The 285,823-nt window shown below is 48.0% G+C and overlaps 7 protein-coding genes, 2 long non-coding RNA genes and 3 pseudogenes across 12 annotated transcripts in view; all 12 read right to left on the bottom strand.

Annotated features, from left to right (window-relative positions):
• Window positions 1–15,834, bottom strand: part of LOC144369196 (small ribosomal subunit protein uS5m-like) — a 21,208-nt pseudogene extending 5,374 nt beyond the window's left edge. Inside the window, exons 1-7 of the transcript XR_013428679.1 lie at window positions 15,686–15,834; window positions 11,529–11,609; window positions 7,313–7,450; window positions 6,575–6,700; window positions 4,282–4,515; window positions 2,678–2,712; window positions 795–885 (exon numbers count right to left, since the gene is read on the bottom strand). The product of XR_013428679.1 is annotated as a small ribosomal subunit protein uS5m-like (transcript). The remainder of the gene's footprint in view (window positions 1–794; window positions 886–2,677; window positions 2,713–4,281; window positions 4,516–6,574; window positions 6,701–7,312; window positions 7,451–11,528; window positions 11,610–15,685) is intronic.
• Window positions 15,835–35,927: 20,093 nt separating this feature from the next.
• LOC144369192 (uncharacterized) lies at window positions 35,928–62,429 on the bottom strand. The gene is made up of 10 exons (XM_078028379.1): window positions 52,822–62,429; window positions 47,810–47,997; window positions 46,638–46,843; window positions 46,196–46,401; window positions 43,562–45,122; window positions 43,166–43,396; window positions 41,969–42,083; window positions 39,283–39,666; window positions 38,195–38,309; window positions 35,928–36,299 (listed from the first exon to the last, which is right to left on the bottom strand). The coding sequence occupies exons 1-5, from the start codon at window positions 52,861–52,863 to the stop codon at window positions 44,925–44,927; spliced, it is 840 nt and encodes a 279-aa protein (XP_077884505.1). The 5' UTR covers window positions 52,864–62,429; the 3' UTR covers window positions 35,928–36,299; window positions 38,195–38,309; window positions 39,283–39,666; window positions 41,969–42,083; window positions 43,166–43,396; window positions 43,562–44,924.
• A 1,119-nt stretch (window positions 62,430–63,548) lies between these two features.
• Window positions 63,549–71,043, bottom strand: LOC144369194 (ral guanine nucleotide dissociation stimulator-like). The gene is made up of 6 exons (XM_078028381.1): window positions 70,790–71,043; window positions 69,593–69,707; window positions 67,191–67,291; window positions 66,908–67,024; window positions 65,819–65,933; window positions 63,549–63,923 (listed from the first exon to the last, which is right to left on the bottom strand). The coding sequence occupies exons 2-6, from the start codon at window positions 69,609–69,611 to the stop codon at window positions 63,715–63,717; spliced, it is 561 nt and encodes a 186-aa protein (XP_077884507.1). The 5' UTR covers window positions 69,612–69,707; window positions 70,790–71,043; the 3' UTR covers window positions 63,549–63,714.
• A 147-nt stretch (window positions 71,044–71,190) lies between these two features.
• LOC144369191 (uncharacterized) lies at window positions 71,191–90,611 on the bottom strand. Its single transcript, XM_078028377.1, has 5 exons — window positions 80,491–90,611; window positions 75,475–75,662; window positions 74,303–74,508; window positions 73,861–74,066; window positions 71,191–72,787 (listed from the first exon to the last, which is right to left on the bottom strand). The coding sequence occupies exons 1-5, from the start codon at window positions 80,530–80,532 to the stop codon at window positions 72,590–72,592; spliced, it is 840 nt and encodes a 279-aa protein (XP_077884503.1). The 5' UTR covers window positions 80,533–90,611; the 3' UTR covers window positions 71,191–72,589.
• A 608-nt stretch (window positions 90,612–91,219) lies between these two features.
• On the bottom strand, window positions 91,220–118,774 carry LOC144369190 (uncharacterized). The gene is made up of 9 exons (XM_078028376.1): window positions 108,173–118,774; window positions 103,161–103,348; window positions 101,989–102,194; window positions 101,547–101,752; window positions 98,462–100,473; window positions 97,265–97,379; window positions 94,579–94,962; window positions 93,490–93,604; window positions 91,220–91,594 (listed from the first exon to the last, which is right to left on the bottom strand). The coding sequence occupies exons 1-5, from the start codon at window positions 108,212–108,214 to the stop codon at window positions 100,276–100,278; spliced, it is 840 nt and encodes a 279-aa protein (XP_077884502.1). The 5' UTR covers window positions 108,215–118,774; the 3' UTR covers window positions 91,220–91,594; window positions 93,490–93,604; window positions 94,579–94,962; window positions 97,265–97,379; window positions 98,462–100,275.
• Window positions 118,775–118,902: 128 nt separating this feature from the next.
• On the bottom strand, window positions 118,903–126,403 carry LOC144369195 (ral guanine nucleotide dissociation stimulator-like). Its single transcript, XM_078028382.1, has 6 exons — window positions 126,144–126,403; window positions 124,947–125,061; window positions 122,545–122,645; window positions 122,262–122,378; window positions 121,173–121,287; window positions 118,903–119,277 (listed from the first exon to the last, which is right to left on the bottom strand). Exons 2-6 carry the CDS (start codon window positions 124,963–124,965, stop codon window positions 119,069–119,071), a joined length of 561 nt encoding a protein of 186 aa, XP_077884508.1. The 5' UTR covers window positions 124,966–125,061; window positions 126,144–126,403; the 3' UTR covers window positions 118,903–119,068.
• A 141-nt stretch (window positions 126,404–126,544) lies between these two features.
• Window positions 126,545–142,352, bottom strand: LOC144369193 (uncharacterized). Its single transcript, XM_078028380.1, has 5 exons — window positions 135,851–142,352; window positions 130,835–131,022; window positions 129,663–129,868; window positions 129,221–129,426; window positions 126,545–128,147 (listed from the first exon to the last, which is right to left on the bottom strand). The coding sequence occupies exons 1-5, from the start codon at window positions 135,890–135,892 to the stop codon at window positions 127,950–127,952; spliced, it is 840 nt and encodes a 279-aa protein (XP_077884506.1). The 5' UTR covers window positions 135,893–142,352; the 3' UTR covers window positions 126,545–127,949.
• A 6,946-nt stretch (window positions 142,353–149,298) lies between these two features.
• Window positions 149,299–170,555, bottom strand: LOC144369189 (small ribosomal subunit protein uS5m-like; annotated as a pseudogene). Its single transcript, XR_013428678.1, has 12 exons — window positions 170,402–170,555; window positions 166,230–166,310; window positions 162,009–162,146; window positions 161,271–161,396; window positions 159,000–159,233; window positions 157,378–157,412; window positions 155,495–155,585; window positions 153,177–153,223; window positions 152,873–152,930; window positions 152,530–152,594; window positions 150,679–150,815; window positions 149,299–149,675 (listed from the first exon to the last, which is right to left on the bottom strand). The product of XR_013428678.1 is annotated as a small ribosomal subunit protein uS5m-like (transcript).
• Window positions 170,556–218,676: 48,121 nt separating this feature from the next.
• Window positions 218,677–242,382, bottom strand: LOC144369187 (small ribosomal subunit protein uS5m-like; annotated as a pseudogene). Its single transcript, XR_013428676.1, has 12 exons — window positions 242,167–242,382; window positions 237,999–238,079; window positions 233,785–233,922; window positions 233,047–233,172; window positions 230,777–231,010; window positions 229,155–229,189; window positions 227,272–227,362; window positions 224,954–225,000; window positions 224,650–224,707; window positions 224,307–224,371; window positions 222,455–222,591; window positions 218,677–221,451 (listed from the first exon to the last, which is right to left on the bottom strand). The product of XR_013428676.1 is annotated as a small ribosomal subunit protein uS5m-like (transcript).
• LOC144369188 (uncharacterized) lies at window positions 222,666–224,300 on the bottom strand. Its single transcript, XR_013428677.1, has 2 exons — window positions 223,368–224,300; window positions 222,666–223,213 (listed from the first exon to the last, which is right to left on the bottom strand). It is a non-coding gene; the product is annotated as an uncharacterized LOC144369188 (long non-coding RNA).
• Window positions 242,383–262,419: 20,037 nt separating the features above from the next.
• On the bottom strand, window positions 262,420–271,407 carry LOC144369185 (ral guanine nucleotide dissociation stimulator-like). The gene is made up of 6 exons (XM_078028375.1): window positions 269,658–271,407; window positions 268,461–268,575; window positions 266,058–266,158; window positions 265,775–265,891; window positions 264,686–264,800; window positions 262,420–262,791 (listed from the first exon to the last, which is right to left on the bottom strand). Exons 2-6 carry the CDS (start codon window positions 268,477–268,479, stop codon window positions 262,586–262,588), a joined length of 558 nt encoding a protein of 185 aa, XP_077884501.1. The 5' UTR covers window positions 268,480–268,575; window positions 269,658–271,407; the 3' UTR covers window positions 262,420–262,585.
• Window positions 271,408–271,493: 86 nt separating this feature from the next.
• On the bottom strand, window positions 271,494–273,385 carry LOC144369186 (uncharacterized). Its single transcript, XR_013428675.1, has 3 exons — window positions 273,184–273,385; window positions 272,742–272,947; window positions 271,494–271,667 (listed from the first exon to the last, which is right to left on the bottom strand). It is a non-coding gene; the product is annotated as an uncharacterized LOC144369186 (long non-coding RNA).
• Between the last annotated feature and the right edge of the window lie 12,438 nt (window positions 273,386–285,823).

The following is a 285,823-nucleotide window of genomic DNA, read 5'->3' as shown; positions in this document are numbered from 1 at the left end:
ATTTTTGAAAAGAGACAACAGTAACTGCTAACCATGGTCTCTTACAGCAACGCACTATCATGTATTTTGCTTTTGCTTTGAAATTTTCAAAAGGAAGCAACAAACAGTTTTTCAGTTCTATGTGAACACATTTCAAAAACAAGATGTTCAGTAGGGAAACTTTAAAAGTCTAAAGAAGAAAATTTAAATGACTGACAAACCTGCTAACCCAAGTGAACACTTATCAGTCAGTGTACAGTCTTCTAGTTTTTTTCCTTGCATAGAAATGACTTTAAAAAAAAAATCATGATTACATGACAAATTTTTAGCCAAAATTACTTATTGTGTAAGTAATTTTTCACAATTCTTTAATGGCTATAGAATATTACTTTGGAGGCCTGTGGTTGTGGCTCAGAGGGAGAGCACTCGCCTGGCATGCGTGAGGCACTGGGTTTGATCCTTAGCACCACATAAAAAATAAAGATCTTGTGTCCACCTATAACTAAAAATAAATATTAAAAAAAAGAATATTATATTGGACAGCTATCCTGTAACCAGGCCCGATTGAACTTGTTCTAAGGTTTCACTATTATGCACCATACAATAGTGTCTTAAGCCCTTTAAAATACCCAGTCCTCAGATGTAGGCCTTAAGAGCTTTTCTTTCTTTCTCTGAGAAGCTTCGTGGTTTACCACCAGGTTTGTGAGCCCAGACCTCTAGGCGGCTCTATTAGTAGAAAAAGTGAGACTGGCAGCAGGGCCCTGGCTTCCAGCCGGGCAGCCAGGCCTCTTTGTGTCCAGCGTCACCCCACTCACCTGCAGCTCCCTGCCCATTCCCCACAGCCACCAGGACACGGACTGATCTCTTCCTTCCCTCTTTGGCTGTCATATTGAAAACATTTCTGACCTAAAAGACAAAATGCTTCATCAATAGGACAGCTGAAGAAAACTCTGAGGTAGAGGACGAGGACCTGCTGGCTCAGCCACACAAGGCTTGGTGCAGGACCCAGCACCTCCTCCAGTCTGTAGGCACAAAAGCAAACTTCCCAAACAAACCCTCCCTCTGAAGCATTTCGGGAACACAATGGAAATAAGACTTTCTCTTCCTATTTCATTGGGTTATTAGGAGAGTTAACTAAGATAATCTTTAAAGGAATTTACAACTACACAACTCAATGTACCCCATCTTAATAAATGTACACAGGAAAGAAAACACTATGGATTAAACTTTGAAATAGTTTAACACTGATTATAAGACAAATTCCAGTATCAAAGGTACTAAAATATCTTAGAAATGATGAAATGCAACGTAAGGAAAAAACTTCGCAGGACTGGACTGCTATGTTAAGGATCAGGCTTAAACAAGAATACAGAATTTGGAAACACCTATTCATTATAAACTTCAGGAAAATCTCCCATTTTTTCAGCCTATTTTAAAGGCCAGGAATTATGAAACTATTAACTAAACTGCTTAAATGACAGTTGTCCCCTTTCCTTCCTAGGAAGAAGTTTAAGGAAAAGGGAGGCTGAGGCCACACTTTTGAATGATCTTATAGGAAACAACCTACATATGAAAGACTCTTTCAGTGGGATTAACTTTCAAAAGCTATGAACTGGGGTGTGTGTAGGGGCACACGCCTGTAATCCATGTGACTCAGGAGACTGAAGCAGGAAGAAGGCAAAGTCAAGGCCAGCCTGGGCAACTTAGCGAGACCCTTCTCAAAATAAAAAGTTAAAAGGGCTGGGGATGTGGTTTGGTGGCAGAGTGTTTGCCTAGCAATGCACAAAGCCCTGGGTTCAATCTCTAGAATTGGGGTGGGGGGAATAACACACAATGGGATACCAACATAAAACACTTGTAAACATATTTTAAAAATTCCATAATATAACTGATATTGAAGAAATAATATACATATTCAGAGAGGCTTTGTCACAAATTTGATATATAACTTATTCCACAATTTGGGGAGGTACTGGGAATTGAACTCAGGGCACTTGACCACTGAGCCACATCCCCATCCCTTTTTCGTATTTTATTTAGAGACAGGGTCTCACTGAGTTGCTTAGGGCCTTGCTTTTGCTGAGGCTGTGGAACTCACCATCCTCCCTCCTTAGCCTCCCAAACTACTGGGATTTCAGCTGTGCACCACCGAGCCCGGCTCTGTTCCACATTATGAAACACTGATTAAATGCACAGTGCCAGCTCCAAGGAACACTGGCCATCAGAGAACCACCCTGGAAGGGTGGTTCAAGCACACCTGATACAGGATCTGTGAGCAGCCCAGAGACCACTGCCCTAGTCAAACTGCACACTGGCCATAACCTGAGGCTTTCTGCCCCTGCCCCTGCTCCTCCCAACCTGTTCTCTGATTGTGTCCTAGATACAACTGGTGTACAGCTCCACAAGAGGCCACCACATAGCACACTCTAGCTCCAGGAAGAAGGAACTTAACATAATCTCCAAATTGTGCTCCTGAATTTGCCCCTCACAAACCTCAATTTCATAGTCCCCACAAACCAAGGCAGCAGTGGGGACCACCAACATGAAGGAACTGAACTTCAAATTGTGTTAATTCCTCCCTGAACTTGAGTCTGTGTCCGAGAGATCACTGTCACCACAGCTCTGCTCAGCTCCTCCTGCCCACGCGACCCCGGCAACCTCTCCAGAGGACCCTGGGAGTTGAGCTCGGCAGGCCTACCTCGAGTATCCTGGTATCAAAGTCCTCATAGGTCTCTACAAGGAGAGAAGAAAAAGCACACAGATAAGAGCATCCACGCTGCTCACGTGGGGCAGCCTTTCCCAGGTGCCCTCAGACTTCTAATGGGAAGAACCTGAGCTCTCTGGTGCCGCTCTCCAGGCTGCGCCCCAGTTCCCATCATCCACGGGGACTGCCTGGCCTGACTTCACGAGCTCAGCCACGACTCTCTGACCGCAGCCTCCCCCTCTCCAGCTCCCTGCTGCCGGCTCCCGAGGCACAGGTTCCTGGAGCGCCGACACCTCCAGAGCCTTCCTCGCTGCTTTCCCATCTGGTCTCCTGGGCTCTTCACAGCCTCTCTCACCAAAGTCCCTCACTCCTCATAGATCTCGCCAACGTCCTCAATCCCTACACTTTTGTCTCTACCGCCCTCTCCAGGCCAGAACCCACGCAGCTGTCTGGTCACAAGTGGCCTGCTGCTGCTGCCGGGAGAGATCAGAGCCTGGCCTACGCTCACCACTCTCAACTGCGGGTCTGACCCGCTCGGGAACTCCCGGCTCCTCAGCTTTCAGTTCTCTTAATTCAGCCTCCGCTCACCACCACAGCTGTTTCCAACACTCCCCTATTCTCTTGCTTTTACTTATTACACAAAATCTCAATTACAAAATAAAATAGGAGAGCAGAATAAAAGCTTCTGTACCCAGCAGTCGGCTTTGAAAGCGGTCAGCTCCAGAGTCAATCTTCTTTCCTGGACACTGCCAGGGTCCCACCCACTGGGTGATAGTGAAGCCAGTGCCAAGTGCCACCTTCTCATCAAGAAATATTCTGGTGGCCATGTTCACCAATGCCACTATCTGGCTTGATGACTCCTCACCAAAGCTACCAGATACCAGGTGACCTCCCCGCCTTTCCACCCCCATTGCACAGGCTCACCCAAACCTGCACCCTGCCCCTGCTGGCTAACAGCAGCCTGTCTGTCTAAACTCTGGATCTGGTTACTGGGGACTTGGCTCGTGGGCAGGTCCTCTCCCTCCCAGACCTCCACCCTCCTGCACGCTCGCCCCATCCTCTCCAGCCCAACCGTTCCTCTACTTTGAGCCAAACTCCTGTTTGCTTTCTCCTCTCCCACTCACTGGCAAGAGCAAGATTTTCAGGTGAATCTGCCTTTGTGGGGAGGGGGAGGCTTTGTTTTCTAATTCAGCCTAAGTGTCGTCAGTTTTTGTTTCATGTTTGCTTTTACGAAGGCTTAGTGACAGCTCTCTGGGGTCTCTCAACTCTGCTGTTAAACAGCACTCCAAGCCTGAGGCCACGTGTTTGGGAAACGCTGTGCCCTACAAATCTATAATGCACACCACCATGTCTAAGGCACCTGCTAAGGCACTGGGACCCAGGGCTTTCCATCCTGTTGGAGGAACACTTCCTGGTTACAGGCCTCTAGTGTCCCACAAATGCAACCGGGATAACAATGTGGAAAGTTAGTCAAAGAGGTCAAATTCTTTTTTCAGAAAGGGTAATCTAAACAGACAAGTAAACAATAAAATTATTTTCAGAAACACTGTAGGACGATACGTCCTCTACCAAAGGCAAGCAAACCAGGCCTCCACTACCTCCATTGGGACCAGGGTCCGGGGGACCGACACTGAGGCCACCCCATGTGTTCCCGCTCCAGCCTCGCTCCCGCTTCACTTTCATCCTCTGCTTCCAGTCCCACTCTTCCCTCTGCTGGAGCATGTCAGCCGCCACCTGCTCCTGCTCCTCCTTGCTCCTCTGGGCAATGGTCTGCACGGCTCCATTTCTCATGAGAGGGGCATTCAGACCCGGCCACAAGAAGCCGGAGCGTCCTGAAGGGTAAAGATTATAGGTAAGTGACAACTTCTAAAAGGTGCTCACTCTTCATGTTGCTAAGATGCCAGGGAACGCGTGCACAGACACCAGCACAGTATTGTGGAGTTGGAGCTGATGCGATCACTTGGCAGGTGACCTGGCACTGTCACAGTTTTATGCACATCTACCCTACAGGCATGTGACCGCATTTTCACTTTTACCAAGAGAAACACTCGTGAGGCCTGTGAGCGCTAAGATGTCTGCTGAAACACGACCTGTAATGCAGGTCGGCAACAGAGTCGGCAACAGAGGAACGGCTGAACGCACAGCCAGCAGGTGCCATATCCTGCACAAAATCAAAAGCCGTTGCTCTCGGGCTGGGGATGTGGCTCTCAAGCAGTAGTGCGCTTGCCTGGCATGCGCGCGGCGCGGGGTTTAATCCTCAGCACCACATACAAATAAAGATGTTGTGTCCACCAAAAACTAAAAAATAAAATATTAATTTCTCTCTCTCTCTCTCTCTCTCTCTCTCTCTTAAAAAAACAAAAAAAAAACAAAAAAAAACAAAAAAACGTTGCTCTCCAGGTTCTGATGTGGAATGATTTCTAAGACATGTTATTATTATTACTTTTGGTTCTGGAAATTGAACCCAGTGGCGTTCTACCACTGAGCCACATCCCCAACCCTTTTTATTTATTTTGAGACAGGGTCTCACTAATTCTTGAGGCAGGCCTTGAAACTTGTCATCCTCCTGCCTCAGCTTCTCCAGTCGCTGGGGTTAAGGGGTTTGCCACCATGTCCAGCCCTGAGACCTCTTATTGGGTTAAAAAAAAAAAAAAAAAAAGCAGATTACACAATTGCATGTACCATATAGTATAATTATCTTTTTCTTTTCTTTTCTTTTTAAAGACGATATCTATTTCTTTTAGGGAATTGATACAAAAGCGCGCACCAGCACACACAAAAACAACTGAAGGAAATACCAATATGAGACCAGTGGCCCCTCAGGGGAGACAATGGGAATGTGGATGGCAGGAAGGACATCAGGGGCTTTTAGTTTTCTCTACACTCCGCGTTTTTACTGAGAAGGTATGCATACGATTTTTATAATTTGAAAACATAAATTATAGCCAGACACAGTGGTGCATGTGAGCAGTCCCAGCTAGGTGGGAGGCTGAGACAGGAGGGAGGTTTTAACCTGCAAGTTCAAGACCAGCCTGGCAAGACCAGATGGCAAGACCTGTCTCAAAAATAATAATAATAATAATAATTATTATTATTATTAACATTATTAAAAATAAATAACAAATGCTTAAAAACTAAAACAAGATACAAGTAATAAAAGCACCCAAGCAGATGTGCAATCTTAGAAGTGCAGCACAAGGTGCTTCCTTTATTTCTGAAAGGTTGTTAGTATCAAAAGCGATGAGTCTGCACAACAGTAAAAATAAGCCAATTCAAGTTCACCTATCCTATTTTTGCTTTCAAAAGCACAAGTATAAACAATCACATCACCACGTGAAGGACCAAGGCCAAGTGCGGCCCACCAGCTGATTTGTAAATAAAGTTTTACCGGAACACAGCTGGGCCTGTCCAACCATGTGCTGTGCAGGGCAGTTTCTGTGTGACAGCAGCCCAGTTGAGTAGCGGCAACAGGCCCTGTGACTACAGATCTGCTCTTGGTCACTGTCTTCTCTGGGCAGGGGAAGCCTGCCAGCTCTCTGCGAGCTCCACCTGCCTGCACTGGGCTGTGTGCAGCACAGGACCTATCACAGCTGTGCCCCATGGAGTACGTGACACTCTGGGGCAGCTGGTAAGCCCCCTGGTTGGACTCTAAACCATGGATTCTTATGCACTTAATGAGAATGTTTCCAGTTTGCCAAATATCCATAAAATCGGGGGAAAACACTTTAAAAGCACATAGACTCTTTTTAGAACAAAGTTTGCCGTTGGGCCCCCCCAGGCCTCCCTCAGACCCAGCTTGCTTGCTATTTCTCCCCTTCCCAAGATCATCAGTTTCCCACCCCAAGTTCAGGACCAAATCTGAAAACTGTCAAAACAACCAAACACGTTTACCTTCACCAATGACCTGACCCCTGTTCAGATCCTTCCTTCTCTTTTTTTTGCTTCTTTTGCCTCTTCCTTTTCTTGCCCCAGCACCAGTCTCTGCTAAAGCACCTTTCCAGAGCTCATCTGCTGTCACTGTAAGGAAACGGGGTTTTGAAAAACTCTGTAGTTGTAAAGCAAAGATCTACACTCTCCTAAGAATAAGAAAGGCCAGAAAGCCCAGCTTCATCCATGTCACTGAGGGAATGAAAATAAAATAAAATCATACAGTGAACATAAAACATGATTACATTTGGAAAACACAAGAGGAGACAATTCCACTTTGTTTCCACAAAAGATGGCTAACATTAAATCCCAGTAAGTCCCTGACCAGTAAGTAGACTTGCTTCCCTGATGTCTGCCAATCACAACTCAGGTCTCAGTAGTGACGTCTCTTGAACTTCTCCAAATGATATGTCCTAGCAAAGGCCCAGCTAAAAACAGTAAGGGCCTTCTTGGTGTGACTCTAAATCAGCAGGGTATCTGGGGCACAATTCAATACTTCTAGGCCTTGGGTGCCCCAAATGAGGGGCTCAGATAAACTAGTGCTCTCCAAATACAGCTGTAGCACATGAGATAATTCTAGTTGCATTTTTAGTTGAATAATCACTAAAATGTTAATTCGTTTATGACAGAAGAAAAATTAAGATAGGAAAGCACCCCTACTTTCCTGTTGCAGGAAGTGGAAGTGTGTGCCAGTCTACCTACATTTAGTGAAGAAGCTGTAGGGTCTGTACTGCTGGCCTGACCGGCTGGTGGGAGGAGAGATACAGCACTGTGTCTGTAGCGCATGACTCAAGCTGGTGAAGTGTCGGCTGTCTCTGGTTCCCTGCAGTGACAAAGGGCCTACAGAGAGATGAAACAAAACCAAGTTAGATGCTCCCTGGCTGTGGAGCTGCCAGCACCAAATAACTGTGACTTGATGAAAATAAGTCTCTAAAAATTCTAATCTTTTAAGAATCATATTTTGAGGACAATTGTTATTTAAAAAATAAAACCAAACTTTTAGGAATGAAAGCCACCTAAATGCCCTTCCTAGAGAGGTCATGGTTCATTTCCACAGTGGATGTCCCAGTCTCAAGAAAGCTCTGTACAGCCAGGGTTTCTGTCCTGCATTATCCAGCCCAAGCTCCTGGGCTGCTCTGGGCAAATGGCGCCCTCTGCTGTATGCAGCTGGGCAGTGGACAGATGAGGAAAGACCTTCAAGTGAAACTCTTCAGAAGAACAAGACTCAATGTGTAGAGGGTACCCTGCCCTTTATGTTCAAAACACAGGGAAGCAGGGAAGGCATGCTGTAGACAGCTCCAGAAGATCAGGCAAGAGACTGAGGAGCGGCTGCCTCTGTGGAAGAAAACAGGGGCACTTAAGGTTGGATGTGAAAGACCCGCATTTTTGTATTTTGAGGGATTTTTTTTTTTTTAACCACATGCATCTATTACTTGAGAAAAGGTTTTAGAACAGCCATGTCTGAGAGGAAGCCATCTGACCAGTCCCAGGGATGGCGGTTTCACGTGAGGAAGAAGGCAGAGGTGACAGGAACAGGTGGTGATGAAGGAGTGGGACAGTGCTGGCAAGATCAGTGCATGCACAGATTCTTGAGCTCTGTGCTTCACTAGAGAAGTGACAGGATTCAAACAGCCCTGGAGGGAAAGTGGCCTTTAGGGTATTGGCTTGATAAACACAAAACAAAAACCTGACAACAGCTGTTTTCAAGTCTGAGTGAAGCCATGCAGAGGACAGTAACTGCAGATTCATCAGCAGCATCAACCATGACTCACAGGACCAGAGAAAGAAAGCGGGTAAGGACAGGGAGAGTGACATCTAAGGGTGGTAGGAAGCCATCGAAATACTTCCACTGAATACAGAGACCCAAACACAAAGGGATAATCTTTGATTACTGGACAGCACTTAATACGACCATTTTGTTTCAAATGTAGGCCTATGAGATACATTTGCCAATGCCACAAGGAACTGGATGACTGGATGAGATTTCAACACTAATTTCGATTCCAGATGATTTGCTCACCTGTGGGGAGGGAGATCGCACCTAGCACACAGATGTCCTCTAGACCTGTAGCCCACCTGATGAACTACCAAATAAAATGTAGCCAGAAAACATTGGGTCTTCATTTTTTTTGAAGTTGTTGATGGATCTTTATTTATTTATATGTGGTGCTGAGGATCAAACCTAGTGCCTCACATGCTAGGCAAGCACTCTGCTACTGAGCTACAACCCCAGCCCTGGGTCTTCATTGTTTAACAAACCAGAACTTTATCATTACAAATCTCATTCTGCTATACACAGCCTTTCTTGTAAACACCTTCATCTTCAACACATATCTAATATTAAAACATTTCATCTTGCTCTGTTCAGCATTATAATCTTTAATGTAGTTCAAGAAGTGTAAAAATTATTAACAGATTTTTTGGAAAGACTGAAATATCACTCATAGCTAATAATGTACCCAGCCTAAAAGAAACCAACTGTCAAAAATAAAAAGAAATCAACTTTAGAATTTAGAAATAGCCACTTGTTTTTTGTTTGTTTGTTTTAATGGGAGGCAGGGAAGAACTGGGGATTGAACCCAGGGCTTTGTACACATTAGAAATAGTCACTTTTTCTGGATGCATGGCACATGGCTGTAATCCCAGTGACTCAGGAGACTGAGGCAAAGGATTGCAAGTTCGAAGCCAGCCTTAGCAACTTAGCAAGAACCTGTTTCAAAATAAAACATAGGTCTGGGATATACCTCAGTTGGTAGAGTGCTTGCCTTGCATGCACAAGGCCCTGGATTCAATCCCCAGCACCATCAAAAAAATAAACAAAGAAAAAATATATCAAAAGGGCTGGTTATGTAGCTTAGTGATAGGGTGCCCCTCAGTTCAATCCTCAGTACCACCAAAACAACAGTCAATTTTCATGCACACTTGTATAAATGGTTTTGCTTACATTGTGTCACGATTTTTTTTTTAATATTTTATTTACATTTTAGTTTTCGGCAGACACAACATCTTTGTTTGTATGTGGTGCTGAGGATTGAACCCGGGCCGCACCCATGCCAGGGGAGTGTGCTACTGCTTGAGCCACATCCCCAGCCCCGTGTTATGATTTTTTAAAGAAGAAAGTTCAGTAGTTCAGGCTGAGTCACGTTCTGAAGCTCACTTACAGATCACAATCCACCTCACTTATCAACTCTGTTCTGATCCTTTGAGTTCTTATTAAGTTTAGGTCATGAGACCCCAGACTCAGGAAGCAACAACCCTGCAGCCTAAAGTGGGATAGGCCACAACCCCTCAGGTGGGGACGGAGAGGCCCCCAGGGTTCTACCTCAGCACACATCACGTTCTACACCAAGAACTCCTTCCTTCTCACTTGGGTCTCTTCTAGGAAAACTGGTTGGTGAGAGATTTTAGAAAATTTATTACTATGTTTCTGACTAATTTGTTGCAGCATTTAGAAAAATAGAGTGATAAGGAAAGCAATCAACTTCTTAAAAGTCAGGCAATTATGAATTTCAGGAAAAAATGTAACAGTAGAATACTACCTAGCTCCACTCTGAATGTGCACATAATTTAATAACAAAAACAATGCCCAGAGATTCAGTCCAAACTCGGCTTCTACCTATAGTGGAAGAAAGTAAGGGTAAGGATAGACTGTTACATCTCCAATTAGCATAACAATGTTGTTTAAAGAAGACTGAGTGTATTTAGAAATATAACCAGAGGAAGGTGAAAGAATTAGTGTTCCTAGATGATGGGAAGGAGCAGAAAAGGACTAGGAATGAAAGCTCTGAGCCTTTTACGACCTTTTGGAAACTCAATTTTTTTTTTTTTTTTTTTTACTTCCGGTGTGGAGCTGGGGATTCAATTTCGGGCCTTGGGCACCCTAGGCAAGGCTCAACCTCTGAGCCGCACCCCCAGCCTGAAAGTTAATATTTTAATGAATAGCACAGCAACCTGCAGTGAGGACAGCTATCCCTATCAGGCCCTACACCGGCTCAGGTCAGGGCAGTGCCTGGCACATGTTAAGGGGTAAATAAACTGTTTATAAATCAGTGAGTGAATCAACCAAGCAACAAATCAAACTGGTTGATTCACAGTGGGTGTGACAGGTCGTAGGAAATCTGCCATTAGGGAGAAAGCCCTGTCAGCTGGACTTCTCCCAGGATCTCCAAGGCATCTCACAGGTGGGTCTACAAGAGGAAAAGGCAGGAGACCCACAGGGAAGCCCAGCACTCAGGAGTCCCAGAAGCTCAAGGTGAAAGGGCCAGGCTTCCTTGCACAGCAAGGTTGGCCTGGACTTCCCAGAAGGCAGCTGAACAGAGGCCCTGCACTATGTCAAGGAAGTCTGTGTCCACAGGAGGGGGCATCACAACAGCCAGAAAGCTCTGGGACCAGCCCTGCTTCACTGGCTGTGTGATTTCTTTCATTCTTTTTTGGGGGAAGGTACTGGGCATTGAATTCAAGGGTATTTAACCACTGAGCCCCATCCCTAGTCCTTTTTATTTTTATTTTAAGACAGAGCTGGCCTTGAACTTGCAACCTCCTGCCTCAGCCTCCGAAGTCACTGGGATTACAAGTGTGCACTACTGTGCCTGGCCTGGCTGCATGATCTTGAACAAGTCACTTGGCTTCTCAGAGATTCACCTTATCATCTCTAAAATGCGAATAAGCTCATGAAAGCCAGTGTGAGGGCTGAACAAGGTGATATGTTTCAAGCCTAGTGCACAATACCTACTCAAAAATGGCAACCATTATTTTTTAAAGCCTTGAACTACAACAATTGCACTCATAAAAAATTTGAAAAATACTCAAGACGGTACAATACCATCATCAAGGACATGCCTTGTCCATTCACATTTTCAAATCTACAGAAACTCTTATTAAATCTTATGAGAACAGATACTTCCCAAATGAATCTCACCATTGCTGAGAGTGGTCTTCAGCGCCAAAACAGAAGATGTTGGAAAGGTGTTCAGGGAAAGCTGCCAGCACCAGAAATGACCTGTCAATTAAAAATAAGTAAATAAATATTTTTTGGTTCCAGTGCTGGGGTTGAACCCAGGGCCCGGAGCCTGCAGGCACGTGCTTCACCACTGAGCCACATCCCCTCTTCGTTTTTTGAGAAAGGGTCTCCCTAAGTTGCCCAGACTGGTTTCCAACTTGCAATTCTCCTGTCTCAGGCTCCCAAGTTGCTGGGATTACAGATGAAGGCCTCTGCACTCAGCAAAAAGTGGAGTTGTTTTATGGTGTGGGCAATAGAACCCAGAGCCTCACATATGCTGGGCAAGTGCTTTACCACTTAGCTATGTCCACAGGCCTCCAACAAGAATAAATAAATTTTAAAGATACATTCCTACATGAAGAGGGACATTTAAAATAATAAGGTGAGCCACCTACTGTGGCACAAACCCGCAACCACAGATACCGAGGAGGCTAAGGCAGGGGAAGTGCAAATTCAGGTCTGGAGATATAAAGGGTTGAGGATGTGGCTCTGTAAAGCACAATAGGGTGCAATGCCCAGTACCCCAAAAATAAATAAAACAGTAACATTCACAGAATAATACCATCCACAGAATTAAAGAACTAAGAGAAGTGGATGAGTGATTTCCAGGCTTAGTGACCACTGGCCAGGTAGCTGCCATCATGCTGCACCTTCTCTTCACCCTCCCATCAACCAGGCTTCATGCTTGGCAGTCACCTTAAAAATCCCTCTGCCGTGGGCCACACCTCTGCTGTGGTCCTGTTGCCACTTCTTTGTTCAGGCCTTAGCATCACTCAGACACAGGTTCAAGGTTTTTTAATGGGTCTCCCACCTCTCCCCTTGTATTTACCACCTTTCTACAGTAAGAGGCTTCATCAATTAACAGCCCTGACATGTCCTTCCCTGGCTTCCTGCTGCCAAGTTACAAATTCTGGGCACAGCCTGCAGGACTGCCACATGGCCCCAGGCTTCCACACCAGCCTCCTGCTGCCCCTGCCCCACCCTCCCCATAGCCATCCAAACACACAGTTAGTCTTGAATTCGCTCTCATACACTTTTGTATATGAGATCCTGGATCCACCAGATCCTGGATGCTCAGCAGCTCTTGTGAAACCTCCACCCTCTGGAGCCCCCACAGCACCAGGCTGACTGTACCTCCCTGTGCAACCCTTCATACAGTGTGGTTCTCCAGAACACACTTAGACAGCATTTGTGGGCAACTGGTTTTTGGCAGAGGGACCATGACCATTCAATAGGGGAAAAGGAATGTGTTCAATAAATGGTGTTGGAATAACAGGGGGTCAACCCATAGAAGAATGAAGTTGGGGGGCTGGGGAGATAGCTCAGTGGTAAAGTGCCTGCCTAGCACACATGAGGTCCTGAGTTCAATCCCCATCACCACATAAAAAAAAAAAATAAACAACAACAATAAAAAAGATATTTAAAAAAATACAACTTAATTATTTGGGGCTGGGGATGTGGCTCAGGCATTAGCGCGCTCGCCTGGCATGCGAGCGGCCCGGGTTCGATCCTCAGCACCACATACCAACAAAGATGTTGTGTCTGCCGAGAACTAAAAAATAAATATGAAAAATTCTCTCTCTCTCTCTCTCTCTTTAAAAAAAAAAAAAAAAGAAGAAGAATGAAGTTGGAGCCCTACCTCACACCTTATGTACAACTTAATTCAAAATGGACTAAAGACCTGAAGGTAAGAGCTACAACTATAAAACTCCTAGAAGAAAAACAGAGGTAAATTATCATGACCTCGGGTCTAGCAATGTTTCTTAAACATAACTCCAAAAGTACAAGTGATAAAAAGAAAAAAAAAGAAAAAACCCATAAACCAGACTTCACCAAAATTTAAAACCTGTGTTTCGGGGATGGGGATAAAGCTCAGCTCAGCGGTAGAAGAACCAGCATGCCTGGGTTCAGTCTCTAGCACTACAAAAACAAATAAACAAAAACCTTGTATGCCTCAAAAAAACACTATCAAGCCAGGCTTCGTGGTGCATGCCTATATTCCCAGCAGCTCTAGGGGCTGAGGCAGGAGGATTGTTGAGTTCAAAGCCAGCCTTAGAAAACCCCTAAGCAACTCAGTGAGACCCTGTCTCTAAAAATATATATATAAACAAGGGTTGAAAATGTGTCTCAGTGATTAGGCACCCCTGGGTTCAACCCTCAGTACAAAATAAAAAAAACAAAAAAACAAAAAACCCACAAACTATTAAGAAAGTTAAAAAACAACATATGGAATAAAATTCTGCAAATCATACATCTGATTAGACATCTTTAGAACTCCTTACAATTCAATAATAAAATGAAAACCCAATTTTAAAAGAGCCAAAACACTTGAACAGACATTTCTCAAAAAAACATGTAAAAATGGCTAATAAGCACATGAAAATACATTCATTATCCATCAGGGAAATGCAAATCAAAATTTCAAATTAATTCCATTTCATACTCACTAGGATGGCTATAATCAAAAGAACAGATAATAAGAAATGTTGCTAAAGAAAAATCAAAACCCTCACTGTACCCTCAGGTACTTTGAAAACATTCTGGCCATCCCTCAAGTGTGGAATTACCATTTTATCCAGCAACTCCATTCCCAGGCACATACTCAAGAGAAAAGAAAATAGACACACAATGTAAAAACATGGCATGCTGATGTTTACAGCAACATTAGGCATAATAGCCAAAAGATGGAAAACAACCCAAGTGTCCCTCAACTGATGAGCAGATAAAGTGTGGTGATGGACACGTTACAATTCAGCCCTAAGAAATTCAGGATGATACATGTTACAATGTGGATGAATCTTGATGACCTTGCACTGAATAAGCCAGCCATGTATGTGGTTCTACTTACATGAAATGTCTAGAACAGGAGAGCTAAGAAGAGTGGAAAATAGATCAGTGGTGGCTACAGCTAAAAAGCTTCCTTCTTGGAGTGATAAAAATGTTCTAATTAGATTATAATGATAAATGCACAGGTTTGTGCAAATATTGTGCACTTCAAATAGATGAACTGTATGGTATGTGAATTATAGTTCAAGAAAGCTGAAAAAAAAAAACCAAAAAAAAATAGTTATACACAAGAAGACAAAAAAGGGGGGGACGGGGAAACACACTTTGGTGTCAGGAATTTTGGGTGCAAAAACCTATGTCCCTTGCTCAATCTATGTGGCTCCCTCCACCACCTGTATAAAGAGTATAATAACAGAATCTACTCCATAAAGGGACTGGGAAGGCAGTGAGGGAAAACGCATGAACAGAGGAAGACAGTGGCTGGCACACAGTTTAGACTCATGAAGGAAGACAGCCTTGAAATACTAGGAGATGGGGAAAGAAAAATAAAAGGGAAGAGACAATCATAAAGACAAAAGAAAAGAATATTAAGGTCAGATTTTCTGCCAAGATTGCTGGTGAAATTTTTTGCTACAAAATGAGTTACCAAAAAAAAAAAAAAAAGGACTTTGAGAGTTTTAGGGGGCTTTGAGTTCCACAATTGGAAATGCTGAACTGTGGACTTAACAACAAAATAGGGCAGAGAAGGCAGGCGGCGGCCACGCAGCGGCCCTGGAGCCAACCTTAGGCAACACAGCAGCAGGGCGCCTTCCTAGGGTGCACACAACCCACCAGGGCCCCGGGGGACAGGAAAGGCGACACTGAGGGCTGACGTCCGAGTCATCCGTCTCTGCACGGAGGCCACCGGCCAGCTGGAATTCAGCTGACGGAGGCCAGTGCTCTCCGACTCCACCTGGACAACCACCATCACCTTCAGAGCCCCGCGGGCGCCTCTCAGCCCCGAACCCGGTGGGCATCACCATGTGACCCGGGGGGTCGCGCCTGCCCGCCGGGAAAGCAAGGCTCGCCAGTTCCCTCCTCTTCACCAAAACGAACCGTGAAGAACCGACTACACTTCACGTCACTTTACAGCCAAGCGCCCCGACGCCAGAGAGGCAGGGAACGCGCGCAAGGTCACCCAGCGGTCCCGGGCTGGAAGGGAGAGCCGCGGGACGCTGCTCACTTCCCTCCGCCCGGACTCCCTCAAGCCCTGGCGACCCCCGGCTCCCGCGCCCCCTCCCCGCGCTCACCGGTCGACACACCGCACACCGCAGGAAAGCGGCCCTCAGCGCGCACCGCCGCCGCCATGCTGAAGCGCGAGCCCCGCCTCCTCCCTCCGGGGCAGCCGGTCGTTCGCCTGCCACGAGGCTCCTCGTCAAACGGCGGGCCCCAGCCCTGGGCTGGAGGTGCGAGACCCGAGGACCACGCCGTAGCCCATATCGCGTTGGAAGGATTATCCGGTTGGGCCACAGGGTAGGTTGGATCAGGCGTAGCCGCGGACAGCTCCGCGGGGTCCTCGCGCTAGGGCCCGGGGGCGGGGCTGGGGCGGGGCCAGCCCCGGGCGCGGGTCGGCGAGTTGGAGGCGGCCGCTTGTGAGCGCCTGGGAGGTCGGGCTGGCGCAGCGAGCTCTCCAAGCTACCCCTGGCCGGGACCCACGAAGTGTAGGGAGGATCCACAGGGTGGATAAGACAGGGTGGAGAGATTGAAACCCGCTCCAGGAAAGCCCTGGAGTTTTGCAGATGAAGTACTTTGCTCGAGTTTCACAGGCATTTCTGCATTTATTCTGATTCCAACGTGTGGTCGTCACACACGCGTATCCCAGGGTTTTCCCGTTCATCTCAGGCTCCGCTTTATGCAGTCTGTTCTTGCACAAATGATGCACAAACCTGCCACAAAGGACGGCAGGAATGTGTTGTGAGAAACGGACTCCTGCTCAGATAGTCTTTAACGATCGATCGGATCAAGGTTAGAATGTTGAGATATACAGAAAAGTAAAAATCGTGGCAGAGCCTACCAAGACTGACATAGTTGGCTTGGGGTTGTGGCTCAGCGGTAGAGCACATGCAAGGCCCTGGGTTCGATCTTCAGCACCACGGAAAAATGAATAAATAAAACAAAGGTATTGTGCCCAACCACAACTAAAAAGTATATATTTACAAGAAAAAAAGTGACACAGTTGTTGTGCACTGCTGACCTTTGGGGCTAAGTGAGACAAAAGCCAGTTCAGTATGGACAGCCCAGGTCAGATCGGTGGCAACTTTCTGGTCTGTGTTGTGGTCAAGCCTTCAAATGCTGTAAGGTCACTAGCAAGTTTGTTTTTTATTTTGGTTGGCATGTTGTTTATACCTAAATAACTATACTTTTGAAATAATTATACATTCACAGGAAGTTGCAAAATTAGTACAAAAAGATACCCATACACCATTCACCCAGTTTCCCGAAATGGTAATATTTTACAGAACTATAATGTGAAAACCAGGAAGTTGGCATTGATGTAACCCACTGAGTTTGTTCAGATTAATCAGTTTTGCATGGACTCATCTGTGAAAGTGTGTGTGTGGAGTTCTATGCAATTGTAGCAGAAGTAGACTTATGTAACCACCACCACCATCGATGTACAAAACTTCTATCTCCACAAAGATCCCTCCTTTTACCTGTAGAGACACTCATCCACCCTCCCAACATCTGGAAGATGGCAACCACCAATCTATTCTTCATATCTATAATTTTGTAAACTTGAGAACATTTAGTTATTACCATCCTACTCACAAAAGAAGAAATTCATGTGTTGATATAAGATGAATAAAATTTATTTATAGATACCATTCAAATGTAGAGAGAAGAAATTGAAATAAAATATGTATTTCATTAAAGTTTAAACTGAAACAAATACAAAAATAAAAAATAAAAAAAATAAATGGAGTCACATAGTGTGTGATGTTTTGAGTTGGCTTTTAGACTGTTGATGTCTATTCAAGTTGGTTTATAGTTTCTTACTTTTATTACTAAGTACTTATTATTACTGCCATTTTTTTTAACCATTTGCCCTTTCTAGCATATTTGGCTTGTTCCCAGTTTGGGGCTATTCCAACCAAAGCTATCATAAACACTCATGTACATATTTTAGACATTTAAACTTTAAAAATTGTAGCAAATACATGTAAACTTTACCATCTTAACCATTTTAAGTGTGCAGAACATTGGCATTAAATAAATTCATATTGTTGTGCTATCATAATCACCTTCTGTTCATAGTATTCATTTCCTCTGTGCTGGGTGTGGTGGCGCACACCTGTAATCCCAGCTGCTTAGGAAGCTAAGGCAGGAGCATCACAATTCAAGGCCAGCCTTAGCAGCTTAATGAGACCTCATCTTGAAATAAAAACAATAAAAAGAGCTAGTGATACGGCTCAGTGGTAGATCACCCCTGGATTCAATCCCTAGCGCTGGGGGGGAAATTCTTTACATTTTGAAAAACTGAAATTGTACTTACCAAATGTTAACTCCCCCTCCCTGTCTCTCAGCCCTACCATTCCCCTTTATGTCTCAAGAAGTATGCCTACTCTGAGTACCTCATACAAGTAGAGTCACATAGTATTTCTCCTTTTTCTCGTTGATTTCACTTTAGTAGCATTTGGCAGAATCGACCTTTAGAGATCAATAACATTTGCATGCACATGCGTGTGCACACACATATAACTCCATATATATGTCATGTATACAGCTGTTGCCTATATATAACTCCATCCCTGTGGTGTTTATATAGTCACTTGTCAAGGGACAATTGGGTTATTTCCACCTTTTGTCTATTGTGAATAATGCTGCCATGAACATGGGTGTATGAGCATGTCTTTGAGTCCCTGCTTTCAATTCTCTGAAGTGTATACCAACCCCATACCTATTTCTGCATGGGCATAAGATTTCATTTCTCTGGAATATGCCAAGTTCTAAGATTCCTAGATGTATGGTCGGTATATGCTCTGTTTTTAAAGAAACTGCCAGCTGGGTGCCGTGACATCTGCCTGTTCTCCCAGTGGCTTGGGAGGCTGAGGCAGGACGATTATGAGTTCAAAGCCAGCTCAGCAACTTAGCAAGGCCCTGAGCAACTTGGTGAGATCCTAGCTCTAAATAAAATATAAAAAAGGGCTGGGGATATGACTCAGTGGTTAAATACCCATGAGTTCAATCCCTGGTACCAAACAACAAACAAAAAAACTGCCAAACTGTTTATTCAAAGTGGTCTTAGCATTTTATATTCCCATCAGCAACGTGCAAGAGATAGATGCTCTCTGCATGCTCACTAGCATGTAGTATTATCACCATTTTAAAAGCTGTTCTAGCGGGTATATAGTGACATCTCCTTATGGCTTTAATTTATATTTCCCTAATAGTTAATAACACTGAACTCCTTCCGTGTGTGTGTGTTCTTTTCTTAAACATCTATCTGCATATCCTTTTTGGTGAAATGTCTGTTTGTATGTTTTGCTCATTTTCTAGTTGGATTATTTGTTTGTTTATTTTTTCTTTCTTTTCCCCCCAGTACTGGGGGTTGAACTCAGGACCACACACATGCTAGGCAAGAGCTTAACCACTAAGCTACAGCTCCACCCTGATGATTTCTTTTACTGTTCAGTTACTTTTCATTTCTTTATTTATTCTAGGCAATTCCATTTTCAAATAGATAATTTGCGAATATTTTCTCACAATCCACAGTTTGTCCTTTCATTCTTTTAGCAAGGCCACTTGGCCATTCACCAAGCAACAGGTTTTTATTTTGATATTTATTAATTTCCCTTCATGCATTGTGCTTCTGGTGTCGTGTCTAAGAACCATATCCCTAATTCATGGTCTAAAGCTTGTCTCCTGTTAATTTATAAAAGTTTTGTAGTTTGGGGCTTTACACTTAAGTCTGTAATCCATTTTATTTTGTTTTGTTTTCTTTTTGTAAGATGTGTGAGGTTGAAGTCGGCTTGCAGAAGGGTTCAGACAAGCTAGTCACTTCCTCCCCCAGGAGCCAGGGGTCCCCTTATCCTCATTTCTACAAAACTGCCTCCCACAGCCACTGCTAGTCCACTCTGCACCCACATGCATCCCCATGTTGCCCAGTGGGACATTCTGTATCTTCCTTTTATAAACTACTGTTGAGCTCATCTGTCATTGTGTGGTCAGCCATCCACATGGCCCTGGAGCCATTTTTAGTGTATTCCCAGAGCTGTGCAACATCATCACTGTCAATTTCAGATCACATTCATCACTCCAAAGAGAAATCCCCATACCCTCTGCCACTCCCCCGATCCCCATCTGCTACCCCAGCCTGAAGCAATAGCTAGTCTACTTTCTATCTCTATAGATTTGCCTCTTCTAGAAAATTCCTATCAATGCAGTCACACATGGTCCATTGTGGCTGGCTTCTTTCACTTAGTATAACATTGTTGCGGTTTACCCATGTTGTCGCAGGTATCTGTACTTCCTTACATTTTATGGCTGAGTAACATTCTGTTTGCTTGGATATACTACATCTTATCCATTCGTCAGTTGATGTACATTTGGGTTACTTTTGCATTTTGTCCATTATAAATAATGCTGCCATATACAGGTATGTACAACTTTTGTGTAAACATGTTTTTGTTCTTTTAGATATGTACCTAAGAGCAGAATTGCTAGGTCACATGGTAACTCTGCCAGACTGTTTTTCAAAGTGGCTGCAATATTTTACAGTCCTACCAGCAGTGCTTAGGATTCTGATTTCTCGCCAATAGTTTTGGAGTTCAAGCATTGCTGTTTTAATCTGGTTGTCTTTTATTATCCAGTTTTATTGGTTCTTTGAATATTTTGGATATAAGTTCCTTATTGGTACATGATTTGTAATTATTTTCTTCCATTCTGTAGGTTTTGTTTCCATTTCTTAATAAGTATCCTTTGAAGCACAAAGACTTGAGTTTCAATTGTGTTTTTCTATTTTATTGTCATTGCTTATGCATTTGGTGTCATGTCTAAGAATTTACTGTCAAATCTGAGGTCGTGAAGATTTGATCCATGTTTTCTTCTAAGAGTTCTTACATTTAGGTCTTTAATCTATTTTGTATTCATATTGGCGAGATGTGGTCCAACTTTATTCTTGTGCATAGGCCCTCCAAGTGTTCCATCATCATTGGTTAAGGGAAGGGAAAAAAGAAAGAAAAAGATAAGGAGAAGAAAGGAAAGACTATTTTTTCCCTATTGAATGGTCTTGTCACACTTGTTGAAAATTAGCCATCCATAGACATGTAGGTTTACTTCTGAGCTCTCGATTCTATTCCATTGATCTACAACATCTGTACCACACTATCTTAACTGCTGTTGCTTTGTAGTAGGTTTCAAAGTTGTGAAGTATGGGGTTTTCTACTGTGTTCTTCTTTTTAAAAGTTATTCTGGCTACTCTTGATATCTAGCAATTCCATGTAAATATTAGAATCAACATGTCAATTTCCACAAATAATACAGCTGGGATTCTGATAGAGAGTGCTTTACTGTATAGATCAGTCATCTTGACAATAGCATGTCTTCTGACCATGAACATGGGATGTTTTTCCACTTCTCTTTTATAACTTCTTTAATTTCTTTCAACCAGTGTGTTTAGCTTTCAGAATATAAATGTTGCACTTCCTTTTTTATTTTATCGCTAAGTATTTTGTTCTTTCTGGTGACATTATACATGGAATTGTTTTCTCAATTTCATTTTTGGATTGCCCGTTGTGCATGTACAGAAGTAGTAGTGATTTTTGTATATTGATCTTGATTCTAGCAATGTTGTGGGACTCTTGTATTCTAGTAGGTTTTAGTGGATGCTTAGGATTTTCTGTGTACAAAATCATGTCATCTGTGAACAAAGAGGTTTTCACTTTCAGCTAGCTAATTAGCCTCTTAGGACATGTGTTGTTCTCTCCCTCTCACATTTCTTTTTACCACTCTCGTGCTCTGGATCCTGACATTCTCTAGCTTTTAACAGAAGGGGACACTCACAGTTGTCTTTCCTTAATCACAGAATCTCTGTAGCTCACTTGGATTTGTTAGAAGTTCCAATTAAGAAACCTGTCTTATTATTTGTTGATGAATCCTCTCTCAGAACTGAAACTGGAGGTTATCAAGCAGAATACGTGATCACTAATTTGAATTCTCTTTAGAATATAGTCGACCTGAGGGGATGTCAGACCAGATGGCAAAATGTACTGCATTTACCACACAGAGTTTGTGAACTCATGTGCACTGAGAGTAGGTTTGCTTGGCAGCATCATGTGACTTTAGGATGCTTTGAAAACAAGGAGGGTTTCCTAACCTCTGCTAGAACCCCCATAAAAATGAACAAATTAAGGAACATGTAGATGCAGCTTCCTTCCTTCTTAGAGGGCTGGCTATCATCAGGGCTGTGGCCCCTGCAAAGTCAGAATGAGAAATGGCACCATGGATGTGAAAGGAAATGCTCTAGCAAGCAGTTATGCCAAAGTAGCAGCCTCAGCCAAAGTTATGCTCCTAAATGGACCCCAAAGAGTAAATCTAGAGTGATTCAAAGAGAGTATTACACATTATCAACGTGAAGACCCTGGTTCTGAAAAAAGAATAATATTAAAAATTATAACCTTCACTTGGATAATCTCTAGTGCTCCCAAAATGGCTGCTTTCTGGTATCAGATTATTTCAGATGGATATTATCTAAATTTCTCCATGTAGTTGCCCATCACAATACAGACAACTTGGTCACTATCTTAAATTAGTATTTGAGAAGGAACTTTTAAAAGGGAGCTTTTTAACAGGTTATTTTCAGATTATGGATCACCTGTCAGCATAATTCTGGAAATCCTGTAAAGGTGGGTCATGGCCAGGAGCCAAGGCCTCCGGGGTCACCCTGCGTACCTTCGGGTGGGTCTTACCCAGCTTCCATTCTTAAAGAGTTGGAATATGTATGCATCAATGTATATCTGTTTTCAGGATGAGCTGAAGCATTTCCTTGTTAAACATGCACAGTCCTTACAACCATTAGCAGCTGCTTGGTTTTTTTCCCCCAACCTGAGGCTCCTAACTTTCATATCAAGTGATCAAGGCACATATTTTACAGGAATCATTAGAACTCCATAAGGCATTACCCCACGTTTAAAAATGACACTGTTTTTACCATACATAATCTCCCAGAAAGCTTGAAAGAACCAACATTATTCTTAAATTAAAATGAGCAAATTTTTCAGAAACCCTTAAACTCCTAGCTAAAGGTTTTACTCACAGAATTCCTTATGGCCATAAGATTCACTCACTTGGGACACATCAGTTCTTCCCCTGAGTACTGGTACAGTAAGGCCCACTTACTTAGGGGTTTTGCCTCCAATGATAAATCTACACTGCTATTCTCAGGCATGGAAAAGTACTGCAAAGGACTTGGGTCTAGATCCTTCCCACAGCATCTTCCTAAAGACCTTTTTGTTACATTAAACCACAAGATTTTGTCTATTAAGAGTCACAGGGGAAAGGTTGAACCTCCTTGCAAAGGACCTTTCAAGGAACCACTAACAAAAGTATCACTAACTCTGGAATAAGTTATTGACAGCAGCTCTCCCTGGGATACAGATCTGTGTCTGTGCATTGGCAAAGGAAGTGGTGGGCTGCTGCATTGCTCTGGATTTCTCATTGGCTTGACGTGGTGGCATCTGCGCTTCTTTCTGAACTTGGATCAATGAACAGGCTAGACGTCACATTAAAGAGAACAATTTGCTCCATTCTTCTGCACGGCCTCCATTTCTTATCAGATATTATGAAGATGATATAACAAGATCATGTGCTACGGTGTACATGAACAATGGAACATTCCCCACGTGGTGAAGATAGCATCTCTAGTGGTCCCTGAATTGGCCGGCCTCTCTCCAGCAAGAGAATGTGCAGAAGGGGGATCCATAAGCACACAAGCGGAAGATGGCCACACCACTGAGCCACAGGTCTGGCTCACACTTCTTCAGCAACCAGGAAGCCAGAAGGTGACGTGTGCAGCAGTCATCTCAGACATGGCCTGAACTTGGTCAATCACTCCAGCTCCTCTGTCTTTTGCCCCCACTACCAACTCAGGACCAACCATGGAAAGTCACATATCTCCCTGAAGCAGCCACATGAGATGTCCTGCTCCCAGCTAGGTCAGCCCAGTTTTCCACGCCCATAGCTCTCAACCTGGGGCACACCTGAGCTTCCTTTTATTATTTTTTTCCATTGTAAAGGTGTCTCACTCCCTGCATGCATTTGGATGTCTGCTGCAGGTGGAGGTGGCTGATGACTTGGTTATAGGAACCTCTGAATCATCTCTGACTGCTCTTATTTGAAAGGCCTTTATTTCCACATGGGCAAAGCCCTTCCTCTTCTAGAGAAGAAAACCAAGTCCCAGAGAAGGTCATTGAGGGGACCTCCAAATGTCTTGGAGTATTTGGCACAGATTCCTGTCCCCCTCTTCTTCCTTAGTAATTGTAGCTGAGCTCACTCCTGCTGTGTTAGACAAAGACTTTGGTTTCCAGTCTCCTCAACAGGGAGTCTATAAGCAGGAGTGATACACTGCAGTTGTTTATTGAGGAATGTCTGTAATCTTCATGTTTGTTACATGTTTGTTGGGGACCGCAAATCAAGATGGCGCCTGGCAGTTTGCCAGGAGGAGTGGTTTGTAAGACAACGCCACCGAGCCATTAAGTTGGTGGGGATTCCTTATTGGCTGACTGTTGTATCTAGATAATGCTAATTGAGTCAAGCTGTGTGTAATCAGTTAGGTATGTATACCTCTGCTGTTCTGCAATAAAGCGGCTCTTACTACCTTGGGTGCCCACTACTTGAGTTCCACTCAGTTCCCGCTGAGTTTTCCCGAAATGAAGCAGTTGCCGCTTCAACCTTCAAGTTGCTTGTCACCTCCCAGTTATTTGGCCCAGACAGACTGCGGTACATGTTTAATTGAGTAATAAGTGAAGAAGGATTTTTGACTGATTTGTTTTAGGGTGGGTGCTATGTAATAAAGTATTTGGCCAATCCTTGTTGCTGGTTCCTTGGAATTTCCTGAGCAACAAGAGAGCCCTTGGACCATGCATGATATGCAGAGTGGCAGCCTGGCCTTGCCAGAATTACCAACCAAATGATTCGAGGGTTGGGGCTTTGAGCCATGTGGTATCAGTCCATCCTCTAGGGAAAGGAAGGGGGCTGGTGACTGGGTTCAACTGAGGGGTCAAGGATAGAATCCACTATATCTGTGTAATGAAAGTCCAATTAAAACCCTGGACCCTGATGCCCAGGTGAGCCTCCCTGGTTGGCAGTACTCTGTGTATTGTCACACATAAGTGTGCAGGTAGCCTAATGTGCTCCTGGGAAATGACAGGAGCTTTGCATTTGGAAGTTCCTAGACCTTGCCCAGTCTGCATCTCTTCCTTAGGCTGGTTCTACTGGGTCTCTTTTAGCTATCATTAAATTTATGATGACAATGTAATATTGTATGGTGGTGCATATCCATGATCCAGTGACTCCAGAGGCTGAGGAAGGAGGTTCTCAAGTTCAAAGGCAGACTCAGCATCTTAGAAAGGCAGCTTAGAGAGATCCTGTCTCTGATAAAAAATAAAAAAGGGTTGTGTTGGGGATGTGACTCAGTGGTTAAGCACACCTGGGTTCAATCCCTGGTACCAAAAACAAGCAACAAAAACACACCTTTTTGTCCTGAGTTCTGAGAATCATTCTAGTGAGTTACCTAACATACAGGGGTAGTGGGGAGCCCTGAATTTGTAGCCAGCTCTCAGAAGTGAAGGTGGTCTGGGGACTCCTCAATCTGTGAGGGCAGCCTTGTAAACTACCATGTTTTTAACCCATGAAGTTTATCCCAATTCTGAGCAGTTGGCATCAGAAACTATTACAGTGCAAAATCTAAAAGCACTCAATTTCTATTACACACACACAAAAACACACCACACTATCCTAAAGATGAAACTATGCTAATCTAGTTCTGAATTTGAAAAACAGGAGGCACCATTACATTTTTCTAAGGAAATGTTTAATTGGCAGTTTTCTAGAAGGCAAGCTTTTCAACTAGTACAAAAATATGAAATCAGCCAGGTGCACTGAGACAACGTGGGAAAGTCAAATTCTTTTTTCAAAGTAACTCCCAACTGGTGAGAACCCACTGGGAGCTCCCTTCTCAGAGGAAGCATGAGACATGACCTTCAGCAACTGATAAGAGTGGTGAGATGATGAACAGAAAATTACTTAAATGGTTATCACAAGACCAGAGAACCTCTGGAAGGTGTGGTCATTCATTGTGGCTCTCCACACTTTAGAGATTTGTAATTTACCAAAACATTGAATCATCTCCGTAATTCAGTTTTAGAACCACCCCCCCCCCCCGTCCCCATAACATTGTGGTCACTCTCATTTGCCATTTTCAGGACACCACTAAATCTCATTTGTCTCTGAAAAATGTCCTTTTCTGGACATTTCCTAAGGATAAAACCATATAATATGGACTCTGATATCTGCCGTCTTTCATTTAGAATAATGTTTTTGAGGTTTTCATTTTTTTATGACAGCCATATTTTAGTGGTTTTCATCTTAAAAGAAGATTTCATTTCAAAAATTCCAAATCTAGTAGCATGCAGTTGCAATGGGAATTGCTTCTTGCTCAGATACAGACTACTTGTGGCCTCACAGAGAAGGTAATGTGCTACAGAGAAACAAGGACATAGGGTGTCCTATAGCAAGGGCCTTCAGTCTCATCCCCAAATTACAGCTGAACCCACGGGAGGAGGCCAGCCCAGGAAGGTCTGCAGGGCAATGCTCTCTAAAGATCCATCTCCTTAGCCTAATCATGGCTGGGCTAGGTCACTGATGGCTGTCCACCTGCTCAGCCTTGTCACTCTGGCACCTGTGACACCCCTCCCCATGATCCACAGGATGTGGTGACCAAGGACAGGCACAGTTAAACACTGGCCTCCGCAGGTAGAAGGCACCGGGCAGGCCATTTTCAGCTTCCTTTCAGCTCATGTGGTGGATTTCAAATCTGAAAGGAATTTTCCTCACATTCCTTCAGCTCCCAGGGTTTTTCTCTGGGGTGAAGAATTGATGTATGCCGAGTTCTGAGTTATACTAGTGGGCTTTCTCAGTTTTACCAAATTCAAAGAGTTGCTCTAGAGGTAGGCACAATGGCATGCACCTGTAGTCCCACACACTGAGGCAGGAGGATTGCTGGAATTCAAGACCAGCATGGGCAAAACAGCAGGATCCCATCTCAAAACAAAAATCTTAATAATACTAACTTCTAGCATGGTAGACTAGGAGCTTGATAGACCCACTTGCCTAAAAGTTGACTGTTCTACAAATTATCCAGTATAACAAAGAGCAGAGGAGCCAGCAGAGGCTCCCCACATGGTCCACATTCCAGGGTTGTAACCAGCAGGGGGAGCTCTCCGGCTTCTGAAGGGATGGCTCCACCCCCGACACACACACCCCAAGGTTCTCTCCAGCATGAATTCTCTGATGTGTAATAAGGGGTGAGCCCTGATGACGGCTTGCCACATCCACACCTCCATCTTTCAAAGGGTATATGGCTTTGGGATTTTTATTTTATTTGTTTTGATACTGGGGATGGAACCTAGGGCCTCACACATGCTTCATAAACTTTAGGATATTTTAAATATAAGAATTAAAGGGACTTTTTTAGATGGGAATTTTAGATTAGAAATAAAGTACAAGTGTACTTTAGGTTAATGATTGGTTAGGAGACTTAGAGTCTGGTTACGTAGCTTGGCATTAGTTAATAAGAATATAACATATCTCGGGAAAAATAGTAAATCCTGGGAAAATCTGAAAAATGTAAATTAGTGACGTATTTTATTAATGATTCTGTACTTTTAATAATTACACAACTGAAGGTCATATCCTGGAAAAATGTAAATTAATGTTACATTTTTCGTACCCCCAATCATGGTCAAGGAAATGTCATGTCTCGGCAAAGTTTTAAATTATATAATCAATGACGTATTCTGAATCTATAATGATGAGAAAAATTGTAATAAAAGATGACCCAGAGAAAGCTGCATCTCTCTCTGGAGATTGCTCCAATGGAACGACTCCTGTCTCATCTTTTCGCCGACGCCACTCATCCTTCAGGACTCCCTGAACCCCGCTAGGGCAGGACCCCGGCAAGAATGCATTTGGATTCACTGTACACTATTGCAACACAACTTTTCATTTACCTAATTGGACACGATGTAGCATTGCACCCTATGTTACTCATCCATGTACCTGGGGGAATAATGTCCATCTCATTCCACCATCTATCCTGCCCCATACATCCTTCCCTCTCCTCCCTCCCATTTGATCAAAATTTCTCCATTTCTCACATTCCCCCCATTTTGGATCAGCATCTAGTTCTTAAGAGAGAACATTCAGCCTCTGGGTTTATGGGATTGGCTTACTTCACTTAGCATGATAGTCTCCAACTCCATTCATTTACCTGCAAATGGTATCATTATATTTTCTTTTAATGCTGAGCATTAGTCCATTGTGTTTATATAGGATAATGTTTTTGTATCCACAGCAGAACATCTAGGTTGCTTCCACAGTTTAGCTATAGTGAATTGAGTTACTATAAACATTGGTGTGGCTGCCTTTCTACAGTATGCTGATATTAAGTCCTTTGGGTATAGACCGAGGAGTGGGGTAGTTGGGCCAAATGGTGGTTCTAATCCAAGTTTTCTAAGGAACAATGGAGTTTTGAACTGGCTGTTGGTCACCTGGTGGTACTCCATGGGGTCCTCCAAGCCTGGCTTGCATCTGCCTCCCCCTATCCTCTGGGATGAGCCAGATGCTCAATCGTGTCATCTGCAGTAAATGGCTTTCCTATGTCCTGTTCCTCATCAGCTTGCAGTGCTGGGTCTGCCCCCAAGATGGAACTGAGCAGTGGATGCACAGGCATTGCTCCAATGTCCTGCTACCTCCTGACATGGAAAGAACATCTCAGAGGCTTGTTGTATATTTACCCTCACCCCTGCTTTTCTTTTTAATAACTTTATTTATTTATTTATTTATGTGGTGCTGAGGATTGAACCCAGGGCCTTGCACATGTGAGGTGAGTGCTCTACCTCTGAGCCATAACCCCATCCCCTACCCCTGCTTTTGCTATGTCTCATTGAAGTCTTAAGTGACCTCATTCCACTCATTCTAACAAGCCTTTAGACATTCCCCATCTCCAAAACAAGAACTTTTCTCCTCTGATGGATACCCCTCATTCAACACCCACATCTGCAAGTGCCTGCAAACATAAAAAAATTAGGTGCTGTACTAAAATTCTCAGAACAGATGCTCTAGCATTGAAAATGCTGCAGAGACAACTTGGCTACACCATGAACAAGCTCTGCCATTGACTTCAGGTCCTTCCCTGCTAGGAAAGGAGGCCAAGTGCTATCCAGATGCAGCTAATAGAATTATCTCTGTTCTCTGGCTTTGATTCTTCAGAATCAAACACACACACATTCTCTCTCTCTCTCTCTCTCTCTCTCTCTCTCTCTCTCTCTCTCTCTCTCTCTCTCTCTCTGAAATACAATTTGGACCACAGCACACATATCAATATGGTAAATACTAATTATTTACAGAAGAAGGTTCTAGACCATGTGTTTGCTTGATGTTATTGTTTTTATTATTTTCTCAAGAGGCTAGGAGCAAAGAGGATCCTGTGGCTGTCCTTCTTAAAATCTTCCATGGCTCTTCCTTTCTGGCAAGTCTCATGGGTTGTACAGCCAGGAAGGGGAATGAATTTGGAGGCCAGAGCTAAGGACAGCCCAATCTGTGAAATCAGATTTGGTGTTTTCTGGCACAGTTTGGAACACTGACACCTGAGCCCAAAGATCTGTCCAGAGAGTCAATTTTGAAAACACTTGTTTTTACACATGAAAGGCACATCTTCATGGAAAGATTAAAGGAAAGAAATGTGACTTATAATTACTGCTAAGCATCTGTTAGCAGTTGTGTATACTAATATGGCCCATGAAGAAGGCCAAATTTATGCCCTGTTTCCAAACCTCATACACCACACACACACACACACACACACACACACACGCATGCACACACACACACAAATTCTAACAATTAAAACATTCATGACACCTATCAAATAATTGTGAAAATGGGTAAAATTATATTTATACAAAAAAATTTCAGAATACACTGCTGCTCAGAGCTTGTCAGAAACGCTGCCACTCAGAGGTGCTGGAGTTTTGCACTGACAGAAGCCACATTTGAAACAAGTCCCGAGGCCATACCTGAACACACCCAAGCTCATGTGCTTGTACTCCACACTGGGTTCCTCACCTTGGCGCCCTTGGCCCATCAGGCCACATCCTTCTTAGTCTGTAGAGGTCTTCCCCATGCAGTGTAGACATTCAGCAGCACCCATGGCCTCTACCTGAGTTTTGCACCAGCACCCCTGACTTGTGATAACTCAAAAGGTCTCTAGGCATTGTCAAATGAACCAAGGGGAGGGGGAAAGTCACCTGTGTTGAGGGAGCCCTGCCTGGCCTGGACCAGGCTCTCAATGAACATCAGTGGAGAAAGGCATTGCAGTGCCCATGAGGACATGAGGACATCAGCAGAAGCCCTCTGTCTCAGGGGCTTGAATTTGCTGTGGATCCTGTATGTTCTGCAAAGGGACCCCAGCTCCCTAGATCCAATTCTATTAGAAGGTGTCCTTGCAAATGTGGCAACTGAGCAAAAGTGAGCTTCTCCATCCGTGTGGATTAGACACGACCTCAGGTAGATCTGCAGGCATGTTGTAACCAACAGCCAATCAACATTTGCTTAGAAAATCATGGAAAGACTAATGACGGGGGTGGGGTGCTTCACAGATGCCAAACCCACACCTGCCTTCTTAGTCTGTAGAGTCCTTCCCCGTGCAGTGGTAGACATTTAGCAGCACCCATGGCCTCTACTTGAGTTGTGCACCAGCACCCCTGACTTGTGATAACACAGAAGGTCTCTAGGCATTGTCAAATGACCTGAGGGGAGGAGGAAAGTCACCTGTGTTGAGACCCATCAGCTTCAGGGTCACCTGGGACCTTGTTACAAACACACATTCTCAGACCCCGCCCCAGATTGGCAAAACCAGGAACTCCAGTGGGGCCCAGGAAACTGGTTAACTCTCTGTGAGACACAGGCACTCTGAGGTGGAAGAGGACTCGGGAAAGGCCCTGCAGTGAATCACTATTTGGTGACAGACAGGTCAGAGGGGCCACAGCATGACCAAGAGGTTGCAGGCCGGGGGGGATAAAGAGCCCAAAGCTGGAGCCACATGGGAGGGTTTGCAGCCAACACTTCCCCCTGTGCTATCTCCATGACCTTGGCCAAGTGACCTGATCTTTCAGTGCCTCAGTTGTCACCTATGGAAAATGGGGACAACCAAAGGACTGTTCCTCGTGCAACTATTGAGGGATGAGGAAGCTTTTATGAAAAGGTGCTTAGAAGAGTGCTTGGCTAAAAGACCTTCGGACAAGTCAACTAACTGGTCTTGTCTTCACCATCACTGGCCTGTCTTGCCCCCGACTGTTCCCCTACAAGCCAGCCAGGCATGTGCTTCATTCTCTGCCACATTCTCAGCAGGGAGCCCTGCCTGGCCTGGACCAGGCTCTCAATGAACATCGGTGGAGAAAGGCATTGCAGTGCCCACGAGGACATGAGGACACCAGCAGAAGCCCTCTGTCTCAGGGGCTTGAACTTTGCTGTGGATCTTGTATGTTCTGCAAAGGGACCCCAGCTTCCTAGATCGGATTCTAGTAGAAGGTGTCCTTGCAAATGTGGCAACTGGGCAAAATTAGACGGGCCCTCAGGTATTCTACAGGCATGCTGTTACCAACAGTCAATCAACACACGCTTAGAAAATCATGGAAAGACTAAAGGTGGGGGCGGGGTGCTTCACAGATGCTGTGTGTTTTCTTCCTCTACTTCTAGGATTCTCTCTACCCACCTCCTGAAGTCAGTCATACAACTATCCCCATTTCAGATATGCAAACACTGAGGTCCCAAGAGGTTACAGAACATGCCCAAGGTCATTGTCCAGTAAGCAGTGAAAGTGTTCTTCTCATGCTGGTCTCTGATTCCAAACCCATACCTGCCTTTCTTCCCAGGGCACTTCCTGGTCTGCACACAGGGATGACATGCCTTAAGATTGGGAGGACAATCCTAATTTCAAACCTTCTACCTCACGTTATGCTGAAGACCATCCTTAGCAGCAGAGCACGTGTCTTATTTGGCTTAAAAACTCCATCTCTGGTAGTAATGAGATCTCTCTGCCACAGCCCCACCACACAGCCATTTGGGACCACAGGAGTGTGGAGAAAGAGTGACCAAAGGAGTGTGGAGAAAGAGGACACAATTCAGGAAAGCGAATTACGAAGAAGCAAGAGCTGAATATACTAGAACAGACAGGACCAGCAGAGAGAGCCCAGCTGAGAGGCCTAGAGAAGGGCTGGGGCGAGTCAGAGCATTCCACGGGTATTGATGAAGTTCCGTTGTGTGCCTGGCACTATGCTGAGAAGTAGACGCTGCACTGAGCACAGTCTCTGACCTTGCCCTGCTATAGATCCCAGTCTGGGGATTCAAAGCTGGATGACATTGTCCAGCACTATGCCATTTCTTCACACCCAGCTGACCTCCATCCCCCAACACCATGGCCCATTTGCCTACAGTGAAGGCCAGAAGCAGCTTCCCACCATGGCTGGCAGGAGTGGGTGGAGAACACCCCAGCTCTCTCACCCTGTAGGAGGGCTTCTACTAGTAGCATGATCTACATGGACCCCAGCACTCCTTATCAGAACTGTGCTTAGTCACTCAGTGACAACAACTGGCTGGTACACCCTGTCTTCCAGTTCCTAATCACTTCCTGTTCCCACCTGGAGTTTTCTAGCATCACCTCCCAAGAAAACTACTTGCTAACAAATCTGGATCACAGAGTCTCCATTTTACCTCAGGGAAGCCAGAGCATGAAAGAAGGTTCTAGAAAGATATAAAGTGATCCCAGTCTATCTGGCCATTTTGTGCCTGAATTTATAGTACTCCTTGGCTGCTCTGATTGCCCTGATAGGTTTAGGAGAAAAGACAAGCCATATTTTGGGATGTAAAATGCATTCAGGCCGAGTCACTTTCACTCAACCTACCAAGTAGGAGTAGAATCTCATGAAATTTTAAGTACAACAGAATGCCAAATGACTACTCATTCCAGTGAAGACATGCTGCAAACAAGACTTAGAGAAGTGTCCTCAGAGAAGATTCTGTCATTCTGCATTTGTTTCTGAAAGTTGAAGCACACAGTTCTAATGAGCCCAGGAAGAGGTTGATACCCATTTGAGTTGGCATATGATGTGCCAGAGCTCAGGACTTCAGGGCTGCTGTCAGGTGGTTCCCGGGCTCTTCTGGTCCTCACCTTCACTCAGTGTCTTTTTGTTGGTGATGTAGTTCAGCAATGGATTACTGGCCCAGAGACTTGTTCAGTATTGCTCCGTAGGAGCAAAACACTGTTACCAGTTGTAGGAAGCCAACTCCAGGTGAGAAACTTGATAGATGTTAATGCTCACGGCTTCACACCAGCAACCTGCCCCTCAGTGATCATGCTCTCTAAAATATACATCATGCTAAATTGTGTGGAAGCATTCTAGGTCTAGCCAAACGACACGATCTTTCAAAAACAGCCCAATAACATTTAGAGGATTCACTCTCCAAAGCAAGCTTGCCAATGCCTGAGCGCCCACACACTCTATTGGCGCCAACCTCACCTCCTTTTAGAATGCACACATCCACCAAGATACCACTGCCTGTGGTGGTTGAGCAGCCTTTCCAATGGACGAGGTGGATGTGAATGTAACACGTGAAGGAATTAGCATTTACCAACAACTGGAAGAAAAAAATCCATTCTCTAAGATATGATGACGGAGCTGCTCTGTGATCTAGACCATCCCCCTCTCCTGCATCCTCTCTCTTTTCTTCTGCCTCGATGGACCTCCAACTGAGCCCAGAAAGATGTGTCCTTTCTAGTCAGAAGCCCTGTCATGGCTTCCATTTCCAGGCCCTGATTCCTGGTTAACTGCAGCCAGAGCTCGCTTTCAAGGTAGTCTCTTCAGATCCCTTCCCTACCCTAACCACAGTGTGGGCTCTGGCCCCACCCTTACTCTCTACACCACCATTCCACATTAGGGTCTTCCTGTCCCTCTCTGTGACCCAGGACTGCCCATGACTGACCCCACCCAACAACAAGCTGTTGAACCAGGTGCCATCAAAGGGAAGAAATGACCAGAGATGGCTAACTTGAAGATTTCACAGAATAGTCCATGAGACAAGGAATATCCTGAACCAGTGAAATGACATAAGAGGAAGTCAATGAATTCTAACCTCAAGGGCAAATCCTACAGTACACTGGCTCTCAAATTCAGCTACACACTGGAGCCACCTGGGAGCTGTGCATAGTACTGACCGCTGGACCACCCACTGGCCCTGGGCTGATGGAATGGCTCTAGGCTAAGATGGGACACTGGGGTTTGTAAATTACCAGTTGAGTATAATATAAAGCAAACTTTGAGAACATTGCTTTTTTCCCCACATGAAGAATTGTGTGCATACAGATGCAGAAGTACACAAATCTGCAGCATAAACCTCCTTGAGGGCCATAGATTAAATGCACTGCAGTCACCAGCATCCTGGCTAGGAACACCACCAGCCTCCTATTTCCACCTTCCAGGTGATTGCAGCCCCGCCATCCAAGCATGGAGGAGTCCTCCCTGCTGAGAAATTTCAGTGTGCAGAATGGAGAGCCCTCTCTCCTAGGAGTCCCTGCTTTGACAATAAGTGCACTGGAGAAGTTGAAATCAAGTGGGAGGCACATGGGCAGGCTTCCTGGATGAGGCCCTATTGAAAGAAGGATGGGATCTGAGGAGTGGACCAGAGAGAGGAAAGATGGGAAGTACAGCAAGTACATTCAGAGCCGAGGTCAGGCCCAAAATACAATGTTGGCTGACAAGAGAGCCCTTGCACCAGGATCAACAATTTTGAGAAGGCAATGAGGACTGCCTGAAAAGATCAATTCCACAAAATTCCATGGAAACCCACTCATCACACCTTTCTGAAAACACTGGAAATGTAGGTTTCATGCAAAGAACTCTGGGTGGCAGATGGCAAAGTTTGCCAAATGCAAACATGCCTACCAGCTCTGAGAAGCCATTCTCATTCACACTGCTTCAACCAGGGAAAATCCCCAGGTGCTCACTGAGAACAAGTTAGCTTGTGCCACTTGAAGCTGCTTCAACAAACAGCTTCACTTCTGCACTTCTAAGCTGTTCTCCTCAAGAACTTTCAGAGCACAGTTCAGGCATGAAACACAAAGGGTGCCAGAAAGAGATCTCTTGAATCTAGCATCACCAACGTGCAGTGAAAAAGAGGACCAGCTGAGAAGATCAGTTCTCCAAAGTCTCACTGACATCCATTTGTCACACTCATTTACAACATTCACTTGAAGTGCAGGTGCCCACATGAGTGAACTGTTTTTTTTTTATCAATGGCACAGAGGCTTCAATGTGTAAGCATGCCTGTCACCTGTAAGAAGCAGTTTTGAATTCTTCTAGGTCCACAGGAAAAAAAAATAGCATGTGCTCACTTACAACAAAGTTAATCAACAAAGCAAATTGAAACTGCTTGCAGCAAACAGCTTCCATTCTCCCATTCCCCAGCTATTTTCAGCAATCGCATCCAGAGTCCAATTCCAGCTCAATATAAAATGTGTGCTCCCAAGGAAGCCTGTATAATTGACATCACCCAACTTGGGGAGGCAAGGGGAATGCTGAGAAGATCAGTTCTTCAAAACTCCTACTTTTTCAGAAAACTCATTGAAAGGCAGGGTACCCACTTGCCGCCATCAGTGGTTGACAGATGGCACAGAGGCTTCAATGTGAAACCGTGAATGCCAATCATTACAAGTGCTTCTGACACACTCTAGTGCAACCTGGGACACCCCAAAGTGCTCAACGAGAACACACTTTGTTCCTGCAAGTGGAAGCAGCTTGCATGAACTGTTTCAATCAGGAAATTCCAAGCTCTTCTCAGCAATCACATTCAGAGCACAGTTTTGGCCCAATAGAAAAAGGGTCCTAGCAAGAGGGTCCCACACCTACGATCACCTTCATAAGGTAGCTTCCCATCTTCTGTGTGGAAGTGGGTTTCTCCTTGGCCCTTATGCTGTAGAGGAGACCACTAGGAGCTAAGCTTCATGCAGGACCATCTGACCCGGACTTTTTGCAAGCCCTATGAAGCCCTCACACAAGCTCAAATGCTACAGGACACTGCAGACCAGTCCATGCAACAGTAGACATTCATTCATTGTCTAGAGTCTACAGGTTCCTAAATGCATGGCATTCATTATCATCAAATGCACAATTTTGACCAAAAACCATCACAGTAGATCAGGTAACAAATCATCACAGTAGATCAGGTAACAAAAACATATATATTTTAAAATAATAATATATTAATGGGAACAACAAATACAGGATAGAGTAACAACTGTGTTACTAAACAAGGTCAAAGACAATGGCAAACTATAGATTCAAACTTTGAAGCAAATAGTAATCAATGTAAATATTCCTGGGCTGCCTCAGCCCCGCCCAGGCACACAGCAGCAGAATGGTTTTGCAAGCATCCTCAGGAGGGCTGGAGCCTTCTTTGCAGGACGAGAGGGAGGTTGAGGCTGGATCCACTCATCATTCTTTTGGGAGAGGCTCCTTTTCCTCAGCACGAAGTTGGGTTTCGTGTGAGGGTTCTTTGCGTAAAATACGTTGGCCTGCGCTGGAATCCTCAGCTCTGGGGAGAGAGGGGTGTACAAAATAAGGTGGCTCAGGAGGTGCTCCCTGGGACACCCCAACATCTGAGAGCCTGTGCCAGAAACGAACTGAGCCACACACCTGAGAGCTCTCCAATTCAGCACCAATACCAACAAGACAGCCTCCACAGTCCTCCCTGAGGAAGAACTAGGCAGAGCACTTCAACAGACCTAATGTCTGTTCCTACCAAAGGCTTTGGACTCCAAAACATCCCAGGTCCTCTTGCGTCTGCCAAAGCACACCACTAGGGTTTGCATCTGAAATCTCCCACAAAAGTGCCGAAGATTCAGACCCCACATGAGCCATCTTCACAGATGGGTTTGGAAGGAAGCATTGGATGGTGAGTGCTCTGATGTCAACATGAAATTCTCATTCAAGATGAATACACTACTGGGAGGTGGGAGGGACTGGAAGAAAGGTTGAGCATGCTTGGAGGAAGACCTAAACAGGAGTGCGCCCTGGGCACCAGTACCTTGTCCCTGTTGGCTCCACTGAATCCTCAATTCTCCAAGTAGAGGTCCTCCTTCTCCTCTCCGTCTTTCTCTCTCTCCCTCTCTCCCAGCCTTGTTCTCTCTCTCCCAGTCTATGCCTTTGTGGCAAGGGCTGAGGAGCTCTCCACTGCCACACACTAGAGCTTTATGGACAGCCTCAGTGCACAACCAAAGAGAAAGTTGTGAAACCCAGAGAAAAGGCCTAGGATTCTCAAGTATGGCCACGGTGAGGACAGGCTGACCAGCACGGATACCACATTAGAGCCACGCTTCTGCGTTGGTGGAGCCTGCTTCCATGTGAACCAGGCTTCTGAGAATGGAGGCCACATTCCAAATGCTGCCCTCCTGAGAACAATGATTCCAAAGACCAGCAAAGGGACTGCTTCCCTCCGACATGGTGTATGGCCCAGTGGTGCCATGACCCCGAGTGGGGGAATACAACAGCCAGCTTCTCCTTCCTCTGAACACCTCTTTCCTGTCGCCCTCCTCTAACCTAGAGCCTGTTCTCTATCCCTTCTGGGTTGGATGTGGGGATCTCTGCTATGAATTTCTTAGGCTACCAAGGCCCCAGACAGACTTCCTCTTCCATAGACTCTACTAACCTAACAGAAGGTTAAGATAGGAGACAAGTGATCCTAGAACTCATTGGGATGGTGGTCTTCAGCGTACATAGGCTGGGATAATGGCTGCTGAGGTGTTTGGCTCACAAAAGCCAACCAACCAACCAATGAAAAAGCGCTGACATTATTATCAGATGAGCTCTGTGGCTACGTGCTCAGGAAGCCCTCATCTGACTCTAGTTAGGGATCATAACCTGGCTATTGGGATCACTCCTTGGCTAGTGGACTCAGGTGCGGAAGACCATGGAATTGATGCAAAAACAGATGATTCAAGCTGTCTCCCAGGCTGTGTTTTCTTCCCAATTTCATCCTGTTACTGCTTGCTAGAATCTTGGCAATGCTCTGCCCAGGCAGTGGTTTTCTGGTCACACAGAAGGTTTTCAATCCTACTGCTTCAGTCCACAAAATGCCAGTTCCATCTTTAGCCCATGCATTCCCATGTTCCTCTGAAACCACTCCTATCTCAGACCACAGAACCATACTGCTCCTGGAAAGAGGCTTTCCTCCTCACTCCTCAATGATGTCAGCTTTGCATGCGTCTTCATGTCCTGGGCAGGGCACCTGGTGGGGAGCCGCACTAGCCACTGGGGTATACCAAAACACCTGGAGAGCTTACACCAGCAGAAGTGCAGTTGGCTTTGTGCACGAGCCCAACACACCCTGTTGGAGTGTTCTTGGGGGTCAGAGACTGCTCTTTGGTGCTAAGAGTCGACCTGAGTCCACATCCTGACCCTTGCTCTCTGTCATCTGATTGTCCCACTTACTCTGACGGTGAGAGATGATTTGGCCCAGCTCATATTCCTCCGGCTTCTCCTGAGTAAGCAAGTGTAGCTCGAGGGCCCTGCGGATGACGACAGGAGCCCGATCGTGGCAGGTCACCTGGAGCAGCATGGAAGACAGGCCTTCAGGAAATGGGCCTTGAAGTGACTACTCAAGGACAGTGGGCAGGGGCATTCTGGAGGCACCTCCACTCTAAATACAAGGGCAACATCCATGACCCTACTACCTGAGGCTGACCTCCTGCTCATCGCGTGGGCTCTTCCCATAGGCTACTAGCCCAATCCTTGTACATAGGACTTCCTGGACCTGCCATTGCTCTTTGTGGAGCTGCACTTCTCTCCAAGTGAAAGGACCCCACTACCTGCATACAGATGCAATCTCATCCCACAAGTTGGGAGGAATGGGACAATAGCCTCCAAGATCCTAGGTCTGCCCGAGGATGCAGGCGGCATTGGGAATGGCCTAGGCACAAAACCTAGAGGCTTTGGTCTGGATTGCCAGGGCCCAAATCAGACCCAGGAACATGACCACACACAGGAGTGACGAAAGATAGCCATGAGAGCTCCTGACCTCCAGAGGCTCAGTGCTGGCTGGGGTGTTCGAGGGCACCTGTTCCGCCAAGGGTGGTCATTGGGTTACCTGGACATTTAGTGTACTTGCTCCACATCCATACTGACTCTGCAGAGAGACCCTCTCAGCTCCTTGTTCAAGGAACATGCAGAACCTCATACTGGTGTCCTGCTCCATAGAGGCCAGCATCCCATACAGAGGAACCTGCAACCTAGGTCCTGGCCTGTTCTCATCTGTCACCCATACCTGCCTCTGCCCTTCTGGACTGCATGCTGCCACCTGACACACAGACTCCCTCAGACATGGCGGTGGACAAGCTGCTGTTCTCCCTCATCTCAGCTCCAGCCCTTCACACTGACCTCTTCCTTCTTGATTCCCATCTATCCTCCTGATCATCCAGAAGCTCCAAATCAAGAGGGCATGAGTAGTCCATGGTATTGGACCAGTGTCTGCTCCCCACCCAGGTGTAAGCACCAGGGGACATTCCTGCTCCCAGGCTTACCAAAACAGTCTTGGCCATCTTTGGACTTTGTGTTTCTAAGTGGACACGAATTAAGCAGGTGTCTCCCACCTGCCTGTGGGAAAGCGGCCTGGAGGACTTGCAGGTTGATTCTGAGAACTGTGGGGGATGGAACATCAGCAAACCCAGAAACAGAAAGCCACCCCAGCCTGTCAGTTGGCTCTATGGGCTTCTAGCACATATGTCCAGGTGCTCAGGCTTCTCATTTCCCCAGGTGGGAGTGGAATGGCAGCACAAGTACAGCTTGAATAAGGTAGGTGTTTACCTCCTTTCCCTTGACCTCGCGGCGTTTCCTCACGATGAAATAATATTTGATTTGTGGATTCATGGACAGATACATCAGTGAGTGGTCAGGGACCTTGATTTCTGCAGAGCAAAGTGGAGAGAATTGTTAGGTGGCACTCAAGGATTAGACCACAAAACACCCACAACCCCTGAGAGTCTCCGCCAGGGCGAACCTGCACCAGAATTGAGAGCCCTCCTATCCAGCTACAGTGCCACCAAAGACTCCCTCAGTGATTCTTCCCTGGAGAAGATGATGTACAGGATTCTAAACCAAAAGAGCACCTGGCAATGGAAACAGCACCTTGGGCCCAGAACTTCTCAGTGCAGGTTGGATCTGCCAAAGGGACACTGCCAGGATCTGCATCAGGATTGGCAAAGGCTCCTGTGCTTAGGCCTTTCTCCCCAGGGCAGCCATGCTCACACATGGGCATTCAGGGAAGCGTTGGATGGTGGGGGAATTCATCCCCTTGCCCTGGATGAATCCACTCATGGATGAATACACGGAGGGGAGGTGGTATCCATCAGAGGTGTGTTGGGCATGGACATGGGAGGACTTGAGCAGGGTGGTGCCCTGGAGAACTCTATTGTTTTCTAGGATCGCTCTCCTTCCCCTTGTTTCTCATCAGGAGCTGTCTGCTTGGTACTTCTATTCTGGTTCTTGTTCTACTTCTGGCTCTTCTTTCTGTCCTGCATCTTCTTGTAGTTCTTTCTGGGTCTTTTTCCTGTTCTTACATGATTCCTTCTTGTTCTTCTTCTTGTGTATCTCCCTCCACCCTTCCTTCTGTTCACCTCCTTCTTTTTCTTCTTCTGCCTCCTGCTCTTTATCGTGTGATCCTCTCCCCACTCAGGAGTGTCTCTTTCTCCTCCTCCTCCTTCTCCTTCTTTCTCTGGCAATGGTGGGGCGTCCTGAGGAGTTCAAATCTATCACACTCTTCTGCCCAGATGCAGCCTCCGTTTAGTAGTCCAAGATGAAATCAGTTCTCAATCAATGGCCAGGAGTGAAACCAAGACCGAAGACAAGTGACTTCCTTTCTTGGTCATTGTCACAGTCAGGAAAGACTGAATAACAGACACCGCATTCTGGATAGGCTTCTACCTGTGGTAGTCAGCACCTCATCTGGACCAGGATTGCTAAAATAGATTCCACCTCCATAAAGCTTCCCCAATGAAAACAAGGTTTCCAAAATCTAGGAGAGGGCCAGCATCACTGCCACCCTCCTGCCATAAGGCATAGATGCCATCACACCTAGTGGGTTCCAGGCCCCCCGTAGTCCTCCCTTTTGACGTCTGTTACACACAAAGCTCCCCTGGTCTGGAGCCTGCTCTCAACTGATGCTTGGGTTGAAAGTCTGTTTCTGAAATCACCTTTGTAGATTCTCGGTTTGGTAATTCCTTTTGACTGGCTTATTTTTTTACTAGGGATAAAACCAGAGGCACTTAAGCACTGAGACCATTCCCAGGCCTTTTGACTTGGGTACAGGGTCTCCCTAAGTTTCTGAGGCTGTTTGGAAATCCCCATCCCCCTGCACTGCCTCCCAAGGCCCTGAGATTCGCAGACACTGCCCCTTGCCCAGCTCCTTGCACCTCAGTCTTCCTCATGTGTGAGACAGAGCCAACTCAAATGAGGCAGTGTGTGAAAATGGGAAAACTCACTTACGTGCCCGACAGATGGTGGGTTCTACTGTGGACAGGCTGGGATGGTGGAGGCTAGGAGTGTCGGGCTCACAAGAAAGGAAAGAGCACTGGCATTGTGGACAGCTCAGCATTGTGGCCTCTGTTCTTCAGATGCCCTTCTTTGTTGCTGGAAGGAATAATACCCTGGCCATTCTGATATCTTCAGGAGATGGGCACCCAGGCACAGAGGACTTGGAATTGTTCCAAAAAGAACCCAAACAGGCTGTCCCCTGGCCTTGACTTCCTCTTCACTGAGTGTTGTTCCCAGTTGCTGCAATCCTGACATTCTTGAGTAGGCAGGACTTCTCATATCCTGGCCATGGATTGGGACCTGTGCGGCTTCCGTCCATAGCAATGCTGATCCAATCAGGACCCATGCTCTGCTCCTCTTCATTTGAAGGCATCCTTATCAGTGAGCCATAAACCAAACTGATGATGGATTGAGCCTCTCTCTGCCTTGCCCTCATCGATATTAGCTTTGCATTGCCAGACCAGGTCCAGGGGAGAACACGTTTAGGGAGGTCCAGCAGCCCCCTGGGGCCGCACTGAACACCTCCACATTGGACACGCCCATCACTGCACTTGGTTTCCTGCACCAGGCCCACCACACTCTGGCTATTTTAGGGCCAAGGCCCACTTTCTCTTGGCTGTGAGTTATCCTGAGCCCACTGTGGATCATGTCTCCCCACTGTCTGATTGTCCTACTTACTGTCATGCAGAGACATCATTCTCAGCAGCTCAAAGTTGTCCACATCCTCATGCTGCAAAAAATTTTGGTCCAAGGCCCTGCGGATGAGGCTTGTCACCCTCTCCTGACACGTCACCTAGATCAGGGTGGGACAAATGTCATCAGAGAATGGATTTTAGAGGAGCTACCCAGAAGACTGTGGTCAAACATTCAGGAGAAATCTCAGCTACATATACAAGGGCACAATCTTGTTATCCTGCTACCTGAGTGTGTCCTCCATATACCCCCTGGGTTCTTGCAACGTGCTACTAGAACAATCCTGGTACAAATATCTGCCTGTACCTTCCATCTCCCCTCTCCCTGGGGAGCCACATTCCACTCAGGTCAAAGGACCAAACTGCCTATGCACAGACACACTCTCATCTCATTGAGATGACAGCAGTGGGCCAGGGATCTGTGCACCAAGTGTGCTCTGGGATGCAGGCTGCCTTTGTGGGTGGAAGAGGCAGATGCACTGAAAATTTTGGTCCTGACTGCCACTACACAAAACAGACTCAGATACAAGAGTGTGCACTTGAGTGCTTCATGATAGCCTGGAGAGGCCCTGGGCTCTGGAAGCTCGGTGCGGGTCTGGTTCTAATGATGTACTTGACTCAGCACTGGCAGTCACTGAACATGTCTCCTCTGCAGCTGGACACCTGCAGCATTAGCGTGTCTACTGCACATCCATAGAAATTCTGCCAAGAACCCCTTTAGTTCTGTATTTACATACATGCAAAGACTGACATTCCGAAGCTGTGGCATGACCCCCCAGGTGATCCCGACCCCACATTTCCACACCTAGTCATGCTAAGGAGGTTCTCTTTCCTGCCACCAGGAACACACCCCTCCTACACATTTGACAAGTCACTGCCAGTTCCTCTGCTCCAACCTCACTCATTGAGAATACCAAGTTCTAGGCACTGCAGCCTGCACCCTGGACATATCTCTGCCTTCATCTGTCCACAGCACTTCCGTCTGCACTTCTGGCCTGCCAAACCCACAATACACAGGCCCACTCACCGCTGCAGCTGGGCATGCTGAGGCTCTCCCCACTCAGGTCAAGCCCTTAAGACTGACCTCTCTCTTCTTAATTTCCCACCACAGCCCCAGGGTTAGCTGTGTCTCCTGCCTTCCACTGTGGGGACACCCAGGAGGCAGCCCTGCTGTCGGGCTTACCAGGATGCGCTTTGTCTCCCTCAGGCTCTGACCCTCTAGGAGGACGTGGACAAAGCGGCTGTCTTCCACCTGCTCGCTGGAGTGAAGCAGTGAGGAGCTGCTACTGGTGACTTTTCTCATGCACCGCTCATTGGTTTGGGTGGCCTGGGGCAATGGTCCTGCAGCCACCGCAGAGCTGCTGATCACAGCTGCTGGGATCCTGGATGCCACTGCCACAGAAGGCTGCAAGAACTGTGGGGGATGACAACATCAGCAAAGCCCAGCACCTGCACCCCACCCAGCCTGGCATTGGCTCTGTGGGCATTCTACAACATCCATCCAGAACCTGAGGTTCTTGTCCCCTTCAAGGATGTGGAGTGGCACCAGGAGTAAAGACTGAAGAAGGTGGCTGTTTACCTCCTTTGGCTTGACTTTAAACAACTTGCTGGCAGCTGTTTCCCGAAGAAGAAAGTTATAATCCACTCTGCCATCCAGGGCGTAATATACGTTTCCATCTGCAGGGATCCTCAGCTCTGGAGAGGCAGGGGCAGAGGTGTGGTAGGTGACACTCAAGGAATACACTACCCAACATCCCCCACAACTGAGAGCCTCTGCCAGCTCAGGTCTCACACACAGACCTGAGAGCCCCCGAATCCAGCTACTGTTGCACCAAAGACTCCCCACTGATTCCTCCCTGAGGACCCTCTATGCACAGGAGGTCCCCTACAGGAACACCTTTCAAGGAAATAGCCCCTTGTACCCCAGACCCTCTTAGTTCACGTTGGACCCACCAAAGACAAACAGCTACACTTTGTATCTAGATTGGTCCCCCAAGACTCATGTGTTCAAATTTTTCTCCCCACTGCAGCAATGATCACAGGTGGGTTTGGGGAAAAGCACTTGATGGTGGGTGCCTCCACCTTGCCAGTGGATTCATCCACTCATACAGGGCTACACTAATTGGAGGGGTATGGTTTGGAGGTGTGTTGAACGTAGGTGGAGGATGTCCACAGCAGGGCTGTGCCATCCAGAGATATATATTTCTCTTGAGTTCCCCACTTCTGCATTTTCTCCTCATGAGTCTAATTCTCATTCACATTTTTAATCAATTTATTGTTATACTTCTTGTTCGGCTTGTGTTTCTCCTTCTTGTTCTTGTTCTTCTTCATCTTCTCCTCATGCTTCTTCTTAAAGTCATCTTGACCTTCTTATTCATGGTCTCCTCCTTCAACTTATTTTCATTTTTCTACTCCTCCTTCTCCTCCTCCATGTCCTCTTTCTCCTCGTCCTCCTCATCCTTGTCCTCCTCCTCCTCGTCCTCCTCCTCCTTTTCCTCCTCCTCTTTCTTCTTCTTCTTTCTCTCTTTCTCTCTCTCTCTCTCCAAGAAGAGTTTACAAGCTGTGAAGGGTTCTCTTCTACCACACTCTTCTCTCTAGAAATGGCCTCTGGTCCTAAGTAAACTCAGTTTGCAATGAATAGAAAGATTGGAAGCCAGAAATGATTCTTCATTGAACTGCTTTTCTCATGTACTCATCTAGGTCAGGAAAGGCCACCAAATAGGCACCCTGTGGTTGTCTGTCTTCTTTGACACAAGACAAAGAAGCCTCTCTTCTTGGCCCCTTGTGGATAATAGCTTTGCAATGCCTCCTCAGGCCAAGGAAAGAACACATGATAGGCAGGTCCACAGCCCCTGGGGAACATGAAGAACCTGCAGATTTATGCCCCATCATTACACTTTGTTTTATGCACAAGTCCCACCATACTCATCCTGGGCACTGGGTCAATGCACACTGTGTTCTGGCTCCCAGTTATCGTGAGCCCACTGTGACTCACTGCTCCCTACCCTCTGATGGTTCCACTTACTCTGATGGTTCGAGAGAATTTGCAGAAGCTCGTAGTTTTCTGGGTCCTCCTGCTGGAGCAAGTGTGCATCTAAGGCCCTGCGGATGATGACTGGAGCCCTGTCCTGGCAGGTCACCTGAGCAGGGTTGGAGAAAGCTCATCAGAGAGGGAATTTGGGAGTAGCTACCCAGAGGACAGTGCTCAAGGACAATCAGAGACAAGTGAGCTCTCAACACAAGGGCACCATCTTGATACCCTGCTACCGGAGGCCTTCATGTGATCATGTGGGGGTCTTCCTATGAGCCTCTAGTCCAATCTTGGTACAAGAGTTTGCTTCAACCTGCTATGCCCTACAGGGACAAGGGAATAAGGACCAAAAGACTTTGTACAGACACACTCTAGTCCCATCAAGATGGGAGGAATGGTCCAGTGCACTTCCATATCCCTGCTCTGGTCTGGGATGCAGCTGCATTTTTGTGTGGACCAGGCACAAACCCTAGGTGCTTTGGTCCTGACAGCCAGGGCACAACACACACTAGGACTCTTTAATGATAGGCATGGAAGCTGCTGGGCTCGAGAGTGTCAGTGCTTGCTAGGGTGTCAGGAGGTTCGGACCCAGCAGGTGCAGTGGTTCAACATAGCTCCCCTGGAGGTGGACACCAGAGTCTCATGATGGATACTCCACACCCAGGAAAATTCTGCAGAGAGAGCCGCTAAATCTCTATTCACATACATGCAAACTAGGACACTAATGGGCCCCTCCAAGGCCCCCAGTTCTCTGTGACCCACACCTACCCACCCTAATCATTCTACAATGGCTCCCTTCCCTTCAACCAGCAACATATCCCCTCCCACACACAAGAAAATGACTGCCAACTCCTGTGCTTCAACCTCCACGGTTCAATATACTCCTCCTCAATACCAAGGTCAGTAGAGGATGGCCTGTACCCTCGATATTTCTCTGACCTCCTCTGAACCCAGCACTCACTCCTGCACTTCTGACCTGCACATCCCAAAACACGCAGGCCCACTCGCACCCAGACCTGGCATGCTGCTGCTCTCCTGCCTCTCTCTTCCTCACTTTCTGCTCTCCTTCCTGACCTTCCAGAAGCTCCAGTTCAAGAAGACAGGCCTAGTCCAAAGTGTTTGCTGTGGACTCGGTCTTCCCCACTGTGGGCTCCCAGGAGACTCCCCTGCTCGAAGACTCACCAGGATGCTCCTATACTGTGTTGTCCTTTCCTTTTCCAGGTAGACGTGAATGAGGCACCTGCCTCTCATCCGCTTGTTATATTGGGGCCTTGGGGAGGACCGAGTAGAGACCCCTGATGTCCTGGACTCCGGCTCTGCCCCTTCCCTGGGAGAAGGCTCTGGCTCTGGGGTTGGCTGAGGAGCCGTGACAGGAACTGAGCTTGTAGCTAGAGGAGAAAAGATGCCAACATGACTGCCTTGCCCTGACCTTCCCACAGACAGACAATACCTCTGCTGCCAGGAAGAACTCAGGCCCTTGGCCCACACAGGACCTCTTTGCAGACTGGGGTCACTTCCTGAATGGACAAAGGCTTGTCCTAATTTCCAGCCCAACACCAGGCATACAGACTCCCTGCAGTGGGACAACAGTTGGACCTTTCCTCATATACCCTTAGGTACTCACCACAGTCCGCCTGGCTCTCAGGCTTTGCCTGGCTTGATTTGCCATCTTCAATTGCGGCCAGGAGGTGGTGTGCTTGGTGTTCCAGGTTCAAGCCTCCCAGCAGGAGCCACATGGATAGCAGCTGCTGCAGACTCAGAAAGCCTGGAGGCTGATGGGAAGCCTCGGAGTAGAGGTTCACCCAGGTCCCCAGGAAGGAAGGTGAGGCACTGTGGGGAGGAAGGTGTGGAGTCAGCAAAACCCTGGCCTTGCCTTCACCACGGCCTCCAGAGAAAACCTCTGACCCTACACTGGGGAGAGCAGTCTTTCCTCAGCCTTCCCAAGTCAAATCACCTTGCAGGTCCCTATTCTGGAAACAGGAGCCCACCCTCTTGACCCCAAGCCCATTCCATGTTGAAGTTGGTCCAGGGGTCCACCATAGTCACTGAAGAGGACAACGTGCACTTATGCCCCATGGAGTCAGGGATGCAGTCACATGTAGGATATGTACTCATGGCACCTGCGGTTTGAGGCTGACCCCCATGAAAAGGGACACAATGGCAGTCATTTGCACCCTATTTTTCAATGAATTATGAAATGTGACTGGAAACGTGTCTTCACACAGTGGGTGCTTTCTCCATGTTCATCAGTGAATGAGCCCAAACTGCTGATTCCCACATATCTCTGGGTGTGGGAGCCGCCATGTCCAAAGCCCCTGTCCAGCTATGTCCCAGCTAGGATGCTCTGTCCCACTATGGAAATTAACATGTCTTTATTAACCCAAAAGTGCTTTTCCCAAGGCCTGAGTTTTGAGACGCCTCTGGCACAGATCTACGTTCTTCACAAAGCCAATATCACACCAGAAAGACCACCTGGCCTCGCTGAGTCCACCTGGGAATGAGCTCAGTGCACACCATTGAGCTGTGGTGCCCAGTGTGTGGGGACTGCTCCACGGACCTCTGTGGATCAGCTGGAGTCAGGATGGTTTCTCTGCCTGAGAGCGGAGTTCACTCCCCTTGCAAGGCTGTGGCAGGCACCTCCAGGACTCGTCCCATTCGGGACTGACATTCCACTATGAGTGTGGTCCTCTATCTCATTAGGTATCACAAACCTTTGGGTCCCTGAGAGGTACATGGCAGCCCCAAGACCCAGGCATGAGGGGGCTACACACTTGGGCTTGGTGGTCTGGTGCTTACCTTGGGAACAAGAGATCCAGCACCTGATGGGTGGGGATGGAATCCCAGGAGATTAACCCCATGTTGCCGCTGAAATGTAGGTTCCTCCCACAAATGACAGGCAGGAGCTCATTCCTAAGCTGGTCCTGCCTGTAAGGTTCAAGGCTCTGTACCCTGAAGGGCTCCTCCGTGTTCTCATCATTTTCACCCTGTGTTGGGACCAAGAATGTTGGTTTAAAATGGAAATGGTGACAAACAGAAAAATGACTTGTGCCAATACACTAGAGTCAAAGCACAATGGGACAGTTCCCATCAGTACAAACACACACACACACACACACACACACACACAGTCAGAATAGGAGTCCTGGGCCATTCATCAGGGATCAGACTAGAGGGCCTGCTGGGCTCACCTGCCCTGTGCTACTCACTGTTACTCTTGAGCTCCTCTGCGACAATCGCCAGAGGCTCTGGCGTCTAAGATGAAGCCTCACCCAGTGCATCCACAAAAGGGCTAGTTGGCCCCCCTGAGATTCCTGGGAGCCTGAGGCTCGGCATTGTTTGCAACCACAGGAGAACATCCTTCTCACTCCAGTTTCTCCAACCAAATGAGCTCGGATGGCTTGGTCAGTTAAGTGGGTGCCTGGATACCAGGGTTCCATGTTCTGTTTGATCCATTGTCAAGGCAATGATGTCATTTCCTGTGCCCATACCTGAGCCTCTTTTCACATAAGACCACTTTCAAAAGCCCTATGAGCTGCTGATTTCTCCTCCATGCCTAAACATCTCAGGTGCGCAGGTGTTCACCAACAACTACCCAAACATCCCCACCAGCATCTGCCCTGCTTGGTGCCACTAGAGTTCCAGCTTGGAGCCTTCAAAAATGCATTCACAACCAGTCCTTCCCTCTCAGCAGCTTTTGGACCCTGGTCCCATCATTGTGCAACTCATGGTGTGCCCAGTCTTTTCTGGAAAGTAGGGTAGCATCTAATCTCTAGGGTTTATTGTGTCTATTGGCCCATAACACCCTCTATTCTCTCTGAAACCAGAGATGGGACTCACAGGTGGCTAAAGCACAAATGTAGAGATGGGACAATCACAAGAAGGGCAGAGACAAAGAATGCACCCCAACTCAATCAGGCCTGTGTCCCACACAGGGACGTGGCCAATGTCCGTCCCATCGTGGCTGCAGTTCCCTCTCTACACCATGGCAAGTTGGAGGGGACTGAGATGCAGAGGCTGCTCCCCTCTGCCATACAACTTCCCAAGGCTTCTCCTAAGATTTCAAAAGGGCCAAGTGTGTCTAGTGTTGGGGTCTCACAGAGACTCCAAGGTACCACAGCATCCTGCTGCCCAGAACCGGTTCACCCCTCACCTCAAGGGGGCTCAGCCTCTGCATTCATGGGAATTGAAGTGGGTACAGGTGATGGGATATCACCTCCAAGACTGAGTTATGCCAAGTCTATGACCCCTGTCTGCATCCCTGTCTCCAGCACCACTCCCTTCTCTCTCTTTCCTCCCCAGAGCAAACAAATCCATTTAGCAAGTGTGTCCTGTGATAAAGACATGACAGTCACCCATCCTCTCATTGCAAAAACACTGAGGCTCAGCCAACATGGATCCTACCAGGAACACAGGCATAAACTCAGAGTCCGATCCTCCCAGCCCAGCCTCAGTGGAGCCTGGACTCCCAGCCTCCTGAGTCAAGGAAACAGAGGTGCCTAGCCGAGCCACCTTGGATGCAGCCACACACAAACTGAACTCATCAATGCCCCTTGCTCTCAGTTGTGAGTAAGAGGGGAGGTGGTGTTTCACAACCCTGGACATCAAGTGCAGTCTCCAGGCTTTGGGGTGTGCCCTGGCCTCTCTCTATCTGCCCAGGCCCTCCAACTCACACTGGCCTTTTACCCAACCTCCTCCTAGGGCCAAACTCAATCCTGCCTCTCAATTTCTTCTGCCTTCCCCAACACACTGCTCCGCAAAATGAGCAGGGCTGGCTCTCTGTTATCACGCTGGTGTCAGCAGCAATGCCACCCCACTGACATAATTCTGAGTCCCAACCTAGGCACTCCAGCTGTCCTTGCCACATGTGGCCCTGTTTGGGCTCTGGCTCTTGCTCTTTTCTTTCATGTGCATGTGTTTTGAGGTTTTGAGTTTCTCCCACTGCAGAACTGCAGCTGTGGCAGGGTAGAGCTCATGAAGGTGACATTCTGAGCCACATCCAATCCCATCAGGACTGTGAACTGGGGTGATGCTGGAACACAGTGATGAGTGAACACATGGGAGGTGGTTGGACCCACCTTGCCTCTGAGTGGTTTCCTTTCAGGACAGGAATGTAGGGATGGGAGCCCCTGGCGTGGGGTGCTTTGCACAAGGCGTGACCACGGGCTCTTTCCTGGCAAAAACTGGCTCCACTCAGCATGGAAAGCACTGTCATTCCTGGTGGCTAACAACAGCCCTGGACCCCAGAAAGGAACCCACACTCAAGATTAACGTCTGAGTGTGCGTGTCCTCGAGGAAATGAGGTCTCCTGATCCCAGGTGCAAAGGGGTAAGTCCTCTAACTCCAGGGGCCATGAAGGGACATCTGAGATTCCCTTGTCCTTCTTTCCCTCTCTGAACCCATGGTGTCCTCACACTAACCACAGTTAGGACCCTGGCCTCATTCCCCAGTTGGGATCATTAGGCTCCATAAAGGACAGTCTCTAAGATGCTCAGTAAACCACCACCCTCTGCACAACCCATAACCCTATTCACCCAAGAGGCAAGAGGATTTCTATTCAGGAAAACCAGGACAGGGAGAGCCTTTCTCAAGGACACAAGGACATTAGTGAGTGAGGGAGTGATTAATGGATGGAGAACTATTTCCACCACCAACTTCCAGGAGCATATATGGCCCTTTGGGCACAGGTACGGACCCTTTTTTTCCAATCAACTTTTTCAGAGAAGTGAGGCTGCCTTCTAGATGGCACCTCCACACTAAGGGGGTCTCCTACTTCTTCCACATGTACATATTGCAACGGGCCTCCCACTGTGCATCTGAGAACACTCTGTGGGCATCTGTAGCCTTTCAAGACCCCAGAAACCATGCGGGCACCCCAGCACCAGCAGAGCATTTGTGCACATCACAACAATCACCCCGGGTGAGAACTCTCCGTTCCACTCTGTACTAGGCCCTGCCATCTGTACTGATCAGTCCAACCCCTCTCCTTCCTGTTTCTTGATTATACTACCATGGTTCCCACACATGGATGCCAGGGTGCTTGTGGCCCCCCCAAACATTTGAGTTCCAGGAACAGTGGAATGTGTTTGGGAACTTCTGGATGACGGGAAGTCCCACCCTCCAGGGTTTCATCTTCAATGTAATGAGTGCAGAGGGAGCCAGGAGGGCTCTGTCAGGTAGAGAGAGGTGGGAGCTGATGGAGCCTCAACTAAGTGCCCAGGACTCTGGGTTCAGAGCTGGTGTTATGTGGAATTGTTGAGGGACGTGAAGAAAACCCAGCTCACTGTACACAGAGACAGCAGATGCCCTCACGTGGTCAGGCTGCTGTGCTAATCAGAGCCCCAAGATGTTCCACAGGTGTGCAGGTGGGGAACCCACGTGCCAGCCCAGGCTGTTCCTGAGCACCTCTACCTGGATTCGGAGCACGTGACTCTGCATCAGCGTCCTCACATCAATGTATCCCGGCCCCCCACCCCAAAAGTTCTCTCAGAGACAGTGAGGTTCCACTGCTCTGGACTTGCCCTTTTCTCTGGGATTCTGGGGTTCCATTAATTAGGAGGTCACAACAATTCTCAGCACACAGGCTGAGCCTACTGAGATCCCAGGAGTATCCAGGCATTGCTTCTATTTATAGTCCATCATGTCCCACCACACTGTGGACACGTATTGCACTCACCTAAAGAAACCACCAGGCCCAGGGCCTTCGTGCCACTGGCCTGCAGACACCTGGAGGAACAGGCAACCTATAGGCTGCGTGGAACCAAAGACCCTAGATCCTGGGATCTGAGCTGGACACACAGCTCATGTGCACACAGTCACCACCGTCACCGAGAGTGCAATTGAAACACCCGCAGAGTTAGCAGTGGACCTGATATGCCCACGAGTGGGGGTGAACTGCATCCCTTGAAAATGATCGTGTCCAGAGAAAGGCAAATTTTGTAGGATTTCACTTATCTCAGATTCTCAATTATCAGGTTCATAAAAAGATAAAGTACAATGTTCTTTTCCTGGGCCTCAAGGGCACTAGAATTCTGCATTGATGGCAAGAGTATGTCCACGTGACTTCTGGAGATGCATGGTGGTGACGCCTATACACCAACATGAACATGCTTAATGCCACTCAACTGTGTCCTCCAAAATGGTTTAATTACAAAACAGATGTTCGGTGTCAATTACCACAATGTAAACCCTTGGGAGACTGCTGATTGACTCATCTTAGCGTAAGTCAATGAATAAAGGTCCTAAGGTGCGAAGCTACAAAATGAGGGATGAGCATGGATGAGGATGGGCGGGAGAATCCTCCCCCTCTAACACAATTAGGGAAGGATGTGCTGCCCTCAAGTGGCTGGGGGGCCTGGGATCCTGCCACAGAGGGGGATTCCAAACCTCACATCCCCTGACCCAGGCCAGAAGACCAGGTAGAGTCCAAGGACCCTGGGGTGGCCCAATGGCAATAAAGGTCAAAAGGAACTGGGATCTGCCTGGACCCTCAATCCCCTACTCTGAGCAGGGCTGCATTATGAGGCCAGAGGCCATCCACAGCAATCTGCCTTTACAGGAAAACAGGGACTGCAGGCTGCCTCTGGCTCACTGACTCAGGATGGTGTTTTCATAAAGCAAGACCACTTCCTCACATTTGACCAGCAGCTCATGCGCTGACAGCACAATGGCTGGCTTGACTCAGGCCCTGAGAAATGAAATAGAAAATTCATAGCAAACCCATCTTCAGCTCTTCCACATCATCAGGGGGTGTGATTCATTTCCATCAACAAAGATGTCTGAAATGATGTCTAAACATGCTGGGGACTCACCTCCGTGTGGAACTTTTCAGGAAAAAGGGGATCAAATCTCATGAAGCAACTCTTCTCTCCTCTAGCCCATGGGCAATGCAAGGAACCTGCATGTTACCAGAGGCTCACTCTCTCTTCTCATGTCTTCTGGAAAGGATTCATGAATGCTTCCTTCAAGGTGAAGCAGAAGCCTGCATTCCCAGCTGCACAGAAGTGTTTGAGGGCAGTGTCTCCCTTAAAACCCAAGAAGAAAAACAGGTCATTAAACAGGCACATGGATTAGAGTACATGATCAATGATCCCTCCTCCCTGAAGCCTTCCACATGCCCACCTTCCACATTCACAGAGAAATGCTTGGCCATTCTCAAGACCAGGAGACCATGATGCTCATCACCAGGACGTCAATAGGAACATGAACAGAGCAGCATGGATTGCACAAGGTGGCACACCAAGGATCTGCAGCACAGCTGCTAGAACACCAGAGCTGAACTTCAGTATTGACTTTCTGCCACCTGCCGAGTACGATGGTAATGTCAAGCACAACATGCAGATATGCAAGTAGTGGGTGACACGGTGCATCCATTCACAGAAGTGGGCAACATCTTCATTGGAACAAGGAAGTATCTTATCCTTACTCATCAAAATCATCACAAAGAATAAAATGGATGCAAGACTTCTCATTTCACTATCATGTAGCTGTTGGATTTCCCTATTAAATAATACCTCCTCCAAAATAAAAAATATCTCAGATGTGTGTCAACTATTCGATGGATGACATTTTAAAAACTAGGCCTTTCCTTCATATTTATGTATGCTATAGCCCTGCCTAAGGCTCTTTGAGAAAGGAGCACATAGAATTGGATCTTTGAAAATCTCACATTTGCCGATAAATATTACCGACAATGTCAGGCATGGCGAAGTGAAAAGTGGGACTTTGGATACTCAAAGAATGCTATGTTGTGAGATTGGTGTCTCTGACTCATAGACAGCATGTGGTTTCTATGAAAGCTGGTGAGGGAGCAGGAGTAACGAAGCTCATGGAACAGATGACCTCAGGGAATACTGACAGATAGGCCAAACTGGAGAACATGTTCCAGCTAACATTGGTATTTGGGCTCCTGAGCCCAGTCCTGTTTTAAAAAAAGTTGCAGACAGGCAGTGTTCATGTACAAAATGTCTACCATGTAAAAGTGGGTAATTGAAATGTCATCTAGGTACACATCTGATAGAATGGTCTGCCAACCTATGGATTTCATTCTAACAAATAAAAAGAAAAACACAGACATGAGACAAAAAGATAAAACCTTGTCTTCACCAGGATGCCTAAAAATAAGTTTTATTTGCCTCATGCAAAGAGCTTTCAATAGAACTTCTGATTTCTGAATGAACCCATTCAATTTTATAATGCACAGATCATAAGGTTTTCTTTACAGAATATTCTCTTCTTCTTCTTCTTCAAGCCTCACATAGAAAATGTCTCACAGGACATAGGAGGGGAATGACCCAAAGGATGAGAGAATGGCTGGAACCGTTCTCAAATGTGCCCATGTAGCCTAAAGTTTGAAGGCACCTAATTGTACTCTAAAACAATGATGAACCTATTTGATCCATTAATTAATAAATAGCACCGCTTTACCACTTGAACCAAATCACAGAAAAATGGAAACAGATGATCGAATTCCTCTTCTCCCATCACCTCCTGGCCCAGACTCTCCCCAGAGGTGGCTCTGGTCATCTGTCTATTAGGGAGTCACCCGTGGTCCCCTATCTCTCAGAAAAGAAAATCACCTCAGCTACTGTCCCTAAAGCCAAGTGATGGCTGCGGTTTCCACACCGTGTGGATCTGGAGAGATGCACAGTGCCGCTGGACCAGCCTATGTTCAGGGCTGTGTCTGTGTCCCACAGCTGAAACATGTGGTCCAGGGTCTTCTTTCCACCCACAGGTCCTAAGAACTTGCAGTCAGCACGTGCCTCCTTATTCACTGTGGCCACAGACTTCCTGCCAATGGCCATTGCATTGTACACGTCTTATAATTTAACACGGCATTGAAATGAACTTCCTTCTGGGAGCTTCCCAGGGCACGTCCCAAGACCTGAATTTCTGTGTTGTAGGGAGCATAGCATTCGTGCATTTTTTAAGTTTCATGGATAATGTTAAATGTGCCTCCAAAGTGTATGAAAAAAGCTTATCTTCCTATCCCCTCCCAGCACATATTATCAACATCCTTAATTTGGGTAAAAAATAAATAAATAAAACACATCATTTGAGCCTGTGTTCATCTTCTTGCCAGCTGTGTTCCAGTGACCTCCTCCCGTGCATAGTGCTCATCTGTGTTTCTCCTCGTGCCTCCTATTCTACTGGGTTGCCATTTCCTCCCAATCGGTCCCTCTGTTTTGACAATGTTTGGGGCATATTTCGTTGGAGAGTAGTTTCTAACGTGGATGGTCAATTGAACCATCTTGACAGCTTTGGGTTTTGAGGATTGAAGCCAACCCTCCCCATTTCTAGGCCACAGCCTCTTCTCCTAGATTTCTACCAGTATTCCAGTAAATATTTCATTGAATTTGGTTGGTCTCTGTGTCTGGGTTCAAGACTTAGGTCCTGCACTTGCTAGCAGGGACATTGTGCTTTCTGGTTTGTTGTGTTGGCTTCTTGGGGACACTGTGAGGATCAGGTAGGCAAGGCAGGTAGAGTGGCTGGCCTAGAGCATGGCCCAGAGGGAGCGTTTGATCAACATTATTTGTAAAATGACAGCTGTCAATTATCACAACCAACATGAAAGGCCATCCTAACAATCATCATTATGAAAATATTGGTCACAATAATGTTTTCTACTTCTATGGTACATCTGTATTATACTCTCCATGAGTGAGGTCACAGGCCATGTGTCATTGTGTGCCTGCTTCTGTCATTTAGCCTGGAGGCCCCTGGCATAGTTTGCGCTTCAGGACTGGAAGCTCTTTTACGATACAGTTTTCAAGTGGCCATTGGTCGCCTGATGGTACTCCATGGGGTCATCTGAGCCTGGCTTGCATCTGGCTCCTGCAACCAACATCCTGTTTTGCTAGAAACTCCATCGAAAGAGGCTTGGAACTCCTGCTCTCTTGTTCATCTCTGAAGTTCTGCCATTTCTTCTCAGATGGCTCCACAAACCTTTCAAAACCCTCCCCTGCTCCAGGGCTTTGAAGCGGTTTCTTTGGAAGCTTCTGCACAGGGTTAAGGACAAGCCATTCCTCACATGCTCCTTCCACAGGAGGAAGAGAGGGGCCAGAGGGGCCACAGGGAGCAACCTCCTGCTCTGTTCCAGGCAGCCACTTCCAGGCTGGGGCTGCAGCCTGGGGCTCTCAGGACGGCTCTGGCTAAGGGGGAAGCCCTACCCAAGCCTGGGTCACAGCCTCCCATGCCCCAGGGCAGCTGGTGAGCACTGGTAAAGGGTGGAGGGGAAGGCTTGCACCCCAGGAGTCGGGTCTGGACAGCATTCAGGTGGGAAGAGACCACTGGTCACCAAGGGGATGTGAAGCAGGGGGTGACCCAGGGCAGCCATGAGATCTCCTCTAAAGACCACTGTGGTCCCAGCAGTACAAAGGGACTGAGTGACATTATTACTCTTCCCTGTTTTAAGGACAGAGGTGTGGAAGGGATTCCTGAGAGTCACAGAAAACGTGGCTCACAGGTTTCATTTTGCCATCTAGGAGTGACCTTGGCCGCACTGGTGGCAATTCCCCGGACCTTTGATGAGCCCCCTGGCATCCTCCCAGTGAGTCCTCCCAGGCCCAGTCTCAGGGGCAGACAGCTGCTCTGACTGCTCTCCCTGGACCTGAGGATCACATGGGGTTTTGAAATTCTTTTTGTTGCCGCACTGGGCATTGAACCCAGGGCCTTGCACATGCTAGGCAAGTGCTCTACCGCGGAGCTCACCCAGCCCTGAGGGTGACAGGTTTGGAGAGCATTTGCTACCTGAGTCTTGGTGAGGTGAATCCTCATAGCCCTGAAGTCAACACGTTTCTCTACCAGCTGCGTTTGCAGGGTTAAGATCTTAGCTTGAGTTTTGTTTTCCCTTATTTCTTCACTTCTCTCTCTCTCTCTCTTTTGGTACCAGGGGTTGAACCAAGGGGTGCTTTACCACTGAGCCACATCCCCAGCCCTTTTTAAAATACTTCATTACAGACAGAGTCTCACTGAGTTGCTCAGAGCCTCACTAAATGGCTAAGGTTGGCTTCAAACATGCCATCCTCCAGCCTCAGCCTCCAGAGTGTCTGGGATTACAGGCATGTACCACTGCCCCCCAGCTCTGCACTATTCTTAATCAGAGAACCTGTGGGGCTATGTTTACTAGGTATGAATTGAGTTGCCCTCCAGAGAAAAGAAAAAGTAACAAAGCACTGCTGTGTGGGCAAATCAGGGATGACCCCAGGACAGGGTCAGCTTTCTCTCCAAGGAAACCCCACTGCCCAAAAGGAGCCCCTTGGCCAACGCAGTGGTGCACTCCTGGAATCCCTGCACCTCGGGAGGCTGAGGCAGGAGGATCAAAAATTTCAAAATCAGCCTTAGCAATGGCAAGGCACTAAGCAAATCAGTGAGACCCTGAGCCTAAATCAAATTCAAAATTGGGCTGGGGATGGGGTTCAGTGGTCAAGAATCCCTGAGATCAATCACTGGTACCACCCCCCGTGAAATAAAAGAGCCTCTGCTAAGGACTTCCATGTTGGCTGAGGCAGCTGCCTACAGTGGGTGTCCTGCAGAATGCAGTCAATCTCCCCAGGCCTGGCCTGTGGGGAGGGGTTGGCCCGGAGACCGGGGGTTAGCCCCCAGCTAATGATCACTTGGTATTGTGGTTTGGATGTCAAATGTCCCCATTGCCCATGTGCTAAAGGCTTGGTCACCAGCCTGTGGCCCTTGGGACATAATGGAAACTTTAGTAGGTGGGGCCTCCTGGAAGGAATGAGATCATTAGGGGTGTGACCTTGAGGGGGATATTGGGACCCAGCCCAGTCCTACCCACCCTCTTCCCAGTTACCCAGAGATGAGCAGCCTCCTCTGTCATGTGCTCCAGCTGCCAGGATGTCCTACTGTGCTGTCACAGGCCCAAAGCAACAGGGCTAAGGTGCCATGGACTGAGACCTATGCAGCCATGAGCCAAAAGAAACCCTGTTTCCTTTTAAGGGGATTCTCTCAGATGCTTTGTCACAGCAACAGAAAGCTGACAGCACCCTTGGTCTGTGCCCCTGCTTTATACATAGGGATGCTGAGGGCCCACAGGAAGCCGAGCAGCCCCAGGTCACATGGTCCCATAAAAACAATTATTATCTATTCATTCACTGACTACATGGCAGGAGCTGGACTCCAGATCTCAGTGTTTGAAAAAGTTGTGTTTCCTTCCTGCCCCTTAGTCCCTCGCTCTCTCTTTTTGTATGAATCCAAGAAGGACCTTCAGGAGATTGCAATGCCATCCAGTCATCCTAGCCAGATTTGTACTTGAACATGAAATTCATGGGATGTTTCTGCTTCACATTGTGTTAGTCACTAGTCATCAGAGAGCTCTGTGCTTTCACCTACAGAGTGCCACCCCACTTCCCTGCTGCAAGGGCTCTTCCTGCCAGGTCACCTGCTGGATGGAGGGCACTGCCCAGTGCCCTAGATCTCTCCTGAATGTCCTGTGACCAACCCACTGCAGGCCAGGCAGACATCCACAGAAAAAAACAGCGAGAGGGTCTGGCGCCCCCTTCAGGTACTGTTATATAGATGCCCACAGAACATTCCTCAAACCTGCAGCAGCTTGGACTGCATCCAAATGCAACCACAGGCCGAGCACAGTGCCACCCACCTGTGATAGAGTGACTCAGGAGGCTGAGGCAGGAGGATTGTGGGTTTGAGGCCAGGTTTAGCAACTTATTGAGGCACTGTCTTAAGATAAAGAATTAAAAGGGCTGAGGATGTAGCTCAGTGGCAGAGCCCCTGGTCCAATCCCCAGTACCAAGAGGAGGTGGAGATACCAGAGATGGGAACTTATGAGTTGGGTCAATGGTAACTCCAAGCCCAATGAGACTGAATGCACAGGGGAAGCTTTAACCCGCAAAAGAAAAGGAGGCAGGGAGCTTCAGCTCCAGGTAAAGGACTAGGAATTGAACCCGGGTGCCTTACCACTGAGTACACCCCAATCCTTTTTATTCTTGTTTTGAGAAGGGGTCTTGCTACGTTGCTGAGGGTCTCACAAAATCACCAAGGTTGACCTCAAGTGATCCTCCTGCCTCAGCCTCCCGAGAATCTCTGGGATTACAGGCATGCACCACCATGCCCAGCAAGAAAGGAACTTTTATCAGTGCAGCCACACGGGGAAGGCAGGGGACCCACATCTTAGCCTGTCTTCAGGGGGTGACAATGACTTGGAGCTTTTATAGAGAGGGGAATGAGGGCAAGGGCTTGGGCTTTGCACAGCTGCCAAAGCAGGTGGTCCTGACCAGTTGAGGTCTGTCCATCTTCCCTGGATTGGCCAGGTGGTGCCTTGTCAGGAGAGCTGTGTCACCTGCTTTGGCTCTCAGATGCACATCAATCAGACCTTGTTTCTGGGACATGAAACAGACTGCATGGGGGTGGGGGTCTGGATTCTGAATTAAGAGCAACTTTCTTCTGCTGAAAATAGAGACGGGCTGCAACCCTACTCCCACCTCAGGAGCCAGGAAAGCTAAGATGGGTCCCGCCCTTCCTCAAGCCTGGGCACAGGCCATCTGCCTAGGCATTTTCTGTGTTTTTCCCATTTTTGCTTTTCTTCAGGCCAAGGAAATTCACGGATGTAGATCACTTGGGTTTTGTTTCTATAAACTGTAACCACTTCTGTGGGTCAGGGGCTTCTTCCAAGCCTTCTGGCTGCTTCTCCCCAGTTTGATCAAAGTTCTTCATTTTTTCCTTTTTATTTCTTTTTTTTTCCTGTTCCTTGTGCTGGTGGGCACTGATGCAGCCAGCAGGGTCCAGTAACAAATCCAAGGTGACTCAGGCAAAGGGGATGGATGGGCCATATATTGAGGCAGAGATGCTGCCCTTCTAATTCTGCCTTTAGCCATCCATTGGATGTCTGCGGGTAGAGGTGGAGGGCTGGAGTCCTCCTTACAAAATCCTTACAACTCAAGTCAGCAAACACTGAAAGCCCTGTCGCCCTCAGGGACAGGGCACCAGACAGTTCCTCGGTGCCTCCCAAAGGCTGCCAAGGGAGAAGTCACTTGGGGCCCGACTCCAGGAGGATCATCAAGGGGCGGGACAGGGGGACTTCAGGTAAAAAGCCGCAGCCAGCTCGCCCTAGGACCCCAGCCCTCACCAGCCCCACCGCTTTCCTGGACAGAAAGGTTTCCTCGAGCATCCTCACTGGGTGTCCCTGCAGCAGGGCCCCAAGATTGTTCTGGAAAGGGACCTGTCAGGTGGGAGCGACAGAATCTCATGAAATTTTAAGTACAACAGAATGCCAAATGACTACTCATTCCAGTGAAGACATGCTGCAAATAAGACTTAGAACACGTGCTGCAAACAAGACTTAGAAAAGTGTCCTCAGAGAAGATTCTGTCATTCTGCATTTGTTTCTGAAAGTTGAAGCACACAGTTCTAATGAGCCCAGGAAGAGGTTGATACCCAGTTGAGTTGGCATATGATGTGCCAGAGCTCAGGACTTCAGGGCTGCTGTCAGGTGGTTCCCGGGCTCTTCTGGTCCTCACCTTCACTCAGGGACTTTTTGTTAGTGATGGAGTTCAGCAATGGATTACTGGCCCAGAGACTTGTTCAGTATTGCTCCGTAGGAGCAAAACACTGTCACCAGTTGTAGGTAGCCAACTCCAGGTGAGAAACTTGATAGATGTTAATGCTCACGGCTTCACACCAGCAACCTGCCCCTCAGTGATCATGCTCTCTAAAATATACACCATGCTAAATTTTGTGGAAGCATTCTAGGTCTAGCCAAACCACACGATCTTTCAAAAACAGCCCAATAACATTTAGAGGATTCACTCTCCAAAGCAAGCTTGCCAATGCCTGAGCGCCCACACACTCTATTGGCGCCAACCTCACCTCCTTTTAGAATGCACACATCCACCAAGATACCACTGCCTGTGGTGGTTGAGCAGCCTTTCCAATGGACGAGGTGGATGTGAATGTAACACGTGAAGGAATTAGCATTTACCAACAACTGGAAGAAAAAAATCCATTCTCTAAGATATGATGACGGAGCGGCTCTGTGATCTAGACCATCCCCCTCTCCTGCATCCTCTCTCTTTTCCTCTGCCTCGATGGACCTCCAACTGAGCCCAGAAAGATGTGTCCTTTCTAGTCAGAAGCCCTGTCATGGCTTCCATTTCCAGGCCCTGATTCCTGGTTAACTGCAGCCAGAGCTCGCTTTCAAGGTACTCTCTTCAGATCCCTTCCCTACCCTAACCACAGTGTGGGCTCTGGCCCCACCCTTACTCTCTACACCACCATTCCACATTAGGGTCTTCCTGTCCCTCTCTGTGACCCAGGACTTCCCATGACCGACCCCACCCAACAACAAGCTGTTGAACCAGGTGCCATCAAATGGAAGAAATGACCAGAGATGGCTAACTTGAAGATTTCACAGAATAGTCCATGAGACAAGGAATATCGTGAACCAGTGAAATGACATAAGAGGAAGTCAATGAATTCTAACCTCAAGAGCAAATCCTACAGTACACTGGCTCTCAAATTCAGCTACACACTGGAGCCACCTGGGAGCTGTGCATAGTACTGACCGCTGGACCACCCACTGGCCCTGGGCTGATGGAATGGCTCTGGGCTAAGATGGGACACTGGGGTTTGTAAATTACCAGTTGAGTATAATATAAAGCAAACTTTGAGAACATTGCTTTTTTCCCCACATGAAGAACTGTGTGCATACAGATGCAGAAGTACACAAATCTGCAGCATAAACCTCCTTGAGGGCCATAGATTAAATGCACTGCAATCACCAGCATCCTGGCTAGGAACACCACCAGCCTCCTATTTCCACCTTCCAGGTGATTGCAGCCCCGCCATCCAAGCATGGAGGAGTCCTCCCTGCTGAGAAATTTCAGTGTGCAGAATGGAGAGCCCTCTCTCCTGGGAATCCCTGCTTAGACAATAAGTGCACTGGAGAAGTTGAAATCAAGTGGGAGGCACATGGGGAGGCTTCTTGGATGAGGCCCTATTGAAAGGAGGATGGGATCTGAGGAGTGGACCAGAGAGAGGAAAGATGGGAAGTACAGCAAGTACATTCAGAGCCGAGGTCAGGCCCAAAATACAATGTTGGCTGACAAGAGAGCCCTTGCACCAGGATCAACAATTTTGAGAAGGCAATGAGGACTGCCTGAAAAGATCAATTCCACAAAATTCCATGGAAACCCACTCATCACACCTTTCTGAAAACACTGGAAATGTAGGTTTCATGCAAGGAACTCTGGGTGACAGATGGCAAAGTTTGCCAAATGCAAACATGCCTACCAGCTCTGAGAAGCCATTCTCATTCACACTGCTTCAACCAGGGAAAATCCCCATGTGCTCACTGAGAACAAGTTAGCTTGTGCCACTTGAAGCTGCTTCAACAAACAGCTTCACTTCTGCACTTCTAAGCTGTTCTCCTCAAGAACTTTCAGAGCACAGTTCAGGCATGAAACACAAAGGGTGCCAGAAAGAGATCTCTTGAATCTAGCATCACCAACGTGCAGTGAAAAAGAGGACCAGCTGAGAAGATCAGTTCTCCAAAGTCTCACTGACATCCATTTGTCACACTCATTTACAACATTCACTTGAAGTGCAGGTGCCCACATGAGTGAACTGTTTTTTTTTTATCAATGGCACAGAGGCTTCAATGTGTAAGCATGCCTGTCACCTGTAAGAAGCAGTTTTGAATTCTTCTAGGTCCACAGGAAAAAAAAATAGCATGTGCTCACTTACAACAAAGTTAATCAACAAAGCAAATTGAAACTGCTTGCAGCAAACAGCTTCCATTCTCCCATTCCCCAGCTATTTTCAGCAATCGCATCCAGAGTCCAATTCCAGCTCAATATAAAATGTGTGCTCCCAAGGAAGCCTGTATAATTGACATCACCCAACTTGGGGAGGCAAGGGGAATGCTGAGAAGATCAGTTCTTCAAAACTCCTACTTTTTCAGAAAACTCATTGAAAGGCAGGGTACCCACTTGCAGCCATCAGTGGTTGAGAGATGGCACAGAGGCTTCAATATGAAACCGTGAATGCGAATCATTACAAGTGCTTCTGACACACTCTAGTGCAACCTGGGACACCCCAAAGTGCTCAACGAGAACACACTTTGTTCCTGCAAGTGGAAGCAGCTTGCATGAACTGTTTCAATCAGGAAATTCCAAGCTCTTCTCAGCAATCACATTCAGAGCACAGTTTTGGCCCAATAGAAAAAGGGTCCTAGCAAGAGGGTCCCACACCTACGATCACCTTCATAAGGTAGCTTCCCATCTTCTGTGTGGAAGTGGGTTTCTCCTTGGCCCTTATGCTGTAGAGGAGACCACTAGGAGCTAAGCTTCATGCAGGACCATCTGACCCGGACTTTTTGCAAGCCCTATGAAGCCCTCACACAAGCTTAAATGCTACAGGACTCTGCAGACCAGTCCATGCAACAGTAGACATTCATTCATTGTCTAGAGTCTACAGGTTCCTAAATGCATGGCATTCATTATCATCAAATGCACAATTTTGATCAAAAACCATCACAGTAGATCAGGTGACAAATCATCACAATAGATCAGGTAACAAAAACATATATATTTTCAAATAATAATATATTAATGGGAACAACAAATACAGGATAGAGTAACAACTGTGTTACTAAACAAGGTCAAAGACAATGGCAAACTATAGATTCAAACTTTGAAGCAAATAGTAATCAATGTAAATATTCCTGGGCTGCCTCAGCCCCGCCCAGGCACACAGCAGCAGAATGGTTTTGCAAGCATCCTCAGGAGGGCTGCAGCCTTCTTCTTTGCAGGACGAGAGGGAGGTTGAGGCTGGATCCACTCATCATTCTTTTGGGAGAGGCTCCTTTTCCTCAGCACGAAGTTGGGTTTCGTGTGAGGGTTCTTTGCGTAAAATACGTTGGCCTGCGCTGGAATCCTCAGCTCTGGGGAGAGAGGGGTGTACAAAATAAGGTGGCTCAGGAGGTGCTCCCTGGGACACCCCAACATCTGAGAGCCTGTGCCAGAAACGAACTGAGCCACACACCTGAGAGCTCTCCAATTCAGCACCAATACCAACAAGACAGCCTCCACAGTCCTCCCTGAGGAAGAACTAGGCAGAGCACTTCAACAGACCTAATGTCTGTTCCTACCAAAGGCTTTGGACTCCAAAACATCCCAGGTCCTCTTGCGTCTGCCAAAGCACACCACTAGGGTTTGCATCTGAAATCTCCCACAAAAGTGCCGAAGATTCAGACCCCACATGAGCCATCTTCACAGGTGGGTTTGGAAGGAAGCATTGGATGGTGAGTGCTCTGATGTCAACATGCAATTCTCATTCAAGATGAATACACTATTGGGAGGTGGGAGGGACTGGAAGAAAGGTGGAGCATGCTTGGTGGAAGATGTAAACAGGAGTGCGCCCTGGGCACCAGTACCTTGTCCCTGTTGGCTCCACTGAATCCTCATTCTCCAAGTAGAGGTCCTCCTTCTCCTCTCCGTCTTTCTCTCTCTCCCTCTCTCCCAGCCTTGTTCTCTCTCTCCCAGTCTATGCCTTTGTGGCAAGGGCTGAGAAGCTCTCCACTGCCACACACTAGAGCTTTATGGACAGCCTCAGTGCACAACCAAAGAGAAAGTTGTGAAACCCAGAGAAAAGGCCTAGGATTCCTCAAGTATGGCCACGGTGAGGACAGGCTGACCTGCACGGATACCACATTAGAGCCACGCTTCTGCGTTGGTGGAGCCTGCTTCCATGTGAACCAGGCTTCTGAGAATGGAGGCCACATTCCAAATGCTGCCCTCCTGAGAACAATGATTCCAAAGACCAGCAAAGGGCCTGCTTCCCTCCAACATGGTGTATGGCCCAGTGGTGCCATGACCCCGAGTGGGGGAATACAACAGCCAGCTTCTCCTTCCTCTGAACACCTCTTTCCTGTTGCCCTCCTCTAACCTAGAGCCTGTTCTCCATCCCTTCTGGGTTGGATGTGGGGATCTCTGCTATGAATTTCTTAGGCTACCAAGGCCCCAGACAGACTTCCTCTTCCATAGACTCTACTAACCTAACAGAAGGTTAAGATAGGAGACAAGTGATCCTAGAACTCATTGGGATGGTGGTCTTCAGCGTACATAGGCTGGGATAATGGCTGCTGAGGTGTTTGGCTCACAAAAGCCAACCAACCAACCAATGAAAAAGCGCTGACATTATTATCAGATGAGCTCTGTGGCTACGTGCTCAGGAAGCCCTCATCTGACTCTAGTTAGGGATCATAACCTGGCTATTGGGATCACTCCTTGGCTAGTGGACTCAGGTGCGGAAGACCATGGAATTGATGCAAAAACAGATGATTCAAGCTGTCTCCCAGGCTGTGTTTTCTTCCCAATTTCATCCTGTTACTGCTTGCTAGAATCTTGGCAATGCTCTGCCCAGGCAGTGGTTTTCTGGTCACACAGAAGGCTTTTAATCCTACTGCTTCAGTCCACAAAATGCCAGTTCCATCTTTAGCCCATGCATTCCCATGTTCCTCTGAAACCACTCCTATCTCAGACCACAGAACCATACTGCTCCTGGAAAGAGGCTTTCCTCCTCACTCCTCAATGATGTCAGCTTTGCATGCGTCTTCATGTCCTGGGCAGGGCACCTGGTGGGGAGCCGCACTAGCCACTGGGGTATACCAAAACACCTGGAGAGCTTACACCAGCAGAAGTGCAGTTGGCTTTGTGCACGAGCCCAACACACCCTGTTAGAGTGTTCTTGGGGGTCAGAGAATGCTCTTTGGTGCTAAGAGTTGACCTGAGTCCACATCCTGACCCTTGCTCTCTGTCATCTGATTGTCCCACTTACTCTGACGGTGAGAGATGATTTGGCCCAGCTCATATTCCTCCGGCTTCTCCTGAGTAAGCAAGTGTAGCTCGAGGGCCCTGCGGATGACGACAGGAGCCCGATCGTGGCAGGTCACCTGGAGCAGCATGGGAGACAGGCCTTCAGGAAATGGGCCTTGAAGTGACTACTCAAGGACAGTGGGCAGGGGCATTCTGGAGGCACCTCCACTCTAAATACAAGGGCAACATCCATGACCCTACTACCTGAGGCTGACCTCCTGCTCATCGCGTGGGCTCTTCCCATAGGCTACTAGCCCAATCCTTGTACATAGGACTTCCTGGACCTGCCATTGCTCTTTGTGGAGCTGCACTCCTCTCCAAGTGAAAGGACCCCACTACCTGCATACAGATGCAATCTCATCCCACAAGTTGGGAGGAATGGGACAATAGCCTCCAAGATCCTAGGTCTGCCCGAGGATGCAGGCGGCATTGGGAATGGCCTAGGCACAAAACCTAGAGGCTTTGGTCTGGATTGCCAGGGCCCAAATCAGACCCAGGAACGTGACCACACACAGGAGTGACGAAAGAGAGCCATGAGAGCTCCTGGCCTCCAGAGGCTCAGTGCTGGCTGGGGTGTACGAGGGCACCTGTTCCGCCAAGGGTAAACATTGGGTTACCTGGACATTTAGTGTGCTTGCTCCACATCCATACTGACTCTGCAGAGAGACCCTCTCAGCTCCTTGTTCAAGGAACATGCAGAACCTCATACTGGTGTCCTGCTCCATAGAGGCCAGCATCCCATACAGAGGAACCTGCAACCTAGGTCCTGGCCTGTTCTCATCTGTCACCCATACCTGCCTCTGCCCTTCTGGACTGCATGCTGCCACCTGACACACAGACTCCCTCAGACATGGCGGTGGACAAGCTGCTGCTCTCCCTCATCTCAGCTCCAGCCCTTCACACTGACCTCTTCCTTCTTGATTCCCATCTATCCTCCTGATCATCCAGAAGCTCCAAATTCAAGAGGGCATGAGTAGGTCATGGTATTGGACCAGTGTCTGCTCCCCACCCAGGTGTAAGCACCAGGGGACACCCCTGCTCCCAGGCTTACCAAAACAGTCTTGGCCATCTTTGGACTTTGTGTTTCTAAGTGGACACGAATTAAGCAGGTGTCTCCCACCTGCTTGTGGGAAAGCGGCCTGGAGGACTTGCAGGTTGATTCTGAGAACTGTGGGGGATGGAACATCAGCAAACCCAGAAACAGAAAGCCACCCCAGCCTGTCAGTTGGCTCTATGGGCTTCTAGCACATATGTCCAGGTGCTCAGGCTTCTCATTTCCCCAGGTGGGAGTGGAATGGCAGCACAAGTACAGCTTGAATAAGGTAGGTGTTTACCTCCTTTCCCTTGACCTCGCGGCGTTTCCTCACGATGAAATAATATTTGATTTGTGGATTCATGGACAGATACATCAGTGAGTGGTCAGGGACCTTGATTTCTGCAGAGCAAAGTGGAGAGAATTGTTAGGTGGCACTCAAGGATTAGACCACAAAACACCCACAACCCCTGAGAGTCTCCGCCAGGGCGAGCCTGCACCAGAATTGAGAGCCCTCCTATCCAGCTACAGTGCCACCAAAGACTCCCTCAGTGATTCTTCCCTGGAGAAGATGATGTACAGGATTCTAAACCAAAAGAGCACCTGGCAATGGAAACAGCACCTTGGGCCCAGAACTTCTCAGTGCAGGTTGGATCTGCCAAAGGGACACTGCCAGGATCTGCATCAGGATTGGCAAAGGCTCCTGTGCTTAGGCCTTTCTCCCCAGGGCAGCCATGCTCACACATGGGCATTCAGGGAAGCGTTGGATGGTGGGGGAATTCATCCCCTTGCCCTGGATGAATCCACTCATGGATGAATACACGGAGGGGAGGTGGTATCCATCAGAGGTGTGTTGGGCATGGACATGGGAGGACTTGAGCAGGGTGGTGCCCTGGAGAACTCAATGTTTTCTAGGATCGCTCTCCTTCCCCTTGTTTCTCATCAGGAGCTGTCTGCTTGGTACTTTTATTCTGGTTCTTGTTCTACTTCTGGCTCTTCTTTCTGTCCTGCATCTTCTTGTAGTTCTTTCTGGGTCTTTTTCCTGTTCTTACATGATTCCTTCTTGTTCTTCTTCTTGTGTATCTCCCTCCACCCTTCCTTCTGTTCACCTCCTTCTTTTTCTTCTTCTGCCTCCTGCTCTTTATCGTGTGATCCTCTCCCCACTCAGGAGTGTCTCTTTCTCCTCCTCCTCCTTCTCCTTCTTTCTCTGGCAATGGTGGGGCGTCCTGAGGAGTTCAAATCTATCACACTCTTCTGCCCAGATGCAGCCTCTGTTCAGTAGTCCAAGATGAAATCAGTTCTCAATCAATGGCCAGGAGTGAAACCAAGACCAAAGACAAGTGACTTCCTTTCTTTGTCATTGTCACAGTCAGGAAAGACTGAATAACAGACACCGCATTCTGGATAGGCTTCTACCTGTGGTAGTCAGCACCTCATCTGGACCAGGATTGCTAAAATAGATTCCACCTCCATAAAGCTTCCCCAATGAAAACAAGGTTTCCAAAATCTAGGAGAGGGCCAGCATCACTGCCACCCTCCTGCCATAAGGCATAGATGCCATCACACCTAGTGGGTTCCAGGCCCCCCGTAGTCCTCCCTTTTGACGTCTTTTACACACAAACCTCCCCTGGTCTGGAGCCTGCTCTCAACTGATGCTTGGGTTGAAAGTCTGTTTCTGAAATCACCTTTGTAGATTCTCGGTTTGGTAATTCCTTTTGACTGGCTTATTTTTTTACTAGGGATAAAGCCAGAGGCACTTAAGCACTGAGACCATTCCCAGGCCTTTTGACTTGGGTACAGGGTCTCCCTAAGTTTCTGAGGCTGTTTGGAAATCCCCTTCCCCCTGCACTGCCTCCCAAGTCCCTGAGATTCGCAGACACTGCCCCTTGCCCAGCTCCTTGCACCTCAGTCTTCCTCATGTGTGAGACAGAGCCAACTCAAATGAGGCAGTGTGTGAAAATGGGAAAACTCACTTACGTGCTCGACAGATGGTGGGTTCTACTGTGGACAGGCTGGGATGGTGGAGGCTAGGAGTGTCGGGCTCACAAGAAAGGAAAGAGCACTGGCATTGTGGACAGCTCAGCATTGTGGCCTCTGTTCTTCAGATGCCCTTCTTTGTTGCTGGAAGGAATAATAACCTGGCCATTCTGATATCTTCAGGAGATGGGCACCCAGGCACAGAGGACTTGGAGTTGTTCCAAAAAGAACCCAAACAGGCTGTCCCCTGGCCTTGACTTCCTCTTCACTGAGTCCTGTTCCCAGTTGCTGCAATCCTGACATTCTTGAGTAGGCAGGACTTCTCATATCCTGGCCATGGATTGGGACCTGTGCGGCTTCCGTCCATAGCAATGCTGATCCAATCAGGACCCATGCTCTGCTCCTCTTCATTTGAAGGCATCCTTATCAGTGAGCCATAAACCAAACTGATGATGGATTGAGCCTCTCTCTGCCTTGCCCTCATCGATATTAGCTTTGCATTGCCAGACCAGGTCCAGGGGAGAACACATTTAGAGAGGTCCAGCAGCCGCCTGGGGCCTCATTGAACTCGTCCACACTGGACACGCCCATCACTGCACTTGGTTTCCTGCACCAGGCCCACCACACTCTGGCTATTTTAGGGCCAAGGCCCACTTTCTCTTGGCTGTGAGTTATCCTGAGCCCACTGTGGATCATGTCTCCCCACTGTCTGATTGTCCTACTTACTGTCATGCAGAGACATCATTCTCAGCAGCTCAAAGTTGTCCACATCCTCATGCTGCAACAAATTTTGGTCCAAGGCCCTGCGGATGAGGCTTGTCACCCTCTCCTGACACGTCACCTAGATCAGGGTGGGACAAATGTCATCAGAGAATGGCTTTTAGAGGAGCTACCCAGAAGACTGTGGTCAAACATTGAGGAGAAATCTCAGCTACATATACAAGGGCACAATCTTGTTATCCTGCTACCTGAGTGTGGCCTCCATATACCGCCTGGGTTCTTGCAACGTGCTACTAGAACAATCCTGGTACAAATATCTGCCTGTACCTGCCATCTCCCCTCCCCCTGGGGAGCCACATTCCACTCAGGTCAAAGGACCAAACTGCCTATGCACAGACACACTCTCATCTCACTGAGATGACAGCAATGGGCCAGGGATCTGCGCACCAAGTGTGCTCTGGGATGCAGGCTGCCTTTGTGGGTGGAAGAGGCAGATGCACTGAAAATTTTGGTCCTGACTGCCACTACACAAAACAGACTCAGATACAAGAGTGTGCACTTGAGTGCTTCATGATAGCCTGGAGAGGCCCTGGGCTCTGGAAGCTCGGTGCGGGTCTGGTTCTAATGATGTACTTGACTCAGCACTGGCAGTCACTGAACATGTCTCCTCTGCAGCTGGACACCTGCAGCATTAGCGTGTCTACTGCACATCCATAGAAATTCTGCCAAGAACCCCTTTAGCTCCGTATTTACATACATGCAAAGACTGACATTCCGAAGTTTGGCATGACCCCCCAGGTGATCCCGACCCCAAATTTTCACACCTAGTCATGCTAAGGAGGTTCTCTTCCCTGCCACCAGGAACACACCCCCTCCTACACATGTGACAAGTCACTGCCAGCTCCGCTGCTCCAACCTCACTCATTGAGAATACCAAGTTCTAGGCACTGCAGCCTGCACCCTGGACATATCTCTGCCTTCATCTGTCCACAGCACTTCCGTCTGCACTTCTGGCCTGCCAAACCCACAATACACAGGCCCACTCACCGCTGCAGCTGGGCATGCTGAGGCTCTCCCCACTCAGGTCAAGCCCTTAAGACTGACCTCTCTCTTCTTAATTTCCCACCACAGCCCCAGGGTTAGCTGTGTCTCCTGCCTTCCACTGTGGGGACACCCAGGAGGCAGCCCTGCTGTCGGGCTTACCAGGATGCGCTTTGTCTCCCTCAGGCTCTGTCCCTCTAGGAGGACGTGGACAAAGCGGATGTCTTCCACCTGGTCGCTGGAGTGAAGCAGTGAGGAGCTGCTACTGGTGACTTTTCTCACGCACCACTCATTGGTTTGGGTGGCCTGGGGCAATGGTCCTGCAGCCACCGCAGAGCTGCTGCTCACAGCTGCTGGGATCCTGGATGCCACTGCCACAGAAGGCTCCAAGAACTGTGGGGGATGACAACATCAGCAAAGCCCAGCACCTGCACCCCACCCAGCCTGGCAGTTGGCTCTGTGGGCATTCTAAAACATCCATCCAGAACCTGAGGTTCTTGTCCCCTTGGAGGATGTGGAGTGGCACCAGGAGTAAAGACTGAAGAAGGTGGCTGTTTACCTCCTTTGGCTTGACTTTAAACAACTTGCTGGCAGCTGTTTCCTGAAGAAGAAAGTTATAATCCACTCTGCCATCCAGGGCGTAATATACGTTTCCATCAGCAGGGATCCTCAGCTCTGGAGAGGCAGGGGCAGAGGCGTGGTAGGTGACACTCAAGTAATACACTACCCAACATCCCCCACAACTGAGAGCCTCTGCCAGCTCAGGTCTCACACACAGACCTGAGAGCCCCCGAATCCAGCTACTGTTGCACCAAAGACTCCCCACTGATTCCTCCCTGAGGACCCTCTATGCACAGGAGGTCCCCTACAGGAACACCTTTCAAGGAAATAGCCCCTTGTACCCCAGACCTTCTTAGTTCACGTTGGACCCACCAAAGACAAACAGCTAGAGTTTGTATCTGGATTGGTCCCCAAAGACTCATGTGTTCAAATTTTTCTCCCCACTGCAGCAATGATCACAGGTCAGTTTATGGAAAAGCACTTGATGGTGGGTGCCTCCACCTTGCCAGTGGATTCATCCACTCATACAGGGCTACACTAATTGGAGGGGTATGGTTTGGAGGTGTGTTGAGCGTAGGTGGAGGATGTCCACAGCAGGGCTGTGCCATCCAGAGATATATATTTCTCTTGAGTTCCCCACTTCTGCATTTTCTCCTCATGAGTCTAATTCTCATTCACATTTTTAATCAATTTATTGTTATACTTCTTGTTCGGCTTGTGTTTCTCCTTCTTGTTCTTGTTCTTCTTCATCTTCTCCTCATGCTTCTTCTTAAAGTCATCTTGACCTTCTTATTCATGGTCTCCTCCTTCAACTTATTTTCATTTTTCTACTTCTCCTTCTCCTCCTCCATGTCCTCCTTCTCCTCGTCCTCCTCATCCTTGTCCTCCTCCTCCTCGTCCTCCTCCTCCTCGTCCTCCTCCTCCTCTTTCTTCTTCTTCTTTCTCTCTCTCTCTCTCTCTCTCTCTCTCTCTCTCTCTCTCTCTCTCTCTCTCTCTCTCTCCAAGAAGAGTTTACAAGCTGTGAAGGGTTCTATTCTACCACACTCTTCTCTCTAGAAATGGCCTCTGGTCCTAAGTAAACTCAGTTTGCAATGAATAGAAAGATTGGAAGCCAGAAATGATTCTTCATTGAACTGCTTTTCTCATGTACTCATCTAGGTCAGGAAAGGCCACCAAAGTAGGCACCCTGTGGTTGTCTGTCTTCTTTGACACAAGACAAAGAAGCCTCTCTTCTTGGCCCCTTGTGGATAATAGCTTTGCAATGCCTCCTCAGGCCAAGGAAAGAACACATGATAGGCAGGTCCACAGCCCCTGGGGAACATGAAGAACCTGCAGATTTATGCCCCATCATTACACTTTGTTTTATGCACAAGTCCCACCATACTCATCCTGGGCACTGGGTCAATGCACACTGTGTTCTGGCTCCCAGTTATCGTGAGCCCACTGTGACTCACTGCTCCCTACCCTCTGATGGTTCCACTTACTCTGATGGTTCGAGAGAATTTGCAGAAGCTCGTAGTTTTCTGGGTCCTCCTGCTGGAGCAAGTGTGCATCTAAGGCCCTGCGGATGATGACTGGAGCCCTGTCCTGGCAGGTCACCTGAGCAGGGTTGGAGAAAGCTCATCAGAGAGGGAATTTGGGAGTAGCTACCCAGAGGACAGTGCTCAAGGACAATCAGAGACAAGTGAGCTCTCAACACAAGGGCACCATCTTGATACCCTGCTACCTGAGGCCTTCATGTGATCATGTGGGGGTCTTCCTATGAGCCTCTAGTCCAATCTTGGTACAAGAGTTTGCTTCAACCTGCTATGCCCTACAGGGACAAGGGAATAAGGACCAAAAGACTTTGTACAGACACACTCTAGTCCCATCAAGATGGGAGGAATGGTCCAGTGCACTTCCATATCCCTGCTCTGGTCTGGGATGCAGCTGCATTTTTGTATGGACCAGGCACAAACCCTAGGTGCTTTGGTCCTGACAGCCAGGGCACAACACACACTAGGACTCTTTAATGATAGGCATGGAAGCTGCTGGGCTCGAGAGTGTCAGTGCTTGCTAGGGTGTCAGGAGGTTCGGACCCAGCAGGTGCAGTGGTTCAACATAGCTCCCCTGGAGGTGGACACCAGAGTCTCATGATGGATACTCCACACCCAGGAAAATTCTGCAGAGAGAGCCGCTAAATCTCTATTCACATACATGCAAACTAGGACACTAATGGGGCCCTCCAAGGCCCCCAGTTCTCTGTGACCCACACCTACCCACCCTAATCATTCTACAATGGCTCCCTTCCCTTCAACCAGCAACATATCCCCTCCCACACACAAGAAAATGACTGCCAACTCCTGTGCTTCAACCTCCACGGTTCAATATACTCCTCCTCAATACCAAGGTCAGTAGAGGATGGCCTGTACCCTCGATATTTCTCTGACCTCCTCTGAACCCAGCACTCACTCCTGCACTTCTGACCTGCACATCCCAAAACACGCAGGCCCACTCGCACCCAGACCTGGCATGCTGCTGCTCTCCCGCCTCTCTCTTGCTCACTTTCTGCTCTCCTTCCTGACCTTCCAGAAGCTCCAGTTCAAGAAGACAGGCCTAGTCCAAAGTGTTTGCTGTGGACTCGGTCTTCCCCACTGTGGGCTCCCAGGAGACTCCCCTGCTCGAAGACTCACCAGGATGCTCCTATACTGTGTTGTCCTTTCCTTTTCCAGGTAGACGTGAATGAGGCACCTGCCTCTCATCCGCTTGTTATATTGGGGCCTTGGGGAGGACCGAGTAGAGACCCCTGATGTCCTGGACTCCGGCTCTGCCCCTTCCCTGGGAGAAGGCTCTGGCTCTGGGGTTGGCTGAGGAGCCGTGACAGGAACTGAGCTTGTAGCTAGAGGAGAAAAGATGCCAACATGACTGCCTTGCCCTGACCTTCCCACAGACAGACAATACCTCTGCTGCCAGGAAGAACTCAGGCCCTTGGCCCACACAGGACCTCTTTGCAGACTGGGGTCACTTCCTGAATGGACAAAGGCTTGTCCTAATTTCCAGCCCAACACCAGGCATACAGACTCCCTGCAGTGGGACAACAGTCGGACCTTTCCTCATATACCCTTAGGTACTCACCACAGTCCGCCTGGCTCTCAGGCTTTGCCTGGCTTGATTTGCCATCTTCAATTGCGGCCAGGAGGTGGTGTGCTTGGTGTTCCAGGTTCAAGCCTCCCAGCAGGAGCCACATGGATAGCAGCTGCTGCAGACTCAGAAAGCCTGGAGGCTGATGGGAAGCCTCGGAGTAGAGGTTCACCCAGGTCCCCAGGAAGGAAGGTGAGGCACTGTGGGGAGGAAGGTGTGGAGTCAGCAAAACCCTGGCCTTGCCTTCACCACGGCCTCCAGAGAAAACCTCTGACCCTACACTGGGGAGAGCAGTCTTTCCTCAGCCTTCCCAAGTCAAATCACCTTGCAGGTCCCTATTCTGGAAACAGGAGCCCACCCTCTTGACCCCAAGCCCATTCCATGTTGAAGTTGGTCCAGGGGTCCACCATAGTCACTGAAGAGGACAACGTGCACTTATGCCCCATGGAGTCAGGGATGCAGTCACATGTAGGATATGTACTCATGGCACCTGCGGTTTGAGGCTGACCCCCATGAAAAGGGACACAATGGCAGTCATTTGCACCCTATTTTTCAATGAATTATGAAATGTGACTGGAAACGTGTCTTCACACAGTGGGTGCTTTCTCCATGTTCATCAGTGAATGAGCCCAAACTGCTGATTCCCACATATCTCTGGGTGTGGGAGCCGCCATGTCCAAAGCCCCTGTCCAGCTATGTCCCAGCTAGGATGCTCTGTCCCACTATGGAAATTAACATGTCTTTATTAACCCAAAAGTGCTTTTCCCAAGGCCTGAGTTTTGAGACGCCTCTGGCACAGATCTACGTTCTTCACAAAGCCAATATCACACCAGAAAGACCACCTGGCCTCGCTGAGTCCACCTGGGAATGAGCTCAGTGCACACCATTGAGCTGTGGTGCCCAGTGTGTGGGGACTGCTCCACGGACCTCTGTGGATCAGCTGGAGTCAGGATGGTTTCTCTGCCTGAGAGCGGAGTTCACTCCCCTTGCAAGGCTGTGGCAGGCACCTCCAGGACTCGTCCCATTCGGGACTGACATTCCACTATGAGTGTGGTCCTCTATCTCATTAGGTATCACAAACCTTTGGGTCCCTGAGAGGTACATGGCAGCCCCAAGACCCAGGCATGAGGGGGCTACACACTTGGGCTTGGTGGTCTGGTGCTTACCTTGGGAACAAGAGATCCAGCACCTGATGGGTGGGGATGGAATCCCAGGAGATTAACCCCATGTTGCCGCTGAAATGTAGGTTCCTCCCACAAATGACAGGCAGGAGCTCATTCCTAAGCTGGTCCTGCCTGTAAGGTTCAAGGCTCTGTACCCTGAAGGGCTCCTCCGTGTTCTCATCATTTTCACCCTGTGTTGGGACCAAGAATGTTGGTTTAAAATGGAAATGGTGACAAACAGAAAAATGACTTGTGCCAATACACTAGAGTCAAAGCACAATGGGACAGTTCCCATCAGTACAAACACACACACACACACACACACACACACACACACAGTCAGAATAGGAGTCCTGGGCCATTCATCAGGGATCAGACTAGAGGGCCTGCTGGGCTCACCTGCCCTGTGCTACTCACTGTTACTCTTGAGCTCCTCTGCGACAATCGCCAGAGGCTCTGGCGTCTAAGATGAAGCCTCACCCAGTGCATCCACAAAAGGGCTAGTTGGCCCCCCTGAGATTCCTGGGAGCCTGAGGCTCGGCATTGTTTGCAACCACAGGAGAACATCCTTCTCACTCCAGTTTCTCCAACCAAATGAGCTCGGATGGCTTGGTCAGTTAAGTGGGTGCCTGGATACCAGGGTTCCATGTTCTGTTTGATCCATTGTCAAGGCAATGATGTCATTTCCTGTGCCCATACCTGAGCCTCTTTTCACATAAGACCACTTTCAAAAGCCCTATGAGCTGCTGATTTCTCCTCCATGCCTAAACATCTCAGGTGCGCAGGTGTTCACCAACAACTACCCAAACATCCCCACCAGCATCTGCCCTGCTTGGTGCCACTAGAGTTCCAGCTTGGAGCCTTCAAAAATGCATTCACAACCAGTCCTTCCCTCTCAGCAGCTTTTGGACCCTGGTCCCATCATTGTGCAACTCATGGTGTGCCCAGTCTTTTCTGGAAAGTAGGGTAGCATCTAATCTCTAGGGTTTATTGTGTCTATTGGCCCATAACACCCTCTATTCTCTCTGAAACCAGAGATGGGACTCACAGGTGGCTAAAGCACAAATGTAGAGATGGGACAATCACAAGAAGGGCAGAGACAAAGAATGCACCCCAACTCAATCAGGCCTGTGTCCCACACAGGGACGTGGCCAATGTCCGTCCCATCGTGGCTGCAGTTCCCTCTCTACACCATGGCAAGTTGGAGGGGACTGAGATGCAGAGGCTGCTCCCCTCTGCCATACAACTTCCCAAGGCTTCTCCTAAGATTTCAAAAGGGCCAAGTGTGTCTAGTGTTGGGGTCTCACAGAGACTCCGAGGTACCACAGCATCCTGCTGCCCAGAACCGGTTCACCCCTCACCTCAAGGGGGCTCAGCCTCTGCATTCATGGGAATTGAAGTGGGTACAGGTGATGGGATATCACCTCCAAGACTGAGTTATGCCAAGTCTATGACCCCTGTCTGCATCCCTGTCTCCAGCACCACTCCCTTCTCTCTCTTTCCTCCCCAGAGCAAACAAATCCATTTAGCAAGTGTGTCCTGTGATAAAGACATGACAGTCACCCATCCTCTCATTGCAAAAACACTGAGGCTCAGCCAACATGGATCCTACCAGGAACACAGGCATAAACTCAGAGTCCGATCCTCCCAGCCCAGCCTCAGTGGAGCCTGGACTCCCAGCCTCCTGAGTCAAGGAAACAGAGGTGCCTAGCCGAGCCACCTTGGATGCAGCCACACACAAACTGAACTCATCAATGCCCCTTGCTCTCAGTTGTGAGTAAGAGGGGAGGTGGTGTTTCACAACCCTGGACATCAAGTGCAGTCTCCAGGCTTTGGGGTGTGCCCTGGCCTCTCTCTATCTGCCCAGGCCCTCCAACTCACACTGGCCTTTTACCCAACCTCCTCCTAGGGCCAAACTCAATCCTGCCTCTCAATTTCTTCTGCCTTCCCCAACACACTGCTCCGCAAAATGAGCAGGGCTGGCTCTCTGTTATCACGCTGGTGTCAGCAGCAATGCCACCCCACTGACATCATTCTGAGTCCCAACCTAGGCACTCCAGCTGTCCTTGCCACATGTGGCCCTGTTTGGGCTCTGGCTCTTGCTCTTTTCTTTCATGTGCATGTGTTTTGAGGTTTTGAGTTTCTCCCACTGCAGAACTGCAGCCGTGGCAGGGTAGAGCTCATGAAGGTGACATTCTGAGCCACATCCAATCCCATCAGGACTGTGAACTGGGGTGATGCTGGAACACAGTGATGAGTGAACACATGGGAGGTGGTTGGACCCACCTTGCCTCTGAGTGGTTTCCTTTCAGGACAGGAATGTAGGGATGGGAGCCCCTGGCGTGGGGTGCTTTGCACAAGGCGTGACCACGGGCTCTTTCCTGGCAAAAACTGGCTCCACTCAGCATGGAAAGCACTGTCATTCCTGGTGGCTAACAACAGCCCTGGACCCCAGAAAGGAACCCACACTCAAGATTAACGTCTGAGTGTGCGTGTCCTCGAGGAAATGAGGTCTCCTGATCCCAGGTGCAAAGGGGTAAGTCCTCTAACTCCAGGGGCCATGAAGGGACATCTGAGATTCCCTTGTCCTTCTTTCCCTCTCTGAACCCATGGTGTCCTCACACTAACCACAGTTAGGACCCTGGCCTCATTCCCCAGTTGGGATCATTAGGCTCCATAAAGGACAGTCTCTAAGATGCTCAGTAAACCACCACCCTCTGCACAACCCATAACCCTATTCACCCAAGAGGCAAGAGGATTTCTATTCAGGAAAACCAGGACAGGGAGAGCCTTTCTCAAGGACACAAGGACATTAGTGAGTGAGGGAGTGATTAATGGATGGAGAACTATTTCCACCACCAACTTCCAGGAGCATATATGGCCCTTTGGGCACAGGTACGGACCCTTTTTTTCCAATCAACTTTTTCAGAGAAGTGAGGCTGCCTTCTAGATGGCACCTCCACACTAAGGGGGTCTCCTACTTCTTCCACATGTACATATTGCAACGGGCCTCCCACTGTGCATCTGAGAACACTCTGTGGGCATCTGTAGCCTTTCAAGACCCCAGAAACCATGCGGGCACCCCAGCACCAGCAGAGCATTTGTGCACATCACAACAATCACCCCGGGTGAGAACTCTCCGTTCCACTCTGTACTAGGCCCTGCCATCTGTACTGATCAGTCCAACCCCTCTCCTTCCTGTTTCTTGATTATACTACCATGGTTCCCACACATGGATGCCAGGGTGCTTGTGGCCCCCCCAACCATTTGAGTTCCAGGAACAGTGGAATGTGTTTGGGAACTTCTGGATGACGGGAAGTCCCACCCTCCAGGGTTTCATCTTCAATGTAATGAGTGCAGAGGGAGCCAGGAGGGCTCTGTCAGGTAGAGAGAGGTGGGAGCTGATGGAGCCTCAACTAAGTGCCCAGGACTCTGGGTTCAGAGCTGGTGTTATGTGGAATTGTTGAGGGATGTGAAGAAAACCCAGCTCACTGTACACAGAGACAGCAGATGCCCTCATGTGGTCAGGCTGCTGTGCTAATCAGAGCCCCAAGATGTTCCACAGGTGTGCAGGTGGGGAACCCACGTGCCAGCCCAGGCTGTTCCTGAGCACCTCTACCTGGATTCGGAGCACGTGACTCTGCATCAGCGTCCTCACATCAATGTATCCCGGCCCCCCACCCCAAAAGTTCTCTCAGAGACAGTGAGGTTCCACTGCTCTGGACTTGCCCTTTTCTCTGGGATTCTGGGGTTCCATTAATTAGGAGGTCACAACAATTCTCAGCACACAGGCTGAGCCTACTGAGATCCCAGGAGTATCCAGGCATTGCTTCTATTTATAGTCCATCATGTCCCACCACACTGTGGACACGTATTGCACTCACCTAAAGAAACCACCAGGCCCAGGGCCTTCGTGCCACTGGCCTGCAGACACCTGGAGGAACAGGCAACCTATAGGCTGCGTGGAACCAAAGACCCTAGATCCTGGGATCTGAGCTGGACACACAGCTCATGTGCACACAGTCACCACCGTCACCGAGAGTGCAATTGAAACACCCGCAGAGTTAGCAGTGGACCTGATATGCCCACGAGTGGGGGTGAACTGCATCCCTTGAAAATGATCGTGTCCAGAGAAAGGCAAATTTTGTAGGATTTCACTTATCTCAGATTCTCAATTATCAGGTTCATAAAAAGATAAAGTACAATGTTCTTTTCCTGGGCCTCAAGGGCACTAGAATTCTGCATTGATGGCAAGAGTATGTCCACGTGACTTCTGGAGATGCATGGTGGTGACGCCTATACACCAACATGAACATGCTTAATGCCACTCAACTGTGTCCTCCAAAATGGTTTAATTACAAAACAGATGTTCGGTGTCAATTACCACAATGTAAACCCTTGGGAGACTGCTGATTGACTCATCTTAGCGTAAGTCAATGAATAAAGGTCCTAAGGTGCGAAGCTACAAAATGAGGGATGAGCATGGATGAGGATGGGCGGGAGAATCCTCCCCCTCTAACACAATTAGGGAAGGATGTGCTGCCCTCAAGTGGCTGGGGGGCCTGGGATCCTGCCACAGAGGGGGATTCCAAACCTCACATCCCCTGACCCAGGCCAGAAGACCAGGTAGAGTCCAAGGACCCTGGGGTGGCCCAATGGCAATAAAGGTCAAAAGGAACTGGGATCTGCCTGGACCCTCAATCCCCTACTCTGAGCAGGGCTGCATTATGAGGCCAGAGGCCATCCACAGCAATCTGCCTTTACAGGAAAACAGGGACTGCAGGCTGCCTCTGGCTCACTGACTCAGGATGGTGTTTTCATAAAGCAAGACCACTTCCTCACATTTGACCAGCAGCTCATGCGCTGACAGCACAATGGCTGGCTTGACTCAGGCCCTGAGAAATGAAATAGAAAATTCATAGCAAACCCATCTTCAGCTCTTCCACATCATCAGGGGGTGTGATTCATTTCCATCAACAAAGATGTCTGAAATGATGTCTAAACATGCTGGGGACTCACCTCCGTGTGGAACTTTTCAGGAAAAAGGGGATCAAATCTCATGAAGCAACTCTTCTCTCCTCTAGCCCATGGGCAATGCAAGGAACCTGCATGTTACCAGAGGCTCACTCTCTCTTCTCATGTCTTCTGGAAAGGATTCATGAATGCTTCCTTCAAGGTGAAGCAGAAGCCTGCATTCCCAGCTGCACAGAAGTGTTTGAGGGCAGTGTCTCCCTTAAAACCCAAGAAGAAAAACAGGTCATTAAACAGGCACATGGATTAGAGTACATGATCAATGATCCCTCCTCCCTGAAGCCTTCCACATGCCCACCTTCCACATTCACAGAGAAATGCTTGGCCATTCTCAAGACCAGGAGACCATGATGCTCATCACCAGGACGTCAATAGGAACATGAACAGAGCAGCATGGATTGCACAAGGTGGCACACCAAGGATCTGCAGCACAGCTGCTAGAACACCAGAGCTGAACTTCAGTATTGACTTTCTGCCACCTGCCGAGTACGATGGTAATGTCAAGCACAACATGCAGATATGCAAGTAGTGGGTGACACGGTGCATCCATTCACAGAAGTGGGCAACATCTTCATTGGAACAAGGAAGTATCTTATCCTTACTCATCAAAATCATCACAAAGAATAAAATGGATGCAAGACTTCTCATTTCACTATCATGTAGCTGTTGGATTTCCCTATTAAATAATACCTCCTCCAAAATAAAAAAATATCTCAGATATGTGTCAACTATTCGATGGATGACATTTTAAAAACTAGGCCTTTCCTTCATATTTATGTATGCTATAGCCCTGCCTAAGGCTCTTTGAGAAAGGAGCACATAGAATTGGATCTTTGAAAATCTCACATTTGCCGATAAATATTACCGACAATGTCAGGCATGGCGAAGTGAAAAGTGGGACTTTGGATACTCAAAGAATGCTATGTTGTGAGATTGGTGTCTCTGACTCATAGACAGCATGTGGTTTCTATGAAAGCTGGTGAGGGAGCAGGAGTAACGAAGCTCATGGAACAGATGACCTCAGGGAATACTGACAGATAGGCCAAACTGGAGAACATGTTCCAGCTAACATTGGTATTTGGGCTCCTGAGCCCAGTCCTGTTTTAAAAAAAGTTGCAGACAGGCAGTGTTCATGTACAAAATGTCTACCATGTAAAAGTGGGTAATTGAAATGTCATCTAGGTACACATCTGATAGAATGGTCTGCCAACCTATGGATTTCATTCTAACAAATAAAAAGAAAAACACAGACATGAGACAAAAAGATAAAACCTTGTCTTCACCAGGATGCCTAAAAATAAGTTTTATTTGCCTCATGCAAAGAGCTTTCAATAGAACTTCTGATTTCTGAATGAACCCATTCAATTTTATAATGCACAGATCATAAGGTTTTCTTTACAGAATATTCTCTTCTTCTTCTTCTTCAAGCCTCACATAGAAAATGTCTCACAGGACATAGGAGGGGAATGACCCAAAGGATGAGAGAATGGCTGGAACCGTTCTCAAATGTGCCCATGTAGCCTAAAGTTTGAAGGCACCTAATTGTACTCTAAAACAATGATGAACCTATTTGATCCATTAATTAATAAATAGCACCGCTTTACCACTTGAACCAAATCACAGAAAAATGGAAACAGATGATCGAATTCCTCTTCTCCCATCACCTCCTGGCCCAGACTCTCCCCAGAGGTGGCTCTGGTCATCTGTCTATTAGGGAGTCACCCGTGGTCCCCTATCTCTCAGAAAAGAAAATCACCTCAGCTACTGTCCCTAAAGCCAAGTGATGGCTGCGGTTTCCACACCGTGTGGATCTGGAGAGATGCACAGTGCCGCTGGACCAGCCTATGTTCAGGGCTGTGTCTGTGTCCCACAGCTGAAACATGTGGTCCAGGGTCTTCTTTCCACCCACAGGTCCTAAGAACTTGCAGTCAGCACGTGCCTCCTTATTCACTGTGGCCACAGACTTCCTGCCAATGGCCATTGCATTGTACACGTCTTATAATTTAACACGGCATTGAAATGAACTTCCTTCTGGGAGCTTCCCAGGGCACGTCCCAAGACCTGAATTTCTGTGTTGTAGGGAGCATAGCATTCGTGCATTTTTTAAGTTTCATGGATAATGTTAAATGTGCCTCCAAAGTGTATGAAAAAAGCTTATCTTCCTATCCCCTCCCAGCACATATTATCAACATCCTTAATTTGGGTAAAAAATAAATAAATAAAACACATCATTTGAGCCTGTGTTCATCTTCTTGCCAGCTGTGTTCCAGTGACCTCCTCCCGTGCATAGTGCTCATCTGTGTTTCTCCTCGTGCCTCCTATTCTACTGGGTTGCCATTTCCTCCCAATCGGTCCCTCTGTTTTGACAATGTTTGGGGCATATTTCGTTGGAGAGTAGTTTCTAACGTGGATGGTCAATTGAACCATCTTGACAGCTTTGGGTTTTGAGGATTGAAGCCAACCCTCCCCATTTCTAGGCCACAGCCTCTTCTCCTAGATTTCTACCAGTATTCCAGTAAATATTTCATTGAATTTGGTTGGTCTCTGTGTCTGGGTTCAAGACTTAGGTCCTGCACTTGCTAGCAGGGACATTGTGCTTTCTGGTTTGTTGTGTTGGCTTCTTGGGGACACTGTGAGGATCAGGTAGGCAAGGCAGGTAGAGTGGCTGGCCTAGAGCATGGCCCAGAGGGAGCGTTTGATCAACATTATTTGTAAAATGACAGCTGTCAATTATCACAACCAACATGAAAGGCCATCCTAATAATCATCATTATGAAAATATTGGTCACAATAATGTTTTCTACTTCTATGGTACATCTGTATTATACTCTCCATGAGTGAGGTCACAGGCCATGTGTCATTGTGTGCCTGCTTCTGTCATTTAGCCTGGAGGCCCCTGGCATAGTTTGCGCTTCAGGACTGGAAGCTCTTTTACGATACAGTTTTCAAGTGGCCATTGGTCGCCTGATGGTACTCCATGGGGTCATCTGAGCCTGGCTTGCATCTGGCTCCTGCAACCAACATCCTGTTTTGCTAGAAACTCCATCGAAAGAGGCTTGGAACTCCTGCTCTCTTGTTCATCTCTGAAGTTCTGCCATTTCTTCTCAGATGGCTCCACAAACCTTTCAAAACCCTCCCCTGCTCCAGGGCTTTGAAGCGGTTTCTTTGGAAGCTTCTGCACAGGGTTAAGGACAAGCCATTCCTCACATGCTCCTTCCACAGGAGGAAGAGAGGGGCCAGAGGGGCCACAGGGAGCAACCTCCTGCTCTGTTCCAGGCAGCCACTTCCAGGCTGGGGCTGCAGCCTGGGGCTCTCAGGACGGCTCTGGCTAAGGGGGAAGCCCTACCCAAGCCTGGGTCACAGCCTCCCATGCCCCAGGGCAGCTGGTGAGCACTGGTAAAGGGTGGAGGGGAAGGCTTGCACCCCAGGAGTCGGGTCTGGACAGCATTCAGGTGGGAAGAGACCACTGGTCACCAAGGGGATGTGAAGCAGGGGGTGACCCAGGGCAGCCATGAGATCTCCTCTAAAGACCACTGTGGTCCCAGCAGTACAAAGGGACTGAGTGACATTATTACTCTTCCCTGTTTTAAGGACAGAGGTGTGGAAGGGATTCCTGAGAGTCACAGAAAACGTGGCTCACAGGTTTCATTTTGCCATCTAGGAGTGACCTTGGCCGCACTGGTGGCAATTCCCCGGACCTTTGATGAGCCCCCTGGCATCCTCCCAGTGAGTCCTCCCAGGCCCAGTCTCAGGGGCAGACAGCTGCTCTGACTGCTCTCCCTGGACCTGAGGATCACATGGGGTTTTGAAATTCTTTTTGTTGCCGCACTGGGCATTGAACCCAGGGCCTTGCACATGCTAGGCAAGTGCTCTACCGCGGAGCTCACCCAGCCCTGAGGGTGACAGGTTTGGAGAGCATTTGCTACCTGAGTCTTGGTGAGGTGAATCCTCATAGCCCTGAAGTCAACACGTTTCTCTACCAGCTGCGTTTGCAGGGTTAAGATCTTAGCTTGAGTTTTGTTTTCCCTTATTTCTTCACTTCTCTCTCTCTCTCTCTTTTGGTACCAGGGGTTGAACCAAGGGGTGCTTTACCACTGAGCCACATCCCCAGCCCTTTTTAAAATACTTCATTACAGACAGAGTCTCACTGAGTTGCTCAGAGCCTCACTAAATGGCTAAGGTTGGCTTCAAACATGCCATCCTCCAGCCTCAGCCTCCAGAGTGTCTGGGATTACAGGCATGTACCACTGCCCCCCAGCTCTGCACTATTCTTAATCAGAGAACCTGTGGGGCTATGTTTACTAGGTATGAATTGAGTTGCCCTCCAGAGAAAAGAAAAAGTAACAAAGCACTGCTGTGTGGGCAAATCAGGGATGACCCCAGGACAGGGTCAGCTTTCTCTCCAAGGAAACCCCACTGCCCAAAAGGAGCCCCTTGGCCAACGCAGTGGTGCACTCCTGGAATCCCTGCACCTCGGGAGGCTGAGGCAGGAGGATCAAAAATTTCAAAATCAGCCTTAGCAATGGCAAGGCACTAAGCAAATCAGTGAGACCCTGAGCCTAAATCAAATTCAAAATTGGGCTGGGGATGGGGTTCAGTGGTCAAGAATCCCTGAGATCAATCACTGGTACCACCCCCCGTGAAATAAAAGAGCCTCTGCTAAGGACTTCCATGTTGGCTGAGGCAGCTGCCTACAGTGGGTGTCCTGCAGAATGCAGTCAATCTCCCCAGGCCTGGCCTGTGGGGAGGGGTTGGCCCGGAGACCGGGGGTTAGCCCCCAGCTAATGATCACTTGGTATTGTGGTTTGGATGTCAAATGTCCCCATTGCCCATGTGCTAAAGGCTTGGTCACCAGCCTGTGGCCCTTGGGACATAATGGAAACTTTAGTAGGTGGGGCCTCCTGGAAGGAATGAGATCATTAGGGGTGTGACCTTGAGGGGGATATTGGGACCCAGCCCAGTCCTACCCACCCTCTTCCCAGTTACCCAGAGATGAGCAGCCTCCTCTGTCATGTGCTCCAGCTGCCAGGATGTCCTACTGTGCTGTCACAGGCCCAAAGCAACAGGGCTAAGGTGCCATGGACTGAGACCTATGCAGCCATGAGCCAAAAGAAACCCTGTTTCCTTTTAAGGGGATTCTCTCAGATGCTTTGTCACAGCAACAGAAAGCTGACAGCACCCTTGGTCTGTGCCCCTGCTTTATACATAGGGATGCTGAGGGCCCACAGGAAGCCGAGCAGCCCCAGGTCACATGGTCCCATAAAAACAATTATTATCTATTCATTCACTGACTACATGGCAGGAGCTGGACTCCAGATCTCAGTGTTTGAAAAAGTTGTGTTTCCTTCCTGCCCCTTAGTCCCTCGCTCTCTCTTTTTGTATGAATCCAAGAAGGACCTTCAGGAGATTGCAATGCCATCCAGTCATCCTAGCCAGATTTGTACTTGAACATGAAATTCATGGGATGTTTCTGCTTCACATTGTGTTAGTCACTAGTCATCAGAGAGCTCTGTGCTTTCACCTACAGAGTGCCACCCCACTTCCCTGCTGCAAGGGCTCTTCCTGCCAGGTCACCTGCTGGATGGAGGGCACTGCCCAGTGCCCTAGATCTCTCCTGAATGTCCTGTGACCAACCCACTGCAGGCCAGGCAGACATCCACAGAAAAAAACAGCGAGAGGGTCTGGCACCCCCTTCAGGTACTGTTATATAGATGCCCACAGAACATTCCTCAAACCTGCAGCAGCTTGGACTGCATCCAAATGCAACCACAGGCCGAGCACAGTGCCACCCACCTGTGATAGAGTGACTCAGGAGGCTGAGGCAGGAGGATTGTGGGTTTGAGGCCAGGTTTAGCAACTTATTGAGGCACTGTCTTAAGATAAAGAATTAAAAGGGCTGAGGATGTAGCTCAGTGGCAGAGCCCCTGGTCCAATCCCCAGTACCAAGAGGAGGTGGAGATACCAGAGATGGGAACTTATGAGTTGGGTCAATGGTAACTCCAAGCCCAATGAGACTGAATGCACAGGGGAAGCTTTAACCCGCAAAAGAAAAGGAGGCAGGGAGCTTCAGCTCCAGGTAAAGGACTAGGAATTGAACCCGGGTGCCTTACCACTGAGTACACCCCAATCCTTTTTATTCTTGTTTTGAGAAGGGGTCTTGCTACGTTGCTGAGGGTCTCACAAAATCACCAAGGTTGACCTCAAGTGATCCTCCTGCCTCAGCCTCCCGAGAATCTCTGGGATTACAGGCATGCACCACCATGCCCAGCAAGAAAGGAACTTTTATCAGTGCAGCCACACGGGGAAGGCAGGGGACCCACATCTTAGCCTGTCTTCAGGGGGTGACAATGACTTGGAGCTTTTATAGAGAGGGGAATGAGGGCAAGGGCTTGGGCTTTGCACAGCTGCCAAAGCAGGTGGTCCTGACCAGTTGAGGTCTGTCCATCTTCCCAGGATTGGCCAGGTGGTGCCTTGTCAGGAGAGCTGTGTCACCTGCTTTGGCTCTCAGATGCACATCAATCAGACCTTGTTTCTGGGACATGAAACAGACTGCATGGGGGTGGGGGTCTGGATTCTGAATTAAGAGCAACTTTCTTCTGCTGAAAATAGAGACGGGCTGCAACCCTACTCCCACCTCAGGAGCCAGGAAAGCTAAGATGGGTCCCGCCCTTCCTCAAGCCTGGGCACAGGCCATCTGCCTAGGCATTTTCTGTGTTTTTCCCATTTTTGCTTTTCTTCAGGCCAAGGAAATTCACGGATGTAGATCACTTGGGTTTTGTTTCTATAAACTGTAACCACTTCTGTGGGTCAGGGGCTTCTTCCAAGCCTTCTGGCTGCTTCTCCCCAGTTTGATCAAAGTTCTTCATTTTTTCCTTTTTATTTCTTTTTTTTTCCTGTTCCTTGTGCTGGTGGGCACTGATGCAGCCAGCAGGGTCCAGTAACAAATCCAAGGTGACTCAGGCAAAGGGGATGGATGGGCCATATATTGAGGCAGAGATGCTGCCCTTCTAATTCTGCCTTTAGCCATCCATTGGATGTCTGCGGGTAGAGGTGGAGGGCTGGAGTCCTCCTTACAAAATCCTTACAACTCAAGTCAGCAAACACTGAAAGCCCTGTCGCCCTCAGGGACAGGGCACCAGACAGTTCCTCGGTGCCTCCCAAAGGCTGCCAAGGGAGAAGTCACTTGGGGCCCGACTCCAGGAGGATCATCAAGGGGCGGGACAGGGGGACTTCAGGTAAAAAGCCGCAGCCAGCTCGCCCTAGGACCCCAGCCCTCACCAGCCCCACCGCTTTCCTGGACAGAAAGGTTTCCTCGAGCATCCTCACTGGGTGTCCCTGCAGCAGGGCCCCAAGATTGTTCTGGAAAGGGACCTGTCAGGTGGGAGCGACAGAATCTCATGAAATTTTAAGTACAACAGAATGCCAAATGACTACTCATTCCAGTGAAGACATGCTGCAAATAAGACTTAGAACACGTGCTGCAAACAAGACTTAGAAAAGTGTCCTCAGAGAAGATTCTGTCATTCTGCATTTGTTTCTGAAAGTTGAAGCACACAGTTCTAATGAGCCCAGGAAGAGGTTGATACCCAGTTGAGTTGGCATATGATGTGCCAGAGCTCAGGACTTCAGGGCTGCTGTCAGGTGGTTCCCAGGCTCTTCTGGTCCTCACCTTCACTCAGGGACTTTTTGTTAGTGATGGAGTTCAGCAATGGATTACTGGCCCAGAGACTTGTTCAGTATTGCTCCGTAGGAGCAAAACACTGTCACCAGTTGTAGGTAGCCAACTCCAGGTGAGAAACTTGATAGATGTTAATGCTCACGGCTTCACACCAGCAACCTGCCCCTCAGTGATCATGCTCTCTAAAATATACACCATGCTAAATTTTGTGGAAGCATTCTAGGTCTAGCCAAACCACACGATCTTTCAAAAACAGCCCAATAACATTTAGAGGATTCACTCTCCAAAGCAAGCTTACCAATGCCTGAGCGCCCACACACTCTATTGGCGCCAACCTCACCTCCTTTTAGAATGCACACATCCACCAAGATACCACTGCCTGTGGTGGTTGAGCAGCCTTTCCAATGGACGAGGTGGATGTGAATGTAACACGTGAAGGAATTAGCATTTACCAACAACTGGAAGAAAAAAATCCATTCTCTAAGATATGATGACGGAGCGGCTCTGTGATCTAGACCATCCCCCTCTCCTGCATCCTCTCTCTTTTCCTCTGCCTCGATGGACCTCCAACTGAGCCCAGAAAGATGTGTCCTTTCTAGTCAGAAGCCCTGTCATGGCTTCCATTTCCAGGCCCTGATTCCTGGTTAACTGCAGCCAGAGCTCGCTTTCAAGGTACTCTCTTCAGATCCCTTCCCTACCCTAACCACAGTGTGGGCTCTGGCCCCACCCTTACTCTCTACACCACCATTCCACATTAGGGTCTTCCTGTCCCTCTCTGTGACCCAGGACTTCCCATGACCGACCCCACCCAACAACAAGCTGTTGAACCAGGTGCCATCAAATGGAAGAAATGACCAGAGATGGCTAACTTGAAGATTTCACAGAATAGTCCATGAGACAAGGAATATCGTGAACCAGTGAAATGACATAAGAGGAAGTCAATGAATTCTAACCTCAAGAGCAAATCCTACAGTACACTGGCTCTCAAATTCAGCTACACACTGGAGCCACCTGGGAGCTGTGCATAGTACTGACCGCTGGACCACCCACTGGCCCTGGGCTGATGGAATGGCTCTGGGCTAAGATGGGACACTGGGGTTTGTAAATTACCAGTTGAGTATAATATAAAGCAAACTTTGAGAACATTGCTTTTTTCCCCACATGAAGAACTGTGTGCATACAGATGCAGAAGTACACAAATCTGCAGCATAAACCTCCTTGAGGGCCATAGATTAAATGCACTGCAATCACCAGCATCCTGGCTAGGAACACCACCAGCCTCCTATTTCCACCTTCCAGGTGATTGCAGCCCCGCCATCCAAGCATGGAGGAGTCCTCCCTGCTGAGAAATTTCAGTGTGCAGAATGGAGAGCCCTCTCTCCTGGGAATCCCTGCTTAGACAATAAGTGCACTGGAGAAGTTGAAATCAAGTGGGAGGCACATGGGGAGGCTTCTTGGATGAGGCCCTATTGAAAGGAGGATGGGATCTGAGGAGTGGACCAGAGAGAGGAAAGATGGGAAGTACAGCAAGTACATTCAGAGCCGAGGTCAGGCCCAAAATACAATGTTGGCTGACAAGAGAGCCCTTGCACCAGGATCAACAATTTTGAGAAGGCAATGAGGACTGCCTGAAAAGATCAATTCCACAAAATTCCATGGAAACCCACTCATCACACCTTTCTGAAAACACTGGAAATGTAGGTTTCATGCAAGGAACTCTGGGTGACAGATGGCAAAGTTTGCCAAATGCAAACATGCCTACCAGCTCTGAGAAGCCATTCTCATTCACACTGCTTCAACCAGGGAAAATCCCCATGTGCTCACTGAGAACAAGTTAGCTTGTGCCACTTGAAGCTGCTTCAACAAACAGCTTCACTTCTGCACTTCTAAGCTGTTCTCCTCAAGAACTTTCAGAGCACAGTTCAGGCATGAAACACAAAGGGTGCCAGAAAGAGATCTCTTGAATCTAGCATCACCAACGTGCAGTGAAAAAGAGGACCAGCTGAGAAGATCAGTTCTCCAAAGTCTCACTGACATCCATTTGTCACACTCATTTACAACATTCACTTGAAGTGCAGGTGCCCACATGAGTGAACTGTTTTTTTTTTATCAATGGCACAGAGGCTTCAATGTGTAAGCATGCCTGTCACCTGTAAGAAGCAGTTTTGAATTCTTCTAGGTCCACAGGAAAAAAAAAATAGCATGTGCTCACTTACAACAAAGTTAATCAACAAAGCAAATTGAAACTGCTTGCAGCAAACAGCTTCCATTCTCCCATTCCCCAGCTATTTTCAGCAATCGCATCCAGAGTCCAATTCCAGCTCAATATAAAATGTGTGCTCCCAAGGAAGCCTGTATAATTGACATCACCCAACTTGGGGAGGCAAGGGGAATGCTGAGAAGATCAGTTCTTCAAAACTCCTACTTTTTCAGAAAACTCATTGAAAGGCAGGGTACCCACTTGCAGCCATCAGTGGTTGACAGATGGCACAGAGGCTTCAATGTGAAACCGTGAATGCCAATCATTACAAGTGCTTCTGACACACTCTAGTGCAACCTGGGACACCCCAAAGTGCTCAACGAGAACACACTTTGTTCCTGCAAGTGGAAGCAGCTTGCATGAACTGTTTCAATCAGGAAATTCCAAGCTCTTCTCAGCAATCACATTCAGAGCACAGTTTTGGCCCAATAGAAAAAGGGTCCTAGCAAGAGGGTCCCACACCTACGATCACCTTCATAAGGTAGCTTCCCATCTTCTGTGTGGAAGTGGGTTTCTCCTTGGCCCTTATGCTGTAGAGGAGACCACTAGGAGCTAAGCTTCATGCAGGACCATCTGACCCGGACTTTTTGCAAGCCCTATGAAGCCCTCACACAAGCTTAAATGCTACAGGACTCTGCAGACCAGTCCATGCAACAGTAGACATTCATTCATTGTCTAGAGTCTACAGGTTCCTAAATGCATGGCATTCATTATCATCAAATGCACAATTTTGATCAAAAACCATCACAGTAGATCAGGTGACAAATCATCACAATAGATCAGGTAACAAAAACATATATATTTTCAAATAATAATATATTAATGGGAACAACAAATACAGGATAGAGTAACAACTGTGTTACTAAACAAGGTCAAAGACAATGGCAAACTATAGATTCAAACTTTGAAGCAAATAGTAATCAATGTAAATATTCCTGGGCTGCCTCATCCCCGCCCAGGCACACAGCAGCAGAATGGTTTTGCAAGCATCCTCAGGAGGGCTGGAGCCTTCTTCTTTGCAGGACGAGAGGGAGGTTGAGGCTGGATCCACTCATCATTCTTTTGGGAGAGGCTCCTTTTCCTCAGCACGAAGTTGGGTTTCGTGTGAGGGTTCTTTGCGTAAAATACGTTGGCCTGCGCTGGAATCCTCAGCTCTGGGGAGAGAGGGGTGTACAAAATAAGGTGGCTCAGGAGGTGCTCCCTGGGACACCCCAACATCTGAGAGCCTGTGCCAGAAACGAACTGAGCCACACACCTGAGAGCTCTCCAATTCAGCACCAATACCAACAAGACAGCCTCCACAGTCCTCCCTGAGGAAGAACTAGGCAGAGCACTTCAACAGACCTAATGTCTGTTCCTACCAAAGGCTTTGGACTCCAAAACATCCCAGGTCCTCTTGCGTCTGCCAAAGCACACCACTAGGGTTTGCATCTGAAATCTCCCACAAAAGTGCCGAAGATTCAGACCCCACATGAGCCATCTTCACAGGTGGGTTTGGAAGGAAGCATTGGATGGTGAGTGCTCTGATGTCAACATGCAATTCTCATTCAAGATGAATACACTATTGGGAGGTGGGAGGGACTGGAAGAAAGGTGGAGCATGCTTGGTGGAAGATGTAAACAGGAGTGCGCCCTGGGCACCAGTACCTTGTCCCTGTTGGCTCCACTGAATCCTCATTCTCCAAGTAGAGGTCCTCCTTCTCCTCTCCGTCTTTCTCTCTCTCCCTCTCTCCCAGCCTTGTTCTCTCTCTCCCAGTCTATGCCTTTGTGGCAAGGGCTGAGAAGCTCTCCACTGCCACACACTAGAGCTTTATGGACAGCCTCAGTGCACAACCAAAGAGAAAGTTGTGAAACCCAGAGAAAAGGCCTAGGATTCCTCAAGTATGGCCACGGTGAGGACAGGCTGACCTGCACGGATACCACATTAGAGCCACGCTTCTGCGTTGGTGGAGCCTGCTTCCATGTGAACCAGGCTTCTGAGAATGGAGGCCACATTCCAAATGCTGCCCTCCTGAGAACAATGATTCCAAAGACCAGCAAAGGGCCTGCTTCCCTCCAACATGGTGTATGGCCCAGTGGTGCCATGACCCCGAGTGGGGGAATACAACAGCCAGCTTCTCCTTCCTCTGAACACCTCTTTCCTGTTGCCCTCCTCTAACCTAGAGCCTGTTCTCCATCCCTTCTGGGTTGGATGTGGGGATCTCTGCTATGAATTTCTTAGGCTACCAAGGCCCCAGACAGACTTCCTCTTCCATAGACTCTACTAACCTAACAGAAGGTTAAGATAGGAGACAAGTGATCCTAGAACTCATTGGGATGGTGGTCTTCAGCGTACATAGGCTGGGATAATGGCTGCTGAGGTGTTTGGCTCACAAAAGCCAACCAACCAACCAATGAAAAAGCGCTGACATTATTATCAGATGAGCTCTGTGGCTACGTGCTCAGGAAGCCCTCATCTGACTCTAGTTAGGGATCATAACTTGGCTATTGGGATCACTCCTTGGCTAGTGGACTCAGGTGCGGAAGACCATGGAATTGATGCAAAAACAGATGATTCAAGCTGTCTCCCAGGCTGTGTTTTCTTCCCAATTTCATCCTGTTACTGCTTGCTAGAATCTTGGCAATGCTCTGCCCAGGCAGTGGTTTTCTGGTCACACAGAAGGCTTTCAATCCTACTGCTTCAGTCCACAAAATGCCAGTTCCATCTTTAGCCCATGCATTCCCATGTTCCTCTGAAACCACTCCTATCTCAGACCACAGAACCATACTGCTCCTGGAAAGAGGCTTTCCTCCTCACTCCTCAATGATGTCAGCTTTGCATGCGTCTTCATGTCCTGGGCAGGGCACCTGGTGGGGAGCCGCACTAGCCACTGGGGTATACCAAAACACCTGGAGAGCTTACACCAGCAGAAGTGCAGTTGGCTTTGTGCACGAGCCCAACACACCCTGTTGGAGTGTTCTTGGGGGTCAGAGAATGCTCTTTGGTGCTAAGAGTTGACCTGAGTCCACATCCTGACCCTTGCTCTCTGTCATCTGATTGTCCCACTTACTCTGACGGTGAGAGATGATTTGGCCCAGCTCATATTCCTCCGGCTTCTCCTGAGTAAGCAAGTGTAGCTCGAGGGCCCTGCGGATGACGACAGGAGCCCGATCGTGGCAGGTCACCTGGAGCAGCATGGAAGACAGGCCTTCAGGAAATGGGCCTTGAAGTGACTACTCAAGGACAGTGGGCAGGGGCATTCTGGAGGCACCTCCACTCTAAATACAAGGGCAACATCCATGACCCTACTACCTGAGGCTGACCTCCTGCTCATCGCGTGGGCTCTTCCCATAGGCTACTAGCCCAATCCTTGTACATAGGACTTCCTGGACCTGCCATTGCTCTTTGTGGAGCTGCACTCCTCTCCAAGTGAAAGGACCCCACTACCTGCATACAGATGCAATCTCATCCCACAAGTTGGGAGGAATGGGACAATAGCCTCCAAGATCCTAGGTCTGCCCGAGGATGCAGGCGGCATTGGGAATGGCCTAGGCACAAAACCTAGAGGCTTTGGTCTGGATTGCCAGGGCCCAAATCAGACCCAGGAACGTGACCACACACAGGAGTGACGAAAGAGAGCCATGAGAGCTCCTGGCCTCCAGAGGCTCAGTGCTGGCTGGGGTGTACGAGGGCACCTGTTCCGCCAAGGGTAAACATTGGGTTACCTGGACATTTAGTGTGCTTGCTCCACATCCATACTGACTCTGCAGAGAGACCCTCTCAGCTCCTTGTTCAAGGAACATGCAGAACCTCATACTGGTGTCCTGCTCCATAGAGGCCAGCATCCCATACAGAGGAACCTGCAACCTAGGTCCTGGCCTGTTCTCATCTGTCACCCATACCTGCCTCTGCCCTTCTGGACTGCATGCTGCCACCTGACACACAGACTCCCTCAGACATGGCGGTGGACAAGCTGCTGCTCTCCCTCATCTCAGCTCCAGCCCTTCACACTGACCTCTTCCTTCTTGATTCCCATCTATCCTCCTGATCATCCAGAAGCTCCAAATTCAAGAGGGCATGAGTAGTTCATGGTATTGGACCAGTGTCTGCTCCCCACCCAGGTGTAAGCACCAGGGGACACCCCTGCTCCCAGGCTTACCAAAACAGTCTTGGCCATCTTTGGACTTTGTGTTTCTAAGTGGACACGAATTAAGCAGGTGTCTCCCACCTGCTTGTGGGAAAGCGGCCTGGAGGACTTGCAGGTTGATTCTGAGAACTGTGGGGGATGGAACATCAGCAAACCCAGAAACAGAAAGCCACCCCAGCCTGTCAGTTGGCTCTATGGGCTTCTAGCACATATGTCCAGGTGCTCAGGCTTCTCATTTCCCCAGGTGGGAGTGGAATGGCAGCACAAGTACAGCTTGAATAAGGTAGGTGTTTACCTCCTTTCCCTTGACCTCGTGGCGTTTCCTCACGATGAAATAATATTTGATTTGTGGATTCATGGACAGATACATCAGTGAGTGGTCAGGGACCTTGATTTCTGCAGAGCAAAGTGGAGAGAATTGTTAGGTGGCACTCAAGGATTAGACCACAAAACACCCACAACCCCTGAGAGTCTCCGCCAGGGCGAGCCTGCACCAGAATTGAGAGCCCTCCTATCCAGCTACAGTGCCACCAAAGACTCCCTCAGTGATTCTTCCCTGGAGAAGATGATGTACAGGATTCTAAACCAAAAGAGCACCTGGCAATGGAAACAGCACCTTGGGCCCAGAACTTCTCAGTGCAGGTTGGATCTGCCAAAGGGACACTGCCAGGATCTGCATCAGGATTGGCAAAGGCTCCTGTGCTTAGGCCTTTCTCCCCAGGGCAGCCATGCTCACACATGGGCATTCAGGGAAGCGTTGGATGGTGGGGGAATTCATCCCCTTGCCCTGGATGAATCCACTCATGGATGAATACACGGAGGGGAGGTGGTATCCATCAGAGGTGTGTTGGGCATGGACATGGGAGGACTTGAGCAGGGTGGTGCCCTGGAGAACTCTATTGTTTTCTAGGATCGCTCTCCTTCCCCTTGTTTCTCATCAGGAGCTGTCTGCTTGGTACTTTTATTCTGGTTCTTGTTCTACTTCTGGCTCTTCTTTCTGTCCTGCATCTTCTTGTAGTTCTTTCTGGGTCTTTTTCCTGTTCTTACATGATTCCTTCTTGTTCTTCTTCTTGTGTATCTCCCTCCACCCTTCCTTCTGTTCACCTCCTTCTTTTTCTTCTTCTGCCTCCTGCTCTTTATCGTGTGATCCTCTCCCCACTCAGGAGTGTCTCTTTCTCCTCCTCCTCCTTCTCCTTCTTTCTCTGGCAATGGTGGGGCGTCCTGAGGAGTTCAAATCTATCACACTCTTCTGCCCAGATGCAGCCTCTGTTCAGTAGTCCAAGATGAAATCAGTTCTCAATCAATGGCCAGGAGTGAAACCAAGACCAAAGACAAGTGACTTCCTTTCTTTGTCATTGTCACAGTCAGGAAAGACTGAATAACAGACACCGCATTCTGGATAGGCTTCTACCTGTGGTAGTCAGCACCTCATCTGGACCAGGATTGCTAAAATAGATTCCACCTCCATAAAGCTTCCCCAATGAAAACAAGGTTTCCAAAATCTAGGAGAGGGCCAGCATCACTGCCACCCTCCTGCCATAAGGCATAGATGCCATCACACCTAGTGGGTTCCAGGCCCCCCGTAGTCCTCCCTTTTGACGTCTTTTACACACAAACCTCCCCTGGTCTGGAGCCTGCTCTCAACTGATGCTTGGGTTGAAAGTCTGTTTCTGAAATCACCTTTGTAGATTCTCGGTTTGGTAATTCCTTTTGACTGGCTTATTTTTTTACTAGGGATAAAGCCAGAGGCACTTAAGCACTGAGACCATTCCCAGGCCTTTTGACTTGGGTACAGGGTCTCCCTAAGTTTCTGAGGCTGTTTGGAAATCCCCTTCCCCCTGCACTGCCTCCCAAGTCCCTGAGATTCGCAGACACTGCCCCTTGCCCAGCTCCTTGCACCTCAGTCTTCCTCATGTGTGAGACAGAGCCAACTCAAATGAGGCAGTGTGTGAAAATGGGAAAACTCACTTACGTGCTCGACAGATGGTGGGTTCTACTGTGGACAGGCTGGGATGGTGGAGGCTAGGAGTGTCGGGCTCACAAGAAAGGAAAGAGCACTGGCATTGTGGACAGCTCAGCATTGTGGCCTCTGTTCTTCAGATGCCCTTCTTTGTTGCTGGAAGGAATAATAACCTGGCCATTCTGATATCTTCAGGAGATGGGCACCCAGGCACAGAGGACTTGGAGTTGTTCCAAAAAGAACCCAAACAGGCTGTCCCCTGGCCTTGACTTCCTCTTCACTGAGTCCTGTTCCCAGTTGCTGCAATCCTGACATTCTTGAGTAGGCAGGACTTCTCATATCCTGGCCATGGATTGGGACCTGTGCGGCTTCCGTCCATAGCAATGCTGATCCAATCAGGACCCATGCTCTGCTCCTCTTCATTTGAAGGCATCCTTATCAGTGAGCCATAAACCAAACTGATGATGGATTGAGCCTCTCTCTGCCTTGCCCTCATCGATATTAGCTTTGCATTGCCAGACCAGGTCCAGGGGAGAACACATTTAGAGAGGTCCAGCAGCCGCCTGGGGCCTCATTGAACTCGTCCACACTGGACACGCCCATCACTGCACTTGGTTTCCTGCACCAGGCCCACCACACTCTGGCTATTTTAGGGCCAAGGCCCACTTTCTCTTGGCTGTGAGTTATCCTGAGCCCACTGTGGATCATGTCTCCCCACTGTCTGATTGTCCTACTTACTGTCATGCAGAGACATCATTCTCAGCAGCTCAAAGTTGTCCACATCCTCATGCTGCAACAAATTTTGGTCCAAGGCCCTGCGGATGAGGCTTGTCACCCTCTCCTGACACGTCACCTAGATCAGGGTGGGACAAATGTCATCAGAGAATGGCTTTTAGAGGAGCTACCCAGAAGACTGTGGTCAAACATTGAGGAGAAATCTCAGCTACATATACAAGGGCACAATCTTGTTATCCTGCTACCTGAGTGTGGCCTCCATATACCGCCTGGGTTCTTGCAACGTGCTACTAGAACAATCCTGGTACAAATATCTGCCTGTACCTGCCATCTCCCCTCCCCCTGGGGAGCCACATTCCACTCAGGTCAAAGGACCAAACTGCCTATGCACAGACACACTCTCATCTCACTGAGATGACAGCAATGGGCCAGGGATCTGCGCACCAAGTGTGCTCTGGGATGCAGGCTGCCTTTGTGGGTGGAAGAGGCAGATGCACTGAAAATTTTGGTCCTGACTGCCACTACACAAAACAGACTCAGATACAAGAGTGTGCACTTGAGTGCTTCATGATAGCCTGGAGAGGCCCTGGGCTCTGGAAGCTCGGTGCGGGTCTGGTTCTAATGATGTACTTGACTCAGCACTGGCAGTCACTGAACATGTCTCCTCTGCAGCTGGACACCTGCAGCATTAGCGTGTCTACTGCACATCCATAGAAATTCTGCCAAGAACCCCTTTAGCTCCGTATTTACATACATGCAAAGACTGACATTCCGAAGTTTGGCATGACCCCCCAGGTGATCCCGACCCCAAATTTTCACACCTAGTCATGCTAAGGAGGTTCTCTTCCCTGCCACCAGGAACACACCCCCTCCTACACATGTGACAAGTCACTGCCAGCTCCGCTGCTCCAACCTCACTCATTGAGAATACCAAGTTCTAGGCACTGCAGCCTGCACCCTGGACATATCTCTGCCTTCATCTGTCCACAGCACTTCCGTCTGCACTTCTGGCCTGCCAAACCCACAATACACAGGCCCACTCACCGCTGCAGCTGGGCATGCTGAGGCTCTCCCCACTCAGGTCAAGCCCTTAAGACTGACCTCTCTCTTCTTAATTTCCCACCACAGCCCCAGGGTTAGCTGTGTCTCCTGCCTTCCACTGTGGGGACACCCAGGAGGCAGCCCTGCTGTCGGGCTTACCAGGATGCGCTTTGTCTCCCTCAGGCTCTGTCCCTCTAGGAGAACGTGGACAAAGCGGATGTCTTCCACCTGGTCGCTGGAGTGAAGCAGTGAGGAGCTGCTACTGGTGACTTTTCTCACGCACCACTCATTGGTTTGGGTGGCCTGGGGCAATGGTCCTGCAGCCACCGCAGAGCTGCTGCTCACAGCTGCTGGGATCCTGGATGCCACTGCCACAGAAGGCTCCAAGAACTGTGGGGGATGACAACATCAGCAAAGCCCAGCACCTGCACCCCACCCAGCCTGGCAGTTGGCTCTGTGGGCATTCTAAAACATCCATCCAGAACCTGAGGTTCTTGTCCCCTTGGAGGATGTGGAGTGGCACCAGGAGTAAAGACTGAAGAAGGTGGCTGTTTACCTCCTTTGGCTTGACTTTAAACAACTTGCTGGCAGCTGTTTCCTGAAGAAGAAAGTTATAATCCACTCTGCCATCCAGGGCGTAATATACGTTTCCATCAGCAGGGATCCTCAGCTCTGGAGAGGCAGGGGCAGAGGCGTGGTAGGTGACACTCAAGTAATACACTACCCAACATCCCCCACAACTGAGAGCCTCTGCCAGCTCAGGTCTCACACACAGACCTGAGAGCCCCCGAATCCAGCTACTGTTGCACCAAAGACTCCCCACTGATTCCTCCCTGAGGACCCTCTATGCACAGGAGGTCCCCTACAGGAACACCTTTCAAGGAAATAGCCCCTTGTACCCCAGACCTTCTTAGTTCACGTTGGACCCACCAAAGACAAACAGCTAGAGTTTGTATCTGGATTGGTCCCCAAAGACTCATGTGTTCAAATTTTTCTCCCCACTGCAGCAATGATCACAGGTCAGTTTATGGAAAAGCACTTGATGGTGGGTGCCTCCACCTTGCCAGTGGATTCATCCACTCATACAGGGCTACACTAATTGGAGGGGTATGGTTTGGAGGTGTGTTGAGCGTAGGTGGAGGATGTCCACAGCAGGGCTGTGCCATCCAGAGATATATATTTCTCTTGAGTTCCCCACTTCTGCATTTTCTCCTCATGAGTCTAATTCTCATTCACATTTTTAATCAATTTATTGTTATACTTCTTGTTCGGCTTGTGTTTCTCCTTCTTGTTCTTGTTCTTCTTCATCTTCTCCTCATGCTTCTTCTTAAAGTCATCTTGACCTTCTTATTCATGGTCTCCGCCTTCAACTTATTTTCATTTTTCTACTTCTCCTTCTCCTCCTCCATGTCCTCCTTCTCCTCGTCCTCCTCATCCTTGTCCTCCTCCTCCTCGTCCTCCTCCTCCTCGTCCTCCTCCTCCTCTTTCTTCTTCTTCTTTCTCTCTCTCTCTCTCTCTCTCTCTCTCTCTCTCTCTCTCTCTCTCTCTCTCTCTCTCTCTCTCTCTCTCTCTCCAAGAAGAGTTTACAAGCTGTGAAGGGTTCTATTCTACCACACTCTTCTCTCTAGAAATGGCCTCTGGTCCTAAGTAAACTCAGTTTGCAATGAATAGAAAGATTGGAAGCCAGAAATGATTCTTCATTGAACTGCTTTTCTCATGTACTCATCTAGGTCAGGAAAGGCCACCAAAGTAGGCACCCTGTGGTTGTCTGTCTTCTTTGACACAAGACAAAGAAGCCTCTCTTCTTGGCCCCTTGTGGAAAATAGCTTTGCAATGCCTCCTCAGGCCAAGGAAAGAACACATGATAGGCAGGTCCACAGCCCCTGGGGAACATGAAGAACCTGCAGATTTATGCCCCATCATTACACTTTGTTTTATGCACAAGTCCCACCATACTCATCCTGGGCACTGGGTCAATGCACACTGTGTTCTGGCTCCCAGTTATCGTGAGCCCACTGTGACTCACTGCTCCCTACCCTCTGATGGTTCCACTTACTCTGATGGTTCGAGAGAATTTGCAGAAGCTCGTAGTTTTCTGGGTCCTCCTGCTGGAGCAAGTGTGCATCTAAGGCCCTGCGGATGATGACTGGAGCCCTGTCCTGGCAGGTCACCTGAGCAGGGTTGGAGAAAGCTCATCAGAGAGGGAATTTGGGAGTAGCTACCCAGAGGACAGTGCTCAAGGACAATCAGAGACAAGTGAGCTCTCAACACAAGGGCACCATCTTGATACCCTGCTACCTGAGGCCTTCATGTGATCATGTGGGGGTCTTCCTATGAGCCTCTAGTCCAATCTTGGTACAAGAGTTTGCTTCAACCTGCTATGCCCTACAGGGACAAGGGAATAAGGACCAAAAGACTTTGTACAGACACACTCTAGTCCCATCAAGATGGGAGGAATGGTCCAGTGCACTTCCATATCCCTGCTCTGGTCTGGGATGCAGCTGCATTTTTGTATGGACCAGGCACAAACCCTAGGTGCTTTGGTCCTGACAGCCAGGGCACAACACACACTAGGACTCTTTAATGATAGGCATGGAAGCTGCTGGGCTCGAGAGTGTCAGTGCTTGCTAGGGTGTCAGGAGGTTCGGACCCAGCAGGTGCAGTGGTTCAACATAGCTCCCCTGGAGGTGGACACCAGAGTCTCATGATGGATACTCCACACCCAGGAAAATTCTGCAGAGAGAGCCGCTAAATCTCTATTCACATACATGCAAACTAGGACACTAATGGGGCCTTCCAAGGCCCCCAGTTCTCTGTGACCCACACCTACCCACCCTAATCATTCTACAATGGCTCCCTTCCCTTCAACCAGCAACATATCCCCTCCCACACACAAGAAAATGACTGCCAACTCCTGTGCTTCAACCTCCACGGTTCAATATACTCCTCCTCAATACCAAGGTCAGTAGAGGATGGCCTGTACCCTCGATATTTCTCTGACCTCCTCTGAACCCAGCACTCACTCCTGCACTTCTGACCTGCACATCCCAAAACACGCAGGCCCACTCGCACCCAGACCTGGCATGCTGCTGCTCTCCCGCCTCTCTCTTGCTCACTTTCTGCTCTCCTTCCTGACCTTCCAGAAGCTCCAGTTCAAGAAGACAGGCCTAGTCCAAAGTGTTTGCTGTGGACTCGGTCTTCCCCACTGTGGGCTCCCAGGAGACTCCCCTGCTCGAAGACTCACCAGGATGCTCCTATACTGTGTTGTCCTTTCCTTTTCCAGGTAGACGTGAATGAGGCACCTGCCTCTCATCCGCTTGTTATATTGGGGCCTTGGGGAGGACCGAGTAGAGACCCCTGATGTCCTGGACTCCGGCTCTGCCCCTTCCCTGGGAGAAGGCTCTGGCTCTGGGGTTGGCTGAGGAGCCGTGACAGGAACTGAGCTTGTAGCTAGAGGAGAAAAGATGCCAACATGACTGCCTTGCCCTGACCTTCCCACAGACAGACAATACCTCTGCTGCCAGGAAGAACTCAGGCCCTTGGCCCACACAGGACCTCTTTGCAGACTGGGGTCACTTCCTGAATGGACAAAGGCTTGTCCTAATTTCCAGCCCAACACCAGGCATACAGACTCCCTGCAGTGGGACAACAGTCGGACCTTTCCTCATATACCCTTAGGTACTCACCACAGTCCGCCTGGCTCTCAGGCTTTGCCTGGCTTGATTTGCCATCTTCAATTGCGGCCAGGAGGTGGTGTGCTTGGTGTTCCAGGTTCAAGCCTCCCAGCAGGAGCCACATGGATAGCAGCTGCTGCAGACTCAGAAAGCCTGGAGGCTGATGGGAAGCCTCGGAGTAGAGGTTCACCCAGGTCCCCAGGAAGGAAGGTGAGGCACTGTGGGGAGGAAGGTGTGGAGTCAGCAAAACCCTGGCCTTGCCTTCACCACGGCCTCCAGAGAAAACCTCTGACCCTACACTGGGGAGAGCAGTCTTTCCTCAGCCTTCCCAAGTCAAATCACCTTGCAGGTCCCTATTCTGGAAACAGGAGCCCACCCTCTTGACCCCAAGCCCATTCCATGTTGAAGTTGGTCCAGGGGTCCACCATAGTCACTGAAGAGGACAACGTGCACTTATGCCCCATGGAGTCAGGGATGCAGTCACATGTAGGATATGTACTCATGGCACCTGCGGTTTGAGGCTGACCCCCATGAAAAGGGACACAATGGCAGTCATTTGCACCCTATTTTTCAATGAATTATGAAATGTGACTGGAAACGTGTCTTCACACAGTGGGTGCTTTCTCCATGTTCATCAGTGAATGAGCCCAAACTGCTGATTCCCACATATCTCTGGGTGTGGGAGCCGCCATGTCCAAAGCCCCTGTCCAGCTATGTCCCAGCTAGGATGCTCTGTCCCACTATGGAAATTAACATGTCTTTATTAACCCAAAAGTGCTTTTCCCAAGGCCTGAGTTTTGAGACGCCTCTGGCACAGATCTACGTTCTTCACAAAGCCAATATCACACCAGAAAGACCACCTGGCCTCGCTGAGTCCACCTGGGAATGAGCTCAGTGCACACCATTGAGCTGTGGTGCCCAGTGTGTGGGGACTGCTCCACGGACCTCTGTGGATCAGCTGGAGTCAGGATGGTTTCTCTGCCTGAGAGCGGAGTTCACTCCCCTTGCAAGGCTGTGGCAGGCACCTCCAGGACTCGTCCCATTCGGGACTGACATTCCACTATGAGTGTGGTCCTCTATCTCATTAGGTATCACAAACCTTTGGGTCCCTGAGAGGTACATGGCAGCCCCAAGACCCAGGCATGAGGGGGCTACACACTTGGGCTTGGTGGTCTGGTGCTTACCTTGGGAACAAGAGATCCAGCACCTGATGGGTGGGGATGGAATCCCAGGAGATTAACCCCATGTTGCCGCTGAAATGTAGGTTCCTCCCACAAATGACAGGCAGGAGCTCATTCCTAAGCTGGTCCTGCCTGTAAGGTTCAAGGCTCTGTACCCTGAAGGGCTCCTCCGTGTTCTCATCATTTTCACCCTGTGTTGGGACCAAGAATGTTGGTTTAAAATGGAAATGGTGACAAACAGAAAAATGACTTGTGCCAATACACTAGAGTCAAAGCACAATGGGACAGTTCCCATCAGTACAAACACACACACACACACACACACACACACACAGTCAGAATAGGAGTCCTGGGCCATTCATCAGGGATCAGACTAGAGGGCCTGCTGGGCTCACCTGCCCTGTGCTACTCACTGTTACTCTTGAGCTCCTCTGCGACAATCGCCAGAGGCTCTGGCGTCTAAGATGAAGCCTCACCCAGTGCATCCACAAAAGGGCTAGTTGGCCCCCCTGAGATTCCTGGGAGCCTGAGGCTCGGCATTGTTTGCAACCACAGGAGAACATCCTTCTCACTCCAGTTTCTCCAACCAAATGAGCTCGGATGGCTTGGTCAGTTAAGTGGGTGCCTGGATACCAGGGTTCCATGTTCTGTTTGATCCATTGTCAAGGCAATGATGTCATTTCCTGTGCCCATACCTGAGCCTCTTTTCACATAAGACCACTTTCAAAAGCCCTATGAGCTGCTGATTTCTCCTCCATGCCTAAACATCTCAGGTGCGCAGGTGTTCACCAACAACTACCCAAACATCCCCACCAGCATCTGCCCTGCTTGGTGCCACTAGAGTTCCAGCTTGGAGCCTTCAAAAATGCATTCACAACCAGTCCTTCCCTCTCAGCAGCTTTTGGACCCTGGTCCCATCATTGTGCAACTCATGGTGTGCCCAGTCTTTTCTGGAAAGTAGGGTAGCATCTAATCTCTAGGGTTTATTGTGTCTATTGGCCCATAACACCCTCTATTCTCTCTGAAACCAGAGATGGGACTCACAGGTGGCTAAAGCACAAATGTAGAGATGGGACAATCACAAGAAGGGCAGAGACAAAGAATGCACCCCAACTCAATCAGGCCTGTGTCCCACACAGGGACGTGGCCAATGTCCGTCCCATCGTGGCTGCAGTTCCCTCTCTACACCATGGCAAGTTGGAGGGGACTGAGATGCAGAGGCTGCTCCCCTCTGCCATACAACTTCCCAAGGCTTCTCCTAAGATTTCAAAAGGGCCAAGTGTGTCTAGTGTTGGGGTCTCACAGAGACTCCGAGGTACCACAGCATCCTGCTGCCCAGAACCGGTTCACCCCTCACCTCAAGGGGGCTCAGCCTCTGCATTCATGGGAATTGAAGTGGGTACAGGTGATGGGATATCACCTCCAAGACTGAGTTATGCCAAGTCTATGACCCCTGTCTGCATCCCTGTCTCCAGCACCACTCCCTTCTCTCTCTTTCCTCCCCAGAGCAAACAAATCCATTTAGCAAGTGTGTCCTGTGATAAAGACATGACAGTCACCCATCCTCTCATTGCAAAAACACTGAGGCTCAGCCAACATGGATCCTACCAGGAACACAGGCATAAACTCAGAGTCCGATCCTCCCAGCCCAGCCTCAGTGGAGCCTGGACTCCCAGCCTCCTGAGTCAAGGAAACAGAGGTGCCTAGCCGAGCCACCTTGGATGCAGCCACACACAAACTGAACTCATCAATGCCCCTTGCTCTCAGTTGTGAGTAAGAGGGGAGGTGGTGTTTCACAACCCTGGACATCAAGTGCAGTCTCCAGGCTTTGGGGTGTGCCCTGGCCTCTCTCTATCTGCCCAGGCCCTCCAACTCACACTGGCCTTTTACCCAACCTCCTCCTAGGGCCAAACTCAATCCTGCCTCTCAATTTCTTCTGCCTTCCCCAACACACTGCTCCGCAAAATGAGCAGGGCTGGCTCTCTGTTATCACGCTGGTGTCAGCAGCAATGCCACCCCACTGACATAATTCTGAGTCCCAACCTAGGCACTCCAGCTGTCCTTGCCACATGTGGCCCTGTTTGGGCTCTGGCTCTTGCTCTTTTCTTTCATGTGCATGTGTTTTGAGGTTTTGAGTTTCTCCCACTGCAGAACTGCAGCTGTGGCAGGGTAGAGCTCATGAAGGTGACATTCTGAGCCACATCCAATCCCATCAGGACTGTGAACTGGGGTGATGCTGGAACACAGTGATGAGTGAACACATGGGAGGTGGTTGGACCCACCTTGCCTCTGAGTGGTTTCCTTTCAGGACAGGAATGTAGGGATGGGAGCCCCTGGCGTGGGGTGCTTTGCACAAGGCGTGACCACGGGCTCTTTCCTGGCAAAAACTGGCTCCACTCAGCATGGAGAGCACTGTCATTCCTGGTGGCTAACAACAGCCCTGGACCCCAGAAAGGAACCCACACTCAAGATTAACGTCTGAGTGTGCGTGTCCTCGAGGAAATGAGGTCTCCTGATCCCAGGTGCAAAGGGGTAAGTCCTCTAACTCCAGGGGCCATGAAGGGACATCTGAGATTCCCTTGTCCTTCTTTCCCTCTCTGAACCCATGGTGTCCTCACACTAACCACAGTTAGGACCCTGGCCTCATTCCCCAGTTGGGATCATTAGGCTCCATAAAGGACAGTCTCTAAGATGCTCAGTAAACCACCACCCTCTGCACAACCCATAACCCTATTCACCCAAGAGGCAAGAGGATTTCTATTCAGGAAAACCAGGACAGGGAGAGCCTTTCTCAAGGACACAAGGACATTAGTGAGTGAGGGAGTGATTAATGGATGGAGAACTATTTCCACCACCAACTTCCAGGAGCATATATGGCCCTTTGGGCACAGGTACGGACCCTTTTTTTCCAATCAACTTTTTCAGAGAAGTGAGGCTGCCTTCTAGATGGCACCTCCACACTAAGGGGGTCTCCTACTTCTTCCACATGTACATATTGCAACGGGCCTCCCACTGTGCATCTGAGAACACTCTGTGGGCATCTGTAGCCTTTCAAGACCCCAGAAACCATGCGGGCACCCCAGCACCAGCAGAGCATTTGTGCACATCACAACAATCACCCCGGGTGAGAACTCTCCGTTCCACTCTGTACTAGGCCCTGCCATCTGTACTGATCAGTCCAACCCCTCTCCTTCCTGTTTCTTGATTATACTACCATGGTTCCCACACATGGATGCCAGGGTGCTTGTGGCCCCCCCAAACATTTGAGTTCCAGGAACAGTGGAATGTGTTTGGGAACTTCTGGATGACGGGAAGTCCCACCCTCCAGGGTTTCATCTTCAATGTAATGAGTGCAGAGGGAGCCAGGAGGGCTCTGTCAGGTAGAGAGAGGTGGGAGCTGATGGAGCCTCAACTAAGTGCCCAGGACTCTGGGTTCAGAGCTGGTGTTATGTGGAATTGTTGAGGGACGTGAAGAAAACCCAGCTCACTGTACGCAGAGACAGCAGATGCCCTCACATGGTCAGGCTGCTGTGCTAATCAGAGCCCCAAGATGTTCCACAGGTGTGCAGGTGGGGAACCCACGTGCCAGCCCAGGCTGTTCCTGAGCACCTCTACCTGGATTCGGAGCACGTGACTCTGCATCAGCGTCCTCACATCAATGTATCCCGGCCCCCCACCCCAAAAGTTCTCTCAGAGACAGTGAGGTTCCACTGCTCTGGACTTGCCCTTTTCTCTGGGATTCTGGGGTTCCATTAATTAGGAGGTCACAACAATTCTCAGCACACAGGCTGAGCCTACTGAGATCCCAGGAGTATCCAGGCATTGCTTCTATTTATAGTCCATCATGTCCCACCACACTGTGGACACGTATTGCACTCACCTAAAGAAACCACCAGGCCCAGGGCCTTCGTGCCACTGGCCTGCAGACACCTGGAGGAACAGGCAACCTATAGGCTGCGTGGAACCAAAGACCCTAGATCCTGGGATCTGAGCTGGACACACAGCTCATGTGCACACAGTCACCACTGTCACCGAGAGTGCAATTGAAACACCCGCAGAGTTAGCAGTGGACCTGATATGCCCACGAGTGGGGGTGAACTGCATCCCTTGAAAATGATCGTGTCCAGAGAAAGGCAAATTTTGTAGGATTTCACTTATCTCAGATTCTCAATTATCAGGTTCATAAAAAGATAAAGTACAATGTTCTTTTCCTGGGCCTCAAGGGCACTAGAATTCTGCATTGATGGCAAGAGTATGTCCACGTGACTTCTGGAGATGCATGGTGGTGACGCCTATACACCAACATGAACATGCTTAATGCCACTCAACTGTGTCCTCCAAAATGGTTTAATTACAAAACAGATGTTCGGTGTCAATTACCACAATGTAAACCCTTGGGAGACTGCTGATTGACTCATCTTAGCGTAAGTCAATGAATAAAGGTCCTAAGGTGCGAAGCTACAAAATGAGGGATGAGCATGGATGAGGATGGGCGGGAGAATCCTCCCCCTCTAACACAATTAGGGAAGGATGTGCTGCCCTCAAGTGGCTGGGGGGCCTGGGATCCTGCCACAGAGGGGGATTCCAAACCTCACATCCCCTGACCCAGGCCAGAAGACCAGGTAGAGTCCAAGGACCCTGGGGTGGCCCAATGGCAATAAAGGTCAAAAGGAACTGGGATCTGCCTGGACCCTCAATCCCCTACTCTGAGCAGGGCTGCATTATGAGGCCAGAGGCCATCCACAGCAATCTGCCTTTACAGGAAAACAGGGACTGCAGGCTGCCTCTGGCTCACTGACTCAGGATGGTGTTTTCATAAAGCAAGACCACTTCCTCACATTTGACCAGCAGCTCATGCGCTGACAGCACAATGGCTGGCTTGACTCAGGCCCTGAGAAATGAAATAGAAAATTCATAGCAAACCCATCTTCAGCTCTTCCACATCATCAGGGGGTGTGATTCATTTCCATCAACAAAGATGTCTGAAATGATGTCTAAACATGCTGGGGACTCACCTCCGTGTGGAACTTTTCAGGAAAAAGGGGATCAAATCTCATGAAGCAACTCTTCTCTCCTCTAGCCCATGGGCAATGCAAGGAACCTGCATGTTACCAGAGGCTCACTCTCTCTTCTCATGTCTTCTGGAAAGGATTCATGAATGCTTCCTTCAAGGTGAAGCAGAAGCCTGCATTCCCAGCTGCACAGAAGTGTTTGAGGGCAGTGTCTCCCTTAAAACCCAAGAAGAAAAACAGGTCATTAAACAGGCACATGGATTAGAGTACATGATCAATGATCCCTCCTCCCTGAAGCCTTCCACATGCCCACCTTCCACATTCACAGAGAAATGCTTGGCCATTCTCAAGACCAGGAGACCATGATGCTCATCACCAGGAAGTCAATAGGAACATGAACAGAGCAGCATGGATTGCACAAGGTGGCACACCAAGGATCTGCAGCACAGCTGCTAGAACACCAGAGCTGAACTTCAGTATTGACTTTCTGCCACCTGCCGAGTACGATGGTAATGTCAAGCACAACATGCAGATATGCAAGTAGTGGGTGACACGGTGCATCCATTCACAGAAGTGGGCAACATCTTCATTGGAACAAGGAAGTATCTTATCCTTACTCATCAAAATCATCACAAAGAATAAAATGGATGCAAGACTTCTCATTTCACTATCATGTAGCTGTTGGATTTCCCTATTAAATAATACCTCCTCCAAAATAAAAAAAATATCTCAGATATGTGTCAACTATTCGATGGATGACATTTTAAAAACTAGGCCTTTCCTTCATATTTATGTATGGTATAGCCCTGCCTAAGGCTCTTTGAGAAAGGAGCACATAGAATTGGATCTTTGAAAATCTCACATTTGCCGATAAATATTACCGACAATGTCAGGCATGGCGAAGTGAAAAGTGGGACTTTGGATACTCAAAGAATGCTATGTTGTGAGATTGGTGTCTCTGACTCATAGACAGCATGTGGTTTCTATGAAAGCTGGTGAGGGAGCAGGAGTAACGAAGCTCATGGAACAGATGACCTCAGGGAATACTGACAGATAGGCCAAACTGGAGAACATGTTCCAGCTAACATTGGTATTTGGGCTCCTGAGCCCAGTCCTGTTTTAAAAAAAGTTGCAGACAGGCAGTGTTCATGTACAAAATGTCTACCATGTAAAAGTGGGTAATTGAAATGTCATCTAGGTACACATCTGATAGAATGGTCTGCCAACCTATGGATTTCATTCTAACAAATAAAAAGAAAAACACAGACATGAGACAAAAAGATAAAACCTTGTCTTCACCAGGATGCCTAAAAATAAGTTTTATTTGCCTCATGCAAAGAGCTTTCAATAGAACTTCTGATTTCTGAATGAACCCATTCAATTTTATAATGCACAGATCATAAGGTTTTCTTTACAGAATATTCTCTTCTTCTTCTTCTTCAAGCCTCACATAGAAAATGTCTCACAGGACATAGGAGGGGAATGACCCAAAGGATGAGAGAATGGCTGGAACCGTTCTCAAATGTGCCCATGTAGCCTAAAGTTTGAAGGCACCTAATTGTACTCTAAAACAATGATGAACCTATTTGATCCATTAATTAATAAATAGCACCGCTTTACCACTTGAACCAAATCACAGAAAAATGGAAACAGATGATCGAATTCCTCTTCTCCCATCACCTCCTGGCCCAGACTCTCCCCAGAGGTGGCTCTGGTCATCTGTCTATTAGGGAGTCACCCGTGGTCCCCTATCTCTCAGAAAAGAAAATCACCTCAGCTACTGTCCCTAAAGCCAAGTGATGGCTGCGGTTTCCACACCGTGTGGATCTGGAGAGATGCACAGTGCCGCTGGACCAGCCTATGTTCAGGGCTGTGTCTGTGTCCCACAGCTGAAACATGTGGTCCAGGGTCTTCTTTCCACCCACAGGTCCTAAGAACTTGCAGTCAGCACGTGCCTCCTTATTCACTGTGGCCACAGACTTCCTGCCAATGGCCATTGCATTGTACACGTCTTATAATTTAACACGGCATTGAAATGAACTTCCTTCTGGGAGCTTCCCAGGGCACGTCCCAAGACCTGAATTTCTGTGTTGTAGGGAGCATAGCATTCGTGCATTTTTTAAGTTTCATGGATAATGTTAAATGTGCCTCCAAAGTGTATGAAAAAAGCTTATCTTCCTATCCCCTCCCAGCACATATTATCAACATCCTTAATTTGGGTAAAAAATAAATAAATAAAACACATCATTTGAGCCTGTGTTCATCTTCTTGCCAGCTGTGTTCCAGTGACCTCCTCCCGTGCATAGTGCTCATCTGTGTTTCTCCTCGTGCCTCCTGTTCTACTGGGTTGCCATTTCCTCCCAATCGGTCCCTCTGTTTTGACAATGTTTGGGGCATATTTCGTTGGAGAGTAGTTTCTAACGTGGATGGTCAATTGAACCATCTTGACAGCTTTGGGTTTTGAGGATTGAAGCCAACCCTCCCCATTTCTAGGCCACAGCCTCTTCTCCTAGATTTCTACCAGTATTCCAGTAAATATTTCATTGAATTTGGTTGGTCTCTGTGTCTGGGTTCAAGACTTAGGTCCTGCACTTGCTAGCAGGGACATTGTGCTTTCTGGTTTGTTGTGTTGGCTTCTTGGGGACACTGTGAGGATCAGGTAGGCAAGGCAGGTAGAGTGGCTGGCCTAGAGCATGGCCCAGAGGGAGCGTTTGATCAACATTATTTGTAAAATGACAGCTGTCAATTATCACAACCAACATGAAAGGCCATCCTAATAATCATCATTATGAAAATATTGGTCACAATAATGTTTTCTACTTCTATGGTACATCTGTATTATACTCTCCATGAGTGAGGTCACAGGCCATGTGTCATTGTGTGCCTGCTTCTGTCATTTAGCCTGGAGGCCCCTGGCATAGTTTGCGCTTCAGGACTGGAAGCTCTTTTACGATACAGTTTTCAAGTGGCCATTGGTCGCCTGATGGTACTCCATGGGGTCATCTGAGCCTGGCTTGCATCTGGCTCCTGCAACCAACATCCTGTTTTGCTAGAAACTCCATCGAAAGAGGCTTGGAACTCCTGCTCTCTTGTTCATCTCTGAAGTTCTGCCATTTCTTCTCAGATGGCTCCACAAACCTTTCAAAACCCTCCCCTGCTCCAGGGCTTTGAAGCGGTTTCTTTGGAAGCTTCTGCACAGGGTTAAGGACAAGCCATTCCTCACATGCTCCTTCCACAGGAGGAAGAGAGGGGCCAGAGGGGCCACAGGGAGCAACCTCCTGCTCTGTTCCAGGCAGCCACTTCCAGGCTGGGGCTGCAGCCTGGGGCTCTCAGGACGGCTCTGGCTAAGGGGGAAGCCCTACCCAAGCCTGGGTCACAGCCTCCCATGCCCCAGGGCAGCTGGTGAGCACTGGTAAAGGGTGGAGGGGAAGGCTTGCACCCCAGGAGTCGGGTCTGGACAGCATTCAGGTGGGAAGAGACCACTGGTCACCAAGGGGATGTGAAGCAGGGGGTGACCCAGGGCAGCCATGAGATCTCCTCTAAAGACCACTGTGGTCCCAGCAGTACAAAGGGACTGAGTGACATTATTACTCTTCCCTGTTTTAAGGACAGAGGTGTGGAAGGGATTCCTGAGAGTCACAGAAAACGTGGCTCACAGGTTTCATTTTGCCATCTAGGAGTGACCTTGGCCGCACTGGTGGCAATTCCCCGGACCTTTGATGAGCCCCCTGGCATCCTCCCAGTGAGTCCTCCCAGGCCCAGTCTCAGGGGCAGACAGCTGCTCTGACTGCTCTCCCTGGACCTGAGGATCACATGGGGTTTTGAAATTCTTTTTGTTGCCGCACTGGGCATTGAACCCAGGGCCTTGCACATGCTAGGCAAGTGCTCTACCGCGGAGCTCACCCAGCCCTGAGGGTGACAGGTTTGGAGAGCATTTGCTACCTGAGTCTTGGTGAGGTGAATCCTCATAGCCCTGAAGTCAACACGTTTCTCTACCAGCTGCGTTTGCAGGGTTAAGATCTTAGCTTGAGTTTTGTTTTCCCTTATTTCTTCACTTCTCTCTCTCTCTCTCTTTTGGTACCAGGGGTTGAACCAAGGGGTGCTTTACCACTGAGCCACATCCCCAGCCCTTTTTAAAATACTTCATTACAGACAGAGTCTCACTGAGTTGCTCAGAGCCTCACTAAATGGCTAAGGTTGGCTTCAAACATGCCATCCTCCAGCCTCAGCCTCCAGAGTGTCTGGGATTACAGGCATGTACCACTGCCCCCCAGCTCTGCACTATTCTTAATCAGAGAACCTGTGGGGCTATGTTTACTAGGTATGAATTGAGTTGCCCTCCAGAGAAAAGAAAAAGTAACAAAGCACTGCTGTGTGGGCAAATCAGGGATGACCCCAGGACAGGGTCAGCTTTCTCTCCAAGGAAACCCCACTGCCCAAAAGGAGCCCCTTGGCCAACGCAGTGGTGCACTCCTGGAATCCCTGCACCTCGGGAGGCTGAGGCAGGAGGATCAAAAATTTCAAAATCAGCCTTAGCAATGGCAAGGCACTAAGCAAATCAGTGAGACCCTGAGCCTAAATCAAATTCAAAATTGGGCTGGGGATGGGGTTCAGTGGTCAAGAATCCCTGAGATCAATCACTGGTACCACCCCCCGTGAAATAAAAGAGCCTCTGCTAAGGACTTCCATGTTGGCTGAGGCAGCTGCCTACAGTGGGTGTCCTGCAGAATGCAGTCAATCTCCCCAGGCCTGGCCTGTGGGGAGGGGTTGGCCCGGAGACCGGGGGTTAGCCCCCAGCTAATGATCACTTGGTATTGTGGTTTGGATGTCAAATGTCCCCATTGCCCATGTGCTAAAGGCTTGGTCACCAGCCTGTGGCCCTTGGGACATAATGGAAACTTTAGTAGGTGGGGCCTCCTGGAAGGAATGAGATCATTAGGGGTGTGACCTTGAGGGGGATATTGGGACCCAGCCCAGTCCTACCCACCCTCTTCCCAGTTACCCAGAGATGAGCAGCCTCCTCTGTCATGTGCTCCAGCTGCCAGGATGTCCTACTGTGCTGTCACAGGCCCAAAGCAACAGGGCTAAGGTGCCATGGACTGAGACCTATGCAGCCATGAGCCAAAAGAAACCCTGTTTCCTTTTAAGGGGATTCTCTCAGATGCTTTGTCACAGCAACAGAAAGCTGACAGCACCCTTGGTCTGTGCCCCTGCTTTATACATAGGGATGCTGAGGGCCCACAGGAAGCCGAGCAGCCCCAGGTCACATGGTCCCATAAAAACAATTATTATCTATTCATTCACTGACTACATGGCAGGAGCTGGACTCCAGATCTCAGTGTTTGAAAAAGTTGTGTTTCCTTCCTGCCCCTTAGTCCCTCGCTCTCTCTTTTTGTATGAATCCAAGAAGGACCTTCAGGAGATTGCAATGCCATCCAGTCATCCTAGCCAGATTTGTACTTGAACATGAAATTCATGGGATGTTTCTGCTTCACATTGTGTTAGTCACTAGTCATCAGAGAGCTCTGTGCTTTCACCTACAGAGTGCCACCCCACTTCCCTGCTGCAAGGGCTCTTCCTGCCAGGTCACCTGCTGGATGGAGGGCACTGCCCAGTGCCCTAGATCTCTCCTGAATGTCCTGTGACCAACCCACTGCAGGCCAGGCAGACATCCACAGAAAAAAACAGCGAGAGGGTCTGGCGCCCCCTTCAGGTACTGTTATATAGATGCCCACAGAACATTCCTCAAACCTGCAGCAGCTTGGACTGCATCCAAATGCAACCACAGGCCGAGCACAGTGCCACCCACCTGTGATAGAGTGACTCAGGAGGCTGAGGCAGGAGGATTGTGGGTTTGAGGCCAGGTTTAGCAACTTATTGAGGCACTGTCTTAAGATAAAGAATTAAAAGGGCTGAGGATGTAGCTCAGTGGCAGAGCCCCTGGTCCAATCCCCAGTACCAAGAGGAGGTGGAGATACCAGAGATGGGAACTTATGAGTTGGGTCAATGGTAACTCCAAGCCCAATGAGACTGAATGCACAGGGGAAGCTTTAACCCGCAAAAGAAAAGGAGGCAGGGAGCTTCAGCTCCAGGTAAAGGACTAGGAATTGAACCCGGGTGCCTTACCACTGAGTACACCCCAATCCTTTTTATTCTTGTTTTGAGAAGGGGTCTTGCTACGTTGCTGAGGGTCTCACAAAATCACCAAGGTTGACCTCAAGTGATCCTCCTGCCTCAGCCTCCCGAGAATCTCTGGGATTACAGGCATGCACCACCATGCCCAGCAAGAAAGGAACTTTTATCAGTGCAGCCACACGGGGAAGGCAGGGGACCCACATCTTAGCCTGTCTTCAGGGGGTGACAATGACTTGGAGCTTTTATAGAGAGGGGAATGAGGGCAAGGGCTTGGGCTTTGCACAGCTGCCAAAGCAGGTGGTCCTGACCAGTTGAGGTCTGTCCATCTTCCCTGGATTGGCCAGGTGGTGCCTTGTCAGGAGAGCTGTGTCACCTGCTTTGGCTCTCAGATGCACATCAATCAGACCTTGTTTCTGGGACATGAAACAGACTGCATGGGGGTGGGGGTCTGGATTCTGAATTAAGAGCAACTTTCTTCTGCTGAAAATAGAGACGGGCTGCAACCCTACTCCCACCTCAGGAGCCAGGAAAGCTAAGATGGGTCCCGCCCTTCCTCAAGCCTGGGCACAGGCCATCTGCCTAGGCATTTTCTGTGTTTTTCCCATTTTTGCTTTTCTTCAGGCCAAGGAAATTCACGGATGTAGATCACTTGGGTTTTGTTTCTATAAACTGTAACCACTTCTGTGGGTCAGGGGCTTCTTCCAAGCCTTCTGGCTGCTTCTCCCCAGTTTGATCAAAGTTCTTCATTTTTTCCTTTTTATTTCTTTTTTTTTCCTGTTCCTTGTGCTGGTGGGCACTGATGCAGCCAGCAGGGTCCAGTAACAAATCCAAGGTGACTCAGGCAAAGGGGATGGATGGGCCATATATTGAGGCAGAGATGCTGCCCTTCTAATTCTGCCTTTAGCCATCCATTGGATGTCTGCGGGTAGAGGTGGAGGGCTGGAGTCCTCCTTACAAAATCCTTACAACTCAAGTCAGCAAACACTGAAAGCCCTGTCGCCCTCAGGGACAGGGCACCAGACAGTTCCTCGGTGCCTCCCAAAGGCTGCCAAGGGAGAAGTCACTTGGGGCCCGACTCCAGGAGGATCATCAAGGGGCGGGACAGGGGGACTTCAGGTAAAAAGCCGCAGCCAGCTCGCCCTAGGACCCCAGCCCTCACCAGCCCCACCGCTTTCCTGGACAGAAAGGTTTCCTCGAGCATCCTCACTGGGTGTCCCTGCAGCAGGGCCCCAAGATTGTTCTGGAAAGGGACCTGTCAGGTGGGAGCGACAGAATCTCATGAAATTTTAAGTACAACAGAATGCCAAATGACTACTCATTCCAGTGAAGACATGCTGCAAATAAGACTTAGAACACGTGCTGCAAACAAGACTTAGAAAAGTGTCCTCAGAGAAGATTCTGTCATTCTGCATTTGTTTCTGAAAGTTGAAGCACACAGTTCTAATGAGCCCAGGAAGAGGTTGATACCCAGTTGAGTTGGCATATGATGTGCCAGAGGTCAGGACTTCAGGGCTGCTGTCAGGTGGTTCCCGGGCTCTTCTGGTCCTCACCTTCACTCAGGGACTTTTTGTTAGTGATGGAGTTCAGCAATGGATTACTGGCCCAGAGACTTGTTCAGTATTGCTCCGTAGGAGCAAAACACTGTCACCAGTTGTAGGTAGCCAACTCCAGGTGAGAAACTTGATAGATGTTAATGCTCACGGCTTCACACCAGCAACCTGCCCCTCAGTGATCATGCTCTCTAAAATATACACCATGCTAAATTGTGTGGAAGCATTCTAGGTCTAGCCAAACCACACGATCTTTCAAAAACAGCCCAATAACATTTAGAGGATTCACTCTCCAAAGCAAGCTTGCCAATGCCTGAGCGCCCACACACTCTATTGGCGCCAACCTCACCTCCTTTTAGAATGCACACATCCACCAAGATACCACTGCCTGTGGTGGTTGAGCAGCCTTTCCAATGGACGAGGTGGATGTGAATGTAACACGTGAAGGAATTAGCATTTACCAACAACTGGAAGAAAAAAATCCATTCTCTAAGATATGATGACGGAGCGGCTCTGTGATCTAGACCATCCCCCTCTCCTGCATCCTCTCTCTTTTCCTCTGCCTCGATGGACCTCCAACTGAGCCCAGAAAGATGTGTCCTTTCTAGTCAGAAGCCCTGTCATGGCTTCCATTTCCAGGCCCTGATTCCTGGTTAACTGCAGCCAGAGCTCGCTTTCAAGGTACTCTCTTCAGATCCCTTCCCTACCCTAACCACAGTGTGGGCTCTGGCCCCACCCTTACTCTCTACACCACCATTCCACATTAGGGTCTTCCTGTCCCTCTCTGTGACCCAGGACTTCCCATGACCGACCCCACCCAACAACAAGCTGTTGAACCAGGTGCCATCAAATGGAAGAAATGACCAGAGATGGCTAACTTGAAGATTTCACAGAATAGTCCATGAGACAAGGAATATCGTGAACCAGTGAAATGACATAAGAGGAAGTCAATGAATTCTAACCTCAAGAGCAAATCCTACAGTACACTGGCTCTCAAATTCAGCTACACACTGGAGCCACCTGGGAGCTGTGCATAGTACTGACCGCTGGACCACCCACTGGCCCTGGGCTGATGGAATGGCTCTGGGCTAAGATGGGACACTGGGGTTTGTAAATTACCAGTTGAGTATAATATAAAGCAAACTTTGAGAACATTGCTTTTTTCCCCACATGAAGAACTGTGTGCATACAGATGCAGAAGTACACAAATCTGCAGCATAAACCTCCTTGAGGGCCATAGATTAAATGCACTGCAATCACCAGCATCCTGGCTAGGAACACCACCAGCCTCCTATTTCCACCTTCCAGGTGATTGCAGCCCCGCCATCCAAGCATGGAGGAGTCCTCCCTGCTGAGAAATTTCAGTGTGCAGAATGGAGAGCCCTCTCTCCTGGGAATCCCTGCTTAGACAATAAGTGCACTGGAGAAGTTGAAATCAAGTGGGAGGCACATGGGGAGGCTTCTTGGATGAGGCCCTATTGAAAGGAGGATGGGATCTGAGGAGTGGACCAGAGAGAGGAAAGATGGGAAGTACAGCAAGTACATTCAGAGCCGAGGTCAGGCCCAAAATACAATGTTGGCTGACAAGAGAGCCCTTGCACCAGGATCAACAATTTTGAGAAGGCAATGAGGACTGCCTGAAAAGATCAATTCCACAAAATTCCATGGAAACCCACTCATCACACCTTTCTGAAAACACTGGAAATGTAGGTTTCATGCAAGGAACTCTGGGTGACAGATGGCAAAGTTTGCCAAATGCAAACATGCCTACCAGCTCTGAGAAGCCATTCTCATTCACACTGCTTCAACCAGGGAAAATCCCCATGTGCTCACTGAGAACAAGTTAGCTTGTGCCACTTGAAGCTGCTTCAACAAACAGCTTCACTTCTGCACTTCTAAGCTGTTCTCCTCAAGAACTTTCAGAGCACAGTTCAGGCATGAAACACAAAGGGTGCCAGAAAGAGATCTCTTGAATCTAGCATCACCAACGTGCAGTGAAAAAGAGGACCAGCTGAGAAGATCAGTTCTCCAAAGTCTCACTGACATCCATTTGTCACACTCATTTACAACATTCACTTGAAGTGCAGGTGCCCACATGAGTGAACTGTTTTTTTTTTATCAATGGCACAGAGGCTTCAATGTGTAAGCATGCCTGTCACCTGTAAGAAGCAGTTTTGAATTCTTCTAGGTCCACAGGAAAAAAAAAATAGCATGTGCTCACTTACAACAAAGTTAATCAACAAAGCAAATTGAAACTGCTTGCAGCAAACAGCTTCCATTCTCCCATTCCCCAGCTATTTTCAGCAATCGCATCCAGAGTCCAATTCCAGCTCAATATAAAATGTGTGCTCCCAAGGAAGCCTGTATAATTGACATCACCCAACTTGGGGAGGCAAGGGGAATGCTGAGAAGATCAGTTCTTCAAAACTCCTACTTTTTCAGAAAACTCATTGAAAGGCAGGGTACCCACTTGCAGCCATCAGTGGTTGACAGATGGCACAGAGGCTTCAATGTGAAACCGTGAATGCCAATCATTACAAGTGCTTCTGACACACTCTAGTGCAACCTGGGACACCCCAAAGTGCTCAACGAGAACGCACTTTGTTCCTGCAAGTGGAAGCAGCTTGCATGAACTGTTTCAATCAGGAAATTCCAAGCTCTTCTCAGCAATCACATTCAGAGCACAGTTTTGGCCCAATAGAAAAAGGGTCCTAGCAAGAGGGTCCCACACCTACGATCACCTTCATAAGGTAGCTTCCCATCTTCTGTGTGGAAGTGGGTTTCTCCTTGGCCCTTATGCTGTAGAGGAGACCACTAGGAGCTAAGCTTCATGCAGGACCATCTGACCCGGACTTTTTGCAAGCCCTATGAAGCCCTCACACAAGCTTAAATGCTACAGGACTCTGCAGACCAGTCCATGCAACAGTAGACATTCATTCATTGTCTAGAGTCTACAGGTTCCTAAATGCATGGCATTCATTATCATCAAATGCACAATTTTGATCAAAAACCATCACAGTAGATCAGGTGACAAATCATCACAATAGATCAGGTAACAAAAACATATATATTTTCAAATAATAATATATTAATGGGAACAACAAATACAGGATAGAGTAACAACTGTGTTACTAAACAAGGTCAAAGACAATGGCAAACTATAGATTCAAACTTTGAAGCAAATAGTAATCAATGTAAATATTCCTGGGCTGCCTCAGCCCCGCCCAGGCACACAGCAGCAGAATGGTTTTGCAAGCATCCTCAGGAGGGCTGCAGCCTTCTTCTTTGCAGGACGAGAGGGAGGTTGAGGCTGGATCCACTCATCATTCTTTTGGGAGAGGCTCCTTTTCCTCAGCACGAAGTTGGGTTTCGTGTGAGGGTTCTTTGCGTAAAATACGTTGGCCTGCGCTGGAATCCTCAGCTCTGGGGAGAGAGGGGTGTACAAAATAAGGTGGCTCAGGAGGTGCTCCCTGGGACACCCCAACATCTGAGAGCCTGTGCCAGAAACGAACTGAGCCACACACCTGAGAGCTCTCCAATTCAGCACCAATACCAACAAGACAGCCTCCACAGTCCTCCCTGAGGAAGAACTAGGCAGAGCACTTCAACAGACCTAATGTCTGTTCCTACCAAAGGCTTTGGACTCCAAAACATCCCAGGTCCTCTTGCGTCTGCCAAAGCACACCACTAGGGTTTGCATCTGAAATCTCCCACAAAAGTGCCGAAGATTCAGACCCCACATGAGCCATCTTCACAGGTGGGTTTGGAAGGAAGCATTGGATGGTGAGTGCTCTGATGTCAACATGCAATTCTCATTCAAGATGAATACACTATTGGGAGGTGGGAGGGACTGGAAGAAAGGTGGAGCATGCTTGGTGGAAGATGTAAACAGGAGTGCGCCCTGGGCACCAGTACCTTGTCCCTGTTGGCTCCACTGAATCCTCATTCTCCAAGTAGAGGTCCTCCTTCTCCTCTCCGTCTTTCTCTCTCTCCCTCTCTCCCAGCCTTGTTCTCTCTCTCCCAGTCTATGCCTTTGTGGCAAGGGCTGAGAAGCTCTCCACTGCCACACACTAGAGCTTTATGGACAGCCTCAGTGCACAACCAAAGAGAAAGTTGTGAAACCCAGAGAAAAGGCCTAGGATTCCTCAAGTATGGCCACGGTGAGGACAGGCTGACCTGCACGGATACCACATTAGAGCCACGCTTCTGCGTTGGTGGAGCCTGCTTCCATGTGAACCAGGCTTCTGAGAATGGAGGCCACATTCCAAATGCTGCCCTCCTGAGAACAATGATTCCAAAGACCAGCAAAGGGCCTGCTTCCCTCCAACATGGTGTATGGCCCAGTGGTGCCATGACCCCGAGTGGGGGAATACAACAGCCAGCTTCTCCTTCCTCTGAACACCTCTTTCCTGTTGCCCTCCTCTAACCTAGAGCCTGTTCTCCATCCCTTCTGGGTTGGATGTGGGGATCTCTGCTATGAATTTCTTAGGCTACCAAGGCCCCAGACAGACTTCCTCTTCCATAGACTCTACTAACCTAACAGAAGGTTAAGATAGGAGACAAGTGATCCTAGAACTCATTGGGATGGTGGTCTTCAGCGTACATAGGCTGGGATAATGGCTGCTGAGGTGTTTGGCTCACAAAAGCCAACCAACCAACCAATGAAAAAGCGCTGACATTATTATCAGATGAGCTCTGTGGCTACGTGCTCAGGAAGCCCTCATCTGACTCTACTTAGGGATCATAACCTGGCTATTGGGATCACTCCTTGGCTAGTGGACTCAGGTGCGGAAGACCATGGAATTGATGCAAAAACAGATGATTCAAGCTGTCTCCCAGGCTGTGTTTTCTTCCCAATTTCATCCTGTTACTGCTTGCTAGAATCTTGGCAATGCTCTGCCCAGGCAGTGGTTTTCTGGTCACACAGAAGGCTTTTAATCCTACTGCTTCAGTCCACAAAATGCCAGTTCCATCTTTAGCCCATGCATTCCCATGTTCCTCTGAAACCACTCCTATCTCAGACCACAGAACCATACTGCTCCTGGAAAGAGGCTTTCCTCCTCACTCCTCAATGATGTCAGCTTTGCATGCGTCTTCATGTCCTGGGCAGGGCACCTGGTGGGGAGCCGCACTAGCCACTGGGGTATACCAAAACACCTGGAGAGCTTACACCAGCAGAAGTGCAGTTGGCTTTGTGCACGAGCCCAACACACCCTGTTAGAGTGTTCTTGGGGGTCAGAGAATGCTCTTTGGTGCTAAGAGTTGACCTGAGTCCACATCCTGACCCTTGCTCTCTGTCATCTGATTGTCCCACTTACTCTGACGGTGAGAGATGATTTGGCCCAGCTCATATTCCTCCGGCTTCTCCTGAGTAAGCAAGTGTAGCTCGAGGGCCCTGCGGATGACGACAGGAGCCCGATCGTGGCAGGTCACCTGGAGCAGCATGGGAGACAGGCCTTCAGGAAATGGGCCTTGAAGTGACTACTCAAGGACAGTGGGCAGGGGCATTCTGGAGGCACCTCCACTCTAAATACAAGGGCAACATCCATGACCCTACTACCTGAGGCTGACCTCCTGCTCATCGCGTGGGCTCTTCCCATAGGCTACTAGCCCAATCCTTGTACATAGGACTTCCTGGACCTGCCATTGCTCTTTGTGGAGCTGCACTCCTCTCCAAGTGAAAGGACCCCACTACCTGCATACAGATGCAATCTCATCCCACAAGTTGGGAGGAATGGGACAATAGCCTCCAAGATCCTAGGTCTGCCCGAGGATGCAGGCGGCATTGGGAATGGCCTAGGCACAAAACCTAGAGGCTTTGGTCTGGATTGCCAGGGCCCAAATCAGACCCAGGAACGTGACCACACACAGGAGTGACGAAAGAGAGCCATGAGAGCTCCTGGCCTCCAGAGGCTCAGTGCTGGCTGGGGTGTACGAGGGCACCTGTTCCGCCAAGGGTAAACATTGGGTTACCTGGACATTTAGTGTGCTTGCTCCACATCCATACTGACTCTGCAGAGAGACCCTCTCAGCTCCTTGTTCAAGGAACATGCAGAACCTCATACTGGTGTCCTGCTCCATAGAGGCCAGCATCCCATACAGAGGAACCTGCAACCTAGGTCCTGGCCTGTTCTCATCTGTCACCCATACCTGCCTCTGCCCTTCTGGACTGCATGCTGCCACCTGACACACAGACTCCCTCAGACATGGCGGTGGACAAGCTGCTGCTCTCCCTCATCTCAGCTCCAGCCCTTCACACTGACCTCTTCCTTCTTGATTCCCATCTATCCTCCTGATCATCCAGAAGCTCCAAATTCAAGAGGGCATGAGTAGTTCATGGTATTGGACCAGTGTCTGCTCCCCACCCAGGTGTAAGCACCAGGGGACACCCCTGCTCCCAGGCTTACCAAAACAGTCTTGGCCATCTTTGGACTTTGTGTTTCTAAGTGGACACGAATTAAGCAGGTGTCTCCCACCTGCTTGTGGGAAAGCGGCCTGGAGGACTTGCAGGTTGATTCTGAGAACTGTGGGGGATGGAACATCAGCAAACCCAGAAACAGAAAGCCACCCCAGCCTGTCAGTTGGCTCTATGGGCTTCTAGCACATATGTCCAGGTGCTCAGGCTTCTCATTTCCCCAGGTGGGAGTGGAATGGCAGCACAAGTACAGCTTGAATAAGGTAGGTGTTTACCTCCTTTCCCTTGACCTCGCGGCGTTTCCTCACGATGAAATAATATTTGATTTGTGGATTCATGGACAGATACATCAGTGAGTGGTCAGGGACCTTGATTTCTGCAGAGCAAAGTGGAGAGAATTGTTAGGTGGCACTCAAGGATTAGACCACAAAACACCCACAACCCCTGAGAGTCTCCGCCAGGGCGAGCCTGCACCAGAATTGAGAGCCCTCCTATCCAGCTACAGTGCCACCAAAGACTCCCTCAGTGATTCTTCCCTGGAGAAGATGATGTACAGGATTCTAAACCAAAAGAGCACCTGGCAATGGAAACAGCACCTTGGGCCCAGAACTTCTCAGTGCAGGTTGGATCTGCCAAAGGGACACTGCCAGGATCTGCATCAGGATTGGCAAAGGCTCCTGTGCTTAGGCCTTTCTCCCCAGGGCAGCCATGCTCACACATGGGCATTCAGGGAAGCGTTGGATGGTGGGGGAATTCATCCCCTTGCCCTGGATGAATCCACTCATGGATGAATACACGGAGGGGAGGTGGTATCCATCAGAGGTGTGTTGGGCATGGACATGGGAGGACTTGAGCAGGGTGGTGCCCTGGAGAACTCAATGTTTTCTAGGATCGCTCTCCTTCCCCTTGTTTCTCATCAGGAGCTGTCTGCTTGGTACTTTTATTCTGGTTCTTGTTCTACTTCTGGCTCTTCTTTCTGTCCTGCATCTTCTTGTAGTTCTTTCTGGGTCTTTTTCCTGTTCTTACATGATTCCTTCTTGTTCTTCTTCTTGTGTATCTCCCTCCACCCTTCCTTCTGTTCACCTCCTTCTTTTTCTTCTTCTGCCTCCTGCTCTTTATCGTGTGATCCTCTCCCCACTCAGGAGTGTCTCTTTCTCCTCCTCCTCCTTCTCCTTCTTTCTCTGGCAATGGTGGGGCGTCCTGAGGAGTTCAAATCTATCACACTCTTCTGCCCAGATGCAGCCTCTGTTCAGTAGTCCAAGATGAAATCAGTTCTCAATCAATGGCCAGGAGTGAAACCAAGACCAAAGACAAGTGACTTCCTTTCTTTGTCATTGTCACAGTCAGGAAAGACTGAATAACAGACACCGCATTCTGGATAGGCTTCTACCTGTGGTAGTCAGCACCTCATCTGGACCAGGATTGCTAAAATAGATTCCACCTCCATAAAGCTTCCCCAATGAAAACAAGGTTTCCAAAATCTAGGAGAGGGCCAGCATCACTGCCACCCTCCTGCCATAAGGCATAGATGCCATCACACCTAGTGGGTTCCAGGCCCCCCGTAGTCCTCCCTTTTGACGTCTTTTACACACAAACCTCCCCTGGTCTGGAGCCTGCTCTCAACTGATGCTTGGGTTGAAAGTCTGTTTCTGAAATCACCTTTGTAGATTCTCGGTTTGGTAATTCCTTTTGACTGGCTTATTTTTTTACTAGGGATAAAGCCAGAGGCACTTAAGCACTGAGACCATTCCCAGGCCTTTTGACTTGGGTACAGGGTCTCCCTAAGTTTCTGAGGCTGTTTGGAAATCCCCTTCCCCCTGCACTGCCTCCCAAGTCCCTGAGATTCGCAGACACTGCCCCTTGCCCAGCTCCTTGCACCTCAGTCTTCCTCATGTGTGAGACAGAGCCAACTCAAATGAGGCAGTGTGTGAAAATGGGAAAACTCACTTACGTGCTCGACAGATGGTGGGTTCTACTGTGGACAGGCTGGGATGGTGGAGGCTAGGAGTGTCGGGCTCACAAGAAAGGAAAGAGCACTGGCATTGTGGACAGCTCAGCATTGTGGCCTCTGTTCTTCAGATGCCCTTCTTTGTTGCTGGAAGGAATAATAACCTGGCCATTCTGATATCTTCAGGAGATGGGCACCCAGGCACAGAGGACTTGGAATTGTTCCAAAAAGAACCCAAACAGGCTGTCCCCTGGCCTTGACTTCCTCTTCACTGAGTCCTGTTCCCAGTTGCTGCAATCCTGACATTCTTGAGTAGGCAGGACTTCTCATATCCTGGCCATGGATTGGGACCTGTGCGGCTTCTGTCCATAGCAATGCTGATCCAATCAGGACCCATGCTCTGCTCCTCTTCATTTGAAGGCATCCTTATCAGTGAGCCATAAACCAAACTGATGATGGATTGAGCCTCTCTCTGCCTTGCCCTCATCGATATTAGCTTTGCATTGCCAGACCAGGTCCAGGGGAGAACACATTTAGAGAGGTCCAGCAGCCGCCTGGGGCCTCATTGAACTCGTCCACACTGGACATGCCCATCACTGAGCTTGGTTTCCTGCACCAGGCCCACCACACTCTGGCTATTTTAGGGCCAAGGCCCACTTTCTCTTGGCTGTGAGTTATCCTGAGCCCACTGTGGATCATGTCTCCCCACTGTCTGATTGTCCTACTTACTGTCATGCAGAGACATCATTCTCAGCAGCTCAAAGTTGTCCACATCCTCATGCTGCAACAAATTTTGGTCCAAGGCCCTGCGGATGAGGCTTGTCACCCTCTCCTGACACGTCACCTAGATCAGGGTGGGACAAATGTCATCAGAGAATGGCTTTTAGAGGAGCTACCCAGAAGACTGTGGTCAAACATTGAGGAGAAATCTCAGCTACATATACAAGGGCACAATCTTGTTATCCTGCTACCTGAGTGTGGCCTCCATATACCGCCTGGGTTCTTGCAACGTGCTACTAGAACAATTCTGGTACAAATATCTGCCTGTACCTGCCATCTCCCCTCCACCTAGGGAGCCACATTCCACTCAGGTCAAAGGACCAAACTGCCTATGCACAGACACACTCTCATCTCACTGAGATGACAGCAATGGGCCAGGGATCTGCGCACCAAGTGTGCTCTGGGATGCAGGCTGTCTTTGTGGGTGGAAGAGGCAGATGCACTGAAAATTTTGGTCCTGACTGCCACTACACAAAACAGACTCAGATACAAGAGTGTGCACTTGAGTGCTTCATGATAGCCTGGAGAGGCCCTGGGCTCTGGAAGCTCGGTGCGGGTCTGGTTCTAATGATGTACTTGACTCAGCACTGGCAGTCACTGAACATGTCTCCTCTGCAGCTGGACACCTGCAGCATTAGCGTGTCTACTGCACATCCATAGAAATTCTGCCAAGAACCCCTTTAGCTGCGTATTTACATACATGCAAAGACTGACATTCCGAAGTTTGGCATGACCCCCCAGGTGATCCCGACCCCAAATTTTCACACCTAGTCATGCTAAGGAGGTTCTCTTCCCTGCCACCAGGAACACACCCCCTCCTACACATGTGACAAGTCACTGCCAGCTCCGCTGCTCCAACCTCACTCATTGAGAATACCAAGTTCTAGGCACTGCAGCCTGCACCCTGGACATATCTCTGCCTTCATCTGTCCACAGCACTTCCGTCTGCACTTCTGGCCTGCCAAACCCACAATACACAGGCCCACTCACCGCTGCAGCTGGGCATGCTGAGGCTCTCCCCACTCAGGTCAAGCCCTTAAGACTGACCTCTCTCTTCTTAATTTCCCACCACAGCCCCAGGGTTAGCTGTGTCTCCTGCCTTCCACTGTGGGGACACCCAGGAGGCAGCCCTGCTGTCGGGCTTACCAGGATGCGCTTTGTCTCCCTCAGGCTCTGTCCCTCTAGGAGGACGTGGACAAAGCGGATGTCTTCCACCTGGTCGCTGGAGTGAAGCAGTGAGGAGCTGCTACTGGTGACTTTTCTCACGCACCACTCATTGGTTTGGGTGGCCTGGGGCAATGGTCCTGCAGCCACCGCAGAGCTGCTGCTCACAGCTGCTGGGATCCTGGATGCCACTGCCACAGAAGGCTCCAAGAACTGTGGGGGATGACAACATCAGCAAAGCCCAGCACCTGCACCCCACCCAGCCTGGCAGTTGGCTCTGTGGGCATTCTAAAACATCCATCCAGAACCTGAGGTTCTTGTCCCCTTGGAGGATGTGGAGTGGCACCAGGAGTAAAGACTGAAGAAGGTGGCTGTTTACCTCCTTTGGCTTGACTTTAAACAACTTGCTGGCAGCTGTTTCCTGAAGAAGAAAGTTATAATCCACTCTGCCATCCAGGGCGTAATATACGTTTCCATCAGCAGGGATCCTCAGCTCTGGAGAGGCAGGGGCAGAGGCGTGGTAGGTGACACTCAAGTAATACACTACCCAACATCCCCCACAACTGAGAGCCTCTGCCAGCTCAGGTCTCACACACAGACCTGAGAGCCCCCGAATCCAGCTACTGTTGCACCAAAGACTCCCCACTGATTCCTCCCTGAGGACCCTCTATGCACAGGAGGTCCCCTACAGGAACACCTTTCAAGGAAATAGCCCCTTGTACCCCAGACCTTCTTAGTTCACGTTGGACCCACCAAAGACAAACAGCTAGAGTTTGTATCTGGATTGGTCCCCAAAGACTCATGTGTTCAAATTTTTCTCCCCACTGCAGCAATGATCACAGGTCAGTTTATGGAAAAGCACTTGATGGTGGGTGCCTCCACCTTGCCAGTGGATTCATCCACTCATACAGGGCTACACTAATTGGAGGGGTATGGTTTGGAGGTGTGTTGAGCGTAGGTGGAGGATGTCCACAGCAGGGCTGTGCCATCCAGAGATATATATTTCTCTTGAGTTCCCCACTTCTGCATTTTCTCCTCATGAGTCTAATTCTCATTCACATTTTTAATCAATTTATTGTTATACTTCTTGTTCGGCTTGTGTTTCTCCTTCTTGTTCTTGTTCTTCTTCATCTTCTCCTCATGCTTCTTCTTAAAGTCATCTTGACCTTCTTATTCATGGTCTCCTCCTTCAACTTATTTTCATTTTTCTACTTCTCCTTCTCCTCCTCCATGTCCTCCTTCTCCTCGTCCTCCTCATCCTTGTCCTCCTCCTCCTCGTCCTCCTCCTCCTCGTCCTCCTCCTCCTCTTTCTTCTTCTTCTTTCTCTCTCTCTCTCTCTCTCTCTCTCTCTCTCTCTCTCTCTCTCTCTCTCTCTCTCTCTCTCTCTCCAAGAAGAGTTTACAAGCTGTGAAGGGTTCTATTCTACCACACTCTTCTCTCTAGAAATGGCCTCTGGTCCTAAGTAAACTCAGTTTGCAATGAATAGAAAGATTGGAAGCCAGAAATGATTCTTCATTGAACTGCTTTTCTCATGTACTCATCTAGGTCAGGAAAGGCCACCAAAGTAGGCACCCTGTGGTTGTCTGTCTTCTTTGACACAAGACAAAGAAGCCTCTCTTCTTGGCCCCTTGTGGATAATAGCTTTGCAATGCCTCCTCAGGCCAAGGAAAGAACACATGATAGGCAGGTCCACAGCCCCTGGGGAACATGAAGAACCTGCAGATTTATGCCCCATCATTACACTTTGTTTTATGCACAAGTCCCACCATACTCATCCTGGGCACTGGGTCAATGCACACTGTGTTCTGGCTCCCAGTTATCGTGAGCCCACTGTGACTCACTGCTCCCTACCCTCTGATGGTTCCACTTACTCTGATGGTTCGAGAGAATTTGCAGAAGCTCGTAGTTTTCTGGGTCCTCCTGCTGGAGCAAGTGTGCATCTAAGGCCCTGCGGATGATGACTGGAGCCCTGTCCTGGCAGGTCACCTGAGCAGGGTTGGAGAAAGCTCATCAGAGAGGGAATTTGGGAGTAGCTACCCAGAGGACAGTGCTCAAGGACAATCAGAGACAAGTGAGCTCTCAACACAAGGGCACCATCTTGATACCCTGCTACCTGAGGCCTTCATGTGATCATGTGGGGGTCTTCCTATGAGCCTCTAGTCCAATCTTGGTACAAGAGTTTGCTTCAACCTGCTATGCCCTACAGGGACAAGGGAATAAGGACCAAAAGACTTTGTACAGACACACTCTAGTCCCATCAAGATGGGAGGAATGGTCCAGTGCACTTCCATATCCCTGCTCTGGTCTGGGATGCAGCTGCATTTTTGTATGGACCAGGCACAAACCCTAGGTGCTTTGGTCCTGACAGCCAGGGCACAACACACACTAGGACTCTTTAATGATAGGCATGGAAGCTGCTGGGCTCGAGAGTGTCAGTGCTTGCTAGGGTGTCAGGAGGTTCGGACCCAGCAGGTGCAGTGGTTCAACATAGCTCCCCTGGAGGTGGACACCAGAGTCTCATGATGGATACTCCACACCCAGGAAAATTCTGCAGAGAGAGCCGCTAAATCTCTATTCACATACATGCAAACTAGGACACTAATGGGGCCCTCCAAGGCCCCCAGTTCTCTGTGACCCACACCTACCCACCCTAATCATTCTACAATGGCTCCCTTCCCTTCAACCAGCAACATATCCCCTCCCACACACAAGAAAATGACTGCCAACTCCTGTGCTTCAACCTCCACGGTTCAATATACTCCTCCTCAATACCAAGGTCAGTAGAGGATGGCCTGTACCCTCGATATTTCTCTGACCTCCTCTGAACCCAGCACTCACTCCTGCACTTCTGACCTGCACATCCCAAAACACGCAGGCCCACTCGCACCCAGACCTGGCATGCTGCTGCTCTCCCGCCTCTCTCTTGCTCACTTTCTGCTCTCCTTCCTGACCTTCCAGAAGCTCCAGTTCAAGAAGACAGGCCTAGTCCAAAGTGTTTGCTGTGGACTCGGTCTTCCCCACTGTGGGCTCCCAGGAGACTCCCCTGCTCGAAGACTCACCAGGATGCTCCTATACTGTGTTGTCCTTTCCTTTTCCAGGTAGACGTGAATGAGGCACCTGCCTCTCATCCGCTTGTTATATTGGGGCCTTGGGGAGGACCGAGTAGAGACCCCTGATGTCCTGGACTCCGGCTCTGCCCCTTCCCTGGGAGAAGGCTCTGGCTCTGGGGTTGGCTGAGGAGCCGTGACAGGAACTGAGCTTGTAGCTAGAGGAGAAAAGATGCCAACATGACTGCCTTGCCCTGACCTTCCCACAGACAGACAATACCTCTGCTGCCAGGAAGAACTCAGGCCCTTGGCCCACACAGGACCTCTTTGCAGACTGGGGTCACTTCCTGAATGGACAAAGGCTTGTCCTAATTTCCAGCCCAACACCAGGCATACAGACTCCCTGCAGTGGGACAACAGTCGGACCTTTCCTCATATACCCTTAGGTACTCACCACAGTCCGCCTGGCTCTCAGGCTTTGCCTGGCTTGATTTGCCATCTTCAATTGCGGCCAGGAGGTGGTGTGCTTGGTGTTCCAGGTTCAAGCCTCCCAGCAGGAGCCACATGGATAGCAGCTGCTGCAGACTCAGAAAGCCTGGAGGCTGATGGGAAGCCTCGGAGTAGAGGTTCACCCAGGTCCCCAGGAAGGAAGGTGAGGCACTGTGGGGAGGAAGGTGTGGAGTCAGCAAAACCCTGGCCTTGCCTTCACCACGGCCTCCAGAGAAAACCTCTGACCCTACACTGGGGAGAGCAGTCTTTCCTCAGCCTTCCCAAGTCAAATCACCTTGCAGGTCCCTATTCTGGAAACAGGAGCCCACCCTCTTGACCCCAAGCCCATTCCATGTTGAAGTTGGTCCAGGGGTCCACCATAGTCACTGAAGAGGACAACGTGCACTTATGCCCCATGGAGTCAGGGATGCAGTCACATGTAGGATATGTACTCATGGCACCTGCGGTTTGAGGCTGACCCCCATGAAAAGGGACACAATGGCAGTCATTTGCACCCTATTTTTCAATGAATTATGAAATGTGACTGGAAACGTGTCTTCACACAGTGGGTGCTTTCTCCATGTTCATCAGTGAATGAGCCCAAACTGCTGATTCCCACATATCTCTGGGTGTGGGAGCCGCCATGTCCAAAGCCCCTGTCCAGCTATGTCCCAGCTAGGATGCTCTGTCCCACTATGGAAATTAACATGTCTTTATTAACCCAAAAGTGCTTTTCCCAAGGCCTGAGTTTTGAGACGCCTCTGGCACAGATCTACGTTCTTCACAAAGCCAATATCACACCAGAAAGACCACCTGGCCTCGCTGAGTCCACCTGGGAATGAGCTCAGTGCACACCATTGAGCTGTGGTGCCCAGTGTGTGGGGACTGCTCCACGGACCTCTGTGGATCAGCTGGAGTCAGGATGGTTTCTCTGCCTGAGAGCGGAGTTCACTCCCCTTGCAAGGCTGTGGCAGGCACCTCCAGGACTCGTCCCATTCGGGACTGACATTCCACTATGAGTGTGGTCCTCTATCTCATTAGGTATCACAAACCTTTGGGTCCCTGAGAGGTACATGGCAGCCCCAAGACCCAGGCATGAGGGGGCTACACACTTGGGCTTGGTGGTCTGGTGCTTACCTTGGGAACAAGAGATCCAGCACCTGATGGGTGGGGATGGAATCCCAGGAGATTAACCCCATGTTGCCGCTGAAATGTAGGTTCCTCCCACAAATGACAGGCAGGAGCTCATTCCTAAGCTGGTCCTGCCTGTAAGGTTCAAGGCTCTGTACCCTGAAGGGCTCCTCCGTGTTCTCATCATTTTCACCCTGTGTTGGGACCAAGAATGTTGGTTTAAAATGGAAATGGTGACAAACAGAAAAATGACTTGTGCCAATACACTAGAGTCAAAGCACAATGGGACAGTTCCCATCAGTACAAACACACACACACACACACACACACACACACACACAGTCAGAATAGGAGTCCTGGGCCATTCATCAGGGATCAGACTAGAGGGCCTGCTGGGCTCACCTGCCCTGTGCTACTCACTGTTACTCTTGAGCTCCTCTGCGACAATCGCCAGAGGCTCTGGCGTCTAAGATGAAGCCTCACCCAGTGCATCCACAAAAGGGCTAGTTGGCCCCCCTGAGATTCCTGGGAGCCTGAGGCTCGGCATTGTTTGCAACCACAGGAGAACATCCTTCTCACTCCAGTTTCTCCAACCAAATGAGCTCGGATGGCTTGGTCAGTTAAGTGGGTGCCTGGATACCAGGGTTCCATGTTCTGTTTGATCCATTGTCAAGGCAATGATGTCATTTCCTGTGCCCATACCTGAGCCTCTTTTCACATAAGACCACTTTCAAAAGCCCTATGAGCTGCTGATTTCTCCTCCATGCCTAAACATCTCAGGTGCGCAGGTGTTCACCAACAACTACCCAAACATCCCCACCAGCATCTGCCCTGCTTGGTGCCACTAGAGTTCCAGCTTGGAGCCTTCAAAAATGCATTCACAACCAGTCCTTCCCTCTCAGCAGCTTTTGGACCCTGGTCCCATCATTGTGCAACTCATGGTGTGCCCAGTCTTTTCTGGAAAGTAGGGTAGCATCTAATCTCTAGGGTTTATTGTGTCTATTGGCCCATAACACCCTCTATTCTCTCTGAAACCAGAGATGGGACTCACAGGTGGCTAAAGCACAAATGTAGAGATGGGACAATCACAAGAAGGGCAGAGACAAAGAATGCACCCCAACTCAATCAGGCCTGTGTCCCACACAGGGACGTGGCCAATGTCCGTCCCATCGTGGCTGCAGTTCCCTCTCTACACCATGGCAAGTTGGAGGGGACTGAGATGCAGAGGCTGCTCCCCTCTGCCATACAACTTCCCAAGGCTTCTCCTAAGATTTCAAAAGGGCCAAGTGTGTCTAGTGTTGGGGTCTCACAGAGACTCCGAGGTACCACAGCATCCTGCTGCCCAGAACCGGTTCACCCCTCACCTCAAGGGGGCTCAGCCTCTGCATTCATGGGAATTGAAGTGGGTACAGGTGATGGGATATCACCTCCAAGACTGAGTTATGCCAAGTCTATGACCCCTGTCTGCATCCCTGTCTCCAGCACCACTCCCTTCTCTCTCTTTCCTCCCCAGAGCAAACAAATCCATTTAGCAAGTGTGTCCTGTGATAAAGACATGACAGTCACCCATCCTCTCATTGCAAAAACACTGAGGCTCAGCCAACATGGATCCTACCAGGAACACAGGCATAAACTCAGAGTCCGATCCTCCCAGCCCAGCCTCAGTGGAGCCTGGACTCCCAGCCTCCTGAGTCAAGGAAACAGAGGTGCCTAGCCGAGCCACCTTGGATGCAGCCACACACAAACTGAACTCATCAATGCCCCTTGCTCTCAGTTGTGAGTAAGAGGGGAGGTGGTGTTTCACAACCCTGGACATCAAGTGCAGTCTCCAGGCTTTGGGGTGTGCCCTGGCCTCTCTCTATCTGCCCAGGCCCTCCAACTCACACTGGCCTTTTACCCAACCTCCTCCTAGGGCCAAACTCAATCCTGCCTCTCAATTTCTTCTGCCTTCCCCAACACACTGCTCCGCAAAATGAGCAGGGCTGGCTCTCTGTTATCACGCTGGTGTCAGCAGCAATGCCACCCCACTGACATCATTCTGAGTCCCAACCTAGGCACTCCAGCTGTCCTTGCCACATGTGGCCCTGTTTGGGCTCTGGCTCTTGCTCTTTTCTTTCATGTGCATGTGTTTTGAGGTTTTGAGTTTCTCCCACTGCAGAACTGCAGCCGTGGCAGGGTAGAGCTCATGAAGGTGACATTCTGAGCCACATCCAATCCCATCAGGACTGTGAACTGGGGTGATGCTGGAACACAGTGATGAGTGAACACATGGGAGGTGGTTGGACCCACCTTGCCTCTGAGTGGTTTCCTTTCAGGACAGGAATGTAGGGATGGGAGCCCCTGGCGTGGGGTGCTTTGCACAAGGCGTGACCACGGGCTCTTTCCTGGCAAAAACTGGCTCCACTCAGCATGGAAAGCACTGTCATTCCTGGTGGCTAACAACAGCCCTGGACCCCAGAAAGGAACCCACACTCAAGATTAACGTCTGAGTGTGCGTGTCCTCGAGGAAATGAGGTCTCCTGATCCCAGGTGCAAAGGGGTAAGTCCTCTAACTCCAGGGGCCATGAAGGGACATCTGAGATTCCCTTGTCCTTCTTTCCCTCTCTGAACCCATGGTGTCCTCACACTAACCACAGTTAGGACCCTGGCCTCATTCCCCAGTTGGGATCATTAGGCTCCATAAAGGACAGTCTCTAAGATGCTCAGTAAACCACCACCCTCTGCACAACCCATAACCCTATTCACCCAAGAGGCAAGAGGATTTCTATTCAGGAAAACCAGGACAGGGAGAGCCTTTCTCAAGGACACAAGGACATTAGTGAGTGAGGGAGTGATTAATGGATGGAGAACTATTTCCACCACCAACTTCCAGGAGCATATATGGCCCTTTGGGCACAGGTACGGACCCTTTTTTTCCAATCAACTTTTTCAGAGAAGTGAGGCTGCCTTCTAGATGGCACCTCCACACTAAGGGGGTCTCCTACTTCTTCCACATGTACATATTGCAACGGGCCTCCCACTGTGCATCTGAGAACACTCTGTGGGCATCTGTAGCCTTTCAAGACCCCAGAAACCATGCGGGCACCCCAGCACCAGCAGAGCATTTGTGCACATCACAACAATCACCCCGGGTGAGAACTCTCCGTTCCACTCTGTACTAGGCCCTGCCATCTGTACTGATCAGTCCAACCCCTCTCCTTCCTGTTTCTTGATTATACTACCATGGTTCCCACACATGGATGCCAGGGTGCTTGTGGCCCCCCCAAACATTTGAGTTCCAGGAACAGTGGAATGTGTTTGGGAACTTCTGGATGACGGGAAGTCCCACCCTCCAGGGTTTCATCTTCAATGTAATGAGTGCAGAGGGAGCCAGGAGGGCTCTGTCAGGTAGAGAGAGGTGGGAGCTGATGGAGCCTCAACTAAGTGCCCAGGACTCTGGGTTCAGAGCTGGTGTTATGTGGAATTGTTGAGGGACGTGAAGAAAACCCAGCTCACTGTACACAGAGACAGCAGATGCCCTCACGTGGTCAGGCTGCTGTGCTAATCAGAGCCCCAAGATGTTCCACAGGTGTGCAGGTGGGGAACCCACGTGCCAGCCCAGGCTGTTCCTGAGCACCTCTACCTGGATTCGGAGCACGTGACTCTGCATCAGCGTCCTCACATCAATGTATCCCGGCCCCCCACCCCAAAAGTTCTCTCAGAGACAGTGAGGTTCCACTGCTCTGGACTTGCCCTTTTCTCTGGGATTCTGGGGTTCCATTAATTAGGAGGTCACAACAATTCTCAGCACACAGGCTGAGCCTACTGAGATCCCAGGAGTATCCAGGCATTGCTTCTATTTATAGTCCATCATGTCCCACCACACTGTGGACACGTATTGCACTCACCTAAAGAAACCACCAGGCCCAGGGCCTTCGTGCCACTGGCCTGCAGACACCTGGAGGAACAGGCAACCTATAGGCTGCGTGGAACCAAAGACCCTAGATCCTGGGATCTGAGCTGGACACACAGCTCATGTGCACACAGTCACCACCGTCACCGAGAGTGCAATTGAAACACCCGCAGAGTTAGCAGTGGACCTGATATGCCCACGAGTGGGGGTGAACTGCATCCCTTGAAAATGATCGTGTCCAGAGAAAGGCAAATTTTGTAGGATTTCACTTATCTCAGATTCTCAATTATCAGGTTCATAAAAAGATAAAGTACAATGTTCTTTTCCTGGGCCTCAAGGGCACTAGAATTCTGCATTGATGGCAAGAGTATGTCCACGTGACTTCTGGAGATGCATGGTGGTGACGCCTATACACCAACATGAACATGCTTAATGCCACTCAACTGTGTCCTCCAAAATGGTTTAATTACAAAACAGATGTTCGGTGTCAATTACCACAATGTAAACCCTTGGGAGACTGCTGATTGACTCATCTTAGCGTAAGTCAATGAATAAAGGTCCTAAGGTGCGAAGCTACAAAATGAGGGATGAGCATGGATGAGGATGGGCGGGAGAATCCTCCCCCTCTAACACAATTAGGGAAGGATGTGCTGCCCTCAAGTGGCTGGGGGGCCTGGGATCCTGCCACAGAGGGGGATTCCAAACCTCACATCCCCTGACCCAGGCCAGAAGACCAGGTAGAGTCCAAGGACCCTGGGGTGGCCCAATGGCAATAAAGGTCAAAAGGAACTGGGATCTGCCTGGACCCTCAATCCCCTACTCTGAGCAGGGCTGCATTATGAGGCCAGAGGCCATCCACAGCAATCTGCCTTTACAGGAAAACAGGGACTGCAGGCTGCCTCTGGCTCACTGACTCAGGATGGTGTTTTCATAAAGCAAGACCACTTCCTCACATTTGACCAGCAGCTCATGCGCTGACAGCACAATGGCTGGCTTGACTCAGGCCCTGAGAAATGAAATAGAAAATTCATAGCAAACCCATCTTCAGCTCTTCCACATCATCAGGGGGTGTGATTCATTTCCATCAACAAAGATGTCTGAAATGATGTCTAAACATGCTGGGGACTCACCTCCGTGTGGAACTTTTCAGGAAAAAGGGGATCAAATCTCATGAAGCAACTCTTCTCTCCTCTAGCCCATGGGCAATGCAAGGAACCTGCATGTTACCAGAGGCTCACTCTCTCTTCTCATGTCTTCTGGAAAGGATTCATGAATGCTTCCTTCAAGGTGAAGCAGAAGCCTGCATTCCCAGCTGCACAGAAGTGTTTGAGGGCAGTGTCTCCCTTAAAACCCAAGAAGAAAAACAGGTCATTAAACAGGCACATGGATTAGAGTACATGATCAATGATCCCTCCTCCCTGAAGCCTTCCACATGCCCACCTTCCACATTCACAGAGAAATGCTTGGCCATTCTCAAGACCAGGAGACCATGATGCTCATCACCAGGACGTCAATAGGAACATGAACAGAGCAGCATGGATTGCACAAGGTGGCACACCAAGGATCTGCAGCACAGCTGCTAGAACACCAGAGCTGAACTTCAGTATTGACTTTCTGCCACCTGCCGAGTACGATGGTAATGTCAAGCACAACATGCAGATATGCAAGTAGTGGGTGACACGGTGCATCCATTCACAGAAGTGGGCAACATCTTCATTGGAACAAGGAAGTATCTTATCCTTACTCATCAAAATCATCACAAAGAATAAAATGGATGCAAGACTTCTCATTTCACTATCATGTAGCTGTTGGATTTCCCTATTAAATAATACCTCCTCCAAAATAAAAAATATCTCAGATATGTGTCAACTATTCGATGGATGACATTTTAAAAACTAGGCCTTTCCTTCATATTTATGTATGGTATAGCCCTGCCTAAGGCTCTTTGAGAAAGGAGCACATAGAATTGGATCTTTGAAAATCTCACATTTGCTGATAAATATTACCGACAATGTCAGGCATGGCGAAGTGAAAAGTGGGACTTTGGATACTCAAAGAATGCTATGTTGTGAGATTGGTGTCTCTGACTCATAGACAGCATGTGGTTTCTATGAAAGCTGGTGAGGGAGCAGGAGTAACGAAGCTCATGGAACAGATGACCTCAGGGAATACTGACAGATAGGCCAAACTGGAGAACATGTTCCAGCTAACATTGGTATTTGGGCTCCTGAGCCCAGTCCTGTTTTAAAAAAAGTTGCAGACAGGCAGTGTTCATGTACAAAATGTCTACCATGTAAAAGTGGGTAATTGAAATGTCATCTAGGTACACATCTGATAGAATGGTCTGCCAACCTATGGATTTCATTCTAACAAATAAAAAGAAAAACACAGACATGAGACAAAAAGATAAAACCTTGTCTTCACCAGGATGCCTAAAAATAAGTTTTATTTGCCTCATGCAAAGAGCTTTCAATAGAACTTCTGATTTCTGAATGAACCCATTCAATTTTATAATGCACAGATCATAAGGTTTTCTTTACAGAATATTCTCTTCTTCTTCTTCTTCAAGCCTCACATAGAAAATGTCTCACAGGACATAGGAGGGGAATGACCCAAAGGATGAGAGAATGGCTGGAACCGTTCTCAAATGTGCCCATGTAGCCTAAAGTTTGAAGGCACCTAATTGTACTCTAAAACAATGATGAACCTATTTGATCCATTAATTAATAAATAGCACCGCTTTACCACTTGAACCAAATCACAGAAAAATGGAAACAGATGATCGAATTCCTCTTCTCCCATCACCTCCTGGCCCAGACTCTCCCCAGAGGTGGCTCTGGTCATCTGTCTATTAGGGAGTCACCCGTGGTCCCCTATCTCTCAGAAAAGAAAATCACCTCAGCTACTGTCCCTAAAGCCAAGTGATGGCTGCGGTTTCCACACCGTGTGGATCTGGAGAGATGCACAGTGCCGCTGGACCAGCCTATGTTCAGGGCTGTGTCTGTGTCCCACAGCTGAAACATGTGGTCCAGGGTCTTCTTTCCACCCACAGGTCCTAAGAACTTGCAGTCAGCACGTGCCTCCTTATTCACTGTGGCCACAGACTTCCTGCCAATGGCCATTGCATTGTACACGTCTTATAATTTAACACGGCATTGAAATGAACTTCCTTCTGGGAGCTTCCCAGGGCACGTCCCAAGACCTGAATTTCTGTGTTGTAGGGAACATAGCATTCGTGCATTTTTTAAGTTTCATGGATAATGTTAAATGTGCCTCCAAAGTGTATGAAAAAAGCTTATCTTCCTATCCCCTCCCAGCACATATTATCAACATCCTTAATTTGGGTAAAAAATAAATAAATAAAACACATCATTTGAGCCTGTGTTCATCTTCTTGCCAGCTGTGTTCCAGTGACCTCCTCCCGTGCATAGTGCTCATCTGTGTTTCTCCTCGTGCCTCCTATTCTACTGGGTTGCCATTTCCTCCCAATCGGTCCCTCTGTTTTGACAATGTTTGGGGCATATTTCGTTGGAGAGTAGTTTCTAACGTGGATGGTCAATTGAACCATCTTGACAGCTTTGGGTTTTGAGGATTGAAGCCAACCCTCCCCATTTCTAGGCCACAGCCTCTTCTCCTAGATTTCTACCAGTATTCCAGTAAATATTTCATTGAATTTGGTTGGTCTCTGTGTCTGGGTTCAAGACTTAGGTCCTGCACTTGCTAGCAGGGACATTGTGCTTTCTGGTTTGTTGTGTTGGCTTCTTGGGGACACTGTGAGGATCAGGTAGGCAAGGCAGGTAGAGTGGCTGGCCTAGAGCATGGCCCAGAGGGAGCGTTTGATCAACATTATTTGTAAAATGACAGCTGTCAATTATCACAACCAACATGAAAGGCCATCCTAACAATCATCATTATGAAAATATTGGTCACAATAATGTTTTCTACTTCTATGGTACATCTGTATTATACTCTCCATGAGTGAGGTCACAGGCCATGTGTCATTGTGTGCCTGCTTCTGTCATTTAGCCTGGAGGCCCCTGGCATAGTTTGCGCTTCAGGACTGGAAGCTCTTTTACGATACAGTTTTCAAGTGGCCATTGGTCGCCTGATGATACTCCATGGGGTCATCTGAGCCTGGCTTGCATCTGGCTCCTGCAACCAACATCCTGTTTTGCTAGAAACTCCATCGAAAGAGGCTTGGAACTCCTGCTCTCTTGTTCATCTCTGAAGTTCTGCCATTTCTTCTCAGATGGCTCCACAAACCTTTCAAAACCCTCCCCTGCTCCAGGGCTTTGAAGCGGTTTCTTTGGAAGCTTCTGCACAGGGTTAAGGACAAGCCATTCCTCACATGCTCCTTCCACAGGAGGAAGAGAGGGGCCAGAGGGGCCACAGGGAGCAACCTCCTGCTCTGTTCCAGGCAGCCACTTCCAGGCTGGGGCTGCAGCCTGGGGCTCTCAGGACGGCTCTGGCTAAGGGGGAAGCCCTACCCAAGCCTGGGTCACAGCCTCCCATGCCCCAGGGCAGCTGGTGAGCACTGGTAAAGGGTGGAGGGGAAGGCTTGCACCCCAGGAGTCGGGTCTGGACAGCATTCAGGTGGGAAGAGACCACTGGTCACCAAGGGGATGTGAAGCAGGGGGTGACCCAGGGCAGCCATGAGATCTCCTCTAAAGACCACTGTGGTCCCAGCACTACAAAGGGACTGAGTGACATTATTACTCTTCCCTGTTTTAAGGACAGAGGTGTGGAAGGGATTCCTGAGAGTCACAGAAAACGTGGCTCACAGGTTTCATTTTGCCATCTAGGAGTGACCTTGGCCGCACTGGTGGCAATTCCCCGGAACTTTGATGAGCCCCCTGGCATCCTCCCAGGCCCAGTCTCTGGGGCAGACAGCTGCTCTGACTGCTCTCCCTGGACCTGAAGATCACATGGGGTTTTGAAATTCTTTTTGTTGCCGCACCGGGCATTGAACCCAGGGCCTTGCACATGCTAGGCAAGTGCTCTACCGCGGAGCTCACCCAGCCCTGAGGGTGACAGGTTTGGAGAGCATTTGCTACCTGAGTCTTGGTGAGGTGAATCCTCATAGCCCTGAATTCAGCACGTTTCTCTACCAGCTGCGTTTGCAGGGTTAAGATCTTAGCTTGAGTTTTGATTTCCCTTATTTCTTCACTTCTCTCTCTCTCTCTCTTTTGGTACCAGGGGTTGAACCAAGGGGTGCTTTACCACTGAGCCACATCCCCAGCCCTTTTTAAAATACTTCATTACAGACAGAGTCTCACTGAGTTGCTCAGAGCCTCACTAAATGGCTAAGGTTGGCTTCAAACATGCCATCCTCCAGCCTCAGCCTCCAGAGTGTCTGGGATTACAAGCATGTACCACTGCCCCCTAGCTCTGCACTATTCTTAATCAGAGAACCTGTGGGGCTATGTTTACTAGGTATGAATTGAGTTGCCCTCCAGAGAAAAGAAAAAGTAACAAAGCTTTGCTGTGTGGGCAAATCAGGGATGACCCCAGGACAGGGTCAGCTTTCTCTCCAAGGAAACCCCACTGCCAAAAAGGAGCCCCTTGGCCAACGCAGTGGTGCACTCCTGGAATCCCTGCACATCGGGAGGCTGAGGCAGGAGGATCAAAAATTTCAAAATCAGCCTTAGCAATGGCAATGCACTAAGCAAATCAGTGAGACCCTGAGCCTAAATCAAATTCAAAATTGGGCTGGGGATGGGGTTCAGTGGTCAAGCATCCCTGAGATCAATCACTGGTACCACCCCCCGTGAAATAAAAGAGCCTCTGCTAAGGACTTCCATGTTGGCTGAGGCAGCTGCCTACAGTGGGTGTCCTGCAGAATGCAGTCAATCTCCCCAGGCCTGGGCTGTGGGGAGGGGTTGGCCCGGAGACCAGGGGTTAGCCCCCAGCTAATGATCACTTGGTATTGTGGTTTGGATGTCAAATGTCCCCATTGCCCATGTGCTAAAGGCTTGGTCACCAGCCTGTGGCCCTTGGGACATAATGGAAACTTTAGTAGGTGGGGCCTCCTGGAAGGAATGAGATCATTAGGGGTGTGACCTTGAGGGGGATATTGGGACCCAGCCCAGTCCTACCCACCCTCTTCCCAGTTACCCAGAGATGAGCAGCCTCCTCTGTCATGTGCTCCAGCTGCCAGGATGTCCTACTGTGCTGCCACAGGCCCAAAGCAACAGGGCTAAGGTGCCATGGACTGAGACCTATGCAGCCGTGAGCCAAAAGAAACCCTGTTTCCTTTTAAGGGGATTCTCTCAGATGCTTTGTCACAGCAACAGAAAGCTGACAGCACCCTTGGTCTGTGCCCCTGCTTTATACATAGGGATGCTGAGGGCCCACAGGAAGCCGAGCAGCCCCAGGTCACATGGTCCCGTAAAAACAATTATTATCCATTCATTCACTGACTACATGGCAGGAGCTGGACTCCAGATCTCAGTGTTTGAAAAAGTTGTGTTTCCTTCCTGCCCCTTAGTCCCTCGCTCTCTCTTTTTGTATGAATCCAAGAAGGACCTTCAGGAGATTGCAATGCCACCCAGTCATCCTAGCCAGCTTTGTACTTGAACATGAAGTTCATGGGATGTTTCTGCTTCACATTGTGTTAGTCACTAGTCATCAGAGAGCTCTGTGCTTTCACCTACAGAGTGCCACCCCACTTCCCTGCTGCAAGGGCTCTTCCTGCCAGGTCACCTGCTGGATGGAGGGCACTGCCCAGTGCCCTAGATCTCTCCTGAATGTCCTGTGACCAACCCACTACAGGCCAGGCAGACATCCACAGAAAAAAACAGCGAGAGGGTCTGGCGCCCCCTGCAGAAAGCACCGCCGTCCAGGTACTGTTATATAGATGCCCACAGAACATTCCTCAAACCTGCAGCAGCTTGGACTGCATCCAAATGCAACCACAGGCCGAGCACAGTGCCACCCACCTGTGATAGAGTGACTCAGGAGGCTGAGGCAGGAGGATTGTGGGTTTGAGGCCAGGTTTAGCAACTTATTGAGGCACTGTCTTAAGATAAAGAATTAAAAGGGCTGAGGATGTAGCTCAGTGGCAGAGCCCCTGGTCCAATCCCCAGTACCAAGAGGAGGTGGAGATACCAGAGATGGGAACTTCTGAGTTGGGTCAATGATAACTCCAAGTCCAATGACACTGAATGCACAGGGGAAGCTTTAACCCGCAAAAGAAAAGGAGGAAGGGAGCTTCAGCTCCAGGTAAAGGACTAGGAATTGAACCCGGGTGCCTTACCACTGAGCACACCCCAATCCTTTTTATTCTTGTTTTGAGAAGGGGTCTTGCTACATTGCTGAGGGTCTCACAAAATCACCAAGGTTGACCTCAAGTGATCTTCCTGCCTCAGCCTCCCGAGAATCTCTGGGATTGCAGGCATGCACCACCATGCCCAGCAAGAAAGGAACTTTTATCAGTGCAGCCACACGGGGAAGGCAGGGGACCCACATCTTAGCTTGTTTTCAGGGGGTGACAATGACTTGGAGCTTTTATAGAGAGGGGAATGAGGGCAAGGGCTTGGGCTTTGCACAGCTGCCAAAGCAGGTGGTCCTGACCAGTTGAGGTCTGTCCATCTTCCCAGGATTGGCCAGGTGGTGCCTTGTCAGGAGAGCTGTGTCACCTGCTTTGGCTCTCAGGTGCACATCAATCAGACCTTGTTCCTGGGACATGAAACAGACTGCATGGGGGTGGGGGTCTGGATTCTGAATTAAGAGCAACTTTCTTCTGCTGAAAATAGAGACGGGCTGCAACCCTACTCCCACCTCAGGAGCCAGGAAAGCTAAGATGGGTCCTGCCCTTCCTCAGGCCTGGGCACAGGCCATCTGCCTAGGCATTTTCTGTGTTTTTCCCATTTTTGCTTTTCTTCAGGCCAAGGAAATTCACGTATGTAGATCACTTGGGTTTTGTTTCTATAAACTGTAACCACTTCTGTGGGTCAGGGGCTTCTTCCAAGCCTTCTGGCTGCTTCTCCCCAGTTTGATCAAAGTTCTTGATTTTTTCCTTTTTCTTTCTTTTTTTTTTTTTTTTTCCTGTTCCTTGTGCTGGTGGGCACTGATGAAGCCAGCAGGGTCCAGTAACAAATCCAAGGTGACTCAGGCAAAGGGGATGGATGGGCCATATATTGAGGCAGAGATGCTGCCCTTCTAATTCTGCCTTTAGCCATCCATTGGATGTCGGTGGGTAGAGGTGGAGGGCTGGAGTCCTCCTTACAAACTCCCCAAGACTCAAGTCAGCAAACACTGAAAGCCCTGTGGCCCTCAGGGACAGGGCCCCAGACAGTTCCTCGGTGCCTCCCAAAGGCTGCCAAGGGAGAAGTCACTTGGGGCCCGACTCCAGGAGGATCATCAAGGGGCGGGACAGGGGGACTTCAGGTAAAAAGCTGCAGCCAGCTCGCCCTAGGACCCCAGCCCTCACCAGCCCCACCCCGTTCCTGGACAGAAAGGTTTCCTCGAGCATCCTCACTGGGTGTCCCTGCAGCAGGGCCCCAAGACTGCCCTGGAAAGGGATCAGTCAGGTGGGAGCGACCGATTTCCCTGATATATGCTGCTCAGCACCAGTATCCCCTTCTCTAGGCTCGGCAGAGTCCCCTGAACCTGCAATGTTCCCAGATGTGCCTGGCCTGCAGCCCTGGCTCTGAACCAGCCTCGTGGAACACTGGGTGCACAGTGGAGGCCCGTGTGGAGTGTCCTCCTCCCAGTGCGCACCTCCTACTCATCCCTTGGCACATCCCCAACCCTCTTTGCTCCCAGGACCCCTCAACTTTCTTTCCAAAGGCCTTGGAATCCCCAAAGGATTGATGCATGAGGGAAGGGACCTGCATCTGGGGGCACAGACCTCGCTTTGGCATCATGTTGCCTACGTGGTACTTACACCCCTGAAGATCTCGCCCAGCATTTGAAGCAGGATCGATTTAGCCACGCAGCAGGTAAGCACTGATAAGCTCAAAACATTGCATGGACAGGAAAGAGATTTCTTCTGCAATCAATTTCTACATCATAGTCTTCAGTAAAGGAAGAGACCACTTGGGGGCTTCTCTGTCCCCTGTTGGTTGTAGCTAATTTCAAAAAACAGTTTCAATGAAGGGCAGCAACCTGCACATTTCAAGCACACTCTGCTGAGTTCCAATACTATGCATCAGCTGTGAGGGCACCACAATCAATGTAAACAACATGTCTATCACCCTAAAAGTTTCCTCCTGCCTCTCTGCAATCCCTTCACACCTCCACCATCCCCCCTCACATCTCCAGGTGACCCCTGATCTGCTTTTTGTTACTATATACTTTCTAGAAGTTTCAATAAACGGAATCATACAGCATGTTTTATTTTTTTTTTTTAAATCTGGCTTCTTTCAACATAATTATTTTGAGCATCATCAAGGTTAAGTGCCAATAGCTCACCCTTTCCTATTTTTGAGTGATCAACTGTCTCATAAGGTGGGCCTGGGGAGTCTGCATCCACTCACCTGCTGATAGACATCTACACTGTTTCCAGTTCTTGTCTATAAACAAAGCTGCTATGAAAATGTGTATACTAGTCTTGGCAAAGGCAGGTTGTAATTGATGGATTTCTGGAGGCTCAGTAGGCAAGTTGAATATTGAAAACTCCAGGGAGGGAACCCAGTGGGCAGAGCTTGTTCTGCAGAGTGATGTCCTGAGTTTAACCCCCAGTACCAAAAAAAAAAAAAAAAAGAAAGAAAAGAAAAAAGAAAGAAACAGAAAAAAGAAAAAGAAAAACTCAGAACCACCGCCAGATCACAGGGGCCCTCCACCTTTGTGGGTTTCAGCTGCAGGAGTTCAGTGTTCCCACTGAGACTGTCTCCAGGTTCCTCATGTTTCTGGACCTTTCTGACATATGCCAGAGCATTCTGTTCCTAACAAGGCTGCCCTCTAGAGAAACTGCTTTATCAGAGTCTAAACAACTGGGAATCACCAGAGCCTGTGTCACCTGGGGGAAGGCAGGCAACCAGCTCCAGCACCCTGAGTCCTGCTGTTCCACCTAAGAGGGCAACAGGGAGAAGCACTAGGGACATTCCCAGCCCAGGATGCAGGCTCAGGAGACAGGGACCCGCTGGAGGGGCCACAGAAAGCTTGCCTCCCACTCCTGGACACTCCTCAAGGCCTATTTCCACGAGCTCCCTTCCCCAGTGCTAGAGTTACAAGGCAGACTAAAAGGCAAAGGCCTGAGAGAGGAGCAAGCACGGACACTAGACTCCCACCAGGAGGGATGCTGGGACCCTCAGACCAGGAACCCCTCAAACAACCACGACTAACCTGCCAAGGGCTCTCATGGAAAGACAGAGAACAGGCACCAGCAGAGGGGACAAGGCAGAAAGAGATGGAGACACAAAATGGTGGGACACAAATGAGGAAGAGCTTTGATGAGCTCATTAACATACTGGACTCCACTGAGCAAAGAATGTCTCAGCTTCCAAAACACGAAAGCAAAGCAAGATAGGGAGAGGGAGAGGGAGAAGAGGGAGAGGGAGAGGGAGATGAGGGAGATGAGGGAGACAGGGAGAGGGAGATGGAGAGGGAGAGGGAAAGAGAGAGAGAGAAGGAGGGGGCAACAAGGGAGAGGGAGACAGGGAGAGAGAAAGGGAGACAAGCAGAGGAGTGGGGGAGGAGAAGGGAGAGGTAGAGGGGGAGAGGGGGAGATGGAGAGGGAAAGGAGGAGAGGGAGAGGGAGAGGGCGAGAGGCTGAGGGGGAGGGAGACAGGGAGAGAAAGAACCAACATCTAAGAACTGTGGGAAGATAAGAGGTGTCATGTAGACAAGATGGGAATCCACGGAAGAGGAGAACTTCCCTAATTAGTACCAAATCAAAGTGGCTCAGAGAACTTCAAGCAGAAGGAACAACAAAACAACTCCACCCAGCCTCAGCCTCCAGGAATCCAAAATGCAGCACCAAGAGAAAGCCAAGCCAACACCAAAACAGAACCACCATCAAACACACACACCCTAAAGGGGCCAGTGGAAGAAGCCCTGCCTCTGGGAACAGAGACACAATATATCCAACTGCTCAGAAAGTATTCAAGGAAGAGCGTGGAGCAAAACACTTAGAAGTGTTGAGGTGAAAGCCCCCCAACCTACAGCCATGTCCTGAAAACTCAGCCTCAGAGTGAAGAGAAATAGAGACTCTCAGACACACCACGGAGGGACTGTGTCACCAGGAAGCTGCCTGGCAAGAAATGATAAAAGAAGTCCTTTAAAAGAAAAGGACCATGATCCCGGCCAGAAAGAGACTTACATAGAAAAGAATAACAACTTAAGTTTTCTTGGATAAGTTTGTTCAGAACAAAATTAACAAATGTCCTCGATGAGAACTGTATATGTACATGTGAGATGACAGTGTGACGCGGGGTGGCAGAAGCACCAGGAATGCTTTGTTGCTGTGAGGTACTGACACCAGTCTTGACCCGGCAGTGTCATCCGAAAGTGGACCTGGGTTAGTTATCAGTATACACTACAACCACTAAAAAAGGTTTTTAAAAAGAAGTATAACAGGTGTGCTGAGAAATGTGAGTAGATGGAATCAAAAGGCAGGAAAAGAAGAGACAGACAAAAACAGGCACAAAGAACCAGGGCAATTACACAGAACGGTACCAAGCACAGCAGATGCTATTTCAACTGGATCAATAATCACATTATACGTCAGGGGCCTAAACGTACCAATTATCAGAGATTATCAGAGGGGTTCAAAAAACAGGTTCCAACCCTTTGGTGTCTAGAAGTCCACTTAAAATATACAGTAGTACCCCCACCCAGGGATACATCCCGAGACTCCCAGTGGATGCCTGAGCTGCAGATGGCACTGAGCCCTATATACACTGTTTCCCCCTATATCTACATTCTTATGACTGTTATAAATTAGGCACAGGAGGAGATTGACAATGGTAACTAATAGTAAAATAGAATAATTTTAACATAATTCAATAAACTTCCCACCATCGCTCCCCTTAAGTTTTAAGTAAAATCAGGGGTATGTGAGTGTCAGCACTGATACTGCAACAGTCCATCTGATAACCAAGATGGCTACCAAGAGTGAGTAACAGGCAGGGAGCGTATACAGTGTTGACACACTGGACAAAGGGACGATTCATACCTCAGGGGGACAGTGCGAGACTTCATAGCATTACACACAATGAAATATAATTTAAAACTTAGGAAATTTTTTTATTTCTGGAATTTTCCACTTAACAGTTTGGGACTGCAGTTGACCACAAGTACCTGAAACCTTGGCGAGCTGAACCGTGGGTACGAGGGGACCACCGTAGATTAAGAGTGAAGTGTTGAAGAGGGAAACACGGGACCAACTCTAGTGAAGGAAAGCAGTAGTCACTGTATGAAGCTCAGACTATATTAACTACGTGCAAGGAAAACTGCCAATCATATAGAGGGACACCACCTGAATGATGATGGGACAGTTCTCCAAGATGTACCATACTCAGGGAGCACGCACTGTACGGCAGAACATTAAAATACTTGAGAACTGCGGGGAGAGGTGGAGACGGGACCAGCCTGCTGCCAGAAGTGGACAGACCCTGAAGGGGAACACCAGGAGGACAAAGTTAAGCTCAACAGAACACAGCACAGTGCGCTGACAGGATGTGCACAGGTGTTCAGAGGGCTTGCACTTAGTGCGGTCTAGGAACGGCTGCTTTGAACTTCCCAGGCTTCTCTTTGGGGCCGCCTGTTCCTTGTTCCCCTTCTCCTCTTTTTCTGCCTTCTCTTGGATTGAGGGTTTTTTGAGTTTGTTCTGTGGTGCGGGGGATGGAACCCATAGCTTCCCACATCGATGCAAGCAATCCACCACTGAGCTGGGTCCCAAGCCTTTTTTTTTTCCCCCCAAGAAAACCATGTCTTTAAAAGCTTTAAAAACAAATAATGCTATTTTGCAAATATGACTTTGCTTAACGAGGGCCACCAACTTACAGCACTGTGATGTCAGGAACACAGAGTGTGCAGGGAAACTAACTAATGCTGCTACAGTTGGGAGATTGGCTGCTGTTGCTGACTGAAGTGTGGGTGATACACATTGGGACTTGTGACCCATCAGATCAGCATAAGTTAATGGTCACCCAACTCCCTGCACAGGCTTGGGTCTGATCACATATTCTGCCTGGATAGATATTTCAGCCTCTTTTGTATATAAAAGACACACACATACTCTCTCTCTCTCTCTCTCTCTCTCTCTCTCTCTCACTCACACACACACACACTCTCACACACTCTCTCTCTCTCTCACACACACACACACACACACACACACACACACTCACACTCACACATACATGTATGTCCTGTCATACAAACATGTAAAATTGTCTGCAAGGGCACACATTAAATAAACAAGTATTACGCGCCTCAGGCAATCCTATTCACTATAAATACATACACATTTTTTTGCATTTTGTTTTTTTTGTACCAAATTTCTACATTATCTAGCAACTTGCAAAAGAAAAGTTTATTTTTTTCTGATACAAAATGTCTCTAAAGACTCGTTATGTTTGGACTTTAATCAAAGGATATGTATAATCAACAAATCAAGAGCATTGTATGTTTGCCCAGCCCTTTCTGAGACAGGGTCCTGCTAAGTTGCTGAGGCTGCACTTGAACTTGGGAAACTCCTGCACAGCCTCCTGAGCAGCTAGGATTACAGGTGTGTGCCACTGCACCAGCACAATGAGTTATTTTTAAGATTGCACCTCATTCTCTTTGCTGGCTTAATAGCTACAGCTCTGTGTCACGCTAGTGACTCCTTTACAATAGGGTTTAAGTGCACATCTTTACCTTAACCAGTCCACCTTCAAATGACCCCTTGAGAGAACCAGGTGACAGCATATTTCCAGGACTCCTGCCTGGTCTCTGTGTTGTTATCATACATTGCACATCTACATGTGTAAAAAAAATGTTGGCATTAATTGTGCTTTAACTACTCTATTGTCTTAAAGGCAATAAACTGGGGGACTGTGACAAGGGCCTACCTGGGTAGGCAGAGGATTGGGGGAGGATGGGGGCAGAGAAAGTATTCAAAGAAACAGGAAATGATGATCTGCCCACGGAGGAGGAACATGGTGGGTCACACCCCTTACAGGGGCCTGTGTCCACAATACTAAAGCATCTTTACAACTCAATGATAAAAACACAAATAACTCAATTTTTCAAATGGGCAAAAAGAGGTGAAGAGACATTTCTCCAGACACCACACAAGAGGTGTCAAGCGTGTGACAAGAGGTTCCTGCTGCTGGCACTTGATGTTCAAGTTGGAACAATGAGGCACTTCCTGCCACCAGGGCAGCCTGGGCCCTGCTGGAGGTGGGTGCAGCTGTGAGGGACAGGGCAGGAGGTCACCTCCCAGGGATGGGTCAGCCCGAGCGGGCGTCGGGCACAGCCACCACAGCCCTTCATGTCCCTGTGCACATTACCCCTGGGTGGGTCTTTTCCTGTCTCCCTGCTCCATTTGCTTTTGCTGGTTTCATGGAGTATTTAAAGTAGTCTTGAACTGAGGTCAGTACATAATGTCCCTGTCACACTGCCTGGCACAGATCACGTGATCAATAAATCAAAACTAGAATTATTTATTTGTAAATAAAGAAGGTTGAAATTACCTCAAAAAAGAAAAAAGAGGTGACACAGCAAGATGTGACGGGGGAGTCCCAGGCGCCTAGGGCAGCAGGCACGGTGTTGCAGTAGGGGAGCCAGGTGGCAGGAAGGTCAGGTGGAGGCCCTCTTGAGACCTGACCAAATAGAGCGCTTCATTCCCTGTGCAGCCTTCACCTCTTCCCAGTCCAGCCTGATGTCGGGAACCTCCTCTTCTGGCTCAGGATCCTTCCTCAAGGCCCCCCGGGGGGAGGCGACCAGGATGGGCAGGGGGCCACATTCCTCCCGGAATTCCACCACATGGAGACCTTTCTTGTCGGCCAGCTGTTGGTGGGTTTCCTGGGCAAGACCAAAGTGAGAACAGCAGTTAGGTCTCCGAGGGTCCCTGTGGCTATAGGAGTGAGAGGCACCACCACAGGGGTGGGGTGGGGGTGGGAGTGCAGAACCCACCAGAGAGCTTGGGGGAAAGAGCAGTGCCAGCTGATTCTGGGTGGTTAAACCACAGTGGCTGTCACAGGGGGATGCCTCAGCCCACCTTCCCACCCCAAACTGGGGTACGCCAGGCCTCGCCTTCCAAACTCCCTAAGCACGTGCTTGCCGGGCCAAGCACCAAGCCTGAACCTGGTGGAGCCCTGAGATCTAACAACCAAATCACAGGAGGTCCAGGGGGGAAAGGACATCAAGGACTCCACGGGTGCTCAACCCTGGAAACACTATGGGACAAAACACCTGACTTCTTCAACATAACAGCAGCAAGGGGGGAAGAGAGAGGGACAGACCAAGAGAGACTTAAAAGACAGAGGAGAAACTTTAGAAGTGCTGACATCTTCTCAACTGGATTGAATCAAATCAATGGGATTGAATCAAAAACTGTGTAAAAAAAAAAGTTTTTAAATCAGACGAATGGATAGATTTGAATGAACAGATTCGATACTTGATAATACTGAGTCATGATATTTAGGAATGGTAAGGGTACCATGACATTTTTTTTTCCCCAGTGCTGGGGATCAAACCTGGGCCTTAAGTGTTCCTAGCAAGCGTTCTACCATAGAAGTAAACGGATCCTTTAGATCCTCTAAAGGATCAGAATCCGAAACCACTTCTCAGGTTTCTGATTCTGATCCTTTAGAAATACACTGAAATATTTACGAATGAAATAAAATGGGACCTGAGATTTGGTTCAAAACGACTCGGTGAGGTGATGTTGAGAAACAAGATTAGCTCTGGTTGGGCAGCAGAGCCCTGGGGTCACTGCAGCAGGTGGCCGTGGGAGCCCCTAGGAGACCCTCAGCACCTTGGTCTGCAGCATAGCCAGACCTGCTCAAACCCCAGGGAAGGTTACCTGGCGGGAGAGCCCATGGAAGAGGCCCCGGGTGAGGTTGAGCATGTTGACGGACCCAGAGACCTCGGCATACATGTCCTTGATGCCAATGAGCCGGCAGATGGTAATGATGGCCCTGTGGCAGCGCAGGCCGTATCCTAGGAGACAGGAAATGGACTGAGCACCTGCCAGCATGCTGTCTTTCGTGTGGCTCTGGGTTTAGGGAATGACATTTTGGCTTCACCACCCCCAGCTAGTGTGACTTCTAGGACGACATTTATTCAATGGTATGTACAAAAATTAAACAGAATATCTACCTTAAACGTAGTGGGGGGGAAACCACGATGTTACTTACATTAAAACTTTAGTGCCTGAAAACTCTTGGCCCTCTGCCCAGGCCAGCTCCCGTGTCCATGCCTGGTTACCATCAAGGGAGACGCCTGTCCTCACCCTCCTAGACCACTCAGCTGCCCTGGCAGCGACACCACTTCCCTCTCCTGGGAACACCTTCTGGCCTAAGTGGCAGCGTCTCCTGAATTGGTGGCTCCTGGAGTGCTTTCTCACCTCCCTGATGGCCTTCAGTGCTGGGGTGGTCTCCTCCCCTCTAGCCACGTGCCCTGCTCTTGGCCACCGGCAATCCCTCCTCCAGAAGAGCATCAAAAACACAAGCCAGGGCTGGGGCTATAGAGCAGAGCGCTTGCCCGGCATGTGTGAGGCACTGGGTTTGATCCTCAGCAAATCAAGGCTCCGGGGCACAACCTCTCACTGGCCATTGCTCTCTGAATTAAACAAAGACATCTGCAGGATCTTCCCCCCACAATATCATTATCACACACACACACACACACACACACACACACACACACACACACCGTGCCCGACCCCACTTACTGCACTGTCCTCACATGGCCTGTGCAGGAGGGCACACTGTACCTGGGGCACGCACCAGCCTGGAACGTTCTCCCAGACCTGCCCCTCTGCTCCTCTTCCTTCAGGATCTCACTCACACTGCCCCTGCTCAGAGGCCACCTCTGGCCACCCTGATGAAGGTGGCCCTCCTCCTCCTCTTGACAGCACTGAGGAAGGCACAAGGCAGTAGCTCAGTTGCTTAGGGCCTCACTAAGTTGCTGAGGCTGGCCTGGAACTTGCAATCCTCCTATCTCAGCCTTCTGAGTGTCACTGGGATTACAGGTGTGCACCACTGCGCCCAGCTCCTGACCTGAACTCCTGAGATTTAAAAAACTACAGTCAAATGAAACAGGTTCTTACTACAGAACTGCAAGCAAAATGCAAATCCAAATGTTTAAGAATTCTGCACCAAGAGTGCACTGGGTGTGACTGTCCCCATAACCAACACTGCCTGTGGCCTGTCCACAAGACAAGAAAGGCCATTTCTGCTCACCCAGTGCCTCAATGAATAGAGATCATAGAAGTTCAACAGTACTCAATGGTGAGGGGCTGGGGGAGCTCCGTGACAGCACGTGCTTCACAGGTGTGGGGCTCTGCTTTAATCCCCAGCACCAAATAACAAGCCTAACACCACGACACTTGTAGAGGAACAGCACGTGACTGGCAGGAAAAAACACCGTCCAGCTGGGTGAAGGCTCCAGGAGGAACCACGTGCCCACTCATCCAACCGGACCACCACCACCTGCTCTGCATGCCTCAGCCACTCCAGGAACAGGCCTGGGCCTGTGCAGCCCGACCTTGGCTTCTTCCCCAGGAGCCTGGCCTTCCTCAGCCTAATTCAGGACTTCCATCTGTCACTCTCAGGATGAGTTCAAGGAGAGGCGAACAACCCCAGGGGGGAGGGTGGGACTGTGGTGCTTTCTCTGCTTTATGTTCAACAGAGAGTCAGAGCTTTCCAGTTACCTCTGGGCTATTTCTTCATCTTGATGTGTGTGTCCTCTTATATCTCAACGAGATGTCATGGAATACTGGGGGGTAAAGCAGACACAGGAGGGTCAGGCATGTGGCTTTAATGTCTGCAAAAGCCACAGAGCACTGGGTGCTGCCCTAAGAAGCCAGCCCACAGGACACACAGACGCTGACCCCACTCATTCTCCTGCCACCCCCCGAGGCCAGGCTGTTTCCTCATTTTGCACATTTGTAAGAATGCAGTCAGAGCAACACAAAGACACCCATTGGGCATGTCACAGACACACCAGGACACAGTGGCATTCTGCAAATCTTACAAGAAAAGACCCACACTCACTTGTATGGTCTTCATACCGCTCTATGTAATGCAAATAGTGGATGGCTTTGTTCTTTGCCTGAAGAAAGGAAGGAACAAATTCTCCTAAATCTCTCGCTGGGTTTCAAAACTATTTTATAAAGTATTTTATTATAAAAAATTCCACCTATGCACCTTAAAACATAAGGACTTAGCCACAATATCATTATCACACATACACTGACGATTCCTTCATGATACGTGACTGTGTGCCTGCAGTGCCCCCATGTGAACACAGAGCTTTTCATCTTCTACTAAATGTTAACAAAGAAAAACATGCACGTACTTTCCTGAAAGCATCCACCCGCTCAGTGGCCTTCCCAATGGCAAAACCTTCAAAAGAAAAAGCAAAACTTATGAAAAGGAAAGCTACTCTGACCCAGCCTGTGCCTCTCCCCAGCTCCCAGTTTGGGCTCTACAGCATTTCACGCCCTTCTTTCAACTGCCCACAGAACACCTGCTCTGCACAACCAGCCATGAAGAAAGCCAGAGATGTGCTCATCTGTTCTGAGGCATTCGACAGACTTGACATTGAGATACATAACATTACCTTTTATAAATCTCTAATAAAATGAAATATACTCAATTTTTAAAATTAAGTATGCTCTATATTTATAAAAGGCAAATGTTTTGGGGCACTTGTGCAAAGAGATTAAAATGACAAGAAGGGATAGGGGAAAAATACATTGTTATAGAGTAAAACTATGATTTCAGTAGAATTTCAATTTTAATTAACCAGAAAAATAAACCTAATAGTTTCCAATTTGTAAATGCTTTACCCTAGGAAATGAGGTCTATCACAAGTTGCAGAAATGCTTCCATTATTTGCTGCCACCATTTATTATTTAATTTGAAAAAAGTACTTTGTTTTAAAATTACACACAGGAAAATAAAATAGGCAAGACATCTGAGGCCTGGGATGAAAAGGGCTTCAATTCCAGTTCCTAGTTTAAACAGAACAAAGTAAACCATGGAAGTCCTAGAGGGAAATATGAGTGCACTTACTTATAATCTTCAAAAGGAGACTTTCTAAGCAAAACACAAACCAGAAGTGACCTAGGACTGATAAATTTGCTATGTTAAGGTTTAAAACTTCTGTGGATTTTAAAGCTTCGATGTGGAAAAAAATTCAAAACTAAGTCAAAAGATGATAAGACAAAAAAGGCTCATGTCCTTAACTTACAAGAAGCTAATCCCAATCAATAAAGACAAGAAAACCACCCAATTAAAACAATAGGCAAAGCACCTGGACTGACAGATGTCCAAAGGGAAAGCGCAACGGCCAATGAACACGCAAAATGGCGTCGGCACTCTCCTAACTTAGAAAGTACAGGTGTAAACTGGGAGAGACGTTTCAGGGATCATACTGACAATCAGTAAAGTCTGATACTACTCAGGGCAAGGATGGGTGGTACAGAGGGACATAAACTGATGCAACCTTTGAGGAGGAGATCTGGCAATACTTGACATTTACACCCAGTGCGGCAGCAATTTCAAGACATTTCTCCTATTTCTATATTTCCAAAAGTTCAACAAGCTCCATGTACAAAAAGGTCAATGTTATTGTTGTTGTTTGTAATAAATGATACAAATTTGGAAACAATAGGGATTGGGTCAAAAATCATGTCTATGCACACACTGGAACACTATGAAACCAATACCAGAAATCTGCTTATGCTAACAGAAGACCTCTCAGGGCAAAACCAAGCAAGAAGAGCAAGGTGCAAATTCATGGCTATAATAAGATCTCTGCTAAGCTTTTGATAAAAAGGTAAAGGGAGGTAACATGGACACAAAATTTCAGAAAAGATATTTTTGAAAAGAGACAACACTAACTGCTAACCATGGTCTCTTACAGCAAAGCACTATCATGTCTTTTGCTTTTGCTTTGAAATTTTCAAAAGGAAGCAACAAACAGTTTTTCAGTTCTATGTGAACACATTTCAAAAACAAGATGTTCAGTAGGGAAACTTTAAAAGTCTAAAGAAGAAAATTTAAATGACTGACAAACCTGCTAACCCAAGTGAACACTTATCAGTCAGTGTACAGTCTTCTAGTTTTTTTCCTTGCATAGAAATGACTTTAAAAAAAAATCATGATTACATGACAAATTTTTAACCAAAATTACTTATTGTGTAAGTAATTTTTCACAATTCTTTAATGGCTATAGAATATTACTTTGGAGGCCTGTGGTTGTGGCTCAGAGGGAGAGCACTCGCCTGGCATGCGTGAGGCACTGGGTTTGATCCCTAGCACCACATAAAAAATAAAGATCTTGTGTCCACCTATAACTAAAAATAAATATTAAAAAAAAGAATATTATATTGGACAGCTATCCTGTAACCAGGCCCGATTGAACTTGTTCTAAGTTTTCACTATTATGCACCATACAATAGTGTCTTAAGCCCTTTAAAATACCCAGTCCTCAGATGTAGGCCTTAAGAGCTTTTCTTTCTTTCTCTGAGAAGCTTCGTGGTTTACCACCAGGTTTGTGAGCCCAGACCTCTAGGCGGCTCTATTAGTAGAAAAAGTGAGACTGGCAGCAGGGCCCTGGCTTCCAGCCGGGCAGCCAGGCCTCTTTGTGTCCAGCGTCACCCCACTCACCTGCAGCTCCCTGCCCATTCCCCACAGCCACCAGGACACGGACTGATCTCTTCCTTCCCTCTTTGGCTGTCATATTGAAAACATTTCTGACCTAAAAGACAAAATGCTTCATCAATAGGACAGCTGAAGAAAACTCTGAGGTAGAGGACGAGGACCTGCTGGCTCAGCCACACAAGGCTTGGTGCAGGACCCAGCACCTCCTCCAGTCTGTAGGCACAAAAGCAAACTTCCCAAACAAACCCTCCCTCTGAAGCATTTCGGGAACACAATGGAAATAAGACTTTCTCTTCCTATTTCATTGGGTTATTAGGAGAGTTAACTAAGATAATCTTTAAAGGAATTTACAACTACACAACTCAATGTACCCCATCTTAATAAATGTACACAGGAAAGAAAACACTATGGATTAAACTTTGAAATAGTTTAACACTGATTATAAGACAAATTCCAGTATCAAAGGTACTAAAATATCTTAGAAATGATGAAATGCAACGTAAGGAAAAAACTTCGCAGGACTGGACTGCTATGTTAAGGATCAGGCTTAAACAAGAATACAGAATTTGGAAACACCTATTCATTATAAACTTCAGGAAAATCTCCCATTTTTTCAGCCTATTTTAAAGGCCAGGAATTATGAAACTATTAACTAAACTGCTTAAATGACAGTTGTCCCCTTTCCTTCCTAGGAAGAAGTTTAAGGAAAAGGGAGGCTGAGGCCACACTTTTGAATGATCTTATAGGAAACAACCTACATATGAAAGACTCTTTCAGTGGGATTAACTTTCAAAAGCTATGAACTGGGGTGTGTGTAGGGGCACACGCCTGTAATCCATGTGACTCAGGAGACTGAAGCAGGAAGAAGGCAAAGTCAAGGCCAGCCTGGGCAACTTAGCGAGACCCTTCTCAAAATAAAAAGTTAAAAGGGCTGGGGATGTGGTTTGGTGGCAGAGTGCGTGCCTAGCAATGCACAAAGCCCTGGGTTCAATCTCTAGAATTGGGGTGGGGGGAATAACACACAATGGGATACCAACATTAAACACTTGTAAACATATTTTAAAAATTCCATAATATAACTGATATTGAAGAAATAATATACATATTCAGAGAGGCTTTGTCACAAATTTGATATATAAATTATTCCACAATTTGGGGAGGTACTGGGAATTGAACTCAGGGCACTTGACCACTGAGCCACATCCCCATCCCTTTTTCGTATTTTATTTAGAGACAGGGTCTCACTGAGTTGCTTAGGGCCTTGCTTTTGCTGAGGCTGTGGAACTCACCATCCTCCCTCCTTAGCCTCCCAAACTACTGGGATTTCAGCTGTGCACCACCGAGCCCGGCTCTGTTCCACATTATGAAACACTGATTAAATGCACAGTGCCAGCTCCAAGGAACACTGGCCATCAGAGAACCACCCTGGAAGGGTGGTTCAAGCACACCTGATACAGGATCTGTGAGCAGCCCAGAGACCACTGCCCTAGTCAAACTGCACACTGGCCATAACCTGAGGCTTTCTGCCCCTGCCCCTGCTCCTCCCAACCTGTTCTCTGATTGTGTCCTAGATACAACTGGTGTACAGCTCCACAAGAGGCCACCACATAGCACACTCTAGCTCCAGGAAGAAGGAACTTAACATAATCTCCAAATTGTGCTCCTGAATTTGCCCCTCACAAACCTCAATTTCATAGTCCCCACAAACCAAGGCAGCAGTGGGGACCACCAACATGAAGGAACTGAACTTCAAATTGTGTTAATTCCTCCCTGAACTTGAGTCTGTGTCCGAGAGATCACTGTCACCACAGCTCTGCTCAGCTCCTCCTGCCCACCCGACCCCGGCAACCTCTCCAGAGGACCCTGGGAGTTGAGCTCGGCAGGCCTACCTCGAGTATCCTGGTATCAAAGTCCTCATAGGTCTCTACAAGGAGAGAAGAAAAAGCACACAGATAAGAGCATCCACGCTGCTCACGTGGGACAGCCTTTCCCAGGTGCCCTCAGACTTCTAATGGGAAGAACCTGAGCTCTCTGGTGCCGCTCTCCAGGCTGCGCCCCAGTTCCCATCATCCACAGGGACTGCCTGGCCTGACTTCACGAGCTCAGCCACGGCTCTCTGACCGCAGCCTCCCTCTCTCCAGCTCCCTGCTGCCGGCTCCCGAGGCACAGGTTCCTGGAGCGCCGACACCTCCAGAGCCTTCCTCGCTGCTTTCCCATCTGGTCTCCTGGGCTCTTCACAGCCTCTCTCACCAAAGTCCCTCAAAGACACCAAAGTCCCTCACTCCTCATAGATCTCGCCAACGTCCTCAATCCCTACACTTTTGTCTCTACCGCCCTCTCCAGGCCAGAACCCACGCAGCTGTCTGGTCACAAGTGGCCTGCTGCTGCTGCCGGGAGAGATCAGAGCCTGGCCTACGCTCACCACTCTCAACTGCGGGTCTGACCCGCTCGGGAACTCCCGGCTCCTCAGCTTTCAGTTCTCTTAATTCAGCCTCCGCTCACCACCACAGCTGTTTCCAACACTCCCAAATTCTCTTGCTTTTACTTATTACAGAAAATCTCAATTACAAAATAAAATAGGAGAGCAGAATAAAAGCTTCTGTACCCAGCAGTCGGCTTTGAAAGCGGTCAGCTCAAGAGTCAATCTTCTTTCCTGGACACTGCCAGGGTCCCACCCACTGGGTGATAGTGAAGCCAGTGCCAAGTGCCACCTTCTCATCAAGAAATATTCTGGTGGCCATGTTCACCAATGCCACTATCTGGCTTGATGACTCCTCACCAAAGCTACCAGATACCAGGTGACCTCCCCGCCTTTCCACCCCCATTGCACAGGCTCACCCAAACCTGCACCCTGCCCCTGCTGGTAACAGCAGCCTGTCTGTCTAAACTCTGGATCTGGTTACTGGGGACTTGGCTCGTGGGCAGGTCCTCTCCCTCCCAGACCTCCACCCTCCTGCACGCTCGCCCCATCCTCTCCAGCCCAACCGTTCCTCTACTTTGAGCCAAACTCCTGTTTGCTTCCTCTTCTCCCACTCACTGGCAAGAGCAAGATTTTCAGGTGAATCTGCCTCTGTGGGGAGGGGGAGGCTTTGTTTTCTAATTCAGCCTAAGTGTCGTCAGTTTTTGTTTCATGTTTGCTTTTACGAAGGCTTAGTGACAGCTCTCTGGGGTCCCTCAACTCTGCTGTTAAACAGCACTCCAAGCCTGAGGCCACGTGTTTGGGAAACACTGTGCCCTACAGATCTATAATGCACACCACCATGTCTAAGGCACCTGCTAAGGCACTGGGACCCAGGGCTTTCCATCCTGTTGGAGGAACACTTCCTGGTTACAGGCCTCTAGTGTCCCACAAATGCAACCGGGATAACAATGTGGAAAGTTAGTCAAAGAGGTCAAATTCTTTTTTCAGAAAGGGTAATCTAAACAGACAAGTAAACAATAAAATTATTTTCAGAAACACTGTAGGACGATACGTCCTCTACCAAAGGCAAGCAAACCAGGCCTCCACTACCTCCATTGGGACCAGGGTCCGGGGGACCGACACTGAGGCCACCCCATGTGTTCCCGCTCCAGCCTCGCTCCCGCTTCACTTTCATCCTCCGCTTCCAGTCCCACTCTTCCCTCTGCTGGAGCATGTCAGCCGCCACCTGCTCCTGCTCCTCCTTGCTCCTCTGGGCAATGGTCTGCACGGCTCCATTTCTCATGAGAGGGGCATTCAGACCCGGCCACAAGAAGCCGGAGCGTCCTGAAGGGTAAAGATTATAGGTAAGTGACAACTTCTAAAAGGTGCTCACTCTTCATGTTGCTAAGATGCCAGGGAACGCGTGCACAGACACCAGCACAGTATTGTGGAGTTGGAGCTGATGCGATCACTTGGCAGGTGACCTGGCACTGTCACAGTTTTATGCACATCTACCCTACAGGCATGTGACCGCATTTTCACTTTTACCAAGAGAAACACTCGTGAGGCCTGTGAGCGCTAAGATGTCTGCTGAAACACGACCTGTAATGCAGGTCGGCAACAGAGTCGGCAACAGAGGAACGGCTGAACGCACAGCCAGCAGGCGCCATATCCTGCACAAAATCAAAAGCCGTTGCTCTCGGGCTGGGGATGTGGCTCTCAAGCAGTAGTGCGCTTGCCTGGCATGCGCGCGGCGCGGGGTTTAATCTTCAGCACCACATACAAATAAAGATGTTGTGTCCACCAAAAACTAAAAAATAAAATATTAATTTCTCTCTCTCTCTCTCTCTCTCTTAAAAAAAAAAAAAAAAAAAAACGTTGCTCTCCAGGTTCTGATGTGGAATGATTTCTAAGACATGTTATTATTATTACTTTTGGTTCTGGAAACTGAACCCAGTGGCGTTCTACCACTGAGCCACATCCCCAACCCTTTTTATTTATTTTGAGACAGGGTCTCACTAAATTCTTGAGGCGGGCCTTGAAACTTGTCATCCTCCTGCCTCAGCTTCTCCAGTCCCTGGGGTTAAGGGGTTTGCCACCATGTCCAGCCCTGAGACCTCTTATTGGGTTAAAAAAAAAAAAAAAAAAAGCAGATTATACAATTGCATGTACCATATAGTATAATTATCTTTTTCTTTTCTTTTCTTTTTAAAGACGATATCTATTTCTTTTAGGGAATTGATACAAAAGCGCGCACCAGCACACACAAAAACAACTGAAGGAAATACCAATATGAGACCAGTGGCCCCTCAGGGGAGACAATGGGAATGTGGACGGCAGGAAGGACATCAGGGGCTTTTAGTTTTCTCTACACTCTGCGTTTTTACTGAGAAGGTATGCATACGATTTTTATAATTTGAAAACATAAATTATAGTCAGACACAGTGGTGCATGTGAGCAGTCCCAGCTAGGTGGGAGGCTGAGACAGGAGGGAGGTTTTAACCTGCAAGTTCAAGACCAGCCTGGCAAGACCAGATGGCAAGACCTGTCTCAAAAATAATAATAATAATAATAATAATTATTATTATTAACATTATTAAAAATAAATAACAAATGCTTAAAAACTAAAACAAGATACAAGTAGTAAAAGCACCCAAGCAGATGTGCAATCTTAGAAGTGCAGCACAAGGTGCTTCCTTTATTTCTGAAAGGTTGTTAGTATCAAAAGCGATGAGTCTGCACAACAGTAAAAATAAGCCAATTCAAGTTCACCTATCCTATTTTTGCTTTCAAAAGCACAAGTATAAACAATCACATCAGCACGTGAAGGACCAAGGCCAAGTGCGGCCCACCAGCTGATTTGTAAATAAAGTTTTACCGGAACACAGCTGGGCCTGTCCAACCATGCGCTATGCAGGGCAGTTTCTGTGTGACAGCAGCCCAGTTGAGTAGCGGCAACAGGCCCTGTGACTACAGATCTGCTCTTGGTCACTGTCTTCTCTGGGCAGGGGAAGCCTGCCAGCTCTCTGCGAGCTCCACCTGCCTGCACTGGGCTGTGTGCAGCACAGGACCTATCACAGCTGTGCCCCATGGAGTACGTGACACTCTGGGGCAGCTGGTAAGCCCCCTGGTTGGACTCTAAACCATGGATTCTTATGCACTTAATGAGAATGTTTCCAGTTTGCCAAATATCCATAAAATCGGGGGAAAACACTTTAAAAGCACATAGACTCTTTTTAGAACAAAGTTTGCCGTTGGGCCCCCCCAGGCCTCCCTCAGACCCAGCTTGCTTGCTATTTCTCCCCTTCCCAAGATCATCAGTTTCCCACCCCAAGTTCAGGACCAAATCTGAAAACTGTCAAAACAACCAAACACGTTTACCTTCACCAATGACCTGACCCCTGTTCAGATCCTTCCTTCTCTTTTTTTTGCTTCTTTTGCCTCTTCCTTTTCTTGCCCCAGCACCAGTCTCTGCTAAAGCACCTTTCCAGAGCTCATCTGCTGTCACTGTAAGGAAACGGGGTTTTGAAAAACTCTGTAGTTGTAAAGCAAAGATCTACACTCTCCTAAGAATAAGAAAGGCCAGAAAGCCCAGCTTCATCCATGTCACTGAGGGAATGAAAATAAAATAAAATCATACAGTGAACATAAAACATGATTACATTTGGAAAACACAAGAGGAGACAATTCCACTTTGTTTCCACAAAAGATGGCTAACATTAAATCCCAGTAAGTCCCTGACCAGTAAGTAGACTTGCTTCCCTGATGTCTGCCAATCACAACTCAGGTCTCAGTAGTGACGTCTCTTGAACTTCTCCAAATGATATGTCCTAGCAAAGGCCCAGCTAAAAACAGTAAGGGCCTTCTTGGTGTGACTCTAAATCAGCAGGGTATCTGGGGCACAATTCAATACTTCTAGGCCTTGGGTGCCCCAAATGAGGGGCTCAGATAAACTAGTGCTCTCCAAATACAGCTGTAGCACATGAGATAATTCTAGTTGCATTTTTAGTTGAATAATCACTAAAATGTTAATTCGTTTATGACAGAAGAAAAATTAAGATAGGAAAGCACCCCTACTTTCCTGTTGCAGGAAGTGGAAGTGTGTGCCAGTCTACCTACATTTAGTGAAGAAGCTGTAGGGTCTGTACTGCTGGCCTGACCGGCTGGTGGGAGGAGAGATACAGCACTGTGTCTGTAGCGCATGACTCAAGCTGGTGAAGTGTCGGCTGTCTCTGGTTCCCTGCAGTGACAAAGGGCCTACAGAGAGATGAAACAAAACCAAGTTAGATGCTCCCTGGCTGTGGAGCTGCCAGCACCAAATAACTGTGACTTGATGAAAATAAGTCTCTAAAAATTCTAATCTTTTAAGAATCATATTTTGAGGACAATTGTTATTTAAAAAATAAAACCAAACTTTTAGGAATGAAAGCCACCTAAATGCCCTTCCTAGAGAGGTCATGGTTCATTTCCACAGTGGATGTCCCAGTCTCAAGAAAGCTCTGTACAGCCAGGATTTCTGCCCTGCATTATCCAGCCCAAGCTCCTGGGCTGCTCTGGGCAAATGGCGCCCTCTGCTGTATGCAGCTGGGCAGTGGACAGATGAGGAAAGACCTTCAAGTGAAACTCTTCAGAAGAACAAGACTCAATGTGTAGAGGGTACCCTGCCCTTTATGTTCAAAACACAAGGAAGCAGGGAAGGCATGCTGTAGACAGCTCCAGAAGATCAGGCAAGAGACTGAGGAGCGGCTGCCTCTGTGGAGAAAACAGGGGCACTTAAGGTTGGATGTGAAAGACCCGCATTTTTGTATTTTGAGGGATTTTTTTTTTTTTTTAACCACATGCATCTATTACTTGAGAAAAGGTTTTAGAACAGCCATGTCTGAGAGGAAGCCATCTGACCAGTCCCAGGGATGGCGGTTTCACGTGAGGAAGAAGGCAGAGGTGACAGGAACAGGTGGTGATGAAGGAGTGGGACAGTGCTGGCAAGATCAGTGCATGCACAGATTCTTGAGCTCTGTGCTTCACTAGAGAAGTGACAGGATCCAAACAGCCCTGGAGGGAAAGTGGCCTTTAGGGTATTGGCTTGATAAACACAAAACAAAAACCTGACAACAGCTGTTTTCAAGTCTGAGTGAAGCCATGCAGAGGACAGTAACTGCAGATTCATCAGCAGCATCAACCATGACTCACAGGACCAGAGAAAGAAAGCGGGTAAGGACAGGGAGAGTGACATCTAAGGGTGGTAGGAAGCCATCGAAATAGTTCCACTGAATACAGAGACCCAAACACAAAGGGATAATCTTTGATTACTGGACAGCACTTAATACGACCATTTTGTTTCAAATGTAGGCCTATGAGATACATTTGCCAATGCCACAAGGAACTGGATGACTGGATGAGATTTCAACACTAATTTCGATTCCAGATGATTTGCTCACCTGTGGGGAGGGAGATCGCACCTAGCACACAGATGTCCTCTAGACCTGTAGCCCACCTGATGAACTACCAAATAAAATGTAGCCAGAAAACATTGGGTCTTCATTTTTTTTGAAGTTGTTGATGGATCTTTATTTATTTATATGTGGTGCTGAGGATCAAACCTAGTGCCTCACATGCTAGGCAGGCACTCTGCTACTGAGCTACAACCCCAGCCCTGGGTCTTCATTGTTTAACAAACCAGAACTTTATCATTACAAATCTCATTCTGCTATACACAGCCTTTCTTGTAAACACCTTCATCTTCAACACATATCTAATATTAAAACATTTCATCTTGCTCTGTTCAGCATTATAATCTTTAATGTAGTTCAAGAAGTGTAAAAATTATTAACAGATTTTTTGGAAAGACTGAAATATCACTCATAGCTAATAATGTACCCAGCCTAAAAGAAACCAACTGTCAAAAATAAAAAGAAATCAACTTTAGAATTTAGAAATAGCCACTTGTTTTTTGTTTGTTTGTTTTAATGGGAGGCAGGGAAGAACTGGGGATTGAACCCAGGGCTTTGTACACATTAGAAATAGTCACTTTTTCTGGGTGCATGGCACATGGCTGTAATCCCAGTGACTCAGGAGACTGAGGCAAAGGATTGCAAGTTCGAAGCCAGCCTTAGCAACTTAGCAAGAACCTGTTTCAAAATAAAACATAGGTCTGGGATATACCTCAGTTGGTAGAGTGCTTGCCTTGCATGCACAAGGCCCTGGATTCAATCCCCAGCACCATCAAAAAAATAAACAAAGAAAAAATATATCAAAAGGGCTGGTTATGTAGCTTAGTGATAGGGTGCCCCTCAGTTCAATCCTCAGTACCACCAAAACAACAGTCAATTTTCATGCACACTTGTATAAATGGTTTTGCTTACATTGTGTCACGATTTTTTTTTTAATATTTTATTTACATTTTAGTTTTCGGCAGACACAACATCTTTGTTTGTATGTGGTGCTGAGGATTGAACCCGGGCCGCACCCATGCCAGGGGAGTGTGCTACTGCTTGAGCCACATCCCCAGCCCCGTGTTATGATTTTTTAAAGAAGAAAGTTCAGTAGTTCAGGCTGAGTCACGTTCTGAAGCTCACTTACAGATCACAATCCACCTCACTTATCAACTCTGTTCTGATCCTTTGAGTTCTTATTAAGTTTAGGTCATGAGACCCCAGACTCAGGAAGCAACAACCCTGCAGCCTAAAGTGGGATAGGCCACAACCCCTCAGGTGGGGACGGAGAGGCCCCCAGGGTTCTACCTCAGCACACATCACGTTCTACACCAAGAACTCCTTCCTTCTCACTTGGGTCTCTTCTAGGAAAACTGGTTGGTGAGAGATTTTAGAAAATTTATTACTATGTTTCTGACTAATTTGTTGCAGCATTTAGAAAAATAGAGTGATAAGGAAAGCAATCAACTTCTTAAAAGTCAGGCAATTATGAATTTCAGGAAAAAATGTAACAGTAGAATACTACCTAGCTCCACTCTGAATGTGCACATAATTTAATAACAAAAACAATGCCCAGAGATTCAGTCCAAACTCGGCTTCTACCTATACTGGAAGAAAGTAAGGGTAAGGATAGACTGTTACATCTCCAATTAGCATAACAATGTTGTTTAAAGAAGACTGAGTGTATTTAGAAATATAACCAGAGGAAGGTGAAAGAATTAGTGTTCCTAGATGATGGGAAGGAGCAGAAAAGGACTAGGAATGAAAGCTCTGAGCCTTTTACGACCTTTTGGAAACTCAATTTTTTTTTTTTTTTTTTTTTTTTACTTCCGGTGTGGAGCTGGGGATTCAATTTCGGGCCTTGGGCACCCTAGGCAAGGCTCAACCTCTGAGCCGCACCCCCAGCCTGAAAGTTAATATTTTAATGAATAGCACAGCAACCTGCAGTGAGGACAGCTATCCCTATCAGGCCCTACACCGGCTCAGGTCAGGGCAGTGCCTGGCACATGTTAAGGGGTAAATAAACTGTTTATAAATCAGTGAGTGAATCAACCAAGCAACAAATCAAACTGGTTGATTCACAGTGGGTGTGACAGGTCGTAGGAAATCTGCCATTAGGGAGAAAGCCCTGTCAGCTGGACTTCTCCCAGGATCTCCAAGGCATCTCACAGGTGGGTCTACAAGAGGAAAAGGCAGGAGACCCACAGGGAAGCCCAGCACTCAGGAGTCCCAGAAGCTCAAGGTGAAAGGGCCAGGCTTCCTTGCACAGCAAGGTTGGCCTGGACTTCCCAGAAGGCAGCTGAACAGAGGCCCTGCACTATGTCAAGGAAGTCTGTGTCCACAGGAGGGGGCATCACAACAGCCAGAAAGCTCTGGGACCAGCCCTGCTTCACTGGCTGTGTGATTTCTTTCATTCTTTTTTGGGGGAAGGTACTGGGCATTGAATTCAGGGGTATTTAACCACTGAGCCCCATCCCTAGTCCTTTTTATTTTTATTTTAAGACAGAGCTGGCCTTGAACTTGCAACCTCCTGCCTCAGCCTCCGAAGTCACTGGGATTACAAGTGTGCACTACTGTGCCTGGCCTGGCTGCATGATCTTGAACAAGTCACTTGGCTTCTCAGAGATTCACCTTATCATCTCTAAAATGCGAATAAGCTCATGAAAGCCAGTGTGAGGGCTGAACAAGGTGATATGTTTCAAGCCTAGTGCACAATACCTACTCAAAAATGGCAACCATTATTTTTTAAAGCCTTGAACTACAACAATTGCACTCATAAAAAATTTGAAAAATACTCAAGACGGTACAATACCATCATCAAGGACATGCCTTGTCCATTCACATTTTCAAATCTACAGAAACTCTTATTAAATCTTATGAGAACAGATACTTCCCAAATGAATCTCACCATTGCTGAGAGTGGTCTTCAGCGCCAAAACAGAAGCTGTTGGAAAGGTGTTCAGGGAAAGCTGCCAGCACCAGAAATGACCTGTCAATTAAAAATAAGTAAATAAATATTTTTTGGTTCCAGTGCTGGGGTTGAACCCAGGGCCCGGAGCCTGCAGGCACGTGCTTCACCACTGAGCCACATCCCCTCTTCGTTTTTTGAGAAAGGGTCTCCCTAAGTTGCCCAGACTGGTTTCCAACTTGCAATTCTCCTGTCTCAGGCTCCCAAGTTGCTGGGATTACAGATGAAGGCCTCTGCACTCAGCAAAAAGTGGAGTTGTTTTATGGTGTGGGCAATAGAACCCAGAGCCTCACATATGCTGGGCAAGTGCTTTACCACTTAGCTATGTCCACAGGCCTCCAACAAGAATAAATAAATTTTAAAGATACATTCCTACATGAAGAGGGACATTTAAAATAATAAGGTGAGCCACCTACTGTGGCACAAACCCGCAACCACAGATACCGAGGAGGCTAAGGCAGGGGAAGTGCAAATTCAGGTCTGGAGATATAAAGGGTTGAGGATGTGGCTCTGTAAAGCACAATAGGGTGCAATGCCCAGTACCCCAAAAATAAATAAAACAGTAACATTCACAGAATAATACCATCCACAGAATTAAAGAACTAAGAGAAGTGGATGAGTGATTTCCAGGCTTAGTGACCACTGGCCAGGTAGCTGCCATCATGCTGCACCTTCTCTTCACCCTCCCATCAACCAGGCTTCATGCTTGGCAGTCACCTTAAAAATCCCTCTGCCGTGGGCCACACCTCTGCTGTGGTCCTGTTGCCACTTCTTTGTTCAGGCCTTAGCATCACTCAGACACAGGTTCAAGGTTTTTTAATGGGTCTCCCACCTCTCCCCTTGTATTTACCACCTTTCTACAGTAAGAAGCTTCATCAATTAACAGCCCTGACATGTCCTTCCCTGGCTTCCTGCTGCCAAGTTACAAATTCTGGGCACAGCCTGCAGGACTGCCACATGGCCCCAGGCTTCCACACCAGCCTCCTGCTGCCCCTGCCCCACCCTCCCCATAGCCATCCAAACACACAGTTAGTCTTGAATTCGCTCTCATACACTTTTGTATATGAGATCCTGGATCCACCAGATCCTGGATGCTCAGCAGCTCTTGTGAAACCTCCACCCTCTGGAGCCCCCACAGCACCAGGCTGACTGTACCTCCCTGTGCAACCCTTCATACAGTGTGGTTCTCCAGAACACACTTAGACAGCATTTGTGGGCAACTGGTTTTTGGCAGAGGGACCATGACCATTCAATAGGGGAAAAGGAATGTGTTCAATAAATGGTGTTGGAATAACAGGGTGTCAACCCATAGAAGAATGAAGTTGGGGGGCTGGGGAGATAGCTCAGTGGTAAAGTGCCTGCCTAGCACACATGAGGTCCTGAGTTCAATCCCCATCACCACATAAAAAAAAAAAAAAATAAACAACAACAATAAAAAAGATATTAAAAAAATACAACTTAATTATTTGGGGCTGGGGATGTGGCTCAGGCATTAGCGCGCTCGCCTGGCATGCGAGCGGCCCGGGTTCGATCCTCAGCACCACATACCAACAAAGATGTTGTGTCTGCCGAGAACTAAAAAATAAATATGAAAAATTCTCTCTCTCTCTCTCTCTCTCTCTTTAAAAAAAAAAAAAAAAAAAAAAAGAAGAATGAAGTTGGAGCCCTACCTCACACCTTATGTACAACTTAATTCAAAATGGACTAAAGACCTGAAGGTAAGAGCTACAACTATAAAACTCCTAGAAGAAAAACAGAGGTAAATTATCATGACCTCGGGTCTAGCAATGTTTCTTAAACATAACTCCAAAAGTACAAGTGATAAAAAGAAAAAAAAAGAAAAAACCCATAAACCAGACTTCACCAAAATTTAAAACCTGTGTTTCGGGGATGGGGATAAAGCTCAGCTCAGCGGTAGAAGAACCAGCATGCCTGGGTTCAGGCTCTAGCACTACAAAAACAAATAAACAAAAACCTTGTATGCCTCAAAAAAACACTATCAAGCCAGGCTTCGTGGTGCATGCCTATATTCCCAGCAGCTCTAGGGGCTGAGGCAGGAGGATTGTTGAGTTCAAAGCCAGCCTTAGAAAACCCCTAAGCAACTCAGTGAGACCCTGTCTCTAAAAATATATATATAAACAAGGGTTGAAAATGTGTCTCAGTGATTAGGCACCCCTGGGTTCAACCCTCAGTACAAAAAAAAAAAAAAAAACCAAAAACCAAAAAACCCACAAACTATTAAGAAAGTTAAAAAACAACATATGGAATAAAATTCTGCAAATCATACATCTGATTAGACATCTTTAGAACTCCTTACAATTCAATAATAAAATGAAAACCCAATTTTAAAAGAGCCAAAACACTTGAACAGACATTTCTCAAAAAAACATGTAAAAATGGCTAATAAGCACATGAAAATACATTCATTATCCATCAGGGAAATGCAAATCAAAATTTCAAATTAATACCATTTCATACTCACTAGGATGGCTATAATCAAAAGAACAGATAATAAGAAATGTTGCTAAAGAAAAATCAAAACCCTCACTGTACCCTCAGGTACTTTGAAAACATTCTGGCCATCCCTCAAGTGTGGAATTACCATTTTATCCAGCAACTCCATTCCCAGGCACATACTCAAGAGAAAAGAAAATAGACACACAATGTAAAAACATGGCATGCTGATGTTTACAGCAACATTAGGCATAATAGCCAAAAGATGGAACACAACCCAAGTGTCCCTCAACTGATGAGCAGATAAAGTGTGGTGATGGACACGTTACAATTCAGCCCTAAGAAATTCAGGATGATACATGTTACAATGTGGATGAATCTTGATGACCTTGCACTAAATAAGCCAGCCATGTATGTGGTTCTACTTACATGAAATGTCTAGAATAGGAGAGCTAAGAAGAGTGGAAAATAGATCAGTGGTGGCTACAGCTAAAAAGCTTCCTTCTTGGAGTGATAAAAATGTTCTAATTAGATTATAATGATAAATGCACAGGTTTGTGCAAATATTGTGCACTTCAAATAGATGAACTGTATGGTATGTGAATTATAGTTCAAGAAAGCTGAAAAAAAAAACCAAAAAAAAAAATAGTTATACACAAGAAGACAAAAAAGGGGGGGACGGGGAAACACACTTTGGTGTCAGGAATTTTGGGTGCAAAAACCTATGTCCCTTGCTCAATCTATGTGGCTCCCTCCACCACCTGTATAAAGAGTATAATAACAGAATCTACTCCATAAAGGGACTGGGAAGGCAGTGAGGGAAAACGCATGAACAGAGGAAGACAGTGGCTGGCACACAGTTTAGACTCATGAAGGAAGACAGCCTTGAAATACTAGGAGATGGGGAAAGAAAAATAAAAGGGAAGAGACAATCATAAAGACAAAAGAAAAGAATATTAAGGTCAGATTTTCTGCCAAGATTGCTGGTGAAATTTTTTGCTACAAAATGAGTTACCAAAAAAAAAAAAAAAAGGACTTTGAGGGTTTTAGGGGGCTTTGAGTTCCACAATTGGAAATGCTGAACTGTGGACTTAACAACAAAATAGGGCAGAGAAGGCAGGCGGCGGCCACGCAGCGGCCCTGGAGCCAACCTTAGGCAACACAGCAGCAGGGCGCCTTCCTAGGGTGCACACAACCCACCAGGGCCCCGGGGGACAGGAAAGGCGACACTGAGGGCTGACGTCCGAGTCATCCGTCTCTGCACGGAGGCCACCGGCCAGCTGGAATTCAGCTGACGGAGGCCAGTGCTCTCCGACTCCACCTGGACAACCACCATCACCTTCAGAGCCCCGCGGGCGCCTCTCAGCCCCGAACCCGGTGGGCATCACCATGTGACCCGGGGGGTCGCGCCTGCCCGCCGGGAAAGCAAGGCTCGCCAGTTCCCTCCTCTTCACCAAAACGAACCGTGAAGAACCGACTACACTTCACGTCACTTTACAGCCAAGCGCCCCGACGCCAGAGAGGCAGGGAACGCGCGCAAGGTCACCCAGCGGTCCCGGGCTGGATGGGAGAGCCGCGGGACGCTGCTCACTTCCCTCCGCCTGGACTCCCTCAAGCCCTGGCGACCCCCGGCTCCCGCGCCCCCTCCCCGCGCTCACCGGTCGACACACCGCACACCGCAGGAAAGCGGCCCTCAGCGCGCACCGCCGCCGCCATGCTGAAGCGCGAGCCCCGCCTCCTCCCTCCGGGGCAGCCGGTCCTTCGCCTGCCACGAGGCTCCTCGTCAAACGGCGGGCCCCAGCCCTGGGCTGGAGGTGCGAGACCCGAGGACCACGCCGTAGCCAATATCGCGTTGGAAGGATTATCCGGATGGGCCACAGGGTAGGTTGGATCAGGCGTAGCCGCGGACAGCTCCGCGGGGTCCTCGCGCTAGGGCCCGTGGGCGGGGCTGGGGCGGGGCCAGCCCCGGGCGCGGGTCGGCGAGTTGGAGGCGGCCGCTTGTGAGCGCCTGGGAGGTCGGGCTGGCGCAGCGAGCTCTCCAAGCTACCCCTGGCCGGGACCCACGAAGTGTAGGGAGGATCCACAGGGTGGATAAGACAGGGTGGAGAGATTGAAACCCGCTCCAGGAAAGCCCTGGAGTTTTGCAGATGAAGTACTTTGCTCGAGTTTCACAGGCATTTCTGCATTTATTCTGATTCCAACGTGTGGTCGTCACACACGCGTATCCCAGGGTTTTCCCGTTCATCTCAGGCTCCGCTTTATGCAGTCTGTTCTTGCACAAATGATGCACAAACCTGCCACAAAGGACGGCAGGAATGTGTTGTGAGAAACGGACTCCTGCTCAGATAGTCTTTAACGATCGATCGGATCAAGGTTAGAATGTTCAGATATACAGAAAAGTAAAAATCGTGGCAGAGCCTACCCAGACTGACATAGTTGGCTTGGGGTTGTGGCTCAGCGGTAGAGCACATGCAAGGCCCTGGGTTCGATCTTCAGCACCACGGAAAAATGAATAAATAAAACAAAGGTATTGTGCCCAACCACAACTAAAAAGTATATATTTACAAGAAAAAAAGTGACACAGTTGTTGTGCACTGCTGACCTTTGGGGCTAAGTGAGACAAAAGCCAGTTCAGTATGGACAGCCCAGGTCAGATCGGTGGCAACTTTCTGGTCTGTGTTGTGGTCAAGCCTTCAAATGCTGTAAGGTCACTAGCAAGTTTGTTTTTTATTTTGGTTGGCATGTTGTTTATACCTAAATAATTATACTTTTGAAATAATTATACATTCACAGGAAGTTGCAAAATTAGTACAAAAAGATACCCATACACCATTCACCCAGTTTCCCGAAATGGTAATATTTTACAGAACTATAATGTGAAAACCAGGAAGTTGGCATTGATGTAACCCACTGAGTTTGTTCAGATTAATCAGTTTTGCATGGACTCATCTGTGAAAGTGTGTGTGTGGAGTTCTATGCAATTGTAGCAGAAGTAGACTTATGTAACCACCACCACCATCGATGTACAAAACTTCTATCTCCACAAAGATCCCTCCTTTCACCTGTAGAGACACTCATCCACCCTCCCAACATCTGGAAGATGGCAACCACCAATCTATTCTTCATATCTATAATTTTGTAAACTTGAGAACATTTAGTTATTACCATCCTACTCACAAAAGAAGAAATTCATGTGTTGATATAAGATGAATAAAATTTATTTATAGATACCATTCAAATGTAGAGAGAAGAAATTGAAATAAAATATGTATTTCATTAAAGTTTAAACTGAAACAAATACAAAAATAAAAAAAATAAATGGAGTCACATAGTGTGTGATGTTTTGAGTTGGCTTTTAGACTGTTGATGTCTATTCAAGTTGGTTTATAGTTTCTTACTTTTATTACTAAGTACTTATTATTACTGCCATTTTTTTTAACCATTTGCCCTTTCTAGCATATTTGGCTTGTTCCCAGTTTGGGGCTATTCCAACCAAAGCTATCATAAACACTCATGTACATATTTTAGACATTTAAACTTTAAAAATTGTAGCAAATACATGTAAACTTTACCATCTTAACCATTTTAAGTGTGCAGAACATTGGCATTAAATAAATTCATATTGTTGTGCTATCATAATCACCTTCTGTTCATAGTATTCATTTCCTCTGTGCTGGGTGTGGTGGCGCACACCTGTAATCCCAGCTGCTTAGGAAGCTAAGGCAGGAGCATCACAATTCAAGGCCAGCCTTAGCAGCTTAATGAGACCTCATCTTGAAATAAAAACAATAAAAAGAGCTAGTGATACGGCTCAGTGGTAGATCACCCCTGGATTCAATCCCTAGCACTGGGGGGGAAATTCTTTACATTTTGAAAAACTGAAATTGTACTTACCAAATGTTAACTCCCCCTCCCTGTCTCTCAGCCCTACCATTCCCCTTTATGTCTCAAGAAGTATGCCTACTCTGAGTACCTCATACAAGTAGAGTCACACAGTATTTCTCCTTTTTCTCGTTGATTTCACTTTAGTAGCATTTGGCAGAATCGACCTTTAGAGATCAATAACATTTGCATGCACATGCGTGTGCACACACATATAACTCCATATATATGTCATGTATACAGCTGTTGCCTATATATAACTCCATCCCTGTGGTGTTTATATAGTCACTTGTCAAGGGACAATTGGGTTATTTCCACCTTTTGTCTATTGTGAATAATGCTGCCATGAACATGGGTGTATGAGCATGTCTTTGAGTCCCTGCTTTCAATTCTCTGAAGTGTATACCAACCCCATACCTATTTCTGCATGGGCATAAGATTTCATTTCTCTGGAATATGCCAAGTTCTAAGATTCCTAGATGTATGGTCGGTATATGCTCTGTTTTTAAAGAAACTGCCAGCTGGGTGCCGTGACATCTGCCTGTTCTCCCAGTGGCTTGGGAGGCTGAGGCAGGACGATTATGAGTTCAAAGCCAGCTCAGCAACTTAGCAAGGCCCTGAGCAACTTGGTGAGATCCTAGCTCTAAATAAAATATAAAAAAGGGCTGGGGATATGACTCAGTGGTTAAATACCCATGGGTTCAATCCCTGGTACCAAACAACAAACAAAAAAACTGCCAAACTGTTTATTCAAAGTGGTCTTAGCATTTTATATTCCCATCAGCAACGTGTAAGAGATAGATGCTCTCTGCATGCTCACTAGCATGTAGTATTATCACCATTTTAAAAGCTGTTCTAGCGGGTATATAGTGACATCTCCTTATGGCTTTAATTTATATTTCCCTAATAGTTAATAACACTGAACTCCTTCCGTGTGTGTGTGTTCTTTTCTTAAACATCTATCTGCATATCCTTTTTGGTGAAATGTCTGTTTGTATGTTTTGCTCATTTTCTAGTTGGATTATTTGTTTGTTTATTTTTTCTTTCTTTTCCCCCCAGTACTGGGGGTTGAACTCAGGACCACACACATGCTAGGCAAGAGCTTAACCACTAAGCTACAGCTCCACCCTGATGATTTCTTTTACTGTTCAGTTACTGTTCATTTCTTTATTTATTCTAGGCAATTCCATTTTCAAATAGATAATTTGCGAATATTTTCTCACAATCCACAGTTTGTCCTTTCATTCTTTTAGCAAGGCCACTTGGCCATTCACCAAGCAACAGGTTTTTATTTTGATAGTCCAGTTTATTAATTTCCCTTCATGCATTGTGCTTCTGGTGTCGTGTCTAAGAACCATATCCCTAATTCATGGTCTAAAGCTTGTCTCCTGTTAATTTATAAAAGTTTTGTAGTTTGGGGCTTTACACTTAAGTCTGTAATCCATTTTATTTTGTTTTGTTTTCTTTTTGTAAGATGTGTGAGGTTGAAGTCGGCTTGCAGAAGGGTTCAGACAAGCTAGTCACTTCCTCCCCCAGGAGCCAGGGGTCCCCTTATCCTCATTTCTACAAAACTGCCTCCCACAGCCACTGCTAGTCCACTCTGCACCCACATGCATCCCCATGTTGCCCAGTGGGACATTCTGTATCTTCCTTTTATAAACTACTGTTGAGCTCATCTGTCATTGTGTGGTCAGCCATCCACATGGCCCTGGAGCCATTTTTAGTGTATTCCCAGAGCTGTGCAACATCATCACTGTCAATTTTAGATCACATTCATCACTCCAAAGAGAAATCCCCATACCCTCTGCCACTCCCCCGATCCCCATCTGCTACCCCAGCCTGAAGCAATAGCTAGTCTACTTTCTATCTCTATAGATTTGCCTCTTCTAGAAAATTCCTATCAATGCAGTCACACATGGTCCATTGTGGCTGGCTTCTTTCACTTAGTATAACATTGTTGCGGTTTACCCATGTTGTCGCAGGTATCTGTACTTCCTTACATTTTATGGCTGAGTAACATTCTGTTTGCTTGGATATACTACATCTTATCCATTCGTCAGTTGATGTACATTTGGGTTACTTTTGCATTTTGTCCATTATAAATAATGCTGCCATATACACGTATGTACAACTTTCGTGTAAACATGCTTTTGTTCTTTTAGATATGTACCTAAGAGCAGAATTGCTAGGTCACATGGTAACTCTGCCAGACTGTTTTTCAAAGTGGCTGCAATATTTTACAGTCCTACCAGCAGTGCTTAGGATTCTGATTTCTCGCCAATAGTTTTGGAGTTCAAGCATTGCTGTTTTAATCTGGTTGTCTTTTATTATCCAGTTTTATTGGTTCTTTGAATATTTTGGATATAAGTTCCTTATTGGTACATGATTTGTAATTATTTTCTTCCATTCTGTAGGTTTTGTTTCCATTTCTTAATAAGTATCCTTTGAAGCACAAAGACTTGAGTTTCAATTGTGTTTTTCTATTTTATTGTCATTGCTTATGCATTTGGTGTCATGTCTAAGAATTTACTGTCAAATCTGAGGTCGTGAAGATTTGATCCATGTTTTCTTCTAAGAGTTCTTACATTTAGGTCTTTAATCTATTTTGTATTCATATTGGCGAGATGTGGTCCAACTTTATTCTTGTGCATAGGCCCTCCAAGTGTTCCATCATCATTGGTTAAGGGAAGGGAAAAAAGAAAGAAAAAGATAAGGAGAAGAAAGGAAAGACTATTTTTTCCCTATTGAATGGTCTTGTCACACTTGTTGAAAATTAGCCATCCATAGACATGTAGGTTTACTTCTGAGCTCTCGATTCTATTCCATTGATCTACAACATCTGTACCACACTATCTTAACTGCTGTTGCTTTGTAGTAGGTTTCAAAGTTGTGAAGTATGGGGTTTTCTACTGTGTTCTTCTTTTTAAAAGTTATTCTGGCTACTCTTGATATCTAGCAATTCCATGTAAATATTAGAATCAACATGTCAATTTCCACAAATAATACAGCTGGGATTCTGATAGAGAGTGCTTTACTGTATAGATCAGTCATCTTGACAATAGCATGTCTTCTGACCATGAACATGGGATGTTTTTCCACTTCTCTTTTATAACTTCTTTAATTTCTTTCAACCAGTGTGTTTAGCTTTCAGAATATAAATGTTGCACTTCCTTTTTTATTTTATCCCTAAGTATTTTGTTCTTTCTGGTGACATTATACATGGAATTGTTTTCTCAATTTCATTTTTGGATTGCCCGTTGTGCATGTACAGAAGTAGTAGTGATTTTTGTATATTGATCTTGATTCTAGCAATGTTGTGGGACTCTTGTATTCTAATAGGTTTTAGTGGATGCTTAGGATTTTCTGCGTACAAAATCATGTCATCTGTGAACAAAGAGGTTTTCACTTTCAGCTAGCTAATTAGCCTCTTAGGACATGTGTTGTTCTCTCCCTCTCACATTTCTTTTTACCACTCTAGTGCTCTGGATCCTGACATTCTCTAGCTTTTAACAGAAGGGGACACTCACAGTTGTCTTTCCTTAATCACAGAATCTCTGTAGCTCACTTGGATTTATTAGAAGTTCCAATTAAGAAACCTGTCTTATTATTTGTTGATGAATCCTCTCTCAGAACTGAAACTGGAGGTTATCAAGCAGAATACGTGATCACTAATTTGAATTCTCTTTAGAATATAGTCGACCTGAGGGGATGTCAGACCAGATGGCAAAATGCACTGCATTTACCACACAGAGTTTGTGAACTCATGTGCACTGAGAGTAGGTTTGCTTGGCAGCATCATGTGACTTTAGGATGCTTTGAAAACAAGGAGGGTTTCCTAACCTCTGCTAGAACCCCCATAAAAATGAACAAATTAAGGAACATGTAGATGCAGCTTCCTTCCTTCTTGGAGGGCCGGCTATCATCAGGGCTGTGGCCCCTGCAAAGTCAGAATGAGAAATGGCACCATGGATGTGAAAGGAAATGCTCTAGCAAGCAGTTATGCCAAAGTAGCAGCCTCAGCCAAAATTATGCTCCTAAATGGACCCCAAAGAGTAAATCTAGAGTGATTCAAAGAGAGTATTACACATTATCAACGTGAAGACCCTGGTTCTGAAAAAAGAATAATATTAAAAATTATAACCTTCACTTGGATAATCTCTAGTGCTCCCAAAATGGCTGCTTTCTGGTATCAGATTATTTCAGATGGATATTATCTAAATTTCTCCATGTAGTTGCCCATCATAATACAGACAACTTGGTCACTATCTTAAATTAGTATTGGAGAAGGAACTTTTAAAAGGGAGCTTTTTAACAGGTTATTTTCAGATTATGGATCACCTGTCAGCATAATTCTGGAAATCCTGTAAAGGTGGGGCATGGCCAGGAACCAAGGCCTCCGGGGCCACCCTGCGTACCTTCGGGTGGGTCTTACCCAGCTTCCATTCTTAAAGAGTTGGAATATGTATGCATCAATGTATATCTGTTTTCAGGATGAGCTGAAGCATTTCCTTGTTAAACATGCACAGTCCTTACAACCATTAGCAGCTGCTTGCTTTTTTTCCCCCAACCTGAGGCTCCTAACTTTCATATCAAGTGATCAAGGCACATATTTTACAGGAATCATTAGAACTCCATAAGGCATTACCCCACGTTTAAAAATGACACTGTTTTTACCATACATAATCTCCCAGAAAGCTTGAAAGAACCAACATTATTCTTAAATTAAAATGAGCAAATTTTTCAGAAACCCTTGAACTCCTAGCTAAAAATTTTACTCAGAGAATTCCTTATGGCCATAAGATTCACTCACTTGGGACACATCAGTTCTTCCCCTGAGTACTGGTACAGTAAGGCCCACTTACTTAGGGGTTTTGCCTCCAATGATAAATCTACACTGCTATTCTCAGGCATGGAAAAGTACTGCAAAGGACTTGGGTCTAGATCCTTCCCACAGCATCTTCCTAAAGACCTCTTTGTTACATTAAACCACAAGATTTTGTCTATTAAGAGTCACAGGGGAAAGGTTGAACCTCCTTGCAAAGGACCTTTCAAGGAACCACTAACAAAAGTATCACTAACTCTGGAATAAGTTATTGACAGCAGCTCTCCCTGGGATACAGATCTGTGCCTGTGCATTGGCAAAGGAAGTGATGGGCTGCTGCATTGCTCTGGATTTCTCATTGGCTTGACGTGGTGGCATCTGCGCTTGTTTCTGAACTTGGATCAATGAACAGGCTAGACGTCACATTAAAGAGAATAATTTGCTCCATTCTTCTGCACTGCTATCATTTCTTATCAGATATTATGAAGATGATATTACAAGATCATGTGCTACGGTGTACATGAACAATGGAACATTCCCCACGTGGTGAAGATAGCATCTCTAGTGGTCCCTGAATTGGCCAGCCTCTCTCCAGCAAGAGAATGTGCAGAAGGGGGATCCATAAGCACACAAGCGGAAGATGGCCACACCACTGAGCCACAGGTCTGGCTCACACTTCTTCAGCAACCAGGAAGCCAGAAGGTGACGTGTGCAGCAGTCATCTCAGACATGGCCTGAACTTGGTCAATCACTGCAGCTCCTCTGTCTTTTGCCCCCACTACCAACTCAGGACCAACCATGGAAAGTCACATATCTCCCTGAAGCAGCCACATGAGATGTCCTGCTCCCAGCTAGGTCAGCCCAGTTTTCCACGCCAACAGCTCTCAACCTGGGGCACACCTGAGCTTCCTTTTATTATTTTTTTTTTCATTGTAAAGGTGTCTCACTCCCTGCATGCATTTGGATGTCTGCTGCAGGTGGAGGTGGCTGATGACTTGGTTATAGGAACCTCTGAATCATCTCTGACTGCTCTTATTTGAAAGGCCTTTATTTCCACATGGGCAAAGCCCTTCCTCTTCTAGAGAAGAAAACCAAGTCCCAGAGAAGGTCATCGAGGGGACCTCCAAATGTCTTGGAGTATTTGGCACAGATTCCTGTCCCCCTCTTCTTCCTTAGTAATTGTAGCTGAGCTCACTCCTGCTGTGTTAGACAAAGACTTTGGTTTCCAGTCTCCTCAACAGGGAGTCTATAAGCAGGAGTGATACACTGCAGTTGTTTATTGAGGAATGTCTGTAATCTTCATGTTTGTTACATGTTTGTTGGGGACCGCAAATCAAGATGGCGCCTGGCAGTTTGCCAGGAGGAGTGGTTTGTAAGACAACGCCACCGAGCCATTAAGTTGGTGGGGATTCCTTATTGGCTGACTGTTGTATCTAGATAATGCTAATTGAGTCAAGCTGTGTGTAATCAGTTAGGTATGTATACCTCTGCTGTTCTGCAATAAAGCGGCTCTTACTACCTTGGGTGCCCACTACTTGAGTTCCCACTCAGTTCCCGCTGAGTTTTCCCGAAATGAAGCAGTTCCCGCTTCAACCTTCAAGTTGCTTGTCACCTCCCAGTTATTTGGCCCAGACAGACTGCGGTACATGTTTAATTGAATAATAAGTGAAGAAGGATTTTTGACTGATTTGTTTTAGGGTGGGTGCTATGTAATAAAGTATTTGGCCGATCCTTGTTGCTGGTTCCTTGGAATTTCCTGAGCAACAAGAGAGCCCTTGGACCATGCATGATATGCAGAGTGGCAGCCTGGCCTTGCCAGAATTACCAACCAAATGATTCGAGGGTTGGGGCTTTGAGCCATGTGGTATCAGTCCATCCTCTAGGGAAAGGAAGGGGGCTGGTGACTGGGTTCAACTGAGGGGTCAAGGATAGAATCCACTATATCTGTGTAATGAAAGTCCAATTAAAACCCTGGACCCTGATGCTCAGGTGAGCCTCCCTGGTTGGCAGTACTCTGTGTATTGTCACACATAAGTGTGCAGGTAGCCTAATGTGCTCCTGGGAAATGACAGGAGCTTTGCATTTGGAAGTTCCTAGACCTTGCCCAGTCTGCATCTCTTCCTTAGGCTGGTTCTACTGGGTCTCTTTTAGCTATCATTAAATTTATGATGACAATGTAATATTGTATGGTGGTGCATATCCATGATCCAGTGACTCCAGAGGCTGAGGAAGGAGGTTCTCAAGTTCAAAGGCAGACTCAGCATCTTAGAAAGGCAGCTTAGAGAGATCCTGTCTCTGATAAAAAATAAAAAAGGGTTGTGTTGGGGATGTGACTCAGTGGTTAAGCACACCTGGGTTCAATCCCTGGTACCAAAAACAAGCAACAAAAACACACCTTTTTGTCCTGAGTTCTGAGAATCATTCTAGTGAGTTACCTAACATACAGGGGTAGTGGGGAGCCCTGAATTTGTAGCCAGCTCTCAGAAGTGAAGGTGGTCTGGGGACTCCTCAATCTGTGAGGGCAGCCTTGTAAACTACCATGTTTTTAACCCATGACGTTTATCCCAATTCTGAGCAGTTGGCATCAGAAACTATTACAGTGCAAAATCTAAAAGCACTCAATTTCTATTACACACACACAAAAACACACCACACTATCCTAAAGATGAAACTATGCTAATCTAGTTCTGAATTTGGAAAACAGGAGGCACCATTACATTTTTCTAAGGAAATGTTTAATTGGCAGTTTTCTAGAAGGCAAGCTTTTCAACTAGTACAAAATATGAAATCAGCCAGGTGCACTGAGACAACGTGGGAAAGTCAAATTCTTTTTACAAAGTAACTCCCAACTGGTGAGAACCCACTGGAAGCTCCCTTCTCAGAGGAAGCATGAGACATGACCTTCAGCAACTGATAAGAGTGGTGAGATGATGAACAGAAAATTACTTAAATGGTTATCACAAGACCAGAGAACCTCTGGAAGGTGTGGTCATTCATTGTGGCTCTCCACACTTTAGAGATTTGTAATTTACCAAAACATTGAATCATCTCCGTAATTCAGTTTTAGAACCACCCCCCCCCCCCCTGTCCCCATAACATTGTGGTCACTCTCATTTGCCATTTTCAGGACACCACTAAATCTCATTTGTCTCTGAAAAATGTCCTTTTCTGGACATTTCCTAAGGATAAAACCATATAATATGGACTCTGATATCTGCCGTCTTTCATTTAGAATAATGTTTTTGAGGTTTTCATTTTTTTATGATAGCCATATTTTAGTGGTTTTCATCTTAAAAGAAGATTTCATTCCAAAAATTCCAAATCTAGTAGCATGCAGTTGCAATGGGAATTGCTTCTTGCTCAGATACAGACTACTTGTGGCCTCACAGAGAAGGTAATGTGCTACAGAGAAACAAGGACACAGGGTGTCCTATAGCAAGGGCCTTCAGTCTCATCCCCAAACTACAGCTGAACCCACGGGAGGAGGCCAGCCCAGGAAGGTCTGCAGGGCAATGCTCTCTAAAGATCCATCTTCTTAGCCTAATCATGGCTGGGCTAGGTCACTGATGGCTGTCCACCTGCTCAGCCTTGTCACTCTGGCACCTGTGACACCCCTCCCCGTGATCCACAGGATGTGGTGACCAAGGACAGGCACAGTTAAACACTGGCCTCCGCAGGTAGAAGGCACCGGGCAGGCCATTTTCAGCTTCCTTTCAGCTCATGTGGTGGATTTCAAATCTGAAAGGAATTTTCCTCACATTCCTTCAGCTCCCAGGGTTTTTCTCTGGGGTGAAGAATTGATGTATGCCGAGTTCTGAGTTATACTAGTGGGCTTTCTCAGTTTTACCAAATTCAAAGAGTTGCTCTAGAGGTAGGCACAATGGCATGCACCTGTAGTCCCACACACTGAGGCAGGAGGATTGCTGGAATTCAAGACCAGCATGGGCAAAACAGCAGGATCCCATCTCAAAACAAAAATCTTAATAATACTAACTTCTAGCATGGTAGACTAGGAGCTTGATAGACCCACTTGCCTAAAAGGTGACTGTTCTACAAATTATCCAGTATAACAAAGAGCAGAGGAGCCAGCAGAGGCTCCCCACATGGTCCACATTCCAGGGTTGTAACCAGCAGGGGGAGCTCTCCGGCTTCTGAAGGGATGGCTCCACCCCCGACACACACACCCCAAGGTTCTCTCCAGCATGAATTCTCTGATGTGTAATAAGGGGTGAGCCCTGATGACGGCTTGCCACATCCACACCTCCATCTTTCAAAGGGTATATGGCTTTGGATTTTTATTTTATTTGTTTTGATACTGGGGATGGAACCTAGGGCCTCACACATGCTTCATAAACTTTAGGATATTTTAAATATAAGAATTAAAGGGACTTTTTTAGATGGGAATTTTAGATTAGAAATAAAGTACAAGTGTACTTTAGGTTAATGATTGGTTAGGAGACTTAGAGTCTGGTTACGTAGCTTGGCATTAGTTAATAAGAATATAACATATCTCGGGAAAAATAGTAAATCCTGGGAAAATCTGAAAAATGTAAATTAGTGACGTATTTTATTAATGATTCTGTACTTTGAATAATTACACAACTGAAGGTCATATCCTGGAAAAATGTAAATTAATGTTACATTTTTCGTACCCCCAATCATGGTCAAGGAAATGTCATGTCTCGGCAAAGTTTTAAATTATATAATCAATGACGTATTCTGAATCTATAATGATGAGAAAAATTGTAATAAAAGATGACCCAGAGAAAGCTGCATCTCTCTCTGGAGATTGCTCCAATGGAACGACTCCTGTCTCATCTTTTCGCCGACGCCACTCATCCTTCAGGACTCCCTGAACCCCGCTAGGGCAGGACCCCGGCAAGAATGCATTTGGATTCACTGTACACTATTGCAACACAACTTTTCATTTACCTAATTGGACACGATGTAGCATTGCACCCTATGTTACTCATCCATGTACCTGGGGGAATAATGTCCATCTCATTCCACCATCTATCCTGCCCCATACATCCTTCCCTCTCCTCCCTCCCATTTGATCAAAATTTCTCCATTTCTCACATTCCCCCCATTTTGGATCAGCATCTAGTTCTTAAGGGAGAACATTCAGCCTCTGGGTTTATGGGATTGGCTTACTTCACTTAGCATGATAGTCTCCAACTCCATTCATTTACCTGCAAATGGTATCATTATATTTTCTTTTAATGCTGAGCATTAGTCCATTGTGTTTATATAGGATAATGTTTTTGTATCCACAGCAGAACATCTAGGTTGCTTCCACAGTTTAGCTATAGTGAATTGAGTTACTATAAACATTGGTGTGGCTGCCTTTCTACAGTATGCTGATATTAAGTCCTTTGGGTATAGACCGAGGAGTGGGGTAGTTGGGCCAAATGGTGGTTCTAATCCAAGTTTTCTAAGGAACAATGGAGTTTTGAACTGGCTGTTGGTCACCTGGTGGTACTCCATGGGGTCCTCCAAGCCTGGCTTGCATCTGCCTCCCCCTATCCTCTGGGATGAGCCAAATGCTCAATCGTGTCATCTGCAGTAAATGGCTTTCCTATGTCCTGTTCCTCATCAGCTTGCAGTGCTGGGTCTGCCCCCAAGATGGAACTGAGCAGTGGATGCACAGGCATTGCTCCAATGTCCTGCTACCTCCTGACATGGAAAGAACATCTCAGAGGCTTGTTGTATATTTACCCTCACCCCTGCTTTTCTTTTTAATAACTTTATTTATTTATTTATTTATGTGGTGCTGAGGATTGAACCCAGGGCCTTGCACATGTGAGGTGAGTGCTCTACCTCTGAGCCATAACCCCATCCCCTACCCCTGCTTTTGCTATGTCTCATTGAAGTCTTAAGTGACCTCATTCCACTCATTCTAACAAGCCTTTAGACATTCCCCATCTCCAAAACAAGAACTTTTCTCCTCTGATGGATACCCCTCATTCAACACCCACATCTGCAAGTGCCTGCAAACATAAAAAAATTAGGTGCTGTACTAAAATTCTCAGAACAGATGCTCTAGCATTGAAAATGCTGCAGAGACAACTTGGCTACACCATGAACAAGCTCTGCCATTGACTTCAGGTCCTTCCCTGCTAGGAAAGGAGGCCAAGTGCTATCCAGATGCAGCTAATAGAATTATCTCTGTTCTCTGGCTTTGATTCTTCAGAATCAAACACACACACATTCTTTCTCTCTCTCTCTCTCTCTCTCTCTCTCTCTCTCTCTCTCTCTCTCTCTCTCTCTCTCTCTCTCTCTCTCTGAAATACAATTTGGACCACAGCACACATATCAATATGGTAAATACTAATTATTTACAGAAGAAGGTTCTAGACCATGTGTTTGCTTGATGTTATTGTTTTTATTATTTTCTCAAGAGGCTAGGAGCAAAGAGGATCCTGTGGCTGTCCTTCTTAAAATCTTCCATGGCTCTTCCTTTCTGGCAAGTCTCATGGGTTGTACATCCAGGAAGGGGAATGAATTTGGAGGCCAGAGCTAAGGACAGCCCAATCTGTGAAATCAGATTTGGTGTTTTCTGGCACAGTTTGGAACACTGACACCTGAGCCCAAAGATCTGTCCAGAGAGTCAATTTTGAAAACACTTGTTTTTACACATGAAAGGCACATCTTCATGGAAAGATTAAAGGAAAGAAATGTGACTTATAATTACTGCTAAGCATCTGTTAGCAGTTGTGTATACTAATATGGCCCATGAAGAAGGCCAAATTTATGCCCTGTTTCCAAACCTCATACACCACACACACACACACACACACACACACACACACAAATTCTAACAATTAAAACATTCATGACACCTATCAAATAATTGTGAAAATGGGTAAAATTATATTTATACAAAAAAATTTCAGAATACACTGCTGCTCAGAGCTTGTCAGAAACGCTGCCACTCAGAGGTGCTGGAGTTTTGCACTGACAGAAGCCACATTTGAAACAAGTCCCGAGGCCATACCTGAACACACCCAAGCTCATGTGCTTGTACTCCACACTGGGTTCCTCACCTTGGCGCCCTTGGCCCATCAGGCCACATCCTTCTTAGTCTGTAGAGGTTTTCCCCATGCAGTGTAGACATTCAGCAGCACCCATGGCCTCTACCTGAGTTTTGCACCAGCACCCCTGACTTGTGATAACTCAAAAGGTCTCTAGGCATTGTCAAATGAACCAAGGGGAGGGGGAAAGTCACCTGTGTTGAGGGAGCCCTGCCTGGCCTGGACCAGGCTCTCAATGAACATCAGTGGAGAAAGGCATTGCAGTGCCCATGAGGACATGAGGACAACAGCAGAAGCCCTCTGTCTCAGGGGCTTGAATTTGCTGTGGATCCTGTATGTTCTGCAAAGGGACCCCAGCTCCCTAGATCCAATTCTATTAGAAGGTGTCCTTGCAAATGTGGCAACTGGGCAAAAGTGAGCTTCTCCATCCGTGTGGATTAGACAGGACCTCAGGTAGATCTGCAGGCATGTTGTAACCAACAGCCAATCAACATACGCTTAGAAAATCATGGAAAGACTAATGACGGGGGTGGGGTGCTTCACAGATGCCAAACCCACACCTGCCTTCTTAGTCTGTAGAGGCCTTCCCCGTGCAGTGGTAGACATTTAGCAGCACCCATGGCCTCTACTTGAGTTGTGCACCAGCACCCCTGACTTGTGATAACACAGAAGGTCTCTAGGCATTGTAAAATGACCTGAGGGGAGGAGGAAAGTCACCTGTGTTGAGACCCATCAGCTTCAGGGTCACCTGGGACCTTGTTACAAACACACATTCTCAGACCCCGCCCCAGATTGGCAAAACCAGGAACTCCAGTGGGGCCCAGGAAACTGGTTAACTCTCTGTGAGACACAGGCACTCTGAGGTGGAAGAGGACTCGGGAAAGGCCCTGCAGTGAATCACTATTTGGTGACAGACAGGTCAGAGGGGCCACAGCATGACCAAGAGGTTGCAGGCCGGGGGGGATAAAGAGCCCAAAGCTGGAGCCACATGGGAGGGTTTGCAGCCAACACTTCCCCCTGTGCTATCTCCATGACCTTGGCCAAGTGACCTGATCTTTCAGTGCCTCAGTTGTCACCTATGGAAAATGGGGACAACCAAAGTACTGTTCCTCGTGCAACTATTGAGGGATGAGGAAGCTTTTATGAAAAGGTGCTTAGAAGAGTGCTTGGCTAAAAGACCTTCGGACAAGTCAACTAACTGGACTTGTCTTCACCATCACTGGCCTGTCTTGCCCCCGACTGTTCCCCCTACAAGCCAGCCAGGCATGTGCTTCATTCTCTGCCACATTCTCAGCAGGGAGCCCTGCCTGGCCTGGACCAGGCTCTCAATGAACATCGGTGGAGAAAGGCATTGCAGTGCCCACGAGGACATGAGGACACCAGCAGAAGCCCTCTGTCTCAGGGGCTTGAACTTTGCTGTGGATCTTGTATGTTCTGCAAAGGGACCCCAGCTTCCTAGATCGGATTCTAGTAGAAGGTGTCCTTGCAAATGTGGCAACTGGGCAAAATTAGACGGGCCCTCAGGTATTCTACAGGCATGCTGTTACCAACAGTCAATCAACACACGCTTAGAAAATCATGGAAAGACTAAAGGTGGGGGCGGGGTGCTTCACAGATGCTGTGTGTTTTCTTCCTCTACTTCTAGGATTCTCTCTACCCACCTCCTGAAGTCAGTCATACAACTATCCCCATTTCAGATATGCAAACACTGAGGTCCCAAGAGGTTACAGAACATGCCCAAGGTCATTGTCCAGTAAGCAGTGAAAGTGTTCTTCTCATGCTGGTCTCTGATTCCAAACCCATACCTGCCTTTCTTCCCAGGGCACTTCCTGGTCTGCACACAGGGATGACATGCCTTAAGATTGGGAGGACAATCCTAATTTCAAACCTTCTACCTCACGTTATGCTGAAGACCATCCTTAGCAGCAGAGCACGTGTCTTATTTGGCTTAAAAACTCCATCTCTGGTAGTAATGAGATCTCTCTGCCACAGCCCCACCACACAGCCATTTGGGACCACAGGAGTGTGGAGAAAGAGTGACCAAAGCAGTGTGGAGAAAGAGGACACAATTCAGGAAAGCGAATTACGAAGAAGCAAGAGCTGAATATACTAGAACAGACAGGACCAGCAGAGAGAGCCCAGCTGAGAGGCCTAGAGAAGGGCTGGGGCGAGTCAGAGCATTCCACGGGTATTGATGAAGTTCCGTTGTGTGCCTGGCACTATGCTGAGAAGTAGACGCTGCACTGAGCACAATCTCTGACCTTGCCCTGCTATAGATCCCAGTCTGGGGATTCAAAGCTGGATGACATTGTCCAGCACTATGCCATTTCTTCACACCCAGCTGACCTCCAGCCCCCAACACCATGGCCCATTTGCCTACAGTGAAGGCCAGAAGCAGCTTCCCACCATGGCTGGCAGGAGTGGGTGGAGAACACCCCAGCTCTCTCACCCTGTAGGAGGGCTTCTACTAGTAGCATGATCTACATGGACCCCAGCACTCCTTATCAGAACTGTGCTTAGTCACTCAGTGACAACAACTGGCTGGTACACCCTGTCTTCCAGTTCCTAATCACGTCCTGTTCCCACCTGGAGTTTTCTAGCATCACCTCCCAAGAAAACTACTTGCTAACAAATCTGGATCACAGAGTCTCCATTTTACCTCAGGGAAGCCAGAGCATGAAAGAAGGTTCTAGAAAGATATACAGTGATCCCAGTCTATCTGGCCATTTTGTGCCTGAATTTATAGTACTCCTTGGCTGCTCTGATTGCCCTGATAGGTTTAGGAGAAAAGACAAGCCATATTTTGGGATGTAAAATGCATTCAGGCCGAGTCACTTTCACTCAACCTACCAAGTAGGAGTAGAATCTCATGAAATTTTAAGTACAACAGAATGCCAAATGACTACTCATTCCAGTGAAGACATGCTGCAAACAAGACTTAGAGAAGTGTCCTCAGAGAAGATTCTGTCATTCTGCATTTGTTTCTGAAAGTTGAAGCACACAGTTCTAATGAGCCCAGGAAGAGGTTGATACCCATTTGAGTTGGCATATGATGTGCCAGAGCTCAGGACTTCAGGGCTGCTGTCAGGTGGTTCCCGGGCTCTTCTGGTCCTCACCTTCACTCAGTGTCTTTTTGTTGGTGATGGAGTTCAGCAATGGATTACTGGCCCAGAGACTTGTTCAGTATTGCTCCGTAGGAGCAAAACACTGTCACCAGTTGTAGGAAGCCAACTCCAGGTGAGAAACTTGATAGATGTTAATGCTCACGGCTTCACACCAGCAACCTGCCCCTCAGTGATCATGCTCTCTAAAATATACACCATGCTAAATTGTGTGGAAGCATTCTAGGTCTAGCCAAACCACACGATCTTTCAAAAACAGCCCAATAACATTTAGAGGATTCACTCTCCAAAGCAAGCTTGCCAATGCCTGAGCGCCCACACACTCTATTGGTGCCAACCTCACCTCCTTTTAGAATGCACACATCCACCAAGATACCACTGCCTGTGGTGGTTGAGCAGCCTTTCCAATGGACGAGGTGGATGTGAATGTAAAACGTGAATGAATTAGCATTTACCAACAACTGGAAGAAAATAATCCATTCTCTAAGATATGATGACGGAGCTGCTCTGTGATCTAGACCATCCCCCTCTCCTGCATCCTCTCTCTTTTCCTCTGCCTCGATGGACCTCCAACTGAGCCCAGAAAGATGTGTCCTTTCTAGTCAGAAGCCCTGTCATGGCTTCCATTTCCAGGCCCTGATTCCTGGTTAACTGCAGCCAGAGCTCGCTTTCAAGGTAGTCTCTTCAGATCCCTTCCCTACCCTAACCACAGTGTGGGCTCTGGCCCCACCCTTACTCTCTACACCACCATTCCACATAAGGGTCTTCCTGTCCCTCTCTGTGACCCAGGGACAAAACTGTCCATGACCGACCCCACCCAAGAACAAGCTGTTGAACCAGGTGCCATCAAAGGGAAGAAATGACCAGAGATGGCTAACTTGAAGATTTCACAGAATAGTTCATGAGACAAGGAATATCCTGAACCAGTGAAATGACATAAGAGGAAGTCAATGAATTCTAACCTCAAGGGCAAATCCTACAGTACACTGGCTCTCAAATTCAGCTACACACTGGAGCCACCTGGGAGCTGTGCATAGTACTGACCGCTGGACCACCCACTGGCCCTGGGCTGATGGAATGGCTCTGGGCTAAGATGGGACACTGGGGTTTGTAAATTACCAGTTGAGTATAATATAAAGCAAACTTTGAGAACAATGCTTTTTTCCCCACATGAAGAACTGTGTGCATACAGATGCAGAAGTACACAAATCTGCAGCATAAACCTCCTTGAGGGCCATAGATTAAATGCACTGCAGTCACCAGCATCCTGGCTAGGAACACCACCAGCTTCCTATTTCCACCTTCCAGGTGATTGCAGCCCCGCCATCCAAGCATGGAGGAGTCCTCCCTGCTGAGAAATTTCAGTGTGCAGAATGGAGAGCCATCTCTCCTGGGAGTCCCTGCTTTGACAATAAGTGCACTGGAGAAGTTGAAATCAAGTGGGAGGCACATGGGCAGGCTTCCTGGATGAGGCTCTATTGAAAGAAGGATGGGATCTGAGGAGTGGACCAGAGAGAAGAAAGATGGGAAGTACAGCAAGTACATTCAGAGCCGAGGTCAGGCCCAAAATACAATGTTGGCTGACAAGAGAGCCCTTGCACCAGGATCAACAATTTTGAGAAGGCAATGAGGACTGCCTGAAAAGATCAATTCCACAAAATTCCATGGAAACCCACTCATCACACCTTTCTGAAAACACTGGAAATGTAGGTTTCATGCAAGGAACTCTGGGTGGCAGATGGCAAAGTTTGCCAAATGCAAACATGCCTACCAGCTCTGAGAAGCCATTCTCATTCACACTGCTTCAACCAGGGAAAATCCCCATGTGCTCACTGAGAACAAGTTAGCTTGTGCCACTTGAAGCTGCTTCAACAAACAGCTTCACTTCTGCACTTCTAAGCTGTTCTCCTCAAGAACTTTCAGAGCACAGTTCAGGCATGAAACACAAAGGGTGCCAGAAAGAGATCTCTTGAATCTAGCATCACCAACGTGCAGTGAAAAAGAGGACCAGCTGAGAAGATCAGTTCTCCAAAGTCTCACTGACATCCATTTGTCACACTCATTTACAACATTCACTTGAAGTGCAGGTGCCCACATGAGTGAACTGTTTTTTTTTATCAATGGCACAGAGGCTTCAATGTGTAAGCATGCCTGTCACCTGTAAGAAGCAGTTTTGAATTCTTCTAGGTCCACAGGAAAAAAAAATAGCATGTGCTCACTTACAACAAAGTTAATCAACAAAGCAAATTGAAACTGCTTGCAGCAAACAGCTTCCATTCTCCCATTCCCCAGCTATTTTCAGCAATCGCATCCAGAGTCCAATTCCAGCTCAATATAAAATGTGTGCTCCCAAGGAAGCCTGTATAATTGACATCACCCAACTTGGGGAGGCAAGGGGAATGCTGAGAAGATCAGTTCTTCAAAACTCCTACTTTTTCAGAAAACTCATTGAAAGGCAGGGTACCCACTTGCAGCCATCAGTGGTTGACAGATGGCACAGAGGCTTCAATGTGAAACCGTGAATGCCAATCATTACAAGTGCTTCTGACACACTCTAGTGCAACCTGGGACACCCCAAAGTGCTCAACGAGAACACACTTTGTTCCTGCAAGTGGAAGCAGCTTGCATGAACTGTTTCAATCAGGAAATTCCAAGCTCTTCTCAGCAATCACATTCAGAGCACAGTTTTGGCCCAATAGAAAAAGGGTCCTAGCAAGAGGGTCCCACACCTACGATCACCTTCATAAGGTAGCTTCCCATCTTCTGTGTGGAAGTGGCTTTCTCCTTGGCCCTTATGCTGTAGAGGAGACCACTAGGAGCTAAGCTTCATGCAGGACCATCTGACCCGGACTTTTTGCAAGCCCTATGAAGCCCTCACACAAGCTCAAATGCTACAGGACTCTGCAGACCAGTCCATGCAACAGTAGACATTCATTCATTGTCTAGAGTCTACAGGTTCCTAAATGCATGGCATTCATTATCATCAAATGCACAATTTTGATCAAAAACCATCACTGTAGATCAGGTAACAAATCATCACAGTAGATCAGGTAACAAAAACATATATATTTTAAAATAATAATATATTAATGGGAACAACAAATACAGGATAGAGTAACAACTGTGTTACTAAACAAGGTCAAAGACAATGGCAAACTATAGATTCAAACTTTGAAGCAAATAGTAATCAATGTAAATATTCCTGGGCTGCCTCAGCCCCGCCCAGGCACACAGCAGCAGAATGGTTTTGCAAGCATCCTCAGGAGGGCTGGAGCCTTCTTTGCAGGACGAGAGGGAGGTTGAGGCTGGATCCACTCATCATTCTTTTGGGAGAGGCTCCTTTTCCTCAGCACGAAGTTGGGTTTTGTGTGAGGGTTCTTTGCGTAAAATACGTTGGCCTGCGCTGGAATCCTCAGCTCTGGGGAGAGAGGGGTGTACAAAATAAGGTGGCTCAGGAGGTGCTCCCTGGGACACCCCAACATCTGAGAGCCTGTGCCAGAAACGAACTGAGCCACACACCTGAGAGCTCTCCAATTCAGCACCAATACCAACAAGACAGCCTCCACAGTCCTCCCTGAGGAAGAACTAGGCAGAGCACAACAGACCTAATGTCTGTTCCTACCAAAGGCTTTGGACTCCAAAACATCCCAGGTCCTCTTGCGTCTGCCAAAGCACACCACTAGGGTTTGCATCTGAAATCTCCCACAAAAGTGCCGAAGATTCAGACCCCACATGAGCCATCTTCACAGGTGGGTTTGGAAGGAAGCATTGGATGGTGAGTGCTCTGATGTCAACATGAAATTCTCATTCAAGATGAATACACTACTGGGAGGTGGGAGGGACTGGAAGAAAGGTTGAGCATGCTTGGAGGAAGACCTAAACAGGAGTGCGCCCTGGGCAACAGTACCTTGTCCCTGTTGGCTCCACTGAATCCTCATTCTCCAAGTAGAGGTCCTCCTTCTCCTCTCCGTCTTTCTCTCTCTCCCTCGCTCCCAGCCTTGTTCTCTCTCTCCCAGTCTATGCCTTTGTGGCAAGGGCTGAGGAGCTCTCCACTGCCACACACTAGAGCTTTATGGACAGCCTCAGTGCACAACCAAAGAGAAAGTTGTGAAACCCAGAGAAAAGGCCTAGGATTCTCAAGTATGGCCACGGTGAGGACAGGCTGACCAGCACGGATACCACATTAGAGCCACGCTTCTGCGTTGGTGGAGCCTGCTTCCATGTGAACCAGGCTTCTGAGAATGGAGGCCACATTCCAAATGCTGCCCTCCTGAGAACAATGATTCCAAAGACCAGCAAAGGGACTGCTTCCCTCCGACATGGTGTATGGCCCAGTGGTGCCATGACCCCGAGTGGGGGAATACAACAGCCAGCTTCTTCTTCCTCTGAACACCTCTTTCCTGTCGCCCTCCACTAACCTAGAGCCTGTTCTCTATCCCTTCTGGGTTGGATGTGGGGATCTCTGCTATGAATTTCTTAGGCTACCAAGGCCCCAGACAGACTTCCTCTTCCATAGACTCTACTAACCTAACAGAAGGTTAAGATAGGAGACAAGTGATCCTAGAACTCATTGGGATGGTGGTCTTCAGCGTACATAGGCTGGGATAATGGCTGCTGAGGTGTTTGGCTCACAAAATCCAACCAACCAACCAACCAATGAAAAAGCGCTGACATTATTATCAGATGAGCTCTGTGGCTACGTGCTCAGGAAGCCCTCATCTGACTCTAGTTAGGGATCATAACCTGGCTATTGGGATCACTCCTTGGCTAGTGGACTCAGGTGCGGAAGACCATGGAATTGATGCAAAAACAGATGATTCAAGCTGTCTCCCAGGTGTGTTTTCTTCCCAATTTCATCCTGTTACTGCTTGCTAGAATCTTGGCAATGCTCTGCCCAGGCAGTGGTTTTCTGGTCACACAGAAGGCTTTCAATCCTACTGCTTCAGTCCACAAAATGCCAGTTCCATCTTTAGCCCATGCATTCCCATGTTCCTCTGAAACCACTCCTATCTCAGACCACAGAACCATACTGCTCCTGGAAAGAGGCTTTCCTCCTCACTCCTCAATGATGTCAGCTTTGCATGCGTCTTCATGTCCTGGGCAGGGCACCTGGTGGGGAGCCGCACTAGCCACTGGGGTATACCAAAACACCTGGAGAGCTTACACCAGCAGAAGTGCAGTTGGCTTTGTGCACGAGCCCAACACACCCTGTTGGAGTGTTCTTGGGGGTCAGAGACTGCTCTTTGGTGCTAAGAGTCGACCTGAGTCCACATCCTGACCCTTGCTCTCTGTCATCTGATTGTCCCACTTACTCTGACAGTGAGAGATGATTTGGCCCAGCTCATATTCCTCCGGCTTCTCCTGAGTAAGCAAGTGTAGCTCGAGGGCCCTGCGGATGACGACAGGAGCCCGATCGTGGCAGGTCACCTGGAGCAGCATGGAAGACAGGCCTTCAGGAAATGGGCCTTGAAGTGACTACTCAAGGACAGTGGGCAGGGGCATTCTGGAGGCACCTCCACTCTAAATACAAGGGCAACATCCATGACCCTACTACCTGAGGCTGACCTCCTGCTCATCGCGTGGGCTCTTCCCATAGGCTACTAGCCCAATCCTTGTACATAGGACTTCCTGGACCTGCCATTGCTCTTTGTGGAGCTGCACTTCTCTCCAAGTGAAAGGACCCCACTACCTGCATACAGATGCAATCTCATCCCACAAGTTGGGAGGAATGGGACAATAGCCTCCAAGATCCTAGGTCTGCCCGAGGATGCAGGCGGCATTGGGAATGGCCTAGGCACAAAACCTAGAGGCTTTGGTCTGGATTGCCAGGGTCCAAATCAGACCCAGGAACATGACCACACACAGGAGTGACGAAAGATAGCCATGAGAGCTCCTGGCCTCCAGAGGCTCAGTGCTGGCTGGGGTGTACGAGGGCACCTGTTCCGCCAAGGGTGGTCATTGGGTTACCTGGACATTTAGTGTGCTTGCTCCACATCCATACTGACTCTGCAGAGAGACCCTCTCAGCTCCTTGTTCAAGGAACATGCAGAACCTCATACTGGTGTCCTGCTCCATAGAGGCCAGCATCCCATACAGAGGAACCTGCAACCTAGGTCCTGGCCTGTTCTCATCTGTCACCCATACCTGCCTCTGCCCTTCTGGACTGCATGCTGCCACCTGACACACAGACTCCCTCAGACATGGCGGTGGACAAGCTGCTGCTCTCCCTCATCTCAGCTCCAGCCCTTCACACTGACCTCTTCCTTCTTGATTCCCATCTATCCTCCTGATCATCCAGAAGCTCCAAATTCAAGAGGGCATGAGTAGTTCATGGTATTGGACCAGTGTCTGCTCCCCACCCAGGTGTAAGCACCAGGGGACACCCCTGCTCCCAGGCTTACCAAAACAGTCTTGGCCATCTTTGGACTTTGTGTTTCTAAGTGGACACGAATTAAGCAGGTGTCTCCCACCTGCTTGTGGGAAAGCGGCCTGGAGGACTTGCAGGTTGATTCTGAGAACTGTGGGGGATGGAACATCAGCAAACCCAGAAACAGAAAGCCACCCCAGCCTGTCAGTTGGCTCTATGGGCTTCTAGCACATATGTCCAGGTGCTCAGGCTTCTCATTTCCCCAGGTGGGAGTGGAATGGCAGCACAAGTACAGCTTGAATAAGGTAGGTGTTTACCTCCTTTCCCTTGACCTCGCGGCGTTTCCTCACGATGAAATAATATTTGATTTGTGGATTCATGGACAGATACATCAGTGAGTGGTCAGGGACCTTGATTTCTGCAGAGCAAAGTGGAGAGAATTGTTAGGTGGCACTCAAGGATTAGACCACAAAACACCCACAACCCCTGAGAGTCTCCGCCAGGGCGAGCCTGCACCAGAATTGAGAGCCCTCCTATCCAGCTACAGTGCCACCAAAGACTCCCTCAGTGATTCTTCCCTGGAGAAGATGATGTACAGGATTCTAAACCAAAAGAGCACCTGGCAATGGAAACAGCACCTTGGGCCCAGAACTTCTCAGTGCAGGTTGGATCTGCCAAAGGGACACTGCCAGGATCTGCATCAGGATTGGCAAAGGCTCCTGTGCTTAGGCCTTTCTCCCCAGGGCAGCCATGCTCACACATGGGCATTCAGGGAAGCGTTGGATGGTGGGGGAATTCATCCCCTTGCCCTGGATGAATCCACTCATGGATGAATACACGGAGGGGAGGTGGTATCCATCAGAGGTGTGTTGGGCATGGACATGGGAGGACTTGAGCAGGGTGGTGCCCTGGAGAACTCTATTGTTTTCTAGGATCGCTCTCCTTCCCCTTGTTTCTCATCAGGAGCTGTCTGCTTGGTACTTTTATTCTGGTTCTTGTTCTACTTCTGGCTCTTCTTTCTGTCCTGCATCTTCTTGTAGTTCTTTCTGGGTCTTTTTCCTGTTCTTACATGATTCCTTCTTGTTCTTCTTCTTGTGTATCTCCCTCCACCCTTCCTTCTGTTCACCTCCTTCTTTTTCTTCTTCTGCCTCCTGCTCTTTATCGTGTGATCCTCTCCCCACTCAGGAGTGTCTCTTTCTCCTCCTCCTCCTTCTCCTTCTTTCTCTGGCAATGGTGGGGCATCCTGAGGAGTTCAAATCTATCACACTCTTCTGCCCAGATGCAGCCTCTGTTCAGTAGTCCAAGATGAAATCAGTTCTCAATCAATGGCCAGGAGTGAAACCAAGACCAAAGACAAGTGACTTCCTTTCTTTGTCATTGTCACAGTCAGGAAAGACTGAATAACAGACACCGCATTCTGGATAGGCTTCTACCTGTGGTAGTCAGCACCTCATCTGGACCAGGATTGCTAAAATAGATTCCACCTCCATAAAGCTTCCCCAATGAAAACAAGGTTTCCAAAATCTAGGAGAGGGCCGGCATCACTGCCACCCTCCTGCCATAAGGCATAGATGCCATCACACCTAGTGGGTTCCAGGCCCCCCGTAGTCCTCCCTTTTGACGTCTGTTACACACAAACCTCCCCTGGTCTGGAGCCTGCTCTCAACTGATGCTTGGGTTGAAAGTCTGTTTCTGAAATCACCTTTGTAGATTCTCGGTTTGGTAATTCCTTTTGACTGGCTTATTTTTTTACTAGGGATAAAGCCAGAGGCACTTAAGCACTGAGACCATTCCCAGGCCTTTTGACTTGGGTACAGGGTCTCCCTAAGTTTCTGAGGCTGTTTGGAAATCCCCTTCCCCCTGCACTGCCTCCCAAGTCCCTGAGATTCGCAGACACTGCCCCTTGCCCAGCTCCTTGCACCTCAGTCTTCCTCATGTGTGAGACAGAGCCAACTCAAATGAGGCAGTGTGTGAAAATGGGAAAACTCACTTACGTGCTCGACAGATGGTGGGTTCTACTGTGGACAGGCTGGGATGGTGGAGGCTAGGAGTGTCGGGCTCACAAGAAAGGAAAGAGCACTGGCATTGTGGACAGCTCAGCATTGTGGCCTCTGTTCTTCAGATGCCCTTCTTTGTTGCTGGAAGGAATAATAACCTGGCCATTCTGATATCTTCAGGAGATGGGCACCCAGGCACAGAGGACTTGGAATTGTTCCAAAAAGAACCCAAACAGGCTGTCCCCTGGCCTTGACTTCCTCTTCACTGAGTCCTGTTCCCAGTTGCTGCAATCCTGACATTCTTGAGTAGGCAGGACTTCTCATATCCTGGCCATGGATTGGGACCTGTGCGGCTTCCGTCCATAGCAATGCTGATCCAATCAGGACCCATGCTCTGCTCCTCTTCATTTGAAGGCATCCTTATCAGTGAGCCATAAACCAAACTGATGATAGATTGAGCCTCTCTCTGCCTTGCCCTCATCGATATTAGCTTTGCATTGCCAGACCAGGTCCAGGGGAGAACACATTTAGAGAGGTCCAGCAGCCGCCTGGGGCCTCATTGAACTCGTCCACACTGGACACGCCCATCACTGCACTTGGTTTCCTGCACCAGGCCCACCACACTCTGGCTATTTTAGGGCCAAGGCCCACTTTCTCTTGGCTGTGAGTTATCCTGAGCCCACTGTGGATCATGTCTCCCCACTGTCTGATTGTCCTACTTACTGTCATGCAGAGACATCATTCTCAGCAGCTCAAAGTTGTCCACATCCTCATGCTGCAACAAATTTTGGTCCAAGGCCCTGCGGATGAGGCTTGTCACCCTCTCCTGACACGTCACCTAGATCAGGGTGGGACAAATGTCATCAGAGAATGGCTTTTAGAGGAGCTACCCAGAAGACTGTGGTCAAACATTCAGGAGAAATCTCAGCTACATATACAAGGGCACAATCTTGTTATCCTGCTACCTGAGTGTGGCCTCCATATACCGCCTGGGTTCTTGCAACGTGCTACTAGAACAATCCTGGTACAAATATCTGCCTGTACCTGCCATCTCCCCTCCCCCTGGGGAGCCACATTCCACTCAGGTCAAAGGACCAAACTGCCTATGCACAGACACACTCTCATCTCACTGAGATGACAGCAATGGGCCAGGGATCTGCGCACCAAGTGTGCTCTGGGATGCAGGCTGCCTTTGTGGGTGGAAGAGGCAGATGCACTGAAAATTTTGGTCCTGACTGCCACTACACAAAACAGACTCAGATACAAGAGTGTGCACTTGAGTGCTTCATGATAGCCTGGAGAGGCCCTGGGCTCTGGAAGCTCGGTGCGGGTCTGGTTCTAATGATGTACTTGACTCAGCACTGGCAGTCACTGAACATGTCTCCTCTGCAGCTGGACACCTGCAGCATTAGCGTGTCTACTGCACATCCATAGAAATTCTGCCAAGAACCCCTTTAGCTGCGTATTTACATACATGCAAAGACTGACATTCCGAAGTTTGGCATGACCCCCCAGGTGATCCCGACCCCAAATTTTCACACCTAGTCATGCTAAGGAGGTTCTCTTCCCTGCCACCAGGAACACACCCCCTCCTACACATGTGACAAGTCACTGCCAGCTCCGCTGCTCCAACCTCACTCATTGAGAATACCAAGTTCTAGGCACTGCAGCCTGCACCCTGGACATATCTCTGCCTTCATCTGTCCACAGCACTTCCGTCTGCACTTCTGGCCTGCCAAACCCACAATACACAGGCCCACTCACCGCTGCAGCTGGGCATGCTGAGGCTCTCCCCACTCAGGTCAAGCCCTTAAGACTGACCTCTCTCTTCTTAATTTCCCACCACAGCCCCAGGGTTAGCTGTGTCTCCTGCCTTCCACTGTGGGGACACCCAGGAGGCAGCCCTGCTGTCGGGCTTACCAGGATGCGCTTTGTCTCCCTCAGGCTCTGTCCCTCTAGGAGGACGTGGACAAAGCGGCTGTCTTCCACCTGGTCGCTGGAGTGAAGCAGTGAGGAGCTGCTACTGGTGACTTTTCTCACGCACCACTCATTGGTTTGGGTGGCCTGGGGCAATGGTCCTGCAGCCACCGCAGAGCTGCTGCTCACAGCTGCTGGGATCCTGGATGCCACTGCCACAGAAGGCTCCAAGAACTGTGGGGGATGACAACATCAGCAAAGCCCAGCACCTGCACCCCACCCAGCCTGGCAGTTGGCTCTGTGGGCATTCTAAAACATCCATCCAGAACCTGAGGTTCTTGTCCCCTTGGAGGATGTGGAGTGGCACCAGGAGTAAAGACTGAAGAAGGTGGCTGTTTACCTCCTTTGGCTTGACTTTAAACAACTTGCTGGCAGCTGTTTCCCGAAGAAGAAAGTTATAATCCACTCTGCCATCCAGGGCGTAATATACATTTCCATCAGCAGGGATCCTCAGCTCTGGAGAGGCAGGGGCAGAGGCGTGGTAGGTGACACTCAAGGAATACACTACCCAACATCCCCCACAACTGAGAGCCTCTGCCAGCTCAGGTCTCACACACAGACCTGAGAGCCCCCGAATCCAGCTACTGTTGCACCAAAGACTCCCCACTGATTCCTCCCTGAGGACCCTCTATGCACAGGAGGTCCCCTACAGGAACACCTTTCAAGGAAATATCCCCTTGTACCCCAGACCCTCTTAGTTCACGTTGGACCCACCAAAGACAAACAGCTAGAGTTTGTATCTGGATTGGTCCCCCAAGACTCATGTGTTCAAGGTTTTCTCCCCACTGCAGCAATGATCACAGGTGGGTTTGGGGAAAAGCACTTGATGGTGGGTGCCTCCACCTTGCCAGTGGATTCATCCACTCATACAGGGCTACACTAATTGGAGGGGTATGGTTTGGAAGTGTGTTGAGCGTAGGTGGAGGATGTCCACAGCAGGGCTGTGCCATCCAGAGATATATATTTCTCTTGAGTTCCCCACTTCTGCATTTTCTCCTCATGAGTCTAATTCTCATTCACATTTTTAATCAATTTATTGTTATACTTCTTGTTCGGCTTGTGTTTCTCCTTCTTGTTCTTGTTCTTCTTCATCTTCTCCTCATGCTTCTTCTTAAAGTCATCTTGACCTTCTTATTCATGGTCTCCTCCTTCAACTTATTTTCATTTTTCTACTTCTCCTTCTCCTCCTCCATGTCCTCCTTCTCCTCGTCCTCCTCATCCTTGTCCTCCTCCTCCTCGTCCTCCTCCTCCTCGTCCTCCTCCTCCTCTTTCTTCTTCTTCTTTCTCTCTCTCTCTCTCTCTCTCTCTCTCTCTCTCTCTCTCTCTCTCTCTCTCTCTCTCTCTCTCCAAGAAGAGTTTACAAGCTGTGAAGGGTTCTATTCTACCACACTCTTCTCTCTAGAAATGGCCTCTGGTCCTAAGTAAACTCAGTTTGCAATGAATAGAAAGATTGGAAGCCAGAAATGATTCTTCATTGAACTGCTTTTCTCATGTACTCATCTAGGTCAGGAAAGGCCACCAAAGTAGGCACCCTGTGGTTGTCTGTCTTCTTTGACACAAGACAAAGAAGCCTCTCTTCTTGGCCCCTTGTGGATAATAGCTTTGCAATGCCTCCTCAGGCCAAGGAAAGAACACATGATAGGCAGGTCCACAGCCCCTGGGGAACATGAAGAACCTGCAGATTTATGCCCCATCATTACACTTTGTTTTGTGCACAAGTCCCACCATACTCATCCTGGGCACTGGGTCAATGCACACTGTGTTCTGGCTCCCAGTTATCGTGAGCCCACTGTGACTCACTGCTCCCTACCCTCTGATGGTTCCACTTACTCTGATGGTTCGAGAGAATTTGCAGAAGCTCGTAGTTTTCTGGGTCCTCCTGCTGGAGCAAGTGTGCATCTAAGGCCCTGCGGATGATGACTGGAGCCCTGTCCTGGCAGGTCACCTGAGCAGGGTTGGAGAAAGCTCATCAGAGAGGGAATTTGGGAGTAGCTACCCAGAGGACAGTGCTCAAGGACAATCAGAGACAAGTGAGCTCTCAACACAAGGGCACCATCTTGATACCCTGCTACCTGAGGCCTTCATGTGATCATGTGGGGGTCTTCCTATGAGCCTCTAGTCCAATCTTGGTACAAGAGTTTGCTTCAACCTGCTATGCCCTACAGGGACAAGGGAATAAGGACCAAAAGACTTTGTACAGACACACTCTAGTCCCATCAAGATGGGAGGAATGGTCCAGTGCACTTCCATATCCCTGCTCTGGTCTGGGATGCAGCTGCATTTTTGTGTGGACCAGGCACAAACCCTAGGTGCTTTGGTCCTGACAGCCAGGGCACAACACACACTAGGACTCTTTAATGATAGGCATGGAAGCTGCTGGGCTCGAGAGTGTCAGTGCTTGCTAGGGTGTCAGGAGGTTCGGACCCAGCAGGTGCAGTGGTTCAACATAGCTCCCCTGGAGGTGGACACCAGAGTCTCATGATGGATACTCCACACCCAGGAAAATTCTGCAGAGAGAGCCGCTAAATCTCTATTCACATACATGCAAACTAGGACACTAATGGGGCCCTCCAAGGCCCCCAGTTTTCTGTGACCCACACCTACCCACCCTAATCATTCTACAATGGCTCCCTTCCCTTCAACCAGCAACATATCCCCTCCCACACACAAGAAAATGACTGCCAACTCCTGTGCTTCAACCTCCACGGTTCAATATACTCCTCCTCAATACCAAGGTCAGTAGAGGATGGCCTGTACCCTCGATATTTCTCTGACCTCCTCTGAACCCAGCACTCACTCCTGCACTTCTGACCTGCACATCCCAAAACACGCAGGCCCACTCGCACCCAGACCTGGCATGCTGCTGCTCTCCCGCCTCTCTCTTCCTCACTTTCTGCTCTCCTTCCTGACCTTCCAGAAGCTCCAGTTCAAGAAGACAGGCCTAGTCCAAAGTGTTTGCTGTGGACTTCGTCTTCCCCACTGTGGGCTCCCAGGAGACTCCCCTGCTCGAAGACTCACCAGGATGCTCCTATACTGTGTTGTCCTTTCCTTTTCCAGGTAGACGTGAATGAGGCACCTGCCTCTCATCCGCTTGTTATATTGGGGCCTTGGGGAGGACCGAGTAGAGACCCCTGATGTCCTGGACTCCGGCTCTGCCCCTTCCCTGGGAGAAGGCTCTGGCTCTGGGGTTGGCTGAGGAGCCGTGACAGGAACTGAGCTTGTAGCTAGAGGAGAAAAGATGCCAACATGACTGCCTTGCCCTGACCTTCCCACAGACAGACAATACCTCTGCTGCCAGGAAGAACTCAGGCCCTTGGCCCACACAGGACCTCTTTGCAGACTGGGGTCACTTCCTGAATGGACAAAGGCTTGTCCTAATTTCCAGCCCAACACCAGGCATACAGACTCCCTGCAGTGGGACAACAGTCGGACCTTTCCTCATATACCCTTAGGTACTCACCACAGTCCGCCTGGCTCTCAGGCTTTGCCTGGCTTGATTTGCCATCTTCAATTGCGGCCAGGAGGTGGTGTGCTTGGTGTTCCAGGTTCAAGCCTCCCAGCAGGAGCCACATGGATAGCAGCTGCTGCAGACTCAGAAAGCCTGGAGGCTGATGGGAAGCCTCGGAGTAGAGGTTCACCCAGGTCCCCAGGAAGGAAGGTGAGGCACTGTGGGGAGGAAGGTGTGGAGTCAGCAAAACCCTGGCCTTGCCTTCACCACGGCCTCCAGAGAAAACCTCTGACCCTACACTGGGGAGAGCAGTCTTTCCTCAGCCTTCCCAAGTCAAATCACCTTGCAGGTCCCTATTCTGGAAACAGGAGCCCACCCTCTTGACCCCAAGCCCATTCCATGTTGAAGTTGGTCCAGGGGTCCACCATAGTCACTGAAGAGGACAACGTGCACTTATGCCCCATGGAGTCAGGGATGCAGTCACATGTAGGATATGTACTCATGGCACCTGCGGTTTGAGGCTGACCCCCATGAAAAGGGACACAATGGCAGTCATTTGCACCCTATTTTTCAATGAATTATGAAATGTGACTGGAAACGTGTCTTCACACAGTGGGTGCTTTCTCCATGTTCATCAGTGAATGAGCCCAAACTCCTGATTCCCACATATCTCTGGGTGTGGGAGCCACCATGTCCAAAGCCCCTGTCCAGCTATGTCCCAGCTAGGATGCTCTGTCCCACTATGGAAATTAACATGTCTTTATTAACCCAAAAGTGCTTTTCCCAAGGCCTGAGTTTTGAGACGCCTCTGGCACAGATCTACGTTCTTCACAAAGCCAATATCACACCAGAAAGACCACCTGGCCTCGCTGAGTCCACCTGGGAATGAGCTCAGTGCACACCATTGAGCTGTGGTGCCCAGTGTGTGGGGACTGCTCCACGGACCTCTGTGGATCAGCTGGAGTCAGGATGGTTTCTCTGCCTGAGAGCGGAGATCACTCCCCTTGCAAGGCTGTGGCAGGCACCTCCAGGACTCGTCCCATTCGGGACTGACATTCCACTATGAGTGTGGTCCTCTATCTCATTAGGTATCACAAACCTTTGGGTCCCTGAGAGGTACATGGCAGCCCCAAGACCCAGGCATGAGGGGGCTACACACTTGGGCTTGGTGGTCTGGTGATTACCTTGGGAACAAGAGATCCAGCACCTGATGGGTGGGGATGGAATCCCAGGAGATTAACCCCATGTTGCCGCTGAAATGTAGGTTCCTCCCACAAATGACAGGCAGGAGCTCATTCCTAAGCTGGTCCTGCCTGTAAGGTTCAAGGCTCTGTACCCTGAAGGGCTCCTCCGTGTTCTCATCATTTTCACCCTGTGTTGGGACCAAGAATGTTGGTTTAAAATGGAAATGGTGACAAACAGAAAAATGACTTGTGCCAATACACTAGAGTCAAAGCACAATGGGACAGTTCCCATCAGTACAAACACACACCCCCCCACACACACACACAGTCAGAATAGGAGTCCTGGGCCATTCATCAGGGATCAGACTAGAGGGCCTGCTGGGCTCACCTGCCCTGTGCTACTCACTGTTACTCTTGAGCTCCTCTGCGACAATCGCCAGAGGCTCTGGCGTCTAAGATGAAGCCTCACCCAGTGCATCCACAAAAGGGCTAGTTGGCCCCCCTGAGATTCCTGGGAGCCTGAGGCTCGGCATTGTTTGCAACCACAGGAGAACATCCTTCTCACTCCAGTTTCTCCAACCAAATGAGCTCGGATGGCTTGGTCAGTTAAGTGGGTGCCTGGATACCAGGGTTCCATGTTCTGTTTGATCCATTGTCAAGGCAATGATGTCATTTCCTGTGCCCATACCTGAGCCTCTTTTCACATAAGACCACTTTCAAAAGCCCTATGAGCTGCTGATTTCTCCTCCATGCCTAAACATCTCAGGTGCGCAGGTGTTCACCAACAACTACCCAAACATCCCCACCAGCATCTGCCCTGCTTGGTGCCACTAGAGTTCCAGCTTGGAGCCTTCAAAAATGCATTCACAACCAGTCCTTCCCTCTCAGCAGCTTTTGGACCCTGGTCCCATCATTGTGCAACTCATGGTGTGCCCAGTCTTTTCTGGAAAGTAGGGTAGCATCTAATCTCTAGGGTTTATTGTGTCTATTGGCCCATAACACCCTCTATTCTCTCTGAAACCAGAGATGGGACTCACAGGTGGCTAAAGCACAAATGTAGAGATGGGACAATCACAAGAAGGGCAGAGACAAAGAATGCACCCCAACTCAATCAGGCCTGTGTCCCACACAGGGACGTGGCCAATGTCCGTCCCATCGTGGCTGCAGTTCCCTCTCTACACCATGGCAAGTTGGAGGGGACTGAGATGCAGAGGCTGCTCCCCTCTGCCATACAACTTCCCAAGGCTTCTCCTAAGATTTCAAAAGGGCCAAGTGTGTCTAGTGTTGGGGTCTCACAGAGACTCCGAGGTACCACAGCATCCTGCTGCCCAGAACCGGTTCACCCCTCACCTCAAGGGGGCTCAGCCTCTGCATTCATGGGAATTGAAGTGGGTACAGGTGATGGGATATCACCTCCAAGACTGAGTTATGCCAAGTCCATGACCCCTGTCTGCATCCCTGTCTCCAGCACCACTCCCCTCTCTCTCTTTCCTCCCCAGAGCAAACAAATCCATTTAGCAAGTGTGTCCTGTGATAAAGACATGACAGTCACCCATCCTCTCATTGCAAAAACACTGAGGCTCAGCCAACATGGATCCTACCAGGAACACAGGCATAAACTCAGAGTCCGATCCTCCCAGCCGAGCCTCAGTGGAGCTTGGACTCCCAGCCTCCTGAGTCAAGGAAACAGAGGTGCCTAGCCGAGCCACCTTGGATGCAGCCACACACAAACTGAACTCATCAATGCCCCTTGCTCTCAGTTGGGAGTAAGAGGGGAGGTGGTGTTTCACAACCCTGGACATCAAGTGCAGTCTCCAGGCTTTGGGGTGTGCCCTGGCCTCTCTCTATCTGCCCAGGCCCTCCAACTCACACTGGCCTTTTACCCAACCTCCTCCTAGGGCCAAACTCAATCCTGCCTCTCAATTTCTTCTGCCTTCCCCAACACACTGCTCCGCAAAATGAGCAGGGCTGGCTCTCTGTTATCATGCTGGTGTCAGCAGCAATGCCACCCCACTGACATCATTCTGAGTCCCAACCTAGGCACTCCAGCTGTCCTTGCCACATGTGGCCCTGTTTGGGCTCTGGCTCTTGCTCTTTTCTTTCATGTGCATGTGTTTTGAGGTTTTGAGTTTCTCCCACTGCAGAACTGCAGCCGTGGCAGGGTAGAGCTCATGAAGGTGACATTCTGAGCCACATCCAATCCCATCAGGACTGTGAACTGGGGTGATGCTGGAACACAGTGATGAGTGAACACATGGGAGGTGGTTGGACCCACCTTGCCTCTGAGTGGTTTCCTTTCAGGACAGGAATGTAGGGATGGGAGCCCCTGGCGTGGGATGCTTTGCACAAGGCGTGACCATGGGCTCTTTCCTGGCAAAAACTGGCTCCACTCAGCATGGAGAGCACTGTCATTCCTGGTGGCTTACAACAGCCCTGGACCCCAGAAAGGAACCCACACTCAAGATTAACGTCTGAGTGTGCGTGTCCTCGAGGAAATGAGGTCTCCTGATCCCAGGTGCAAAGGGGTAAGTCCTCTAACTCCAGGGGCCATGAAGGGACATCTGAGTTTCCCTTGTCCTTCTTTCCCTCTCTGAACCCATGGTGTCCTCACACTAACCACAGTTAGGACCCTGGCCTCATTCCCCAGTTGGGATCATTAGGCTCCATAAAGGACAGTCTCTGAGATGCTCAGTAAACCACCACCCTCTGCACAACCCATAACCCTATTCACCCAAGAGGCAAGAGGATTTCTATTCAGGAAAACCAGGAAAGGGAGAGCCTTTCTCAAGGACACAAGGACATTAGTGAGTGAGGGAGTGATTAATGGATGGAGAACTATTTCCACCACCAACTTCCAGGAGCATATATGACCCTTTGGGCACAGGTACGGACCCTTTTTTTCCAATCAACTTTTTCAGAGAAGTGAGGCTGCCTTCTAGATGGCACCTCCACACTAAGGGGGTCTCCTACTTCTTCCACATGTACATATTGCAACGGGCCTCCCACTGTGCATCTGAGAACACTCTGTGGGCATCTGTACCTTTCAAGACCCCAGAAACCATGCGGGCACCCCAGCACCAGCAGAGCATTTGTGCACATCACAACAATCACCCCGGGTGAGAACTCTCCGTTCCACTCTGTACTAGGCCCTGCCATCTGTACTGATCAGTCCAACCCCTCTCCTTCCTGTTTCTTGATTATACTACCATGGTTCCCACACATGGATGCCAGGGTGCTTGTGGCCCCCCCAACCATTTGAGTTCCAGGAACAGTGGAATGTGTTTGGGAACTTCTGGATGACGGGAAGTCCCACCCTCCAGGGTTTCATCTTCAATATAATGAGTGCAGAGGGAGCCAGGAGGGCTCTGTCAGGTAGAGAGAGGTGGGAGCTGATGGAGCCTCAACTAAGTGCCCAGGACTCTGGGTTCAGAGCTGGTGTTATGTGGAATTGTTGAGGGACGTGAAGAAAACCCAGCTCACTGTACGCAGAGACAGCAGATGCCCTCACGTGGTCAGGCTGCTGTGCTAATCAGAGCCCCAAGATGTTCCACAGGTGTGCAGGTGGGGAACCCACGTGCCAGCCCAGGCTGTTCCTGAGCACCTCTACCTGGATTCGAAGCACGTGACTCTGCATCAGCATCCTCACATCAATGTATCCCGGCCCCCCACCCCAAAAGTTCTCTCAGAGACAGTGAGGTTCCACTGCTCTGGACTTGCCCTTTTCTCTGGGATTCTTGGGGCCCATTAATTAGGAGGTCACAACAATTCTCAGCACACAGGCTGAGCCTACTGAGATCCCAGGAGTATCCAGGCATTGCTTCTATTTATAGTCCATCATGTCCCACCACACTGTGGACACGTATTGCACTCACCTAAAGAAACCACCAGGCCCAGGGCCTTCGTGCCACTGGCCTGCAGACACCTGGAGGAACAGGCAACCTATAGGCTGCGTGGAACCAAAGACCCTAGATCCTGGGATCTGAGCTGGACACACAGCTCATGTGCACACAGTCACCACTGTCACCGAGAGTGCAATTGAAACACCCGCAGAGTTAGCAGTGGACCTGATATGCCCACGAGTGGGGGTGAACTGCATCCCTTGAAAATGATCGTGTCCAGAGAAAGGCAAATTTTGTAGGATTTCACTTATCTCAGATTCTCAATTATCAGGTTCATAAAAAGATAAAGTACAATGTTCTTTTCCTGGGCCTCAAGGGCACTAGAATTCCGCATTGATGGCAAGAGTATGTCCACGTGAGTTCTGGAGATGCATGGTGGTGACGCCTATACACCAACATGAACATGCTTAATGCCACTCAACTGTGTCCTCCAAAATGGTTTAATTACAAAACGGATGTTCGGTGTCAATTACCACAATGTAAACCCTTGGGAGACTGCTGATTGACTTATCTTAGCGTAAGTCAATGAATAAAGGTCCTCAGGTGTCAAGCTACAAAATGAGGGATGAGCATGGATGAGGATGGGCGGGAGAATCCTCCCCCTCTAACACAATTAGGGAAGGATGTGCTGCCCTCAAGTGGCTGGGGGGCCTGGGATCCTGCCACAAAGGGGGATTCCAAACCTCACATCCCCTGACCCAGGCCAGAAGACCAGGTAGAGTCCAAGGACCCTGGGGTGGCCCAATGGCAATAAAGGTCAAAAGGAACTGGGATCTACCTGGACCCTCAATCCCCTACTCTGAGCAGGGCTGCATGACGAGGCCAGAGGCCATCCACAGCAATCTGCCTTTACAGGAAAACAGGGACTCCAGGCTGCCTCTGGCTCACTGAATCAAGGTGGTGTTTTCATAAAGCAAGACCACTTCCTCACATTTGACCAGCAGCTCATGCGCTGACAGCACAATGGCTGGCTTGACTCAGGCCCTGAGAAATGAAATAGAAAATTCATAGCAAACCCATCTTTAGCTCTTCCACATCATCAGGGGGTGTGATTCATTTCCATCAACAAAGATGTCTGAAATGATGTCTAAACATGCTGGGGACTCACCTCCGTGTGGAACTTTTCAGGAAAAAGTGGATCAAATCTCATGAAGCAACTCTTCTCTCCTCTAGCCCATGGGCAATGCAAGGAACCTGCATGTTACCAGAGGCTCACTCTCTCTTCTCATGTCTTCTGGAAAGGATTCATGAATGCTTCCTTTAAGGTGAAGCAGAAGCCTGCATTCCCAGCTGCACAGAAGTGTTTGAGGGCAGTGTCTCCCTTAAAACCCAAGAAGAAAAACAGGTCATTAAACAGGCACATGGATTAGAGTACATGATCAATGATCCCTCCTCCCTGAAGCCTTCCACATGCCCACCTTCCACATTCACAGAGAAATGCTTGGCCATTCTCACGACCAGGAGACCATGATGCTCATCACCAGGAAGTCAATAGGAACATGAATAGAGCAGCATGGATTGCACAAGGTGGCACACCAAGGATCTGCAGCACAGCTGCTAGAACACAAGAGCTGAACTTCAGTATTGACTTTCTGCCACGTGCCAAGTACGATGGTAATGTCAAGCACAACATGCAGATATGCAAGTAGTGGGTGACACGGTGCATCCATTCACAGAAGTGGGCAACATCTTCATTGGAACAAGGAAGTATCTTATCCTTACTCATCAAAATCATCACAAAGAATAAAATGGATGCAAGACTTCTCATTTCACTATCATGTAGCTGTTGGATTTCCCTATTAAATAATACCTCCTCCAAAATAAAAAATATCTCAGACATGTGTCAACTATTCGATGGATGACATTTTAGAAACTAGGCCTTTCCTTCATATTTATGTATGCTATAGCCCTGCCTAAGGCTCTTTGAGAAAGGAGCACATAGAATTGGATCTTTGAAAATCTCACATTTGCCGATAAATATTACCGACAATGTCAGGCATGGCGAAGTGAAAAGTGGGACTTTGGATACTCAAAGAATGCTATGTTGTGAGATTGGTGTCTCTGACTCATAGACAGCATGTGGTTTCTATGAAAGCTGGTGAGAGAGCAGGAGTAACGAAGCTCATGGAACAGATGACCTCAGGGAATACTGACAGATAGGCCAAACTGGAGAACATGTTCCAGCTAACATTGGTATTTGGGCTCCTGAGCCCAGTCCTGTTTTAAAAAGAGTTGCAGACAGGCAGTGTTCATGTACAAAATGTCTACCATGTAAAAGTGGGTAATTGAAATGTCATCTAGGTACACATCTGATAGAATGGTCTGCCAACCTATGGATTTCATTCTAACAAATAAAAAGAAAAACACAGACATGAGACAGAAAGATAAAACCTTGTCTTCACCAGGATGCCTAAAAATAAGTTTTATTTGCCTCATGCAAAGAGCTTTCAATAGAACTTCTGATTTCTGAATGAACCCATTCAATTTTATAATGCACAGATCATAAGGTTTTCTTTACAGAATATTCTCTTCTTCTTCTTCTTCAAGCCTCACATAGAAAATGTCTCACAGGACATAGGAGGGGAATGACCCAAAGGATGAGAGAATGGCTGGCACCGTTCTCAAATGTGCCCATGTAGCCTAAAGTTTGAAGGCACCTAATTGTACTCTAAAACAATGATGAACCTATTTGATCCATTAATTAATAAATAGCACCGCTTTACCACTTGAACCAAATCACAGAAAAATGGAAACAGATGATCGAATTCCTCTTCTCCCATCACCTCCTGGCCCAGACTCTCCCCAGAGGTGGCTCTGGTCATCTGTCTATTAGGGAGTCACCCGTGGTCCCCTATCTCTCAGAAAAGAAAATCACCTCAGCTACTGTCCCTAAAGCCAAGTGATGGCTGCGGTTTCCACACTGTGTGGATCTGGAGAGATGCACAGTGCCGCTGGACCAGCCTATGTTCAGGGCTGTGTCTGTGTCCCACAGCTGAAACATGTGGTCCAGGGTCTTCTTTCCACCCACAGGTCCTAAGAACTTGCAGTCAGCACGTGCCTACTTATTCACTGTGGCCACAGACTTCCTGCCAATGGCCATTGCTTTGTACACGTCTTATAATTTAACACGGCATTGAAATGAACTTCCTTCTGGGAGCTTCCCAGGGCACGTCCCAAGACCTGAATTTCTGTGTTGTAGGGAGCATAGCATTCGTGCATTTTTTAAGTTTCATGGATAATGTTAAATGTGCCTCCAAAGTGTATGAAAAAAGCTTATCTTCCTATCCCCTCCCAGCACATATTATCAACATCCTTAATTTGGGTAAAAAATAAATAAAACACATCATTTGAGCCTGTGTTCATCTTCTTGCCAGCTGTGTTCCAGTGACCTCCTCCCGTGCATAGTGCTCATCTGTGTTTCTCCTCGTGCCTCCTGTTCTACTGGGTTGCCATTTCCTCCCAATCGGTCCCTCAGTTTTGACAATGTTTGGGGCATATTTCGTTGGAGAGTAGTTTCTAACGTGGATGGTCAATTGAACCATCTTGACAGCTTTGGGTTTTGAGGATTGAAGCCAACCCTCCCCATTTCTAGGCCACAGCCTCTTCTCCTAGATTTCTACCAGTATTCCAGTAAATATTTCATTGAATTTGGTTGGTCTCTGTGTCTGGGTTCAAGACTTAGGTCCTGCACTTGCTAGCAGGGACATTGTGCTTTCTGGTTTGTTGTGTTGGCTTCTTGGGGACACTGTGAGGATCAGGTAGGCAAGGCAGGTAGAGTGGCTGGCCTAGAGCATGGCCCAGAGGGAGCATTTGATCAACATTATTTGTAAAATGACAGCTGTCAATTATCACAACCAACATGAAAGGCCATCCTAATAATCATCATTATGAAAATATTGGTCACAATAATGTTTTCTGCTTCTATGGTACAACTGTATTATACTCTCCATGAGTGAGGTCACAGGCCATGTGTCATTGTGTGCCTGCTTCTGTCACTTAGCCTGGAGGCCCCTGGCATAGTTTGCGCTTCAGGACTGGAAGCTCTTTTACGATACAGTTTTCAAGTGGCCATTGGTCGCCTGATGGTACTCCATGGGGTCATCTGAGCCTGGCTTGCATCTGGCTCCTGCAACCAACATCCTGTTTTGCTAGAAACTCCATCGAAAGAGGCTTGGAACTCCTGCTCTCTTGTTCGTCTCTGAAGTTCTGCCATTTCTTCTCAGATGGCTCCATCTCCAAACCTTTCAACCCCCTCCCCTGCTCCAGGGCTTTGAAGCGGTTTCTTTGGGAGCTTCTGCACAGGGTTAAGGACAAGCCATTCCTCACATGCTCCTTCAACAGGAGGAAGAGAGGGGCCAGAGGGGCCACAGGGAGCAACCTCCTGCTCTGTTCCAGGCAGCCACTTCCAGGCTGGGGCTGCAGCCTGGGGCTCTCAGGATGGCTCTGGCTAAGGGGGAAGCCCTACCCAAGCCTGGGTCACAGCCTCCCATGCCCCAGGGCAGCTGGTGAGCACTGGTGGAGGGTGGAGGGGAAGGCTTGCACCCCAGGAGTCGGGTCTGGACAGCATTCAGGTGGGAAGAGACCACTGGTCACCAAGGGGATGTGAAGCAGGGGGTGACCCAGGGCAGCCATGAGATCTCCTCTAAAGACCACTGTGGTCCCAGCAGTACAAAGGGACTGAGTGACATTATTACTCTTCCCTGTTTTAAGGACAGAGGTGTGGAAGGGATTCCTGAGAGTCACAGAAAACGTGGCTCACAGGTTTCATTTTGCCATCTAGGAGTGACCTTGGCCGCACTGGTGGCAATTCCCCGGACCTTTGATGAGCCCCCTGGCATCCTCCCAGGCCCAGTCTCAGGGGCAGACAGCTGCTCTGACTGCTCTCCCTGGACCTGAGGATCACATGGGGTTTTGAAATTCTTTTTGTTGCCGCACCGGGCATTGAACCCAGGGCCTTGCACATGCTAGGCAAGTGCTCTACCGCAGAGCTCACCCAGCCCTGAGGGTGACAGGTTTGGAGAGCATTTGCTACCTGAGTCTTGGTGAGGTGAATCCTCATAGCCCTGAAGTCAGCACGTTTCTCTACCAGCTGCGTTTGCAGGGTTAAGATCTTAGCTTGAGTTTTGATTTCCCTTATTTCTTCACTTCTCTCTCTCTCTCTCTCTTTTGGTACCAGGGGTTGAACCAAGGGGTGCTTTACCACTGAGCCACATCCCCAGCCCTTTTTAAAATACTTCATTACAGACAGAGTCTCACTGAGTTGCTCAGAGCCTCACTAAATGGCTAAGGTTGGCTTCAAACATGCCATCCTCCAGCCTCAGCCTCCAGAGTGTCTGGGATTACAGGCATGTACCACTGCCCCCCAGCTCTGCACTATTCTTAATCAGAGAACCTGTGGGGCTATGTTTACTAGGTATGAATTGAGTTGCCCTCCAGAGAAAAGAAAAAGTAACAAAGCACTGCTGTGTGGGCAAATCAGGGATGACCCCAGGACAGGGTCAGCTTTCTCTCCAAGGAAACCCCACTGCCCAAAAGGAGCCCCTTGGCCAACGCAGTGGTGCACTCCTGGAATCCCTGCACCTCGGGAGGCTGAGGCAGGAGGATCAAAAATTTCAAAATCAGCCTTAGCAATGGCAAGGCACTAAGCAAATCAGTGAGACCCTGAGCCTAAATCAAATTCAAAATTGGGCTGGGGATGGGGTTCTGTGGTCAAGCATCCTTGAGATCAATCACTGGTACCACCCCCCGTGAAATAAAAGAGCCTCTGCTAAGGACTTCCCTGTTGGCTGAGGCAGCTGCCTGCAGTGGGTGTCCTGCAGAATGCAGTCAATCTCCCCAGGCCTGGGCTGTGGGGAGGGGTTGGCCCGGAGACCAGGGGTTAGCCCCCAGCTAATGATCACTTGGTATTGTGGTTTGGATGTCAAATGTCCCCATTGCCCATGTGCTAAAGGCTTGGTCACCAGCCTGTGGCCCTTGGGACATAATGGAAACTTTAGTAGGTGGGGCCTCCTGGAAGGAATGAGATCATTAGGGGTGTGACATTGAGGGGGATATTGGGACCCAGCCCAGTCCTACCCACCCTCTTCCCAGGGTGGGTAAAACTGGGCTGGGTCCCAATATCCCCAATATCAGAAATGAGCAGCCTCCTCTGTCATGTGCTCGAGCTGCCAGGATGTCCTACTGTGCTGCCACAGGCCCAAAGCAACAGGGCTAAGGTGCCATGGACTGAGACCTATGCAGCCGTGAGCCAAAAAAACCCTGTTTCCTTTTAAGGGGATTCTCTCAGATGCTTTGTCACAGCAACAGAAAGCTGACAGCACCCTTGGTCTGTGCCCCTGCTTTATACATAGGGATGCTGAGGGCCCACAGGAAGCCGAGCAGCCCCAGGTCACATGGTCCCGTAAAAACAATTATTATCCATTCATTCACTGACTACATGGCAGGAGCTGGACTCCAGATCTCAGTGTTTGAAAAAGTTGTGTTTCCTTCCTGCCCCTTAGTCCCTCGCTCTCTCTTTTTGTATGAATCCAAGAAGGACCTTCAGGAGATTGCAATGCCACCCAGTCATCCTAGCCAACTTTGTACTTGAACATGAAGTTCATGGGATGTTTCTGCTTCACATTGTGTTAGTCACTAGTCATCAGAGAGCTCTGTGCTTTCACCTACAGAGTGCCACCCCACTTCCCTGCTGCAAGGGCTCTTCCTGCCAGGTCACCTGCTGGATGGAGGGCACTGCCCAGTGCCCTAGATCTCTCCTGAATGTCCTGTGACCAACCCACTGCAGGCCAGGCAGACATCCACAGAAAAAAACAGCGAGAGGGTCTGGCGCCCCCTGCAGAAAGCACCCCCGTCCAGGTACTGTTATATAGATGCCCACAGAACATTCCTCAAACCTGCAGCAGCTTGGACTGCATCCAAATGCAACCACAGGCCGAGCACAGTGCCACCCACCTGTGATAGAGTGACTCAGGAGGCTGAGGCAGGAGGATTGTGGGTTTGAGGCCAGGTTTAGCAACTTATTGAGGCACTGTCTTAAGATAAAGAATTAAAAGGGCTGAGGATGTAGCTCAGTGGCAGAGCCCCTGGTCCAATCCCCAGTACCAAGAGGAGGTGGAGATACCAGAGATGGGAACTTCTGAGTTGGGTCAATGATAACTCCAAGTCCAATGAGACTGAATGCACAGGGGAAGCTTTAACCCGCAAAAGAAAAGGAGGCAGGGAGCTTCAGCTCCAGGTAAAGGACTAGGAATTGAACCCGGGTGCCTTACCACTGAGCACACCCCAATCCTTTTTATTCTTGTTTTGAGAAGGGGTCTTGCTACATTGCTGAGGGTCTCACAAAATCACCAAGGTTGACCTCAAGTGATCCTCCTGCCTCAGCCTCCCGAGAATCTCTGGGATTACAGGCATGCACCACCATGCCCAGCAGGAAAGAAACTTTTATCAGTGCAGCCACACGGGGAAGGCAGGGGACCCACATCTTAGCCTGTTTTCAGGGGGTGACAATGACTTGGAGCTTTTATAGAGAGGGGAATGAGGGCAAGGGCTTGGGCTTTGCACAGCTGCCAAAGCAGGTGGTCCTGACCAGTTGAGGTCTGTCCATCTTCCCAGGATTGGCCAGGTGGTGCCTTGTCAGGAGAGCTGTGTCACCTGCTTTGGCTCTCAGATGCACATCAATCAGACCTTGTTCCTGGGACATGAAACAGACTGCATGGGGGTGGGGGTCTGGATTCTGAATTAAGAGCAACTTTCTTCTGCTGAAAATAGAGACGGGCTGCAACCCTACTCCCACCTCAGGAGCCAGGAAAGCTAAGATGGGTCCTGCCCTTCCTCAGGCCTGGGCACAGGCCATCTGCCTAGGCATTTTCTGTGTTTTTCCCATTTTTGCTTTTCTTCAGGCCAAGGAAATTCACGTATGTAGATCACTTGGGTTTTGTTTCTATAAACTGTAACCACTTCTGTGGGTCAGGGGCTTCTTCCAAGCCTTCTGGCTGCTTCTCCCCAGTTTGATCAAAGTTCTTGATTTTTTCCTTTTCTTTTTTTTTTTTTTGCCTGTTCCTTGTGCTGGTGGGCACTGATGCAGCCAGCAGGGTCCAGTAACAAATCCAAGGTGACTCAGGCAAAGGGGATGGATGGGCCATATATTGAGGCAGAGATGCTGCCCTTCTAATTCTGCCTTTAGCCATCCATTGGATGTCGGTGGGTAGAGGTGGAGGGCTGGAGTCCTCCTTACAAACTCCCCAAGACTCAAGTCAGCAAACACTGAAAGCCCTGTGGCCCTCAGGGACAGGGCACCAGACAGTTCCTCGGTGCCTCCCAAAGGCTGCCAAGGGAGAAGTCACTTGGGGCCCGACTCCAGGAGGATCATCAAGGGGCGGGACAGGGGGACTTCAGGTAAAAAGCTGCAGCCAGCTCGCCCTAGGACCCCAGCCCTCACCAGCCCCACCCCGTTCCTGGACAGAAAGGTTTCCTCGAGCATCCTCACTGGGTGTCCCTGCAGCAGGGCCCCAAGACTGCCCTGGAAAGGGATCTGTCAGGTGGGAGCGACCGATTTCCCTGATATATGCTGCTCAGCACCAGTATCCCCTTCTCTAGGCTCGGCAGAGTCCCCTGAACCTGCAATGTGCCCAGATGTGCCTGGCCTGCAGCCCTGGCTCTGAACCAGCCTCGTGGAACACTGGGTGCACAGTGGAGGCCCGTGTGGAGTGTCCTCCTCCCAGTGCGCACCTCCTACTCATCCCTTGGCACATCCCCAACCCTCTTTGCTCCCAGGACCCCTCAACTTTCTTTCCAAAGGCCTTGGAATCCCCAAAGGATTGATGCATGAGGGAAGGGACCTGCATCTGGGGGCACAGACCTCGCTTTGGCATCATGTTGCCTAAGTGGTACTTACACCCCTGAAGATCTCGCCCAGCATTTGAAGCAGGATCGATTTAGCCACGCAGGAGGTAAGCACTGATAAGCTCAAAACATTGCATGGACAGGAAAGAGATTTCTTCTGCAATCAATTTCTACATCATAGTCTTCAGTAAAGGAAGAGACCACTTGGGGGCTTCTCTGTCCCCTGTTGGTTGTAGCTAATTTCAGAAAACAGTTTCAATGAAGGGCAGCAACCTGCACATTTCAAGCACACTCTGCTGAGTTCCAATACTATGCATCAGCTGTGAGGGCACCACAATCAATGTAAACAACATGTCTATCACCCTAAAAGTTTCCTCCTGCCTCTCTGCAATCCCTTCACACCTCCACCATCCCCCCTCACATCTCCAGGTGACCCCTGATCTGCTTTTTGTTACTATATACTCTCTAGAAGTTTCAATAAATGGAATCATACAGCATGTTTTACTTTTTTTTTTAAATCTGGCTTCTTTCAACATAATTATTTTGAGCATCATCAAGGTTAAGTGCCAATAGCTCACCCTTTCCTATTTTTGAGTGATCAACTGTCTCTTAAGGTGGGCCTGGGGAGTCTGCATCCACTCACCTGCTGATAGACATCTACACTGTTTCCAGTTCTTGTCTATAAACAAAGCTGCTATGAAAATGTGTATACTAGTCTTGGCAAAGGCAGGTTGTAATTGATGGATTTCTGGAGGCTCAGTAGGCAAGTTGAATATTGAAAACTCCAGGGAGGGAACCCAGTGGGCAGAGCTTATTCTGCAGAGTGAAGTCCTGAGTTTAACCTCCAGCACCAAAAAAAAAAAAAAAAAAGAAAAAAAAAGAAAAGAAAAGAAAAAAGAAAGAAACAGAAAAAAGAAAAAGAAAAACTCAGAACCACCGCCAGATCACAGGGGCCCTCCACCTTTGTGGGTTTCAGCTGCAGGAGTTCAGTGTTCCCACTGAGACTGTCTCCAGGTTCCTCATGTTTCTGGACCTTTCTGACATATGCCAGAGCATTCTGTTCCTAACAAGGCTGCCCTCTAGAGAAACTGCTTTATCAGAGTCTGAACAACTGGGAATCACCAGAGCCTGTGTCACCTGGGGGAAGGCAGGCACCCAGCTCCAGCACCCTGAGTCCTGCTGTTCCACCTAAGAGGGCAACAGGGAGAAGCACTAGGGACATTCCCAGCCCAGGATGCAGGCTCAGGAGACAGGGACCCGCTGGAGGGGCCACAGAAAGCTTGCCTCCCACTCCTGGACACTCCTCAAGGCCTATTTCCACGAGCTCCCTTCCCCAGTGCTAGAGTTACAAGGCAGACTAAAAGGCAAAGGCCTGAGAGAGGAGCAAGCACGGACACCAGACTCCCACCAGGAGGGATGCTGGGACCCTCAGACCAGGAACCCCTCAAACAACCACGACTAACCTGCCAAGGGCTCTCATGGAAAGACAGAGAACAGGCACCAGCAGAGGGGACAAGGCAGAAAGAGATGGAGACACAAAATGGTGGGACACAAATAAGGAAGAGCTTTGATGAGCTCATTAACATACTGGACTCCACTGAGCAAAGAATGTCTCAGCTTCCAAAACACGAAAGCAAAGCAAGATAGGGAGAGAGAGAGGGAGAAGAGGGAGAGGGAGAGGGAGAGGGAGATGAGGGAGACAGGGAGAGGGAAACAGGGAGAGGGAGATGGAGAGGGAGAGGGAAAGAGAGAGAGAGAAGGAGGGGGCAACAAGGGAGAGGGAGACAGGGAGAGAGAAAGGGAGACATGCAGAGGAGTGGGGGAGGTGAAGGGAGAGGTAGAGGGGGAGAGGGGGAGATGGAGAGGGAAAGGAGGAGAGGGAGAGGGAGAGGGCGAGAGGCTGAGGGGGAGGGAGACAGGGAGAGAAAGAACCAACATCTAAGAACTGTGGGAAGATAAGAGGTGTCATGTAGACAAGATGGGAATCCACGGAAGAGAAGAGGAGAACTTCCCAAATTAGTACCAAATCAAAGTGGCTCAGAGAACTTCAAGCAGAAGGAACAACAAAACAACTCCACCCAGCCTCAGCCTCCAGGAATCCAAACTGCAGCACCAAGAGAAAGCCAAGCCAACACCAAAACAGAACCACCATCAAACACACACACCCTAAAGGGGCCAGTGGAAGAAGCCCTGCCTCTGGGAACAGAGACACAATATATCCAACTGCTCAGAAAGTATTCAAGGAAGAGCTTGGAGCAAAACACTTAGAAGTGTTGAGGTGAAAGCCCCCCAACCTACAGCCATGTCCTGAAAACTCAGCCTCAGAGTGAAGAGAAATAGAGACTCTCAGACACACCATGGAGGGACTGTGTCACCAGGAAGCTGCCTGGCAAGAAATGATAAAAGAAGTCCTTTAAAAGAAAAGGACCATGATCCCGGCCAGAAAGAGACTTACATAGAAAAGAATAACAACTTAAGTTTTCTTGGATAAGTTTGTTCAGAACAAAATTAACAAATGTCCTCGATGAGAACTGTATATGTACATGTGAGATGACAGTGTGACGCGGGGTGGCAGAAGCACCAGGAATGCTTTGTTGCTGTGAGGTACTGACACCAGTCTTGACCCGGCAGTGTCATCCGAAAGTGGACCTGGGTTAGTTATCAGTATACACTACAACCACTAAAAAAGGTTTTTAAAAAGAAGTATAACAGGTGTGCTGAGAAATGTGAGTAGATGGAATCAAAAGGCAGGAAAAGAAGAGACAGACAAAAACAGGCACAAAGAACCAGGGCAATTACACAGAACGGTACCAAGCACAGCAGATGCTATTTCAACTGGATCAATAATCACATTATACGTCAGGGGCCTAAACGTACCAATTATCAGAGATTATCAGAGGGGTTCAAAAAACAGGTTCCAACCCTTTGGTGTCTAGAAGTCCACTTAAAATATACAGTAGTACCCCCACCCAGGGATACATCCCGAGACTCCCAGTGGATGCCTGAGCTGCAGATGGCACTGAGCCCTATATACACTGTTTCCCCCTATATCTACATTCTTATGACTGTTATAAATTAGGCACAGGAGGAGATTGACAATGGTAACTAATAGTAAAATAGAATAATTTTAACATAATTCAATAAACTTCCCACCATCGCTCCCCTTAAGCTTTAAGTAAAATCAGGGGTATGTGAGTGTCAGCAGTAATACTGCAACAGTCCATCTGATAACCAAGATGGCTACCAAGAGTGAGTAACAGGCAGGGAGCGTATACAGTGTTGACACACTGGACAAAGGGACGATTCATACCTCAGGGGGACAGTGCGAGACTTCATAGCATTACACACAATGAAATATAATTTAAAACTTAGGAAATTTTTTTATTTCTGGAATTTTCCACTTAACAGTTTGGGACTGCAGTTGACCACAAGTACCTGAAACCTTGGCGAGCTGAACCGTGGGTACGAGGGGACCACCGTAGATTAAGAGTGAAGTGTTGAAGAGGGAAACACGGGGCCAACTCTAGTGAAGGAAAGCAGTAGTCACTGTATGAAGCTCAGACTATATTAACTACGTGCAAGGAAAACTGCCAATCATATAGAGGGACACCACCTGAATGATGATGGGACAGTTCTCCAAGATGTACCATACTCAGGGAGCACGCACTGTACGGCAGAACATTAAAATACTTGAGAACTGCGAGGAGAGGTGGAGACGGGACCAGCCTGCTGCCAGAAGTGGACAGACCCTGAAGGGGAACACCAGGAGGACAAAGTTAAGCTCAACAGAACACAGCACAGTGCGCTGACAGGATGTGCACAGGTGTTCAGAGGGCTTGCACTTAGTGCGGTCGAGGAACGGCTGGTTTGAACTTCCCAGGCTTCTCTTTGGGGCCGCCTGTTCCTTGTTCCCCTTCTCCTCTTTTTCTGCCTTCTCTTGGATTGAGGGTTTTTTGAGTTTGTTCTGTGGTGCGGGGGATGGAACCCATAGCTTCCCACATCGATGCAAGCAATCCACCACTGAGCTGGGTCCCAAGCCTTTTTTTTCCCCCCAAGAAAACCATGTCTTTAAAAGCTTTAAAAACAAATAATGCTATTTTGCAAATATGACTTTGCTTAACGAGGGCCACCAACTTACAGCACTGTGATGTCAGGAACACAGAGTGTGCAGGGAAACTAACTAATGCTGCTACAGTTGGGAGATTGGCTGCTGTTGCTGACTGAAGTGTGGGTGATACACATTGGGACTTGTGACCCATCAGATCAGCATAGTTAATGGTCACCCAACTCCCTGCACAGGCTTGGGTCTGATCACATATTCTGCCTGGATAGATATTTCAGCCTCTTTTGTATATAAAAGACACACACATACTCACTCTCTCTCTCTCTCTCTCTCTCTCTCTCTCTCTCTCTCACACACACACACACACACACTCTCTCTCTCTCTCTCTCTCACACACACACACACACACACACACACACACACACTCACACATACATGTATGTCCTGTCATACAAACATGTAAAATTGTCTGCAAGGGCACACATTAAATAAACAAGTATTACGCGCCTCAGGCAATCCTATTCACTATAAATACATACACATTTTTTTGCATTTTGTCTTTTTTTGTACCAAATTTCTACATTATCTAGCAACTTGCAAAAGAAAAGTTTATTTTTTTCTGATACAAAATGTCTCTAAAGACTCGTTATGTTTGGACTTTAATCAAAGGATATGTATAATCAACAAATCAAGAGCATTGACCCTTTCTGAGACAGGGTCCTGCTAAGTTGCTGAGGCTGCACTTGAACTTGGGAAACTCCTGCACAGCCTCCTGAGCAGCTAGGATTACAGGTGTGTGCCACTGCACCAGCACAATGAGTTATTTTTAAGATTGCACCTCATTCTCTTTGCTGGCTTAATAGCTACAGCTCTGTGTCACGCTAGTGACTCCTTTACAATAGGGTTTAAGTGCACATCTTTACCTTAACCAGTCCACCTTCAAATGACCCCTTGAGAGAACCAGGTGACAGCATATTTCCAGGACTCCTGCCTGGTCTCTGTGTTGTTATCATACATTGCACATCTACATGTGTAAAAAAAATGTTGGCATTAATTGTGCTTTAACTACTCTATTGTCTTAAAGGCAATAAACTGGGGGACTGTGACAAGGGCCTACCTGGGTAGGCAGAGGATTGGGGGAGGATGGGGGCAGAGAAAGTATTCAAAGAAACAGGAAATGATGATCTGCCCACGGAGGAGGAACATGGTGGGTCACACCCCTTACAGGGGCCTGTGTCCACAATACTAAAGCATCTTTACAACTCAATGATAAAAACACAAATAACTCAATTTTTCAAATGGGCAAAAAGAGGTGAAGAGACATTTCTCCAGACACCACACAAGAGGTGTCAAGCGTGTGACAAGAGGTTCCTGCTGCTGGCACTTGATGTTCAAGTTGGAACAATGAGGCACTTCCTGCCACCAGGGCAGCCTGGGCCCTGCTGGAGGTGGGTGCAGCTGTGAGGGACAGGGCAGGAGGTCACCTCCCAGGGATGGGTCAGCCCGAGCGGGCGTCGGGCACAGCCACCACAGCCCTTCATGTCCCTGTGCACATTACCCCTGGGTGGGTCTTTTCCTGTCTCCCTGCTCCATTTGCTTTTGCTGGTTTCATGGAGTATTTAAAGTAGTCTTGAACTGAGGTCAGTACATAATGTCCCTGTCACACTGCCTGGCACAGATCACGTGATCAATAAATCAAAACTAGAATTATTTATTTGTAAATAAAGAAGGTTGAAATTACCTCAAAAAAGAAAAAAGAGGTGACACAGCAAGATGAGACGGGGGAGTCCCAGGCGCCTAGGGCAGCAGGCACGGTGTTGCAGTAGGGGAGCCAGGTGGCAGGAAGGTCAGGTGGAGGCCCTCTTGAGACCTGACCAAATAGAGCGCTTCATTCCCTGTGCAGCCTTCACCTCTTCCCAGTCCAGCCTGATGTTGGGAACCTCCTCTTCTGGCTCAGGATCCTTCCTCAAGGCCCCCCGGGGGGAGGCGACCAGGATGGGCAGGGGGCCACATTCCTCCCGGAATTCCACCACATGGAGACCTTTCTTGTCGGCCAGCTGTTGGTGGGTTTCCTGGGCAAGACCAAAGTGAGAACAGCAGTTAGGTCTCCGAGGGTCCCTGTGGCTATAGGAGTGAGAGGCACCACCACAGGGGTGGGGTGGGGGTGGGAGTGCAGAACCCACCAGAGAGCTTGGGGGAAAGAGCAGTGCCAGCTGATTCTGGGTGGTTAAACCACAGTGGCTGTCACAGGGGGATGCCTCAGCCCACTTTCCCACCCCAAACTGGGGTACGCCAGGCCTCGCCTTCCAAACTCCCTAAGCACGTGCCTGCCGGGCCAAGCACCAAGCCTGAACCTGGTGGAGCCCTGAGATCTAACAACCAAATCACAGGAGGTCCAGGGGGGAAAGGACATCAAGGACCCCACGGGTGCTCAACCCTGGAAACACTATGGGACAAAACACCTGACTTCTTCAACATAACAGCAGCAAGGGGGGAAGAGAGAGGGACAGACCAAGAGAGACTTAAAAGACACAGGAGAAACTTTAGAAGTGCTGACATCTTCTCAACTGGATTGAATCAAATCAATGGGATTGAATCAAAAACTGTGTAAAAAAAAAAGTTTTTAAATCAGACAAATGGATAGATTTGAATGAACAGATTCGATACTTGATAATACTGAGTCATGATATTTAGGAATGCTAAGGGTACCATGACATTTTTTTTTCCCCAGTGCTGGGGATCAAACCTGGGCCTTAAGTGTTCCTAGCAAGCGCTCTACCATAGAAGTAAACGGATCCTTTAGATCCTCTAAAGGATCAGAATCAGAAACCACTTCTCAGGTTTCTGATTCTGATCCTTTAGAAATACACTGAAATATTTACGAATGAAATAAAATGGGACCTGAGATTTGGTTCAAAACGACTCGGTGAGGTGATGTTGAGAAACAAGATTAGCTCTGGTTGGGCAGCAGAGCCCTGGGGTCACTGCAGCAGGTGGCCGTGGGAGCCCCTAGGAGACCCTCAGCACCTTGGTCTGCAGCATAGCCAGACCTGCTCAAACCCCAGGGAAGGTTACCTGGCGGGAGAGCCCATGGAAGAGGCCCCGGGTGAGGTTGAGCATGTTGACGGACCCAGAGACCTCGGCATACATGTCCTTGATGCCAATGAGCCGGCAGATGGTAATGATGGCCCTGTGGCAGCGCAGGCCGTATCCTAGGAGACAGGAAATGGACTGAGCACCTGCCAGCATGCTGTCTTTCGTGTGGCTCTGGGTTTAGGGAATGACATTTTGGCTTCACCACCCCCAGCTAGTGTGACTTCTAGGACGACATTTATTCAATGGTATGTACAAAAATTAAACAGAATATCTACCTTAAACGTAGTGGGGGGAGAAACCACGATGTTACTTACATTAAAACTTTAGTGCCTGAAAACTCTTGGCCCTCTGCCCAGGCCAGCTCCCGTGTCCATGCCTGGTTACCATCAAGGGAGACGCCTGTCCTCACCCTCCTAGACCACTCAGCTGCCCTGGCAGCGACACCACTTCCCTCTCCTGGGAACACCTTCTGGCCTAAGTGGCAGCGTCTCCTGAATTGGTGGCTCCTGGAGTGCTTTCTCACCTCCCTGATGGCCTTCAGTGCTGGGGTGGTCTCCTCCCCTCTAGCCACGTGCCCTGCTCTTGGCCACCGGCAATCCCTCCTCCAGAAGAGCATCAAAAACACAAGCCAGGGCTGGGGCTATAGAGCAGAGCGCTTGCCCGGCATGTGTGAGGCACTGGGTTTGATCCTCAGCAAATCAAGGCTCCGGGGCACAACCTCTCACTGGCCATTGCTCTCTGAATTAAACAAAGACATCTGCAGGATCTTCCCCCCACAATATCATTATCACACACACACACACACACACACACACACACACACACACACACCCCGTGCCCGACCCCACTTACTGCACTGTCCTCACATGGCCTGTGCAGGAAGGCACACTACCTGGGGCACGCACCAGCCTGGAACGTTCTCCCAGACCTGCCCCTCTGCTCCTCTTCCTTCAGGATCTCACTCACACTGCCCCTGCTCAGAGGCCACCTCTGGCCACCCTGATGAAGGTGGCCCTCCTCCTCCTCTTGACAGCACTGAGGAAGGCACAAGGCAGTAGCTCAGTTGCTTAGGGCCTCACTAAGTTGCTGAGGCTGGCCTGGAACTTGCAATCCTCCTATCTCAGCCTTCTGAGTGTCACTGGGATTACAGGTGTGCACCACTGCGCCCAGCTCCTGACCTGAACTCCTGAGATTTAAAAAACTACAGTCAAATGAAACAGGTTCTTACTACAGAACTGCAAGCAAAATGCAAATCCAAATGTTTAAGAATTCTGCACCAAGAGTGCACTGGGTGTGACTGTCCCCATAACCAACACTGCCTGTGGCCTGTCCACAAGACAAGAAAGGCCATTTCTGCTCACCCAGTGCCTCAATGAATAGAGATCATAGAAGTTCAACAGTACTCAATGGTGAGGGGCTGGGGGAGCTCCGTGACAGCACGTGCTTCACAGGTGTGGGGCTCTGCTTTAATCCCCAGCACCAAATAACAAGCCTAACACCACGACACTTGTAGAGGAACAGCACGTGACTGGCAGGAAAAAACACCGTCCAGCTGGGTGAAGGCTCCAGGAGGAACCACGTGCCCACTCATCCAACCGGACCACCACCACCTGCTCTGCATGCCTCAGCCACTCCAGGAACAGGCCTGGGCCTGTGCAGCCCGACCTTGGCTTCTTCCCCAGGAGCCTGGCCTTCCTCAGCCTAATTCAGGACTTCCATCTGTCACTCTCAGGATGAGTTCAAGGAGAGGCGAACAACCCCAGGGGGGAGGGTGGGACTGTGGTGCTTTCTCTGCTTTATGTTCAACAGAGAGTCAGAGCTTTCCAGTTACCTCTGGGCTATTTCTTCATCTTGATGTGTGTGTCCTCTTATATCTCAACGAGATGTCATGGAATACTGGGGGGTAAAGCAGACACAGGAGGGTCAGGCATGTGGCTTTAATGTCTGCAAAAGCCACAGAGCACTGGGTGCTGCCCTAAGAAGCCAGCCCACAGGACACACAGACGCTGACCCCACTCATTCTCCTGCCACCCCCCGAGGCCAGGCTGTTTCCTCATTTTGCACATTTGTAAGAATGCAGTCAGAGCAACACAAAGACACCCATTGGGCATGTCACAGACACACCAGGACACAGTGGCATTCTGCAAATCTTACAAGAAAAGACCCACACTCACTTGTATGGTCTTCATACCGCTCTATGTAATGCAAATAGTGGATGGCTTTGTTCTTTGCCTGAAGAAAGGAAGGAACAAATTCTCCTAAATCTCTCGCTGGGTTTCAAAACTATTTTATAAAGTATTTTATTATAAAAAATTCCACCTATGCACCTTAAAACATAAGGACTTAGCCACAATATCATTATCACACATACACTGACGATTCCTTCATGATACGTGACTGTGTGCCTGCAGTGCCCCCATGTGAACACAGAGCTTTTCATCTTCTACTAAATGTTAACAAAGAAAAACATGCACGTACTTTCCTGAAAGCATCCACCCGCTCAGTGGCCTTCCCAATGGCAAAACCTTCAAAAGAAAAAGCAAAACTTATGAAAAGGAAAGCTACTCTGACCCAGCCTGTGCCTCTCCCCAGCTCCCAGTTTGGGCTCTACAGCATTTCACGCCCTTCTTTCAACTGCCCACAGAACACCTGCTCTGCACAACCAGCCATGAAGAAAGCCAGAGATGTGCTCATCTGTTCTGAGGCATTCGACAGACTTGACATTGAGATACATAACATTACCTTTTATAAATCTCTAATAAAATGAAATATACTCAATTTTTAAAATTAAGTATGCTCTATATTTATAAAAGGCAAATGTTTTGGGGCACTTGTGCAAAGAGATTAAAATGACAAGAAGGGATAGGGGAAAAATACATTGTTATAGAGTAAAACTATGATTTCAGTAGAATTTCAATTTTAATTAACCAGAAAAATAAACCTAATAGTTTCCAATTTGTAAATGCTTTACCCTAGGAAATGAGGTCTATCACAAGTTGCAGAAATGCTTCCATTATTTGCTGCCACCATTTATTATTTAATTTGAAAAAAGTACTTTGTTTTAAAATTACACACAGGAAAATAAAATAGGCAAGACATCTGAGGCCTGGGATGAAAAGGGCTTCAATTCCAGTTCCTAGTTTAAACAGAACAAAGTAAACCATGGAAGTCCTAGAGGGAAATATGAGTGCACTTACTTATAATCTTCAAAAGGAGACTTTCTAAGCAAAACACAAACCAGAAGTGACCTAGGACTGATAAATTTGCTATGTTAAGGTTTAAAACTTCTGTGGATTTTAAAGCTTCGATGTGGAAAAAAATTCAAAACTAAGTCAAAAGATGATAAGACAAAAAAGGCTCATGTCCTTAACTTACAAGAAGCTAATCCCAATCAATAAAGACAAGAAAACCACCCAATTAAAACAATAGGCAAAGCACCTGGACTGACAGATGTCCAAAGGGAAAGCGCAACGGCCAATGAACACGCAAAATGGCGTCGGCACTCTCCTAACTTAGAAAGTACAGGTGTAAACTGGGAGAGACGTTTCAGGGATCATACTGACAATCAGTAAAGTCTGATACTACTCAGGGCAAGGATGGGTGGTACAGAGGGACATAAACTGATGCAACCTTTGAGGAGGAGATCTGGCAATACTTGACATTTACACCCAGTGCGGCAGCAATTTCAAGACATTTCTCCTATTTCTATATTTCCAAAAGTTCAACAAGCTCCATGTACAAAAAGGTCAATGTTATTGTTGTTGTTTGTAATAAATGATACAAATTTGGAAACAATAGGGATTGGGTCAAAAATCATGTCTATGCACACACTGGAACACTATGAAACCAATACCAGAAATCTGCTTATGCTAACAGAAGACCTCTGAGGGCAAAACCAAGCAAGAAGAGCAAGGTGCAAATTCATGGCTATAATAAGATCTCTGCTAAGCTTTTGATAAAAAGGTAAAGGGAGGTAACATGGACACAAAATTTCAGAAAAGATATTTTTGAAAAGAGACAACACTAACTGCTAACCATGGTCTCTTACAGCAAAGCACTATCATGTCTTTTGCTTTTGCTTTGAAATTTTCAAAAGGAAGCAACAAACAGTTTTTCAGTTCTATGTGAACACATTTCAAAAACAAGATGTTCAGTAGGGAAACTTTAAAAGTCTAAAGAAGAAAATTTAAATGACTGACAAACCTGCTAACCCAAGTGAACACTTATCAGTCAGTGTACAGTCTTCTAGTTTTTTTCCTTGCATAGAAATGACTTTAAAAAAAAATCATGATTACATGACAAATTTTTAACCAAAATTACTTATTGTGTAAGTAATTTTTCACAATTCTTTAATGGCTATAGAATATTACTTTGGAGGCCTGTGGTTGTGGCTCAGAGGGAGAGCACTCGCCTGGCATGCGTGAGGCACTGGGTTTGATCCCTAGCACCACATAAAAAATAAAGATCTTGTGTCCACCTATAACTAAAAATAAATATTAAAAAAAAGAATATTATATTGGACAGCTATCCTGTAACCAGGCCCGATTGAACTTGTTCTAAGTTTTCACTATTATGCACCATACAATAGTGTCTTAAGCCCTTTAAAATACCCAGTCCTCAGATGTAGGCCTTAAGAGCTTTTCTTTCTTTCTCTGAGAAGCTTCGTGGTTTACCACCAGGTTTGTGAGCCCAGACCTCTAGGCGGCTCTATTAGTAGAAAAAGTGAGACTGGCAGCAGGGCCCTGGCTTCCAGCCGGGCAGCCAGGCCTCTTTGTGTTCAGCGTCACCCCACTCACCTGCAGCTCCCTGCCCATTCCCCACAGCCACCAGGACACGGACTGATCTCTTCCTTCCCTCTTTGGCTGTCATATTGAAAACATTTCTGACCTAAAAGACAAAATGCTTCATCAATAGGACAGCTGAAGAAAACTCTGAGGTAGAGGACGAGGACCTGCTGGCTCAGCCACACAAGGCTTGGTGCAGGACCCAGCACCTCCTCCAGTCTGTAGGCACAAAAGCAAACTTCCCAAACAAACCCTCCCTCTGAAGCATTTCGGGAACACAATGGAAATAAGACTTTCTCTTCCTATTTCATTGGGTTATTAGGAGAGTTAACTAAGATAATCTTTAAAGGAATTTACAACTACACAACTCAATGTACCCCATCTTAATAAATGTACACAGGAAAGAAAACACTATGGATTAAACTTTGAAATAGTTTAACACTGATTATAAGACAAATTCCAGTATCAAAGGTACTAAAATATCTTAGAAATGATGAAATGCAACGTAAGGAAAAAACTTCGCAGGACTGGACTGCTATGTTAAGGATCAGGCTTAAACAAGAATACAGAATTTGGAAACACCTATTCATTATAAACTTCAGGAAAATCTCCCATTTTTTCAGCCTATTTTAAAGGCCAGGAATTATGAAACTATTAACTAAACTGCTTAAATGACAGTTGTCCCCTTTCCTTCCTAGGAAGAAGTTTAAGGAAAAGGGAGGCTGAGGCCACACTTTTGAATGATCTTATAGGAAACAACCTACATATGAAAGACTCTTTCAGTGGGATTAACTTTCAAAAGCTATGAACTGGGGTGTGTGTAGGGGCACACGCCTGTAATCCATGTGACTCAGGAGACTGAAGCAGGAAGAAGGCAAAGTCAAGGCCAGCCTGGGCAACTTAGCGAGACCCTTCTCAAAATAAAAAGTTAAAAGGGCTGGGGATGTGGTTTGGTGGCAGAGTGCGTGCCTAGCAATGCACAAAGCCCTGGGTTCAATCTCTAGAATTGGGGTGGGGGGAATAACACACAATGGGATACCAACATAAAACACTTGTAAACATATTTTAAAAATTCCATAATATAACTGATATTGAAGAAATAATATACATATTCAGAGAGGCTTTGTCACAAATTTGATATATAAATTATTCCACAATTTGGGGAGGTACTGGGAATTGAACTCAGGGCACTTGACCACTGAGCCACATCCCCATCCCTTTTTCGTATTTTATTTAGAGACAGGGTCTCACTGAGTTGCTTAGGGCCTTGCTTTTGCTGAGGCTGTGGAACTCACCATCCTCCCTCCTTAGCCTCCCAAACTACTGGGATTTCAGCTGTGCACCACCGAGCCCGGCTCTGTTCCACATTATGAAACACTGATTAAATGCACAGTGCCAGCTCCAAGGAACACTGGCCATCAGAGAACCACCCTGGAAGGGTGGTTCAAGCACACCTGATACAGGATCTGTGAGCAGCCCAGAGACCACTGCCCTAGTCAAACTGCACACTGGCCATAACCTGAGGCTTTCTGCCCCTGCCCCTGCTCCTCCCAACTTGTTCTCTGATTGTGTCCTAGATACAACTGGTGTACAGCTCCACAAGAGGCCACCACATAGCACACTCTAGCTCCAGGAAGAAGGAACTTAACATAATCTCCAAATTGTGCTCCTGAATTTGCCCCTCACAAACCTCAATTTCATAGTCCCCACAAACCAAGGCAGCAGTGGGGACCACCAACATGAAGGAACTGAACTTCAAATTGTGTTAATTCCTCCCTGAACTTGAGTCTGTGTCCGAGAGATCACTGTCACCACAGCTCTGCTCAGCTCCTCCTGCCCACCCGACCCCGGAAACCTCTCCAGAGGACCCTGGGAGTTGAGCTCGGCAGGCCTACCTCGAGGATCCTGGTATCAAAGTCCTCATAGGTCTCTACAAGGAGAGAAGAAAAAGCACACAGATAAGAGCATCCACGCTGCTCACGTGGGACAGCCTTTCCCAGGTGCCCTCAGACTTCTAATGGGAAGAACCTGAGCTCTCTGGTGCCGCTCTCCAGGCTGCGCCCCAGTTCCCATCATCCACAGGGACTGCCTGGCCTGACTTCACGAGCTCAGCCACGGCTCTCTGACCGCAGCCTCCCTCTCTCCAGCTCCCTGCTGCCGGCTCCCGAGGCACAGGTTCCTGGAGCGCCGACACCTCCAGAGCCTTCCTCGCTGCTTTCCCATCTGGTCTCCTGGGCTCTTCACAGCCTCTCTCACCAAAGTCCCTCAAAGACACCAAAGTCCCTCACTCCTCATAGATCTCGCCAACGTCCTCAATCCCTACACTTTTGTCTCTACCGCCCTCTCCAGGCCAGAACCCACGCAGCTGTCTGGTCACAAGTGGCCTGCTGCTGCTGCCGGGAGAGATCAGAGCCTGGCCTACGCTCACCACTCTCAACTGCGGGTCTGACCCGCTCGGGAACACCCGGCTCCTCAGCTTTCAGTTCTCTTAATTCAGCCTCTGCTCACCACCACAGCTGTTTCCAACACTCCCAAATTCTCTTGCTTTTACTTATTACAGAAAATCTCAATTACAAAATAAAATAGGAGAGCAGAATAAAAGCTTCTGTACCCAGCAGTCGGCTTTGAAAGCGGTCAGCTCAAGAGTCAATCTTCTTTCCTGGACACTGCCAGGGTCCCACCCACTGGGTGATAGTGAAGCCAGTGCCAAGTGCCACCTTCTCATCAAGAAATATTCTGGTGGCCATGTTCACCAATGCCACTATCTGGCTTGATGACTCCTGACCAAAGCTACCAGATACCAGGTGACCTCCCCGCCTTTCCACCCCCATTGCACAGGCTCACCCAAACCTGCACCCTGCCCCTGCTGGTAACAGCAGCCTGTCTGTCTAAACTCTGGATCTGGTTACTGGGGACTTGGCTCGTGGGCAGGTCCTCTCCCTCCCAGACCTCCACCCTCCTGCACGCTCGCCCCATCCTCTCCAGCCCAACCGTTCCTCTACTTTGAGCCAAACTCCTGTTTGCTTCCTCTTCTCCCACTCACTGGCAAGAGCAAGATTTTCAGGTGAATCTGCCTCTGTGGGGAGGGGGAGGCTTTGTTTTCTAATTCAGCCTAAGTGTCGTCAGTTTTTGTTTCATGTTTGCTTTTACGAAGGCTTAGTGACAGCTCTCTGGGGTCCCTCAACTCTGCTGTTAAACAGCACTCCAAGCCTGAGGCCACGTGTTTGGGAAACGCTGTGCCCTACAGATCTATAATGCACACCACCATGTCTAAGGCACCTGCTAAGGCACTGGGACCCAGGGCTTTCCATCCTGTTGGAGGAACACTTCCTGGTTACAGGCCTCTAGTGTCCCACAAATGCAACCGGGATAATAATGTGGAAAGTTAGTCAAAGAGGTCAAATTCTTTTTTCAGAAAGGGTAATCTAAACAGACAAGTAAACAATAAAATTATTTTCAGAAACACTGTAGGACGATACGTCCTCTACCAAAGGCAAGCAAACCAGGCCTCCACTACCTCCATTGGGACCAGGGTCCGGGGGACCGACACTGAGGCCACCCCATGTGTTCCCGCTCCAGCCTCGCTCCCGCTTCACTTTCATCCTCCGCTTCCAGTCCCACTCTTCCCTCTGCTGGAGCATGTCAGCCGCCACCTGCTCCTGCTCCTCCTTGCTCCTCTGGGCAATGGTCTGCACGGCTCCATTTCTCATGAGAGGGGCATTCAGACCCGGCCACAAGAAGCCGGAGCGTCCTGAAGGGTAAAGATTATAGGTAAGTGACAACTTCTAAAAGGTGCTCACTCTTCATGTTGCTAAGATGCCAGGGAACGCGTGCACAGACACCAGCACAGTATTGTGGAGTTGGAGCTGATGCGATCACTTGGCAGGTGACCTGGCACTGTCACAGTTTTATGCACATCTACCCTACAGGCATGTGACCGCATTTTCACTTTTACCAAGAGAAACACTCGTGAGGCCTGTGAGCGCTAAGATGTCTGCTGAAACACGACCTGTAATGCAGGTCGGCAACAGAGGAACGGCTGAACGCACAGCCAGCAGGTGCCATATCCTGCACAAAATCAAAAGCCGTTGCTCTCGGGCTGGGGATGTGGCTCTCAAGCAGTAGTGCGCTTGCCTGGCATGCACGCGGCGCGGGGTTTAATCCTCAGCACCACATACAAATAAAGATGTTGTGTCCACCAAAAACTAAAAAATAAAATATTAATTTCTCTCTCTCTCTCTCTCTCCCTCTCTCTTAAAAAAACAAAAAAAAACAAAAAAACGTTGCTCTCCAGGTTCTGATGTGGAATGATTTCTAAGACATGTTATTATTATTACTTTTGGTTCTGGAAATTGAACCCAGTGGCGTTCTACCACTGAGCCACATCCCCAACCCTTTTTATTTATTTTGAGACAGGGTCTCACTAAATTCTTGAGGCGGGCCTTGAAACTTGTCATCCTCCTGCCTCAGCTTCTCCAGTCGCTGGGGTTAAGGGGTTTGCCACCATGTCCAGCCCTGAGACCTCTTATTGGGTTAAAAAAAAAAAAAAAAAAAAGCAGATTATACAATTGCATGTACCATATAGTATAATTATCTTTTTCTTTTCTTTTCTTTTTAAAGACGATATCTATTTCTTTTAGGGAATTGATACAAAAGCGCGCACCAGCACACACAAAAACAACTGAAGGAAATACCAATATGAGACCAGTGGCCCCTCAGGGGAGACAATGGGAATGTGGACGGCAGGAAGGACATCAGGGGCTTTTAGTTTTCTCTACACTCCGCGTTTTTACTGAGAAGGTATGCATACGATTTTTATAATTTGAAAAAATAAATTATAGCCAGACACAGTGGTGCATGTGAGCAGTCCCAGCTAGGTGGGAGGCTGAGACAGGAGGGAGGTTTTAACCTGCAAGTTCAAGACCAGCCTGGCAAGACCAGATGGCAAGACCTGTCTCAAAAATAATAATAATAATAATTATTATTATTATTATTAACATTATTAAAAATAAATAACAAATGCTTAAAAACTAAAACAAGATACAAGTAGTAAAAGCACCCAAGCAGATGTGCAATCTTAGAAGTGCAGCACAAGGTGCTTCCTTTATTTCTGAAAGGTTGTTAGTATCAAAAGCGATGAGTCTGCACAACAGTAAAAATAAGCCAATTCAAGTTCACCTATCCTATTTTTGCTTTCAAAAGCACAAGTATAAACAATCACATCACCACGTGAAGGACCAAGGCCAAGTGCGGCCCACCAGCTGATTTGTAAATAAAGTTTTACCGGAACACAGCTGGGCCTGTCCAACCATGCGCTGTGCAGGGCAGTTTCTGTGTGACAGCAGCCCAGTTGAGTAGCGGCAACAGGCCCTGTGACTACAGATCTGCTCTTGGTCACTGTCTTCTCTGGGCAGGGGAAGCCTGCCAGCTCTCTGCGAGCTCCACCTGCCTGCACTGGGCTGTGTGCAGCACAGGACCTATCACAGCTGTGCCCCATGGAGTACGTGACACTCTGGGGCAGCTGGTAAGCCCCCTGGTTGGACTCTAAACCATGGATTCTTATGCACTTAATGAGAATGTTTCCAGTTTGCCAAATATCCATAAAATCGGGGGAAAACACTTTAAAAGCACATAGACTCTTTTTAGAACAAAGTTTGCCGTTGGGCCCCCCCAGGCCTCCCTCAGACCCAGCTTGCTTGCTATTTCTCCCCTTCCCAAGATCATCAGTTTCCCACCCCAAGTTCAGGACCAAATCTGAAAACTGTCAAAACAACCAAACACGTTTACCTTCACCAATGACCTGACCCCTGTTCAGATCCTTCCTTCTCTTTTTTTTGCTTCTTTTGCCTCTTCCTTTTCTTGCCCCAGCACCAGTCTCTGCTAAAGCACCTTTCCAGAGCTCATCTGCTGTCACTGTAAGGAAACGGGGTTTTGAAAAACTCTGTAGTTGTAAAGCAAAGATCTACACTCTCCTAAGAATAAGAAAGGCCACAAAGCCCAGCTTCATCCATGTCACTGAGGGAATGAAAATAAAATAAAATCATACAGTGAACATAAAACATGATTACATTTGGAAAACACAAGAGGAGACAATTCCACTTTGTTTCCACAAAAGATGGCTAACATTAAATCCCAGTAAGTCCCTGACCAGTAAGTAGACTTGCTTCCCTGATGTCTGCCAATCACAACTCAGGTCTCAGTAGTGACGTCTCTTGAACTTCTCCAAATGATATGTCCTAGCAAAGGCCCAGCTAAAAACAGTAAGGGCCTTCTTGGTGTGACTCTAAATCAGCAGGGTATCTGGGGCACAATTCAATACTTCTAGGCCTTGGGTGCCCCAAATGAGGGGCTCAGATAAACTAGTGCTCTCCAAATACAGCTGTAGCACATGAGATAATTCTAGTTGCATTTTTAGTTGAATAATCACTAAAATGTTAATTCGTTTATGACAGAAGAAAAATTAAGATAGGAAAGCACCCCTACTTTCCTGTTGCAGGAAGTGGAAGTGTGTGCCAGTCTACCTACATTTAGTGAAGAAGCTGTAGGGTCTGTACTGCTGGCCTGACCGGCTGGTGGGAGGAGAGATACAGCACTGTGTCTGTAGCGCATGACTCAAGCTGGTGAAGTGTCGGCTGTCTCTGGTTCCCTGCAGTGACAAAGGGCCTACAGAGAGATGAAACAAAACCAAGTTAGATGCTCCCTGGCTGTGGAGCTGCCAGCACCAAATAACTGTGACTTGATGAAAATAAGTCTCTAAAAATTCTAATCTTTTAAGAATCATATTTTGAGGACAATTGTTATTTAAAAAATAAAACCAAACTTTTAGGAATGAAAGCCACCTAAATGCCCTTCCTAGAGAGGTCATGGTTCATTTCCACAGTGGATGTCCCAGTCTCAAGAAAGCTCTGTACAGCCAGGGTTTCTGCCCTGCATTATCCAGCCCAAGCTCCTGGGCTGCTCTGGGCAAATGGCGCCCTCTGCTGTATGCAGCTGGGCAGTGGACAGATGAGGAAAGACCTTCAAGTGAAACTCTTCAGAAGAACAAGACTCAATGTGTAGAGGGTACCCTGCCCTTTATGTTCAAAACACAAGGAAGCAGGGAAGGCATGCTGTAGACAGCTCCAGAAGATCAGGCAAGAGACTGAGGAGCGGCTGCCTCTGTGGAAGAAAACAGGGGCACTTAAGGTTGGATGTGAAAGACCCGCATTTTTGTATTTTGAGGGATTTTTTTTTTTTTAACCACATGCATCTATTACTTGAGAAAAGGTTTTAGAACAGCCATGTCTGAGAGGAAGCCATCTGACCAGTCCCAGGGATGGCGGTTTCACGTGAGGAAGAAGGCAGAGGTGACAGGAACAGGTGGTGATGAAGGAGTAGGACAGTGCTGGCAAGATCAGTGCATGCACAGATTCTTGAGCTCTGTGCTTCACTAGAGAAGTGACAGGATCCAAACAGCCCTGGAGGGAAAGTGGCCTTTAGGGTATTGGCTTGATAAACACAAAACAAAAACCTGACAACAGCTGTTTTCAAGTCTGAGTGAAGCCATGCAGAGGACAGTAACTGCAGATTCATCAGCAGCATCAACCATGACTCACAGGACCAGAGAAAGAAAGCGGGTAAGGACAGGGAGAGTGACATCTAAGGGTGGTAGGAAGCCATCGAAATAGTTCCACTGAATACAGAGACCCAAACACAAAGGGATAATCTTTGATTACTGGACAGCACTTAATACGACCATTTTGTTTCAAATGTAGGCCTATGAGATACATTTGCCAATGCCACAAGGAACTGGATGACTGGATGAGATTTCAACACTAATTTCGATTCCAGATGATTTGCTCACCTGTGGGGAGGGAGATCGCACCTAGCACACAGATGTCCTCTAGACCTGTAGCCCACCTGATGAACTACCAAATAAAATGTAGCCAGAAAACATTGGGTCTTCATTTTTTTTGAAGTTGTTGATGGATCTTTATTTATTTATATGTGGTGCTGAGGATCAAACCTAGTGCCTCACACATGCTAGGCAGGCACTCTGCTACTGAGCTACAACCCCAGCCCTGGGTCTTCATTGTTTAACAAACCAGAACTTTATCATTACAAATCTCATTCTGCTATACACAGCCTTTCTTGTAAACACCTTCATCTTCAACACATATCTAATATTAAAACATTTCATCTTGCTCTGTTCAGCATTATAATCTTTAATGTAGTTCAAGAAGTGTAAAAATTATTAACAGATTTTTTGGAAAGACTGAAATATCACTCATAGCTAATAATGTACCCAGCCTAAAAGAAACCAACTGTCAAAAATAAAAAGAAATCAACTTTAGAATTTAGAAATAGCCACTTGTTTTTTGTTTGTTTGTTTTAATGGGAGGCAGGGAAGAACTGGGGATTGAACCCAGGGCTTTGTACACATTAGAAATAGTCACTTTTTCTGGGTGCATGGCACATGGCTGTAATCCCAGTGACTCAGGAGACTGAGGCAAAGGATTGCAAGTTCGAAGCCAGCCTTAGCAACTTAGCAAGAACCTGTTTCAAAATAAAACATAGGTCTGGGATATACCTCAGTTGGTAGAGTGCTTGCCTTGCATGCACAAGGCCCTGGATTCAATCCCCAGCACCATCAAAAAAATAAACAAAGAAAAAATATATCAAAAGGGCTGGTTATGTAGCTTAGTGATAGGGTGCCCCTCAGTTCAATCCTCAGTACCACCAAAACAACAGTCAATTTTCATGCACACTTGTATAAATGGTTTTGCTTACATTGTGTCACGATTTTTTTTTTAATATTTTATTTACATTTTAGTTTTCGGCAGACACAACATCTTTGTTTGTATGTGGTGCTGAGGATTGAACCCGGGCCGCACCCATGCCAGGGGAGTGTGCTACTGCTTGAGCCACATCCCCAGCCCCGTGTTATGATTTTTTAAAGAAGAAAGTTCAGTAGTTCAGGCTGAGTCACGTTCTGAAGCTCACTTACAGATCACAATCCACCTCACTTATCAACTCTGTTCTGATCCTTTGAGTTCTTATTAAGTTTAGGTCATGAGACCCCAGACTCAGGAAGCAACAACCCTGCAGCCTAAAGTGGGATAGGCCACAACCCCTCAGGTGGGGACGGAGAGGCCCCCAGGGTTCTACCTCAGCACACATCACGTTCTACACCAAGAACTCCTTCCTTCTCACTTGGGTCTCTTCTAGGAAAACTGGTTGGTGAGAGATTTTAGAAAATTTATTACTATGTTTCTGACTAATTTGTTGCAGCATTTAGAAAAATAGAGTGATAAGGAAAGCAATCAACTTCTTAAAAGTCAGGCAATTATGAATTTCAGGAAAAAATGTAACAGTAGAATACTACCTAGCTCCACTCTGAATGTGCACATAATTTAATAACAAAAACAATGCCCAGAGATTCAGTCCAAACTCGGCTTCTACCTATACTGGAAGAAAGTAAGGGTAAGGATAGACTGTTACATCTCCAATTAGCATAACAATGTTGTTTAAAGAAGACTGAGTGTATTTAGAAATATAACCAGAGGAAGGTGAAAGAATTAGTGTTCCTAGATGATGGGAAGGAGCAGAAAAGGACTAGGAATGAAAGCTCTGAGCCTTTTACGACCTTTTGGAAACTCAATTTTTTTTTTTTTTTTACTTCCGGTGTGGAGCTGGGGATTCAATTTCGGGCCTTGGGCACCCTAGGCAAGGCTCAACCTCTGAGCCGCACCCCCAGCCTGAAAGTTAATATTTTAATGAATAGCACAGCAACCTGCAGTGAGGACAGCTATCCCTATCAGGCCCTACACCGGCTCAGGTCAGGGCAGTGCCTGGCACATGTTAAGGGGTAAATAAACTGTTTATAAATCAGTGAGTGAATCAACCAAGCAACAAATCAAACTGGTTGATTCACAGTGGGTGTGACAGGTCGTAGGAAATCTGCCATTAGGGAGAAAGCCCTGTCAGCTGGACTTCTCCCAGGATCTCCAAGGCATCTCACAGGTGGGTCTACAAGAGGAAAAGGCAGGAGACCCACAGGGAAGCCCAGCACTCAGGAGTCCCAGAAGCTCAAGGTGAAAGGGCCAGGCTTCCTTGCACAGCAAGGTTGGCCTGGACTTCCCAGAAGGCAGCTGAACAGAGGCCCTGCACTATGTCAAGGAAGTCTGTGTCCACAGGAGGGGGCATCACAACAGCCAGAAAGCTCTGGGACCAGCCCTGCTTCACTGGCTGTGTGATTTCTTTCATTCTTTTTTGGGGGAAGGTACTGGGCATTGAATTCAGGGGTATTTAACCACTGAGCCCCATCCCTAGTCCTTTTTATTTTTATTTTAAGACAGAGCTGGCCTTGAACTTGCAACCTCCTGCCTCAGCCTCCGAAGTCACTGGGATTACAAGTGTGCACTACTGTGCCTGGCCTGGCTGCATGATCTTGAACAAGTCACTTGGCTTCTCAGAGATTCACCTTATCATCTCTAAAATGCGAATAAGCTCATGAAAGCCAGTGTGAGGGCTGAACAAGGTGATATGTTTCAAGCCTAGTGCACAATACCTACTCAAAAATGGCAACCATTATTTTTTAAAGCCTTGAACTACAACAATTGCACTCATAAAAAATTTGAAAAATACTCAAGACGGTACAATACCATCATCAAGGACATGCCTTGTCCATTCACATTTTCAAATCTACAGAAACTCTTATTAAATCTTATGAGAACAGATACTTCCCAAATGAATCTCACCATTGCTGAGAGTGGTCTTCAGCGCCAAAACAGAAGCTGTTGGAAAGGTGTTCAGGGAAAGCTGCCAGCACCAGAAATGACCTGTCAATTAAAAATAAGTAAATAAATATTTTTTGGTTCCAGTGCTGGGGTTGAACCCAGGGCCCGGAGCCTGCAGGCACGTGCTTCACCACTGAGCCACATCCCCTCTTCGTTTTTTGAGAAAGGGTCTCCCTAAGTTGCCCAGACTGGTTTCCAACTTGCAATTCTCCTGTCTCAGGCTCCCAAGTTGCTGGGATTACAGATGAAGGCCTCTGCACTCAGCAAAAAGTGGAGTTGTTTTATGGTGTGGGCAATAGAACCCAGAGCCTCACATATGCTGGGCAAGTGCTTTACCACTTAGCTATGTCCACAGGCCTCCAACAAGAATAAATAAATTTTAAAGATACATTCCTACATGAAGAGGGACATTTAAAATAATAAGGTGAGCCACCTACTGTGGCACAAACCCGCAACCACAGATACCGAGGAGGCTAAGGCAGGGGAAGTGCAAATTCAGGTCTGGAGATATAAAGGGTTGAGGATGTGGCTCTGTAAAGCACAATAGGGTGCAATGCCCAGTACCCCAAAAATAAATAAAACAGTAACATTCACAGAATAATACCATCCACAGAATTAAAGAACTAAGAGAAGTGGATGAGTGATTTCCAGGCTTAGTGACCACTGGCCAGGTAGCTGCCATCATGCTGCACCTTCTCTTCACCCTCCCATCAACCAGGCTTCATGCTTGGCAGTCACCTTAAAAATCCCTCTGCCGTGGGCCACACCTCTGCTGTGGTCCTGTTGCCACTTCTTTGTTCAGGCCTTAGCATCACTCAGACACAGGTTCAAGGTTTTTTAATGGGTCTCCCACCTCTCCCCTTGTATTTACCACCTTTCTACAGTAAGAGGCTTCATCAATTAACAGCCCTGACATGTCCTTCCCTGGCTTCCTGCTGCCAAGTTACAAATTCTGGGCACAGCCTGCAGGACTGCCACATGGCCCCAGGCTTCCACACCAGCCTCCTGCTGCCCCTGCCCCACCCTCCCCATAGCCATCCAAACACACCGTTAGTCTTGAATTCGCTCTCATACACTTTTGTATATGAGATCCTGGATCCACCAGATCCTGGATGCTCAGCAGCTCTTGTGAAACCTCCACCCTCTGGAGCCCCCACAGCACCAGGCTGACTGTACCTCCCTGTGCAACCCTTCATACAGTGTGGTTCTCCAGAACACACTTAGACAGCATTTGTGGGCAACTGGTTTTTGGCAGAGGGACCATGACCATTCAATAGGGGAAAAGGAATGTGTTCAATAAATGGTGTTGGAATAACAGGGTGTCAACCCATAGAAGAATGAAGTTGGGGGGCTGGGGAGATAGCTCAGTGGTAAAGTGCCTGCCTAGCACACATGAGGTCCTGAGTTCAATCCCCATCACCACATAAAAAAAAAAAAATAAACAACAACAATAAAAAAGATATTTAAAAAAATACAACTTAATTATTTGGGGCTGGGGATGTGGCTCAGGCATTAGCGCGCTCGCCTGGCATGCGAGCGGCCCGGGTTCGATCCTCAGCACCACATACCAACAAAGATGTTGTGTCTGCCGAGAACTAAAAAATAAATATGAAAAATTCTCTCTCTCTCTCTCTCTCTCTCTCTCTTTAAAAAAAAAAAAAAAAAAAAAAAGAAGAATGAAGTTGGAGCCCTACCTCACACCTATGTACAACTTAATTCAAAATGGACTAAAGACCTGAAGGTAAGAGCTACAACTATAAAACTCCTAGAAGAAAAACAGAGGTAAATTATCATGACCTCGGGTCTAGCAATGTTTCTTAAACATAACTCCAAAAGTACAAGTGATAAAAAGAAAAAAAAAGAAAAAACCCATAAACCAGACTTCACCAAAATTTAAAACCTGTGTTTCGGGGATGGGGATAAAGCTCAGCTCAGCGGTAGAAGAACCAGCATGCCTGGGTTCAGGCTCTAGCACTACAAAAACAAATAAACAAAAACCTTGTATGCCTCAAAAAAACACTATCAAGCCAGGCTTCGTGGTGCATGCCTATATTCCCAGCAGCTCTAGGGGCTGAGGCAGGAGGATTGTTGAGTTCAAAGCCAGCCTTAGAAAACCCCTAAGCAACTCAGTGAGACCCTGTCTCTAAAAATATATATATAAACAAGGGTTGAAAATGTGTCTCAGTGATTAGGCACCCCTGGGTTCAACCCTCAGTACAAAAAAAAAAAAAAAAACAAAAAACCCACAAACTATTAATAAAGTTAAAAAACAACATATGGAATAAAATTCTGCAAATCATACATCTGATTAGACATCTTTAGAACTCCTTACAATTCAATAATAAAATGAAAACCCAATTTTAAAAGAGCCAAAACACTTGAACAGACATTTCTCAAAAAAACATGTAAAAATGGCTAATAAGCACATGAAAATACATTCATTATCCGTCAGGGAAATGCAAATCAAAATTTCAAATTAATACCATTTCATACTCACTAGGATGGCTATAATCAAAAGAACAGATAATAAGAAATGTTGCTAAAGAAAAATCAAAACCCTCACTGTACCCTCAGGTACTTTGAAAACATTCTGGCCATCCCTCAAGTGTGGAATTACCATTTTATCCAGCAACTCCATTCCCAGGCACATACTCAAGAGAAAAGAAAATAGACACACAATGTAAAAACATGGCATGCTGATGTTTACAGCAACATTAGGCATAATAGCCAAAAGATGGAAAACAACCCAAGTGTCCCTCAACTGATGAGCAGATAAAGTGTGGTGATGGACACGTTACAATTCAGCCCTAAGAAATTCAGGATGATACATGTTACAATGTGGATGAATCTTGATGACCTTGCACTAAATAAGCCAGCCATGTATGTGGTTCTACTTACATGAAATGTCTAGAATAGGAGAGCTAAGAAGAGTGGAAAATAGATCAGTGGTGGCTACAGCTAAAAAGCTTCCTTCTTGGAGTGATAAAAATGTTCTAATTAGATTATAATGATAAATGCACAGGTTTGTGCAAATATTGTGCACTTCAAATAGATGAACTGTATGGTATGTGAATTATAGTTCAAGAAAGCTGAAAAAAAAAACCAAAAAAAAAAATAGTTATACACAAGAAGACAAAAAAGGGGGGGACGGGGAAACACACTTTGGTGTCAGGAATTTTGGGTGCAAAAACCTATGTCCCTTGCTCAATCTATGTGGCTCCCTCCACCACCTGTATAAAGAGTATAATAACAGAACCTACTCCATAAAGGGACTGGGAAGGCAGTGAGGGAAAACGCATGAACAGAGGAAGACAGTGGCTGGCACACAGTTTAGACTCATGAAGGAAGACAGCCTTGAAATACTAGGAGATGGGGAAAGAAAAATAAAAGGGAAGAGACAATCATAAAGACAAAAGAAAAGAATATTAAGGTCAGATTTTCTGCCAAGATTGCTGGTGAAATTTTTTGCTACAAAATGAGTTACCAAAAAAAAAAAAAAAAAAGGACTTTGAGGGTTTTAGGGGGCTTTGAGTTCCACAATTGGAAATGCTGAACTGTGGACTTAACAACAAAATAGGGCAGAGAAGGCAGGCGGCGGCCACGCAGCGGCCCTGGAGCCAACCTTAGGCAACACAGCAGCAGGGCGCCTTCCTAGGGTGCACACAACCCACCAGGGCCCCGGGGGACAGGAAAGGCGACACTGAGGGCTGACGTCCGAGTCATCCGTCTCTGCACGGAGGCCACCGGCCAGCTGGAATTCAGCTGACGGAGGCCAGTGCTCTCCGACTCCACCTGGACAACCACCATCACCTTCAGAGCCCCGCGGGCGCCTCTCAGCCCCGAACCCGGTGGGCATCACCATGTGACCCGGGGGGTCGCGCCTGCCCGCCGGGAAAGCAAGGCTCGCCAGTTCCCTCCTCTTCACCAAAACGAACCGTGAAGAACCGACTACACTTCACGTCACTTTACAGCCAAGCGCCCCGACGCCAGAGAGGCAGGGAACGCGCGCAAGGTCACCCAGCGGTCCCGGGCTGGATGGGAGAGACGCGGGACGCTGCTCACTTCCCTCCGCCCGGACTCCCTCAAGCCCTGGCGACCCCCGGCTCCCGCGCCCCCTCCCCGCGCTCACCGGTCGACACACCGCACACCGCAGGAAAGCGGCCCTCAGCGCGCACCGCCGCCGCCATGCTGAAGCGCGAGCCCCGCCTCCTCCCTCCGGGGCAGCCGGTCCTTCGCCTGCCACGAGGCTCCTCGTCAAACGGCGGGCCCCAGCCCTGGGCTGGAGGTGCGAGACCCGAGGACCACGCCATAGCCCATATCGCGTGGGAAGGATTATCCGGATGGGCCACAGGGTAGGTTGGATCAGGCGTAGCCGCGGACAGCTCCGCGGGGTCCTCGCGCTAGGGCCCGTGGGCGGGGCTGGGGCGGGGCCAGCCCCGGGCGCGGGTCGGCGAGTTGGAGGCGGCCGCTTGTGAGCGCCTGGGAGGTCGGGCTGGCGCAGCGAGCTCTCCAAGCTACCCCTGGCCGGGACCCACGAAGTGTAGGGAGGATCCACAGGGTGGATAAGACAGGGTGGAGAGATTGAAACCCGCTCCAGGAAAGCCCTGGAGTTTTGCAGATGAAGTACTTTGCTCGAGTTTCACAGGCATTTCTGCATTTATTCTGATTCCAACGTGTGGTCGTCACACACGCGTATCCCAGGGTTTTCCCGTTCATCTCAGGCTCCGCTTTATGCAGTCTGTTCTTGCACAAATGATGCACAAACCTGCCACAAAGGACGGCAGGAATGTGTTGTGAGAAACGGACTCCTGCTCAGATAGTCTTTAACGATCGATCGGATCAAGGTTAGAATGTTCAGATATACAGAAAAGTAAAAATCGTGGCAGAGCCTACCAAGACTGACATAGTTGGCTTGGGGTTGTGGCTCAGCGGTAGAGCACATGCAAGGCCCTGGGTTCGATCTTCAGCACCACGGAAAAATGAATAAATAAAACAAAGGTATTGTGCCCAACCACAACTAAAAAGTATATATTTACAAGAAAAAAAGTGACACAGTTGTTGTGCACTGCTGACCTTTGGGGCTAAGTGAGACAAAAGCCAGTTCAGTATGGACAGCCCAGGTCAGATCGGTGGCAACTTTCTGGTCTGTGTTGTGGTCAAGCCTTCAAATGCTGTAAGGTCACTAGCAAGTTTGTTTTTTATTTTGGTTGGCATGTTGTTTATACCTAAATAATTATACTTTTGAAATAATTATACATTCACAGGAAGTTGCAAAATTAGTACAAAAAGATACCCATACACCATTCACCCAGTTTCCCGAAATGGTAATATTTTACAGAACTATAATGTGAAAACCAGGAAGTTGGCATTGATGTAACCCACTGAGTTTGTTCAGATTAATCAGTTTTGCATGGACTCATCTGTGAAAGTGTGTGTGTGGAGTTCTATGCAATTGTAGCAGAAGTAGACTTATGTAACCACCACCACCATCGATGTACAAAACTTCTATCTCCACAAAGATCCCTCCTTTCACCTGTAGAGACACTCATCCACCCTCCCAACATCTGGAAGATGGCAACCACCAATCTATTCTTCATATCTATAATTTTGTAAACTTGAGAACATTTAGTTATTACCATCCTACTCACAAAAGAAGAAATTCATGTGTTGATATAAGATGAATAAAATTTATTTATAGATACCATTCAAATGTAGAGAGAAGAAATTGAAATAAAATATGTATTTCATTAAAGTTTAAACTGAAACAAATACAAAAATAAAAAATAAAAAAAATAAATGGAGTCACATAGTGTGTGATGTTTTGAGTTGGCTTTTAGACTGTTGATGTCTATTCAAGTTGGTTTATAGTTTCTTACTTTTATTACTAAGTACTTATTATTACTGCCATTTTTTTTAACCATTTGCCCTTTCTAGCATATTTGGCTTGTTCCCAGTTTGGGGCTATTCCAACCAAAGCTATCATAAACACTCATGTACATATTTTAGACATTTAAACTTTAAAAATTGTAGCAAATACATGTAAACTTTACCATCTTAACCATTTTAAGTGTGCAGAACATTGGCATTAAATAAATTCATATTGTTGTGCTATCATAATCACCTTCTGTTCATAGTATTCATTTCCTCTGTGCTGGGTGTGGTGGCGCACACCTGTAATCCCAGCTGCTTAGGAAGCTAAGGCAGGAGCATCACAATTCAAGGCCAGCCTTAGCAGCTTAATGAGACCTCATCTTGAAATAAAAACAATAAAAAGAGCTAGTGATACGGCTCAGTGGTAGATCACCCCTGGATTCAATCCCTAGCACTGGGGGGGAAATTCTTTACATTTTGAAAAACTGAAATTGTACTTACCAAATGTTAACTCCCCCTCCCTGTCTCTCAGCCCTACCATTCCCCTTTATGTCTCAAGAAGTATGCCTACTCTGAGTACCTCATACAAGTAGAGTCACACAGTATTTCTCCTTTTTCTCGTTGATTTCACTTTAGTAGCATTTGGCAGAATCGACCTTTAGAGATCAATAACATTTGCATGCACATGCGTGTGCACACACATATAACTCCATATATATGTCATGTATACAGCTGTTGCCTATATATAACTCCATCCCTGTGGTGTTTATATAGTCACTTGTCAAGGGACAATTGGGTTATTTCCACCTTTTGTCTATTGTGAATAATGCTGCCATGAACATGGGTGTATGAGCATGTCTTTGAGTCCCTGCTTTCAATTCTCTGAAGTGTATACCAACCCCATACCTATTTCTGCATGGGCATAAGATTCCATTTCTCTGGAATATGCCAAGTTCTAAGATTCCTAGATGTATGGTCGGTATATGCTCTGTTTTTAAAGAAACTGCCAGCTGGGTGCCGTGACATCTGCCTGTTCTCCCAGTGGCTTGGGAGGCTGAGGCAGGACGATTATGAGTTCAAAGCCAGCTCAGCAACTTAGCAAGGCCCTGAGCAACTTGGTGAGATCCTAGCTCTAAATAAAATATAAAAAAGGGCTGGGGATATGACTCAGTGGTTAAATACCCATGGGTTCAATCCCTGGTACCAAACAACAAACAAAAAAACTGCCAAACTGTTTATTCAAAGTGGTCTTAGCATTTTATATTCCCATCAGCAACGTGTAAGAGATAGATGCTCTCTGCATGCTCACTAGCATGTAGTATTATCACCATTTTAAAAGCTGTTCTAGCGGGTATATAGTGACATCTCCTTATGGCTTTAATTTATATTTCCCTAATAGTTAATAACACTGAACTCCTTCCGTGTGTGTGTGTTCTTAAACATCTATCTGCATATCCTTTTTGGTGAAATGTCTGTTTGTATGTTTTGCTCATTTTCTAGTTGGATTATTTGTTTGTTTATTTTTTCTTTCTTTTCCCCCCAGTACTGGGGGTTGAACTCAGGACCACACACATGCTAGGCAAGAGCTTAACCACTAAGCTACAGCTCCACCCTGATGATTTCTTTTACTGTTCAGTTACTGTTCATTTCTTTATTTATTCTAGGCAATTCCATTTTCAAATAGATAATTTGCGAATATTTTCTCACAATCCACAGTTTGTCCTTTCATTCTTTTAGCAAGGCCACTTGGCCATTCACCAAGCAACAGGTTTTTATTTTGATAGTCCAGTTTATTAATTTCCCTTCATGCATTGTGCTTCTGGTGTCGTGTCTAAGAACCATATCCCTAATTCATGGTCTAAAGCTTGTCTCCTGTTAATTTATAAAAGTTTTGTAGTTTGGGGCTTTACACTTAAGTCTGTAATCCATTTTATTTTGTTTTGTTTTCTTTTTGTAAGATGTGTGAGGTTGAAGTCGGCTTGCAGAAGGGTTCAGACAAGCTAGTCACTTCCTCCCCCAGGAGCCAGGGGTCCCCTTATCCTCATTTCTACAAAACTGCCTCCCACAGCCACTGCTAGTCCACTCTGCACCCACATGCATCCCCATGTTGCCCAGTGGGACATTCTGTATCTTCCTTTTATAAACTACTGTTGAGCTCATCTGTCATTGTGTGGTCAGCCATCCACATGGCCCTGGAGCCATTTTTAGTGTATTCCCAGAGCTGTGCAACATCATCACTGTCAATTTTAGATCACATTCATCACTCCAAAGAGAAACCCCCATACCCTCTGCCACTCCCCCTATCCCCATCTGCTACCCCAGCCTGAAGCAATAGCTAGTCTACTTTCTATCTCTATAGATTTGCCTCTTCTAGAAAATTCCTATCAATGCAGTCACACATGGTCCATTGTGGCTGGCTTCTTTCACTTAGTATAACATTGTTGCGGTTTACCCATGTTGTCGCAGGTATCTGTACTTCCTTACATTTTATGGCTGAGTAACATTCTGTTTGCTTGGATATACTACATCTTATCCATTCGTCAGTTGATGTACATTTGGGTTACTTTTGCATTTTGTCCATTATAAATAATGCTGCCATATACATGTATGTACAACTTTTGTGTAAACATGTTTTTGTTCTTTTAGATATGTACCTAAGAGCAGAATTGCTAGGTCACATGGTAACTCTGCCAGACTGTTTTTCAAAGTGGCTGCAATATTTTACAGTCCTACCAGCAGTGCTTAGGATTCTGATTTCTCGCCAATAGTTTTGGAGTTCAAGCATTGCTGTTTTAATCTGGTTGTCTTTTATTATCCAGTTTTATTGGTTCTTTGAATATTTTGGATATAAGTTCCTTATTGGTACATGATTTGTAATTGTTTTCTTCCATTCTGTAGGTTTTGTTTCCATTTCTTAATAAGTATCCTTTGAAGCACAAAGACTTGAGTTTCAATTGTGTTTTTCTATTTTATTGTCATTGCTTATGCATTTGGTGTCATGTCTAAGAATTTACTGTCAAATCTGAGGTCGTGAAGATTTGATCCATGTTTTCTTCTAAGAGTTCTTACATTTAGGTCTTTAATCTATTTTGTATTCATATTGGCGAGATGTGGTCCAACTTTATTCTTGTGCATAGGCCCTCCAAGTGTTCCATCATCATTGGTTAAGGGAAGGGAAAAAAAAAGAAAAAGATAAGGAGAAGAAAGGAAAGACTATTTTTTCCCTATTGAATGGTCTTGTCACACTTGTTGAAAATTAGCCATCCATAGACATGTAGGTTTACTTCTGAGCTCTCGATTCTATTCCATTGATCTACAACATCTGTACCACACTATCTTAACTGCTGTTGCTTTGTAGTAGGTTTCAAAGTTGTGAAGTATGGGGTTTTCTACTGTGTTCTTCTTTTTAAAAGTTATTCTGGCTACTCTTGATATCTAGCAATTCCATGTAAATATTAGAATCAACATGTCAATTTCCACAAATAATACAGCTGGGATTCTGACAGAGAGTGCTTTACTGTATAGATCAGTCATCTTGACAATAGCATGTCTTCTGACCATGAACATGGGATGTTTTTCCACTTCTCTTTTATAACTTCTTTAATTTCTTTCAACCAGTGTGTTTAGCTTTCAGAATATAAATGTTGCACTTCCTTTTTTATTTTATCCCTAAGTATTTTGTTCTTTCTGGTGAAATTATACATGGAATTGTTTTCTCAATTTCATTTTTGGATTGCCCGTTGTGCATGTACAGAAGTAGTAGTGATTTTTGTATATTGATCTTGATTCTAGCAATGTTGTGGGACTCTTGTATTCTAATAGGTTTTAGTGGATGCTTAGGATTTTCTGCGTACAAAATCATGTCATCTGTGAACAAAGAGGTTTTCACTTTCAGCTAGCTAATTAGCCTCTTAGGACATGTGTTGTTCTCTCCCTCTCACATTTCTTTTTACCACTCTAGTGCTCTGGATCCTGACATTCTCTAGCTTTTAACAGAAGGGGACACTCACAGTTGTCTTTCCTTAATCACAGAATCTCTGTAGCTCACTTGGATTTATTAGAAGTTCCAATTAAGAAACCTGTCTTATTATTTGTTGATGAATCCTCTCTCAGAACTGAAACTGGAGGTTATCAAGCAGAATACGTGATCACTAATTTGAATTCTCTTTAGAATATAGTCAACCTGAGGGGATGTCAGACCAGATGGCAAAATGTACTGCATTTACCACACAGAGTTTGTGAACTCATGTGCACTGAGAGTAGGTTTGCTTGGCAGCATCATGTGACTTTAGGATGCTTTGAAAACAAGGAGGGTTTCCTAACCTCTGCTAGAACCCCCATAAAAATGAACAAATTAAGGAACATGTAGATGCAGCTTCCTTCCTTCTTAGAGGGCCGGCTATCATCAGGGCTGTGGCCCCTGCAAAGTCAGAATGAGAAATGGCACCATGGATGTGAAAGGAAATGCTCTAGCAAGCAGTTATGCCAAAGTAGCAGCCTCAGCCAAAATGATGCTCCTAAATGGACCCCAAAGAGTAAATCTAGAGTGATTCAAAGAGAGTATTACACATTATCAACGTGAAGACCCTGGTTCTGAAAAAAGAATAATATTAAAAATTATAACCTTCACTTGGATAATCTCTAGTGCTCCCAAAATGGCTGCTTTCTGGTATCAGATTATTTCAGATGGATATTATCTAAATTTCTCCATGTAGTTGCCCATCACAATACAGACAACTTGGTCACTATCTTAAATTAGTATTGGAGAAGGAACTTTTAAAAGGGAGCTTTTTAACAGGTTATTTTCAGATTATGGATCACCTGTCAGCATAATTCTGGAAATCCTGTAAAGGTGGGGCATGGCCAGGAGCCAAGGCCTCCGGGGCCACCCTGCGTACCTTCGGGTGGGTCTTACCCAGCTTCCATTCTTAAAGAGTTGGAATATGTATGCATCAATGTATATCTGTTTTCAGGATGAGCTGAAGCATTTCCTTGTTAAACATGCACAGTCCTTACAACCATTAGCAGCTGCTTGCTTTTTTCCCCCCAACCTGAGGCTCCTAACTTTCATATCAAGTGATCAAGGCACATATTTTACAGGAATCATTAGAACTCCATAAGGCATTACCCCACGTTTAAAAATGACACTGTTTTTACCATACATAATCTCCCAGAAAGCTTGAAAGAACCAACATTATTCTTAAATTAAAATGAGCAAATTTTTCAGAAACCCTTGAACTCCTAGCTAAAAATTTTACTCAGAGAATTCCTTATGGCCATAAGATTCACTCACTTGGGACACATCAGTTCTTCCCCTGAGTACTGGTACAGTAAGGCCCACTTACTTAGGGGTTTTGCCTCCAATGATAAATCTACACTGCTATTCTCAGGCATGGAAAAGTACTGCAAAGGACTTGGGTCTAGATCCTTCCCACAGCATCTTCCTAAAGACCCTCTTTGTTACATTAAACCACAAGATTTTGTCTATTAAGAGTCACAGGGGAAAGGTTGAACCTCCTTGCAAAGGACCTTTCAAGGAACCACTAACAAAACTATCACTAACTCTGGAATAAGTTATTGACAGCAGCTCTCCCTAGGATACAGATCTGTGTCTGTGCATTGGCAAAGGAAGTGATGGGCTGCTGCATTGCTCTGGATTTCTCATTGGCTTGACGTGGTGGCATCTGCGCTTGTTTCTGAACTTGGATCAATGAACAGGCTAGACGTCACATTAAAGAGAACAATTTGCTCCATTCTTCTGCACTGCTATCATTTCTTATCAGATATTATGAAGATGATATTACAAGATCATGTGCTACGGTGTACATGAACAATGGAACATTCCCCACGTGGTGAAGATAGCATCTCTAGTGGTCCCTGAATTGGCCAGCCTCTCTCCAGCAAGAGAATGTGCAGAAGGGGGATCCATAAGCACACAAGCGGAAGATGGCCACACCACTGAGCCACAGGTCTGGCTCACACTTCTTCAGCAACCAGGAAGCCAGAAGGTGACGTGTGCAGCAGTCATCTCAGACATGGCCTGAACTTGGTCAATCACTGCAGCTCCTCTGTCTTTTGCCCCCATTACCAACTCAGGACCAACCATGGAAAGTCACATATCTCCCTGAAGCAGCCACATGAGATGTCCTTCTCCCAGCTAGGTCAGCCCAGTTTTCCACACCAACAGCTCTCAACCTGGGGCACACCTGAGCTTCCTTTTATTATTTTTTTTTCATTGTAAAGGTGTCTCACTCCCTGCATGCATTTGGATGTCTGCTGCAGGTGGAGGTGGCTGATGACTTGGTTATAGGAACCTCTGAATCATCTCTGACTGCTCTTATTTGAAAGGCCTTTATTTCCACATGGGCAAAGCCCTTCCTCTTCTAGAGAAGAAAACCAAGTCCCAGAGAAGGTCATTGAGGGGACCTCCAAATGTCTTGGAGTATTTGGCACAGATTCCTGTCCCCCTCTTCTTCCTTAGTAATTGTAGCTGAGCTCACTCCTGCTGTGTTAGACAAAGACTTTGGTTTCCAGTCTCCTCAACAGGGAGTCTATAAGCAGGAGTGATACACTGCAGTTGTTTATTGAGGAATGTCTGTAATCTTCATGTTTGTTACATGTTTGTTGGGGACCGCAAATCAAGATGGCGCCTGGCAGTTTGCCAGGAGGAGTGGTTTGTAAGACAACGCCACCGAGCCATTAAGTTGGTGGGGATTCCTTATTGGCTGACTGTTGTATCTAGATAATGCTAATTGAGTCAAGCTGTGTGTAATCAGTTAGGTATGTATACCTCTGCTGTTCTGCAATAAAGCGGCTCTTACTACCTTGGGTGCCCACTACTTGAGTTCCCACTCAGTTCCCGCTGAGTTTTCCCGAAATGAAGCAGTTGCCGCTTCAACCTTCAAGTTGCTTGTCACCTCCCAGTTATTTGGCCCAGACAGACTGCTGTACATGTTTAATTGAATAATAAGTGAAGAAGGATTTTTGACTGATTTGTTTTAGGGTGGGTGCTATGTAATAAAGTATTTGGCCGATCCTTGTTGCTGGTTCCTTGGAATTTCCTGAGCAACAAGAGAGCCCTTGGACCATGCATGATATGCAGAGTGGCAGCCTGGCCTTGCCAGAATTACCAACCAAATGATTCGAGGGTTGGGGCTTTGAGCCATGTGGTATCAGTCCATCCTCTAGGGAAAGGAAGGGGGCTGGTGACTGGGTTCAACTGAGGGGTCAAGGATAGAATCCACTATATCTGTGTAATGAAAGTCCAATTAAAACCCTGGACCCTGATGCTCAGGTGAGCCTCCCTGGTTGGCAGTACTCTGTGTATTGTCACACATAAGTGTGCAGGTAGCCTAATGTGCTCCTGGGAAATGACAGGAGCTTTGCATTTGGAAGTTCCTAGACCTTGCCCAGTCTGCATCTCTTCCTTAGGCTGGTTCTACTGGGTCTCTTTTAGCTATCATTAAATTTATGATGACAATGTAATATTGTATGGTGGTGCATATCCATGATCCAGTGACTCCAGAGGCTGAGGAAGGAGGTTCTCAAGTTCAAAGGCAGACTCAGCATCTTAGAAAGGCAGCTTAGAGAGATCCTGTCTCTGATAAAAAATAAAAAAGGGTTGGGTTGGGGATGTGACTCAGTGGTTAAGCACACCTGGGTTCAATCCCTGGTACCAAAAACAAGCAACAAAAACACACCTTTTTGTCCTGAGTTCTGAGAATCATTCTAGTGAGTTACCTAACATACAGGGGTAGTGGGGAGCCCTGAATTTGTAGCCAGCTCTCAGAAGTGAAGGTGGTCTGGGGACTCCTCAATCTGTGAGGGCAGCCTTGTAAACTACCATGTTTTTAACCCATGACGTTTATCCCAATTCTGAGCAGTTGGCATCAGAAACTATTACAGTGCAAAATCTAAAAGCACTCAATTTCTATTACACACACACAAAAACACACCACACTATCCTAAAGATGAAACTATGCTAATCTAGTTCTGAATTTGAAAAACAGGAGGCACCATTACATTTTTCTAAGGAAATGTTTAATTGGCAGTTTTCTAGAAGGCAAGCTTTTCAACTAGTACAAAAATATGAAATCAGCCAGGTGCACTGAGACAACGTGGGAAAGTCAAATTCTTTTTTCAAAGTAACTCCCAACTGGTGAGAACCCACTGGAAGCTCCCTTCTCAGAGGAAGCATGAGACATGACCTTCAGCAACTGATAAGAGTGGTGAGATGATGAACAGAAAATTACTTAAATGGTTATCACAAGACCAGAGAACCTCTGGAAGGTGTGGTCATTCATTGTGGCTCTCCACACTTTAGAGATTTGTAATTTACCAAAACATTGAATCATCTCCGTAATTCAGTTTTAGAACCACCACCCCCCCGTCCCCATAACATTGTGGTCACTCTCATTTGCCATTCTCAGGACACCAATAAATCTCATTTGTCTCTGAAAAATGTCCTTTTCTGGACATTTCCTAAGGATAAAACCATATAATATGGACTCTGATATCTGCCGTCTTTCATTTAGAATAATGTTTTTGAGGTTTTTATTTTTATGACAGCCATATTTTAGTGGTTTTCATCTTAAAAGAAGATTTCATTCCAAAAATTCCAAATCTAGTAGCATGCAGTTGCAATGGGAATTGCTTCTTGCTCAGATACAGACTACTTGTGGCCTCACAGAGAAGGTAATGTGCTACAGAGAAACAAGGACACAGGGTGTCCTATAGCAAGGGCCTTCAGTCTCATCCCCAAACTACAGCTGAACCCACGGGAGGAGGCCAGCCCAGGAAGGTCTGCAGGGCAATGCTCTCTAAAGATCCATCTCCTTAGCCTAATCATGGCTGGGCTAGGTCACTGATGGCTGTCCACCTGCTCAGCCTTGTCACTCTGGCACCTGTGACACCCCTCCCCGTGATCTACAGGATGTGGTGACCAAGGACAGGCACAGTTAAACACTGGCCTCTGCAGGTAGAAGGCACCGGGCAGGCCATTTTCAGCTTCCTTTCAGCTCATGTGGTGGATTTCAAATCTGAAAGGAATTTTCCTCACATTCCTTCAGCTCCCAGGGTTTTTCTCTGGGGTGAAGAATTGATGTATGCCGAGTTCTGAGTTATACTAGTGGGTTTTCTCAGTTTTACCAAATTCAAAGAGTTGCTCTAGAGGTAGGCACAATGGCATGCACCTGTAGTCCCACACACTGAGGCAGGAGGATTGCTGGAATTCAAGACCAGCATGGGCAAAACAGCAGGATCCCATCTCAAAACAAAAATCTTAATAATACTAACTTCTAGCATGGTAGACTAGGAGCTTGATAGACCCACTTGCCTAAAAGGTGACTGTTCTACAAATTATCCAGTATAACAAAGAGCAGAAGAGCCAGCAGAGGCTCCCCACATGGTCCACATTCCAGGGTTGTAACCAGCAGGGGGAGCTCTCCGGCTTCTGAAGGGATGGCTCCACCCCCGACACACACACCCCAAGGTTCTCTCCAGTATGAATTCTCTGATGTGTAATAAGGGGTGAGCCCTGATGACGGCTTGCCACATCCACACCTCCATCTTCCAAAGGGTATATGGCTTTGGGATTTTTATTTTATTTGTTTTGATACTGGGGATGGAACCTAGGGCCTCACACATGCTTCATAAACTTTAGGATATTTTAAATATAAGATTTAAAGGCACTTTTTTAGATGGGAATTTTAGATTAGAAATAAAGTACAAGCGTACTTTAGATTAGTGATTGGTTAGGAGAATTAGAGTCTGGTTACGTAGCTTGGCATTAGTTAATAAGAATATAACATATCTCGGGAAAAATAGTAAATCCTGGGAAAATCTGAAAAATGTAAATTAGTGACGTATTTTATTAATGATTCTGTACTTTGAATAATTACACAACTGAAGGTCATATCCTGGAAAAATGTAAATTAATGTTACATTTTTTGTACCCCCAATCATGGTCAAGGAAATGTCATGTCTCGGCAAAGTTTTAAATTATATAATCAATGACGTATTCTGAATCTATAATGATGAGAAAAATTGTAATAAAAGATGACCCAGAGAAAGCTGCATCTCTCTCTGGAGATTGCTCCAATGGAACGACTCCTGTCTCATCTTTTCGCCGACGCCACTCATCCTTCAGGACTCCCTGAACCCCGCTAGGGCAGGACCCCGGCAAGAATGCATTTGGATTCACTGTACACTATTGCAACACAACTTTTCATTTACCTAATTGGACACGATGTAGCATTGCACCCTATGTTACTCATCCATGTACCTGGGGGAATAATGTCCATCTCATTCCACCATCTATCCTGCCCCATACATCCTTCCCTCTCCTCCCTCCCATTTGATCAAAATTTCTCCATTTCTCACATTCCCCCCATTTTGGATCAGCATCTAGTTCTTAAGGGAGAACATTCAGCCTCTGGGTTTATGGGATTGGCTTACTTCACTTAGCATGATAGTCTCCAACTCCATTCATTTACCTGCAAATGGTATCATTATATTTTCTTTTAATGCTGAGCATTAGTCCATTGTGTTTATATAGGATAATGTTTTTGTATCCACAGCAGAACATCTAGGTTGCTTCCACAGTTTAGCTATAGTGAATTGAGTTACTATAAACATTGGTGTGGCTGCCTTTCTACAGTATGCTGATATTAAGTCCTTTGGGTATAGACCGAGGAGTGGGGTAGTTGGGCCAAATGGTGGTTCTAATCCAAGTTTTCTAAGGAACAATGGAGTTTTGAACTGGCTGTTGGTCACCTGGTGGTACTCCATGGGGTCCTCCAAGCCTGGCTTGCATCTGCCTCCCCCTATCCTCTGGGATGAGCCAAATGCTCAATCGTGTCATCTGCAGTAAATGGCTTTCCTATGTCCTGTTCCTCATCAGCTTGCAGTGCTGGGTCTGCCCCCAAGATGGAACTGAGCAGTGGATGCACAGGCATTGCTCCAATGTCCTGCTACCTCCTGACATGGAAAGAACATCTCAGAGGCTTGTTGTATATTTACCCTCACCCCTGCTTTTCTTTTTAATAACTTTATTTATTTATTTATTTATGTGGTGCTGAGGATTGAACCCAGGGCCTTGCACATGTGAGGTGAGTGCTCTACCTCTGAGCCATAACCCCATCCCCTACCCCTGCTTTTGCTATGTCTCATTGAAGTCTTAAGTGACCTCATTCCACTCATTCTAACAAGCCTTTAGACATTCCCCATCTCCAAAACAAGAACTTTTCTCCTCTGATGGATACCCCTCATTCAACACCCACATCTGCAAGTGCCTGCAAACATAAAAAAATTAGGTGCTGTACTAAAATTCTCAGAACAGATGCTCTAGCATTGAAAATGCTGCAGAGACAACTTGGCTACACCATGAACAAGCTCTGCCATTGACTTCAGGTCCTTCCCTGCTAGGAAAGGAGGCCAAGTGCTATCCAGATGCAGCTAATAGAATTATCTCTGTTCTCTGGCTTTGATTCTTCAGAATCAAACACACACACATTCTTTCTCTCTCTCTCTCTCTCTCTCTCTCTCTCTCTCTCTCTCTCTCTCTCTCTCTCTCTCTCTCTCTGAAATACAATTTGGACCACAGCACACATATCAATATGGTAAATACTAATTATTTACAGAAGAAGGTTCTAGACCATGTGTTTGCTTGATGTTATTGTTTTTATTATTTTCTCAAGAGGCTAGGAGCAAAGAGGATCCTGTGGCTGTCCTTCTTAAAATCTTCCATGGCTCTTCCTTTCTGGCAAGTCTCATGGGTTGTACATCCAGGAAGGGGAATGAATTTGGAGGCCAGAGCTAAGGACAGCCCAATCTGTGAAATCAGATTTGGTGTTTTCTGGCACAGTTTGGAACACTGACACCTGAGCCCAAAGATCTGTCCAGAGAGTCAATTTTGAAAACACTTGTTTTTACACATGAAAGGCACATCTTCATGGAAAGATTAAAGGAAAGAAATGTGACTTATAATTACTGCTAAGCATCTGTTAGCAGTTGTGTATACTAATATGGCCCATGAAGAAGGCCAAATTTATGCCCTGTTTCCAAACCTCATACACACACACACACACACACACACACACACACACACACGCATGCACACACACACACACAGAAATTCTAACAATTAAAACATTCATGACACCTATCAAATAATTGTGAAAATGGGTAAAATTATATGTATACAAAAAAATTTCAGAATACACTGCTGCTCAGAGCTTGTCAGAAACGCTGCCACTCAGAGGTGCTGGAGTTTTGCACTGACAGAAGCCACATTTGAAACAAGTCCCGAGGCCATACCTGAACACACCCAAGCTCATGTGCTTGTACTCCACACTGGGTTCCTCACCTTGGCGCCCTTGGCCCATCAGGCCACATCCTTCTTAGTCTGTAGAGGTCTTCCCCATGCAGTGTAGACATTCAGCAGCACCCATGGCCTCTACCTGAGTTTTGCACCAGCACCCCTGACTTGTGATAACTCAAAAGGTCTCTAGGCATTGTCAAATGAACCAAGGGGAGGGGGAAAGTCACCTGTGTTGAGGGAGCCCTGCCTGGCCTGGACCAGGCTCTCAATGAACATCAGTGGAGAAAGGCATTGCAGTGCCCATGAGGACATGAGGACAACAGCAGAAGCCCTCTGTCTCAGGGGCTTGAATTTGCTGTGGATCCTGTATGTTCTGCAAAGGGACCCCAGCTCCCTAGATCCAATTCTATTAGAAGGTGTCCTTGCAAATGTGGCAACTGAGCAAAAGTGAGCTTCTCCATCCGTGTGGATTAGACAGGACCTCAGGTAGATCTGCAGGCATGTTGTAACCAACAGCCAATCAACATTTGCTTAGAAAATCATGGAAAGACTAATGACGGGGGTGGGGTGCTTCACAGATGCCAAACCCACACCTGCCTTCTTAGTCTGTAGAGGCCTTCCCCGTGCAGTGGTAGACATTTAGCAGCACCCATGGCCTCTACTTGAGTTGTGCACCAGCACCCCTGACTTGTGATAACACAGAAGGTCTCTAGGCATTGTCAAATGACCTGAGGGGAGGAGGAAAGTCACCTGTGTTGAGACCCATCATCTTCAGGGTCACCTGGGACCTTGTTACAAACACACATTCTCAGACCCCGCCCCAGATTGGCAAAACCAGGAACTCCAGTGGGGCCCAGGAAACTGGTTAACTCTCTGTGAGACACAGGCACTCTGAGGTGGAAGAGGACTCGGGAAAGGCCCTGCAGTGAATCACTATTTGGTGACAGACAGGTCAGAGGGGCCACAGCATGACCAAGAGGTTGCAGGCCGGGGGGGATAAAGAGCCCAAAGCTGGAGCCACATGGGAGGGTTTGCAGCCAACACTTCCCCCTGTGCTATCTCCATGACCTTGGCCAAGTGACCTGATCTTTCAGTGCCTCAGTTGTCACCTATGGAAAATGGGGACAACCAAAGTACTGTTCCTCGTGCAACTATTGAGGGATGAGGAAGCTTTTATGAAAAGGTGCTTAGAAGAGTGCTTGGCTAAAAGACCTTGGGACAAGTCAACTAACTGGTCTTGTCTTCACCATCACTGGCCTGTCTTGCCCCCGACTGTTCCCCTACAAGCCAGCCAGGCATGTGCTTCATTCTCTGCCACATTCTCAGCAGGGAGCCCTGCCTGGCCTGGACCAGGCTCTCAATGAACATCGGTGGAGAAAGGCATTGCAGTGCCCATGAGGACATGAGGACACCAGCAGAAGCCCTCTGTCTCAGGGGCTTGAACTTTGCTGTGGATCTTGTATGTTCTGCAAAGGGACCCCAGCTTCCTAGATCGGATTCTAGTAGAAGGTGTCCTTGCAAATGTGGCAACTGGGCAAAATTAGACGGGCCCTCAGGTATTCTACAGGCATGCTGTTACCAACAGTCAATCAACACACGCTTAGAAAATCATGGAAAGACTAAAGGTGGGGGCGGGGTGCTTCACAGATGCTGTGTGTTTTCTTCCTCTACTTCTAGGATTCTCTCTACCCACCTCCTGAAGTCAGTCATACAACTATCCCCATTTCAGATATGCAAACACTGAGGTCCCAAGAGGTTACAGAACATGCCCAAGGTCATTGTCCAGTAAGCAGTGAAAGTGTTCTTCTCATGCTGGTCTCTGATTCCAAACCCATACCTGCCTTTCTTCCCAGGGCACTTCCTGGTCTGCACACAGGGATGACATGCCTTAAGATTGGGAGGAAAATCCTAATTTCAAACCTTCTACCTCACGTTATGCTGAAGACCATCCTTAGCAGCAGAGCACGTGTCTTATTTGGCTTAAAAACTCCATCTCTGGTAGTAATGAGATCTCTCTGCCACAGCCCCACCACACAGCCATTTGGGACCACAGGAGTGTGGAGAAAGAGTGACCAAAGCAGTGTGGAGAAAGAGGACACAATTCAGGAAAGCGAATTACGAAGAAGCAAGAGCTGAATATACTAGAACAGACAGGACCAGCAGAGAGAGCCCAGCTGAGAGGCCTAGAGAAGGGCTGGGGCGAGTCAGAGCATTCCACGGGTATTGATGAAGTTCCGTTGTGTGCCTGGCACTATGCTGAGAAGTAGACGCTGCACTGAGCACAGTCTCTGACCTTGCCCTGCTATAGATCCCAGTCTGGGGATTCAAAGCTGGATGACATTGTCCAGCACTATGCCATTTCTTCACACCCAGCTGACCTCCAGCCCCCAACACCATGGCCCATTTGCCTACAGTGAAGGCCAGAAGCAGCTTCCCACCATGGCTGGCAGGAGTGGGTGGAGAACACCCCAGCTCTCTCACCCTGTAGGAGGGCTTCTACTAGTAGCATGATCTACATGGACCCCAGCACTCCTTATCAGAACTGTGCTTAGTCACTCAGTGACAACAACTGGCTGGTACACCCTGTCTTCCAGTTCCTAATCACTTCCTGTTCCCACCTGGAGTTTTCTAGCATCACCTCCCAAGAAAACTACTTGCTAACAAATCTGGATCACAGAGTTTCCATTTTACCTCAGGGAAGCCAGAGCATGAAAGAAGGTTCTAGAAAGATATACAGTGATCCCAGTCTATCTGGCCATTTTGTGCCTGAATTTATAGTACTCCTTGGCTGCTCTGATTGCCCTGATAGGTTTAGGAGAAAAGACAAGCCATATTTTGGGATGTAAAATGCATTCAGGCCGAGTCACTTTCACTCAACCTACCAAGTAGGAGTAGAATCTCATGAAATTTTAAGTACAACAGAATGCCAAATGACTACTCATTCCAGTGAAGACATGCTGCAAACAAGACTTAGAGAAGTGTCCTCAGAGAAGATTCTGTCATTCTGCATTTGTTTCTGAAAGTTGAAGCACACAGTTCTAATGAGCCCAGGAAGAGGTTGATACCCATTTGAGTTGGCATATGATGTGCCAGAGCTCAGGACTTCAGGGCTGCTGTCAGGTGGTTCCCGGGCTCTTCTGGTCCTCACCTTCACTCAGGGTCTTTTTGTTGGTGATGGAGTTCAGCAATGGATTACTGGCCCAGAGACTTGTTCAGTATTGCTCCGTAGGAGCAAAACTGTCACCAGTTGTAGGTAGCCAACTCCAGGTGAGAAACTTGATAGATGTTAATGCTCACGGCTTCACACCAGCAACCTGCCCCTCAGTGATCATGCTCTCTAAAATATACACCATGCTAAATTGTGTGGAAGCATTCTAGGTCTAGCCAAACCACACGATCTTTCAAAAACAGCCCAATAACATTTAGAGGATTCACTCTCCAAAGCAAGCTTGCCAATGCCTGAGCGCCCACACACTCTATTGGTGCCAACCTCACCTCCTTTTAGAATGCACACATCCACCAAGATACCACTGCCTGTGGTGGTTGAGCAGCCTTTCCAATGGACAAGGTGGATGTGAATGTAACACGTGAATGAATTAGCATTTACCAGCAACTGGAAGAAAATAATCCATTCTCTAAGATGACGGAGCTGCTCTGTGATCTAGACCATCCCCCTCTCCTGCATCCTCTCTCTTTTCCTCTGCCTCGATGGACCTCCAACTGAGCCCAGAAAGATGTGTCCTTTCTAGTCAGAAGCCCTGTCATGGCTTCCATTTCCAGGCCCTGATTCCTGGTTAACTGCAGCCAGAGCTCGCTTTCAAGGTAGTCTCTTCAGATCCCTTCCCTACCCTAACCACAGTGTGGGCTCTGGCCCCACCCTTACTCTCTACACCACCATTCCACATTAGGGTCTTCCTGTCCCTCTCTGTGACCCAGGGACAAAACTGTCCATGACCGACCCCACCCAAGAACAAGCTGTTGAACCAGGTGCCATCAAAGGGAAGAAATGACCAGAGATGGCTAACTTGAAGATTTCACAGAATAGTTCATGAGACAAGGAATATCCTGAACCAGTGAAATGACATAAGAGGAAGTCAATGAATTCTAACCTCAAGGGCAAATCCTACAGTACACTGGCTCTCAAATTCAGCTACACACTGGAGCCACCTGGGAGCTGTGCATAGTACTGACCGCTGGACCACCCACTGGCCCTGGGCTGATGGAATGGCTCTGGGCTAAGATGGGACACTGGGGTTTGTAAATTACCAGTTGAGTATAATATAAAGCAAACTTTGAGAACATTGCTTTTTTCCCCACATGAAGAACTGTGTGCATACAGATGCAGAAGTACACAAATCTGCAGCATAAACCTCCTTGAGGGCCATAGATTAAATGCACTGCAGTCACCAGCATCCTGGCTAGGAACACCACCAGCCTCCTATTTCCACCTTCCAGGTGATTGCAGCCCCGCCATCCAAGCATGGAGGAGTCCTCCCTGCTGAGAAATTTCAGTGTGCAGAATGGAGAGCCATCTCTCCTGGGAGTCCCTGCTTTGACAATAAGTGCACTGGAGAAGTTGAAATCAAGTGGGAGGCACATGGGCAGGCTTCCTGGATGAGGCCCTATTGAAAGAAGGATGGGATCTGAGGAGTGGACCAGAGAGAGGAAAGATGGGAAGTACAGCAAGTACATTCAGAGCCGAGGTCAGGCCCAAAATACAATGTTGGCTGACAAGAGAGCCCTTGCACCAGGATCAACAATTTTGAGAAGGCAATGAGGACTGCCTGAAAAGATCAATTCCACAAAATTCCATGGAAACCCACTCATCACACCTTTCTGAAAACACTGGAAATGTAGGTTTCATGCAAGGAACTCTGGGTGGCAGATGGCAAAGTTTGCCAAATGCAAACATGCCTACCAGCTCTGAGAAGCCATTCTCATTCACACTGCTTCAACCAGGGAAAATCCCCATGTGCTCACTGAGAACAAGTTAGCTTGTGCCACTTGAAGCTGCTTCAACAAACAGCTTCACTTCTGCACTTCTAAGCTGTTCTCCTCAAGAACTTTCAGAGCACAGTTCAGGCATGAAACACAAAGGGTGCCAGAAAGAGATCTCTTGAATCTAGCATCACCAACGTGCAGTGGAAAAGAGGACCAGCTGAGAAGATCAGTTCTCCAAAGTCTCACTGACATCCATTTGTCACACTCATTTACAACATTCACTTGAAGTGCAGGTGCCCACATGAGTGAACTGTTTTTTTTTATCAATGGCACAGAGGCTTCAATGTGTAAGCATGCCTGTCACCTGTAAGAAGCAGTTTTGAATTCTTCTAGGTCCACAGGAAAAAAAAATAGCATGTGCTCACTTACAACAAAGTTAATCAACAAAGCAAATTGAAACTGCTTGCAGCAAACAGCTTCCATTCTCCCATTCCCCAGCTATTTTCAGCAATCGCATCCAGAGTCCAATTCCAGCTCAATATAAAATGTGTGCTCCCAAGGAAGCCTGTATAATTGACATCACCCAACTTGGGGAGGCAAGGGGAATGCTGAGAAGATCAGTTCTTCAAAACTCCTACTTTTTCAGAAAACTCATTGAAAGGCAGGGTACCCACTTGCAGCCATCAGTGGTTGACAGATGGCACAGAGGCTTCAATGTGAAACCGTGAATGCCAATCATTACAAGTGCTTCTGACACACTCTAGTGCAACCTGGGACACCCCAAAGTGCTCAACGAGAACACACTTTGTTCCTGCAAGTGGAAGCAGCTTGCATGAACTGTTTCAATCAGGAAATTCCAAGCTCTTCTCAGCAATCACATTCAGAGCACAGTTTTGGCCCAATAGAAAAAGGGTCCTAGCAAGAGGGTCCCACACCTACGATCACCTTCATAAGGTAGCTTCCCATCTTCTGTGTGGAAGTGGGTTTCTCCTTGGCCCTTATGCTGTAGAGGAGACCACTAGGAGCTAAGCTTCATGCAGGACCATCTGACCTGGACTTTTTGCAAGCCCTATGAAGCCCTCACACAAGCTCAAATGCTACAGGACTCTGCAGACCAGTCCATGCAACAGTAGACATTCATTCATTGTCTAGAGTCTACAGGTTCCTAAATGCATGGCATTCATTATCATCAAATGCACAATTTTGATCAAAACCATCACAGTAGATCAGGTAACAAATCATCACAGTAGATCAGGTAACAAAAACATATATATTTTAAAATAATAATATATTAATGGGAACAACAAATACAGGATAGAGTAACAACTGTGTTACTAAACAAGGTCAAAGACAATGGCAAACTATAGATTCAAACTTTGAAGCAAATAGTAATCAATGTAAATATTCCTGGGCTGCCTCAGCCCCGCCCAGGCACACAGCAGCAGAATGGTTTTGCAAGCATCCTCAGGAGGGCTGGAGCCTTCTTTGCAGGACGAGAGGGAGGTTGAGGCTGGATCCACTCATCATTCTTTTGGGAGAGGCTCCTTTTCCTCAGCACGAAGTTGGGTTTTGTGTGAGGGTTCTTTGCGTAAAATACATTGGCCTGCGCTGGAATCCTCAGCTCTGGGGAGAGAGGGGTGTACAAAATAAGGTGGCTCAGGAGGTGCTCCCTGGGACACCCCAACATCTGAGAGCCTGTGCCAGAAACGAACTGAGCCACACACCTGAGAGCTCTCCAATTCAGCACCAATACCAACAAGACAGCCTCCACAGTCCTCCCTGAGGAAGAACTAGGCAGAGCACTTCAACAGACCTAATGTCTGTTCCTACCAAAGGCTTTGGACTCCAAAACATCCCAGGTCCTCTTGCGTCTGCCAAAGCACACCACTAGGGTTTGCATCTGAAATCTCCCACAAAAGTGCCGAAGATTCAGACCCCACATGAGCCATCTTCACAGGTGGGTTTGGAAGGAAGCATTGGATGGTGAGTGCTCTGATGTCAACATGAAATTCTCATTCAAGATGAATACACTACTGGGAGGTGGGAGGGACTGGAAGAAAGGTTGAGCATGCTTGGAGGAAGACCTAAACAGGAGTGCGCCCTGGGCAACAGTACCTTGTCCCTGTTGGCTCCACTGAATCCTCATTCTCCAAGTAGAGGTCCTCCTTCTCCTCTCCGTCTTTCTCTCTCTCCCTCTCTCCCAGCCTTGTTCTCTCTCTCCCAGTCTATGCCTTTGTGGCAAGGGCTGAGGAGCTCTCCACTGCCACACACTAGAGCTTTATGGACAGCCTCAGTGCACAACCAAAGAGAAAGTTGTGAAACCCAGAGAAAAGGCCTAGGATTCTCAAGTATGGCCACGGTGAGGACAGGCTGACCAGCACGGATACCACATTAGAGCCACGCTTCTGCGTTGGTGGAGCCTGCTTCCATGTGAACCAGGCTTCTGAGAATGGAGGCCACATTCCAAATGCTGCCCTCCTGAGAACAATGATTCCAAAGACCAGCAAAGGGACTGCTTCCCTCCGACATGGTGTATGGCCCAGTGGTGCCATGACCCCGAGTGGGGGAATACAACAGCCAGCTTCTTCTTCCTCTGAACACCTCTTTCCTGTCGCCCTCCTCTAACCTAGAGCCTGTTCTCTATCCCTTCTGGGTTGGATGTGGGGATCTCTGCTATGAATTTCTTAGGCTACCAAGGCCCCAGACTGACTTCCTCTTCCATAGACTCTACTAACCTAACAGAAGGTTAAGATAGGAGACAAGTGATCCTAGAACTCATTGGGATGGTGGTCTTCAGCGTACATAGGCTGGGATAATGGCTGCTGAGGTGTTTGGCTCACAAAAGCCAACCAACCAACCAATGAAAAAGCGCTGACATCATTATCAGATGAGCTCTGTGGCTACGTGCTCAGGAAGCCCTCATCTGACTCTAGTTAGGGATCATAACCTGGCTATTGGGATCACTCCTTGGCTAGTGGACTCAGGTGCGGAAGACCATGGAATTGATGCAAAAACAGATGATTCAAGCTGTCTCCCAGGCTGTGTTTTCTTCCCAATTTCATCCTGTTACTGCTTGCTAGAATCTTGGCAATGCTCTGCCCAGGCAGTGGTTTTCTGGTCACACAGAAGGCTTTCAATCCTACTGCTTCAGTCCACAAAATGCCAGTTCCATCTTTAGCCCATGCATTCCCATGTTCCTCTGAAACCACTCCTATCTCAGACCACAGAACCATACTGCTCCTGGAAAGAGGCTTTCCTCCTCACTCCTCAATGATGTCAGCTTTGCATGCGTCTTCATGTCCTGGGCAGGGCACCTGGTGGGGAGCCGCACTAGCCACTGGGGTATACCAAAACACCTGGAGAGCTTACACCAGCAGAAGTGCAGTTGGCTTTGTGCACGAGCCCAACACACCGTGTTGGAGTGTTCTTGGGGGTCAGAGACTGCTCTTTGGTGCTAAGAGTCGACCTGAGTCCACATCCTGACCCTTGCTCTCTGTCATCTGATTGTCCCACTTACTCTGACGGTGAGAGATGATTTGGCCCAGCTCATATTCCTCCGGCTTCTCCTGAGTAAGCAAGTGTAGCTCGAGGGCCCTGCGGATGACGACAGGAGCCCGATCGTGGCAGGTCACCTGGAGCAGCATGGAAGACAGGCCTTCAGGAAATGGGCCTTGAAGTGACTACTCAAGGACAGTGGGCAGGGGCATTCTGGAGGCACCTCCACTCTAAATACAAGGGCAACATCCATGACCCTACTACCTGAGGCTGACCTCCTGCTCATCGCGTGGGCTCTTCCCATAGGCTACTAGCCCAATCCTTGTACATAGGACTTCCTGGACCTGCCATTGCTCTTTGTGGAGCTGCACTTCTCTCCAAGTGAAAGGACCCCACTACCTGCATACAGATGCAATCTCATCCCACAAGTTGGGAGGAATGGGACAATAGCCTCCAAGATCCTAGGTCTGCCCGAGGATGCAGGCAGCATTGGGAATGGCCTAGGCACAAAACCTAGAGGCTTTGGTCTGGATTGCCAGGGCCCAAATCAGACCCAGGAACGTGACCACACACAGGAGTGACGAAAGAGAGCCATGAGAGCTCCTGGCCTCCAGAGGCTCAGTGCTGGCTGGGGTGTACGAGGGCACCTGTTCCGCCAAGGGTGGTCATTGGGTTACCTGGACATTTAGTGTGCTTGCTCCACATCCATACTGACTCTGCAGAGAGACCCTCTCAGCTCCTTGTTCAAGGAACATGCAGAACCTCATACTGGTGTCCTGCTCCATAGAGGCCAGCATCCCATACAGAGGAACCTGCAACCTAGGTCCTGGCCTGTTCTCATCTGTCACCCATACCTGCCTCTGCCCTTCTGGACTGCATGCTGCCACCTGACACACAGACTCCCTCAGACATGGCGGTGGACAAGCTGCTGCTCTCCCTCATCTCAGCTCCAGCCCTTCACACTGACCTCTTCCTTCTTGATTCCCATCTATCCTCCTGATCATCCAGAAGCTCCAAATTCAAGAGGGCATGAGTAGTTCATGGTATTGGACCAGTGTCTGCTCCCCACCCAGGTGTAAGCACCAGGGGACACCCCTGCTCCCAGGCTTACCAAAACAGTCTTGGCCATCTTTGGACTTTGTGTTTCTAAGTGGACACGAATTAAGCAGGTGTCTCCCACCTGCTTGTGGGAAAGCGGCCTGGAGGACTTGCAGGTTGATTCTGAGAACTGTGGGGGATGGAACATCAGCAAACTCAGAAACAGAAAGCCACCCCAGCCTGTCAGTTGGCTCTATGGGCTTCTAGCACATATGTCCAGGTGCTCAGGCTTCTCATTTCCCCAGGTGGGAGTGGAATGGCAGCACAAGTACAGCTTGAATAAGGTAGGTGTTTACCTCCTTTCCCTTGACCTCGCGGCGTTTCCTCACGATGAAATAATATTTGATTTGTGGATTCATGGACAGATACATCAGTGAGTGGTCAGGGACCTTGATTTCTGCAGAGCAAAGTGGAGAGAATTGTTAGGTGGCACTCAAGGATTAGACCACAAAACACCCACAACCCCTGAGAGTCTCCGCCAGGGCGAGCCTGCACCAGAATTGAGAGCCCTCCTATCCAGCTACAGTGCCACCAAAGACTCCCTCAGTGATTCTTCCCTGGAGAAGATGATGTACAGGATTCTAAACCAAAAGAGCACCTGGCAATGGAAACAGCACCTTGGGCCCAGAACTTCTCAGTGCAGGTTGGATCTGCCAAAGGGACACTGCCAGGATCTGCATCAGGATTGGCAAAGGCTCCTGTGCTTAGGCCTTTCTCCCCAGGGCAGCCATGCTCACACATGGGCATTCAGGGAAGCGTTGGATGGTGGGCGAATTCATCCCCTTGCCCTGGATGAATCCACTCATGGATGAATACACGGAGGGGAGGTGGTATCCATCAGAGGTGTGTTGGGCATGGACATGGGAGGACTTGAGCAGGGTGGTGCCCTGGAGAACTCTATTGTTTTCTAGGATCGCTCTCCTTCCCCTTGTTTCTCATCAGGAGCTGTCTGCTTGGTACTTTTATTCTGGTTCTTGTTCTACTTCTGGCTCTTCTTTCTGTCCTGCATCTTCTTGTAGTTCTTTCTGGGTCTTTTTCCTGTTCTTACATGATTCCTTCTTGTTCTTCTTCTTGTGTATCTCCCTCCACCCTTCCTTCTGTTCACCTCCTTCTTTTTCTTCTTCTGCCTCCTGCTCTTTATCGTGTGATCCTCTCCCCACTCAGGAGTGTCTCTTTCTCCTCCTCCTCCTTCTCCTTCTTTCTCTGGCAATGGTGGGGCGTCCTGAGGAGTTCAAATCTATCACACTCTTCTGCCCAGATGCAGCCTCCATTCAGTAGTCCAAGATGAAATCAGTTCTCAATCAATGGCCAGGAGTGAAACCAAGACCAAAGACAAGTGACTTCCTTTCTTGGTCATTGTCACAGTGAGGAAAGACTGAATAACAGACACCGCATTCTGGATAGGCTTCTACCTGTGGAAGTCCGCACCTCATCTGGACCAGGATTGCTAAAATAGATTCCACCTCCATAAAGCTTCCCCAATGAAAACAAGGTTTCCAAAATCTAGGAGAGGGCCAGCATCACTGCCACCCTCCTGCCATAAGGCATAGATGCCATCACACCTAGTGGGTTCCAGGCCCCCCGTAGTCCTCCCTTTTGATGTCTGTTACACACAAACCTCCCCTGGTCTGGAGCCTGCTCTCAACTGATGCTTGGGTTGAAAGTCTGTTTCTGAAATCACCTTTGTAGATTCTCGGTTTGGTAATTCCTTTTGACTGGCTTATTTTTTTACTAGGGATAAAGCCAGAGGCACTTAAGCACTGAGACCATTCCCAGGCCTTTTTACTTGGGTACAGGGTCTCCCTAAGTTTCTGAGGCTGTTTGGAAATCCCCTTCCCCCTGCACTGCCTCCCAAGTCCCTGAGATTCGCAGACACTGCCCCTTGCCCAGCTCCTTGCACCTCAGTCTTCCTCATGTGTGAGACAGAGCCAACTCAAATGAGGCGGTGTGTGAAAATGGGAAAACTCACTTACGTGCCCGACAGATGGTGGGTTCTACTGTGGACAGGCTGGGATGGTGGAGGCTAGGAGTGTCGGGCTCACAAGAAAGGAAAGAGCACTGGCATTGTGGACAGCTCAGCATTGTGGCCTCTGTTCTTCAGATGCCCTTCTTTGTTGCTGGAAGGAATAATAACCTGGCCATTCTGATATCTTCAGGAGATGGGCACCCAGGCACAGAGGACTTGGAATTGTTCCAAAAAGAATCCAAACAGGCTGTCCCCTGGCCTTGACTTCCTCTTCACTGAGTCCTGTTCCCAGTTGCTGCAATCCTGACATTCTTGAGTAGGCAGGACTTCTCATATCCTGGCCATGGATTGGGACCTGTGCGGCTTCCGTCCATAGCAATGCTGATCCAATCAGGACCCATGCTCTGCTCCTCTTCATTTGAAGGTATCCTTATCAGTGATCCATAAACCAAACTGATGATAGATTGAGCCTCTCTCTGCCTTGCCCTCATCGATATTAGCTTTGCATTGCCAGACCAGGTCCAGGGGAGAACACATTTAGAGAGGTCCAGCAGCCGCCTGGGGCCTCATTGAACTCGTCCACACTGGACACGCCCATCACTGCACTTGGTTTCCTGCACCAGGCCCACCACACTCTGGCTATTTTAGGGCCAAGGCCCACTTTCTCTTGGCTGTGAGTTATCCTGAGCCCACTGTGGATCATGTCTCCCCACTGTCTGATTGTCCTACTTACTGTCATGCAGAGACATCATTCTCAGCAGCTCAAAGTTGTCCACATCCTCATGCTGCAACAAATTTTGGTCCAAGGCCCTGCGGATGAGGCTTGTCACCCTCTCCTGACACGTCACCTAGATCAGGGTGGGACAAATGTCATCAGAGAATGGCTTTTAGAGGAGCTACCCAGAAGACTGTGGTCAAACATTCAGGAGAAATGTTAGCTACATATACAAGGGCACAATCTTGTTATCCTGCTACCTGAGTGTGGCCTCCATATACCGCCTGGGTTCTTGCAACGTGCTACTAGAACAATCCTGGTACAAATATCTGCCTGTACCTGCCATCTCCCCTCCCCCTGGGGAGCCACATTCCACTCAGGTCAAAGGACCAAACTGCCTATGCACAGACACACTCTCATCTCACTGAGATGACAGCAATGGGCCAGGGATCTGCGCACCAAGTGTGCTCTGGGATGCAGGCTGCCTTTGTGGGTGGAAGAGGCAGATGCACTGAAAATTTTGGTCCTGACTGCCACTACACAAAACAGACTCAGATACAAGAGTGTGCACTTGAGTGCTTCATGATAGCCTGGAGAGGCCCTGGGCTCTGGAAGCTCGGTGCGGGTCTGGTTCTAATGATGTACTTGACTCAGCACTGGCAGTCACTGAACATGTCTCCTCTGCAGCTGGACACCTGCAGCATTAGCGTGTCTACTGCACATCCATAGAAATTCTGCCAAGAACCCCTTTAGCTCCGTATTTACATACATGCAAAGACTGACATTCCGAAGTTTGGCATGACCCCCCAGGTGATCCCGACCCCAAATTTTCACACCTAGTCATGCTAAGGAGGTTCTCTTCCCTGCCACCAGGAACACACCCCCTCCTACACATGTGACAAGTCACTGCCAGCTCCTCTGCTCCAACCTCACTCATTGAGAATACCAAGTTCTAGGCACTGCAGCCTGCACCCTGGACATATCTCTGCCTTCATCTGTCCACAGCACTTCCGTCTGCACTTCTGGCCTGCCAAACCCACAATACACAGGCCCACTCACCGCTGCAGCTGGGCATGCTGAGGCTCTCCCCACTCAGGTCAAGCCCTTAAGACTGACCTCTCTCTTCTTAATTTCCCACCACAGCCCCAGGGTTAGCTGTGTCTCCTGCCTTCCACTGTGGGGACACCCAGGAGGCAGCCCTGCTGTCGGGCTTACCAGGATGCGCTTTGTCTCCCTCAGGCTCTGTCCCTCTAGGAGGACGTGGACAAAGCGGCTGTCTTCCACCTGGTCGCTGGAGTGAAGCAGTGAGGAGCTGCTACTGGTGACTTTTCTCACGCACCACTCATTGGTTTGGGTGGCCTGGGGCAATGGTCCTGCAGCCACCGCAGAGCTGCTGCTCACAGCTGCTGGGATCCTGGATGCCACTGCCACAGAAGGCTCCAAGAACTGTGGGGGATGACAACATCAGCAAAGCCCAGCACCTGCACCCCACCCAGCCTGGCAGTTGGCTCTGTGGGCATTCTAAAACATCCATCCAGAACCTGAGGTTCTTGTCCCCTTGGAGGATGTGGAGTGGCACCAGGAGTAAAGACTGAAGAAGGTGGCTGTTTACCTCCTTTGGCTTGACTTTAAACAACTTGCTGGCAGCTGTTTCCCGAAGAAGAAAGTTATAATCCACTCTGCCATCCAGGGCGTAATATACGTTTCCATCAGCAGGGATCCTCAGCTCTGGAGAGGCAGGGGCAGAGGCGTGGTAGGTGACACTCAAGGAATACACTACCCAACATCCCCCACAACTGAGAGCCTCTGCCAGCTCAGGTCTCACACACAGACCTGAGAGCCCCCGAATCCAGCTACTGTTGCACCAAAGACTCCCCACTGATTCCTCCCTGAGGACCCTCTATGCACAGGAGGTCCCCTACAGGAACACCTTTCAAGGAAATAGCCCCTTGTACCCCAGACCCTCTTAGTTCACGTTGGACCCACCAAAGACAAACAGCTACACTTTGTATCTAGATTGGTCCCCCAAGACTCATGTGTTCAAGGTTTTCTCCCCACTGCAGCAATGATCACAGGTGGGTTTGGGGAAAAGCACTTGATGGTGGGTGCCTCCACCTTGCCAGTGGATTCATCCACTCATACAGGGCTACACTAATTGGAGGGGTATGGTTTGGAGGTGTGTTGAGCGTAGGTGGAGGATGTCCACAGCAGGGCTGTGCCATCCAGAGATATATATTTCTCTTGAGTTCCCCACTTCTGCATTTTCTCCTCATGAGTCTAATTCTCATTCACATTTTTAATTAATTTATTGTTATACTTCTTGTTCGGCTTGTGTTTCTCCTTCTTGTTCTTGTTCTTCTTCATCTTCTCCTCATGCTTCTTCTTAAAGTCATCTTGACCTTCTTATTCATGGTCTCCTCCTTCAACTTATTTTCATTTTTCTACTTCTCCTTCTCCTCCTCCATGTCCTCCTTCTCCTCGTCCTCCTCATCCTTGTCCTCCTCCTCCTCGTCCTCCTCCTCCTCGTCCTCCTCCTCCTCTTTCTCCTTCTTCTTTCTCTCTCTCTCTCTCTCTCTCTCTCTCTCTCTCTCTCTCTCTCTCTCTCTCTCTCTCTCTCTCTCTCTCTCCAAGAAGAGTTTACAAGCTGTGAAGGGTTCTATTCTACCACACTCTTCTCTCTAGAAATGGACTCTGGTCCTAAGTAAACTCAGTTTGCAATGAATAGAAAGATTGGAAGCCAGAAATGATTCTTCATTGAACTGCTTTTCTCATGTACTCATCTAGGTCAGGAAAGGCCACCAAAGTAGGCACCCTGTGGTTGTCTGTCTTCTTTGACACAAGACAAAGAAGCCTCTCTTCTTGGCCCCTTGTGGATAATAGCTTTGCAATGCCTCCTCAGGCCAAGGAAAGAACACATGATAGGCAGGTCCACAGCCCCTGGGGAACATGAAGAACCTGCAGATTTATGCCCCATCATTACACTTTGTTTTATGCACAAGTCCCACCATACTCATCCTGGGCACTGGGTCAATGCACACTGTGTTCTGGCTCCCAGTTATCGTGAGCCCACTGTGACTCACTGCTCCCTACCCTCTGATGGTTCCACTTACTCTGATGGTTCGAGAGAATTTGCAGAAGCTCGTAGTTTTCTGGGTCCTCCTGCTGGAGCAAGTGTGCATCTAAGGCCCTGCGGATGATGACTGGAGCCCTGTCCTGGCAGGTCACCTGAGCAGGGTTGGAGAAAGCTCATCAGAGAGGGAATTTGGGAGTAGCTACCCAGAGGAAAGTGCTCAAGGACAATCAGAGACAAGTGAGCTCTCAACACAAGGGCACCATCTTGATACCCTGCTACCTGAGGCCTTCATGTGATCATGTGGGGGTCTTCCTATGAGCCTCTAGTCCAATCTTGGTACAAGAGTTTGCTTCAACCTGCTATGCCCTACAGGGACAAGGGAATAAGGACCAAAAGACTTTGTACAGACACACTCTAGTCCCATCAAGATGGGAGGAATGGTCCAGTGCACTTCCATATCCCTGCTCTGGTCTGGGATGCAGCTGCATTTTTGTGTGGACCAGGCACAAACCCTAGGTGCTTTGGTCCTGACAGCCAGGGCACAACACACACTAGGACTCTTTAATGATAGGCATGGAAGCTGCTGGGCTCGAGAGTGTCAGTGCTTGCTAGGGTGTCAGGAGTTTCGGACCCAGCAGGTGCAGTGGTTCAACATGGCTCCCCTGGAGGTGGACACCAGAGTCTCATGATGGATACTCCACACCCAGGAAAATTCTGCAGAGAGAGCCGCTAAATCTCTATTCACATACATGCAAACTAGGACACTAATGGGCCCCTCCAAGGCCCCCAGTTCTCTGTGACCCACACCTACCCACCCTAATCATTCTACAATGGCTCCCTTCCCTTCAACCAGCAACATATCCCCTCCCACACACAAGAAAATGACTGCCAACTCCTCTGCTTACACCTCCACGGTTCAATATACTCCTCCTCAATACCAAGGTCAGTAGAGGATGGCCTGTACCCTCGATATTTCTCTGACCTCCTCTGAACCCAGCACTCACTCCTGCACTTCTGACCTGCACATCCCAAAACACGCAGGCCCACTCGCACCCAGACCTGGCATGCTGCTGCTCTCCCGCCTCTCTCTTCCTCACTTTCTGCTCTCCTTCCTGACCTTCCAGAAGCTCCAGTTCAAGAAGACAGGCCTAGTCCAAAGTGTTTGCTGTGGACTCCCGTCTTCCCCACTGTGGGCTCCCAGGAGACTCCCCTGCTCGAAGACTCACCAGGATGCTCCTATACTGTGTTGTCCTTTCCTTTTCCAGGTAGACGTGAATGAGGCACCTGCCTCTCATCCGCTTGTTATATTGGGGCCTTGGGGAGGACCGAGTAGAGACCCCTGATGTCCTGGACTCCGGCTCTGCCCCTTCCCTGGGAGAAGGCTCTGGCTCTGGGGTTGGCTGAGGAGCCGTGACAGGAACTGAGCTTGTAGCTAGAGGAGAAAAGATGCCAACATGACTGCCTTGCCCTGACCTTCCCACAGACAGACAATACCTCTGCTGCCAGGAAGAACTCAGGCCCTTGGCCCACACAGGACCTCTTTGCAGACTGGGGTCACTTCCTGAATGGACAAAGGCTTGTCCTAATTTCCAGCCCAACACCAGGCATACAGACTCCCTGCAGTGGGACAACAGTCGGACCTTTCCTCATATACCCTTAGGTACTCACCACAGTCCGCCTGGCTCTCAGGCTTTGCCTGGCTTGATTTGCCATCTCCAATTGCGGCCAGGAGGTGGTGTGCTTGGTGTTCCAGGTTCAAGCCTCCCAGCAGGAACCACATGGATAGCAGCTGCTGCAGACTCAGAAAGCCTGGAGGCTGATGGGAAGCCTCGGAGTAGAGGTTCACCCAGGTCCCCAGGAAGGAAGGTGAGGCACTGTGGGGAGGAAGGTGTGGAGTCAGCAAAACCCTGGCCTTGCCTTCACCACGGCCTCCAGAGAAAACCTCTGACCCTACACTGGGGAGAGCAGTCTTTCCTCAGCCTTCCCAAGTCAAATCACCTTGCAGGTCCCTATTCTGGAAAAAAGAGCCCACCCTCTTGACCCCAAGCCCATTCCATGTTGAAGTTGGTCCAGGGGTCCACCATAGTCACTGAAGAGGACAACGTGCACTTATGCCCCATGGAGTCAGGGATGCAGTCACATGTAGGATATGTACTCATGGCACCTGCGGTTTGAGGCTGACCCCCATGAAAAGGGACACAATGGCAGTCATTTGCACCCTATTTTTCAATAAATTATGAAATGTGACTGGAAACGTGTCTTCACACAGTGGGTGCTTTCTCCATGTTCATCAGTGAATGAGCCCAAACTGCTGATTCCCACATATCTCTGGGTGTGGGAGCCGCCATGTCCAAAGCCCCTGTCCAGCTATGTCCCAGCTAGGATGCTCTGTCCCACTATGGAAATTAACATGTCTTTATTAACCCAAAAGTGCTTTTCCCAAGGCCTGAGTTTTGAGACGCCTCTGGCACAGATCTACGTTCTTCACAAAGCCAATATCACACCAGAAAGACCACCTGGCCTCGCTGAGTCCACCTGGGAATGAGCTCAGTGCACACCATTGAGCTGTGGTGCCCAGTGTGTGGGGACTGCTCCACGGACCTCTGTGGATCAGCTGGAGTCAGGATGGTTTCTCTGCCTGAGAGCGGAGTTCACTCCCCTTGCAAGGCTGTGGCAGGCACCTCCAGGACTCGTCCCATTCGGGACTGACATTCCACTATGAGTGTGGTCCTCTATCTCATTAGGTATCACAAAACTTTGGGTCCCTGAGAGGTACATGGCAGCCCCAAGACCCAGGCATGAGGGGGCTACACACTTGGGCTTGGTGGTCTGGTGCTTACCTTGGGAACAAGAGATCCAGCACCTGATGGGTGGGGATGGAATCCCAGGAGATTAACCCCATGTTGCCGCTGAAATGTAGGTTCCTCCCACAAATGACAGGCAGGAGCTCATTCCTAAGCTGGTCCTGCCTGTAAGGTTCAAGGCTCTGTACCCTGACGGGCTCCTCCGTGTTCTCATCATTTTCACCCTGGGTTGGGACCAAGAATGTTGGTTTAAAATGGATATGGTGACAAACAGAAAAATGACTTGTGCCAATACACTAGAGTCAAAGCACAATGGGACAGTTCCCATCAGTACAAACACACCCACACACACACACAGTCAGAATAGGAGTCCTGGGCCATTCATCAGGGATCAGACTAGAGGGCCTGCTGGGCTCACCTGCCCTGTGCTACTCACTGTTACTCTTGAGCTCCTCTGCGACAATCGCCAGAGGCTCTGGTGTCTAAGATGAAGCCTCACCCAGTGCATCCACAAAAGGGCTAGTTGGCCCCCCTGAGATTCCTGGGAGCCTGAGGCTCGGCATTGTTTGCAACCACAGGAGAACATCCTTCTCACTCCAGTTTCTCCAACCAAATGAGCTCGGATGGCTTGGTCAGTTAAGTGGGTGCCTGGATACCAGGGTTCCATGTTCTGTTTGATCCATTGTCAAGGCAATGATGTCATTTCCTGTGCCCATACCTGAGCCTCTTTTCACATAAGACCACTTTCAAAAGCCCTATGAGCTGCTGATTTCTCCTCCATGCCTAAACATCTCAGGTGCGCAGGTGTTCACCAACAACTACCCAAACATCCCCACCAGCATCTGCCCTGCTTGGTGCCACTAGAGTTCCAGCTTGGAGCCTTCAAAAATGCATTCACAACTAGTCCTTCCCTCTCAGCAGCTTTTGGACCCTGGTCCCATCATTGTGCAACTCATGGTGTGCCCAGTCTTTTCTGGAAAGTAGGGTAGCATCTAATCTCTAGGGTTTATTGTGTCTATTGGCCCATAACACCCTCTATTCTCTCTGAAACCAGAGATGGGACTCACAGGTGGCTAAAGCACAAATGTAGAGATGGGACAATCACAAGAAGGGCAGAGACAAAGAATGCACCCCAACTCAATCAGGCCTGTGTCCCACACAGGGACGTGGCCAATGTCCGTCCCATCGTGGCTGCAGTTCCCTCTCTACACCATGGCAAGTTGGAGGGGACTGAGATGCAGAGGCTGCTCCCCTCTGCCATACAACTTCCCAAGGCTTCTCCTAAGATTTCAAAAGGGCCAAGTGTGTCTAGTGTTGGGGTCTCACAGAGACTCCGAGGTACCACAGCATCCTGCTGCCCAGAACCGGTTCACCCCTCACCTCAAGGGGGCTCAGCCTCTGCATTCATGGGAATTGAAGTGGGTACAGGTGATGGGATATCACCTCCAAGACTGAGTTATGCCAAGTCCATGACCCCTGTCTGCATCCCTGTCTCCAGCACCACTCCCCTCTCTCTCTTTCCTCCCCAGAGCAAACAAATCCATTTAGCAAGTGTGTCCTGTGATAAAGACATGACAGTCACCCATCCTCTCATTGCAAAAACACTGAGGCTCAGCCAACATGGATCCTACCAGGAACACAGGCATAAACTCAGAGTCCGATCCTCCCAGCCGAGCCTCAGTGGAGCCTGGACTCCCAGCCTCCTGAGTCAAGGAAACAGAGGTGCCTAGCCGAGCCACCTTGGATGCAGCCGCACACAAACGGAACTCATCAATGCCCGTTGCTCTCAGTTGTGAGTAAGAGGGGAGGTGGTGTTTCACAACCCTGGACATCAAGTGCAGTCTCCAGGCTTTGGGGTGTGCCCTGGCCTCTCTCTATCTGCCCAGGCCCTCCAACTCACACTGGCCTTTTACCCAACCTCCTCCTAGGGCCAAACTCAATCCTGCCTCTCAATTTCTTCTGCCTTCCCCAACACACTGCTCCGCAAAATGAGCAGGGCTGGCTCTCTGTTATCATGCTGGTGTCAGCAGCAATGCCACCCCACTGACATCATTCTGAGTCCCAACCTAGGCACTCCAGCTGTCCTTGCCACATGTGGCCCTGTTTGGGCTCTGGCTCTTGCTCTTTTCTTTCATGTGCATGTGTTTTGAGGTTTTGAGTTTCTCCCACTGCAGAACTGCAGCCGTGGCAGGGTAGAGCTCATGAAGGTGACATTCTGAGCCACATCCAATCCCATCAGGACTGTGAACTGGGGTGATGCTGGAACACAGTGATGAGTGAACACATGGGAGGTGGTTGGACCCACCTTGCCTCTGAGTGGTTTCCTTTCCGGACAGGAATGTAGGGATGGGAGCCCCTGGCGTGGGATGCTTTGCACAAGGCGTGACCACGGGCTCTTTCCTGGCAAAAACTGGCTCCACTCAGCATGGAGAGCACTGTCATTCCTGGTGGCTAACAACAGCCCTGGACCCCAGAAAGGAACCCACACTCAAGATTAACGTCTGAGTGTGCGTGTCCTCGAGGAAATGAGGTCTCCTGATCCCAGGTGCAAAGGGGTAAGTCCTCTAACTCCAGGGGCCATGAAGGGACATCTGAGTTTCCCTTGTCCTTCTTTCCCTCTCTGAACCCATGGTGTCCTCACACTAACCACAGTTAGGACCCTGGCCTCATTCCCCAGTTGGGATCATTAGGCTCCATAAAGGACAGTCTCTAAGGTGCTCAGTAAACCACCACCCTCTGCACAACCCATAACCCTATTCACCCAAGAGGCAAGAGGATTTCTATTCAGGAAAACCAGGAAAGGGAGAGCCTTTCTCAAGGACACAAGGACATTAGTGAGTGAGGGAGTGATTAATGGATGGAGAACTATTTCCACCACCAACTTCCAGGAGCATATATGGCCCTTTGGGCACAGGTACGAACCCTTTTTTTCCAATCAACTTTTTCAGAGAAGTGAGGCTGCCTTCTAGATGGCACCTCCACACTAAGGGGGTCTCCTACTTCTTCCACATGTACATATTGCAACGGGCCTCCCACTGTGCATCTGAGAACACTCTGTGGGCATCTGTAGCCTTTCAAGACCCCAGAAACCATGCGGGCACCCCAGCACCAGCAGAGCATTTGTGCACATCACAACAATCACCCCGGGTGAGAACTCTCCGTTCCACTCTGTACTAGGCCCTGCCATCTGTACTGATCAGTCCAACCCCTCTCCTTCCTGTTTCTTGATTATACTACCATGGTTCCCACACATGGATGCCAGGGTGCTTGTGGCCCCCTCCAACCATTTGAGTTCCAGGAACAGTGGAATGTGTTTGGGAACTTCTGGATGACGGGAAGTCCCACCCTCCAGGGTTTCATCTTCAATGTAATGAGTGCAGAGGGAGCCAGGAGGGCTCTGTCAGGTAGAGAGAGGTGGGAGCTGATGGAGCCTCAACTAAGTGCCCAGGACTCTGGGTTCAGAGCTGGTGTTATGTGGAATTGTTGAGGGACGTGAAGAAAACCCAGCTCACTGTACGCAGAGACAGCAGATGCCCTCACGTGGTCAGGCTGCTGTGCTAATCAGAGCCCCAAGATGTTCCACAGGTGTGCAGGTGGGGAACCCACGTGCCAGCCCAGGCTGTTCCTGAGCACCTCTACCTGGATTCGAAGCACGTGTCTCTGCATCAGAGTCCTCACATCAATGTATCCCGGCCCCCCACCCCAAAAGTTCTCTCAGAGACAGTGAGGTTCCACTGCTCTGGACTTGCCCTTTTCTCTGGGATTCTGGGGCCCCATTAATTAGGAGGTCACAACAATTCTCAGCACACAGGCTGAGCCTACTGAGATCCCAGGAGTATCCAGGCATTGCTTCTATTTATAGTCCATCATGTCCCACGACACTGTGGACACGTATTGCACTCACCTAAAGAAACCACCAGGCCCAGGGCCTTCGTGCCACTGGCCTGCAGACACCTGGAGGAACAGGCAACCTATAGGCTGCATTGAACCAAAGACCCTAGATCCTGGGATCTGAGCTGGACACACAGCTCATGTGCACACAGTCACCACCGTCACCGAGAGTGCAATTGAAACACCCGCAGAGTTAGCAGTGGACCTGATATGCCCACGAGTGGGGGTGAACTGCATCCCTTGAAAATGATCGTGTCCAGAGAAAGGCAAATTTTGTAGGATTTCACTTATCTCAGATTCTCAATTATCAGGTTCATAAAAAGATAAAGTACAATGTTCTTTTCCTGGGCCTCAAGGGCACTAGAATTCCGCATTGATGGCAAGAGTATGTCCACGTGAGTTCTGGAGATGCATGGTGGTGACGCCTATACACCAACATGAACATGCTTAATGCCACTCAACTGTGTCCTCCAAAATGGTTTAATTACAAAACAGATGTTCGGTGTCAATTACCACAATGTAAACCCTTGGGAGACTGCTGATTGACTCATCTTAGCGTAAGTCAATGAATAAAGGTCCTAAGGTGCGAAGCTACAAAATGAGGGATGAGCATGGATGAGGATGGGCGGGAGAATCCTCCCCCTCTAACACTATTAGGGAAGGATGTGCTGCCCTCAAGTGGCTGGGGGGCCTGGGATCCTGCCACAGAGGGGGATTCCAAACCTCACATCCCCTGACCCAGGCCAGAAGACCAGGTAGAGTCCAAGGACCCTGGGGTGGCCCAATGGCAATAAAGGTCAAAAGGAACTGGGATCTGCCTGGACCCTCAATCCCCTACTCTGAGCAGGGCTGCATGATGAGGCCAGAGGCCATCCACAGCAATCTGCCTTTACAGGAAAAGAGGGACTGCAGGCTGCCTCTGGCTCACTGACTCAGGATGGTGTTTTCATAAAGCAAGACCACTTCCTCACATTTGACCAGCAGCTCATGCGCTGACAGCACAATGGCTGGCTTGACTCAGGCCCTGAGAAATGAAATAGAAAATTCATAGCAAACCCATCTTTAGCTCTTCCACATCATCAGGGGGTGTGATTCATTTCCATCAACAAAGATGTCTGAAATGATGTCTAAACATGCTGGGGACTCACCTCCGTGTGGAACTTTTCAGGAAAAAGGGGATCAAATCTCATGAAGCAACTCTTCTCTCCTCTAGCCCATGGGCAATGCAAGGAACCTGCATGTTACCAGAGGCTCACTCTCTCTTCTCATGTCTTCTGGAAAGGATTCATGAATGCTTCCTTCAAGGTGAAGCAGAAGCCTGCATTCCCAGCTGCACAGAAGTGTTTGAGGGCAGTGTCTCCCTTAAAACCCGAGAAGAAAAACAGGTCATTAAACAGGCACATGGATTAGAGTACATGATCAATGATCCCTCCTCCCTGAAGCCTTCCACATGCCCACCTTCCACATTCACAGAGAAATGCTTGGCCATTCTCAAGACCAGGAGACCATGATGCTCATCACCAGGAAGTCAATAGGAACATGAACAGAGCAGCATGGATTGCACAAGGTGGCACACCAAGGATCTGCAGCACAGCTGCTAGAACACAAGAGCTGAACTTCAGTATTGACTTTCTGCCACGTGCCAAGTACGATGGTAATGTCAAGCACAACATGCAGATATGCAAGTAGTGGGTGACACGGTGCATCCATTCACAGAAGTGGGCAACATCTTCATTGGAACAAGGAAGTATCTTATCCTTACTCATCAAAATCATCACAAAGAATAAAATGGATGCAAGACTTCTCATTTCACTATCATGTAGCTGTTGGAATTCCCTATTAAATAATACCTCCTCCAAAATAAAAAATATCTCAGACATGTGTCAACTATTCGATGGATGACATTTTAAAAACTAGGCCTTTCCTTCATATCTATGTATGCTATAGCCCTGCCTAAGTCTCTTTGAGAAAGGAGCACATAGAATTGGATCTTTGAAAATCTCACATTTGCCGATAAATATTACCGACAATGTCAGGCATGGCGAAGTGAAAAGTGGGACTTTGGATACTCAAAGAATGCTATGTTGTGAGATTGGTGTCTCTGACTCATAGACTGCATGTGGTTTCTATGAAAGCTGGTGAGGGAGCAGGAGTAACGAAGCTCATGGAACAGATGACCTCAGGGAATACTGACAGATAGGCCAAACTGGAGAACATGTTCCAGCTAACATTGGTATTTGGGCTCCTGAGCCCAGTCCTGTTTTAAAAAAAGTTGCAGACAGGCAGTGTTCATGTACAAAATGTCTACCATGTAAAAGTGGGTAACTGAAATGTCATCTAGGTACACATCTGATAGAATGGTCTGCCAACCTATGGATTTCATTCTAACAAATAAAAAGAAAAACACAGACATGAGACATAAAGATAAAACCTTGTCTTCACCAGGATGCCTAAAAATAAGTTTTATTTGCCTCATGCAAAGAGCTTTCAATAGAACTTCTGATTTCTGAATGAACCCATTCAATTTTATAATGCACAGATCATAAGGTTTTCTTTACAGAATATTCTCTTCTTCTTCTTCATAAAGCCTCACATAGAAAATGTCTCACAGGACATAGGAGGGGAATGACCCAAAGGATGAGAGAATGGCTGGCACCGTTCTCAAATGTGCCCATGTAGCCTAAAGTTTGAAGGCACCTAATTGTACTCTAAAACAATGATGAACCTATTTGATCCATTAATTAATAAATAGCACCGCTTTACCACTTGAACCAAATCACAGAAAAATGGAAACAGATGATCGAATTCCTCTTCTCCCATCACCTCCTGGCCCAGACTCTCCCCAGAGGTGGCTCTGGTCATCTGTCTATTAGGGAGTCACCCGTGGTCCCCTATCTCTCAGAAAAGAAAATCACCTCAGCTTCTGTCCCTAAAGCCAAGTGATGGCTGTGGTTTCCACACTGTGTGGATCTGGAGAGATGCACAGTGCCGCTGGACCAGCCTATGTTCAGGGCTGTGTCTGTGTCCCACAGCTGAAACATGTGGTCCAGGGTCTTCTTTCCACCCACAGGTCCTAAGAACTTGCAGTCAGCACGTGCCTCCTTATTCACTGTGGCCACAGACTTCCTGCCAATGGCCATTGCATTGTACATGTCTTATAATTTAACACGGCATTGAAATGAACTTCCTTCTGGGAGCTTCCCAGGGCACGTCCCAAGACCTGAATTTCTGTGTTGTAGGGAGCATAGCATTCGTGCATTTTTTAAGTTTCATGGATAATGTTAAATGTGCCTCCAAAGTGTATGAAAAAAGCTTATCTTCCTATCCCCTCCCAGCACATATTATCAACATCCTTAATTTGGGTAAAAAATAAATAAATAAAACACATCATTTGAGCCTGTGTTCATCTTCTTGCCAGCTGTGTTCCAGTGACCTCCTCCCGTGCATAGTGCTCATCTGTGTTTCTCCTCGTGCCTCCTATTCTACTGGGTTGCCATTTCCTCCCAATCGGTCCCTCAGTTTTGACAATGTTTGGGGCATATTTCGTTGGAGAGTAGTTTCTAACGTGGATGGTCAATTGAACCATCTTGACAGCTTTGGGTTTTGAGGATTGAAGCCAACCCTCCCCATTTCTAGGCCACAGCCTCTTCTCCTAGATTTCTACCAGTATTCCAGTAAATATTTCATTGAATTTGGTTGGTCTCTGTGTCTGGGTTCAAGACTTAGGTCCTGCACTTGCTAGCAGGGACATTGTGCTTTCTGGTTTGTTGTGTTGGCTTCTTGGGGACACTGTGAGGATCAGGTAGGCAAGGCAGGTAGAGTGGCTGGCCTAGAGCATGGCCCAGAGGGAGCGTTTGATCAACATTATTTGTAAAATGACAGCTGTCAATTATCACAACCAACATGAAAGGCCATCCTAATAATCATCATTATGAAAATATTGGTCACAATAATGTTTTCTGCTTCTATGGTACAACTGTATTATACTCTCCATGAGTGAGGTCACAGGCCATGTGTCATTGTGTGCCTGCTTCTGTCACTTAGCCTGGAGGCCCCTGGCATAGTTTGCGCTTCAGGACTGGAAGCTCTTTTACGATACAGTTTTCAAGTGGCCATTGGTCGCCTGATGGTACTCCATGGGGTCATCTGAGCCTGGCTTGCATCTGGCTCCTGCAACCAACATCCTGTTTTGCTAGAAACTCCATCGAAAGAGGCTTGGAACTCCTGCTCTCTTGTTCGTCTCTGAAGTTCTGCCATTTCTTCTCAGATGGCTCCATCTCCAAACCTTTCAACCCCCTCCCCTGCTCCAGGGCTTTGAAGCGGTTTCTTTGGGAGCTTCTGCACAGGGTTAAGGACAAGCCATTCCTCACATGCTCCTTCAACAGGAGGAAGAGAGGGGCCAGAGGGGCCACAGGGAGCAACCTCCTGCTCTGTTCCAGGCAGCCACTTCCAGGCTGGGGCTGCAGCCTGGGGCTCTCAGGATGGCTCTGGCTAAGGGGGAAGCCCTACCCAAGCCTGGGTCACAGCCTCCCATGCCCCAGGGCAGCTGGTGAGCACTGGTGGAGGGTGGAGGGGAAGGCTTGCACCCCAGGAGTCGGGTCTGGACAGCATTCAGGTGGGAAGAGACCACTGGTCACCAAGGGGATGTGAAGCAGGGGGTGACCCAGGGCAGCCATGAGATCTCCTCTAAAGACCACTGTGGTCCCAGCAGTACAAAGGGACTGAGTGACATTATTACTCTTCCCTGTTTTAAGGACAGAGGTGTGGAAGGGATTCCTGAGAGTCACAGAAAACGTGGCTCACAGGTTTCATTTTGCCATCTAGGAGTGACCTTGGCCGCACTGGTGGCAATTCCCCGGACCTTTGATGAGCCCCCTGGCATCCTCCCAGTGAGTCCTCCCAGGCCCAGTCTCAGGGGCAGACAGCTGCTCTGACTGCTCTCCCTGGACCTGAGGATCACATGGGGTTTTGAAATTCTTTTTGTTGCCGCACTGGGCATTGAACCCAGGGCCTTGCACATGCTAGGCAAGTGCTCTACCGCGGAGCTCACCCAGCCCTGAGGGTGACAGGTTTGGAGAGCATTTGCTACCTGAGTCTTGGTGAGGTGAATCCTCATAGCCCTGAAGTCAACACGTTTCTCTACCAGCTGCGTTTGCAGGGTTAAGATCTTAGCTTGAGTTTTGTTTTCCCTTATTTCTTCACTTCTCTCTCTCTCTCTCTTTTGGTACCAGGGGTTGAACCAAGGGGTGCTTTACCACTGAGCCACATCCCCAGCCCTTTTTAAAATACTTCATTACAGACAGAGTCTCACTGAGTTGCTCAGAGCCTCACTAAATGGCTAAGGTTGGCTTCAAACATGCCATCCTCCAGCCTCAGCCTCCAGAGTGTCTGGGATTACAGGCATGTACCACTGCCCCCCAGCTCTGCACTATTCTTAATCAGAGAACCTGTGGGGCTATGTTTACTAGGTATGAATTGAGTTGCCCTCCAGAGAAAAGAAAAAGTAACAAAGCACTGCTGTGTGGGCAAATCAGGGATGACCCCAGGACAGGGTCAGCTTTCTCTCCAAGGAAACCCCACTGCGAAAAAGGAGCCCCTTGGCCAACGCAGTGGTGCACTCCTGGAATCCCTGCACCTCGGGAGGCTGAGGCAGGAGGATCAAAAATTTCAAAATCAGCCTTAGCAATGGCAAGGCACTAAGCAAATCAGTGAGACCCTGAGCCTAAATCAAATTCAAAATTGGGCTGGGGATGGGGTTCAGTGGTCAAGAATCCCTGAGATCAATCACTGGTACCACCCCCCGTGAAATAAAAGAGCCTCTGCTAAGGACTTCCATGTTGGCTGAGGCAGCTGCCTACAGTGGGTGTCCTGCAGAATGCAGTCAATCTCCCCAGGCCTGGCCTGTGGGGAGGGGTTGGCCCGGAGACCAGGGGTTAGCCCCCAGCTAATGATCACTTGGTATTGTGGTTTGGATGTCAAATGTCCCCATTGCCCATGTGCTAAAGGCTTGGTCACCAGCCTGTGGCCCTTGGGACATAATGGAAACTTTAGTAGGTGGGGCCTCCTGGAAGGAATGAGATCATTAGGGGTGTGACCTTGAGGGGGATATTGGGACCCAGCCCAGTCCTACCCACCCTCTTCCCAGTTACCCAGAGATGAGCAGCCTCCTCTGTCATGTGCTCCAGCTGCCAGGATGTCCTACTGTGCTGTCACAGGCCCAAAGCAACAGGGCTAAGGTGCCATGGACTGAGACCTATGCAGCCATGAGCCAAAAGAAACCCTGTTTCCTTTTAAGGGGATTCTCTCAGATGCTTTGTCACAGCAACAGAAAGCTGACAGCACCCTTGGTCTGTGCCCCTGCTTTATACATAGGGATGCTGAGGGCCCACAGGAAGCCGAGCAGCCCCAGGTCACATGGTCCCATAAAAACAATTATTATCTATTCATTCACTGACTACATGGCAGGAGCTGGACTCCAGATCTCAGTGTTTGAAAAAGTTGTGTTTCCTTCCTGCCCCTTAGTCCCTCACTTTCTCTTTTTGTATGAATCCAAGAAGGACCTTCAGGAGATTGCAATGCCATCCAGTCATCCTAGCCAGATTTGTACTTGAACATGAAATTCATGGGATGTTTCTGCTTCACATTGTGTTAGTCACTAGTCATCAGAGAGCTCTGTGCTTTCACCTACAGAGTGCCACCCCACTTCCCTGCTGCAAGGGCTCTTCCTGCCAGGTCACCTGCTGGATGGAGGGCACTGCCCAGTGCCCTAGATCTCTCCTGAATGTCCTGTGACCAACCCACTGCAGGCCAGGCAGACATCCACAGAAAAAAACAGCGAGAGGGTCTGGCGCCCCCTTCAGATACTGTTATATAGATGCCCACAGAACATTCCTCAAACCTGCAGCAACTTGGACTGCATCCAAATGCAACCACAGGCCGAGCACAGTGCCACCCACCTGTGATAGAGTGACTCAGGAGGCTGAGGCAGGAGGATTGTGGGTTTGAGGCCAGGTTTAGCAACTTATTGAGGCACTGTCTTAAGATAAAGAATTAAAAGGGCTGAGGATGTAGCTCAGTGGCAGAGCCCCTGGTCCAATCCCCAGTACCAAGAGGAGGTGGAGATACCAGAGATGGGAACTTATGAGTTGGGTCAATGGTAACTCCAAGCCCAATGAGACTGAATGCACAGGGGAAGCTTTAACCCGCAAAAGAAAAGGAGGCAGGGAGCTTCAGCTCCAGGTAAAGGACTAGGAATTGAACCCGGGTGCCTTACCACTGAGTACACCCCAATCCTTTTTATTCTTGTTTTGAGAAGGGGTCTTGCTACGTTGCTGAGGGTCTCACAAAATCACCAAGGTTGACCTCAAGTGATCCTCCTGCCTCAGCCTCCCGAGAATCTCTGGGATTACAGGCATGCACCACCATGCCCAGCAAGAAAGGAACTTTTATCAGTGCAGCCACACGGGGAAGGCAGGGGACCCACATCTTAGCCTGTCTTCAGGGGGTGACAATGACTTGGAGCTTTTATAGAGAGGGGAATGAGGGCAAGGGCTTGGGCTTTGCACAGCTGCCAAAGCAGGTGGTCCTGACCAGTTGAGGTCTGTCCATCTTCC

This window comes from Ictidomys tridecemlineatus, chromosome 12, assembly GCF_052094955.1.
Source record: "Ictidomys tridecemlineatus isolate mIctTri1 chromosome 12, mIctTri1.hap1, whole genome shotgun sequence".
In the NCBI taxonomy this organism is placed as follows: Eukaryota; Metazoa; Chordata; class Mammalia; order Rodentia; family Sciuridae; genus Ictidomys; species Ictidomys tridecemlineatus.
The sequence above is the reverse complement of the archived record's forward strand: the minus strand, read 5'-3'. Positions and strand labels throughout refer to the sequence as shown.

What these genes read in the sequence shown, in the direction of transcription:
- LOC144369192 (XM_078028379.1), bottom strand. Translation starts at nt 52,863, where the DNA reads ATGAGATTTGATCCCCTTTTTCCTGAAAAGTTCCACACGGAG. An exon ending in CTGGATCTCTTGTTCCCAAG is followed by an intron (nt 46,844 to 47,809) that starts GTAAGCACCAGA and finishes TCCTCCCCACAG; the next exon opens with TGCCTCACCTTCCTTCCTGG. An exon ending in TGAGAGCCAGGCGGACTGTG is followed by an intron (nt 46,402 to 46,637) that starts GTGAGTACCTAA and finishes TTTCTCCTCTAG; the next exon opens with CTACAAGCTCAGTTCCTGTC.
- LOC144369194 (XM_078028381.1), bottom strand. An exon ending in GCGAGGTCAAGGGAAAGGAG is followed by an intron (nt 67,025 to 67,190) that starts GTAAACACCTAC and finishes CATCCCCCACAG; the next exon opens with TTCTCAGAATCAACCTGCAA. An exon ending in AATCATCTCTCACCGTCAGA is followed by an intron (nt 63,924 to 65,818) that starts GTAAGTGGGACA and finishes CTCTCTCCCCAG; the next exon opens with AGCTGAGGATTCCAGCGCAG.
- LOC144369191 (XM_078028377.1), bottom strand. Translation starts at nt 80,532, where the DNA reads ATGAGATTTGATCCCCTTTTTCCTGAAAAGTTCCACACGGAG. An exon ending in CTGAAAAGTTCCACACGGAG is followed by an intron (nt 75,663 to 80,490) that starts GTGAGTCCCCAG and finishes GTCCCAACACAG; the next exon opens with GGTGAAAATGATGAGAACAC. An exon ending in CACAGTATAGGAGCATCCTG is followed by an intron (nt 72,788 to 73,860) that starts GTGAGTCTTCGA and finishes AACCCTGCTCAG; the next exon opens with GTGACCTGCCAGGACAGGGC.
- LOC144369190 (XM_078028376.1), bottom strand. Translation starts at nt 108,214, where the DNA reads ATGAGATTTGATCCCCTTTTTCCTGAAAAGTTCCACACGGAG. An exon ending in CTGGATCTCTTGTTCCCAAG is followed by an intron (nt 102,195 to 103,160) that starts GTAAGCACCAGA and finishes TCCTCCCCACAG; the next exon opens with TGCCTCACCTTCCTTCCTGG. An exon ending in CACAGTATAGGAGCATCCTG is followed by an intron (nt 100,474 to 101,546) that starts GTGAGTCTTCGA and finishes AACCCTGCTCAG; the next exon opens with GTGACCTGCCAGGACAGGGC.
- LOC144369195 (XM_078028382.1), bottom strand. An exon ending in GCGAGGTCAAGGGAAAGGAG is followed by an intron (nt 122,379 to 122,544) that starts GTAAACACCTAC and finishes CATCCCCCACAG; the next exon opens with TTCTCAGAATCAACCTGCAA. An exon ending in AATCATCTCTCACCGTCAGA is followed by an intron (nt 119,278 to 121,172) that starts GTAAGTGGGACA and finishes CTCTCTCCCCAG; the next exon opens with AGCTGAGGATTCCAGCGCAG.
- LOC144369193 (XM_078028380.1), bottom strand. Translation starts at nt 135,892, where the DNA reads ATGAGATTTGATCCCCTTTTTCCTGAAAAGTTCCACACGGAG. An exon ending in CTGGATCTCTTGTTCCCAAG is followed by an intron (nt 129,869 to 130,834) that starts GTAAGCACCAGA and finishes TCCTCCCCACAG; the next exon opens with TGCCTCACCTTCCTTCCTGG. An exon ending in TGAGAGCCAGGCGGACTGTG is followed by an intron (nt 129,427 to 129,662) that starts GTGAGTACCTAA and finishes TTTCTCCTCTAG; the next exon opens with CTACAAGCTCAGTTCCTGTC.
- LOC144369185 (XM_078028375.1), bottom strand. An exon ending in AGATGGCCAAGACTGTTTTG is followed by an intron (nt 264,801 to 265,774) that starts GTAAGCCTGGGA and finishes ATGCTGCTCCAG; the next exon opens with GTGACCTGCCACGATCGGGC. An exon ending in AATCATCTCTCACCGTCAGA is followed by an intron (nt 262,792 to 264,685) that starts GTAAGTGGGACA and finishes CTCTCTCCCCAG; the next exon opens with AGCTGAGGATTCCAGCGCAG.